At 48.8% G+C, this 288,358-nt stretch overlaps 2 protein-coding genes across 2 annotated transcripts; one reads left to right on the forward strand and one right to left on the reverse strand.

Annotated features, from left to right (window-relative positions):
- Positions 1-6,945: 6,945 nt before the first annotated feature.
- On the forward strand, positions 6,946-169,160 carry NRG2 (neuregulin 2; the record flags this gene model as incomplete). Its single annotated transcript, XM_080353003.1, has 12 exons — positions 6,946-7,375; positions 106,896-107,067; positions 118,789-118,907; positions 122,869-122,934; positions 135,174-135,294; positions 145,171-145,229; positions 156,255-156,278; positions 160,529-160,631; positions 161,574-161,697; positions 163,773-163,900; positions 166,527-166,751; positions 168,002-169,160. 12 exons carry the CDS (start codon positions 6,946-6,948, stop codon positions 168,657-168,659), a joined length of 2,229 nt encoding a protein of 742 aa, XP_080209129.1. The 3' UTR covers positions 168,660-169,160.
- Positions 169,161-175,166: 6,006 nt separating this feature from the next.
- Positions 175,167-216,194, reverse strand: PSD2 (pleckstrin and Sec7 domain containing 2; the record flags this gene model as incomplete). The annotated part of the gene is made up of 14 exons (XM_080353197.1): positions 175,167-175,373; positions 176,935-177,078; positions 178,138-178,282; positions 179,367-179,524; positions 187,735-187,805; positions 188,959-189,149; positions 192,607-192,650; positions 193,799-193,888; positions 200,922-200,980; positions 203,458-203,570; positions 204,131-204,211; positions 208,478-208,672; positions 210,125-210,613; positions 215,677-216,194. The coding sequence occupies 14 exons, from the start codon at positions 216,192-216,194 to the stop codon at positions 175,167-175,169; spliced, it is 2,505 nt and encodes an 834-aa protein (XP_080209323.1).
- Between the last annotated feature and the right edge of the window lie 72,164 nt (positions 216,195-288,358).

The raw sequence follows: 288,358 nt of genomic DNA on the forward strand, positions 1-288,358 counted from the left end.
ACCTCAAGTCCTCCTTCTCCAGGTTTCCTACACATGTAATAAGGTACATGCCCACTCAGCACATTTTTACATCAGGATACACAAAACAAGCAAAAGTGGGAAGGGGAAACATTTTCCTAAGTCTGCAGACAGCCCTCAGCATTCAGTCTGAGCAGCCCAGTTCACCTCAATGACACTTGTATTTGCAATGCAGGAAGCTGTTGTGTTCATGGAAATGCTTTCATTAGCTTTCCGCTGGATGCACATACACCCCCAGTTTCAAACTTGCTGGCATCGCTTCATGGCCATCAGCTTTATTTGTTGTGCCCCTTCGCCAACACTCCAATCTCTGCAGTGTGTCAACCGTACAAAGCTCTGGGATGTACTGAAGCTGGGGGAAGAGGTGCTGAATATGAACATTTATAACATTAAATCTCTGCATTAACTGGATTGACTGCCACCTTGAATTCATTAGGAGCCTCCCTTGTCATGCTTGGCTGATGCTATGGTAGCACAGAGCTTCTGCTCTGTTGTGAGATGCAGTTGCCATTAAGAATTTGGGGTGCCATTATGAGCTTCCGAGTCCCCTGCTGTCACATAGCCCTTCGGGCTGCTTCGTCTGCTTTCACAGCAAAAATTAAAACAAGTGCTCAAAATGCCACCTCCAAAAGCAGGGGCTGAACTGGTTTTGAACCCATAAGAAACTATCTTGCAGCAGATGACCTGGAACCTGCTTACCAGCTAAAGAGCTAAAGCTTAGGACGGACTTTATCTCTGTGATGGCACTCATTGCTCAGTTTTGCATCTGTACCCTCCAGAGATACATTGTTTGCTCTCTAGACAAGCAGCATTGTTAGAGAAGGCAAAATTCTATTGATGTATTTGTGACCAGCACTGTTTTTTACCTTTGCAATGGTATATCACGTCAAGGGTTTGTCTGGCAATAGCTGCCTGCTTCAACTGTTGCATTTTTCACGGTGATTTGGATATGTTGCTCTTCATTTTTCTTCTTCACAATACTCCTTTATACTTCTTTCAAATAGAGGCTCTCTTGGCTCAGGATATGCACGTAGCAACACAGAACTGCTACGGACTTTATTTAAGACAGGAACTTGGAGGTGCATGGACATACCTGATGCACTGTCACAACTGTAATAGTTATTTTATACACAGGGGGGTGTAAGGAGCTCATGCAGAGAGAAGGGAGAGAAAAAAATCAGAATGGCAGGCAGAGAAATCCAGTCCCTGGGGAGAGTGTCTGGGATGACCATCTCTCACTGGTAGCCCGGAGACTACACAGAATAGGGCACACAGATTAGGGGCTGCAGTGCCCGGGAGCCAAAGATACAACCTCGTGAGGGGAGCATTGCCCTGCCAGTGCCATTTTGCACGTGTGTGTCATCTTTCTGGTGACACCTCGCAGTGCCTGGCCAACACCGTCCTCCTGGGGGACAGGGAGTGTTGCCTCATGGATCATCAGTTTCTGCTGGGTCCTCTGGCCCTGGGCAGGGTGAGCAGTGATGACAGAGCAGTTGCTCTTCAGTGACAAGCTCCCGTCTGTCTTGTCCACCCTGAGTGGTGCAAAACCCTCCCAAAGCTGGAGCTACTGATAGATGTATTGGATACAGATACACGTATCTAAGAAACAGAGTGTGTGAGGGGCACAGTGAGCCAAGGCTCTATAGGCATGCCATCAGAATGATGAAGATGCAAATTTGGGTACCAAGGCATGGACTCAAACATCTGATTGAAAGGCTGCGAGGAAAAAAGGAAGGCTGAACTGTTTATATTTTATTTTCATTTATAATTCCTGCTTGTGTGGGTGGACAAGGAGTGAATGAGTTTCTTGGGGAGGCAGCAAGTAAAAGATGCACACATTTCCTTGAAAGATGAGTGGCTAATTTTCTTACTTGCACCTAGGTTAATCTGCCACAAAGGGGCTGGAGGGAACCCTTATCGTTTTTCTTCCATGTGCTCTTCCACTTGACTCTTGATTTTTTCTTCCCTTTGATTGCCATGTGCCAGGAAACAAAAGGTTTTGCAGGATGCGTTTAATTCCTCTAGTAAAGCGGTGGTTTATCTCCCAAAAGCAAATGTGCCCAACTTCTTTCCTCTGGATGGCTGAGCACCCCACAGAAAGACAGTAGGATGATGCTCGTCCCAGTCCTTCCCTACCTGGGAGGATTAACAGACATGGCTTATTTTGACCATGGTCCTGCTTAGTCAGTCTCCAGATTGAAGTCTCAAACTGGGTGCTGGGCTTTGCTTTTTCCATATAATTTCTGAGTTGGTAATTTATCATCTGCCTTTCTCGTTTCAGCCAAGGCTGTGGGAGCATTGTGTTGGTGCCAGGAGTCTGGTGTGTCCTGGTGAAGGGCTGGCTCCTGCCCTGCATGGCAGGTACTGACGCTTTCCATGTGCGATGTATCCCCTTTTGCTGGACAGCCTCAATCCGAACAAGCTGAATCCTTGCAGAGAAGACATTGAAGTGAGGGAAAGAAAATGTCTGCAGTGGATTTGTTGGTGTTCAGGCATGATTCTCTGTAAAACACCTGGCTGTCAGAGGGAATAAATGTCCCACAGGGAAGGCAAACTGTGCTCCCTTGGCTAGGCTATGGGTGAGTATCTCCTGAGTCTGCCATGTGCAGGGGACCAGAACAGAGCTGGCGCTGGGGAGGACTGGGGAGATGGAGCACGCTTGTGATGCACACACGCTTCCGAGGCTCACTGAGGATAACACCAGCCCATCCAGAACACCCTGGGGTGCAAAGGCAGATGCTCTGTACCTCATTATACAAAAACCCCCATTTTTTTGACAGGACTTACCCACATCGGATCTGCAGGAACGTGTCTTCAGTGTGGAGGAGGATGAGGATCTGCAGTCTGTGGAAGATGCTGAAGATGCGCGACCTGCCCGCTTGTGCTGTTGCGGTTCAGTGGCTTTCCTCACAGAACAGCTGCAGGGACGCTGGGGCACTGCCCTTTGTGACATCTGTCACCAGGCAGGGCTCTTTGCACCAGGAGCTCCCTTGGCAGAGGGATGGACCTGAGAAGCGCTTTGTTTTGCAGGAATCCTTGGGAAACTGAAGGAGCAAAATTAAACGAGGTGAATGAAAAAACAGCTCTGAGGGACAAAAACCTCTGACAGTGCTGCCGAGCTCTTGGGGTCCTCCAGGCAGAGTGGAGTCTGGGCTGAGCTCAGATGCTCCATCTCTCTTTCATGGTGGCAAATATGATGGGTTTTGCACTAGGAATAGGAGAGAGATAGGCTTTGGATAAATTAAAGCAGCTGGGGGATGAAACAGTTATTTTCTGAAATAATGGTTCTTCATGAGGCATCTTGGCTTGTGCCTGAGTGCAGAATGAACTGATTTTGATGGTTGAAAAAGGGAAAATATGGAAGATGAAGAAATAAAATCACAGAAAGGAAGGAGTATGGATGGCTCAGAAGCACTAACATTCAGGAGCAGTTGCATTGAGATGGTGCGGTGCAGAAAGTTCTGTCTTCTGGTTGATGACAAACACAAAGACTTCACTGAAAGGTGCAGTGGATTTTACAGGAGAAGAAGCTGGGAAGTAAATTTGCCACAGTTTTGACCATCCTTAAACAGGGTGAAAATTTGAAAATACATGTCAAGCCTCGAGACTAAGCAAGGACTGATATCAGCTAACATCCATGGTGGCAAAGCTGGAGAAAACTCTTTCTTAGACAAAATGCGTAGCAGAAGAGATTCCAAAGATGTGATATTTGGTGATGCAGATCCAGTGAAATGGGGATATGGTCTCTATGCTTAAGAATAGACATGGGAGCTGTAGAAGAGATTTAAATAGTACAGTTTGGCAAACTGGCTTTGGAACCCAGAGGTTTTTATCCATCTCTGAGTGCAGATAAAACCAGTGCAAGTCCCTAACGTACAAGGCACAACCCTTGAGCCCCAGCACACTTGTTCTTCTGAGCTCTTTCTAGAAAGGTTTGAAAAGAGCATTGTGGGCAGGAGGTCGCATGGTGATGCATGATATAACCCAGATGCAAAGAAAGACCCTGTACACATCACCTAAGCCACCAGGCAATGCAAAGCCTGGGGGGAGGTGTTAGAAAAGGATGCTCTTGGTATCACTAGTCCATGGGCACGCTAGAATTAAGCCATCACTTTAACCATGCACTTTCCTATCAGCAAAACCATACCACGTCCTGCCTGGCTTTGCTGCTCTCAGTGGATAGTGGTCACCCTTGCTCCTGTACACTTTGGGCCACCTTCCTGAGCATCCCTGGCATTCCTCTGGGAGAAAAGCCTTCCAGCCCTGCAGGATGAAATAGGACCATCTCCCTGCAGCTGGCCCTTTGGGACCTGTAGTGAACTCAAGTGTGACTCGCAGGTGAGGATCAGCCATCGGGCACCAGCACATTGAAGGAGTCCTTTGGCCCTTTGCTGGTCTTCACTCTAATAAACAGAACCTCTGCTAGAGCCCACAAAGCCCACTGTATGAGCAGGGTGCAGTGGGCAGGCTGGGGGAGGGAGCTCTCCCCTCTGTGTGGCATTTGTAAGTCCCAGCTGGAGGTTGGGACTTTCCAGCACTGGAAAAACATTGGCAGACTGGAGTGAGTGCAGTGGAAATGAGGGGCTGGAGATCAGGAGGCACAAGGAGAGTCTCAGTGAGCCACCTCTTTTCAGTTGGGGAAAGAGGAGATCTCAGAGAGGGAGTAGAGCAGCAAAGCCTCCCAGATGTAGGGGGGGTGAGAGACAACAGGCACAAGCTGGAATGCAGGGAATTTCCATTAGTGATAAGGAAACACTTTTTCCACCATGAAGGTGGTCAAAACTGGAACAGGTTCACTAGGGCGGCTCAAGCCTGAGCTGGCATGACCTGGAGTGACCTATCCCAGCTGGCCCTGCTGTGAGCCGAGGGACCAGAGACCTCCTGAGGCCCCTGCCAGCCTCAGTTACCCTGTTATTCCATGAATGAGTGTCAGGTGTCCTGGACTCCAAAATAACCCAGAGGCAAAGAAAAACCTCCCTTTTCAAACTTGCCCCAGAGGTCTCACAGGTATATTGTGCTGAAGTTCTCCCAGCAGTTGAACCACTGTGGTGCCACTGGGATTTCAACTTGTAAACAGGGAGGAGACAAGGATTAGTTACTCAGATGCCTGGGCATTAAACCACCTTTTCTGGTAAGGTAGAGCAGGAGAGCTTCAGATCAATTTGTGCTATAGGATATCTCCTTCCTTCTCAGAAAGAACCTGTATTTCTGTCTGAGCAAAATGTTAGGGAAAGGGGAATTTCCGCAGAGATTCATGTCAAAAGCAGAGAGAAGTGGCTTCCCTACTCTTTCAAGAAACTTCCTGAATCCAAACACTGTCCTTCCCTCTGCTACGGGAAACATTTCTGGTCCCTTCTGCCTCTGTCTCTGCTCCTTTGCAGTTTTGCACACTTACCGAACAGGGGAAAAGAGAAAGCTTTCAGAAACACCTGAAAACAGAAAGCCACAGAGAATCCCAGTTAGCAAGAGAAAATGCACGCAAGAGATGTTCCCCAAGCCCTGCTGCTAACATGCTGCGCTGCTCCCGATGCATCGCGGTCCTGCAATGGCAGAGCTGCTCAGAGAGCTGTTAGCCTCTCTGGAGTGGGGCAGAGCAGCTGTCCCGGGCTGGCAGCATGGACCCACAGCCGCCCCATGGCTACAGAGCTCTGTCTGTGTCTGCACCATCATGTGCCAGCGGAGGAACCGTGATGGCTCCTGCCCCGGCCAGCAGGGCCAGGGCAACGGGAGGAAAGGCTGCGCTCTGTGCCTGTGTCTGGGAACAGCAGCCCTGCTCCGTTCCCATTTTTCCTGATGATTCTGGCTACACCACACTAGATGGAGAGCAAACCTCAATCCTGCCATCTCTGCTCCTCTCACTGATGTGCTCAAAGACCTGGCTTTTGTCATCTTTTGGGTTGTGCTGAGGGATTCCCTTGAGGTTGTAGAGCCACTGGGGTGGGGGCCGTGTCTCCATTTCAGTGCAGGCAGGTCTGTGCATCCCTATGTCCTGACGCTGTGCCTCAGACAAGGCCGAGCCCAGCCCTCCTGCCTCCAGGTCACCTCCATCATGATGGGACCATGGCTGCTCCCCTCCAATGCAGAATTTAGTGCAACAACAAATATGAAATCCTCCACTGCTAATTTAGTATCTCAGATCCCTTCCACACTGTAACATCTGGGCAGTGAGGTTTTGGGAGTGCAGATGCTTCAGGATCAGCTTTGAAAATAAATCCAAATAAGCCACTTTTTGGAGATTAAACTGACTCCTCCTGGAAACCACTGCAGGGAAAGAGGGGAAGAGCACTTGTTTATTAAAAAGAGACAGCAGGGACAAGGACATGAAAGGAGGCTTTGTCTCCTCAGCTATTACCTTACTCCATTTGTCGCTATGTTAATGCCTTGTCTTCAGATGTGCAGGGGAATCTCAGGCACAAATCTCCGAGCTCCATAAAAAAATCGGGCAAAGAGGAACCCCCTGCTCCTGGGCCCTGCATGTCATGGAAGCCCCGTGCCACCTGCAGCTGCCCCCAAATGACTGGTGTCATGTTGGGGGGGGCGGGTGTGCATCTGTGAACGCTTGGGGGTTTGGCGAGGGGCTGGCTGCATGGCAGACATGGAGGTAACATGATCTGGCTTCATCCCCGGGGACCCCCCAGGCCCTGCAGGAGCTGGAAAGGCGGGCGCAGGGATCCCCTCTGCTGCAGCGGGCATCCCCGGGGGGGAGTCCCCAGGCAGGGAATCACCTTTTCTGGAGGGAAGCGGGGGGGCGTGGGGGTCAGCATCCCACTTCCCTCGCTCGGAGGAGGATCCGCTCGGAGGAGGATCCGCGCGGCTCCGCGCCACGCCGCGCCGCGCCGCTCCGCTCCGCCCCGCCGCGCCCGCCGCGCCGCAGCCCCGCAGCCCGGCCGCCGCAGGGCCGGCGGGGAGCGAGCGGCAGCCGGCGGCATGAGGCGCGACCCGGCGCCCGGCTTCTCCATGCTGCTCTTCGGCGTTTCCCTCGCCTGCTACTCGCCCAGCCTTAAGTCGGTGCAGGACCAGGCGTACACGGCGGCGGTGGTGCTGGAGGGCAAGGTGCAGTCCGTGGGCCCCCCCGCCGGCGGCGGCAATGACAGCCGAGGAGCCGCCGGTCCCGCCGGGGGGGTCTTGGTCAAGGTGCTCGACCTGTGGCCCCTCAACAGCGGCGGTTTGCAGCGGGAGCAGCTCATCAGCGTGGGCTCCAAGGCGCCCTGCTTTAAAGTGAAGCGCAACCACCGCTACATCTTCTTTCTGGAGCCCACCGAGGAGCCGCTCGTCTTCCGCACCGCCTTCGCCCCGCTCGATACCAGCGGCAAGAACCTCAAGCGGGACGTGGCGCGGATCCTTTGCGCCGATTGCGGTATGGGCCGCGTCGCGGAGGCGGGGGGCGGCGGTCGGGGGGGCGCCGGCACCTGCGGCGGGGGGCGATGATGGAGCGGCGGCGGGGAGCGCTAGCGGGGACGAGAGGCCCATTTCCCCGGGGTGCCCCGCGATCGCCCCTCAAATCGCTGGCCCACCGGCGCCGGGAGCCGCTCCTGGCAGCGGGGGCGATGCGCTCCGCTGGGCTCGGCCGCAGCAGCCGCGCTCCCGGCCCCGGGGTCCGCGTTCGCCCGGCTCAAGGTCCCGGCCTGCCCGGCTCCCCGGCGCCGTGCCAGCAGCCCAGCCCCGAGTCCCGCTGCGGGCCGGGCGGGGAAGGGCCCGCAGCCTGGCTGCCGCTGCACCCGAGACTGGCGACTTCCCGGCGGCAGCGCGTCGGTCTCGGCGCTTGCCGGTGCCCCCCGCCCGGGTCCCGCTTCCCTCGGTCCGCCTCGGTGATGGCAAGCAGCCCCCGGCCGGGAGAGCCGCCACCGGCATGCGGTGGTGGCCCCGTTAACTCTGTGCACACTGGTGCTGCCTGATGCGTGTTTCTCCCCGGGCATGTTTACCGATGCGGAGAGAGGCTCTTCCTGGGGGGCTGCGGGGCCTGGGGCAGATGCTGGCTCTCCAGGTGTGCCCTTACTGCCAGCAAGTTTTGCCTCCTTCAAAATAACGGCCTCATCGTGTGAAGTTGGTTTTCTTTTGTTCATTGAGTGCATTGAGATGTCTCCTGTCAATGCACTCACGCTGTTCTCTGTGCGTACTGTGTGCTGATCCACATTTGTAAACGCGGTTATGAAATGACTTCAACAGGGAAGCGCCTGCCGGAGCGTTACCCCTTTTGATTTTGCTTGCCGTCCTCCGGCAGGGTAAATACCTGTGATGGGCTGGGCGGTGGGAGACCAGACAAAGACAATGACTGCATTTTCCCAGGGTTAGGATCTGAGCCTACAAAAATGCAAGGCTGGCCCTTTGTCCAGCTTGAAGGCTCAGATACTGTGTCACAAAATCCGGAGGAGGCCGGTGGTAACCTGGAGAGCTCCGAGCGTCGCAACATGCCATCAGAAATGGATTTGTGTTCGGTCGGTTACGAGGATATACAGGCCATATCTCCAGGGAATCCAGGCTCCCCACTCAATGACAGCATGCTGTACTTGCTCATCACGTTAATTGGCCTTTCGCCTCATTAAAGGCAAGGTGCCTCGTCAGTTATACTTAGCTCTGTAATGAACATATGTGTGCTTTGTTGTTGTTGCTGTGTTGCTAACTAGGTGTTTCTGAGGGAAATACTTTGCCATTTGGGACTGCTGACCCCAGATTTTGAAAGCCACAACTGTTTCCTTTTTTAGTTAACCACAAGATAAATTTAGAAGATTGCATCTCCTGGCAGAAAGGTAGAACCCTGCATATCATAATATGTTGTTGAGGAAAATAGGCTAGGACTGCGTATGAGAAAACTAATCTGGGAGACACTAATTTCATGTGCATCTGTCATGCATGTGGGCTGTCATGGACATAGAGGATTTTGTGAAATAGCTGTCGTGGAGTAAAAGGAAGGTAAATGGGGGGATTTCTCAGGACTGTGGTCTCACCATTGGGTCAAAGCACTGCAAAAGGTATGTGGCTTTTATATATGTCTTTGTTTAAAGAAAGAAGCCCAAACTTGAGCATCTTTGAGCAGCAGGGTATGACTTTAAGAGGAAAGGAGGCTGCTCCATTGCTTCCTGGATCAGACCCAAAGGGCTAACATGTAGGCTGATGTAAAAACAAGTTAAGGGATGTCATTCTGCCTGTGACACCTTCTTGGAGCTGATGCTTTTGTTTCTGTGTTTTTGATGGTCTGAATAGGCTCCCTGGCTCAGGGACTCTGCAGGTTGCCAGGAGCATTGTCTCAGCAGAGCTCTACAGCGGACTGCAAAATCAAAATAAAAGCTGGTGGTTGTGAACTGTCATAACTGTGGTTTGGTTCGGTGATGAAGATTAAACGGGAGCCTCTGCTTGCTGAACTTGTGGTTCCCCAAGCACTTCATGCTCTCGATTTGGCTAGGAGGTTACTTCTGAAGGTGACATTCCTGGCAGGATCTTCTGATTTGTAGCACCCAAGCTGCTGGAAAGGTGCATGGACTGGGAAACCAGGCCGTCATCTGCCTTCTTGCTCCTTGGTTTCTGCTGGGAGAGAAGATCAGGAGGGGTGCGGGGCTATTTCCCGTGCTTGTTGCAGATGGGGGTTGTGGACAACTCCAGAGCTGGCATGGGGTGAAGTGTCCAGGGACAATGTGTGGTCTGAGGGACAGTCTGGTACAGGACATGCAGAGCTGGGGGACAGATGCTGGGGCCACTTCTGAGTGGGTGGGGTGGGATTTCATGGCTCTGACTAGTCCAATCCCCAAACTCCCGAAGATGGAGACCTCACAAGACCAGTTTCTCCCTGCTCTGGCTCCATGCCTGGGTATGTTTTCTAGTGATCCATCCCCTTCTCACAGCCTGAGATGCTGTGTGTTCTCTTTGCTGCTTGCTGAGGTCCAGGATGCATTGCAGGATTAGGCCTGTGGCTGGAGCATCTCTCTCTCTCCGAGGAGCAGTCTCTGCTGTCTGCACAGCTTGCTCGGAGGAGAGAAAGTGTGTGGCGAGGCTGTGCATGGGACCCAGACCCTTGCTGGGCAGAGCCGGGGGGGCTGAAGGAAAAGGAAGGGTGACATGGGATGCAGGAGGCAGAATGGGAAAACTGCTTTGTGCCTCTGGCATGTGCGGGGTCTTGGCTGGACTGTTTTATGCCTCCCCTCCTGCCGTGCTGAGATTTTAGGGGGCTTCTCACTTTGGCCATCCCACTGCTGTGCAGGGTCTGGAGGCTGAAGCTTCCCTCTCTGCAAACCCCAGAGGTTTGTAGCCTCTGCATCTCTGTCCAGCTGGTTTACACCCCTGTGGCACAACGGGAGCAGCTGGTCCCTGGGCCCAGGATCCTCTGGGTCTCGCCACGCGCTTGCCTATCTTTAAACCTCTCTGCACTGGCAGTAGTATTGTTTTTTTCATACTGTTATATAATGATTCTTGTTATTGCTTCTCCTCCTGTCTCTTTTCTTTACATCTTTCAGCTACTTAATTCTGGATGGTCTCTTATCTCCTTTGTGCCTACATGCACAGATGAAGGAGGAAGAAACAGGTGCAAGACACGGTGCTGGCTCTCATTAGTGGGATGGCTGTGTGGTGTGCTGGCCCTGCTGGCACCACTCCCGAGCTGAATCCAGGACAGGGTTGTGGTCCTGACCCTCCTCATCCTCAAGGGTCTGCTTTCCACTTTATATGAGCCCATGCTTCCTGTGTGAAAGATATATTTGCAGGTATTTTGTACCCAGAAGGGGCTTTTGCTGGTAGGGATTTAACCTGTCTGAGCTCTGATTTCTGCTTTCACAGAGGAACAAATGTCTTCCTGCCTCCATATGCGGGAAGTTGCAAAGTAGCTTTAATTAGAGCCTGTGCATCTCCTGGAGCAACTCACCGAAAATGCAGCAGAGTTCCAGGATGAAGTACACGACTTGCCTGTAGGATTAACTAGCTTAGTCTGAGTGAGTAATCTGGTGGTGGCAGATCCCTGGGAGGATTTGCAGGCAGAGGACCTGTTGTTGCAGCAGGTACTTCTTGTGAGACGAGGTCTTTTTTTTTTCCAGTCGGAAGGTGCCTTATTCTCAGTGGGAATCAGGAACATGTTGGGGCTGTGGCGTTGGACTCGGTGGCCACACAAGGCTGCGAGCTGTTTATCTGTTGATTCGGAGAGCCAGGTTGGTTACAGCTGGCCTGCGAGGAGAGAAGGGAAGCCTGATTTTGAAGTGCCTGCTGGAAAATACAGCCCCCTGGATTACAGTGTAGGTGTTGCTGCCTGAAATAGCGCTGGCAACTTTGGACCAGCAGCTCATGCAAAAATATCCATCTCCGCTACCCTGCAAATCACTGGGCTTGCTCCAAGCCAGGCAAGCATAGGGGAAAGTGCAGGTGGGCTCCAGGCACCGATGCTGGTGCTCCCCTTTATCCCAGGACAGCTGTGGAGCAGGCAGCAGCAAAGCTGGATTTTCTCATGCGCCACTCTGCTAATTAGAGCTGTCTGAACTATTTCTCACCACCTCCAGAAAATCACACTTCCTTAGGTTTGGAAAAGAGTGAAAACTTGCTTCGTTCTTGCCTAGAGTTTCTGCAGATGGGGAGCGGTCACTTTGCTGCAGAGAGCTTTTACTCCTTGCAAGAATGACAGGTTTCTGGGTGCTTTCTGCTCCTGGCACACAGATTTGGCCTGGGAGTGGACCCGGGGTCCCTGGTCCCTATGGCCAGTTCAGCCCCTCATCTCCCAGCTGTGACGGGGAGCTGGCAACTGAAACTTTGCTCAGCCACTGCTGTAGGTCCAAGTGACTTCAGCTATACCCAAAACAACAGAGCTTGTCCACTTCCAGGCATGATGTGCCCTGTGTGGAGCAAAGCCTGGCTAATTACTCAGTTCTCCTTTCAGGAAATAAAGCATCTCCTCAAGGATATCTTTGGGTAACAGGAGACTAAAAAGGCTCCTGCATGATTCCAGCAGTGCTGGTTTCTATATCTAGAGGCTCTCCATGCACAGCCCCTGGACACCAGCTGCTTCTCAGTGGCTGTCTTTGTGTTCTGATAGCTAATAACCCTTAGATATGGGCCCTGAAGCGTAACGCCCTTACTAAATCACGGCCAACACCTTGACTTGGGTTTGGATCTGGATAAGAAACTGGTGCATGCTTGGGAGCACAGGGACAATAAACTCCATCATCAGGCAAAAAGGGAGCCATGTTCTGCCATAGCTGAGCTCCCCACTTGATTTGTGCTGTGTAAAGCAAAATGCGACATGGTCACCAGGGCCTTGGGCCTTTAAGAATTTGGCACACCCCAAAATCTACTGTAAAGTCCCGCAAGGGATCAGTTTTGGTACTGTACTGCTGAGGTGAGGGTGCTTCTCCCAGCAGGATTGGATGGAGTTGCTGTTCCCATGAGCAGTGTGACATGGCTCCTATAAGGAACAGCTGCTGCTTTGCTAGGTTTGGGGCGTTGGATGCTGGTGCTGAAGTGCACCTTATCTCCATTTCCCCTCCTGAGTCATTGCATGACACCACTGAGTGCAGAGCAGAGCTGTGCTGCCCTGGAACAGAGCGTGGGCTTCCCCCAGAGACATGTGCCGGCCTTTGGAAGGCAGGGTGAGTGGTGTGCCCGGCCAGGAGGAGCTGCAGGACATTGATCCTTGGTGGGCAGCAGGTTTGCGTGGCTCCGAGCCCGTGGGTGATGCTGGTCATTGGAGAAATTCTCGCTGCAGAGGAGCCTGAGCGGTACGGTGCTGGGAAGTGATAAAGTGGCTCCGCTGAGCCAGGAGGTGCTGGGACTGTCTGGCAGCTTCTGTCAGTCCTCCTGTGCCCACTTAATGCTGGGGGTGGCAGCACAGTCAGCGCTGGTCCCACTGGTGGGAGCTGGGCTGGGAGTAGCAAAGATGTCAGTGAATCCTGCCTCTCTCTCTGCTCTCCCTGCTGATCAGAGGGGGCTGCCAGGATGCCAACACGCACCCTCCCAAACTTCTGGACCAGACTTTCATCTCCAAATGGTGCTGTGTGAATGAGAAGGCTCTGCCCCGCTCCCCGGGGACGTGTTCTTTGCGCTGTGCCGTGCTCTGTCCGGTGCAGATGGCAGAGGGTGCCTGTCCTCCAGCGGGAGCTCGGGTGGAGGTGTGTGCTGAGGGGAGGCTCTGGAGGAAGCTCATCTCCCTGGCAACTTTGGCAGCCAGGCATCTGCTTGCCTACCGAATCGGGTGTGCAGCGCTCGAATCCCTACAGAGTGCCAGCACCTCTCAGCTCCTGCCTCCTCAGATTTGGGGGCAGGTGGAAAGGTCTGTCAACTGCCAGAAATTTTGGGGACAGAGTATGGAGTCTGCAAGGGTAGGCTAAAAGATCAAAAGGAAGATGAATCACTGTGCTGCTCTTTCACTGCCGAATGACTGTGTTCCCAGCGTTGGCTGCTGCAGCTTGATGCTGGGCTGTGTGCTGCAAAGCTTGGCCAGAAGGGTCAGTGAAAACTGCTCTCATTTAATCCCCAAAGTCCAGCTCTGTCCTGGATAAGAGGGTGGCCAGTCTGGAGGAGGAAAATATGAGGTTCCCCAGAACACAGGGTACCAGAGGGGAGCAGATGATTTGCAGCTTGAATGAAAATAATGTCTGACTCCAGGCCTGGGAATGTGGGATGTGGTCAGGTAGGGGAGGATCACCTTTGTGCTTAGAGGATTTAGAGAAGTTTGGTGTGACAGACACAGGAGACAGCACTAAAGCTGTTCAGGGGAGGAAGAGTGTTTATATTAGGAAAGAAAAAGGAAATGAGAAAACAAGAGGTTCAGTGGGTCAGAGGGGGAGAGGAGATGCTGCCTTGGAGACCCAGGGCACTGGTGTTCAACTGAGCAGAGATTTCTTGACTCTTTGCAGATAGGATCAGCCAGCTCTTACTGAGTTGTAGCCATGTCTTGGCCCTGCTAGCTGGGTCAGGGAATCCTCTCTGCTTTCCTTGTCTTTCCTGTCTCCCTTAAGGTATCCCTGCAGTCCAAACCCTGACCAAAGGGTGACCTCCTGGAAGTGCCCCCCAGGTTGAATCAAAGGCTGGAACTGGGCTGAGGTTCACGGTGGTGGCATGGGCTGAGCATGGCCCCAGCTGCTATGGCACCTTGAGGATGGAGCTGGGTGGGCTGGTGAGAAGAGGTTGTGTGCAGAAAAAGGCCAGAAGATGCCAACAGTCCTGATAAGGCTGTGGGAACTACAAACCAGAGGTATCTGCTCCTCTGCAAAGAGTTATCCCCTTGTGAATGGTAGCCTGGTCTGGAGCTGGGTGAAAGCTATCAGCAGGGTGCTTTGACAGCAGGTTGGGCGGACAACTATCAGGAATGACCCTGGTATGTGTGACCTTCTTGTAGGCAGGCAAGGTAGCCTGTTGGGGGGATCTGAGACTAGGGACTAGAGAGGTGCTCAGTTCTGTTCCCACTCTGCTGTCTGGTGTTGTAACCCAGGGACAAGGTGCTTCTGCTCACAGCATCTCTTACTGGCCAGGGGAATCCTTTAAGGTCTCTTGGCTGGGGTTCGTGGCTGCAGTGGTTCTCACTGGTGCCCCCGCCTGCCCCATGCCCTGTTGTCTGCAGCAGAACAGAACCAGCTTTTCCTGTATTACCATTGCTTGTTCTTCGCAGGCCCGTGGAGGGCAGCTGAGTTCACCCTAGCAGGCTGGGTTGCATGTCCTGGTTTTGCTGGAATGCCTTGTAGTTGGTGGCTGCTGTTGCTTCTGGGCACAGCAGCTCTCTCTTCAAGGTGGGCCAAGCCAAGGTGAGGCCAGGATCAGGCATGGCCTCTACTGTCGCCCTCTACCAATGTAATGTGGCCTTTTCCAAGCATGCGGGGGGTGTCTGGAGTAGGACAATTAGCAGCATGTTCATTAGCGTTGTGTGTATGACAGGGAGAATCAGTGGGCTGTCAGGATACCTTGCTTGGGGGTTGGATCTTCCCCATGGGTCTCTGGGGCAGTAGTAATAGCAGTGATGGGGACAGGTGCCTCTGGCCTCGTCTGGACTGTTCCACCCTTTGAGATAACATCTGGAATATTGCGTCCAGTTGTGGCCCCTCAGTTCCAGGAGGACAGAGAACTGCTGGAGAGAGTCCAGCGCAGCCACTAAGATGCTGAAGGGAGTGGAGCATCTCCCATGTGAGGAAAGGCTGAGGGAGCTGGGGCTCTGGAGCTGGACAAGAGGACACTGAGGGGTGACTCATTCATGGGGATCAATATGGAAAGGGTGAGTGTCAGGAGGATGGAGCCAGGCTCTGCTGGTGACAACCAGTGACAGGACAAGGCGCAATGGGTGCAAACTGGAACACAAGAGGTTCCACTGAAAGATGAGAAGAAACTTCTTCTCAGTGAGGGTGTCAGAGCCTGGCCCAGGCTGCCCAGGGGGGTTGTGGAGTCTCATTCTGTGCAGACATTCCAACCCGCCTGGACACCTTCCTGTGTAACCTCATCTGGGTGTTCCTGCTCCATGGGGGGATTGCACTGGATGAGCTTTCCAGGTCCCTTCCAACCCCTAACAGTCTGTGACTCTGTGATTGATTCCTGCCTCCTCCACTCAGGTTGTCCTTGGCTGCCTTTCTGCATGGCTTGGTGTGGAGAGGCAGAGCGGGGACTTGAGTCTCTCCTGGGCTGCTTTCAGCCTTGGGGCAGGCTGGCAGTTGCTGCTGGGAGTCCAGCTGAAGTCATCAGCATCCCTGGGACGATCCCCTGTCGTGTGGGGTCTCAGCTCCCACGTCCCTGCAGGGAGAAGGAGCTGTCTTCCCATCCCAGCTGCCAGGTTGTCTCTTGTGCTCTGTGGGGAACTGCCTGGTGAGGCTGGTGTTACCTAGTCAGGTCTTCTTGTGGGGCCCTGGGACACTCTCTGCCTGCCCGGGCAGCTGCACAGTTATGTCCTGTGCTGGAATTAAGTGGAGATTCCTGTCCTGGGGGGACCTGACATAGCAGGGTGCTACTGGCTGGCTTTGAGAAAACCTGGAGACCCTTTCTTATAGCACTGGAGAGCCTGAGTCACACAGACATGTCCCTAAGAAAGACGCCTTGATGTCAGGAAATGGAGATGCAGCTGGGGTAAAGGTCTGTGGTACAGAGGGATTGCTTTTGTTTGGCACACTTTCTTCATACGGCGGTGTTTTAAGCTGGTCTTCCTGGCAGGGGGGACACAAGAGGCTGGGTCTGTGGGATGGCTGTTGTTGTTTCTTAGGTGTTTAGGCACAACAGCAACTGCAGGACATGGCAAATGCTGCAGGAGCTCCAGACCTGACCATGCCCTAGAACCCAAATGGGCTCACAGGCAAGGAGGGGAAAATATAGAGGGAGCAAGGTGTTCTGGTGAGTCTGGGAGGATCAGATGCAAGTTAGATGCTGGGAAGGGCCCTGTGGGTTTTTTGGGCTTTGGGTAGGACATTGGGTAGGTACAGCATGGTTGGGGTGCAGCTGCTGCTTCTGCATTTCCCCAAATTCATTATTGCCAGAAGGGTTGGGCTACAGTGGGGCGCCATAAGGGGCCGATACATGATTGTAGCCCCAGAAGGGGTGTGCTCTGCAGGAAGGTAGTAATATGTTTCTGCAGGTCGTGTTCAGTAGTGCCTCTGTGGAGCCTGATCTCCACTGCCTGGACCAGAGAAGGACCTTTGTGGAGTATCTAGCCCATTTCTAGCATATGGACACTCTTTGTGGGGTGTGCAGCACAGAAAACCAGGTGCCGTCGTACCAGTTGGTCTCAGCCGTGTGTCTGTGAAGCTGTGCTGGGTACACGCACTGCAGAGAGGTGCGTTTGTGTGGCTTTGTGCTCTAGAGGGAACTGATGCAGGCAAGGGGGCTGTGCTTGGAGATTTGGTTCAGTTCCCATCTGTGCCACTGATCGCAGGGAAATCTGCTTAACATCCCCACACTGTGATTCCCGGCCTGGCAAGCAGGGAGGATGCTTCTTTGCATGCTCTGCTAGGGACTAGGCAGAAACTGGTAGCGTGTTGGGTTCATATGAGCATTTCTGTGCGGGTAATCAGCAGAACTGGTAATGAAACTCTTCCCTCTTTCCCTGGTGGACCTCAGAGCAGTCTGTGGTCCATCGCCCTGGGTGCAGGGCTGTCTGTGCTGCCAAATGGTCCTCCCTGGAGGTGGCAGACCCTGCAGAAAAGGAGGCAGACCCTGCAGTGGTGCCCATTGCAACTGGGAGGGTCTGAGTGGGTGTTTGGAGGTGGAGGAGCCCTGGCTTATTCCTGGAACAGCTCTGTGAGAGACCTGCCTGATACTGGTCAAAACAGCATGTTGACTCTCCTTGGGCGGCCATCTAGCCCCAAACATTTCCCAGGCAAGCTCAGCTCACAGCAAAGCTGTCAGATCCACAAAGACAGAAACTTGCCATCCCCAAACCTGCCTCTGATCTGCAGCAGCACACTCCATCTGTGTGGGGGAGCTGTGACGTCTGAAGAGATGATTTCTGTCAGTCCATCGTGTGGTGAGATGCAGGCTTCTGGCATCCAGGCTGTTTTTCTGACGCTCAGAACTAGCTGGGAGTGCTGGCAGCGAGCATGGATCCCCGAGGGCACTTGATGTTGCATGATGGTGTGGAGAGAGGATTTTCCAAGCTGTTAGAGGGCTGAGCAGCTTTGTGGTGCATGCTGTGATGGAAGGATGCTTGAGTGAGGCGGGCTGAGTGGCTGCTCTGCTGATGCTTGCAAACTTCTGCAAATCTGTAGCTGCTGCATGGTGCTGAGAGATTAGGGCTGTGTTTTGTGGCTTGAACTGACCCTGAGAATTGCCATCAGGGCCCATTCCCCAGCCCTCTGGGGTGCTGTGTGTCAGTGAATGTTACTTGGGACATGATCCAAACCCGGACAGGGAGGGTTTTGTGAGCATGTTTACTTCTGTGGGCTCTTCCCAGTGAGAGGAGAGACAACCGCACTCTCCACCTGTGCTAATACAGCTAATCCGGGAGCCCTCCTGCCTCGGGTCACAGACGGCTTCAGGCCTCTCCTTCCCTCCCAAAGCGCTGTGAGCTGAATCGCCTTCTGCTCCGTGTCATCAGAGGAAAAGCACGGAGACCAGAGCTGTCACAGCAGGAAATCCCGCCCGTGGTGTTGATATACCTATGGAACAGCAGCTGAATTTGCCAAGAAAGCACCTGCCATCACTGTAGGCAGACTGGTAACTGTGAATAAAACTATGGCCATTGCAGGAAGGAGGCTCTGGGTAGTTCTTTGAGCAAGGAGAGAAAAATACCTTTCTGTGGTGAACTTTGAAACTGGCTGATGAGACCAGCAAACCTCATGTTTGGATGTTAAAGTATCCAGGAGAGGAGTTGTTAACTCCCGAATCATAAATACATGAAGTGTGTTCTGGCTTCAAAAGGGCAGATAGGCACATTGGAAGGTGCCATTAGGAAATGGTGACCTTTCAAAACCTTCCTGCTGGGTGAGTGGCTGTGGTTTTCCTGCAGCAGCTGCTGCCAAGGCAGCCCTGGGCTCCTCAAGTCACGGTGCTGGGCAGCTCTGCAGCTGGAGAGAGAGGTCTCATTCTGTCCTTTACTCCTGGTGCATGGGGATACATGTGGGTGTGCGTGCTGTGGTGCGGGTCAGGTTCTGGGAGAGGTCACTTAGTCCCTGTCCATGCACAGATCCCTGCAGCGCTCATATCTGGGATGAGGGATGCTGAGGGTTTGTGGGCAGGGCTGATCCTCATCTGGGATGTTTGCTTGTGTTGCACAAGATTTACTGAAAGCCTCTTGTGAACCTGCTGCAAGGGACTGGCACAGAATTTCCTTTCCAATCATCTCTTTCGTAATTGACTGCCCTTTCCCACCTTTCTGCCTTCAGGGAATTTCCCACCCCTTGTACTTGCCTGGTGTTCAGGCTGTGTCCCAGAGCCAGGAGAGCAGCACCAGCCCTTTTAAAGTCCTTGGTGCTTCATCCCCTGGGCCTGTGGGGTGCCGAATTAAATGTGACCTTAAGCACAGCACAGATGAGCTCTGCCAAACCTCTGATTCTGGCCCAAAAAGGCTGCAGAGTCCAAGTTGTCTCACTTGGGTATTTATTAAGCAAGCTGGTCTTGAGGTCTTTCCAGAGATCCCAGCAGTGCAGTAGCGGAGCTGCTGTCTCTGTCTCCTCTGGGAGGAGCAGGTCGGTGATGCCACATCAGGTGGCATCTCTTGGCAGCTCTGCTGTTTGCTGTGACAGGGGCAAAACTTCATGCACAGGTTCCGATTCCACACACCAAAAGCCAGATTTGAGGGGGAAAGAGCGGTCATGGCGATGGGCAGTGCCTGCATGGGAGGACCATGCAGTGGGCTTCTCTTATTAAAAACTAAGGTCAGCAACTATCCATGCAAATGGTGTTCCCAGGAGAGTTATCAGATCGGTGGGAAGGGAGTGAGCATGAAGCCTGTGGAAAACACATCCATGCCCCTGGGGCAGAAACCTGCCCAGCAGAGGGGCTTGGAGGTTTGGGGATCTTTGCTGTAACAGACACACACCTTCCAGCAAGTGAAGCTGATAACAGGATTTTATATGGAGCAGTTTTATGCTGGGCTATACTCATCTTTTGTTGAATGATGAGGGAATGGCATACATGGGGCTAATCTGGTGGCTGCAGCATCTGAGGGAAACCCTACTCCTTGAAGTCTTACTATCGTGGCTGATGTTCTTCAAAATAATGGTTTTTTCTCCTTCTCTGTGTAAGGGATGACATGGGAAACCCTTCTGCAAGGAAATGAATTCTGCCTGTAACAGTGCCTTTGACTTGGCAGTGTTCAATTTCCTTCCATGCTGCTGTTGTCTTCCTCTCCTCTCCTCTCCTCTCCTCTCCTCTCCTCTCCTCTCCTCTCCTCTCCTCTCCTCTCCTCTCCTCTCCTCTCCTCTCCTCTCCTCTCCTCTCCTCTCCTCTCCTCTCCTCTCCTCTCCTCTCCTCTCCTCTCCTCTCCTCTCCTCTCCTCTCCTCTCCTCTCCTCTCCTCTCCTCTCCTCTCCTCCCCCACACACTGTATTGTACATCCTCAGCTTTCAGACTGATAATTGCAGTTGAGCTAAGAAAACCCTAACATGTTTTTAATGATGGCTTTAGTTCCTTTTTCTGCAGTGTTCTCTGGGGCTGCACTCTCTTTGAAAACTTGAAGGTGTTTTACTGAACTTTTTTTGCATTTAGACCTATTTTTGGAGGAAATTTCCTGGAAAATAAGTATTTGGATGAGAAGTGGGAATATGAATTTCTCTGGTGCCACTAAAGATGCAGGACATGCAGGTTGGACCTGCCTGCTGGAAAAGACTCTCAGCATCCCTTCTGGGTGTCCCTCTTGCAGGAGTTTGCTGGTGAGACGCAGGCATTTTGTAGGAATTTGGTGTTTTTTTAGGTGAAAAGTCACAAAAGTCTGAGACTGCCTACAGGAAGACTATTGTGTCCAATCTTGTCACCTTCAATGCAATGACTTTGTAGATGAGGGGAGAACAGTGGACATTGGCTACCTAGGCTTCAGTTTGACATGGTATCTCACAAGATACTCATATACAAGCTGTTGATATATGGGCTGGATGAGCAGATAGGGTAGTGGATTGAAAACTGGCTGAATGGCTGGGTCCAGAGGGTGAAGAACAGTAGCACACCATCTAGTTGGAGGGCAGTAACTAGCGGTGTATCCCCGGGGTCAGTACTGGGTCCGGTCCCATTTAACATCTTCATTAATGATTTGGATGATGGAGCAGTGTACTCTCAGAGAATTTGCAGCGGGTAGTAAACTGGGAGGAGTGTCTGATATGCCAGGGGGTCATGTTGCCATCCAGAGAGACCATCTGAGGCTGAAGAAATGAGCCAACAGGAACCTCCTGAAGTTCAACATCAGTCCAAAGTCCTCCAGCTGGGAAGGAACAACCCCAGACACCAGTGTATGCTGGGACCACCCAGCTCAAAGTGGTTTGGCGGAAAAGGCACTGGGGGTCCTCATGGACACGAAGTTTACCATGAGCCAGCAATGTGCCCCTGGGGCAGAGAAGGCTGACGGTGTCCTGGTCTGCATTAGATAAAGTGTTGCCAGCAGGTCAACAAATATGATCCTAACCATCTGCTCAACACTGGTGAGGCCACATCTGGAGGACTGTGTCCAGTGCTGGACTTCCCAGTACAAGAGACATGGACATACTGGAGAGAGTCCAACAAAGGGCCACCAAGATGAAGGGACTAGAGCATCTCTCGTGAGGACAGGCTGACAGAGCTGGGACCATTCAGCCTGGACAAAAGAAGGCTCAAGGGGACCTTATAAATGTATTTAAATACCTGAAGGGAGAGGGCAGAGATGACAGAGCCAGGCTCTTTTCAGTGGTGCTCAGTGACAGGACCAGAGGCCATGGGCACGAAAGAAAACACAGGCTGGATCGTATCACACAAACTTTGCAAATCGAGGCCTGGTGCTGGTCTTGTTTGCAGACCTGCCCGTTCCCTGCTTCTCAGATGCCATTGTCTGCTCTTTCTCTGACTTCCTTTGCAGATTGGTGACGCAGAAATGACAGGACTAAGGCAGCATAGAATGGCTGTGGGGAAGGCTTCTGGGTGGACTTTTTGGCTTTCTGCCTTACAGCTTGGGGAGCAAGCATCCTATTTGTGGTGGGACTGTGAGCACCGTGATGCTTCTGCCAGCATAACACATCTTGGGGCAAACGGGCGAGTGGGGTCCAGCAGCCTGCCTGCGGCTTCTGGTCCAGCTGATGGCCTGAAGCTGCCATTCACACCTCTGCAAGCAGCTGTTGGACCAGAGAGGTTTGTGTAGATCAGTTGTGCACGGCCCTGCTGACCTCTGCTGCAAGCCTGTAACCTGTGTTCCTAGATGCTCCTTTGGCCCGCACCATGGGCCATGGGTTCTCTGTGTGCTGCCCCACTCTGTGTCGTGGCCAAAGCAGCCCCTTTCTAGCCCTGCATACTGGGTGTGCTGCAGAGAGCTACCAGACCAGCAAACCCACACTGCCCGCTCGGCAGCTGAGTCTGGCTTTGCAAAGGGTGCAAGATGCCTGGTTTGGAGGGAAGTAGGACAGGGAGCAGTGGAAGAGAAGAGGCCATGCCAAACAGGTATCTGCAGTACATGAGGGTTGCCCTCCACCTGCTATTGACCCTTCTGTGCCTCGACTTGTGCAGCACGGGATCCCTGGGGCTGCTGGCAGCAGCAGCGCTGCAGCTCCGGCCGTGGCTTCACATCCCTCACAGTGGAGACTGGTCAGAGTCCTTGGAGAAGCCTTCACAGTCACATCAGTGGCACTCTCCCGGTAGCTGAGACAGCTTGGTATGGGGGAGTGGATGTACTCAGAGGAATAATACCCTGGCGACAACCTGGGAAACAGAGGAGTCACCATCAGCTAGAGCTGTGCAATGCTGAGTGACCTTTTTCCTCTCTGCAGCAGTGTTGCTCAGAGGGAAGCGGAGGACCCTTGGTGTTGAGATACTGCACTAAGACACTCAGCAGCATGCGTGCTGTGTGTCAGAAGCTGCATGCTGCATGTGTGGATGTTTACGGCGGGGAAATGAGGCAGCTCTGCCACTACCTGTTCCTAAACCAGTTCCAGTTCCACATGGCTGCTTACCCAGTCAGCAAAGAGAAGAGAACTGTGCCTTCCTGCCCATAGATGCAGGGATATTTCCCTCCTCCCCCTGCAATCAGATGCTTGCAGAGCAAGGCTTGCGGCAAGCCAAGCATCACTTGCACTCCATCAGACGTGGGTGTCTATAAAAAGCCTCCCTGGGGTTGCGATTGGGTGGGCTGGCTGTGCCACGTGGTCTCTCGTAAGGCTTGTGTTGCTGAGCAAGTGGCATTCCACTTATTTTTGGCACTAATAGTCTTTAGTTAATACATAAATTCAGCTTAAATTCTGGATGGAAAATAAATCCCAAGTGGAGGCTCTGCTAATAAGACGACAGACACTTCGGGGAGCCTGGGACGTTAGTGGAGCAGTTGTGGCTGCTGAGATCTGAGATCAGCCACATGCACGGGCACAAGGTCCTTAAAAGTTACCACGAGTTTTTGGACTAAATTACAAAAGCATTACACAGATGGCCGAGGTGAGCTCTAACTTTAACTGCTGGAGCTGAACTCATTACAGCAAATGTCCCAGTGAGATCCCCATTCCCATTGTGCCACGGTGAGAAAAGAAGGGAGTCGAAGCATCAGTTTAGATCTGACCACTGCAGAACAGCCAGCTCTCTGACCGTCTTCTGAAAGGCAGGGCTGGTTCAAGGTCCTCTGTTCTGCTTCTTTCTTGCTGACCCACTGCCAGTCGCCCCATGATGTTTCCCCAGATCCTGGTTCATCCCAGGGAACCTTCATCCCCAATTTGTGTGTGTAGAGAACTGCATCCAAGTAGCTATGTCCTTCCAGCGGCATATGTACCTGTGAGAGCTTGGCTGGGGCAATTCAGCCATGGTGGCCAAACCATGGAGAGTGTGAGACGCTGGAGCTCTGACCTTAGGCTTTTCTTCACGGGTTGGTGCTGTCACCTGAAGGAGGGTCAGGCTGGGAGAGCAGATCCCAGCAGCCCATCGGAGGGTGTTGTGGCAGCGTGCTCCCCAGTGCTGTGCTCTGGGGCTCTGTGAGTTTAGCAGGATGGAAGGTCTCTAAGCCTGCGTTCACCATGCATGCAGTGGTTTTGAGGGTCGAGGCTGAAGCTGACTCATTTCCATGCCCCCATGCCCCATCACACGGGCTGCTCAGCAGCAGCGCTGTTACCTGGTGTCTCGCTCACTCTAGTGCTTTGCAGTGATGCCCAACACACGTGCACAGGGGTTTGCCTATGGCTGTGGCTCTGGAGCTCAGCAGTGGGACAAACCCCAACCCATGTCCTTTGCTTGACCATGCTGGAGCCCCTTTATGCTTATGTGCCAGACTGAAGGGCCAAGAAGGATGTACTTACTCCCATGTCCAACTGCTTTCTGAGCTCCTCTCCGCTTTTATCCGGCTGCTGTGAGACTAAATCCAAAATACATTTGATGCTTTTTGAGAAATGCCCTGTACTTGTGAAGAAGCAGCTTTCTAGGGCCTTTTTCAGGGGGACACTGCACTGATGATGAAAGCCACTGGTAGTCTGCCAGCATGTCCCAGCCCTGCCCTTCCACGTCCCTTCCCTCAGAGCTCGGGGTGCAGGGTGCATGCCACCAAAAAGGGAAGGTGTCCTGGTGACTGGGCTACAAACCCCATGGCTAAGGGACAGATCAGGCCCTGCTTGCCATCTCCTGACAGTGTCCTCATTGGGTTTTCATGAATTTGAGCTCTTTGCAGAGTTGAAAATGGATTGGAGATTATCTATCTGGGTTTAGAAAAACACCAGTTTGTCTGTGCCTCTCCTGCTGGCCTGTGCACAAGGTCAGCCCCTGTGCTCTGAATATATTTACCCTGTGTCAGGTAGCAGGCAGAATTTTGAAGTTATTTAGGCCTCAGATCAGTGTCTGTGGGGAGGTTCAGGTCTCCCAGTCACAGCCAGGACCAGTACAGCACTAGCCTCAGGAGGTGGGGAGAGTCTGAGGTCATTTCTTCCTTGCTGTGGATTTCCACCAGACCCTGCTGCTTTGCTCTGGAGTTTCCACCTGGCAGAGTGACAGGGAAGGCCTAGTTGTGTTGGTTTTGCAGGCAACTGTTTGCGATCACATTGTATTCCCATATTCTTGGTTTGGGGGAGGGGGGCTCATTCTGGAGCTCATTGGGACTATATTTGTTGCAGCAGGGAAAGCCCTGGATAGTGTTATCAGTGAGTATCTCTGATTCATGGTGTGAGGTGGTTAACTTCCAGCGACAGTCTATGTTCAAGATGTAACAACCTTGGGGTTAGTGGGGGAGCTGTAGGTGGATGCAGCTGTTCCTCTGCTTCCTGATCCCCCCATCTGTGTTCTCAGCTGGGACCTGCCTTGGGGACATATCACACTGCAGGGGAAGCTGCAGTGTAAGATGATGCAGTGGCAGCCCTGGGAGGTTTCTCTTGGAGCCTTGGAGAAGTAAGTGTGTGTCTGTCCATGTGTTTGTGCCAGAATGTTCCTTTGGAGACAGAAATGATCAGTGCTGGAGACTGAGGGGAAGAAAGAAATCCCAGCATCTTCCTACCCAGTAGCCAGCAAATAACCTCTTGGGATTGGTTGTTGCTAAGCACAGGGCTGGCCAATGAGCAAAGAGTGGTCCAGGCATGGGCCAGGACATCCTGGCTGGGACTGGCGGTGAGGTTTGTGCCTGTGTCCGAAGTGGACACACTGTGGCAAGGGAGAGCAATACACAGCAATGAGCATTTTGCATGCAGTGGTGAGTCCCATCTTGAGGCAGAGCTGCATAGATTTGGCTCAGCCCTGCCAGGGGCTGAATCCTTTAGCTTCTTGTTCCCCCAGCCACTCATTTCTCTGCACCTTTGTACTTCAAGTGCCTCCAGCCACTAGCCCCATGTACCTTGAGCCCTTGTTTTGCATGCTGCCTGTGCTCACCAGGGAAGCTGTGTGTCCTCCCTATCTCTTTGTTCTGCACTGGTTGAGGGTGAGGTGAGATCATGTTAGTCCTCAATGAGAAAAGCCCAACAACAATTGTCTCAGTACAATAGTTTTAATCATACAGAATAAGGAATGTATATAGTGAGTAAATCTAATGTCCCTTCAAATGCTGGGCATCTCGTGTTTGTACGGAAAACCCTGGATAGATTTCTCCTATGGTGCAGAGCAGAACCCGTCCATGCAGAAAAGCTCTTTCTTTTGATCCTTTGAGCCATTATCTAATTTTCTTACAAGAAAACAACTTTATTCCTAAGCGTTGTTCACATGAGAACTCATTGCTGTACTGCCAGATAAAGTCAAGGCCATGCAGGTGGTGTAATCATAGCACGGAGTGGGAGCTGCCCGTGTTCTCCTGTTACCACGAGCTGGCTGAGCGTGTCCTGCAGCCACAGAATTTGTGCAGCACAGCCCAGCCTGAAGGCCACACTGGCTTGGTGTAGCCAGATCTGAGGCACCCGTGTAGCTCGGGCTCATCCTGGCATCAGACCTCAGCCGCTGAGGTCCCAAATCTTCCTGCACTAGTGAGTGAGAAAGGGAGCTAGTCTGGCATCTTATTTATTTTCATCAAACTGATTGTGCTGTCACTAAAATTTGGGCTGCGTATGTGAATCTCTAACAAGGGATGACTGCACATACCACCATGCATTTAAGGCTATTCTTTGGTGCTGGTCACCTGTCAGTGGAGAGGTGTGCTCCCATGGTCCTGCCAGAGATAGTGATGGGGGGCCTACAGCAGCCGTCTGGAGGAGGGAGCCATTTGGAGATGGATGAAAGGTTTGGGTTTTATTGTGTAAGGAAATTTTTACTTCTGAATGGTCAGAGCATAGGGGGCTGGAGCCATCTCTTATTGGCTCCCATATAAACAATATCAGGTCTCCTTGGTGGAGCAGCCTCTCCTGCTGCTTGCTCCTTTCTCCCGGTGGAAGGGATGAGCCCCCACATCTGTGTGCAGATGCTGCATTGCAGGCTGGAACCAGCATGTGAAACCCCAAGACTGCTGGGTTGCTTTCAGCCTCTTGGGTGAGATGCAGCAGCGGACTGGGAGTAGCCGAGTGCTGGTGTGTGGGTCTGGCAGATGTCAAGAGAAGTAATTTTGGCTCCCAAACCAGGGGAACATGATGGCTGGGATGCGGCGGGAGATGAGCAAGGGCGACTGGAAAAGAGCTGATATGATTGGGAGAGAGCAGAGGAGGCTGATACCATTGCAGCCTCCTCGATGGCCTCACTCCCAGCTTGTGACAAGTTCAGATTAGCCATGAAATCAGATCAGGGGTGCAGGGATGCAGGGAGATGCCTGTCCACAGACAGGGCCAGACCTGCTCTGCCTTCGCTCTGCCTGTGGTCCCTGCTCCGTGAGGCTGCACTAATCCCTGCTGGGCAAAGCATGGAGAGAGCTGAGCTTTGATGGAGACAAGGAATGGTTTAGAGGGAATTAGAAGGGATTTATGATGGTGGAGGAAATCACAGAGAGCGTGGCTAGCCTGGCCTGGGTCAGGGGCACCGGGCTATGCAGAGGGGCTCACACCCAGGCAGGCACCTGAGGAGTTGCTACGCTGGTGATGGGGCTGCTCACAAGGGTTTCTTTTAAAGCCCCAGTTCCCGGAGCTGTGGGACTGCACGCGAATCTTCATTTCCTTGTAGAAGTTCTACGGTGTCTGAGACAAGCCTGAGAATATGAACGAGCAAAGCTCACCCCACCAGGAGGTGAGTGAAAATGTCCTAGCATTTATTTAGTATCTTTCCTGTGTGCTAGAAATCCACTCCTAGCTCTCAGTTCTGCACTATTTTGGGTTAGCAACAAGGAGAACGCCCAAAATTTCCCTGTTTTCAGGTCTCACCCAAGGTTTCTCCCAGTTATACCTTGCTTCAAGTTGTTAGGCTGTGGTATGGCTGCTTTGGGTACCAGCATCCACCATTGGTAGCTGAGAGTCTGTTGTCCCAAGGCTTCATTGTGCAGCATCACCCCTCCTGGCTGGCTCCTCAGCGCTGGCTGAGTGTGATGAGGCAGCACGCAAGGTGGATGGGCTGCAATCCACCACGCTGGGAATGTCTAGGGTCTCACAGACATCATCTGTTCCTCCTGACTTGCCTGGAGGCAGAGATTGGTGGACAGAGATGGTCCTGATCCTGACCGCTCTGGTTGCTAATGGTGATGGAAAACATCCCACTGGCCTGGGCAGGTCCTTGGCTGTCATCACAAGCCGTGTCCCTGCACCAGCAGCTGGGGCGGGTTGTTGGAGCAGTTTTACTTCGCAGCTCTGAGGATGCCAGGACGCGGCAGTGTCTGGCAAAACACCGGCAGGCTTCACCGGAGGAGCAAAGGACCTGGCGGGTGGGCGGGAGGCTGACAGCTTCTCCAGCTGCCCTCAGCCTGTTGCAAAGAGGCCGCTTTCACCTTCCAGGGTAACGAACTCCCAGCCTGTCAGTGAGATGTTTCTGAGCTCTCTGTGCTGTCTGGCAGGACTCGCCCACTCAGAAATCACAGGGCTTGTTGGTCTTGACAGGCAAGGATTACAGCTGGGCTGTGCCACGTGGCTTGCACCCCAGTTGTGTAATGCAGGGGCAGAAGCCATGGGGTGGGTGTCCCATGTCCCATGTCCCATATCCCAGCTGCTGGGACATGCACAATTCCCTCATGCACAATAAGGGATAGAGTGGGGAAGGCTGGAAACTTGCTGCCAGGTGGAAGACCTCTCACCGCTGCTGTCCGCAGGGGGGTCTGCAGTGAAAGCTCTGGTAAGGTGCTGGCCAGAGCTCTACCCAGAGATGGTCCTGTGCTCTGCTCTTAGTGATGGGAATGCCTCTGCTCCCTGCTGCTTTTCAGACAGCATCTTTGGGAGGAGATCACAAGACAGGAGGGATGAGGAGAGGGGTATGTGAGGAAGCAGCAGGGAGAGGGGTGTAGGAGAGCTGGCAGAGATGTGGTGGGGGAAAGACATGTGAACCCTCTGATTATGTAATTTCTGATGATGATTTTCCCTGATTCCACAGCAGGGTCAGCCAGGCAGTCTGAGTCTTGGAGTGGCTCACCCCAAGGTCATGAAACAGAGGCTCCCGTGAAGGAAGGGCTGAAACCAGTGCAGTCCTAATGTACTTCTGGGAACGTTTGACCAAGCCCAGCGCAAAGGAGCCTTTGCTTCCCCAGGCAGACTCCACTGAGGGCTTGTGTCCAGCACAGATAGCCTCTGACACAGCTCCAAGGTGACAGAGCAATTTGTCAGTGGCCTTGTCAGCTGCTGAGGCTTCATTCCACTGAGTAAGGATTTTAGGCTGCGACGTGCATTAAGATACCCATTTAACTGCCAGCTCCAGCTGGCTGCTGTTTTCCTGCTGTTGGAGGATAGGGTGAGGGATGGACTGACCTGCATTTTATTGGACCTACTTAATTTTTTAATGCTTTATTTGCTAGAGACAAAACAAACTGAGGCAGGAATTGGTCCGCTCACATAGGCAGTTCTTGATTCTCTTGCACACTGTTATGTGTCTGTAGCACATGTGGTTCACAGTACTGCAGGATGATGGGGAAAACTTGGCTCTCCTGTCCCACCAGGTTCTAGACAACTCTTGCCATGGCTCATCTCGAAATCCCTTGGCTGCATTGCTGTGAGCTTGTCCTCTGGCACAGATACTGACATGCAGCCTGTGTCCATGCTGTTGCACACAACCACTGAAGAAGGGTTTACCTATAGAGAAGGGTTCTTAGCCATGCCAGCTCTTGAACTGTGACCAGCAGTTGTTTCGTCCCAGGCAAAACAGTTGTTGAGGAATCTGCAACAGCATGAGAGTGCAGATGCTCCCCTTATCATCACACAGTTTACTAAACTGGTATTGCTATACCTTAGTGTCTGATTTTCAAGAGATCACAGCTGATAGCAACAGCAAGACTCATGCGATGCTCAGAGCCTTAGGACATGGATGAACATTTCTTCAGTAGTCACCCTTTGCTGTCCTGTGGTGCTTATAACCCAGAAAAAACCCTAAACCCCAAAGGTCTTGTTTTGGGAAGGCAAAGGCAGCCAATAGTGGGATGGTTGTTTCAGAAGGACTGTTTATCAAACTGTACCCTTCTAATTCCATCATAGGAGATGATGGGTGCTGGGAGGGAGAAACAGCCCCTCTCAGCACAAGCCTCCTTGGCTTCCTGGGAGAGGTGTGGGAAGGCTGTGGAAGCCTCAGACTAGTTCTGCTCTGCAGGAGGTCAGGAAGCTGGTCAAGGTATGTGGAAGGGTTTGCAGGAGGTGGCTTCTCCATGGTGAGGGCCCTCAGAGTCCTTCCCTTACGGAGAGTCTGGAGGAGGGGCAGCATCCCTGGAAGGCACTAAACTCTGATTTGCTGTGGCCAAGACAGAGCAGGGGTCTAAAGTTGACTTTGGTGGTGCGACGAACTGCCCTCAGGCAGGAGCTGGCTCTTCATTGCATTCAACGTGCTCTTTGGAGCTCACAACTGGAACATGCTGTCCTAGAAAACTGCATGTGTTAGTCCCAGAGTCTCCAGGGCCCTTGCTTCCGTGTAGCGATATCCAGTTGCAGGAAAGTGGGACAGAAGAGACCTGGTGGCAGCTCTGATGTGGTGCCAGCTCAGCTGGGGAGGAAATGACGAGGCCTGCCAACTCCCGTACAGTTGCTGTTCTGAGCCTGGTATGGCTTTTCCCCATGGGCTTGGAAATACGTGGAGAGTAAACCAAGAATGAAGGCTGGTATCTCAAGCTGGGCCAAATGGCTGTTTTTTCTATGCTTAAAGATCTTAATTAAGGACCGATTAAGTGTTTAGCATCACCTGTGTCTTAATTAAGGTTAATAGGCAGCACCTGTTACTGATAATGAGGCATGGTGGTCTTCCGAAATGGTCCATATCAGCTCTAGCCTGTGTTGTGGAGAATTCTGCCCGAGATATTCAGCTACAACATGACTACCACTTTGTGTTGAAAGAGGCTCTATGATTAAAATCATACCTGGAAACAATAGTGTGTTCCCTTGCATCTGTTTCTAATAGCACAGCTCATGAGTTGAAGTCAGGGGATATTTAGAAATCAAGTGCACTTGTCCTTGTTTTTATTACTCCATCTCCCCAGTTCGGGGGAGGTGAGAGCAGCTGTTAGTTCTGGTGTTGCCCTGTTGGTTTCCTGCTGGATCCCGGCTCCTGTGTAGCCAGCTCTCCCAATCGGAGCCGTCTTTCTTCTGCAGAGCCTGGCTGGGGATGCTGATGTGGGATCTCCTGAGGCCCCAGCTTCATCTAGAAATGTGGTCTGGGATGCAGGAGCAACCTGGGAATGAGTCTGGGGTCTCCTACTTGTCCTGTTCTTATTCAGCAAGCTGAAACAACCAGGATACATTTCAGTTCTGCCTTGTGGTCATGCCCATGTAGACACTCATGTGCAGACGCCATAAATACATATATGCTAATAATCATAAACATTGTCTTCGGAGAAAGCTGATGATACTTTCCCTTCTAAAACTATGTTTTCTGGTCCTTCCATGGTTTCAAAGAATTTTCCATGGGATTGTTTTCCAGAAGCAGGGAAGCCAAAGACAGCCAGCCATCACTGTGCAGTGTTGTCAAGAGCTTGGTGCGAGTTCCAGTCAATTTTTTGTGCACCTGCCATGTGAACTGGTCTTGATCTCCAGGCTGCAGAGATATCCTGTGCAGGGATGCTAACGAGTGGCTGCATAAAAGACGGGACTTGAGCAAGTTGTAACAGCAGTGGGTCAGTACGCAGGCCTGGAGGCTTCTAAAGGCTCTACAATAGAAAAAGCACTTTCCATTTCGCAGACCAGTTCTGTAGCCGTCCTGATCCCCACTTTCACACAGATGCATGGAGGCTCCTTATGCTTTAAGCTGCTACAAGACAAGGAAACTTGTTAAAAGCTATCTGTATCCTCTTACATGAACACCAATGCTGGGAATTTCATGAGATCATGGAGGATTCAGAATGACCAGCCGAGAGGAGTGATGAGCTGTGCCCTCGGAGGGGGACATGCAGGGTGAAAGGGCTGGGTGTCCTGAAAAAGTAGCACATCTTACAAGGGACTTCTCCATACCTCCCTGGAAGCACGGAGAAGCAAGGAGATGTTGGATGGCATTCAAGATCTCCCCACGAGTGAGATATTGCTCCCTAAACTTATGTTCAGGTGGTGAATAATCTGCAAGATAAGTGTGGAAGGGGATCTGGAAGGCTCCAGTTCAACTTCCCACTCATAGTTACCTGGCACAAGGTGCAGTATCAGATGTAACTCAGGACATGCTGGAGCAGATCCTGGGCTGGGGAGGTCAATGAGGACATTCACACTGGTAGCTGTAGTTGTAGTGTTTGTGCAAAGTCCTTTGTACAACCTGAGCGTGTGGTCTATTAAATTAGGGGAGACTTTGGGCATGGAGTAATTGGTGAGTTCTGTTCTGGTCAAAGCATTTCCCAGACACAAGGGTAGCCTTTGGCAGAGGAATCCAAAGGCAGAAGATGCCAGGTCTGGAAGTGTCTTGAGGTGTGGGGTGGTGACAGTGCTAATGAAGCTCTTGCCTGGGACATCCTATCTCACCCTCTGGGACGGAAGAGGGTTCGGAGATACAAGTGTCTGGGGGTCCTGTGTGCGGAATTTCTGCATCTCAACAGCAGCTTTAACACCTAAGCTGGAATAAGGCTGCTGAACTGCTAGATCCACATCAGAAGACATACTGCCTAGTTTTAGCAGACTTGCACATCTGGGAGGCACAAGCCCTCACCGGTGCCTCTTGTATGGCGTCTGCTGGATCTTTCACAAAGGCCTTGCAGGAGTGGGTTTGAAAGGTCTAATCTACCTGGAACTGTTTGGTCTGATCCTGGTGCCCCGTTCCAGACCCATCCCAGGGAATGGGCTCCATACTCATTTTCCCATCATGCTGGGAGTCACTCTCAGCCTGAGCTCCCCTGCTCTGGGTGCTCAGCACGGTCGGGAATTGCCGGGGTGGCAGGCGGCTGGGCATGGCAGCCTTCCCTGCCCTTCGCCTGCCTGGAGCTGCCAGACACTGAGCAGATGGTTTCATCTGCGCCCAGACAAGGCTCTGTCTACGGGGCTGACATGGGAGCAGAGAACAGCTACGCATTCCCTCTGTCATTGCCTGCTTTCCCACTGCTATGCTGCGGCCAGTTAAGACTTGTGAGGAGTAAAGAGAGGGGTCAACATGTAGGATGACTAAGTACATGGAGCCCCTTGGCTTAGTCCACGTCTGTGGAGGCCAAGCGCCAGCAGAGGAAGAAGAGGATTCAACTGCTGTGTATAATGGGGACTCTTTTTGCAGGGTTTGCCAGTTACACACTGACCGTGGTGTTCACCGGCTCCCGAGGGAGGAAGCAATCTGTGTCATCTCACAGCGGGCTTCCTTAAATCTTGGCCTGATTAAGTGGAGGCAATATGGGCTGCCCGATATGAAAGAGCCTTCCCCGAAAAGGGACAGTTGTCAGTGCAGAAATAGCCTGTTTAATTGTTTGCATTGCCCCGCAGTCAGAGGCCGGTAGCACGCAAAATCACTGACTCCAGTTGAGTAGGAACCTGGAAATGAATAGTGTCCATCAGCTACCGGCACTGATGTAGGTACAGACTGAATCTGTTGGTCATACACCTGGGAAAGCTGCATTTGAATGCTTTGTGGTTGGTTTTGTTTGGTTGGGTTTTGTTTTTTGTTTTTCTTTCCCCCAGCCTCAAGATACCTGAGGAGTTTTGGGAATATCCACTCGGCTTTTACTCTCTTGTCTGTCCTTGAAAAAACAACATTTTTGCTTTCCATGTTGAGGTGATGGGCTACAATACCCATGGAGTGCACAGAGAGATGCTGAGGCTTGCAAGCTGGCATTGCTATAGAAAGAGGAGATGGTGTGGTACATCCTAGGAGCAGTTTCTCCTGCATTTATGTGCTAGGCTTTAGACATATTTGTGAATGTGGCCACTGATATTTCATCAGCACTTTTGCCGAGAGCTGTATCAGAGTAGGTCTAGAAAGGGAGTTTGATGCTCAGACATTTGATGAAGAATTGCTGTATGTAGTTACGTCAGAGTTGTTTATTCATTGCATAGAGATAAAAGCTTTTTTGATAGAGTGCAGTCATCTTAGCTTTTGGCTGTTGTTTTTCCTAGTTTCTTGTGTATTTTCGGGATCTAATTAATTATAGGGAGTGATTGACACTCAGAAAAAATACAGTTCAAGCTGTGCGACAGTTTTCTTCATGTTTATTCGCCGTCATACCCAGAAAGCAGTGAGCTGGGGCCTACTCTGGTGGCAGGTCCTCAGTGTTCTGTAGGCAAGAATGAAATATTGTCAACTGCAGGTTGTCAGAGGTAGCGTGTTTGTGCAAATGTTGGTGCTTCTCCGCTTTGTGCAGCAGAGGTAAAGGTCAGCTTTTATCCTTTTTGGCTGGTGGTCCCGATGCAGAAGATATACATTAAGAGTTGTCTACTGAGATGTCTACTGAATTTGTGACAGGTTTGCAGCATGTTGGCTTGGAGGCCATCAGCCTCAGGTTTTCCTGTCACACTGCTTGTTTCAGCGTGCCTGTTAGAAGTAATGTTAAACTTGGGGCTATTTACATGTAACTTCTCTTCGAAAAGCTTTCAAGAAGGCCTTGCCATCCTCTACAGATGAGATATGTAGGGATTGCCCATTCACTGCTGAAAGGCAGGAGTCAGAATGTGTGGCGGCCTCTTGAGCAGTGGTGTTAGACATCGCAGGGCAACAATGATCTTCAGCTCGAGAGGTGGGCTGAGGAGCAGTTTGCACTGTCAGGGTTGCGATCGCTCTGTTCTCACCTTGTTTCATGTGGCCTTTACCAGGTTTCCTGCCACTGCTGGAGAAGAGCACTGGTCTTGGCAGACTGTTGCTCTGACCCAGTACAACTTGAACCGTGGGCCAAGAACAGATGCCTGAGCTTCCTCCAGTGGTGTGATCAGAGCTTCAGCGTCTACCACCAATGGAGTTTGTTCTGTGAGCAGTCCCTGACTCACATGCCACATGATGAAGAGTGTCTTAAGTCCATAGTGCTTGGGGGTGACCACTTCCACACTGTATAATCTTTGGCCCAGATCTCTTCTGGGCTCCTTGTACTATTCACAGGCTCTGAGAAACCATTAGTAATTGCTGGGGTTTCAGCGGTCCCAGGTTCCTGTGATCTCAAAGAGGTATGGAAGCCCAAGCATGATCCATCATGTGCAGTGGTCCATCACCTAGGAGAGGCCGAACTGATCTCCTCCAAACTAGAGCCCATGTGCAAAAAGCTGTTCCTGCAGTGTGGGTCTAGGACCTAGAGCCACTGTCTGGCAGGAGGGAAGCTCCTTCTCCTCTGGAGTCATGTTGTGGTTACCTATTTCATTCCCCAAGACCCTTAAAACCTCTCTAGAACCAGATGCCAGATGTTAATACCTTTCTTAGGTATTAACACATTGAGGATGTGTCATGCTGAGGGATGCGGAGAGAAACATAGTGACAGAAGATGAGGGGAAGGCTGAAATAGTAAATGCCTTCTTTGACTCAGTCTTTAATAGTCGGAACAGTTGTGCTCCAGGTTCCCAGCCCCCTGAGCCAGAAGACAGGGATGGGGAGCAGAATGAAGCCCCAATAATGCAAGGGAAAATGGTTAGTGACCCATCTTGGACACAGGCTGCCCAGGGAAGTGGTGGAGTCACCTTCCCTGGAGGTGTTTAAAAGGCATTTAGACGAGGTTCTTAGGGACATGGTTTAGTGCTAGAGTTAGGTTATCATTGCATTTGATGATTCTGAGGGTCTATTCCAACCAAAATGATTCTATGATTCTATGCTGAGGGACCCTTTCCAATGCAGATGTCAGCTGTCACATTCAAGTGTGGTGGGGCCAGTCCTCAGTTTTTTGCTCAGGGAAGCAGGACTTGCCTGAGTGTGCAGCACCAAAGGCCAGCTGGTCTACCTGGCCTGCAGGTAGAGTAAAGCCACTGGCTTCATGTATTTCACATCGTTCTCTCTGCCTTGGGGACACGCTATGTACCAGAAGGGGCTTGACTGCTGTGAACATCTGGGCTGTTCAGAATCTGATGGGTCTGGCTATCCCTGGGGTTTTCTAGGATCTGTTAATCCCACACCCCAATTCCACCTTTCTCCAGTCTTCTCCCCTCTCCTAGCAGCAGTGATAGCCCTGCTGTGTTCATATACCCTCCTCCTTCATTGCCCATAACATACTGACCACCGTCACCTGCACCAAGCCCAGCTCCCCTCACTGCCTGCCCAAATCTCTCTGCAGCTCGTCACCAGCAGTGTGTCCTGACAGGCTGGCAAAATTTGCAAAATCAAAATGCCTTCTACCACATTTTTCAGTTTTGCCTCCAAAATTTGACAGAGCTAAGAGCCCGAAGCTGCTTCTGCTGCCCTGCATGTACTCGGTAACATGGAGAGCCTAGCCAAGTCTCTACCCACCAGTTCCCAAGCTATTCTTTCTCTCATGTAAGTGCTCTGGTCTGATCCTAAACAGCTGGAGAACTTAAGCTTTCAGATTGATGTTTTACCCCCATCTTTTTCCTTTCTTTCAGACTGTGCTGCTCTGGGAGGCAAGGGCAGCTCTTGGAGGACAGTAGTTTTGATTCGTATTGGACCACCACAGCTCACTTGACTACTCTGATCCCAAGTTGTGCAGTTTTTAAAACAGGCAGAAGGCTGGGACCTGGGATGTGTTAGAGCAGAGGTGGTGAGATCATGGGAAGAGGACAGCCTTCAGTTTAGGTGCTTGGGGTCCAGCCTGTGTTTCATTGGGATCCTGCAGGGCTGGTGCTGTAGGTGAGAAGGGAATAGGGGCTCAGGAGTGTGGGACCCTACGGGGATGTCATTTACCTTTCTGGACATACCTGAGCTGCTCATCTGGTGTCTTGACTTTGTACTGGGTTCATGTTTTTAGAGATGTGCCCAACACATTAGTTTTCCTAGGTCCTCGATTATACTGATAGTCTTCTTAATTACAGGACTTTTTGTTAGCTCCTTGCCTCCTGTGCATAGAACTCTGGCTACCTCTTTTCAAAACTATTACCTCTCTCGTCATTTTTATTCTTGTCTTATATATTACTGCAGGTCTGTTTGGGATCTAGCTGAGATTGTCACCATGACGGGCCTGATTTTCTAGCCTCAGCCGTTGCCTTGATCTCAGGGTGGATCATGAGGATAACAGAGCATCTTGCAGCTGATTTAATTTTTGCAGGGATTTGAGTTCCCTGGAAAAACTCCCTGAAGAGATGCTCAGCTTAATCATGATTAAGGCCAAAAAAAATCTGGTAGCTGATCCTCTGAACAAAGGAGGACTGTGTTTGATCAGTAGGTGAACCTGGGGCATCTACTGGGAACTTCTAGTTTTTCAGTCCTGTTTTCACTGCCTGGGCTGTACTACCCTGGGCAGACCTACTGGGTGACACACCAGTATTCATGAGGGTGTCTTTATCTGGAGAAGGATCCATCTGTTCCACAAGGTGTCATGGTTTTCTCTTTAATATCCTAGGGATTGTTTTCAGGCTGAGGACATGTGAGGAAGGAAGAGACTGAGGATGCAGATGGAATGAAAAAATATGCCAAGTGATTAAGCGGCTGTAGATGAGTGGAGATACAGCTTAAGAGATTGTCAGTCGCCTGCTGGGTGGAGAGATGGAAGGAAAGATTGCATTCACGTGCAGCAGGATTGCAAATCCACCATCCCCACTTCTCACGTTAAATTGCATTTGTTACTCGGTTTTTAGCCTTCCCGTGTGTAAACTTTCATACAGCTCTGTACTACGCCTTTATGGCCCCATCTGCTGTTTCCATCTCCCAGAACCTCTAGTCTGTTTTTGAGGGAGAAAGCCTATAAAATAAAACTTATGCAGTCACACAAGCTGTTTGCAGTGCCAGTATTTTCTTTGGCTGATGTGCCTGCAGTGCATTCTTGTATATGTGTGACTGTGTGTGTCAGAGTTAATGCACACAGATGGAGGATAATTCACAGGTAGCTTTGCAGATAACAAATACAATGAGCACCAGTGTGTGCCTCAGAACATGTGTGGGCCTTTTTGGGAGGTTTTCTTGAAATGTCCTCTTATGAGAGTGGCTCTAATTCTTTCAGGACACTGCAGCTCATATGCAGCTGTGGATCTCTGAGGAGGTTTCTACCTGTGGCATGGAAACCCAGTAATCTGACAGGACTGTGCTTGATGTGATTAACAAGCTGCACCTGGAGTAAATTGGTCTGTGCCTCCTTGGCGGTGCCTTATACAATCTGCAGGGCCCGGTGTGTGTGAGCATAGGGAAGAGAGCTGGCCAGGTGCCTGGCCTGTGGCGTGTGTGACTGGGGTGGCTGCTGGAGGCAGGTAGGACTGGTGGGGCTGGGGAATGTCTGCTGCGCCTCCCAGCACCCAGGGATGGGTGGCCCTGGAGCCGTTCCTTTCTCCCGCTAGGTGGCACTGGGAGCCCTGCTATGTCCTCCCTGTCCCTCCAGACACACAGCGTGGCACCCCCCTCTGTCAAGACAGGACCTACAGCTCTCCTGGACATGGAACAGGGCACACAGGGGCCTGTGCATTGCACATCAGCCCGTTTCTACTGTGAGCTGGTGTGTTGCTTGGGAACTAGCATCTCATATGCAGCACCTGTTGTGCTCGGAACTGGTGCTTTATGTGTATGCTATGTGGGAGCCTGTGCCTCGTGCTGACCTGCCGTACTAGAAGTCATTGCATTGCATGTGTCTCACTGGGAACTGGTGTGCTGTGAGTGTCCTGGTGGGAGTCAGTGCATCGTGTGCTTGCTCTTGTGTCCTGCTGAGAGTCAGCGCGGTGCACATCTCACTGGGAGCTGCTCCATCCTGTGTGCCACGCTGGGAGTCACTGCACCGCACCTCTCCTGCTGAGAGACGGTGCATCAGAAGTGTCCTGCTGGGAGACGGTGCGTTACGTGTGTTCTGATGCAAGTCAGCACAGCACCCACGCTCTGGTGAGACTCCATGTCTCACATTTTTCTCTGCCTTTATGGGATTTACTGTGTTTTGCACATGTTCTGCTGGTGGCTGATACCTTGCACACTGGCTCTGCCCTACTAGGAGTTGTTGTGTTGCTTGTGTTCTGCTGGGAGTTGGTGCATCAGATGTGTCCCACGGAGAGTTTTGGCACTGCACATATCCTGCTGGGAATCGGTCAGTCCCTTGTGTCCAAATGGGAGCTGGAACATCTTATGGGGCTCATCCCCACTGTCAGCCAGTGCATCACAAGTGTCCCGCTGGGGGTCAGCTGGCTACAGGCATCCTGCTGGCAGTCAGGGCATCAGCTGGGAGCTGCTGCATCGCACCTTAGCCCTGGCTGGCTGGGAGTCAGCGTGTCGTGTGTGTCCTGCTGGGAGCTAATGGGTCACATATGTCCCTCTAGAAGTGTGTGCATTGCCCTCTAGACCTGCCCTGCTCAAAGCCAGTGCAGTATATGCTGACTGTTCCTCATGAAAAGTTGGTGAGTCTCACGTGTCCTTCTGTGAGCTGGTGTATCGCAGGTGTGCTAGGACTCTGTTTCTTGCTCTCCTGCTCTACCCTGATAGGAGTGAGCATGTCACATGCTGGCCCTGTCACTATAGCAGCCAGCACGTTGCGCACAGTGTCCCCTGCTCTCCGTGCCAGTCTGTTGCGCAGCACACAGCAGCCCAGTCGCCCAGGTTGGTCTCCTCTGACCCAGTGCAGCAGACGTGATCTCCTGCTCCAATGACAAGGATCAGAGACACCTGACCATAGCTTGCTCTGCTGAACACTTGCTGTCTGCAGTGGACACAGGGATGCCATGGTACTGTGGTTATCCGTCAGTTCAGCGGCAGCGTGCACAGTGGAGCAGGGTCAGGCCCTTGCATGTGGCTGATCATGGGCTGGCATTACTGACATCCTGCCTGTGTCTTGCCTTGCCAGCAAGTTGCTGCATGACCATCATCCCAGTGCCTGTGTGTTCCTCTCGATGCTGGCTTAGGCTCTGGTGTGAGTGGGAGTGAAGGGCAAGTATGTTATTGTTTTCTGTGCAGGGAAAAGTCAGTCGCGTGCTTTGGGTTGGTGTTTGCAAGGACTAGAGATGGTGAAAGAGACTGGCAAGATGTGCAGGCAATTGGGTACAGACTTTGCTTCTCCACACATGGCCGTGTGCCCGGGTGGGAGCAGTTCGGTACCTCGGCAGGTTATTTACTTGTAATGGGGGAGACAGGTAAACCAGGTAACTGGGTGTTGTGGTTTCACCCTGGTAGGCAGCTCAGCACCACCAGCTGTTTGATCACTCGCCCACAGTGGTATGGGATAGAAAAGAGCAATAACTCATGTGCTGAGATAAGGGCAGTGTAATAACTGAGGAACTGGGCAATCACTAACTTTATGAAGTTTCACAAGGGCAAGTGCTGGATTTTGCACCTGGGAGATGGCCACCCTGGCTGTACAGACAGACTGGGGGATGAGATGCTGGAAAGCAGCTCCGTGGAGAGGGATCTGGGGGTTCTGGTCAATGGCAAGTTGGACATGAGCCAAGAGGGACCCATGTGCATCCAGCACAGCATGGCCAGCTGAGCAGGGAGGGCATTGTCCTGCTCTGCGCTGGGGCGGCCTCACCTGAAGCATTCACTGTGTGCAGGGCTGAGGACATGGGAGAAAAGGAGATAAAGCTATTGGAGAGTGTCCAGAAGAGGACTATGAGGTTGGTGAAGGTTTGGAGGGGAAGCCGTATGAGGAGCGGCTGAAGTCCCTGGGTTTGTTCAGCTGGAGCAGAGCAGACTGAGGGCAGAGCTCATGGGCTGCAGGTTCCTCAGCAGGAGGGGCAGGGTGAGCTCTGCTCTGTGACAGTGACAGAGCCCAGGGAACGGCAGAAGATGTGCCAGGGGAGGGTCAGTTGGACATGAGGAAAAGGTTCTTCCCCCAGAGGTGCTGGACACTGAACAGGCTCCCCAGGGAGGTGTCACGGCCCCAACCTGACAGTGTTCAAGAAGAGACTGGACAACGTCCTCATGGTGTGACCTGAGGGGTGTCCTGTGCAGGGACAGGAGTTGTACTCTGTGATCCTTGTGGGTCCCTTCCAGCTCAGGACATTCTGTGATTCCATGATAGGTTAAGCAAAAACTGCACATGCAAGCCAAGCAAAGTAAGGTGTTTGTTTACTCCTTCCCATCAGCAGGCAGGTGTTTAGCCACTGCTAGGAGAGCAGGGCTCCATTCGTGCATAATGGTGACTTGGGAAAACAAACACCATAGCTGCCAACATCACCCCTTCCTCCTTTTTCCCCTGTTCTTTTTATTGTTGATCGTGATGTTATATGGCGTGGAATATCCCTGTGGTCATTTGGGGTCAGCTCTGTCCCCTCACAACTCCTTGTGCACCCCCAGCCTTCTCGCTGGTGGGTGAGAAACAGAAAAGCCCTTGACGCTGTGTGAATACTCTTCAGCAATGACTAAAACATCCCTGTGTTATCAATGCTGTTTTCATCTCAGATCCAAAACATAGCACTGTACAAGCTACTGTGAAGAAAACTAACTCTGTCCCAGACAAAACCAGTATACTGGGGAATTTTAAGAAATAAATGACCCCCCTTCTCTTCAGCTATCTGTATATGAGGGACTTGTGCAGAGCTGTTATGCTGCCAGCATCAGGACATGCTGAAGTGAGATGTTCACAGAGTTTCTCTGTGTACATGCTACTTCTGTCCAGCTGGAGCCCTGCATCTTCATTAGTGCTAGCTGGTGGTCCAGAATTAGTAGAAAGGCAATCGTTATGTTAACTTCATCCTCCCTTCATTTATTTTCTTTGCCCAATGCAGTTTGCTTTTATCCATGAAGCTGCAATGTCCATTTTTACTTCTAGCTTAGAGTGACTAGACCTGGGTTTAACAACTTTCTGCTGTCCCTGGAATGAATGCAGAAGCTGGAACGCCTGTTTGGACTATGGCTGATCTTTGGTGCACTGCTGCTTTTAATTCCTGAGCTGGCTTTTATTCGATCGATGAGTGCCATTTGCAGAGTGCACACATGATGACCCTGCTCGGGTGACTGTGGCTGCCCAGTGCATTTACCTCGAGGTCACTCTCAGATCCAACTAGATTTTAACTGAGGACTGGTGAAGCTCTGCAGATCCTGGTGGCAGCCTCTTGAGCCTAGTGAGACCTGTGCTTGCAGAGCAGCAGTCTCAGCGCAACTAAGGTAGGTCTGGATACGCCAAAGGTGTGAAAGAGACTTTTGATGCCAGAGAGTGGGTCTCTGTGAAAATGTTGCCTGTTATGCCTAAAAACTATCGCAGGGGTGCTGAGTCAGGGCCAGACTGCTTAAATGTGCTCAGGTTGTCACTAGAGGGAGCAGCATGTGGTTTTTCCTTAAACTTGAAAAAATGACATGATGTAGAGATCCAGCTGGTGGAGTGGTTTGGCAGGGGAGATGTAGGAGAGATGCTGCTGTCTCTTTGGTTTCATAAACACAGGTGTTTCTCTAGCTGCAAGGGAATCTCTTGTCCCACTCAGCCAGCAAGATCAGAGGGAGAGGGAGCAGCTAAGCACATTAAAAAGGTCAGTTTGTTAAGTGGGAATCACTTTCTTGATTCTCCTTTTGGCTCTTGGAAGTGCAAAGTTTTGAAGCCAGCCAGGGCCCTGCCACATGTAGGCACTGTGTGCTCTGCAGGGCTGGAATGGGAGGGATGTTGGATTTACATGGCTATACTGCTACTGTGAAGAAACTGGGCTTGCTCTGTCTGTAAGGGGCCTGGTTTGACAAAGGCAGCTGCTGGAGATCTGCTTCAAGAGCTCTCTGTTATCCGGATTCTGGTACCATTGCTGCTTGCCTTGCTGTACTGAGTAGTGCTAAGTTGCGTCTCTGTGCCATGCTGCGCTGCAGTGGACACATTCAGAGGTACCCCTCCAGGCCTAGAATCTAAATACAAGATGATGAGCAAGGGAATAGAGACAATGCAAGGAAACAAAGAGACCATAATGGTATCCTGCCTTGCCTTGAATTGGATAATTCCCCTATGACTAGTTGGTGGGCAGTGGATTACTCAGTAGGAGGAAAGGGGTCTGGAGTCAGCCCTGTGAACTTGGTTCCCTCGTTTGTAAAATGATGTTGTGAACATCTGGCTCACACATGGAGCATGACACTTGGCTCACAGAGGCATATAAATGTTTTCAGATCCTTGAATGGCTGTTGCTGAAATGTGAAGGATCATCAGTAATGAAGTCTGCAATAACACTGACAGAGCATTTGTGTTTGCTGCAATTTGTAACTATGTTCTAACACTTGTTAACGAATGCTATTGTGGGTTGCAATGCAACCAAGGAACACTTGAGGATAAACATGACCAAGTGGTTGTTCCTGGTTTGTGCTACTATTTATCACTGCAGGTGTTGAAACATATCTTGTCGTGCAGCAAGACTTTAAATGGGTGAATAGTGTAAGAGGGAAGACTCAGCTACCGCTGCTTCCTTTGTGGTTTTTCCATCTGCTCCACCAACAGAGCAAACACAGGCAAATGCCACAATTGGATTGTATAAGAAGACCTGTTGTGATGAGGAGCTGAATATCCATATGGCATTAGAAAAATCTAGCTGGTGGGCTGGAGGTTGGTTTTAGACAACATAGCTTGGAATAATGAAGCTATTCCCCATGAAGAGACCTAGGCAAGGACCTGAAGAAGCAGCAAATGTTTGTAACATAAGCCAAAATTGAAGGGATAGAACTGAGATCAATCCAGCAAAGGCCTTTGTGGGTGAGCAATGAGCTTATAACTGAACTCAGACATATAAGGGAGGCGTACAAGAGGTGGAAGCAGGGGTGGGTGACCTAGGAGGAGTGTAGAGTTGCTGTCTGATCCTTCAGGGATAGGGTGACCTGGAGTTGAATCTAGTAAGGAGTGTGAAGGATGATAAGAAATTATTCTGCAAGTATGTAAAGAGCAAAAGAAAGACTGAGGGAAAATGTGGACCTGCTGCTGACAGGTGCTGGGGATCTGGTAACAAAAGAAATGGAAAAGGCTGAAGTACTCAATGCCTTCTTTGCTTTAGTCTTTACCGGTAAGACCAGCTGTCAGCAATCCCAAACGCGTGAGACCAGTGTGGAGCAAGGAAGACCTACCTAAAGTTAAGCACTTAAGCAAACCGGACCCACGAGTGCTTAAGAGACTGGAGCATCTCTTGTATGAGGAGAGGCTGAGAAGCTGGGACTGCTCAGCCTCAAGAAGAGAAGGCTCAAGGGGATCGTATCCATGTATATAAATACCTAATGGGATGGAAAGAAGAAGAGGGAGCTGGATTCTTCTCAGTAGTGTCCACTCACAGGGCCACAGGCGATGGGCACACAGAAGTTTACATCTGAAAAAAACCCTGCTTTTCTACTTGTGAGAGTGATCAAATAGTGGCACAGGTTGCCCAGAGAGGAAGTGGAATCTCCATATGTGAAGTTATTAAAAACCCATGGGACTCACGCCCTGTCCTCCCCATGCGCATCAGTGGACATAGACTCATGTGCAGGCTGTGACCCACAATACCTTCTAGATCCTTCTCTGCCCCTTCTGTGCATGTGGGGCTGTCTGCCCTGCTGAGGTCTGGCATGGTGTATTCACACTGACTCAGTTGTTATTTCTTTTCTGGCTGCATCTCCCAAGTTCTTGAGATTGGTTTGGATCCAAAGCCTGTCCTGTGATATACTGGCAGCCTCTTCTGTGCTGGCATCATCTGCATCATGAGTAAACTTGCTTCCTTTTCTGTTATCTGTCTGTAAGCTGAAAGGCTAATTAGGATTGACCCAAACCCCTCCTCTGTGAATCTTCACTTGATGCAACTTCCATCAGACAATGAGCTATTTATGACTACTCTTTGGATATTTTTTCTAGATGTTTTCCCATCATATTACCATTTGAATCTCCCTTAATTTGCTTAGGAGACTCTCACCAAACAAATATCAAAAGGCTTTATAACATCAAGAAGTGATAACTTGTTTTTCCTCATCTACAAAATTCTTTTGCCTGGCTGTCCAGGGAAGCTGGGTTGGTCTGAAGAGGTTGTGTTAGTTCCTATACCCTTCCTTGCTTTTCTCTAATGCTTGTGGTAATGAAAACCGAGCTAGCGGGTCTGTAATTGCCCAGATTTTCATTTTGTAAAGTTCCACTTGGTTTACCCTCTCTGTGGCCTCCTAAGGCTACTTAGTTGCTTCTGGAGCCCAAAACCCAGCAACTTGCATTAGTACATTGAGATAAGGCGTATCAGGCGCATCTCATTGGAAACCCTTCACATAGAAAAGTACTCCTTACTCTCCTCTTGCCTTATCTGAGGGTTGAATCTTGTCCTCTTGTAGCTGACAATAGCTGTGCTGCATCAGCTGCTGCTTTTTTCTCACACTGGTCTTTGTGACCTTCAACATGTATCCAAGACAGCTGATAGCTTTCCAGCTCTGAGCAGTGGACATTCCATGTCTGCCTCTCATGACCGATGGGTTTAGAACAGCTTCTTGCCTCCACTGTTCCTCCAAAGCTAAAAGTGTCTTGGTTTTTCAGCTTTGTCCTTTTGTACTGGTGAGATTGCTTTTAACTCTTGCCTGTTATAATCTATCCTGGTGCCAGTCCTTCCTGGTTCACAAGGATTCCTTTTTTTCCTGCTTCTTCCCTAGCAGTGAGAGTGCTTGCTCAAGGCTTGCTCCTTCAACAACTAGCAGATCTGTCACTACTTCTATTTCTGTGGCTCAGCCTTCCAAGATATTCACGCAAAAGCTCAGAGCTTCTGGTGGTTTGCTTTTCTGAAATCAACATTTCAACTTTCCTGCTATCTCCTTCCTCAGGAGGGTCCACAGCCCCTTTGGGTCACAGAATCACAGGATGTCAGGGATTGGAAGGGCCCTCAAAGCTCATCCAGTGCAATCCCCCCATGGAGCAGGAACACCCAGATGAGGTTACACAGGAAGGTGTCCAGGCGGGTTGGAATGTCTGCACAGAAGGAGACTCCACAACCCCCCTGGGCAGCCTGGGCCAGGCTCTGACACCCTCACCCCAACAAGTTGCTTCTCCTCTTTCAGTGGAACCTCCTGTGTTCCAGTTTGCACCCATTGCCCCTTGTCCTGTCCCTGGTTGTCACCAGAAGAGCCTGGCTCCATCCTCCTGACACTCCCCCTTTCCATATTGATCCCCATGAATGAGTCCCCCCTCAGTGTCCTCTTGTCCAGCTCCAGAGCCCCAGCTCCCTCAGCCTTTCCTCACACGGGAGATGCTCCACTCCCTTCAGCATCTTGGTGGCTGCGCTGGACTCTCTGCAGCAGTTCCCTGTCCTGCTGGAACTGAGGGGCCACAACTGGACACAAGATTCCAGGTGTGGTCTCCCCAGGGCAGAGCAGAGGGGCAGGAGAACCTCTCTGACCTACTGACCACCCCCTTCTAACCCACCCCAGGTACCATTGGCGTTCCTGGCCACAAGGGCCCAGTGCTGGCTCATGGTCACCCTGCTGTCTCCAGGACCCCCAGGTCCCTTTCTCCTACACTGCTCTCTAATGGGTCATTCCACAAGTTATACTGGAAGGGGAATCACCATCAACCACGTTGTTTTCCATGTTTGTGTTCTCCTCGGCCCTCCACACTGAGTCCCTCCTGGCAGTATGCCGTTCAGTCACTTGCACTGTTCCTATCCCAGCAAATTGTCCTCAGTGTGTTCCAGTTTGCGCTTGTGTCCCAATGTTACATCTCTGCTTGCTGGGACTTTCTGTAGGTCTGAGTCTTCCGTTATCCCTGGATCCTGCAGCTAATGCCTATGCCCTTGAACCACACAAATAGTGTCACTTACCCTTCTAGAAGAGGGTGATAAATTTCTAGGTTCAATTTGAGTTTTCCCTGACTGGCGGCTGCACCTAGTGTAACAAATCATAATTCTGGTTAGTTATAAAACCTTCCTGTTTATTTTAAGTTAGCATCTCCAGGGCATTTGGCAAACTGGTGCCATGTTCCTTGTGCTCTTCCTATGACAACTATGACTCCTCTGTTAGCCTCTTCCTGCATATCGTTGTCCGGACCGGTTGTGCTTCTGCTATAGCCACCCTTGCAAAGTTACCAGGCTGTTTTTTAGAAAGAAGGGTTTTCAGCTGGTTTTTTTGTCTCTTATTATAACTTGAATGTAGAATGCATGAAAGTTTTCTCCTTCCTGGTTCACCCTGTGGTATGTAGCAGCTAGCTATATAGTTGACACACATCACAAAGCAAAGATGACCTTGCAAGTGTTCATTATTGTAGTGTTGTTACATCTTCTAGAAACATGGTCAAACTCAAACGAACTGTGGTCCTTCCACTGTATTGACCAGGTGACTTGCAGGGTATTTGGGCTCTTTGTATATATCTTCTCATTGCCCCAAACGATGTTGATGCTTGTGGCAATGAAGACTTCTCAGGTTCCCTCTAACCAAGCTAAGGGATTGTAGGACACTTGACATGGAGATGTCTAGATCGTGTAGCACAAATAACTATTACTTCTGGGTGGCATGGGAGGGCTGTGCAGAAAGCTCTGTAGGATTAGCAAAGACACTGTCTACTCTGCTGGTGTTAGTGGATCAGAACGGCTGCTTTATGGTAGAGGTAAACTTCTATTGAAAGGTTGGACAAAATAATTACTGTTTTTCCTGTCTGGGTAGCTTTCTTTGAAAGCCTGTTGATGCTCAGCTGGGCCAGGCGAGGATACACTGAGAGTGTCCTAGACACAGTAGTGATTATAGGGCATCTAGTAATTTGCATCTTGGAGACTGAAACAGTGGGGGAGACCCTACCAGGATGCTGCTCTGTGCAGTTCTTGCATACCAGCAACTTGTTTTGGAAGTCAAGTCTCCATTACCGTAGCAAAAGAAACACAGGAGTGGGAGATGACTGTTCCAAGGATGTCCATCTTCCTGCTACTGCCTTCCCCTTGCCAGAAAGCTTTCATTCCCTTGAAGTTCTTCTGCAGACCTTGTCTGCTTGCTATGAGTTTCATCTTATTTCACGATCACTCAACAACATTTTCCTTTCTAGTACACCAAGAGAATTTTAAAGTATGCCCATTTTACTTGCTAAGATGACTCAATCCAATAGATTTTTCTCTTATCCCATGAGAGCATTTTCCCCTTGGCCCTTTCCCTTTTCCATCTGACCTCTTCTTGTAGTTTTCAGTCCTTCACTTGTTTTATCTCTGTGTGGCATCTGTTCTCTGTGAAGGTGCTAAGTGCTAGGAAATGCAGTCCTCCAGATCCATAGAGCACGGGCTGGTGAATCTGACCTTGATCTAACTCTAGCATAAAGAGAATTTCTGCCATTTTATTACTTGCTTTTCCTCTAAGGCAGGGGTGTTGAACTCATTTTCACCAGGGGCCACACCAACCTCGTGATTGCTTTCAAAGGGCCAAATGTAATTTTAGGACTGTATAAATGTAACTACTCCTACATTTATACATTCGGCCCTTTCAAAGCAACCACGAGGCTGATGTGGCCCCTGGTGAAAATGAATTCAACACCCCTGCTCTTAAGGGATCCAGTTACTTTCAGTGCCACTTCGCATATAGTCACTAAGTTCCTGGGTATGAGATAATTTGATGGCAATGAACATGTAAAACAGGGCTAGTATTTCAGTGCTGGTGTAAGCAATGAACATTTATTTGGTTCTTAAGAGTGTTAGGTAGGAGATGTAAAGCGCTGTTCTATCACAAGCCATAGAAGACAGGAGGATGTAGTTACAGAGGAGGTTGTATCTGATGAAAAGAGACCTGTAACGCCCGGGCTGGGATAGCAGTAGAGCAGGCACTTCCCAGTGCATCCACAGCCTCCTTGCTGTGCATGTCAGGGCAGATGGTCTTTGCAGTGTGTCTTGAGCTAGAGGGGTTAATATGGTAATGTGAGCTACCCTAAAGCAGTATGCATGGTAATACAGTTAGCTCTCCTCCTGACATATATAATCATAGACCTGAGATCAGGGCACCTTTCCTTCAGCCAGACATAGCGATTGCTGGTACCAGTCACAGGTTATAAACTAATTTTGGCAGTTGGCCATAAAACCGCTCCTTTCAGTGAGACACAGAGGCGTCTGGTGTCAGCCTGACACAAACCATTTGACCAGGGAAAGGCCTCTCTCCTGGTGTGATTGCAGAAGGGCTGATGCTGTTAGTGAAGGCAGCGGTATAGAGAGAGAGGCTTGGGGCTCATAACCCTGCACTAATAAATATTAAATGCCTGTTATCAGGCCTGGCATTTGCTTTGCGTTCCCAGGTTTTTAGCTGGCTTTGGTGATTATCCACTGAAGGCAACAGGTTTATCGGCAAGTTCAAGCATGTTTGGACTCTAAGGTCTCTCCTGGTGTCTGGCACGTGAAATTATCCTAATCTGCCTTTAATATCCCGCTCTGTACTCTAGGTGCCGTGACATGCAATCTCTGCCCTGCACCTCTGGTTTGGGTTACTAGCTGCTCAAAAATGGCTTTAATCCCCTCTCCATCACTATAAACACTACAGTGTACTTATTTTTCCCCCATCATTGCAAATGTCTGGCAGGGTGCTGGAGCCTGTGGACTGACATAGCAGAAAACACAGCAGCTGCTTTTCTGGGGAGCAGCGTGGGCTGTGCTTGTATGGTGAGCAGCAGTCCAGAAATGAGCATGGTGGATTTTTGTCCAGACTGCTGTGTCCTTTTAGCCTGAAGGCTCCATGTGCCTTTGGCTCCTTCCTTAGGAGAGTGGTGCAGCCTATGGATGGGTCACCATGAATGCTGGGCATCTCCATCACTGGAAATTCCTGGGTAATGGGTGCTGGAGGAATCTGAAATTAAATGAGCAGTTGTGGTAACAAGCTTCTCTGAAATGGACTCTCTTGGTCCCTGAATCACCATGTGTGTGTTGGTAATGACAGCAGTTTGCCAGGACAGAAGAGATCTCTTGGCTTTCAAAAGATAGTGTGCACTCAGCTCCGATTGTTCACTTACCTGTGTGCTCCCAGGGAGCTGTTTCACTTTCTGTGTCCAAACCAGGAATTAAGAACAGGATGATAATTGCTGTTGGTCCACCTCATTTCAGCAGCTTTAAAAAAGGAAAGCAAGGGAAAAAAGTATTTTGGTGTTGGGTTTTGTTTTTTCTCTGACTTAGTGGCACAGGAAGCCAAAACAAGCCAGTCTAGAAAAGAGGCAATGTGTCTTATGAAAACAAACCAAACCAACCAACCAACCAAAAACAAACCCAAAAGAAATCACAGAACCCCACCAAAGCTAACAGGTTGCTCATGAAGCTTCCTATCTGAATGCTCTTGTGCTTGTCTGTAGTAAGGCACCTGGAAAGTGTTTTAGTTGTTTTCCCTTCTTCCCTGTGTCAGGGAAGATGGTATTTTTGTTTCCATCTCAGAGTGTGAAGCTCTAGGAATGCTTGGGAGAGCTCTCCCTCTGCTGCTAATGCAATAGTGGTTGTTTCCATTTCAGCCCAGAGCCACTGGGCTTGTCCTGTTGAGAAGATCACTGGCTCCTAGGACAATTCACCAGGAGAAGATGCTTCCGGATAGGGTCAGGAGCCCACTGCGGAAAGACTGAGAGCTAGATAAGAAATGATGCTGTGCTCTGCCAGAAGAGTTCAGTTTGGATTATTACAGCAGTCCATTAGAGGACAATAGGAGTGGAAAGTACAGATTAAGCCACTTCTGTTTCTACTGTATATACGTTAAGCAAGGAAGGAATATAACAGTGTCATAGGGACTCGGGCAGAAAAGACATTTCAGACTGGCTGTGGGCAGCAGAAAATTTGGACAGAACTGCTCAGAGATTCAGACTATTCTGAACCAACAAAGGGTTATTTCAGAGCTGGTGCAGTGGGTAGGGACTTCTTTCTTTTCTCACAAGACTGATAAACTTTGCTGCTTATTCCAGGAGGCAAACTTGAGTTGTATGAAGCATTGCTGATATTATTTCTTGGTTGTTTAGTCAGACATTCCCAGTCTGGTAGATCAGTGTGAGGTGTCTGCAAGCTGGTTGTCACTGTGCTCTGAGTGTTTGGTTTGGTCCCCTCCTGTGAGCTTCTCCACCACAACATATTGTGGGATCTTCACTGTGTGTGTGAGGATGTGAGGAGGGGCTTTGCGTCCTGTGACTGTCTCTGGGAAAGAACCTTAACTGTGTGGACTAAAGAAGGATGTGGTTGTCTTGAATGGAAAATGGCAGGAACAACACTTGTGTTTTGTTTCTGGCTTCTGTGTGGATCCAGTAACTTGGAGGAGAACACATCTATTTGCCTGGTCTGCTGTCTCCAGGAGAGCTTGGGTTCCTGCCTACTTGCTAGGCCTTCTGCTTACAATGTGGACATGCCCCGTCATCACAGAATCCCAGAATGTCAGGGATTGGAAGGGACCTCAAAGCTCATCCAGTGCAATCCCCCCATGGAGCAGGAACACCCAGATGAGGTTACACAGGAAGGTGTCCAGGCGGGTTGGAATGTCTGCACAGAAGGAGACTCCACAACCCCCCTGGGCAGCCTGGGCCAGGCTCTGACACCCTCACCGGGAACAAGTTTCTTCTCATCTTTCAGTGGAACCTCCTGTGTTCCAGTTTGAACCCATTGCCCCTTGTCCTGTCACTGGTTGTCACCAGAAGAGCCTGGCTCCATCCCCCTGACACTGCCCCTTTCCATATTGATCCCCATGAATGAGTCCCCCCTCAGTGTCCTCTTGTCCAGCTCCAGAGCCCCAGCTCCCTCAGCCTTTCCTCACACGGGAGATGCTCCACTCCCTTCAGCATCTTGGTGGCTGCGCTGGACTCTCTGCAGCAGTTCCCTGTCCTGCTGGAACTGAGGGGCCACAACTGGACACAAGATTCCAGGTGTGGTCTCCCCAGGGCAGAGTAGAGGGGCAGGAGAACCTCTCCCAACCTCAAAATTATCTTCTACTGCCTGTTTAGCCTTGTTTGCTCTCTGGGACTTTCTGAGCTTGTGGTGGCATCTCCCATGGCCAGTGCTGGCAGACCATGGTGTTCAAGTTGCCTCATTTAATCAGACTTTCCAGGCAGTCTGCAGGAGATCTGTGCCGAGAATGTCTTGGTGCATTGGCAGAGATGTAGATAGAAAGAAAACCATGTGCTTGTTCTGCTGAGCTGGGAGATGTCTCAGGGAGTCTGTCTGTCTCAGACACTGCTGCTCAGTGGGACTTGTCACCTGTCAAGTAGCACATGAGTACACAGTTTGAAGGCGGACAGTGATAAGCAATAGTGCAGGTTTTCCCCCTTCAGGCCAGCCCAAAGGGCAGAATTAGTTCCAGAAACTCCCAAGGCATTACAGTAAGGGGAATCTGTACTCCCAAGAGACGGATAAATTATTTCTACAATGCATTATCTCACTTTGGTAGTCTTTTGCTCAGACCAGAAGAAGGTATGGCTTCCTATACAAAGACCTTGGTCAGTCTCTTACTCCAAGGCAAGTTGTGGGTCAGCTATGAAGAGGAAATGTCTGTTGATTTGGAGTTTGATACAGCAGGATGAACTGAGACTCAATTTGCCAGGAAGCACAGGGAAAAGCAGCACTAGCTTTCTAGGGCCAAATTCAATGCCAGTCAGAGTGTGACAGGAGAAAGGACACAGACTCACTGCTGTTGACTCCTTGGTCCATTTGGTCCTGAGATTTTTAAATACCTTCCATTGGCCTATGGGCACAAAAATGATATCATGGTAAAGGAATTGCTAAGCCAGAAATGCCAGCTCATGTGAAGTTATTTAAGCCTATCTCATGATATATTTTTATGTGTCGGTAATTATCATCCATACCCAGATTGCCCTACTTATGCTTTCCTCTTGTGTCATTACTTGTTCATGCAGGAGCGTTTTCCCCAGGGGGTGTCATGAAATACATTATAAAAGTAGAAGACACTAAAGTGTGTCATATATGACCTTTTGCATTTTTTTATAACTGGCTCATATGCAATTAGAGTAAAATACTTTAGCATCAGAAGTTTCCTAGCAGAAGAGATCAAGTGGATTTGAACAAGCTCTAAGTCCTGCTGTCCCAGGTAGAAATTTCACCAGGGGAGTGAAATGCACACCAGCAAGACTAGAAGAAACTGTGGGCTGGCTGGGGCCAGGCTGTACCTGCTGAGAGGAACCTGGCTTGGGTGGAATTTGGAGGTGTTGTGTTATCTTCAAAGGGGCAGGCGATCCTGGTGGAAGGCCCTGAGGACACGTACATGTACGTGTGTGTATGTAGGGAATCTTGGCCCTTTGGATTTCTCCAGTGGAATGGGACATCTTGCCTTGTGAGTTCTGCAGATGAGGGATCATGTCTATAGATACTTCTGCAGTAGCAGTTTGGATGCAGGGTGCTGGCTGACTTTGGGGTCAGGAACCTAGAGATGGGAATGGAGGTAGGCGCATCATCCCCAGGGGAAGCTCATAAATAACAGCAGACCATACTGGTTTGGTGTGGAATATCTTACAGACAGTCATCTTGAGTTATTAGAACAACCTTGACCAAAATAGAATGAGAAACCAGGAGGTTTTTGTGCAAGAAAAGATATTTACGATGTGTTAGCCAAACTGCCAGAGTGCTTGCAAGATTAAGTAAACCAATAGCAAGATAACTTTAAGCGTGTGAACAGCCAGCATAACCCAATTAAAACAGAAAGTTAAACACATGTACAACAGCTACTAACTATAAATGTAAGTACCTTGCGGAAATAAAGGGTCTCTTGGTTCACTTGCACTAAGAGTTCGTGCCGTTAATCCCTCAGTTTGGCACAACGCGGTCTTTGCCTTCAGACCATCCAATAAATACCATGTCCTTGTATGTTTTGGAAAACCTTTCTGATTTTTTTTCTTTCTTAGTCCCCTTAAGGTATGATCTAACATAATGAGTCTATGCAAAGTCTATAAATGGGAAGAATATGTCCACCGCTGGCTCTGCTGTGATGGCTTCCTACTCACAAAGGGCATCTGATGCACTTTAGGAGTCCTCACCTGTAGGAGGTACAGAGAAAAGAAAATGCCACTCCTTGGCTTCCTGCACTAGCTTAGAAGGTAAAGATAGCAGGAAGGCTTTTGCCCAAGTTGCTGACTGTCTCCCAAAAGGTGAGCCTGTGGACCCCCCTTGGCTTTCTGGGATGAGGTGTCCTGAGGGTCCAGGTGGAACCACTTAAGTGGGCCTAGCCCAGGTGGGCTAGCGATGCTCTGGCTCACCTGCCAAGTTCATTCTTCACCTCACAGCACATGTGGAGAATATGTGGAAGAGCTGCAGTGGATGGTGGGACCACACGGTGATCTCTGAATTTGTCTGGTGGAACTTCTTGTTAGACACCACTGTGAGTGCCCTCTGAGGGCCCTTAGGAGAGGAAGGCATGAGTGGAAAAAGGTACAGGAGATGCCAGAAGAGATTCTGAAGTGAACTGGCCTGCAGGGAAAAAGGAGACCTGAACTAGACGGTGGGAATCTCATGCTGTGTAGAAAGTGATGTGACTGCACTGTTCTGTGGTTTCTGCACAGTAAATGGAGTGAACTGAAGGGGGCAAGCTTAGAGCTTGACTGCACAGCATGAAGAGAAAGCAAAGTCCTGAGTGAAGGGGCTCAGGGTAGAGCCTTTTAGGAGGAGGGGAAAAAACTTGCCCATCTTTGCGTATCCAGGTCTTGGATGATCCCTTTCCTTAGTTTTGGCAAGCACCTATGCCCATGCTGCTTTAATCAAATCTTCCTTTTATACCATCATAATGAAACTTTGCTTCCCAAATCTTTTCCTGGAGATTCCCAATAGAGTCTAGAACAACTTCACGCTCTGTTCCTAGTGACCTGAAGTCTGACCTGGGTGCTGCATGGAATACCTCTGGTCATACCTGAAGAATGCTAGTGCCTCTCTGATAAGACCAATTTGGATTTTACTGCCAGGTCTAATAATTTCAGTGGTAATCATCAATTGAACATTTCCCTTCAGGAGCAGGATCTTGTCAGTTCGGCTGTTGACCTGAAGGGAAATATTTTGCTGGTACCTCTATCTGCCCTCGGTTAGAACTGACAAAGCTTTTCAAGGTACCTGTTAAAGAGGGTCTCTGACTCCTTAGGAATTAATTTTGTTCATAATCCTCTCCCCCAAAAAAGTCCATTTTAAAAAAGGAAAAGCTCCATATAAGTAATTAGTGCTGATGAGAAGAGTCATAAAAAAGGCCAGGTCTAAGCTAAAGAGTGTGTTCTCCTCTTGATATAGCAGAATTTTGTGTCATCCAACTCTAAAAGGCTAGTACAAGATTCCCAAACCTCTGCAAGAATGACTTATAGATAAGTAAAGCTGCTCATCCTCTGCACACAAATGCGTATATCTCAAGTGAGCAAGAGGCTGTATTTTTATTGGGTGATTGGGAAAATCCAGTCCTAAGCTCTTTGAGGGCTAGGAAGTGATCTTGTTTCAGAACCCTGTATGCAAGTAGCTGGGGTAGAAGTATCAGAACAAAATCCAGAGGGACCCTGGCAAAAGAGGGATCTCAACATGTGAACAACCAATGCATCACAGTGATAAGGATGAGTGTTTGTGGATAGCGCCTGTGCACACACCTGGTTCATGTTCAGCAACATACTTTAAGAGCAGTAAATGTGTCTTGGCAACTTGCTTTATTTAGTTGCAGCATGTAAACATGGGGCTGCTTCTGCCTTTCACTCCTCATATGTCAGTGTGACTTTGAAGTGACAGATTTCACCAAGATATGAAAGCATCATCATGCCATGAGCAACAGCCTGGAGCTCAGATGAAGCTGGAGGTGGTGATATTTCCCTGCATGTATTTATCTGACTGCAGAGAAGGATATTTTTACCTTGTTCAATACATGCTTTGGAAACAGAGGCTCTGGGAAATCCCCTGCTCAGACAGACCTCTCCTATGCAGGTAACCATCTCTGCTGCTTTATTTTTTAAATCTCCTCTGCCAAAGGTTTTTTTTCCTGTCTTCAGTGTCTCCTAACAGTGCTGCTTGCGTTTATAAGCCCTAAGCTTTGCTATGACAAGGTTACAAATTCTATGACTGGTGTCCTGATGAATGGAGACAAAGAGCCTTGTTGCGTTGGCTGGAGCGAGGGAAAGAGCCAGACCTCCCCCAGGTTTAGACTTTAGGTGGCTTCACTCCCCAGGATGGGGGCTGCAGCTCACCCAGCAGCATGGACTCTGCTTGTGTTGCCAAGCTGGAATATATGGGCAGCAACGAGGCACACGCGCCCCACCACGTTAACAAGGCAGGCTGGATGGGACATGCGCTTCAAGGCACAAGCTTCTGCTTGCTTCGAGGCACACGGGAATTTTTCTCTGTGTGGAAACGGCCCTTCTTTGATTTCCCAGCCCTCCCCTGCCGCCTGTCACGATGACTGCCAGCTCCTCCCATCTCTGATGCTCCAAGGAGCGCGCTGGAGGAGACAGCCTGGGTATCTTGGCACCAAGGCAGTGGGGCTAACAGTCCTCTTGCCAAGTGCTTTGCTTTTGTCTCCATGGCTTGGGGAGGTAGGGTGATTTGTGCTCTCGGTCACTGACAGGTCTCAGCTGACAGCTCCTTCCTTCTTTTGTAAAAATTACTTGCAGAGCAGCTAGTTGAGACATGACAAAGTTTTGAAAGAGGGAATTTTGTTTCCCATATGGTTTCATGAGAAAGGTCACTGTTCCACCCCCAGTGCCACTGTGGGTAAACATGCACAGCTGCGCTCGCTGCGCAGGGCGAGACAGCCTGACGCAGGGAAAGGTCCGGCTGGCAGCGGGGGCTGCTGCTTTACAGGGTGGGCTTTGCATGGCAGGACTGCGGCAGCACATCAGCTCTGCATGGCGTTGTGCACCTCTGGGAAGTCTCTGAGCTGCAGACTAAATTGCACTAGATCCGTGTGGTGCCCTGGCTGTGCGCAGTCAGTACTTCACATGTGCAATATCTGAGTATCAGCAAACAAAGAGCCCTGATGCTTCTCTCACCTGGCTGAACTGGCATCAGCATCACCCCTTGATTTCCATGGAGACATATCCGTTTTGAATGGTTGTAACAAAAGAGGAGAAATGGGCTGTAATGGTGTGTGGCCCCTATACCTGGCTAATTAATTCTTTACTTCGGCAGATATCTGTCACTGTAAATCAAAAAGTGCCTTCAGCATACGCTTGTAAACAGTTCCACTTGTGGGGCTACTTGTAGGTCAGCTGGTACTTCTCTGCCCCACTGTGACTCACAGTAAGCAGATCCTTGCCTTGTGCATAGCTGAACTGGCTCCCAGCGATCGATTCGACACCAGTAGTTGTTTCTCAGAATGACTCAGTCTGGCGTGAAGCGAGTGATGGCTGCAGTACTGGGCTCAGCAGCCATATGGGAGGATTTCCATTTCCTGGCAGAAGTGGTTCCAGCAGCATGTATGTGTGACGTCTCCCTGGGTGCAGCAAGGGCACCTATCCAGGGCAGCGGAGAAAATTTGAGTCGAGGTGCTCTCTGGCCAGGAGGCCGTTGCTACAGAGACCTCAGGGTTATGGCAGTGAAGTGTGACAGTGTTGGGTCTGGGAAAGGTTTGTGTCCTTTGCATCCCTGCTTGGGGGAGGTGGGCATTTTTGTAGCAAGCTGCTACCTCCATTGCAAACCTCCAATGGATACAGTGCTTTGAGCTAGCTCATGCATGCTGCTTTTTCTGGTAGTGGCACCAAGAACAACCACATCAGCTCCAAAATAACTGCAATGTGCCTGCCTGCCAATCCCCATCCTCTAACATTTTGCTACAAGCCTATGGTCTCTGTGATGGTGTATTGGGCCCATCGTGTTTTTGCATTCATTGTACTCAGAAACATTTAGATTCTGTTTGGCTGGAACATGGGGAATAACATCCTATTATCTGCTTGCGAATTTTGTTAAAATGGTGATTTTCAGATTCTTGTCTGCTCACTGCTGCTGAATTCCTCTTGCATCCAGTTGCTTAGTTGCCTGAAAAGGCAGCAGAACATTCTCAGCCCTTCCCCAATGGTACATTTTCCATCGAAGTCATGCCCAGAGGGCTGTTAACTTACTGTGAATGGAAGCGAAGGGACCTGCTCCAGTAGGAAGCAGATGTTCTCTGGAAATTCCCATGGATTCAAGAGAGGCTGATCTGAGAACCAGTCACTGTGTGTGCATGTCTGCACTGTCTGCACTGTGTGTGCATGTCTGCACTGTGTTCAGTCCATTGGTGAGGAGCAGGAGCTGAGATGAGCATCAAGGCTTTGACACTTTGAGCATCATTCATGTTCCACAGCTGGAGACTTAGGTGCTGTCCTGAGAAATCTGTTTGTCTTGTCTGCTCTGATGATCCGTGGTCATTTGAATGCAGCTGTGTCATGGCGGCTGATCCCAACCCAGGTTACCCAAGGTGGTTTCTGCCTGCTCATGTACGCAGCAGCTCAGCATCCCTTCCGGGGAAATTCTTGTAAGGAGAGGAAGGAGGAGGTGAAATGTGAACAAAGTGTATCTTGGCTCCTTTAATAAGGCTGGAGCTAAGGAATCGCAGTGCTCGGAGCTTTGACTGCGAAGAGGATGTGTGTTAATCAGAGAGCTCTGCCCAGGATGTCAGGATTAGAAGCAATTTTTATGCAAAGAAGATGACTCAGGTATATTTGATCAGTTATGAGTGATCAGTTAAAAACTGTTTTTTCTTCCTTTTTGAGTACTGATGCTAAAATGTAGAAGAACTTTAATGTTGTCACCCATTTGCGAGCTCTACAAGCATGCACTCATGCTGTATTTTTGTCCTTCTCACTAGAAAAGTCTCTCTGTACATGTTCTTAGGACCCAAGGATTGTTAGTACTCGAATGCAAGCTCTGAGACTGATGTTGTCCTCCTCCAGGAAGAAAAGGCTTTGTTAGAACTTCTGAGCCGGAGTGTCAGGACCGTTGTGTCCCTGGGTTGGAGAGGCAGACATCTCCCAGCACACAGAGGCTGCTGAGCTGCTCTGCAAGCAATGCTGGGTGTCTGTACTTGTACTTGAAGCTTCTGTAGCTGTTAGGCCTGGACAAATGAGGCTAAACCTGGGTATATGATTCTACATGTCCTTTTTTCTCACTGAACTTAGCTCTGTTGAATAAAGCCCTAGGAGGGGTGTCCGCTTTGGGTGGTAGAGCTCTCCTTGTTCAGCAGCTATGCAGATGGTACCAGTTGAGCTCTGCAGCGTGGGGCTGTGCTGAGGGAGCTGGAGGAGCGATGCCCGCTGGAAGGGAGAAGGGCTGGGCGCCGAGAGCTGCCTGTCCTCGTCAAACATGGGAAGTGGGCACACATGCCCACACAAACCTGGGTGCAGAGGCCTATCGACTGCTGCCAGCCAAGCGGAAGCAGGATGGGAGGTGGCTGGGCAGAGCTGTGGGTATTGTCACCCAGGTGTAACGTTACAAGAATTGTGTGCGCATCATCAGCTCTGCTGGGCACGTTTAGGCAGATGGAAACTTCAACCAGAGACAAATAAAATTCCGCAAGAGTGTATATATCGCAGAACAATCCTCATAAAATGAGCTTAGCAGCACTTGGCAGAAATGCCCCCAAACCCTGCTGTTGTATGGCTGGTTATGTTAAGGCTTTGTATTGGAAGCCTTGTGGAAGACATTGTCTTGGAGGAGTCAGTGACGTGGAATGTGCCATGTATGCTCTATTGCGCCTCAGACTTAGGCCTTGGGAAGCCTGTATGTTATTAACATGATCTGTAATTTATCATTCCTTTTGAAAGTAAAACTCCACAGGATCAAGGGGTGAATGCAGTGGTCCTGATTGGGAGCCACTGTGCATGGAGAAGTCAGTGATCCCCATCACAGTGACCCTGTGTATGCCCAGGTTGGTGCTGTGCTGGGCTGTGCTGGATGTCCAGTGTGGCCTTCAGGCTGGGCTGTGCTGCACAAATTCTGTGGCTGCAGGACAGGCTCAGCCAGCTCATGGTAACAGAGGAGAACACGGGCAGCTCCCACTCCGTGCTATGATTACACCACCTGCATGGCCTCGACTTTATCTGTCAGTGCAGCCACAAGTTCCCACGTGAACATCCTTTCTGTTTGACAGTATCCATGGTGAACGGAATTGTTTGCTTGTAAGAAAATAATAGCTTAAGGGACCAAAAAGGAGATTTTCTCCAGGGAGTGGATCGGTGCAGCATTGTAGGGAAATTCATCTGGGGTCTGTCCAGTGCAGCACTACTGCAGGGCTCCCAGCGTCTGAAGGCACATAAGATTTACTCGGTCAATATTTCTCTGTAATTCTATCTTATTACAGTAGCTGTTTAATTAAGGGATTTGGTCTTGGGCTTTTCTTATTGATACCAAGAAAGAGCCCTGCACCTCTCTCACATCACCTGGTGCAGAACAAGTTTTGTAGAAATCCAAACAAGAACACTATGTATTTTCCAATGTGATCTGAAATCTGTTTGCTAACAAGCCTGGAGGGTTAGGATGCACAAAGGGGTTGTGGATGGCTCAGCTTTGACTCTGGGAAGTACGAGTTGAGAGTCCTAGCTTTTCAGAGGACTTGGCCGTGCAAATGGTGAAAAGGGAAACTAGGTGAATTTGGGCCTGTCATTGCCCTTTGCATAGGGTGAATCTCATGTAGCTGGAGGAGATATCAGGATGACCGGGAGTGTTGAGCAGCCCAGGCCTAAGCTCAAAGCAGTACCCAGATGAGGAGAGGAGAGCCAAGTTGTAATCCCCTGCCGATGGGAGAGGGGGTGCTCTCCTGGTTGTTTGCTAAACGACTCAGAGCTTCAAAACCTGATGGGAGGGCAGGACTTTACTAGCTCCAAGAAGTTCCCATTGGAACAAGGAAGTTCCTCATGTTTTTATTTAGTGAAAGGGTATGGCCTCGGAGTCTGTTCACATGGATCTCCCTGGGCCACCCAGCCAGCCCACCCTGCTGTTCATACAGGGTTCATAGGGCCTCTTGCTGTGGTATCCAGTAATTCCAGTGCCACTTGTGCAGAAAAGCTGTGGCCTGCTTTGGCTGGCCAGACCGGGGTTTTACTTGCAGTCATTTGAACAGCAGAGAGGTCAGAACCTGCAGAGAGTTGAGGTGAGGATTCTGGGGGAGGTCTGATGACCCAAAAGTCTCCAGCCACTCCTTGCTCTGTGTGCCTGGGGAATTAAGGCCACAACACAGGTCCAGAGAAGCACCCAAATGTACATGACAGCCATACCATCAATTCACTACATGAATAAGTGTCTCAAACAGGCACCCAAGTCTTTTCAGGCTCTAGAGAAATCAGCCTGCAAGACCGCTGGAGTCAGCTCCATACTTAGCCCTGACAATTCATTTAGCCATTGTCCTAACACAGAGTTTGATGAAGGGGAGCTTTGCAATGGCTTATTGCATCTGAAATTCATAGGAAAATCACATCTTTTTGGATAATGAAATTACCTTGGTAGCAACGTGCTTCAGAAGAGACAAAATCCTTAGGACTTCTGAGGCATAATAGGGTCCTTGAGTCCCAGTGCTTTCAGAGACCTGGAAGACTGAGGAAGAGCCTTAGGAAGCACGGCAGATTCCCAGCGCCAGTCAAAAATCACTCATTCAAACATTCCTTCTGCCCTTTGTCTGCCAGAGCTGAAAGTTCCATGTGCTCTGCATCCCTTGGTTTCATGCAGCGTGGTGAGAAGGTGGCAGAAACACCTTCCATTTTTATTAGGGACTTATTAATATATTCAAGTTATTCTCATGGATCCCAGCCTTTGCCCAACTAACTTCATGCTCAGAGAACAAGTGCACAATATCTAGACTGCGGTTTGGAAGAGATCACTGTCTTAAGATTGGTCTGCACTGGGGAGCAATTAGATGTGTGCTTTATTGGTCTTTATTTCATAATGTTCCCTGGATTATGGTTCATCAGCCTTGTTCTTTTTTCATCCTGCAACTGGTGTTGCAGAATTGTGGTGTCACTTGCAAGCATTGCTTTTTCTCTTATTTGTTTGTTTGTTTTCTGCTTTTTAAGTTGATGAGTTTGTGCAAATACGGATCGTAGATTCGCATCCCCAGTGAATCTTGGCAATTCCCAAAGTGCTGGCTGAAAGGTGAAGCCAAGCTGCATTAAATTTCCTGGCAGAAACATAGATAGGGCTTTTTCTTAACCTTAGACAGAGCTGCTCTTTGGCTTTGTAGGCTTGGAGCAGGAGCTCAGCTTTCCAAAAGTGTTTATGAAATACTAAATGAGCCCCACTGTGGTTTGCCGTGCACTAGCCTTGCAGAACTACCCATGCCTCCTCATGGGAATTAATGGAGATGATTCAATGATGCTGTCAATAACTGTTCCAACAGGACAATCTGGCTTAGCACCATCTGTGAAGAGATGAATATGTAAGTTTCTGAATGCTTTTGCTAAAAGAGAAATAAATCAGCCTCTTGAATCCAGCATATGCACTTGCTGCTCTTCATTTTGTAATGCTCTGTGCTTCTTTCTGTCCTCTGCTTTCTGTCACCAAGCCTTTCAGTGAGGAAAACCATCTTGTTCTCATTCTAGGTGACTAAACACAATATTGTTGTCAATATTTTAAAATATTTCACAACATAAGTTGAAGTGGCCTGGCTGTCAAATGCTGAAAATGCTGGTTACAGCTACTGCAGTTCGACACCTCTGAAAACTAGGTTGTGTTGATATATGTTAAAATGAAATTGGCTTCCAGTGCTTGGTGTGATGAAGACCAAACCCCAAGACACTTGATTGCTGCAAGGTTGTTTGGGAAGGTTTGGCAGAACTGAGGTGGATGCAGGCACCGCGGTCCTCTTGTCCCTGTGATACCGCTGTGTGTTACAGCATTGGGAAAGGAGGTAATGTTTACTTGTATCTGCAGAACTTGTACAATTTTACGTAAGAATAAAATAAATATTGTTTGTTTGAACAACGCAGAATGTCAGTTATTCCGGGAATTTAACGGGGGGGAAATGAAAAGTGCTGTGGACAGTTTAAGAGGCTGGAGCTGTGTCTGGTGTATTTGTCATTGGACTGAATCACCCTGCACATATCTGGACATGTTTTAGGATTGTTTGTTTACCTTAGTGAATTCCTGTAATTTGATTGTACTTTCTGATAGGGGCAGATTTATAGATCTTCATCCTATCGAATCCCTTTAGGTACTTTGGTGCTGGACTGCTCATCTTAGTATTATCTCAGACCCTGCCCGGATGAGACCCTTGAGAAAGCGGCTGATCAGGAAATCCTTTGATATCCGTTTGTCATTGCTTCACTTTGTGCAGGAGTTTGCTGTGAGGGCGAGTTTTCAATACATTTTCCCCATAAAAGCAGATGAGGGAGATATTAAGCTGAAATAATCAAAACCTTCCCCATAAAGCAAAGCAACAAGGAAAGCCAGTTTGGCTGGGAGAGAACATGAAGTGGCTGGACTGTGCAAGAGTCAAGTGACAATGAGCAATTTTAACCATATGTCATTTTCTCTAGTCTAGATTTTCTGTCTAGGACTCTGTGGAGATCCATGCAGTTAATTGGGAGCTGATCTGGATTTGTTTGCAGTACTTATTTTTTGAAAAGGTTACTAAGGTAATACACGAAACAAAGGAACTGAAAAATAACTGGTGATTTTTGGGTTGTCTTTCCACAGCTTCAAGGGAAATCTGATTTACATAAGCTGGTGGGGCTGGTGCAGATCTCCTTCCAAAGCAGAGTCATAGAACGGTGCATCTCTTTGGAAACCCCAGCTCTAACACGTAATGCAACCAAGGATGTAATTTGGATGAACACCTCTGCTTCTTTACCTGGAACTGGCAGAAGTGCTTGGGATGATGATAAAACATCCCTCACTCATCTGGCAAATGGTCTCTGCCAACGAATCATCTGCAATTGATCTCGGCCCATGAAAAGAACAGCTACTTAGCAAGGTGTTGAAGGATGAACTGGTGCTGGAAAAGACAGATGAGATGACACCTTCTTACACTCAGTGCAGTGGCACTTTGGGCATGTTTGCAGAGACAGAGAACTGTGATTGTTCCAGTCTTGTTTTGAGTTCCCTGCAGGGGAGTTAAACCAACAGTGCTTTGATAGGCAGGTGTGCCTGTTCTCATTGGAAGAACCTGGGGAGAACAACAGTGCTGGAAGGCCAGAACCAAGTGGTTGACATAGCACGTAGAACTGTTGAGAGTCTGTTTTGTGGGTAGCTCTGAGGAGCAATGACAAGACAGTATTCTGTCACCAACACTGCTGTTGAGTCTCTGGGGATTCCTCCTTTGCTGATCATAGTTTAGTGCCCCATGGGACAGATGTGACATCTCTGGGCAAGTGCATAATTTCATGCTGCTAAAAGTATCTGCAGCTCCAAATGGCTCCCCATCCCAAACTCTTCTCCTTGCTGCAGCTCCATGGAAATGATAGCTGTTTTCAGGCTTACAGAGGTGAAGCCACGGCTGTGTATAGAGTACCTGAGCATCCTAGCATTCCTTGCCTCTCAAGGCAGTGCTGTCAAGAACTCATTCCATGTCACAGCTGCAAATGAGGGCAGAGAAGGACCAGCTGCATCCTTGGGGAACTGAAGCAAGAATTAGGACTACATCAGCAGAGAGGCCAGGAGGAGGAACCTTTATCGGCAGCCCAACCAAAAAGAGATGTGGGCCTGGGCTTTCAAGTTAGGCATGACTGAATTGGGAATTCTGTTACATGTAACAGCAATAAACCCAAGAGATTAGAGACATTGCAAAGCTGCCAACAAAGATCCAGGCCTTGTCTTGGTGTAAACTTGAGTGAATGCTAATTGGGTTAGGGAGTAAAGTTGATTTAGAGGATGGGGAAGTGGGATGGAAAGGAGCCCACTTGTCTCAGGAAAGACAGTTTTTATGAAGACAGCAGCGGGGTGGGAGGGTGCTGGTTAGGAGGGCACTTGGACATAGGAAATGCCCATATTGCCTTGGGGACAGAGCTGTTTACAAGCTGCCGGTGTTGGTGGATTGTTTCTTTAGGTCGCAGCGTGCCAAGTATTGTTTAGTTTAATAGGCCTGTTAATAGGATTATATTTGCCTGGACTATTACGTGAAGGAAAATGATTCCTACTTTGAAGGGAAAAGACACTTCAGTAGCGATGTTGCAAGACACACATCTGTCGTCAAATGCTGCTACTAAGCTCAGATGTCTCTGGGCCAGTGCCAAGGTTTCTTCTCATGCTTTACCACTTGGGCCAGGGAGGAACACACACGCACACAGACATGCCTAGGGAGCCTGCTGGTAGCTTTGCATGCAGAGCCAGTGCTAGGAGTGTCAAGGGTCTGTGCTTTCCATGGACACATCCTTGAGCAGAGGATATCCAACTGGCATAACAAGGCTACAATCAGCAGATACCACAGCTGGGGTCCATCCTGATGGCACTGGTTGCCTGGATAAAGCTGAGTAACCTCATACCGGTGAGCTTTGTGGAGCTAGAGCATGATCTCTGTCAGAGTTCCTCCAGGGTGTGAATATTCTAGTCCTTCTGGGAAGATCCAAGGAGCAACACCTGGGACCTTGGTGTAGTGCACAGCTCTCTAGCTTGAAGGCTACCAGTCTTGCATTCTTTCCCCATCTCTACCAAGAACCTCTCTGTTCCTTTAAACACTTGGCTCCGTATTTCTTCTGCCACCACCCTGATAGGGGTCAGGCAGCTGCTGGTAAGTGTGAATGGTGACAACTTCGCATATGGTGCAGAAAGTGCTCTTAGTAGGGGTGGGTCCATCTGGCTTGATCCCTCTACCTTGATTCATGTGACTGAAAGCCAAGAGGGACAGAGACTGGACTGTCCCCTGCCACCCCATGCCTCTGAACTGTGGGAATCTTGCTCATGGTTTGGGAACACATACGACTGCTTTCTGTGTGTGATGTCTCAGAGCAGGATGGGGCCTTGGGTTATTTATGGGCATTACTAACTTAGTTATCTGCACTGATTTGCCTTTAAAATGATCAGTTTACCTTTGGTGAACCCAAACAACAGGTCTGAGTGGTGGGGTCACTCTAAGTTTTATGCCTGAGCTGAGAAAAGCAGCAGAATATCTTGGCCATGCTCTAAACAGAGGCAGATGCGACAAGCATTTCCATTGCTTATGGATCAAATTATTCAGGGTCGAATGATTGCCAGAGAAGGTCATTATCGTTTCATTATGGCACAGAAGACAGAAAAAACACTTCATTATGTTAGACCAAGGAACTGCAGAGTCCTAAAGCAAAGACTGTGATTGGGAATGGTGGAAAGGGAGAGAATTTTCTTCCCACAGGTGGGTGGAATATGGGATCAAAACCTGCTATTTAGACAGAAATTCTGCCGTGTCTTTGCTTGTGTTCTTTGTAGAGGAAATACTGATTTCTGTGTACACTTACCTGATTTAACAGAAGTCTCTGAGACAGAGTAAAGGCTCTTTCATCAGGATAGGGGTCATTTAACACCATAGAAAGGAACTGTGCAAACACTGCCCTGTACCCTTTTAATCTCTACTGTGCTAGTCTAAGGTCCTCACTAGTCCTTCTGCAGCACTTCTCCACTGCTTGAGTACTTGAATCATGCCTGTGGTGCATTGTAGGCTTTCAGCTGAGACTCTAGCCCTCTCCCTAAGGTTCCCTCTTGCTTGATTCAACTTCAGCCATGCTCAAGGGTGTATATTGCAAAGGGCCTTTGTCATTAAACTTCCCTTAGGGCTGATTGAAGCCAATGGAGATCAGGCAGATTTGTCAACCAGGTTGTTTTTCTGCAGTGCTACTAGATCAGAGGCTTGGTCTGAGCATCTCGTTGGTAAAGGCCGGGCTCTTGGGTGCCTCCTCCAATTTCTTGAGTGTTGCATTTGTCAGGGTTGTAGGCAGTCATTAATGGCACTTCGCTTGGTGGTTAGAGGAGCTGCTGGGACTTGTGACCTTGCTTTGCCTTGCACACGGGCATGCTGAGCAGGACAGATGCCAAAGCGCTATGTTATATAATGCAAGTTTATAAATATAAAAATGATAGCTGCAGGGGAGTCCATGTGCGTTCAGAGAGCAAAACCAAATAAATGTGGTGTGTTTGGGCTTCTGGCTCACCCTGAGCTCTCTCTTCACTGATGCACTTACCTGTGCTAGGCAGATAAAAGCCCACAGGGTTATGTGCGTGATTGTAACAACTGTATCTTTGATTGCCATGTGGATATAATGCAGATCATAACACATGACCTGCGTCAGAGCCTGACATTTCTTCCTGTAAACTATTCAGCAGATGTTTATAAATGTATTTGTCATCTTCAGTTGGTAAGATCAGCTAAGAAACATTTTACAAACAGGAAGGAATATCTAGTTCTTCAGTGAATTTATTTGCAATGTATAATTAATCCAGGTGTATCTGTGAATGGTCTGCTAGACTGAGAAGCCTAAGATAGATCAGCCTTCAGATTAGTTCTAAGAAGTTCATCTTGTTAATTGACAGAGCATTCCAGAAAAAAAGCCAACCAAACTCTTTTTGTGGTTTGCTGTGAGAAGGATTTTTCTCAGCTTTAATATCTGCAGGGGGTGGTTACAAAAACAGTTGGTCTGTCATTAAAGGAGGATGGAGAAGTCCTGTCTGACTGAGCAGCATGTTCATTCTGCTCCATTAACTCTCTGCTGAGATCTACAACTGAGCTGACCAAATGGTGTCAAATTGGGTTTTTTTGGTGTATTCTCCTCATCTCCTTTTGTGAAGTCTTATCAACTCTTGGCTTACAATGAGGAAGCTAGAACTGTAAATGGAGAGACTGCTTTATGCAGTGTCCAGACTTAATGAAAGCAGAGAGCACCAGGCCTCTCATGGGAGACCCCCTTTTGGAAATATCTAGGAGAAAGATGGTTAGAATTTATAGGGACATATAGATTCTCTTGTGGAATTCTATGCCAGACAGAACCCTGTGTGAGGCTTAGTAACACACTTGGTCTATTATCATGATCAACAGTTGTACCAGTTCTTTTCTTATTGCACTGTGGCTATGGCACAAGTCAAATAAGCAAAAAGCTGCACTAAAAGTTCAGAATGTATATTAAGCTTGACATAAGTTTCTTCTGAATATCACTGTAGCCAGACAACTGTGCGGTAAACTCCGATTTATTCTTGTAGAAAGGTCCCTTGGGTCTCTTCTGAGTCCCTTCCCTGTGTTGTTGCTGATAAGGGCAGATGATCAACTTGGGACTGTTGCCCTGAGCTCTTGCCTGCATGGTCTTCCGCATAGCTCTGGGGTGAATGAGAAGTCTGGGTTACATAGGAACTGTGGCTGATGGAGAGAAGGCATCAAAGCTGACCACCTAGAGCCTGTTTGTTGCGTGACCGTTCCTGTTTTGCTGTGTTCTGCTAACCTGTTTGTGAGATGTGATGCACAAGGTACAACAATTCTGCCTGTAGGGCTGATCTCAGGGTCCTCCAAGGAAGAGAGGTTATGTGTGGTGCAGAAGGCAGAGAGGCAGCTGGGGGGTGATGGGTGTGGGCCATGAAATGAGGGAGCAGAGCGGCTGCAGGGCTGATGCTGCAGGTTCACACATTGTATGTAAGCCAGATTTCATCCATTAGTCTGGATGCCATTGGGCCGCTTCTGGATGCGGCTTGCCAAGGAACCATTGTGGGACCTCAGGTGCCTGAAGATAACTTAGGCATTGCTGAAGCAACTTCTGCATCATGAGTCCTGGGAGACAAGGTATACAGTGTGATGGTGCTCCTGGCAGGCGTGTGTTGGCCCTCCTTTGCCCAGCTCTTCCAAAAGGGTGCATCAGTTCCCAACTGCATGGACGAGTCAGCTGTGTGAGCTGTTCTGTGCCTTCAGCCTTGGGGCATACTCAGGACACGGCTGCCACAGGATCAAGCAGGCTGCTCAGAGCTGGGAAGGAAAACACGAGGGAGAAGCAGAAGCGAGTTGAATAGAAATGGAGAATCTGATGCTGGGAAAGGGCAGAGAGCATAACTAGGGGCAGGAGTAGGTCAGGAAGGGAAGCTGAACAAATGGACCAAAACTAAAGACCAGCTCAACCAACTATTACCTCCGACCCTAAGCATCCCCTTGGCCATCTTAAATATTCCCTCAACTCCCATTTGACCCTGAGGATTTGCAGGTAGGTCCTGCTGGCAACATTCATAGTTGGGAAGGTACTTCTGTTGGTGTACCTGCCCAGGTGGATGCCAAGTGCTGCTATGTTAGTATAGTCTCCCACTGTCCATCACTCCAGGGCTTCTGGTGATCTCGCATGACCTCACTTGAGGTTTCATTCGAGGGATAAGGGATGTGAGGGATATGCTGACACACAGTACCTCTGCTCAACAGTACTGTGTCCAGTTCTCTTCCAGAAAATAGCTGCTGTGTTTGGGGTTCCCACCCCGACTCCTGCCTGCCATTGTCCTGACACATAAGGCCCTTAATTTTTAAGAAGTCACCTGGTGGCTGCCATGGTGTCCTTCTGTTTCTTCTTGTCTGCAAGGAGGGAAATTCCCTGAAATACTGTCTCCTGATATGTTGAGTCTTGGGCAATAGACCAGTCTTTGTGGCACAGCTTCTTCCAGCCCCATTGCTGACCTACACCAGCCCATTCTGGCCTCCTATAGCCACTCCCTGTCTCCAGCATAACCCTAGAGGAGTCACAGGGAACCTGGCGTTTGGTCCAGAGCTTCACTCAGCCTGCCTCCAATGCCCTGTCCCCTAAAAGCAGTGGCTCGCATCTGCTGCTTGCCCTTGCTGTGCCATCTTGAAGCGTATCAGGACCTCCAGCTGGGTTTCTGGCCATTATCCTTCCTCTGGCTCAGAAGGTCCATTGCTGACCTTGTCCGGGCATACTGCTAGCCACCTTGGGTGAGATGAAAGCAGGGGGCAGTGGTTGCATCCTAATGTGTGTAGGGTCATCTCTGGAGAGGGAGTGCTCCAAGCTCTTGTGGCAAGAAGGGGAGTCTGAAGAACAAGCCCTAGTTGGTGTTTAATTGCACAGACAGATGAATCTGGCACCAGGCAGAAGTCCTGCATCAAGCAAAGAGCCTGCCTGTCTCCTCCTTGTGGGATGGATGGATGGACGGATGGATGGACGGACGGATGGAGTGGCTGAGAGCCAGCAGTGTGCACCCGTAGAGGAGGGTGAGAGGGTGAGGTGTATGGGCCCTGCAGGCAGTCAGTGTGGGACAAAACACCTCCCGTTGCTCCGTGCGCTGCGGTTCTGCACAGCCTGGCCTCTTGGGTCGGGCAGATGAACAAGGTGCACGGGGGAGACTCCAGAGCAAAGGCACCTTTGCTGAACCAAGGCAGCAGGAGAGTCTGAGCCAGCCTGGAGACAGCGCTCAATCTGCTCCTGACCAGAAAGGAGGGAGCAGTTGAGAAAATGAATACAATGTTTGCAAGGACTTCAGGAATTGTTCCCTTGTTAATAGAACTGCAATTTGTGGAAATATGATGGAGGGTGAAGGTCTGCAAATACTTAGAGAAATAATGAGCATTGTAAGCAACAAGCACCACAGGGGAGTATGAGAAATAGATTGTACCAGACAGGCCATTTCTGCATAATTACACAATTAGTGGACTGAGGAAGGCAGCGGATAACCCTTCACAGTGTGCTGTGGTGCGACGTAGACCTTGTTGGAGACTGGAGCGCCAATTAGCTGGAATAGCTTGCAATATGTGGAAAGGATTGATGGAGGGAGGAGCGGTCTCGCCGAGCACTCATCTGGCAAGGGCGAAAGGGGAGATGCTGCCCAGGCAAATAGTCACTTCCCTCACTACAAAACATGCTGGTGGTAAGATGGGGGAACAGTGTGGAAAAGCCCCACACTGGGTTCTCAAGAGGCGTAATGCAGATGAGAGCAGAGAGCAGAGAACAAAAGGCGAGATGTAGGGTTCTGACAGCGAGCAGGAAAGGATAATCTTGGTTATAATCTGCGAGAAACACAGCTATTACCTTTGGGCAAGAACAATTATAGGCAGAATTATGTAATGAGAAGGAGCTGTTTGGAAGGCAGTAATTCTGAGAGAGCTCTGGCTGTGTGAGCGGATAACAAGCTCAACACCAGGCTGTAATACAAGGGGTGCTGTGCGCTCTGCTTGCAGGCATCTGCAGGGAGAGGCAGCAGTGGTTGGTATCTCCTTGGGCTGGCTGTGGCCTGGGCTGTGCATTTGTGAACAAGGCAGAGGAGAATTGACGGTGACCCAGAAATAGCGTGGGCTGGCTGGTGAGGGGCAGGAGGCCTTCCTCTGGTCTGGAGGAGCCAAATGTATGGAGTGCCTGTGAGAAGAGGCATTGAATCAAAGTCTGGAGACAGCTCCTCTAGTTCTTTGTGCCCCCACACCTGCACAAGAGGCAGCCTGCCGAGGAGCACAAAAACAATAAAGTGGAATTGCTCCTGCTTCTGCCCTGCTGTGAAGTCACAAGTCATTCCCTCAGGCTCTTCTGTCTCTGGATTAGAGAAGTTATGCAAAGAAAATGCTCTCTGCATAGCCCTAACCCTAGAGCAAGGCTCAGATTAGCACCCCCATGTCCCTGTGGGACAGAGGGCTACCCAAAGACCATGCAGGCTGATCTTAACTGGCTGAGTAGCCAGTGCTGTCAAGTCCAGCCTTTTAATGCTGAGTTATTTCTGGAAATCACCATGGTCCCCCCTGCCTGCTGCTTCTCCACATATCCTGGAGGAATCCCCTCTGCAGCCTGCTTTCCTTGCTGAGCATCACCTGTCTTCTCTGATTCCTGTCCAGGGAGAGTACGTAACTATTCTTGTGGCTGCCTGAGCTCCTCCTCTCTTTTCTCCCATGGGCAGAGACAATCACAGATGCTTCAACCGCCCATCTCTGTCCCTGGAGCAGGAGCAGCAGAGCTGGCAGCTGTGACCCTGCTGTCCCCGGGCCACCCAAGCACAGAAGAGCACAGATGGCTGAGGTGTCAGTGCCAGCAGCCCCTGCCCAGGGGGAATGCATTCCCTAGCATAGCACAGGCATGGGGAGATGACATGGACCTCAGCATCCTCCCTCAGTGGACTCTTGATGCTCTCCTGTCCTGATCCTGCCCAGGACAGAGTTAATTTTCTTCATAGCAGCTCTTGTGGTGCTGTGTGTTAGATTTTGTGATCAAAATGATACTGGTAACACACTAATGTTCTAACTTTTGCTAAACATGGTCTGCACAACGTCAATGCCACCTGTTTCTCACTCCGCCTTTCCACTGAATAGATTGGGGGTGTGCAGTAGCTTGTGAGGAGACAAAACTGGACAGATGACCTGAACAAAGAGGTAATCCATACAATATAATGTCATGCTCAGCAATAAAGGGGTTAGCCATCTTTTGCTTGGGAACTGACTGGGCATTGGTCTACCCATGGAAGGTGGTGAGTGATTGCCTTTTCATCACTTTTTCCTTTTGCTTTCTTCTATTTATCCTTCCCTGATGAAACACTTCTTTAAAAATTCTTATCTTGTCCTCCAAGATTTCTTGCTTTTATTCTTCCTTTCCTCTTCCCTGTCCCACTGGGAGTGGGAGGGAGTGGCTTTGTAGTGCTTAGCTGCCCACCAGAGTTAACCCACAGCATCGCCTCCATTGAATAAAATGGAGCATATCCAATTATTCTGTTGCTCCAGGCACATCTTAACCAGGCAAATACAACACAGAACAGCACCCGCACTGCTTAATGTACTTGTCCATCTGATCGTGCTCTCCACCTACAGCATTGCGGTCAGAGATGCTGTGTTGGCTTTTTAAGGTTCCAGCAGAGGTTTCTGGGGAAGAATCCTTTCATTTAGGTAGAGATGTAATCTATAATTGCTTTTTTAAACAGTTCTGTAAAGCAAAGCTCAGGTGTTTCAGTCAATGTCCTTGCAGAGCTGTTCCCAGTGGTGAGATCTGATGGGTATGTCACTGGTGGGACCTTGCACCTGTACTCTGGTGCTCACACAGAACTAGAGGTAAGCTGGACCCATGGTCTAATGAGCCTAGGAATCGTCTTGCTTCATGGAGCCTTGTGAGCTCTAACATATCTGAGGGGTCCTACCTGCAGCCTCTTGCCCAAGGTCAGGTCTCTAGAAACTACAAGAGCAGCTTCTGATTATTATTTCTTCAGGCCTGTCCAACCGTTTTTCTGTCCAAGTTCTCTTTTGAATGGGTGAACTAACACATCAAACGTGCCTTTTCTATCCTTGGCCCTGTGACTGGCTTTGGATGCATTGGGCAGCAGCCTTTAGGCTGTAGATCTGATGAACTGATGGATATATGGGTTTGTGACAAGGAGGGGTAATGATGGATCAGGGCATGCACAAGTTAGAATGATCGCATGTAAACCATACCTCCTGTAGACTTCTCTATGTCGTGCATGGGGCTGGCACAGTGCTTAGATCCACTTAGATAAGCAGCTGAGGTGTTAGAATGCCTCTCATTGCAGGGTCTACACATACACAGGGCTCTGCCTCTGTTTCCACTCCTCCAGCACAAGACTAACCCTGCGAGTAGGCGATGGGCTGAGGGGGAGAGACTTCATGCTATCAATTCAATATAAACACTCCTAAAACCAGCTTTCTGATTTCTTTGTAGGAGGCTATAACCTTCTGGGGCCTTCAGCACTTCAGCAGAGTTGCATCTAGAGAAAAACAGACCATAAGAATTCATGGAATTTTCCACAAAACTTCCTGGCTTTTTCTGGTCAGATGTAGTTGAAAGGCTTAGGATTGAAGTGTGAATGAAGGATGCTCTGTTCATTGGTTTCCAGTGAAAATTGCTGTTGGTGGCGGGGCCAGGAGGAGGAAATGGAAATAAAGAGGAAGCTTTGAAGGAAATGGCAGATGGGATGAAAAGTGTTCAGGAGGATTTCGGGGACTCTGAGGGCTGGGGTGGCTGGCTCAGCAAGGAGCTGACTCCTGCTTTTGGGGTGTCAGGGCTGGCTCGTGGGCACAGATGCAATAACTTAATTGGAGCTGTCCCAGACCCGTTAGGGATTTTGTGCCAGTTCACAGCAGGCTTGTTCTGAGTAGCCTTGAAGCCTCAATTTGCATGAGGGAAAGGGTAAGTCTGTGACTTAAAACCCATCATTTAAACCCATCAGCTGAGGCCTTGTCACACACAAGCCCTTGGTGCTGCCACTTCCAAATCAGGGATGAAGCCTCTGTCCAAGCTCAGCACTAATTGTTGTGGTGGGCCAGGCATACCCATGGCCACGAGCACACACAGTAAAGCACCGTGACTGACCGCCTGCTGCTGGGTGAGGACAAGCAAGCATCAAAGGGCACCTGTGCGAGGCACCCCACAGAGACACCCCATAGCATCCATCTTCTCCAACACTGGAGCATTGTCTAGCCCTGCTTCAGAATCGCATGGAGCAGTTGCAAACAAGGGCTGGGATTTGTCTAAGCTGGCAGTGACTCTCCTGTCATCAGCATCCAAGAGAAGGGCTTGCTGAATGTCTCAGCCGTGGGGGAAGGCTGGCTTCCCTGTCTTCTGCCTGCTTTCAGAAGCAAATTCAGCTGGCTTGCACAAAGAGTTGATAACATAAGCTCACTTCTGTGAGCAAAAATGTGTGTGGTTATAAGACATAACCGCTACATGATAAATCATGTCAAGATGAGGATTTCATTCCTTAAGGATGAAAAGGAAAAGAAGATGCGATGTGAACTATCCCGCTCAGGCTGGCGGGGTCAGGTCTCTATCAATCATTCACAAGACCTGTGCTGTTTTGGAGCTGCGTTTGAAAGTGCAGTGGAGGGTTAGGCTGGACTTGGGAGCGTGCAGATGTAAAACATGACCATGGAAAAATGCCGTTTGTGGAACAGAGGGACATCAGGTGACCGTCAGATGGAACTTACCTGGGCCCTTATTAGACAAGTAAATAGCTGTACTTGTTGCATGGTTTTTATTTTTTTTCCTGTGTGGCCACAAAAAATGTAGCACCAAGAAGTACAAAAAGGACGGTATTTTCAGTTTAAAAATACCTTTTCCAGTTGTTGGTTCCAGCAGACAAACCTATAGCGTAGCGTTTGTTGAGTTGATGATCCAGCGAATGCCAACATCTTTTCCATCTGGCACAAGATGCTTGTCATGAGGCAATAATCCTCAGGTTGTGATTTTTACCCTGGTTCTGGAGGTGCTGTCTGAACAGCAATGACAGGAAGGCTGTGCTGCTTTTCAATAGTTTTGCTTCAGAGAACCTGCTGGTAGGATTCTGCCAATCTCCAGCTCAAAGTGACCAGGAGCCTGAGCTTTGCTGGGTTCACAGTGCCGTAGTCTTTTTGTCAAGCCCGCGGTGTTTTGTAGGAACAGGGACATGGAGACGTGGTGTCCAGTTGATTGCCTTGATAAGCCAAAGGGATGCTGATAGGTACAGTCCTACTGTGTCTTCTTTCATTCTGCTTCTCTAGAAATGATATTTAAGTAATTCTGGCTGCTACCAATTTGGGGTCAACCGCACTGTTGAACAGGAGCTGGTAGTTCTAGGACAGACCGTGTAATGTGGCAGAGGTTCTCCAGAAGCTGATGGCTACCTCCTGGTGATGCCAGTGAGAGCAGAGTTAAGCCAATACCAAGAGCTTTTGAAACCACCACGATTTAAAATGGGTCATTGTGCTCCCAAGATTGCTGCCATAAATACAGTCTCAGAAGTCTGTGGAATACACGCGCCTGCCTTTGCTTCTGAAATTTAGAGACTGGAGGAGCCAGAGTGGGTTTGCCGTCTGGGTTTCAGCAAATATCAAGTAGCACTGATGGGTCAGCGCTTTTTTTTTATCTCCATCAGGCCGGGGGTGTTGTATTAATCATTTTTTTCCAGATGCAGACCTTGCTGTTGCAAGCCTTGCTGTTTTCCCCCGGAGAGCACGCTGCTGTTCTGCATGGGAGTGGTGCCTTATATCCTCCCAGCAAAGAAGCCAGAATGCAATGCAGCAGCGTGACTCTTAGCTGCGAACTCCATCCTCCGCTGAGCCGATCTGGGATTTTTGTTTAAAGAAGTAATTTTACAGCTGCTGCCTGCAATGGATACTGGTTGTGGGAAAAGGTAGGGAGGTTCTCTTTCACCCCATCTCGCTTCTAACCTCCTGCGGATTATTAAGGAGCCCGTCTTGTTGGGTTGGCATACAGGCAAATTCTAGCGAGGGTAAGGATGCTCTGCCTGATAAACTCACCCTGCTGCTCACAGTGTGTTGTAAAACCACTATGCTGGATTCCCTGCGAGAATTAGCTGCGCTTAAGGTATGGCTCAGTCTTTTATATAATTACATGCCACCTGTTTGTTAAGCTTAAACCTGTACAGGAATTGTAAAGACTACAAAAAACACAGGTTGGCAGCGGTTTAGGTTATAACTCTCCGTGACATTGTTTACAGCAATAAGCGTTAAATTATATTTTACAATGAAGTGTTAAGTGACTTGTGAGAGCACGGCAATTAAAATACATGCCCACTGCCAGACTAGGCAGCTGAGAGACCCAACTGGAATACCCTTCAATTGGTGGGTTTTATTATGTCAGCGTAGCCACATGAGGACCTATGTCACTTGCTGGATTTAGCTCCGGTGTTTGCGCATTGGGATTGTTCAGGAGACAGCGTATTCCATACATCTGTGATCCTAAAGCTGGATCTAAAGGGGCAGATCCCTGCCCTGGGACAGGGGCCAGCCAGTTGGGTAAGATAACAAGATGTATACCTGGCAAGGCAAAAATTAATCTGCGTATAATATTCCTTGCCTGTCACAGGTGAGACTGTGGTTGCTGCCAAGATACAAAAATACCCATATCGGGTGCTGTGGGTGCTATTTCTTCCCATTGCATGCTGTTTAGGACAGTGGGGCCAAGCTAGACACTGCCACTTTTGCTTCTTAGACTTTAGTAATTTCCATTTTCTGATGCTGAAGCTGAGCAGTGTGGTGTTGTGCACAGCTTCACCCTCTGAGCTGTTCAACAGTAGGGAATCTTTGATTATTCATTAATTTGAAGAAAGGAAAAACGGTAGGGCATCATCATAGCTGCACTTATTAACTTTAACAAACCTCTACTAGACACAAGCGCTTTGGAGAGACGATCCCAAGAAAACACAGACTTGGTGTCTTTAACAGGAATGAAAATACTGATTTGCTCAAGTGAAGAAAGAGTTATAGTTTATCTTCAGAAATGACAGTGGGGAGCAAATAAATGCAGCCTTCATGTGAAGGAACCTGTGGTAAGAGATATTTCAAGATGAAAATAAATTTGCAGAAGAAAGGAGGCAGGGAAATGTGGTTTTTATGAGAAACATCCATTTGGGAGACACGTGCTGCCAAGGGAGGGGAACTATTGCTATCAGTAAAACATCAAAGTCTCTCAAAACTCAGTAGATCTAACACTAAGTTATCACACTAAAGCAAAGGAACTCTGTTTGGGCCTCATTATGCCTGGTGAGTGCTGTACTATCGATTTTGATGACTGAATTAATCACTGGTGGTTGACATGGGGCCAGAGACCATGGTGGGTTTTCATTCCTATAGGTTTGCAGATGAGAGTCCTAATAATAAATATATCTAAGACACTCCTGAGAATTCAAAAGAACAGATTTCCCAAGGCTGGGGAAAACTGAGTGAAGTTGATTGGGTGTTAAAACATTTACAGGAAAACGTGAGTGAGAACTGGGAGCCCTTATGAGCAGAGGCCAAGAAAGTCAAGATTTCACAGTCATGAAAGAGGAGAAGGCTTAGCTAAAAGCCACCCTCACCTCGGTAGCAATGAAATCAACAACCAGAAGCAATAATAAGATTAACAGATTTAGAAAGGAGAAAAATAGGTAGCTGTCCATGTCCATCTGGAGCTGTGGTGTGTAGACAACAAGAAAAAGACATCTGGAGGCAAATTGCCTATGAGTATAGCTACAGAATTAAGGGACTCTAGAAACATATTAGCAAAGAGGAACATTGTTATGAGCCACACAGTGAAATAACCAAATGGAAATGGTCATCTGTAACGACTTAGAAGACACTAAGTGGTCAGTAACCACTACTACCCTGCATTTGGAAAAGAAACAATATGATGGGCTACTACTGTCCTGTGACCAAGAAACCACAGATTATGTTAAAACAATGTATATTAGGCTTGTAGTCCAAATCAGACTTGATGGCTTTTTCTAACAGTTCAAAACAAGTTTGCTTAGGTGCTCTCTGGCTTATACCTCTCAGCTGTTCACAGCGTGGTCAGTGTGGTGGTGTCCTCTGCTCAGACTGGAAAATGTGTTTGAAGTTCTCTAGTGTACCTTGTGTACAGGTGAAGAAGTGATTAAGTGATCCATACCAAAATGTCATTGAGACCTCATCTGGAATCTTGTGTCCAGCTGTGGCCCCTCAGTTCCAGCAGGACAGGGAACTGCTGGAGAGAGTCCAGCGCAGCCACCAAGATGCTGAAGGGAGTGGAGCATCTCCCGTGTGAGGAAAGGCTGAGGGAGCTGGGGCTCTGGAGCTGGACAAGAGGACACTGAGGGGGGACTCATTAATGTTTACAGATACGTAAAGGGTGAGTGTCAGGAGGATGGAGCCAGGCTCTTCTCGGTGACAACCAGTGATAGGACAAGGGGCAATGGGTGCAAACTGGAACACAGGAGGTTCCACTTAAATCTGAGAAGAAACTTGTTCCCGGTGAGGGTGTCAGAGCCTGGCCCAGGCTGCCCAGGGGGTTGTGGAGTCTCCTTCTGTGCAGACATTCCAACCCGCCTGGACACCTTCCTGTGTAACCTCATCTGGGTGTTCCTGCTCCATGGGGGGATTGCACTGGATGAGCTTTGAGGTCCCTTCCAACCCCTGACATTCTGTGATTCTGTGCTGGCAGGCAGTCACTGCTCCGTGAAGCGTTGCCCATGGGATTGTTGTCACCTGCAACCTGGAGGCAAACATACTCATAAACTTAGCAAGGTGACCCATACACTGATGAAGTTTCAAGCATCAGAGGGAAGAAAGAAGCTAGAGAGGGTAATCTGTGTGGCTTGGCACACTGGCTCTTTTAACACAAAATGAAGCTTCACCACAGAGAGTGGTGCTGTGGAGGAGCAAGAAATTCCGCTTAGAGAGCAGGGGAGTGTGTCTGGCAGAGCAGGGACTTGGTAGGAGCTGCAGCAGAAACACAACAGAACAGATTTTCCTTGTGAAGCCCAGTGCCCAGATGTGACTCTTGGGGGTTAAAGTGGCTGGGAGGGGATGACAGTAGGGATTTTGCTTCTGTGCTTGCCTCTGTACACAACAGACAATGGAATAGTGCCTGGTTTTTGTGCTCTTAGCTTAAGTAGGATGTTGCAAAATGGGGTAGCCTCAGATTTGATCCCTGAGCTGGAGAAAATGCCATACAACAAGCAACGCAAAAAAACCTCATCTGTTAGCTTATCAAAAAGAAGATTGAGGGCTAACTTGATTACAGTGTGTTAAGCACTTCCATGGGAGAAAATACAAGTTCCTGAAGGGCTTTTTAATTGAGAGGAGAAAACAAGAGTACGAAACAATGGCTGGACAGTGAAGCCAGATATTCCACTTTAGAGCAGGCAGATATTTTTAACAATGAGGGCGATTAACCATGGGGAGAAGACCCCAAGGGGGCTGATAGCTCGTTCATTTCTTGATGTCCATGCACCAGGCAGGAGTGCTTCTCTGGAGGACACGCTTCACTCCCAGCTGTGAAATTGGATTTGGTTCATGGATAACTGAATCGAATGTGCTACCCGGTGCCTTAAGGCTTATGGCCCCTTTGGGCTTTCGAAGCCCTGAGCTGCATCTGGGAATGATTTGGCAGTACCCTGGAGCTTTCCAGCTGTGGATCGTGATGGACTTTTGAGGCGATGTCAACATGGCAAGCCCTACAGAAGGGGATTGGGCTGAGTCACCCATCACATGTTGGACCTGTTAACTCCTAAGTAGATGAGAAATGGGCTTAATCACCTAGAGCTCCCAGTGGTGGAGGACAGATACGAGAAGTGCAGGTAAGGGCTATCCAGCTGTTCCAAGCTCTTGGAAAGACCTTCTGGGAAAGCAAAGAGCTGGGTTAAAGGTCAGGTGAAGTCACTCTGATTTATGGTGGGAACAACAATAGGAAGAGAAAGGCCAACTTAATCCCTCTGCAGGGTTGAGGCAGAAAAGGAATGGGTCGTGAACCTCTACCCATTTCTTTAGACACCACTGCCTCTAACATATCACTGAACCTCAGCAGTTCCCCAAAACACTTTTTTTCTGTGATGCTCCAGAGGCTCTTCAGAACTTATTTGCAGCCATAGACAGAAGCAGCAAGCGGAAAACCACCTCTAGGCTTCCTATGTCCAAGACACTCTCATGAGAGCTGCTCCCGTCCCATAGCACTGCTCCCCTAGCCCTCCCACTGTAACCCAGTGCATCTTTTCAGACAACTGGGAGCAGTGAGCAAACAGTTAAAGTTTTGCTTCTCCACCCAGTGGTGGGTGTTGTCTGTGTCAGAAACAATATAAGAACAGTCGGAAGTTGCAGCTGGCAAGTAACATTTGGAGTAGCAGTCGTGGGGCATATAGATCTGGTGTGGACTGTCTTTTCCTGAGACTGTAAACACTTGTGCAGAATGTCTGAGAACAAGAAAAAAGGGAAAGGAAAGAGCAAAAAGAACAAAGAAGGGAAAAAAGGGGAAAGAGAACCTGACCCAGGAAAAGGTACTTCCCATTTTTAACGAATTTTACTTATAGGAAGAAGAGAGAAGCCAGAAAGCCAGCAGGAAAGCACTTGTGGGTTGCATGAAGGTGCAAATGATAGGGACCATTTGCCAGGCAAGTGTGCAAATCTCTGCGTCGCATTTATATTCCATGCCGTTATAGGTTTGCTTGCTTCTTGATCTTTTTTTTCCTTTTTTTGTTTTGGTACCCAAGGACCCAAGAATTTAGGGCAACGTACTCTTTCAACAAACAGCAGCACTCGGTTCCTGTCACGGTGATATGGTAATTGTGCTAATTCTCTGGGGTTTCTGGTGTGTTGAGTTTTGCTGTTTGGTTCGTTGTTTTATTGCTTCTTCCCGAGGTAAATATTGAAAATGTTGAAAGCCACTCTTTTGGAAGATCACAGAGATTGTTCTTTGGGACAGACCAACTCTCAGAGATCAGATTTAAGTTATAGCCTCGCTTTTTGAGGCAACTGTGTTGAGTTGTAGTTAAAGACACATGGACTGTAAACCTTCGCTCTTTGCTGATATGCTTATTAACAAGATCGGGCTGTTACTGAAGAGATATGACAGTTCCTTGCTGAATGAGCAAGGCAATGCTTAAGCTGTTGGCAGGATAAAATGTTTAGTTTGCCTTTAATTGATAAAGTTTGATTCCCAAGTAAATGGGGAGTACGAACCAGTGCAATGCGAGAACTGTCTTGGAGAGGTACAGAAGGTTTGGTGGTAATGTAGCACAGTGGTATTTATTTCTCTGTCATGATATCAGGGAGGGATTATCCCTGGCTGTTCCTTATCTGTGGTTTATCTGGCAATGTATTTGGACAGAGCTGCAACTCTGTCAGACTTTGTGTTTAATCAGTGTTAAGGGAGGCTACGAGCTGGACCGGGTCCTGGAGGAGTGTGTTAGTTTAGGTCTTCGCTTGCCTGGATGCAATGCTGCTCTTGGTCCTGCTGCCGTGATGCTAGTGAGTGTGATTGACCTGAACAGATTTGTTTTGGCTTTCTGCTAGCACCACTGGTGGCAGGATTTGCCCCCACCCTTTTTCATCCCTTATTGTGAGCACAGAGACCCAGCTCAGTCACCACCCCGCTGTGCCCAGGGCACGGACTCCTCCGCTGGCTCTGCCCCAGACCGGCTGAGGTGGCAGCGGGTGCTGATGCTGTGGCAGGCTGACCTCACACGTGGTCTCCTGCTTGTGACAGCAAAACTCAGCTGTTGCTGTGGGGTCTGGGAGGAGACTATTGGGATCGCTTCAGAACAGGGAGCTTGAAAGGACCAAGCAGAGGCAGCAGCTGTTTGTGGATGATCAGATGTGCCCAAGGGACCCTGGAGTGTGCAGGCACTGAGGACTGTCTTACAGCCATCGGGTGACCCTGATGCCTCAGTGCACAGCCAGTATAGAGCAGTGCCTACATCGTGGGTACCTTCTCTACTGGGAGCGGGATGGAGGGGTCGATGCAGCTGAGAGGCATTGTCTTGGGCACAGCGGGGGAATGGAGGATGCTGGGGCTGCCCAAGTTGCTCAGCCACCTGCTTTGAGCCACATGGGCCATGACGGGGCCGTGGGGCTGTGTGTGGAGGAAAGGACAGCGCGTGAGCTGAGGGTCAGACCACACTGTTTTCTAGTGCTGCATCAATGCCCTGCAGTAGCTCGCTGCTCTGTTGGGAGCACGTGAAAACCCTTTACTTGTACTTACTCATGTTGACAAACTAGTCCTCTGCTGAGACACACTGTGGGGGTGTTTTAGCTCATATGCATCCTACAACTGGACACTTTGGCCAGAGTGCAGAACCCCTTTCTCTCTACTACTGGATGCAGAGCAGAATTGAGGATGATTGCATTGATCCTGTCTGTACTTCAACGAAAGAAAAGAAAGATTCTGGGTTTGAATTGTGCAGAATGGGCACAATCCTTTTATTACATTAATTACTAACTTGATTACTTAGGTCTATGTCACTCCTTTACCTTGTATTGCTGCAGAGGTTTCCCATTATTTGCTCCATGGATCCATCAGAGGAAGACACCTGGTCGTCTGTGGTGTTTCTGAACCAAATCCCACACTGGGTTGGTTTGGGTCGGTGGAACCTGTGAACACCTCTTCCCACCGTGGGTCACCTTTACCACAGCAATGCTTCCCCAAAAGGACTTTTAGAAGATATGAGTTTCTCCCTCAGTCACTTCTGAGCAGATGTCCCAGTCCTGGTACACAGACCCTCACTCCAGGCAGCTGAGCATCCTGTGCACTCGATTTCTTCAGCTCGTGGCTGGACCCCAGGCTGCTTCTCCAGCGTGCTCGAGCTGTTGCAAAAACCCAGCCCCGGCACAAATCAGGCAACTGGCATTGCCCTGCAAGGGCAATCTGTGTTCTCTGCTTTTCCACATGCTGTAGTATTTCCATGCAAATGGGGTGTGCTGACCCCTCTGAAACCAGGATGCAGAAGAGGACCCTAAAAAATAATCTTAAACACTCTCAGGAGATCCAGACAGGGACTTCTGTTTTAGATGGCCAGAGAAGGGGAGACTCAGGGGATGATAACATGGTGGTAAACCTTCCTTCTTCACACTGGCAAGTCTCTGCCTGCCGAGGGCCCAACTTTGTTACCTGTGGCACTCTGAAAGTCTTGACCTACACTCGTGCTCGTAGGTGTCTGCATCAGAAGTTGCCTGTAGACACCCCTTCATGGTGTGCTCTGCAGAGAGCCCTCAGACTTCTCTGGTGTGGAGAAGTTCTCTCCAGCCCTGCCAGCTGGTTTGGGGGAATTGCCCCATGTAGTAGAGCTGTTCACTGCCAGTGAACCACAGCAGCAGAGAAACCTCTTAGAGAAAGAGAGAGCTGAAACAGTAGCTTCGGGGAAGAGCATCAGTGTGCCATGGGGGATGCTGAATTTCATCTGAGGTCTCTCAGACTCAGGGGAGGAGAGGATTCTTCCACTGCAGCTTTTAACACAATTTTTGTGGCTTCTGTGAATGTGTAAAAGAGGATTGCTGATCTCATGCGAAGTCATAGCTTTGTTCTGAGAACAAGGGCTGTCTTTAACCTAAACTGACATTTTTATGCCTCTAGTGATGTCCTAAAGCAAATGCCTCAGCTACAGATCTAGCCAGTGGAACAGCCTGTGAAGGCCTCCAGAGGGAGATGGTGTCCACCTATGACGAAGCACCATCAGGATCCCTCTTTAGATGGTTGTAATGTGCACTGAAAGATAGACAGACTGTGTTTCACCCAACACACGTGGAAGGCACACCCAGAAGGGACTACGTGAGCTGAAAAATGTAGCAACAGACCCACAGTGCTGGAAAAAAACTCACTGAAAGAGAAGATGGTACTTAATCAGAGACTGGATGGCTTGGGGCAATCAAAGACTTGACACTGAGGCAAGGCTGTGGGTGTTGTAAAGAAACTACCCTCTCACGCTCGGAAAGACAAACTGACTGGTGCCGATGTAAAAGTTCAGAGCAGCACAGGGGGAGCGAACAGCAGATCCGTGGCAATGGATTAGGAGACCAGTACACCAGCCTCATGGGAAGACAGGCAGGAGGAGAAGCAAAAGGGCTGGAGGAAGCCCTGACAGGGGCACAGGCAAGGAGCAAAGTGGAAAGGAAAGGGCTACGAGCCTGGAAACAGTCTGTGTTTCATCTGTACTTTCGTGAGGTTGCTTGGGGAGAAAAGGCCAGAGAAATGTAAAGCATTTCATAGTTAAATTCTCCCACAATTCCAGTCATTCTCTCTTGTTTTTACTTGGCTCTGAGGAAAACATTGCACATGCTCACAGTTTTTGTTGTTTGTCAGTGCTAATAAAGCAAGCAACACAGGAGTTGTGCCTCTCTCTTGAACTGTCCATGGCAAATGGTAATGCTGGAAAGCTACTCGAAGCGCAGGTGAGGAATCTCTGCAGAGAGTGTCTTGCATTTCAGTAGAACCAGCTTGATCTTGGTTCCCAAATGAGTCAGGGTTTGGTAGAAATGTCATACGGAAGGGTATTGCAATTTTAGCTCCATAAGCCTTAAGGAGGTAGAGTGCCTCTGGCAGAAGCCAGGGGTGGGATCGCAGTAGAAGCAGGTGTAGGTTAGCCAGGGGCCTTTAGAGTTCTGCCACATTAACGGAGTTTGGTGAGGGATGCAAATGTCCCTTGCAGGTCCTACATGCAGGCTTTGTGGAGGAAGCTCATGCTATGAGAGATACGCGACAGTGGTACAACCGAAACAACTACTTCACTGCGGGTGAAGATACTTCTGTGTGAGCTCTGTCCACACTGCAGGGTGAACATGCTCTTGATTTGTGCTTGATTTGTTCTTAGTCATCTGTTTGTAGGAAAGACTTCAGTTCTAAGGAGCTTGTAGAAACATTAGCCAAAAGGTTTGTTTACAAGAAGGATAACCCACAGCGGATATCCTACAGTAGCAGTTTTGTTTTCTATAAACACCCAGACACACAAGGTACCAGCTGTCAGCTGTGCTCCGAGATCTGTCCACATGCATGTTTTCACTAGAGGATTTCCACCGGCTGACCTAATGGACTGCTGTTGCCATTGCCGTGTGGCTGAGTGTGCATGCGGCCAGTTACCACGCATCAGCCAACGTGCAGTAACTTGCTCAGCTTTGGGAACGGAGGGGGTCTGACTCACAAACTCCAGTGATTCACTCTGGGGTAAACGAAGAGGTTATATGTCCCAGCTGCTTTCTGGTCTTTTTGGTGGAGCTCACTAGCTCTGCAGAAGAAGGGACTGATAAATGAGCATGTGGCTCCGTTCCCGAGCTGCCCCTGCCTCATAGTCTCAGGTGTTAATACAAACAGAAGGGTTGACGAATCTCTCCATTTAGGCAGACTAGGGGGCTAGGAACCCTTGGCAGAGGGTCAGGCTGGAGCAGAATGGTACTTAAGTAAGTAATCCCACTGTGGATCCAAAAGCAGGTGAGTCAGAGCCCTGGGCATCCCATTTTCAATCCCTTTTTGGAGGTGGATTTAAGTAACCTGGGAGAGACAGTCTCTGGTGAGAGAAGGAACATCTGGAGAGGGGCTGAGCGCAGCCTGGCTGCCGACCTTTGAGGTCAAGCCCTTGGCTCATTCTCCTGCCTTTGTTAATGTGACAGGCTCCAGCTGCAGAGCGGCTAGAGGAAAGCTGTGTTGCCATGAGCAGCGTGGCTCTGTCATTCTTCTTCCTGCATCTGGACCCCCAGTCTCCTGCTCTGAGTGCTACCCTGATCTCCTGTCTTGCCTCAGCACTGAGCTCTAATGGGACTGCAACATGTGTTTGAACTCAAAACTGACTGGAGAAGGTGGGATGGGAGTAGGGCAGGGTGAGCGTGTGGACACACATCCCACTTCTCTTGCATAACTCCAGAGGCAGTGAGAGGAGGGGAAATGAGCCTTTTGTTCCTCTGACCCCTCCTCATTTTCCCTTGGACTCTAAGGAACACTTTCAGGTGCACAAGGGGATTTCAGCATGGGGATGGCGTGGCCCTGTGCCTTTTGAAGTGGCTGGGAGCTTTGTTTTAGTGCTGTGTTCTTGCAGTAAGCAATGAGCAGAGCTGTGGGTCACACGTGGCTCCTGCCTGGATTTGCTTGTGTTCTTCTGGGAGCAAAGCTCCATAAAAAATGAAGTGTTTTTTGAAGAGAGCATGAAGAACCTAAGTCCAAGAGCAGCTGAGCTTGCAGCTCATGACTAGGACTGTAAATCTGAGCCATTTACTTTGGCTGAGTGGCTCAGAAGCCACAGGACTGCCAAGTCCCAGCAAAGGCTGCCCCGTGTTCAGGGCAGTGAGGTAACGTGGAGCTTTCCTTTGGGAAAGCTGCATCTTGTGTCACTGAGGATGAGGATGGAGGGCAGTGGAAAGCTGGGTAGGAGCTGCACACCACTCCTGGTCCACCCAAAAGTTTGCCTGGTGCTGTGTGAAGCTACTTGCCTTGGTTTCTGTCAGCACATGCTGTCCTGGGCGCTGGTCAACCTCCACTGACCTGCCAGCAGCAGTAGGGTGGAGGGATGTGCTGGCAGCAAAGGTGGTTTGGGAAGGTGAAAGCCTCTCCACCTGGGTGGAGCTTGGACACGCATCCCCCCTTGTACGGACCTGCTGTCCAGGCAGGAAAATGAAGCTCTCACTGGGCTTGCAAGGGCCTGATCGGAGCAAAACCGCAGGTTCCCTCAGCATCCCATGAGAGTATCCAGAGCAGTCCAGGACGTGTGGCCTTCTGGCCAGAACACGGTCCTGGCTCCTGTCTGTCCTCCAGACAGAAAGCTGAGGTTTGAACTGATGTGACCTGGGATTGTCTCTTCTCCAACAAGGGCAGCTTTACGTTGCTGCATTCTTGAGATGTTCCAAATTTTAACAACAAGTAATAATACTAAAATTTAAACATTTAGGTAATAACTCTGGTAATAAGACTTGGCAGACTCAGTCATCGGGCCTTATAAAGGATTTTAGTTCAGGCATGTCTGGAAGGTAAGAGCTCCTCAATATGAGGGAGAGCTTCTTTGTGGAGAAGAGCGACAAGTGATAAGCCATATCCATGCAGCGATGGTGACAGCAACACTTCTGAGGAGTCTGATGGTCCTGGAGCTCTTCTACAGCTTGTCTTATCCTTACTATCCACTTAAATTTGTGACTATACTCGGAAGTCAGTGCCCAGTTTTCCTTGTTGAATTTTCATGCATGGTGAGAATGGGGAGGGAACTGCATTTGCTCTCCAAGTCTGAGACTTGGTAGCTGGCAGCTCTGAAACACAGCTACAAATGTGTGAGGTGGACAGAAATAGTGTTCTTTAAGGAAGTAGCAAAACTTTAATTTACCTTAAAACTACACTGAAGTCAGGTGCTTTAGTGTTTTGCTTAAAAAACAAACAAATTTGAAGCAGATTTCCAATATCATTGACTGATGTTTGGAAGCCTGTCAGAGAAACCTCTTTTTGGTGTAAGAATTTCCAGATTTGCTTAATTTGAGGGTAAAATCAGGTTAAAATCCATCAGCCAAGTTTTCAGCAGATGGTTCTCTGACCTATCTCCTCTGGCTTTGTTGGTGTGTGTGATATGTACCAGCTGAGCACCTGACCCTCTTGCTTTCAACAGGTTTTTGATTTGAAGGCTGGGACTTTGTTTGAACTCTCAAGCTGGGTATGTGTGCATGTGTACATATGTTTGTGCTCGTATGAATTTCTTTATTGCACCTCGAAGCCCATGGAGCTTTGTGAGAGTCCCCAGGTTCCTGATGCACTCCAGCCCTCTAGGGTGTGGGTGTGCAATTTTGGCCAACACAGTACTCTGACAAACCCTGTACCGATCCTCTTGCTCCTTGTATGCCTCTTGTACATTTCTTCCCCCAGTCAATCCATTGACAAAACTCCCATGCTCAGCAGCTCTGACTCTGGATCGAAGCCCAACCAAAAGAGCTCTTTTTGTTCAAGCTGTTTCCCACCTCTCAGCTTGACCTGAGTGCTCCTGGAGAGAAGCCTCTTTGCTCTGGGGGCAAAAGGGTCTTTCTTACTCCAGGAGTTGTGTGTGCGCTGGTGTGGATTTGTGGACTCTACTAGGAGCACCTGGTATTGGCCAGATTATTCACAGCGCTCTCAAATTTGTGATGTGAGAAGTCAAATCAGCAAACGAGCTCAGGTCCCAACAGGGAACTAACTAGCTATTGATGCTTTTGGGAGAAAACTGGCCAGGGAGCTGAGGCAAAGGTGCTTCCAGCTCCCTTGAACTTGGCCATGTCCCCCTTGCCTGCACCGCGTGGGTGTTCCGGTGCACGTCTCCTGCACCCAAGCTCCGGTGAGTGGTGCAAGGTGTGGAATGCTGAGCTTGAGGCAGGTAGAGGGAGGGAGGATCTTCCAGCTGCCAGCACCGTTGTTCTGTATGGCAAGGTCACCAGCTTCAGCTGTGCCCAAGCTAACTCGCTGCTCTCTGCAGGAGAGAAGCCTCAGCTGCACGACAGAGGAAAGAAAGATCACCTGCCTGCCTTCCATTGCAAACAAGAGGAATACTGATGGGGGAAGAGGAGACACTCCAGTGGCTACTGGTGCTGGTGTATTGCTCCCTTTTGGGTAGACAGCTGGCAGTGCAGGGCAGGGCTTTCTCAGCCAGCCTGTGCTGCTGCTGTGCGGCTCCGTGATGCAATCGCTGATGGACGCAGCAGCGTGTGCGTCAGTGTTGGTTCTGCATCCCACGATACCCCACTGCTGGGCTGTGTGGCTTCTGCCACGAGTAGAGCAAATTGCAAATCTTGCGCTGTGAATATTGGTTGTCTGAAAATGACTGAGGTGTTAAAGTGATCCGGAGTGTGTTGCTAACAGGTCCTGAAGGTGCTGGAGCTGGGCTCACTGCCTTTCAAAGGCCAGGAGTCTGCCTGATTGCTGCTGCCCAAGCAGCAGTTTGTTTTCCTTCCAGAGTTCCTGTGTGTTTCATCTGCTCATTCAGGCTTTTGCCTGAAGGGCAAGGACAAGGAATGTGATGAACTTCTCTTTGGCATGGAAGTGTATTTTGCTTCACATTTGTCAATAAATGAGATTAGGTTTCTGTATTTGTCCTGAGAGTCTGCGTGAGAGGCACGATTAATGAATGCTAAAATAAACTCTCCGGCTGGCTGTTGGGTAACAAACACAGCTAAAACTTGCATTGTGGAAGAGGTCCTAACGTTGCAGAGATGACATTTATATGATCCAGAAAAAGAGATTCAACCCAAACCAGAAATTATCCTGGGTCTTACATGAAATGATGACTCAGTACCAAAAGCACTGTGTGTATAATAATGTCCATGCTTCTTCTCTAATAGAAAGAACATTTCCCATTCAGTCCTGAGTTATCTCTCTCAATCCTTCCAGGTATGAATAGTCTTTGTCCAGAATCAGAACCTTTTCCCCTAAAAATGTCATCTCAGGAAGATGGGAGGCAGCATAAATTACCTATTTCTATGTGTCCTTCCCACTGCCCACCCTGATCAGCCCTGGGCACACTTTCCATGCAGCAGGGCTACTGAGACCACTTAGGAATAAAGAAACCTTTCTGCCACCTGAAGTAGACACATTTAGATCAAGGGGGAGACCTGGTGAACTCCTGGGTATCTTGTTTTGGGGGGTTTGTCTGAAAAAGTGTCAGTAGGTAGATTTAAGGGGGAACATCTTGGCAAATAATGCTGGTAGCTGGAGGGGGGGAAATAGAAGAAATCTGGAAGATTGATTGTGGATGGTGGTTGAATGAACACTTGGGTTTCCTGCAGGAGGCAGGTGGTGGAGGATGGTGCCCATCCCTGCTGCTGCAGTAGCTTTAGGCACCCATGCAGCACCCCATTCCTTAATGACAGGGCTGAGGATCTGAATCAGCTTTCGTGATTCACAAGTGTGCACTTTCAGGCACGAGGATGAAGATATTGATAACCAAAGATGTCAAGAGTAGAGGTTTGCCGTGGGCAAACAGTTCTTGCCCAGCCGGTGTCGTGTCTGCGCTGCAGTCAGGAAAGAACGTCGCTGCATGAAGATGTTCTGAGCAAGCTTTTCTGTCACTTGCTTGGACACCAGTATGGGTAAAGACATCAGTAAAGACACGGCACAATTTTGGGTTCTGTAGCCCTAGTACCTAGCCCTTACTTATTAGTTACAGCGCACACTTATGCCTCTTCAGTGCTTATCTCTATCAGCTAATTTGTCAAGGCAGGCTCATGGATGCTGATCTGTCCTGCTGATGATGGTGTAGGTCCTACAGACCCTTCCCAGGGCAAATGACCTGGTCTTCCACAGGCCTCCCAAGCTTTAATATATTTAATACTTGTGGCTCTTCTACTGGCCAACTTCCAGGTGTAAGACTGCCCTCCCGAATCTGCAGATAAGCAGCTGCAATGCTGCTGTTGTTGCTTAGGACTTTCCTAAGCTGCATTTCAGGGAATTGCTCCCTTCCGTGATTGAGCTTCTCCGTTCTACCTGCTGCTGAAGCAGGAGTGGCAAAGAAATGTTGTAGGTTGGAAATATGTTGATAGCAGCTTTCAAAACCACCTCTGTCCACATAGCATGTATTTGGTTGATTGTTTGAATTATTACTGCTTCTGGAGAGGTTGCCTTGTCTGTCCTATATTTAGAAAATGTGGGCAGGCCATGCAATTTTAAGAACAAGCCTCATGTTAGCAGGGCCATTGCTCATTTCATGTGTTGTAACATTTTGTGTTGGTAATGCTTTGAGTCAGTGTTTGAGAGATGGCATGAGTCACAGCTCTGGTTTTCTTACGGGGTTAGGTAGGTGTCTTGTTCATTTTGGGGGGCCAGAAAGGAAAAAAAGAAGCAGTAGTAATCTGAAACACTGCCAACAGTTTCGGTTTTATTGCCAGAACCGTGATAATCTGGTATTTCCCGTAAAGCCGCAGGTGTTGTACTTTCTTTATTTTCTGACAATCTCCAATTTCTCTTATCCTTTGCAATCGCAGGGCAAAGCCAGACAGCGTGTCCTTTCTGGGGCCTAAACATTCACAATATCAAAGATAAGAACAGCCTCAAACACATCTCTAATTGGATAGCTCATTATATTTAATCCAATATCACCATTTTTAAGAAGGAGAAGAAGCCAAATTTGTGATTCCTGAGCTGAGTTGAGCGTGTGGCATCTGCCTGTCCTCTCTTCCTTCCCCCTTCTTCTCTTTGTGGTCCTTTTTGCAGGTCAGAAGACACACCGAGTGTCTCTTGTACAGATTTTCTGTCTTCTCACCCTGATGGAGAATGACAAGTTCCTGAGCCTGCCCCATCTCTTCTGCCACGTCCACCTCACTGTATGTAATACTGGGTGCCCTAGCCTCAAAATGTCTTGGGTGCTTCCCCAGCAGGAGCATTGCTATTTTTTTTCATTCAAGCCTCAGGGCTTGTCTGCACAGGGAGGCTCTTGCAAAACATGCTTGGCCTAGGGTGTGAATTTAAAGGGAAAGAACTATTCTGCACCAGATTTCTGCCTTAAGCCCTCATCCTGCAGAAAAAGGGCTGGTGTTTTTACCATGCTGCTGGATGGAGTTGGTTGAAGAACTGCACTTGACCTGAGCAGCCTAAGGCTCCTGTGGCAGCTCTTTTCTGAGCTGGCCTTGGGTTCTTCAGTTAGCGCCATGGAGGAGGTGAGGGGGTGGCAGGGAGGAGGCTGGTGCCGCCAGGCTCCCTCTGCACCCAGAAAAGGGGGACCACTTCAGAGCAGAGCCCGTCTTCGGGGTTCTTGGTAACCTCTGCAAAAGCCACCCTGGATAGAGAGGCTGCGCATACCAACCTGAGTTGACAGTCCCCCTTCCTCAGGTTTGGGCTTGGATTAGCTACTCGAGTCCCAACCTGTCAGAGCAACCTGGGACTCAACTTGATGAATTAGCCTGAGTCAGCAGCCCTTCCACGCTGTGCTTGCGGCCCACGTGAGCTGGCTGGGTTTCTGGGGCGGTGTGCTACGGGAGTTGCCTGTAGGTATGGCATTTTGGTTTGTAGTCGGCAAATATGGTCCTTGCTAAGAGCTACGGGACTGGCCACTCTAGCTGCCATCTGCAGCCCTCCTGTGCCTGAGCATGAAGCTTCCTGAAGCCTCCTCCTCAAATTCACCTCTCCAGCAGTGTCTCGGTCTCACCACACCAGATCTGAGATGCTGGGGAAATGGTCTTATGGGGAGCTGACTGCGGTCCATGGGTGGCCTGTGTCTGCTCAGTTGGGGTGGGAGGTGTGGTGGTGGTCCCCAGCCTGGTTCCTGGTGGTGGATGGAGGTCCCATGCCTCTAGTAACACTGGTGCAAGGCTGCTGGTGCTTTCCATGTGAACCATTGCTGTGGCTCTTGCAAGGATGGTGTGTGAGTAGGGAAGGATCTTTGCATTTGGAAGTGGGGGAAGTGGCCTTGGAAACTTCTTGCACCCCACAGCATTGAAACCTGAGGTCTCCGAAAGGAGAAGGGGCACTGTGACAGTACAGAAAGTCCCATAAAGGAAGCACTATTTTTTAATGTTGGTTTTGAGACCAAACATGGAAGCCCAGACATCCCTAACTCCTCCTGGTCAGTTTGCACTTAGGACATCAGTATCCCCTGGAAGCTGTTGTCTCTGCAGTGACTGAGGGCAAGAGCATAGCAGGACTGGCAAAAAGCGAGAGACATTTATATGAAGCGCAGATACGCTGCCAGCTGGATTAACTAGGGTAAAAATGCATGTGGGGGTTATAAGCCTCTGGGCATCCGGGCAGAAAAACAGCTCTGTCCTTGAAAGAATGCAGAAGGCTTCCCTACCAGGAAGTTATTCAAAAGGAGTAAGTGATACTCGCTGCCATGAAGTGGAGGTCCCTGTCTAGCAAGGAGCGTGGGCTAACCCAACATGGCAGCCTCTGCAGCTTGGTGGTCTCTTCTGGTAGCTTTCGGTGCCTGTCATGACTCTCCAAAGCCTTCCCCTGTTCTTCACTGCTGGAGTTGCCCCGTTAACAGAGTTGGCTGCTTGAGGACTCATCAGGGCTGAGATGATTTATTCCTCAGCCATTTATTGCAAATGAACCACTGAAGTCTCTCAAAAGCTATCTTCTCTTGACCTGAGTTCAGCTAAATGTTTTAGCAGCATCAACTTTACGTAACAAGTTAGAGGTAGAGGGAAATTCTGGAACAGTGAGGTTTAGGTTGTTGAAGAGTCCTCGCTGACCAGGATCTCTTGAAGTTACTTGGTTATTCAAAGGATCACTGTCACTGAGGGAGCCAGGAATTACAAGCCAACTGCCCCCCCAAAATGTGATGGCTTGCTTATTTACTCTGGGTATCTGATAAAAGCCCAAAATATCTGTATGGAAGCCGGTAATACTCTGCCAGCATTTACACAGTATTAAAATCTCTTGATAGAGCCCTAGCACCCCAAATTAGTTCCAGTTGGTAGGGACAGGAGTGTGTCACATGGGCTGAGAGCTTGGGTGGGGAGGACCATGAACAATGGATTAGAATAAACAGCAGTGTACCAAATTGTCAGGGGAGTGAAGGAGAGTGCAGTGTTGGGAGCTCAAGTCTTGCCAATTGCTGCCCTTCATGGCGAGCCACACACAGTTAACCTCCGTGAGGCTCCTACAGCAATGAAGGGGAGTCTGTGGAGCACCTGGGAAGATAGATCTGTTCATCTTCAGTTACCTGGGAAGGCTTTTCAGAATATCCTTCATATGGCAGGGCTGATGCGTGATCCCGTCTGAGGTGTCCCTTTAACTTTTGTTCACAAAGACACTCCCAGTTAATTATCTGATATTTTGACCAGACATTTATTTATCACCAAATTACAAAGGGAGGGGTGCAAGTTGAAAAATGGGATGAAAAGCTTAATAGAGTAGGCTGTGCTTGACTGTGACGCTTGGTCTTAATGATCCCCTGGCCTTGGGTGACACCCAGGTAACTGTTAGCCTGAGTCCTTGCTCAGAAACACCATTAAAACACCATAAAAGTGGATCTGGGGTGGATCCATCCTCTGTACGTATATGGGGGTCCTGTAACTACAAACAGCAGCATCTGGGTGAGCAGGAAGGCTTTCTTCTCTTGGTATTTCAGGCTTGACCATTCCATAGAGGAGCTGCCACTGCAGGGACGGGTAGGGCATAAGAAGAAGAGCTGTCACCTCTCATGGAGTGTGTGTCCACGTGGAAGCTCAGCTTCTCCACTCTGAAACCAGTGTGAACAGAGTGTGGCACAGCCTCAAAGCAGCATTGAAGTGTTTCTGAGCTGTGTGTGGAGCCCCTGATGCCTCATCCCAAACTGACAGAAAACCGGCACCAATATTCAGGTACCTGTCCAACAGGATGATTCAGACCCTCTTGATTTCCTGAGGACAGAGCTGCCTGGAGCTCTTCAGTGAGATGTTGGAGGTAGTCAGCATCTCCAGAAATGAAAGGAGGATGAGGGTGGCGCTTAAGAGTGATGTTCAAGGTTTTCAAGATAATTGATTTTGCAAAGGAAAGTTTTAAAAAAAAAAAAAAAAAGGCATCTCGCAGCCAAGGTGAATTGAGACAGGAAGGACAAAGATGTGTGATTTTTGGTTACTTGTGTTTGGAGGCAACTGGCATGGGCAAGGAGAACAAAACAGAAAGGAGGGGCAGTGTAAAGGTCTGGAAGACAAAGGGAGAGACAGGCTGTCTCTTATGGGAATAGATGGAATATCTCTTTTGTACCTGGGGACCGAAAGTGCTTCACAGGTCTCAATAGTTGATAAGGTGGCTGGGTTCCCCATCAACTGGTGACAAGGGTGCTCTTGTACTGACAGACTTTCTTGCAGGGACCCTGGGCCTTTTCCCAGATAGGATCTCATGTTGCCTGTTGGAGAAGTTGTAAGGTTGGGAGCAGGTATATCCTTAAAGTCAGTGAGGTCCTGGGGCACTCTGTGGGTTGCAGAGTAGATGTGTAGTACTAGGCCTTTTGTGTGCTTGGGTCCTAGTGAGTTGGATGGATGTTGCGAGTCTGATACAACCTCAGGGCAGATATGTGATCTGCTCAACTTCTGAAGGGTTCTTCCAAGCTTATTCTTGTAATCCTGTGATTTGTTTTCCCCCTGAACCCTGTCTTTGGACATTTCCAGGTCGGTTCTGTAGATGCTGAAGATGGTAAAGGTCTATTCAAGCCTTTCCAGGGCAGCTTCTCAGCACCTTATAGATGTTTATCAGAAAGTCACATGCACAGACTGTTTCCTACAGAAAATGTTTCCCAGCAGCGACCCCACTCTTTCCATCAGGTGTTTCATACTGTGTCTCAGACCCCTGAACATCCCTTTGTTCGGTTTCTAGCTCTGCATGGAGCTATTCAAGGATGGCTTGGGGAGATGCTGAAGGGGAGGAGCAGTGAGAGTGCAGAGGTGAGGGAGCAACTCTGGAGGAATTTTGCTTAAGCTGGAGTGTCTGGGCAAAGAGCAGCCTTCTTTCTTGTCTAGCTCAGCTGCTTCCTTGCTTTCCCTTGTCACTCTTGTATGGAGATGAGAACGGTCCATGCTTACAATACAAGATGAATCCCACATTGTGCCTTGTCTTTTTCAGGTCTTCCTTGGATCTCAAACTCCTTCCGCTTGTTGTCACTGCTGCTTAAAATTGGCGTTTGTGGTGGCATCCAGAGGTCCCAACTGCAGCATTGTTCCCCTTGTGCTATTCACAGCACAGAGTCATAACAAGAGACAGTCCCTGCCCCAAATATATTAAGTGGGATCTTTGAGAGGAAATGGAAGCACAGAGAAGGGATGTGAATTGTCCCACTTTACGCAACATTTCTGGGATAAAACCCAGCACTATTAATAGCCTTTTGCTCAACAACCATCTTTTGTTCAGAACTCTGGTTTTCACCTTCAGTTGTTTGCGTTGCGCAGGATCTGTTGGCAAGTCGTGATCCGCAGCTAAATGTAAAGCAGGTCCAATAAACCCCTGTCCATTTTGAACTCAAAATAGTCTTTCTGCTTGGGCCACCAATATGTTGCCCATTGTCTTTTGGTCACCCACATTTTGGTGCTGCATCGTTGGTCATTTTTTTGGTCGCTTACGTTCTGCTTTGTCTCCTAGAGAATGACTCATGTCACACCTTCCTTTGCTGCTCTTCCCTAAATCATTTGGACAACCAGCAACGGTTTGCTCACATCACAACCTCGAATTTGCTTTACATTCCTCCTTACTTGTTGGCCATGAATAATCTATAAATCGAACTTTCTGCCGGAAATGTTTGTGGAAGCAGAAACTGTTGATTAAATTTTAACAAAGAGTCACAGGAAGCAAATTTTAAAATTGCAGCTGTATGTTTGTGATAATAAGAGCTCTGTCACTGCTGTCAGGGACTAGAATTGATGGATGCCACAAAATCTCTTTATCCAACCAAAATGAGGCAGAGTTGCTTGATTTTTTTAAATATTTTTTAAGCACAAGCCAAAAACTGCTCAAGAGCAATTTACAAGCCAAAAATGAGCCGGTATGGCTTTCCAGAGAATAGTTCTGAAGAATATCGCAATGAGCAATATTCAAATATAAAAACGAGGGAAAATAAGGATAAAAAAATTAATCAGGAAGAGCTGACATCCTTGAGACTCCTGGCAGCCGTAAATCAGCCTGGTTGGGGGACATTTCAGTGTCAGCCACCCATCGCTGTGCTTCGGTGGGGGTCCAGAGCTATTCAGAACAATGCTGGGAAGCCGCACTCTGGACAAGGCAGGAGACACGCTGTGTTAGTGTCTCCACTGGGCAGTGCCCAGAGTCCCAAATGGAATTTACAGCTTCCCTGCAGCCCACGGAGGAGGAGGAGGAAGAGGAGGGTGGCCCCTTCTCCACAGGCTCAGACACTCCCTCGGCTTGGCCGGCACAAAACACACCCGCCCCTCTTCACCGGCCACATTCTCTTGTGCGGAGGGTCCCTCGGATTTGGGGTCAGTGCTTGGGAAGAGCGGAACTTGTCTCAACACCGGCTGTCGCTCCAGGGTGTCCTGGGTCTTGGGAGAATACGATAATATAGGGTGGTAATTCTGTCCACACTTGGGGTTTGGGCATGTCTATCTGGCCGCTTTGAAAAAGCTGTCTCAGGGATGATCTTTATTTTCTTTCCTTTTCCTGTGTTTGGATGAAAAACAGACCTGCGGTCACTGTCTGAGGTTCTTTTGGTGCAAGTGCTTTAAAGTGTTTCTTGAACTAACAGCAAAAAAACTTTTAATCTTTCTAATATAGCATTACAGAGAACAAACAAGTCTTTAATGCAAGCCCCAGGGTCTCTTGTGGGGAGATCCCGATAAAAACACAGCTTTCTGTTTTGGAAATACCCTCTGGTGGATTTGTCTAAACCCTACCAGAGACAATGGTGAACTTTCAAAGTAAGCGGAGACATGGAAAAAAATATTGTAATTAAGACTGCAAGTGGTTGTTTTTTGTCATGGAATGCTAGTGAATATGATTTTATAGGTTAAAAGTTGAAAATCCCCCACCTCAGTGTTAGAGACTGCTAATTGAATTTGTTTCTCCAGACATTAAGGCTTTGTTTTTTGAATGCTTGCCTCATTCAGTGTTTCCACCTGGTCCTGTGTGAAACACTGGAGCGTCCTCTGGCCGAGGGCTTCCGGGAGGTCCAAATAGCCAACAAAACCTTGCAAGCTTGACTGCTGCATCTGACCTTCACTTGACCTCCGCCTGACCTGAATTAACATCTTTGCAACTCTTCCCGAGTTTTCCTGATTTTCCCCTACTTGTTAAACATTGTTTAGAAACACCTGTTAAAAGTGGCTCTCACCTGTAGGTCTGCTGGGACAGGGATTCTGTGCTGGGATTTTGCTGGTGTGGGCTGGGTTTGAAGGGAGATGCTGCAGACGGTGCTGCGTGTTTATGGTCTTCCTGACATCAGACCGCACAGCTCAGTCATTTAACACCCTCATTCTATTTAAAGACAACATATTAAGAGATATTTTCATATTATGAAAGAGATGTCCGGAAGTGCTGTGCTCTCTAAAGCTAAGACTGCATCCCTGGTCCTTCAGTTTTACACCAAACTTTGATGGTCGTGACACGGGGCTGGCAGAGAGAGAAAGGTTTACTTGATAAACCCTGCACCTCTCTCAGAGGATCGGTCGCATTTATCTGTTTGTAGCGGCTGGTTTATCTGCAGGACTTGGTGGCTGGTGGTTGGGGTTGTTCTGTACCCATGGCATTGCAGCAGCTCTTGTTTTTGCAAGTTTACCTGCAATGCTCCCACCAGTTCATGACGGTGTGTCCTCTGTCCTTGTGTCATTGCAGAGCCCAGGCAGTGCAGGCAGTCTCTGTTAAAAGAATTTCAGGTCACTTTTAACTGAGCCTTTTTTTCCCCATGTTTTAATGAAACACTCCCGTGGTCCATAGAGCTGTAAAACAACAAATAGTTGGTTTTTTTTCATGCCTTTTTAGAACCGATGATATTCCACAAATGGCCATTTTACATCAAAAACTCCTTCCCTGTAACCTGAAGCATAGTCTGGAGATTTACCATGACCATTAGGGGTCTGTAGATGGTTTAATGTACAGACTTAATAATAGACATGTAATGAAACAAGTTTTTTTGCTGCCATAGATTGTTTTGTCTCCTGGGGTGAGGGTTACACTTTCCTTTGGTGACTGAAAGATGATGGATGCTCCCCCACGTCTTCACCAGGGTACTAGGGCAAGAAATCTGTTTGTTGGTTGGGTCCTGACTGGCACTCCACAGAATACGGGTGGGCCATTTGTGTAGCTGATTGTGAAGATCAAGATAAAGCTATATTTTATGAATTACTGTTTCCAAGGTCATCTGAAATGGAGCAGTTCATAAAATATATCTTTGTTCAAAGATATATTTGATTATATAAAATATGATCCCCGAATCAATTTGGTACAAACAAGATGTTGCCTTTAGGGTTGAAAACACATTGTTAGAGGCATGAAGAGCAGAAATTGTCACTGCTGTCTTTGTGTGGCTATTGTTTTTGGTTTTAATAGGAACAGAATGAATGACATTTTTCCACCAGACCACTTATGCTCAACTATACCTCCAGGACAACTTCCTGGCCAAAAATATTCAAAACAAACAAACACAATAGCAATTCTACTCCAATTACATTGTTTGCAAACCAGCTAGTGTTCATAGAGTACTAGGTTTGGCAAATCCAAGCACTTCAGCCCTGGATTTTAATATTGGATAATTTTATGTGAATTACTTGTAGCTGTTGTGCTATTCAGATAAGCATTTCAGTGGCCAGGTGCATGGGCACCTCCAGCATTTCTACCCAATCTGTGATAAAATTATACTGTAGCTGTCCTAACAATTTGGGTGGAAAGGCTGGGTATTGGGAAGACACCCTTGCCCAGTGGCCAAATGCTCATTGATTTCAATGGAGCTGAGATTTCAGCCGAGGGCTCTGGACCAAACCATACACCAATTTCAAAACTTTCACTTGAAAGAACAACTAAATATTGAGTGTGGGGAAGAGAAAAGAGAAGGAGACGAATTTATCAGTTACTCTTTTATAAGAGTGAACCCAGTATTTGTAAGAGTGAACTTGATGGCTTTGTGGCACCTTTTGCTGTAGTTTGAGCTGCCAGAGGGTTACTATAGAGAGCAAACCTAAATCAGCAAACCTGCCTGCGGCTGTCCAGTCAATTTTCTTTGGCCTATGGGAATGGTCATGGGAATACTGATTGTTGTAACTCACAGTTTTAAATATATATAGTGCTGTAGTAATGTAGTGCACTGTAGTAATTTCTCTTCCCTGAGATAGAGGTCCACAGGGACCTGGTTAGGGGAAAAGAACTTGTGTGGTGGGAGTGCTATGGGACACATAGTGAGGAGTAATGCAGTCGCTCTGGCTCCAGCAAGGTTTACAAGCTTGATTCCAACCTCAGGTCTACTGAGCTCAGGCTTTCCAGCGTCTTCAAGCTTCTAGTCATTTGTGTCCTCCCTACATCACAGTTTGTGAGTCAGGGGGGTGGATGTTCTCAGCAGAACTTCTAGGACCTGAGGGAATGTCTCCTGCGTTGTCATACCTGGTGTCTCCAGCTGTCAAAGTGGGAATTCATCCCAGGAACAGAAGGAGGTGCCACAGACTCCTGCTGCCATACCATAACACATAGTACATGCCAGGCACAGAGTACATCTCCTCTGTCCTTGGAGAGCTTTGGGTTACTAACCCTTGCTGAAGCCTATATCTTTGCATTTACTGCACGGATAGACCCACAGATACTGGAGGTGAGGTGTAAACACCCAAAGGGAGCCACATTGTCTAGTGCTGTCTCCCACAATGAAGTCCCCACCATCACAGATGTAGTAACAGAAATGTGGTTAGGTGTTAATTAAAAGGCCCAATAGTGCCTACAGCAGAATACTGTCCCTTGGAAATTCAAATTTGACGTTGTAGTTCACCTGCCATATACCTCTGTGCAGGATGCAGAGATCCGAGGGACTGCTGCAGTGTACAAAGAGTCACATTAACAGCTATGAGAAAGTCTGATCATCCTTTTTTGCATAAACTGGAAATGTAAGTTGCCTAAAGCATAAAGCATGTTGCAGATACTGTATTTTACAGGTGCTACATTATATTTTATATTCTCAATTTGAAGCCCGTAGTTACCCACTGGTGGGTTGTGGTAGAGGTTGGAACAGGATGATATGTCCGTTTGACATCGAGGTTCTCTCCTACATGCTCTGGACTGTTTGTGGACATTGTGTCCATCCACTGAATAAAGGCAGGATCTTTTGCACACTCCCTTGTTGCAGATACAGCTTTATGTAAATACAGCCCTCTTACCTTCAGTGGCATTGGAGGGTCACAGGCCCACAGAAGTTCTTGCAACCCTGCTACCAAAGAGCTGAACTCCATTTAGAGTCCCAGCTGCAGATGCCACAGACTGCCTAGATACACAACAGTGACTGCGTTTTCACCCTCTCTATAAAAAACCCAGAAAAAAGGAGGGCAAACAGAGTACGTTAAGTGTTGAACAAGACGTTTTATCCAAGTGGGCCCCACGCTTCCATTCCTCCTGGGTGGACGGAGCTTTCTTCAGAGCAGGTCCCTCTTTGACAAGTTGGCATTTGCAGCCAGTATTGAAATGGCCAAAGAGTCAAAGTGGGCAGGAGCTACTGCTGAGATTCAGTTTTGTCTCCTTGTCAAATAAAGGTCAAAGCAAACAGAGACCAAAGGAGCATCATCTCTGATAAAAACAGTAGAGGCAGCAAGCATGCTGGAAGCAGCAGGGCTGCATTAGCTGAGAATTAAGATGTATTAGCCCAGTGCATAACACGCTGACCCACCAAAGACACGTCTGGTCTCCGGACCCGCATGGTGATGCCCTGTGCCAGGAACATCTGTCCTCACCTTGTAGTAGAGATGACAGAAATGGGAAAAATTCTGTTTGGTAAGGAGTCACCATCTTTGCCGAAGTTTATGTTTGAATATGGAGCAAGTCAAGGCTGCAAAGCATTTTCCACAGAAAGATGAATTCTGGGATTTTCTGTCTTGGAGAACAGTGAAACTTTCACATCTGTGGTTCCCTACATTAAAGGGAAGGTCTGTACTCCCGCGGGTGCGACTTTGAACAGCAAAGTGGTGAGTGGCTCCAGAGGAGCTTAGGGCATGGCAAGCTTTGAGATGTGGCTTAGGTGGGTGTCATGGCTTCAGATCTTGTACATCAATGGCAAGGAACCTGGAAGCATCAAGGACTGTGCTTGTAGCATCCTTTGGGTGTTCAGGTTTCCCTGAGGTTGCAGACCCTTATAGACACTGCCAGACCTGCAGCTTCCCCATCCCAGCACAGTAGCCCAGAGGCTGGAAGCCCTGGCCCACGTGTGGAAGGGCTGTCCTGGGGCCAATGGCTTGGATGGTCTGAGAAACATGGCCCATTGCCGACAGATCACCTGTGCAGCTTCCCTCAGAGTGGAAGAGGAAGAGAGGAAGAGTGTCCTGGACCTGATTACAGTCGGGTGGGAGGAGTGTGCTGAAAGCCATTGCTCTGATGTAGGCATGTCAAGGCATCACCTGTGAGTCTGGAGGTCATAACTCCCCTTGCATAACCCCCCATTCCTGTGGGAAAGCATCTTTTAGCTTCCCTTTTCCATAGCCTTGGGAATTAGAGCTAAGTTGCCTTCCTCCTCAGCATCTCAGAGAGACACAGAAGGATCCTGTCCTCCCGGTTCTCCAGATCCACCTACCGAAACACTTTGCCACCTGTCATGTGCCAGGCGGTGTGGGGACTGTCCAGTGGTTGGCACTGCATCTGCTGAAGGAGACCAGGAGCACAGGTCATGTCTTCTCACGATGTCCATTTCCAGGGGATCACAGATGTGTCTGTAGATTGTCCGCTCTACAGGATCTCCCCCAGCGAGCAAGATACAGCTCTTGAAATAGTGGTTGTGGCTGGTGTTAAAGAGTTTACTGAGCACCTTTCCAAGGATGACTTGCTCTGCTGTGTGCTGCCAAGGTGCTGTTTATGTATGATGCTTTGTGGGTGGGATGTGGTTTTGTTACTGCTCCATTGTTGGACTCTGTTTGGGCACTCTGCCCATTTATGATTAATGATGTTTTGAGTTGAGGCTCTGAGATGTTTTCAGGCATACTCCAGGTACCAGAAGTAAAAGAGGTGTTGTTATCATCTAGGTAGTTCAATGTAATATCAAATGTAATCAGAAGTGAATTAATTAAAGCAGTGTAAGTCCTTTTAGGGTGGATGTTCAAGCAACTCATGGCATAATTTAGAGCTCAATTTTTTAGACTTTTGTAACCCTCTCCTTGCCAAGAGAAGGTGGTAACTTGGCAGTAGACTCCAAGAATGCTAACAGAGGGCAGACCTCTCCTTCAAAAGCCTCTTAGTAGAAACATGACTCTTAAAACACATTAGGGAATTGCATGCATGTGTTGATCCAGACCCTGACACTTTTTAGGCTTAATTCTTATGGCCTACACAGCTAGTGTAGGCTGGGATCTAATGGTTGCTTGGGTTTCATCTGATTTGGAGTGAGCAAAAACCAGTAGAAAATCTGTATTTATTGTTGGTCTCAGCTCTACCAGGATTAAACCTTACTTTCTGCAGCAAGCCATACCCTTGATGTGGTTGTCAGTTAGAAAAATTGCCTGGGGCGGAGCTTGTGTCCAACTCAGGCTTTGTGAGACTGGTGAGTTTTCACCCCCACAGAGACGAGACTCAAATTCGGATGGAAGAGGGATTGACAGGATTGCAAGGTGACCAGAGATATGGATCCTAAATGGTTGCACAAGCACAGCCAAAACCTCCTCCCTGTTCTCCTGAACCCAGTGTCAGGGGTGGCCGAGTGGTGTGTGTTGCTGAACCAGCTGATGGGGAGACCACAAGCTGGCAGACTGGAGCGGTGAGATTCAGATAATGAGGAGCTCCAACAGCAGCTTTGGCTTGGATGGGGGGATTTGGGTGGCCCCGGTTTGGTGTTTTGGCTCTGACAAAAGCCATGCTGGCCACATCTGAGCAGCAGTAACCCATGCAGAGGAGACTGGGAAACTCGGGGCTGGTGGAAATGTGGGGAAATTGGACCTGAACCCCTCTTGGTATGTGTCTGAGGCTGTTTGCAAGGGATAGTATGTTATCTTTATGTGCATGAAGCTAGTGACTTGATTTTTCCAATGCGTTTAGAGTACCAAACACGGAGGAGACCAAAATGACCCAAAACATTCAGAACACTAAAAAAAGGAGGCGTTTTAAAAATCTTCACCTCTGTTTGAACCATGCTTGTGACTTTCTGAGCTGCTGTGATTTGAACAGGGCAGAGATAGGAAATGGGTAGATGTTAAAGCTGAAAATGAACGAAAATGTAAAACATTGTCTTTGACATATTCCAGTATTAGCACTCTGTCTGCTGCTTTAGTCTCTCAAGCTACTTTAGTTTACTGCTGGAGAAGGTTGAAAGGTGATTCATTCATAGTTTACAAGTACCTAAAAAGGAAAGAGGTTTCTGGTTGCTAGATGGGATTCAAATTTACCAGAGGAAAGCAGAGATCTGTTGGCTGGAAGCCAAAGGCAGAGAAATTCAGGCTAGGAATAAGGGCTGCAGTTTAAACAACACAAATAAAAACCAGTGGAAGGTCTTTGGCTGGCATTAAGCAGGCTCATCAGCAGTTAATGGCTCTAAGTGAGGGTTTTTCTAGAAGGTGCGGGAATTATAAAGAGAGCCTTTCCAGCCCAGAGCAAGGCTGTGCATCCCCGGTGAGTGGAGCAGCCTGTGCATGGCCCTGGATGCTGCGTGCCCAGGCTCTGCCAGCTCTTCCTGTGCTGCTGTCCGAGCACAAGCCACATCTGCAGTGCAGCAGCGAGGCGCACAGATGTGCGGGACGCCGGGGAGCACAGCTCTGTTTCTTTGCGCTCAGCGCTTTTCCCAGACACAGTCCAAAATGTTTCTGGATTAGGTTCCCCTTTCACTGGCCTGGCTGCTTCAATCAGGGAATTACAGCCCATGAAGTGTGGCCTGTGAGCTGAATGCACAGTCCCTTTACCCCCCTGCAGTGAGACAGCTGAAGACCTGCAATGTGGGCAGGAAACATGTTCTTCTCACCTATTTCTGTGCAGGACTCTGCTGGGGGGGTGTGATGCAGGCAAAGCCCCTGCCCTGTGTGTCAGCTCCATCTCTGCCGTGCTTGGCAGATGTCTCTACGGACTTGTCATGTAGTTTATCACTGGTGGCCAGGAGCACAAGGTGCAAGAGGTGCGTAAGTCTGGGTGAGATTTGGTTCATGTCAGTGGAGAGGAACTGGGGGATAAAGATCTTGGAAGCTTCCTTCCTTGTCCTTGGCCCTCTCCTTCAGCAATCTCCAGGTTTCTGGGCTTGCTGTGCTCTTGCCAGCATTTTCTGGGGAGGGGGGCAGGCTTGACACATCTTTCTCTGAGGACATGCTGCCTGCTTCATAATTCTGTAGACCACAAGCCTGGAAATAATATGCAGCAAATGCACTAATGCCAAGGTCAGGACCTTCCCAGTATTTAAGGCATATATATATATATACTGTTGGCATGGCACAGGGTGACCTCAGTGTACAATAGAAGCCAACTGACACACACATTCAGACAGAATAAATATTTGTCAGAGTCTATTTCTCTATTCCCCAAAATGACCCCTATAAAAGCAAGGTCCTGTTTACCTTCCTGGCTCTCTGTGCACAGGGTTCTGGGAAGAGACAAGCTCTCTTCTCCATTCATTGCCTTCCTGCTCTTCTGAGTGACCCATTTCTAAGCAAGGATCAGGGCTATTGGCTTCACAAAACCAAGGACACCTTGAATTTTCACGGAACTCCTGAAATTTGGGGAAAATTGAGATTATTCTTTTTCAGAAGTCTGTCTGTGCCGAAGCATGGTGACCTGGGGAAGCAATGCAAGATGCCTGTGTGCAGCCTGAAGCGATTGCCTGCAGCTGTCCTGTCCCATTAGCACACGTGCAGACCCCTCCATCCCGTTGCCTGTGGCACAGGTTTCTAGGGAGCCTGCAGCAGGCTTGGATGTGCAGAAATTATGTTTAGGAAGAATATTCTGTGGAGTTTATTATTTTCCTCTCCTTGGTGTGCTAAACATGCTTCTTTTGCACTCCTGGATATAGTTTGCTTCTGTGCCTTGGCTCTGGTGTAGCTGTGCAGCTGTAGTGTGTTTGGGGCAGAGCTGCTTTGTTACCCCCCCATGCACTGCCAGGCACTGCTCCTCTCACCATCACAGACATCGCTGGGTTTGCCTCTCAGTCCATTCGTGTTACCCTGAGCTTTTCCATCTCTGTCCATTTTTGTATCTTGTAGATTAGGGGCAGTCTAGCTTCTGATGCCGTCGCAGATAGAACAAAGGAATATGAGAATCCTCAGAGCTTCCTACCATGGGACCGTAGGTCGGACGATTGCTGTGCTTTTTATTTTGTATAAGATCACTTCCAGCAAAAACAGTCTTTAAATAAAACCAACCTACAGAAGCTTAGCTTGGCATGAAGAGTGAAGAATGAGAGGAGATATACAAATAAAATAATGATTACTCTAATGAAACCCATCCTGTTCACAGAATCCCAGAATGTCAGGGGTTGGAAGGGCCCTGGAAAGCTCATCCAGTGCAATCCCCCCATGGAGCAGGAACACCCAGATGAGGTTACACAGGAAGGTGTCCAGGCAGGTTGGAATGTCTGCAGAGAAGGAGACTCCACAACCCCCCTGGGCAGCCTGGGCCAGGCTCTGCCACCCTCACTGGGAACAAGTTTCTTCTCCTATTTAAGTGGAACCTCCTGTGTTCCAGTTTGCACCCATTGCCCCTTGTCCTATCACTGGTTGTCACCAAGAAGAGCCTGGCTCCATCCTCCTGACACTCACCCTTTATATATCTGTAAACATTAATGAGTCCCCCCTCAGTGTCCTCTTGTCCAGCTCCAGAGCCCCAGCTACCTCAGCCTTTCCTCACACGGGAGATGCTCCACTCCCTTCAGCATCTTGGTGGCTCCTGTTCCTCGTTCTTTGATTACTTTTCCATATCACAAGATCAGAATGCGCTAGGCAATTAAAACATGGCTTGTGCTTGAAAACCTGTAACACGTCTTAGACAACTGGAAACCATTGTTACCAATATTCTTAAGGCAAAACCAGCAACTGGTTATTTTCTTTTTTAAGTTTAATGCTGGAATGAAAAAGAGAGCTGGAAGAGTGCAGAGCTGTCAGTTGAAAGAAAAATTACAAGCCCACTAATCCTTTCTTGTCAGGTATCATACAAAGCATGGCAGAGATTGATAAGAAGTGTCTCTCTCTCTGGCTGGTGTTCCAGGTGCATGGTAAAATCATGTTTCTCCAACACCCAGGAAAGCTCACATGCAGAGCCAGGCTTCCAACTGGAAAGGCTGCTGGCCAACCTGACATCGCAGGTCCTAAGGCCATTTTAAATAGCTTTATTGTTTCACTTTTCCAACAGCAACCTGAGGCACAGCTGTCTCTCCCATTCTCATCCTTTTTTGAGCGGGTTTTCATTGCAGCCCCTTGCAGGAGCTATTGCTCTCCTGCTGACACTGTCACACCAAATGACTGTCCATCTTAACAGCATCCATGGCACATGCTGCTGAGGGACGCGGGACCTCTCCTCTCACCTGCCCCTGCTCCTTCTGCAGTGAAATGCTCCAGCTGTGGTTGGAGGGGCTGTGGGATTGGTGGCACGGCCGTCAGCAGTGGCAGAGGTCGTGGAGCTGTTGATAATCATCATCAGAAATGGAAGGATGCAGAGAAAAATAGTCTCCAAAGAAGCTGAGCTCCTGCATCCCTGACTCTGTCCTGGTGGGATGCCTGGGGAGCAGAGCAAAGCCCACCCTGGCAGGAGACACGTGGGTCCTGCCTGCATGAGTAAGGGCAGCCATGGAGCAGTTGGGTTTGGCCACATGGAGCAGAGAAAAGAGCGAGTCAGGCCCAGGGGCTCCCTCTGATCCCCATGGGGATGTTTCTGACTCCGTACTCCTTCCCTGCCTTTGTGCTGGTAAAACGGGAGTCACCACGCTGGGCTGCAGCTGTCACACAGGGGCAGCAAGCGCTTTTCTCAGGGGAGGGGGCTCGGTGGGCTCACATCGTCGGTGCGCAGTCTCTGAAACAGACAGGTTTCACATTGTCTGGTTTCTCTTTTTGTAGCTGTCCCTCCCAAACTGAAGAAACTGAAAAGCCCAAACGTTCACGTTGGTGAAAAGATCTCACTGAAATGTGAAGCGACTGCTGGCAACCCTCAGCCATCCTACAAATGGTTTAAAGACGGCAAAGAGCTGAAGAAGAGCAAAGACATCCGGATCAAGTATGGGAATGGGAAGTAAGTATGCTACGGGACTGCTCTGCCTCTGCTCAGTGATGCTGTGTCTGGGTCCAGGGGACTGGCTAGAAGTGGTGCTGTGCTCTCTGAGTCACTGCTGAGCAACACTGAGATGCTTCCTAGGAGTCACAGGACCCCGCACAGCCCATTTACCATGCTGGGGAGAGTTGAGCAAGATTCCCAGTTTCCTCCAGAGTAGCAGAGAGGAGCATGGCATGCACAGAATAGCTGCTAGGTTTGTAGACAGGGTTGTCCTTGGGTAGCTCTGCCACTGGGTATCTGAGACAGGCGTCCAGTGACCTAGGGAGGTGACACTTTCCCTTCTCGCTGTAGGTTGGTTGTAGGCAGCTCAGGTTACCTGGGGTGGATCCTGCTTTGTGATTAGGGGTTTGAATGCAGAAGCTATTAAAACTCAGTGTTCACCCCACTAGCCATCAGGGAACCTGCATAACTGTGGGAGGAATCGCTCTGTTCTCCCCTGAGTTTAGATGAGCTTGAAAGCACCTAAGGCAATTGCAAGGATGCAAGTGCACACCATGATGCTGTGATTAGGACCCATAGTCACCCTGCAAGCTGTTGTCTCACACAAGACCCTGTGTCGCTGCACCCAGGGCAAGCGCCATCGTGGCTCCCCACTCCCCCCACCCTGCAGAGTTCTCGGACAGCTGCTCCCAATGTCATCCCAGGGACCGCCTCATTCAGGCAGTGCAAAAACACCAGCACAAACAGGCCCCAGTGACTAAACTAAGGGGATCTCACTGGAAATCGATTCAAGTGCATTCATGTTGATATTTTTCAAAGCCAAATATTTACATACGATGTATCTTAAAATTATTCCATAATTGTGACTATGCTTATATTCATATAACCTGACCTAGCCAAATAAAAAGTCAGCTCACAACTGCCTAACCCCTTGGAAAACTTGAAACTAATTCTTTGCTAACACATGTTATGTCTGAGTGTGTGAAAGATAGCTCACTTCTTATCATTATGGGCTTGATAGAGTATTATTTTTCAAAATCAGAAGCCACTAAAAAAATCAGTTATAAAATCAGTTAGTGCTCGAATGGGTTATTGTTAATTGCTCTAATTTAATTTCAGTCCTGTTGCTTTTGATTTCAAAGTCACACCCAAAATGCTTGGCCTCCTTCATAATAACTGTGGGATTCGTGGCTGTTTTGAGATGAGGCGGAGAGGGGTCAGTGGAAGTCTTAGGATGGGAACACCAGCGGATCCAGGGGAACTGGATGTATCTAGTGGATGTGGACTGCTGAGGAGGGGCTGTCTGGGCTTGCAGGCAGCAGGGGCAGGGCAGAACTGTGCCTGCCTCTTTGCTCTGTCACCCCCAGTATTTGTGTGGCCCTTGTCAGCCTCATGGCCTCAGTTGTTTGCCAGTGGGTACTGGAGCTGGGATGTCCTGAAGGAAGGTCTCCACTGCAGTCAGGGTGGGAGCCTGCGGCTCCAGCCCATGTGGACTCTGCATCCCTATGGGCAGGCAGCTTGTGGGACCCTGAGCTCGCTGGCACCAGAGTCTCACAGGGTGAGAGCAATCGGCCTCAGACGAAACACCCAGCAAAAGGGATCCTGACGATGGTGAGAAGTGCCTCTTGCAGCATTTCCCTGCTGTGGTCCCAGAGACCATAGTGCCTCCTGGCACCCTGTGTCCAGCACAAAGCTGTGACAGGACGGCATCCCACCCACAGTGATGCAGGGCAGGCACGCACCCCCTGGCTCAAGAACGGAAACATATGGAAGAAGGTTGATCCCCTTTCCTCAAGACACTGCTGTCAAGTCATCATTTTGCATTTACCAGTTTCCATGGCAACGCGCTGTCTCACGGCCTGCCAGTGACAGGCTGAGGACGTGTGCGTGCTAGAAGTGCTTCCTGCTGGCAAAATAAGTCCAAGAATAAACAGTTTAAAGAAAGCTGGGCACCTGCCTCCTCCAGTGTCTGAGGCTCCCTCAGCAGCAAAGGTGTGAGCCCCAAGCATCCCCCACTGCTCTGCCCCCAGAATCGCTTCCCACCCCTGCTTCTGCTCCCTGCTGCCATTAAAACATGCCATTAAGTGGAGAGCTTGTCTGTTTGGGGCTATGGAGACTAGACTCAAGCAGATGTCAAGTTGGGACAGCTCTGAGAAGACAAGCTTTTGTTGACCGTTTGCCCCTTGTTGAGCAGTCAGGAACACTCGAGTGCAGGAACACTTCTCCAGGCAGATCTGGATACATCTGTGCACACCTGGTCTGGCATCCTCAGCTTTCAGGCTCTCCTCTCCACTGGGTTTGCTAGGTCTCAGTGCTTGAGAACACCGTGAGGACACAGTGCTCAGAGCGTTGGACCTGCCTCCTTCTGGTCTTGGTTGCATGCAATAAATGTTAAAAATGTCTCTGTGCCTGCAGGCTGAGGATCAAGGGAGCCCTCATGACTTTGTATATCTCCGTTAAGTAGCTAGTGGGGCTGATTTTAGTAGAGGGACCCAAAACTGGACAGAGGATATGATTGTACATCATTACTTCCAGCATGCTAGGAGGGGACTTCAGGAAAGAATTAAGCATCCTATACTGTAAAGCTCAGAAAGGAAGTCTCACCCTGTGATGATTAATTCAAGAATAATGGGGTTTCCAGAGGGCTAGAATTAGAGCACTGGGGAGGGACTTTCATAGAGAAGGTAAAAATTATCATGGACTATGCAGCAACTGGCCACATGCATAGGACCATTTCTTTAAAAGTTTGATCCAAAGACCTGATAGACCTGTTGGAGCCAGGCAAAAGGAGCCCTGCCAGGATGTGGAGGTGTTGTCCATAGTGTTTCCCTTGGCCCTGTGAGTCCCGAGCAGAGCTGGGCTCAGCTCTGCATTGGACTCTGCAGCTCTGTGGTCCTTAGCATGCAAAGGATTAGGATGAGAGACAAGAAGAACATGGTTGCCCTCTGTGACTCATTCCTCTACTGATCTGTGCCTGACTTTCCCCCCTGTATGTTTAAAAGACCTTGAGATCTCTAGCTAGATAGTGTGACCAAAGTCCTTTTTTTTTGTGATCAAGTTTTCATCTGGTCCCACTGGCCTTCCTAGAGTTAGGAATCTCCTTGAAAATAAGGCAAGTATATGTTGTAAGGAGTTGAGGAGCAGTTAACTGCATGTCAGCAATTCAGCCTTTCCATCAATCATCTTCCCTCTTGTTTTTTAAACTTACCGGCAAAACTTCTGGTGCCATCAGGCAAAGAAGTCGTGTTTTCTTCAATGGGTATTTGCTGGAGGGAGGGGAACTATTCTGATTCCTCCTTTCTGAACTGCATGTTCCGTCTGTAATTAGTAACAGGCTGGGGCAAGCCTGGCTTGCACGAAGAGGAAACTTCTCTTTAAGGTGGAAGAAATTATTGGCTGGAATTTCATCTCCTGCTCAATTTAAATAAAGCACAGTTGATGGTGAACCTAGAGAAATTATCCAGCAAGAATTACATGCAGTAGTGGTAGAATAGCATAGTGAGCAGCTCTGCGCCTGATCTGCCAAAGCAATAGCATATCCTGCTAAGTGCACCTGAGATCTGGTTGAGTCCACTGGCTACCAAGAAGTTGAGTTTTGATTCTCTGTCCTGGCAAATGGTCAGATGCCAGTTGTGGAGACAGTCAAGGGAGTTTCTGTTTGTGGAGGTGCAGAGAACCTACCCAGCTCCAGGCTCTGCTCAGGGCTCAGCTTTGGGACACGTAGGTCTTCAGCTGGAGTCAGAGCGGGTCCAGGAGCCTGGCAGTCTCCTAGCTGTGGCTGTCCTTACAGCCTCTTCTCTTTGTGTGCTCTTTTACCAAGGAAGATTGCTGGGGTGATGAAGTAGGCATATCATTAGATTAGAGAGGGTTGGCAGTTCAGTTTGGGACAGGCTAACCATATGACATCTCTTGGGAGTAGTGTCCTACTTTCAGTATCACCAGGAATCCCTATTGTTAGCCTGTAAGTGGAGCCAAGGGATACCCTCCTCTCCTGTTTCTGTACAGTAGTCCCCCAGGCGATGCTGGTTGGGGCAGATTCATTGCTGGGGTCTTCCTTGTAGAGCTCCCTGCTGTAGATTATTCCCCACCCACAATGAATGGGGCTGTGGTCTTCCCTGTACAGCTCACTGCCCTGGAATGAAGGCAAAAAAATAATAATAATGCCAAAGCAGCAGGGGAAAGAGAGTGCCAATAAAGATAAATGATTTCCTAATTAAGCCTGGAGACAAGGAGGGGCAAAGAGAACTGTTGAAGCCTTGTGGGAGCCAGAGTGAACCCAAGCAGGCTATACCACCACTCTGGCAGGGGTCTTCAGGCTGACATTTTTAAACAAAGGAAAAGGCTCATTTGACAATGGATCTTGCAAGAGCAATTCCAGATGCCTTGAAGCTAAGGCTCTTCTCAAGCACCGGTGGTGTTATAATCACCAGGGGAGCTTCTGACTTGCTAACTCTCACGATGTTATTATAAGTCTCTGATATTTGGGATTTGGTTTTAGCTGCTGAAGGCACTTTATTGGAGGGGGGTGTGAAGGAGAGCATCTCCTTTGTTTGTCTGCTTGTTGTTTTAAAGGAGATGATGGACATCATCTTGGCCAATGCACCTGGGACTGAACCAGGGAATTTGAGAACTGAAAGAAGAAGCAGTTGGGTCTTGAGCTAGAACAATCCAAAAACTTTACAAGTTTGGGCTCCTAAGAGATTCAGGGAATGGGCATTTAATCAAACTTGACTGAGTTATAGTGGCTAACAAGTTACAGCCAGATGCCGGGCTGCTTCAACTGATGATGTGTACAAACTTAGAGGTGGAAGGAGCTTTACGTGCCTCAAGTTTAGTTGTTTTTTGTTTTTTGGTTTTTTTTTTTCCCGATGATGGTGGCTGCTTAAACAAACAAACAAACAAACAACCCCCAAAAACCAAACAAACAAGAAAACCCAGCACCAAACAACACCACCACAACACACAAGCAACATCTCTCCCTACAGACTTTAGCCCACTACAGTTGCAAAATGTTAGAGATTCAGTTGAAGCACTCATTGAGACATGAGCTGAAATTTCATTCATCCAGTTGTTAAAGTGCTCAGCCTTGAGCAAGGAGAGCCAGGGTGAGGGCTGTTCATCTGGGACAGCACATTATATACCTACAGGCATGAATTTGCCAGGTCCCCCTTATACTTCACAGGCACTGAGGATCTGTGACACATACTAGTTGCAGAAAAATGACTTGGGAAGGAAAGAATGACATGCATCCCAAAGGCTCCAAACTCAGAAAGGAGCCCCCAAACAGTAACCATGGTGATACATTTCGCAGAGGTTTTTCAGGGGTAGTTCTCTGTCAATCTGAAGGTGCCATCCCTTTCCCACCATCTCTGTTCCCACAAATACCTTTTCCTGATCTGAGTGTTTGCAGCATGGCTCTGCTGCTTTCCATTCCTGTGCTCTGCACAGGGTTTCCTCCCAGCCAGCTGCTTTTAGTATGGCACCTCCTCCCCTGATTTTTAAAATTAATTGGCTTTCCTTCAAACACCCTCTAAAGCCTTCTGGCAATCCATGAAGTTTTGGTTCTGCTTGTGATTTGCCCAGCATATCAGCCTACACTTCCAAACCAGGACCTCTGTGCCTTCTCCTCAGCAGCACTGACCCTCTTTTCCCCTTCTCTCAACAGGACGAGCTTGTAGTTTGGTTGCTGAAATAGTGAGACCTCTGCACACTGTCCTGGCTGCACAACTACCAGGGGTGTCTCATCTCTGTATTGAGGTCATACGCTCTTTGGGACATTTGGTGCTGGGAGGTTCCTGGCTCTTAGCAGGCTGCTAGAGTTCTCCTGTGAGATATCACAGTAATGAGGGAAAGAACCTGCTCTGAGCAAGCCTCAGAGTACTGCTCCAGTATCTGCATTTTCTCAAAGAAATTAAAATCCAGGCATTGGAGTTGGAAGAAACATTTGTGGGATGGACCAGTTGCCTTGAATTCCAGGACAAGTAATACAAGGGACCCTGTACTGGCAATGAGCCTGTGCAACAGCTTTAACCCAAACCTCAGCTTTTACGTATTCATTGATTTCACGCCCTGGCAGCTGCCGCAGACTTCCCTGACACAAAGAGCAGCAGCACACGGGGAGTTGCCTCTCAACAGAGTGGCCACAAAGTCCACTCTGGGGACTGGTGTGTGGTTGCATCACGCTGCCTCTGTTGCACTACACCTCTTCCCATTGCAGGGACATCTGTGGCAATTCAGCGATGCAGCCCCAGGCTGAATTTGAGGATGGAGGGGGGGTTGCACAAGTGACCCTGCTCTTTGAAGCGTACTTATCGATCTTTTCCCCTTCTGTTGACACTGCGTGACCCAGAAGGCACTCCAGCTCTCACTCTCATACCAGTGTCCATGTCAGCTCTGCCGACTGAGGACTGGTCGAGTCTTCTTTTTAAAATCAGCCTGTCCCAAGAGAGACAACAGCACTGCTGAGCAGAGAAGGGGCAAATCTGCTTTTCAGGTTAGAACAGCACTTTAATGTTGGGGACAGGGGTAGGAGAAACAGCCAGAGGGAGTCAGGGGATGGTCGCTCCTGTCCTGAGCACCCTCAAGGACATTAGCTATCTCCCACACCTGCTTTTCCCACAGCCCCAGCAGGTCGAACACTGCATGGGGAGATGATGGTGTGAGGGGAGAAGGAAGGAGAACTTCATCACTGCAGGAGGGATGATGGCCGAGCTGAAAAGTCTGAACTTGCCTGTCCTTGCTCCTCTTATCTGATTGCTTTGCTTGAGGGTATTTTTCCCCTTTCCCATTTGCTGTTTCTATAGCTAATCCTGAGCTATCAAGCTCATGCCCTAGAGTACATAGCAGGCAGCACAGGGCCACTTGTGTTTTTCAAGCGCTGCAGGGCACCGTGGCTTTCCCAGCTCTGTTGTGCTGCTCTGTAACTGAAGGGCAGGGAAGAGATCCGGGTGGTTTCCATCTGGCTGTGCAGGGGAGAGGATGCTCCTGTTTGGGTTTCACAGTATAAAAAGAATGTAAAGCTACTGGAGAGTGTCCAGAAGAGGCCATGAGGTTGATGAAGGTTTGGAGTGAAGCTGTATGAGTAGCGGCTGAAGTCCCTGGGTTTGTTCAGCCTGGAGCAGACTGAGCGCAGAGCTCATGGGCTGCAGGTTCCTCAGCAGGAGCAGGAGGGGCAGGGTGAGCTCTGCTCTGTGACAGTGACAGAACCCGGGGAACGGCAGAAGATGTGCCAGGGAGGGTCAGTGGGACATGAGGAAAAGGTTCTTCACCCAGAGGTGCTGGACACTGAACAGGCTCCCCAGGGAGGTGTCACGGCCCCAACCTGACAGTGTTCAAGAAGAGACTGGACAATGTCCTCAGACACACGGGGTGACCTGTGGGATGTCCTGGGACAGGAGCTGGACTCGAGGATCCTTGTGTGTCTCTTGCAGCTCAGGACATTCTATGATTCTATGGCTGCCACCTTCTGCCTTGCTAGAGAGAGGGCTTCACCATGGCCATCCCCACTCTGCTTTGCATTGCAGTGATCTCTTCTACCTGCCTATATCCCACTGTATGCTGGGGAAAATGAATGTGTTCCCCAAGGCCAGGGCACTGAGACCCACTGCTCCAGCCAGTGGGGCTGCCCGATGTTTGATGGCTGCTGGACAACCTTCTTGACTGTAAACTGAACAACTGGATGCCCTGAATCTCCTTGACAGTCATTAGCTGCTCTCTTAGGGCAAATGCATCGCTGTGCAGCAATTGCTGGCCTTTCTGCTCTCTACAATATTGGTAATGTTCCCGCCACCGTCTCCCTGTGCAAACAGAGAGGAATGGAGTTAATACGTAACCACAGCAGTGTATTCAGTGTGTCCTTTGCAAGGGACACGTTTGGGAATTTCCTTTTCCTAGGGTGTCAGGTGTGTTTACTATGTGCAGTGTTCTTCATTGACAATTTGGGAGCCGCATATGTTGTAGTCTTCAAGTTCTCTTGATCAGCTAATTCCTTGACTTCTTTATTACTGATCTGTTAGCTACCCTATTTTTAGAAGACTAATAAAACGCCACAACTGTAGTAATCCTAGAGCTATTTTTGTCCTGAACGACGCAGAAGTGGCTGAACTCTCACAGGGAAGGCTAAGTCCTCAATGAAACTCAGGTGTCTTGGAGGCAGCTCATGGCCGCTGCTCTCCTGCACACACGCTCTGAGGTGAATGGCTTTGTGAGGAGATGACCCGGGAAGACAGTCCTATTTCCACTTGGCAGTAGGGAAGAGGAGAAAAATGATTCAAGCTTGACCGAAGTGCTGATGGGAACATGACTCCTGTCATGGAAAGTTCCTCCTTGGCTGAGATGAAGTGCCTGTTTCTTTTCCTCTGACTACGCTGGAGGCCTCAGGGCCTAAGCTCACATTTAGATGAGATGTCTAAATTAGAGCAGATGAGGTCACCCTTCCAGGCCAGAATTTGCTAGGATCTTTGTGTAGGTCCTGGCCAAGGGCTGATCTCCCCGTTTCCCATTGTAGTCTGGAGATTGGCACCGCAGAGGGTGATTTACTCATCACTCCAAACTGCCCTCTGGGGGACTCTTTTCTCTTAGCCAGAAAGGTATTTTGGGGGATGATCTTCTGGCCAGGCTGAAGGTCTCCTTGTGTATCCTATCCCCCAGAGCTTGCAGACAACATATTCCCCATGGCTTCTTCCTCCACTGGCACCACAGGAGATAATTAGTGCGTGGTTAAGTCATATGTGCTGAGGGTCAGAAAAGACAATGTGGCGGATTTTCCCCTGAAGTAAAGAAATATCAACAGAGTTGCACTGCAGTGAAATGATGGGATCTGTCAGTGACCCTGGCCCTTTCACTGAACAAACAGCCCCGGGGCAGTGCCTTCCTCCAGAAGAATGGCATGGTCTGGCAGCCAGGCACCCTTGTGAATGCACATGGCTGGGCTTTCCCAGGGCTGCTGTCCCCAAGAATCGCTCCCCAGCAGGGCAGCAGGGGACTGGGTGCACAACTCCCGTGCACAACTTCGTTCCTCGTTTGCTACTACTTGGTGTATTTGTAAAAACGTGCTTCTGCCCTCAAGTGAACAAAGTCCCTGCCCTCCGGGGCAGCAGGAGGAAGAATACAAACTTGAAAAAGCAATTTCCTAGGCAGTTTTGGCATATTTCAGTAGCATTTAAAGATGGTAAACTGGAACAGAGACTGATCATCTTTGTCTTTGCCACACAGAGACCAAGCAAGGTCTAGTCTTTTTACATCCTTCAAGTTCAGTTCTTCTAATGCACAGGCATTTCTCCCAACTTAAAAGGCATATAACTAACGGTATCTCTCCCTAAGGTATCTCTCTGTTTCCTTCAGTGTTTCCTGGAATAGGGAAATGCTTTTTACTGACTTACGTTCCACCTAAAAACTGATCCTTGTCTGTCCCCTTTGTCCCTCTCCCCCAGATCTGTTATCTGAATATACAGCACAGTGTGGAGACCAAGAGTAGCTACACCATTGTTGTGGGGTATGACAAGCAAGAAAAAGCTCTGGATTTTTCAGTGGGATCTTGCAATCCAGGAGAATTTCAACAAACAGTGATGGAAAATAAAAATAAGTTACTTTGACAGTACAACAGTCTTGTGCATTGAAACAAAACAATCCTCTTTGGTTTCTCCTCGATGCTGATATGCTATAAATGACAACATTGCTTTTTATTCTGCTCACATTCCTCTCCAGTTCCAGGTAAAAGACCAAATGCCTCTCAACCTGTTCTTGGAGATGAGTCTGTCAGGTGTGCCCCCTTTCATTAGCCTTCTGTGTCACTAATAACTTACTAATTTGTATCTTTTGGACTTAAAACCCTTTATCAGTAAAAGATCACGTACACAGGTGGTATTCTAATGCTGTAGTGGATTTTTCCGGTTACAACACACAGTGAAGCATGCTGTGTGTACGAGATTGCAATACAGCCAATTATCATTAGAATGTCTGTCCTCCAGCAGCTGAAGGCAAGGCGTTTGTTGATGCTTCCAGCTCTGCATGCGGACAGCCACAGCATGCTGCTGTGCAAGGGTCGTGTTTCCTACAGGACTTTGACTCAGAGCCTCGCTCTTACAAGCTGCTTTCAACACACGCCGCCTGCCTTTTTGCTCTGCAGCAAGAGCTACAAGCCAGGCATAGGGCTGGTTTATAAAACAAACGGTGCATTCTGTCTATGGGGGTTGAGAGAGCTAAAGAATGTAAGATGTAAGAACATGTTGGCCCAAATAACTGGCTTTGCACAGTGGATTAGGGGACACCTAAGATTAGAGGCATTCAAAAGATCTTTGCGTACTGTCAACATTCATTTCAAAATTGCTCCACATGGGGCCTAAACTCATGCAATTGAACACTTGACCGCATCCTGTAAAACAGGGCAGCGCCTGTATCGTGGGAGCTCTACCAAGTTGTCTCCAAGTGCTTTTAATTTACGAATATAACTAGTGAGATGTTCACACTGTGTCCTTGCACCGTGGCTCCCAGTGAAACAACACGTCAGTGTGTTAAAAATATGCCAGTGTGCTTCTGTGGACTTCCTATGGATGTTGATTTGCACAGCCCAAAGAAAAGTCCTTCTCAGATGACTCATGTAACATTGCAAATATGTCCAAAGCTAATGATTATTTTCCACTTTAAAGGAATTTTAATTGTCTTCAGTGACATAGGCCACTGGGACCTCTTTCTAAAGCTGGCAGTGTTTCCAGGTGTCTAAATAAAGAGACTGTATAACACAGGCCTGAGATAAAAGTTTGAGGTAGAAGGCAGAGAGGTATTGTCATGAGAAGAGTACACAGGGTGTTTTTTGATAAGACGACTAAAACAGAGGGAAATGTAGGAAAACAGAGGGCCTAACGTGGGAGTCCCACTGTGGTCTCATGGGTGGTATTCAGTGCATTGAGGGCTCCTGTAGACCTCTGTTAAACTGGGCAACAAGAGGTTTTGCCTGTTTTTCAGAGACATCCCAGAGAATGAGTCGTTAGTCACCCCCAGTGAGAAAGGCGATGCTCGTCTTCCTTGTGGCACCACAGAGCTCTGCCCCAGAGCTGCTCCCTTTCCCATGGAACAGGCAACACAGGTTGTTAGGTGACACGGGCAATCATCAGTGTATATGGGAGTGTGTGTACCTGAGGGAGACAAAGTGCTTGCCCTATTTGTTGGCCCAGATAAAAGCACAAGCTAGCTGTCAAGGTCAAACCACAGGGTTTGCGGGCTGGAAAGGGAGGAAGGGATGAATCCCCCCTGGCCCCGTGGGTGTTTGCATTTGAGCGTGTGGCACTGCTGAATGCAGCTGGTAAAGCCCTGGACTGCTCGGCCTCCTTGCTGAGGAAGGTGCAGAACGCGCGTCTTGTCTCCACAGCAGGCAGATCCCGCTGTCCATCAGTAACGTGACTTTTCTCCAGTACAGAAGGTCTTCGTGCTGGGATGCTCAACCCCTCACAAGACTTTCTGTGTGAATGAGAGCAGGCGTCACACCAAACCATGGTGACACACTAAGAGCAGCGGGTTTAGAGAGAGATGTTAATTTAGAAAATCATGGTGGTTGTGATTCCTGGGAACGGTCTCACCCGAATCCTGACCAGGCTTGAGTGCCTCTTCAGCTTGTGAGATCAGGCAGCCCATCTTCTCAAGAAGGGGTGACATACTGGGCAGCATACTAGGGCCAGGACTGGTTATCAATTCCTGAGGATGGTTAGCAATCAAATAAGAAATGTCTGCTGTACTTTTCAACAGAAAGATTTCCAGACTGCAGTTCAACAAGGTGAAGCTGGAAGATGCTGGGGAGTACAGCTGTGAAGCGGAGAACGTTTTAGGGAAAGACACCGCAAAAGGCAGCCTGAATGTGAAAAGTGGTAAGTGAAGAAGCCAGCAAATGTCTTGAGCTGTCTGCCATTCAAAGCAGAAAGCGGGAGGTTCTGCACATGATCTGTCTTGTATTTTGTTTCATGCTTTCAGGATACAGAGTAAAACAATCCTGGGAGATAAGAAAAATGCAGCTTAGCATAAATGTTTATCTTTGTTATCTGTCATTGGCAATGTGGTTAATTTACATTTTAAATAAACTTAACAGTCTATGTATTTTTTTAAAAGAAGCAAGGAGGAAAGAAAGCAACTGGTGGGTTTGATGTTTTATTTTTTTAAAGAATTTCTGAGAAGCAAAACTCACCAGAAGACAAGTAATTAAACCATAGCTTTGCGATGAGTGAAGTTGGTTCTGGTTTTCATCCTAGAACGTGTGCTCCATCTCTTAGAGCTCAGCAGATGGAGTCTGAGGTTAGACGGTTTTATTATTATCTTGGTCATAATAATTATGTTGCTTAACATGATGGTTTGGATGCACCCTCCAGCTCAGAAAGTCCCTACAGTGGTTGCCAGAAGCCGAGAGGGTGCAATTAGGGGAGGGATGACTGTTTCCTAAGCTCTTCCTCCTGCCATTCACAACGGGCCACTGTGGGAGCTCTGTGCTCTGCCACCCTTTGGTGTGATCTAGTTTCTCTGTTGTTGTGCTCTTATTAGTATTACTCAAATATGAAGGAAGGTAGCTTTCTCCTGCTGCTTTCTGGCATTATTTTCTCTATTAACCTCTGCAACAGTGTTTGCAGTCCTGAATCTTTTATTCTATGAAGCTGCAATATCACATAGCGCACCGACCCCCCGTCCTGTTACTCTGCCTGTAAAAACCCTGTGCTTGCAAAGTCTGGAGAAAGGCCACCCATGCTCAGCCCTCCATGCCTTCATGCTTCACGTCTATGGAGTTAGCCCTACTGCTCTACCCTATTGATTTCTGACCATGATAGGAAAGGTGTCCACAGTAAGCTAACCGAGGCAGTGCTGCTCCCTTTTTTTCTGACTCGTGCTATGGTTGTCCCATCACAATTGAAATTGTTCCTGCCTGTTTTGGCCGGGAGCTGCATGTGCAACCCCCCTGCCCTTGTGCAACATGCATGGGCAGCATTTACCTGCCCTGTCTGCCTCTTCCGCTTGCCCTTCCCAGTCACTAGCAATCCGCTTTCACAAGAGGAAGGGTGTGATTGAACAGTGCCCGCTGTAAGGCTCTGATCCTGGACACTTACGGCACCAGGAAAGTGCATTACAACTTCCAACTGCCTCTTCCTGCATGCACAGGTAATGGCAGCGTTTGTCAGGCTTTAACTCTTCCTCTGCAGGAAAGCATGCTGTGCGGCAAGCACAGGGGATTGCTCTCAGGTCACAGGGAGTATGAGGACACACCTGAGTTGTCCCAGTTGTTCCAGTTGTCCCAGGAATGTGTTGAGACCTGAAAAGCAATCAAAGAAACCCAAAGATCTGGCCTGTACCTTTTGCTAGTGGGAGCTGCAGGCTGCAATGTGCTGCAGATCCATTCGATTGCCTGCTCTGCCCTGCTGTGGCAGTGCCTTGATTAATCCATTTTCTAAGTTGCCTTGCAAATCTGCCTTTGGCTTGCCACTCTCAGCTGCATGCACATCTTGCTGCTGCTATTTGCAGGTCACCTGGCAGGACAGCAGTCGAATGCTAATTGTAGACCCTTGCAAAGGTAAACAAGATGATGTAGGCATTTGCAGCTCTGTCACCCCTTTGCAATCTTTTTCCACTTCCCCCTGGACCTACCCAGAGCTGAACAACCTTCTTCTGTGCCCAAGCACTTGCTGTCCTGGAGTCTCCTTGTCCTTACTGCTGGGCCTTCTTGTGATCTTCACAGCTTTCCTCACTTCTGCAAGCTCCCTTCCTCTGGGATATCTTTTAGCAGAATACTCCTCAATGCATCTGCTTGTCTCTGAATCCACATGTGTGCTTTCTTTTGTCCCTGCTTGTGTTCTTCTCCGGGTTCCTTAGTATTAATCTTGTTGTGGCTAAGTCTCAACACAGTGCTAAGTGAAGTTTAGCAGTCTGTAACCATCAGAGTAGACATGTGAGCTGGCCTCCCCTTGGAGCCTTCCCCCTCTTTCCCAGAAGCTCACTCCAGCTATTGCTATGTTCTGCTGCTTTATATTCTATGTCTTTACTGCTGCCCTGTCCCTGGGCACCTGGTGCATCCGCCTGTCCTGGGCAGGCTGGCGGGGACCAATGCTCCGGGACCATCTGCTGGAAGCACACTTTCTGACCTGACACTTCAGCAATATTGTTGATGGTCCTGTAGTTTTGCTGTGATACAGACGGGCGAATCCAGGACTGGGAAAAGGTCATGAGCTAACATTACCTCTTGAGACACAGAGACGCGAGGTTTGGGGACATCTCTGGGTGCCCCTGTAAAGAGATGGCACTGCAAGAGGTGGCCTGGGCTGTTGTGGCTTGAGATGAGTATTGTGGAGGAGCAAGATGTCCTCAGCCCAACAAGCCATTCCCAGCTAGGCGTGCAGAGGCCAGAGACAGAGGCTTCTGATCCTACTTGAGTCCTGGCTTGGCAGGGAAGAAGCTCACGCATGGCACCATCATGGATGTGAAGGTCTGAGATTGTGTCTCTGCTGGTAAAAAATTCTCAGCCTGATGAGGCAGTGTTGCCATTGCAATGTACTTTTTGCTCTATTCCACTACTACTTTTCAGTTTAGACCAGTTTCAAAAGAGCACCTTTTCAACCATGCGGATGTGCTGCAAGTCACCGAAAACACCGCATTGAGGAGATATTTTCTTTAGAAAGACAGTGGCTGCAGTGCGGCGACCCCATATCACTTTGAAAATGCCCATCAGCCAAACCCATCACCTCATCTCTCCTCTGCAATTCTGGAGTTTCCACAAAATACGCAGCTCAGAAATAAATGCTTTCGCTTGAAAAGTTGTGGGAGGCTGTAAATTTCTGAGGAAATGCTTCTGGGTTTAACCAAAACATATTGTGCTTTGGTGCTATTTGCAGATTTTTATTATTTTGAAGTAAATTAGATGCTTTCTTAGAAAAATACCGCATTTCCCAGTTCTCTTTGTTGAGTAGTCTAATACTGATATTACATGGGCATGAGGGCACAGCTGAGATGTGATTGTTTCAGGCTCTTTTTTTCCTCAGAAAGTTTCTAAATGCCTCATTGACTGATCACCCTCCCCCATCTTTGCTGAACACTGCAGAAAAGACCCCAAATCTTACAAAAACTCCTTTCTGCTTTTACGTTTCCACGGTGTTCCCACTTCACGCAGAGTGGAGGCTCCTGTGCTTTCTCCTTTGTGCATCTGGAGGGTGGTGAGGGGCTTTGATCCAGAAAGAGCTGTTGCTCCCAGTGGGCTCGAACAGAGCTGGTGACTGTGGACATTGGACTTTCCCAGTATCCTGGTTTATGAGGAGGAAATCGCTACATGTGCTCAGCCCCCATGTTGCCCTGGGCCATGGCCTTTATCTGTTTCCCGTTCCTCCATCTCTTGTACGAGCATTACTTTGCGCTGCAGAGCTGCACATACTTGTGGGATGGAGACTTTTCAGAGGATCTCACCTTTTCTTAAGCTCCACATTTTTCTACACTGGTCTATGATCCCGTCTTTGCCCTCTCGTGGCCATCAGGGCTAAGCAAACCTCCCACAGTTTCGCTCATCACCTGCGGCTGAATCCTGAGCCGTTTCTGCCTTTTTGCCACGACCGAGATCCTAACGCCACGATGCCCTTTCCAGCGAGGGGACCAGCGTGCCGTCCCCTGCAGAGGCACTGGTTTGCCTGCCTCTGTTACCCAGTTACCCATCCCAGCGTACTCTAACCAGTACTAACGCATCGATAGCCACGCCAGCCTGCGCCACCCAGCAGCACCTGCTCCTGTTCTCCCTGCAGTCGCTAAGCCCATTCTTCTCTGCTCAGAATAGATATTGTGTTCACTACTTTCTTACCTTAATTTCCCCAGGAACAACGAAAGCACCACAAGTCTTACCAGCCTCAGAAACTAAAATAGTTGTTATGGAAGAACAGTGTAAGTACCTCTCCCCCTGCTCCCCCCATATAGCTTCTTTCCCTTTATTTGTTTTGTTTTTATGAGACATTTTGCATAAAAAGCTTTATTGCCTCCTGGAATCTTCTTTAATTGCAACTTCTCTTTGATTTCTCCCAAAGCCACTGATCTTTCCCTAGATACTTCAAAAAATATGACTCATATTGCTGGTGTCTATCTTAGAGAGGGAGAGGTTGATACTATTGTAATGGTAACTTGAAGAACATGTTACTTACAATTGCAGCTGGATTTCAAGCATTCCCAGCTCTTCCAATACATGGTTTTATTGATAGGTGTAAAATATGCTTGTAATGACCTTTGATTTAGTTGTGGTGGTGGTTTGGCTTTGGTTGTGGTTGGTTGGTTGGCTTGTTTGTTTTTGCTTTGGTTTTGAGGATGAGTGAGAAAACCAAAAGAGGCTATAGGAAACACAAGAAAAAATACATGCATAAGTCGTAAGAAAATCGCAGAAAATACATCTGTGCCCTGCTATCTCATTTTCCCTTGAGTCTCCAAAAAGCAAGAAGAGATTTCCCAAACTATTTAATGTGATTTAATTTGGTGGAAGTGCTTTTTAGCACTCCTTCCTATTCAGTTGGCACAAAGGCAGTAGAAAATGGGAACGCAAAGATAAAAACCTAAGCATGTGTACGCGTGCAGGTGTGGAAGCCAGGTGCCCCACCGCTGATTCAAGTCTTTCTGGTGAGGGGCATTACTTCTGTGTCGGGGAGCCCCTCTCCCCGGGGGACACTGCCACCGCACATCGTTCAAATGAGCAGGCGCCTGGAAAGCCAAGGACCAGGTGGCTATTTTGAGATCTACGCTATATTTCCATTCCAGCTGTTTATGCCCAGAATTGACAGCACAGCTGTCTGCGCGCCTCCGTTAGCGATTCCACTTTGCAGATTTTATGGGGATCTTTCCTCCTTTTTCTGGTGATTTTAAATGGAATTTGACTGCAGCCACAGCAGGGACTCACCACATATCCTTTAAAAGCTTTTCTGATTAGAAAACTGCACTTAAAACTTGCTCTTGTGTTGTGCTTAGCCTTCCACTGCACTGGGGACATCATGCTGAGATGGAGCAGCATTAATACAATGACCATATCATTCTTCCCCAGGATCTTTCCTTTGTGTTCACCAGCATAGATCCATGCTGCATATTTGCATTGCATTAGATGTGTGCTATTTTCACTAAAAGCCAAATTTCAACAATAGGAAGGAGATTGGCAAATTGCCATGTGGCTTGCACAGAAGTTTCTCCTTTTGAAAAACGTCTTCTGTGGGAACATGATCCCCGACTGCCTGGGTTTTTTTTAATGATGTGAAGAGATGGTAAAACCTCCAGAGTTAAAGTTGTCATTGACCTTTTCCTTTACATTCCTTTTTAATGAACTCTCTTAATTGCTATCTAAATAACAGATAGTACCCCTGATTTTTCTGGTTACTGATGATCTATTATAGAATTGCACATGTGGATAACTTATGGGGAGGTCATGGAGATGATGTGAGGTGTGTTAATCTGGAAAGCTGACATGTATCTCATGCTTGTAAAATTTTTGCATATCTTTCAAATATCTGTATTCAAGAGCTTGTCTGGCACATGTAGCTTGTCCCAGCTCTCATTGTTTCACTGAAAGGTTGTAAATGATTCACTGGATTTTAAACATCGTGTTGAGAATGTACCATGCAAACTTGGTGGTACCTGAACTTCCCTGGGAAAGGAGAGACTGCTTCACACAGCTTGGTCACGGTGCTTGGTCACCTCTGTTTGGCCCGTGGTGCAAGGTGCACATCTTAACAGGCAGGCTGGACAATGGTGTTGGACCTTACACCTCAAGGAATCCACTGTGTTCTCCCCATGGCCCAGACAGTTCCTATGGGCAAGGGGATAAACCCCCATCACTCCATGCAGCCCCATGAGTTCCAGCACCTCTGACCTTGTTGCTCCTGGTCTAGACATTTTTAACTAGTGTTTTTTCCCGAAGGTTCTCATTCCTCCCTGGATGGTGGGGTCTATCCCTGCCTTGGGAAAATAAGTGGAATATCACATATTTCCCCCCTGGAGCACTGTTTAAGTCTTTCTTACCACCTCTGAGTGTAGCTACTGGCAAATTCTGCCACATCCCGAGTCACTTCTGACTTCTTTCTCCTCTTCTCCAGTGGCCACAGACCTCTGGGCGCTGCTGCATCCTTGACACAGGGCAGGTTTATACACCGTTCAACACTCAGAATGCAGCCCAGGTCTCCAAGGTGTTCTGGCTCTGTTCTTGGGTAACTTTTTTCTCTAGAAGCATATTTTTTTGTCCCACTGCTTTCCATGTCAGCACCTTTCCATGCCTAGCTGGCACCTGACACAAAGCTGCAGAGTGCAAGGAGGCAGCTTGCTACCATAGGCTCTTGTAAACACCTGCATTGTTATAATTATGTGCATGGGATCTCTTGCCCAGCTATTGTGCCCTTTGCCTACATGCTGGCTGGAGCAGGTCCTCTGGTTCCCTTTGACAGGGGCACTGTTTGGTATGGGCCTCACAGATCTCATGATAGTATGGAGAAACCCATGTTTCTGGTGTAGAGACAATCCTGATACCAGTCGGATCTGAGACCAAAGACAGCACACTCAGGAGACCTGGGATCTGATGGTGCTGCATTTTGAGAGCTGTCTGGATTGAAATCTGCCTTTTCATCCTTGTCCAGCCCATGTGGATGCAACCCTATATTTGGTGTGAGTACTGGGATCTGGGAGACAGAGAGCTGGGGTTCCTGATGCCCCCACTGCTTGGTATGTGCATGGCGTGGGGTACCACTCAGCCTCATTCAGTTATGTGGACACCTTCACATGAGCTAGAGCCATTTAGCAGATGTAACAAGCTGGACTATGGAGTGTGATGAGTGCTAGCCTGGTCATAGGGACGTAGGGTCAATCTTAACACCAGTTTTGGTCCACATGGTCAAGCTAGACTCCACGGACCAGATTCAGTAAGGAAATCTGGTGTCTGGGAAAGTCTTTCCATGATGCTGCGTATTTTGATATGGTACCACAGTCTTACACTTTTGAGTATATGTTTTTGTTCGAGCATTGTCAGACTAGAGCAGCCCTAGAGATGCTTTCTTCAGAAAGCACTGGGGCTCTGATGAGAAGACATGCCTACTACTCATTTCAAGGAATCTTCCTCCTTAACCCAGTAAGCATGAAATAGTTGCAGTATCCTCATCCATAGTGAAAAAGTGCTAAATAAGACATGCTATCTTCTGTTTGTCACAGGCAGTTGAGTGGTCACAGTGGCTCAGCTCACAGGCAGGAACGTGCAGGGATGGGTAACTTGATCATGTGCCCTGATGCAGAGAAAAAGGTCCTTTATGCTCATTACAACATTCAGAGTACTCAAAATGGTAATGTGATCCTGTGCAGCTCAAACCAGCTGAACAAGCTTTGGGATTCTGTGGCTAGAGAACTGGTTGATGAACAGAATAGGAATCAGTCTCAAAGTTCAGGAAAGTTTCAGTGGAGGCAAAAATGGAAGAAGGTTCAGTGCAATCTGTAGGGCATCCTGAGGTAGGAAGGTTTATGCAGGACAAAGATATTACGATTTTCAAAAGGTAAGAGAATGTTTGAAATCCTTGAAAAGGTTAGGTAATCCCATTTGCTTGTTTTCTGCTGTTGAGTTCTCCTCTAGTTCATTTCCTTGGCTTCAACAGACAGGTGAAGTCTTGAGGGTAAAAAAAGAATAGAGGCTAGGCAGATGAAGCATGGTTTGGATACCATCAGGTCATGAGAGGATCTGCCAGCAGGATGCTCCCCAAAACAGTATGTGGATCATTGCAGCTGCTCGCCTGGACTCTGGTCATATCCTCAGTCTGGCTGGGCTGTCCAACCTCACCCTATAGGTGCTATGCAGCAGATCGAGGTTTGGGATCAAGTAAGAAGAAAGAAGAGGGAGAAAGAGCAGAAGAGGTCGAGCTGAGTTGTGCTTGGAATGTGACGACTCGGGGATAATGTGAGGCATCTGAATGAAAGCTGGGCTCCCTGGACTGAATTTTGGGGCTTTCAGCTGCTGGAGATCACCAGCCATTCTTGAAGTCTCTTTAGAGGTCCCTGTGGGAGGGCAGGGTGGAACAGCTCTTCTTTCTTCAATTAACTCCTCACACACCAGTCTGGGTTCACAGATTTCATAGCTGTCTTCTTGGTGACATCGCTGAACTGTTTGTAGACTCATTGATTTAGACTCATTCAGGCTCTCCCTCTCCCATTTAATACCTTCCCCAATGATTAACATGGATGGGTGATGGAAATACTTTCTCTCTCCCAGGTGAGATAGGCCTGGTGGGCTGCCATAATTACAATGGCTCAGTGATGTCTGATCTGTTGTGGTTTGTAAGTCACATCTGGTCACATCTAGTTGAATCAAAGCTTCAGCATATATATACCACAGTAATACGTGCCATATAGTTAACGTTCAGCCAGTGACCCCAAACCTTGTCTCAAGTCACAGTATCACAGTATGTTTGGGATTGGAAGGGACCTCAAAAGATCATCTAGTCCAATCCCCCTGCTGGAGCAGGAGCGCCTAGGTGAGGTCGCACAGGAACATGTCCAGGTGGGTCTTGAATGTCTCCAGAGAAGGAGACTCCACAGCCCGCCTGGGCAGCCTGTTCCAGTGTCTGTCACCCTTACTGAGAAGAAGTTTTTTCTCAAATTTAAGTGGAAATTTAAATTTAAGTCCAGCCTGGCATGGCCTTTACTGCATGACTGTGGCAGACCTGCACGTTTATTGGCTGGTCAATCTCTGGTCACTCCAGTCTGAAGGCACTGGGCTCTCCTGGAGGCAGCGAACATGAGTGTGGTGCTGTTGGTTTGGAGCTGAAGTTGTCCAGCCAGCCCAGAGCACAGGTAGAACAGAGAAGTCAGTCAGCCATGGGCCATGCAGACAGACCAGTTTTCAATATTAGACTAAAAGTAAGTCCTCACGTGATAATTTAAAACCCACAGCTGGAGGTGTGGTTGATAATTGAGAGGAGCCGGCACGCATGCAGGCACGGTACCTTGAGGTGTACGTGTTGGCAATCTCGCCAACAGTCTGCAGAGAGAGCTGAGGTCCTGGCTGGTGCTTATTTTACACACTGTGTATTTTTTAAGTAGCCATCACATTTGAAGCTCTAGATGCACGGTAAAGACAGGCCATTGTGACTCCAAAGGCAAAGATCGGCAGTATGGAATAAAGCGTAGGATGGAAGCTGATGTCCCCTGGAAGAACTGAGGTCGTAAGCACAGAGAGATCTGCTCTGTCTGACTCGTCATGTTACCCTGGCATGTTTCTTTGCTTCTTGGGCTTCAACTGTCCCTCCTGCAAAGCATTCATGCTGGCACTGGCCCTGCAAAAGGCTTTTTAGGTTGTTGAACAAATCCCCTCATTGAAGTATCATGTTGCTGCTATTACAATTGATGGGAACTTGGGAAAATATTAATAAAATGCTGCAGGGCTATCATGGGCACTCTGGGACCCTTGTGGTAGAGAAAACATAGGAAGGGTTCCTTCATAAAGCTGGAGAGATCAGGCTGGAGGAGCAACCAGCAGCTCTATAATAGCACAGGACTTTGCCCCTGCAATAGCTGCCTGTCCTGTGGGAAAAGGCAGCCCCTTGGCGCTCAGAGACCTTTAGACTTGCTCCTCAGTGAAACACTTGAACAGAGCAGGTAGGAGATGTGGAGAGTGCTGCCCGTGTTGTTCTGATCAGCAATATCTGCTGCTCTGAGGTGAGTGTCCTGCAGTCTGGCATTTGCATTTTGGGATGAACTTATAGTCTGCAGCTATTGATCCTTATGATCCCCTCAGGAGCTAGGAACAGCAAGATCTATTTCAGTGAAATGCAGAGGTAAATATTGGTTCGCTTCCAAATGAATAAACACACAGGAGCAGAATTTTTATGAGCTCCAGAGGCCCCAGTTTGTTGCCAGGAGAGCCCCAGTCCGCACAGGCCCTTCTGATTTTATGTGCAGATAGAGGCATGAGCATCCAGCCGCCAGGTTTATTAAGAGATGAGAGTGTCGTTCCAGATGTACAGAAATCTGCCACAGAGAGAATGGTTAGGATCAACAGCCCCTCAGTGTATTAATCAGTGTAAATCACAAATTTAGTGTGGCTCATGCCAGGATTACGATGCTACATCTAAGGAATAACTTGGCCAGACACCTTCTCATTCATGTTCTTCTGACAAACAGTTGGATTAAGTCGATTGAGAGGAACCTCAGCAATTCTGTGTTTTATCAGTAAGTACACGAGGCATATACAGAGCAGGCAATTTGTATACACTCTCCAACCAACTGAGTTCATCTGTCTAACTGAATGTCTAAATATTGAGAGAGTAAAGTGTCTGTACTCTATGAACACACCAGGCAACATTATTTATATTACAAAATAAAGGCAGCAAAACTATCGCTGTCTCCCTGCTCTCCTCGACAGTAGCTGTAGTTTGTGAAAAATTAACTATAATTTATAGTCCAAGCTGCATTAATTAACTCTTTGCAGGGGGAGCATTTTACCAGATTGCTGAGAACAAGCTGGTGAGCTGTCTGCAAATGTTAAATCATGTGCATGTGTAAGAAAACTTGCGTAATCATTGACGGCCTTTCTACATAGATGGATTATGTGAAAGTCCATATGGCAGTGCCAGTGCCTGTGCCTCTCCTCTCTGTTGCCCTGACGTTGTTTGTCCCGAATAACCTAGGTGTGTGGTGGAAAATACACACTCGGAATGACTACAGTGCTCTGAATCTCTCATGTGTTTGTGCTGCGCTGTCCTCACTGACTGGGACAGCAATAATAAAACGTGGCTTCAGATCATCTGCAATCACATCTGTTTTCCCTGTCCTTACCTCTCTATTCCCTTCTGCTTTATTCTCTGCCCAGGGACTGAGACCAGCTGGAGATCTTGCTGCTCCAGGCCTCCTTGCAGGAGTTTTGTGACTTGCTTGCCTCTGTGTTTGCAGAGGCTTCTGTCTTAGGGGCTTATTCCCACTGGTCTTATTTCACCATTGCTTTTCTGTAGCTTGCCCCATGCATGCTCCCTCTTTCTTGCTCTTAATTCGTTGAAGTACTTGGGGAGGCAGTTGGTACATGACTGATGTTGCTGCACAAACCCCCTCATCAACTCCCACTGGCTTCACACAAGTCCCTTTCCACCCAGGTTGCAGCTCGCTCTCAACACTGCTACCTCACTTATTCAGATATCTATTTATCTCAGTAATTTTACGACTTTCCAAGCCATTTGGAATAGATAGAGTTGTGTTGGAAGCTGAATGAAGGACTTATGCTACCACAGCAGCCAATAGGGAGCAAAATCTGCCTGGTACCATGCAGCAGTTAGCGCAATCTAGCTGTGGGAAATCATTTCTGGATTACCACGCACACCTGAGTGTCATTTGGAGCAGAGGTGAATGAGCGTGCATGACTGCAAATAAACTGTACATGAGGCTCACTTACCAACACCTGTCATCAAACTGCAGATGACCCAGGACCAGGTAGATATTTGTAATGGTGTTTCCAGTGGCCCAGGCCGGTGGGAGAATACAGCTATATATGAAGTAACTGAGTGGAAGGGTGTCACATTTCAACATAGGCGCAAGTAACATTTTCTAAGTGAGACGTTTCACTTCCGTCTGTCTGAATTGGCAGAATTGGTCTGAATTGGTCTCTCTATCCTTGCTCCCAAACTAGTTGCAGCTACTGCCCATGTGAACACAAATTCCCAGCTGCAGCAGCATCTCAGAGCAAGCAGGCACCTTGGGAGGCTCCGGACGCAGTGTTACCATTCAGGAGTGAGATTTCAGGGCTGTAATACATAAGTGTCAGCATTCAGTACATCAAAAATCAAAATGAACATCGGGAATTACTATGAATGGAATAGAGAACAAACCAGGGTGACATAAATAATGTGTACAGGATGGTCTCCAAAGGCAAAAACAGAAACAGAGATGGCACAAAGAACTGCAGCCAGGTCAACTTCTGTGTAAGAAGCTACAAAGGAGATCATTGCTTTCCAACTAGGGAAGGAGATAGTGACTGTGCCTGTAAAGCTATGGGTGGCACAGAGGAAATGAGTGGGATGATCACTGTTTTTCCTAATACAAGAGTTAGGAAGGGTCAGGCTTAAAGGAAGTAAATGGAGATGTGTCTTTGCTCACTGTGTACATAACACTAGAGCTCTTGTCACAAATATTGTGGATGCTACAAGATTAGATTTGTTCGAAGAGCAACTAGACACATTTGTGGAAGAGAAATCCACTAAAACCTATTAAATGTAAAGACGCTGTAGTTTTACAGAATCACAGAATGGTTGGGTTTGGAAGAGACCTCTGGAGATCATCTAGTCCAACTCACCTGCTAAAGCAATCTAGATTGCACAGGAATGTGTCCAGGTGGGTCTTGAATATCTCCAGAGAAGGAGACTCCACACCCGCTCTGGGCAGCCTGGGCCAGGCTCTGCCATCTCAAAATAAAGAAGTTTCTCCTCATATTCAGATGGAACCTCCTGTGTTTGCGTCTGTGCCCGTTGCCCCTCACCCTGGTGTTGGGCACCACTGAACAGTCTGGTCCATCCTCTGACACCCACCCTGGAGATATTTATAAGCACTGATCAGATTCCTCTCAGCTTCTCTTCTGCTGAACAGCCGCAGCTCTCCCAGTCTCTCCTCATAAGAAAGGTGCTCTAGGTTTGTACTCTGAGCTGCTCATCCTAGGCAGCCAGAAGAAGATTATAATTGCATGTTCATACTGATCTTCTTCGTTAAGCACTGCCTGTTTCCCACTGTCAGAGACAAGATATTGCTTTGGTTTGACCAGTCCTGCTCAGCTTTTACTCTTATAATGGCCTGTATTTCATGACACTCCCTTCTCATCAGGGAACTGGGCTGTCTGCCTCTTTTTGTAGCATTTTGTACATCTCTGCTGCTAACAAACGGACCATAGGGATATGATTCTGTGATTCGGTTTTAAAACAGTTTGTGCTTCTTTGGGAGAAAAGGCGCGATACTTTCAGAAAACAAGATTAAAAGATAATGACATTAATAAGATGCTTCTAGGAGAATTGGTCAACCACATATTTTTCTGATAGGCACAGCTCTGTTAACAGCTCTCTTTCTAGAAGGGCAGGACATGTGTGTCCCAAGACTCATTCATGTCAGTCTCTTTTTCATTTGTTTAAAAGGAACGGAATTGTTTATATGAGATCACAACCCCATGCAATCTCTCGCTGGTCAGCACTGTGATTTGCTCTGGTATCACAACGTCACACAGCACTGCATCTTCCCATCCACCTTTTCTGGTGGAAAGGGTGCTTTTTTCATCTGAGGTGTTGGCTGTGAGCTGTTTTCATTTGTCCCTCTCTGTTCCTCTCTGCTCCTCTCCTACTGAGGGAAGGCTCCCTCCAGAATCCTTTCCTGTAGGATTTATGATGTGAGACTTTGCCAGATGGATTGTTTTGCTTGCCAGCAACTGGTATATTTGATGGTTGCAGGGGTGACAGACTCCTGCAGGCTGTACTTGTTCTTCATCCACATGCCTTTGAATTTGCACCAGTGCTTTGGTTCATCAAATTCCAGTGCTCCCTGCTCCCTGCATGCCCCAGGAGGGCTATGGAGCAAAGCAGGCGGCTCCTACCAGCACAACCTGCAGCCTCTCATGGAATGCGCAGCACAGCCCCTGCACAGCTTGGCTCTGACTGTGTTTTGGGACACAGCCACATTCTGCCAGTCTAGGCTTTATGTTCGTGCTCATTTTTAAAATGGCATTTGGTGTTAAGGCTTGATTTAGGTGACTGGATCAAGCAATAGCTAAAGGAGAGGCCTTGCAAAGACAGGCCAGGTGCTATGACACATCTTTTGAGCTCCCCTGTCTTGAACCTGCAGCTCTCTGCTGACCTTAGAAGAAACATGCTACTTTCTCACAAAGGTATAAATTATACAGACTTGTTACAAAGGCATTGCGATGGCTTTGGCTTCTAGTTCCCATTAATCTTAACTGGAACGGAGCACTGAATTTCCCTACAGAAGTTTGGGAGTTTTCATATTTGAGGACTTTTTGCAAAGACTTCTTTGATGGCTCGGTCAAGTCATCATTTGCTTTTAAACCCAGCACATACTCCAGTATGTGTACACCGCTCTGCACATTTGGCTCCCAGCTGACTGGCGTTACATGCCCTAGGAGGGGAGCAGATATTTGCTGTCCCAGGACCATGTGCATTTTCAGTCTTTGTTGAAGTATTTGCCATATCTGTTTTGCAGAGCACTTCGGGACAAGTTGCTCTGCCATGGATATCTGTGAAAAGACAACCTAGAGGCAATGGTTAATCAAGGCAAAGTATAGAAATAGCTCTGCTTGGTGCACAACCCCAGCTCTGTCAGACAGTGGAAGGTGCTGACTTCCCTATGGGAACAGGAGACAATGGGGTTGGACAATGCATTGGTTCAAGCAAAATTAGCAGTAATCTTGGCTCTGCCTTGAGCTGCGTGCAGGTAATAGGGTGGGATACTCCTCCTGTGCTCAGCCTGATGAGCAAACTCCTCATCCAGGGAGGTATGGACCCCATGCAGTTAGAGGTAGTCCTAAACACAAGAGATCCAGAACAAACTTGCTCATGTGCCAAGGATCACCCAAATGTGAGAGGCTTCACAGAACACCGGGAGCCCTCCTTTACCTGTGACAGCCTGGACGTGTCCTGCGGGTGCTGGACCAGAGCTGGAGCTTGAGAACGGGGCCCGATCTCTGGCAGCTGGAGGCAGCAGGACAGGCACCCACAGCAGCCTCCGAGCCTGCTGTGGAGCTGGGACGGGCACGGGGGCTGCCCGAGGTGTGGGGAGCAGCCCCGGCTCCCTCCAGGGCAGGCTCTGGCTTGTCTCGCTGCCTCTCCCGTGGCTCTGACGAGCTCCTGCCTCGGGCTTTGGCTCCAGCCTTCTTGCTTGACTCCTGTGGCAACGAGGTGCTCAGTCTTCAACAGCTGGTCTGAGATCATTAGCCTCTCCGGGAGGTTTGTTCATGCTTTGGAAAACAGAATGGATGAGGGTATCTCCTCAGAAACATGGACTACAACATAAAAAGCACTGGAAAATAGGTAGCAGCCACACTGCTGGAGATGCAACCATGTTAGAGTTTAAGCAAAGTGGGCAGTCCAGGAAGGGGGACTATCTTTAAGGAGATTAAGTATTCAGTTGGAAAAAGCAGATGCTTTTGAGTGCCCAGCTCTTCTGTTGGCTATGTAAAGATCAATCTGCAATCCCAAAAGCTGGTCTGCTTTTGTAACCTGTATCAGTTGCTCTAACGAAAGGTTTTCCCTTCCTAGAAGCCTTTGTTTTGCCTATGGAGACTCTCTGTTTTGGGCTGTAAGTTTGTCTCTGAGTCATTCAGAGACAGGAATTGCACTGGAATTCTACAGAATACTGTCAGTTTTGTTTGCACCTTGCATGGCAGGAAAGCTTTTCTCCAGAAAGACTTTGGAAAAGCATCGGTATCCCAGGGAACTTGAGTCATGCTGGCTGCCTCTCTCTTAGCACAGACCTGGGCTGTCTGACTTCTACTGCTGAACTTCTGCTTGGTCTCTTGAGGCAGCCCCAATGGGGCACGACAGAGAAATGCTCAGCAGTAGTGGGGGGAGAGGTGGAGCTGTTCTTGCTTGCGCTGGACCTGTTCCGGGGGCAATGGGGGCACTTGCTTCTGCCTCCGAAAACTCATTTACTCCCAGGATGTGAAGCAAAGAAATGTCCCCTGCAGTATCTCTGGATCTTGGTCCAGTATCACGGTGTGAGTCAGGCCTCAGCAGTGTGCCACCGTGACTCTGAGCCTCGCAGCACATGTTCTTCTGACCCTCCCGCCTGCCCGCTGCTGCAGGGTTGCATGCTTGTGTAACGGGATGGCAAGGAGAGGTAAGAAAGGGGCACTTTTCCCTACAGCTTGCCAAAAAGATTATCTTGTCCTGACACGCTGCCTGCTTAGAGGAAGGTGTGTCCTCAACTCCTCACTCATCTGGCCACTTTTCCTGGGAAAGGAAAGGTCAAGTCACAGCCCCAGGACCTGGAGAGGTGAAGGTCTGTCTAAAGGCTGAGGTTTGTAGTGCTGGGGCTTTTACTTTGGCAAACAGACTAGTTGAAAAATATCTAAGAAAAGAGAATTCCCCAACAAAGGATATAACAATATATATGTTTTGTTTTGTTTTGTTTTGTTTTCCCTGCAGTAACCACAACTCTCTCCTCCTGGTCCGGGCATGCAAGAAAATGCAATGAAACAGCCAAGTCCTATTGCGTCAATGGTGGGGTATGCTACTACATCGAGGGGATTAATCAGCTGTCTTGCAAGTAAGTGAGTGTAGTTCTTGTGTCATTATGGAAATTACTTGGCTGGGGAAGAGAAGACCTCTGTGCAACTGTAGGAGGAGGGGTAGCTCTCACATTCTCCTGATGATTGCAGTTTGAGCTGTGCAGGTTCAGAAAGGGAGACTAGAGAGGAAGGGGTGGGGGAGGAGGGTTCATATTTTCCTTTTTGTGTGAGTGCTACTGTCACTTTTCCTCTTCCTCTAAGAATATGTTTGTCCTGGCTGTTTCTTTCCCTTTCCTCCCTTTCTCCTCTGCAGCTTCAGGGAAGGCTGGCTCCCTTTTCCTCTCCCTGAGCTCGGTCAAAGCTCCACATCCCCCATTGACACATCTTGCTCTCTGAGCAGGGGGGTTTCCCCAGTGCACAGCCACCTCCTTGCTCCATGACAGGAGAGGGTTCCCTGCCTCTTACCTCTCTTGTCTGCACCTCATGAGCCCAGGAGTGAGTTTAGTACACCGCTGTTCACCACTCTGTGCCACTTTGTGGCAGTCTGCGGGTTGTTTATTGCTCCCCTTCAAATATTAAAACCTGCAAAAAAAAACCTCAGGGAGATATATTAAGTTATCTTTAAAAGGAAATTTCTTGGAGAGGTTAAAGTTGAGCTGCATAGTGTAAAGGATGTGGAATGGGATGTGAGACCTTTTCACCTCTGGTTCAAATCTATCCCAGCTAATAAGCCTGATAGCATCTCACAGCTCACCCTCCAAGCCTAATGGGGACTGTGAGTAACAAGTGCGGTCTGATTGCTGGTGGTGGAGATGTAGGTACTCAAAGCACACCTGTACCTGCCCCGGGGCTCCATGGAGTCAGCATGAGGTGCTACCCTGAGTGTGCATTCACTGAGCAGGTGCCGTCAACTTCAGAGCTCACCTGGGGATCCAAGCATCCCTGTGCCTAGCTTGGAGAAGCCCAGAGCTGACTGTTTGCTCACTGCGTGGCCCAGAGACATCCATGGAGACACACAGCCAAAGATGTTTACAACTGTGGATCTCAGCCTCGTCCCATTGCCACTGTGTGGTGGTACACTCACTGGATACCTCAGCTCCTCAGACCTTGGAGGATGCATCTGGACAGAACCATCACTCTTCCCGGAAGGGCTGTGAGCTGGATTATGCATAGCACAACTCCTATCTTCCCTCAGTACTTTTTTGATGAGTCCCAAGATACCAATTGCTAAACCCAGATGGGAACTGAACGGATGTGTGTGGAAGAGCAGTAAAGTGTTAACCAAAAGGAGGTGCTTTGAAGGTCTGAACTGTCACTGTTCATGTGTCAGAAAAGACAGTTCTGCACTAACAGGAACTCAGGGGACCCTAATGCCTTCCAAACAGTATAGTCATTTCTGATCTTACTGCTTTAGGAGCTGTCTGGATGTTCATTCTCCTTGGATGTTTTTATCATTAAGTCATAGACTGAAGATTAGAAGTCCTGGCTTTTCAAGTGGTGTAATTTTAGAGTTTCTGAACTCCAGAAGACGTTAGTTAGTTATTTGGGGATGCAGAAGCATTTGAACTGAGCATATGAACATGTTCTTTCCCATAAAATGGCTTTCCAATAACATGGATGATTCCTGAGGAAGGCTTATGTTGGATAAATGGACTTCACATTTGCTTGACTACAAACTAGCAAAATACTGAAATATTTCACAGGTCCCTTGTTGCGCCAAGATAGGAGATCTGATGCTGTGTTCTGTGTAAGACACAGCGATACAGATTTGGAGGAGAAACTAGAGGATGCAAAGGTGCAGGCTTTGACCTGTGTTTCTGAACTCTAGCATGGGAGCCAATCACACCATCCCTCTGAGACATGAACATGGAGGAGATCAGTAGGTCCTTCTACGCACAAATGCCTTGGAGCCAGAGGTCAAACAAAAGCTGCGTGAGCATCTTGAGCCAGGAGCAACACATGTGTCCATGTGCTCTTCCCACTTTGCTGTTCTGATGGGAGTCATCAGGGCCTTGGAGATCTTCTGGCACCCATGTGATGTTACCAGCCTTACCAATACCGGATATCAGAAACCAGAATTTTAGGGTGCTCCTGTTCACTACCTGCCACCATCCTCTAATTAGATTCCTGGAGCGGATTTCGTTCTTCAGCTATCCACAAGCACAGGAGATCCTTCCTTCCTTCCTGTAGATGTTACCTCGCACATTCCAGAGCAAAAAGAACAGCTGAGTTCTCAAATGATTTATTCTTCTGAAGTGGCTCATGCTTGATTTGTTAAAGATATCACTTAAATTGGCAGCTGGCCTTTTAGTATTATTTCTTAATGGGCTTCCCTGAAATGTGTTCCTCCTGGTCTTTTGAGTTCTGGGGAACAAACTGTTTGCCTGTATACCCACCTCCTCCATCTCTTTTTCAATACACTTCAGCCAGACCTTAGACAATGCGTTTTCTTCACTGGAGAAGATCCCAGAATGGACTTGGAGCGGTTCCAGAACTCGTGTCTTTTTTTGGATTGTGTGCTTGTATAATTTTTTTCTTAGTTTGAAGTAAGTTCTACACATGCCAGTGTCAAAGGAAACCTGGACATGATACAATCTGTGCTGTTATCCTTACACTGCAAACAGATCACCTGGAGTTTAGATGGGAGAAATGTGATCTGCATCAGATATTCTGCAAATTTTCAGCATAAATCCAGGAAATGACTGAGCCGCACACATGCAGGATTGACTCAACAGCCCTAGTAAGCTGAAAAGCCCCAGGGTCTTGTTGACAGGAACAGTTTCTTGATCCTTCTTCAGACTGTTTTGCTTAGAGAGGCCTTACGAGTGGGACTGGTTTCTCACCATAACAGTAGGGAAGCGGTGAGTTTAAGTAGAGGAAATTCCAGTACCTGCAGAAGGGATGCACACGGGAAAGTCGCAAGGTCTTGAGCTGGACAGGGACACAGAAGAGCGGTGACTGGCTTGTTGTGTCCAGATAATTGTAGCACTTGGGATGCACAGCGGCCTCTGATCTTGCATCTGCCTTGGTCCTGGGGCCCATTGGTTTCTTGGCACAACTTAGAGCAGTTTGAGGCTGCTCTAATCTTTTGTTGCCGTGTGCCATGCCCCACGAGGTTGTGTTAATGTGTGTGTCACAGCAAGACTGCTCTTCTTCCCAGGTAGTTCTTGACGCATGTTATCTACAGGTGGGGTCTTCCCAGCCAAACAAAGGAAGAAAGCCAAGTCTCATCACAGCACAGTTCTTCTCTGCCCACTTAAAGGTGCTTCGTGACTTTTTTGTGGATGATGTAATCGAAGTTGCTGATAGCCTGGGCCAGGATCTTCCTAAACTGCATGGGATCGGAAGACTTAAAGTGCTTTACAGAGCAACAACCCCAATCGTGTTGGACCGCTTGTACTTGCAAGAGTCAGGCTGAAGGATTTACAGAAGCTGACAGATAGACAGACTGTCTGGGTTTGGGCTGACAGCATTGCACTGCGTGAGTGAGTGAGTGAGGTCAGAAGCCTGGAGGACCTCAGACAAAAAGTGGAAGTCAAGGAGAGTTTAAAAAAGAGCAAACAAGAAAAAATCAATTCATTTTTAAACTAGTCGATGCATGAAAATCACTGATTTACAAAATTATGTATTCACTTCCTAGAAACTCATTTGCTTACCTCCTCCATGTGTATTGTTTCCTGCAGATTTCCCCAAGGAAAGGGAAAGATCATTCTGAAGGGTTAGCCATGTTATCAGCTCCTCTGCGCTTTTCCAGAGCACCATTCAAAGGGATGAACATCAATCTGGTCTCGTACGGCATTGATCCTGCTGGCAGCACAGGTTCCTCAGCTCGCCTGTGGTGTCAGGAGCTGTGCCATCCCCCTCAAGTGAAACTACTGATCTGTTCAGCACAAAGTGCACATTGCACAACCACGAGTGTGCCGCTTTTCCATGGATATATGAGCAGTTCTGTGAGGAGATGTTGAAATGTCCCTGGAGATGAAGGCTGCACAGTGTTGAGCTAGGGGTGAAAATTCCCACATCCTGTTCCAAATCTCCTGAACCAGCCAGGACTCATTCATCGGGGTTTGCATGCTGCTCGAGTGATGAGATTAGGTGCCTTTTTAGGTTGAAGTGGCCCCGTGCAATGCTTCCTTTTTAATGCATGTATAACTATAGCAGACCCTTGAGAAGCATCAGAGTGTGGAAGCTGATCCTGCAACAGTGGGGCTTGGAGAAGACAACAGGGCACAACAGCTCAGCTCCTGCTGAGCATCCACAGCTCAATCGGGGCTGTGCTGTTGTCTTCACTGAGCCTAGAAGTGGGTGTCCTTGTGGTTTGGACTCTACAGCAAACATGCCTTGATTAGCTGCTCTGGATAAGGCCTCTGCATTTATTCTGGTTGCTTTTGTTTCTTCCCATCAGTGGTTTTGTGGAGTCCATCCTATTGCAGTTCTCCAAGAGCCTGATCATCTGGGACTGGTCAGGGGACAATGACAGAACTGTCTTCTTTTTCAGGCCTTTGCATAAATAAGCAACATGCTTGAAACATTTCTCCATTTGCTTTTATCAGTGCATTGTGTCCTCCTGCTACAGCTTCTTCTTATCCCATTATTTTGAAGTACCTGCTCATTCACATTCCTTTATAACATGGATGAGAGCTACCAAATCTTTAATGAAGATCTGGGGGAGAAAAGGAAGTGTGCCAACCCTTGCGAGATTTAGATCAACCGGGCAGAAAAAGTTGTGCTTCCAGCAGGAACATTATGATAATGATGCTACTAATTAATAGTAGCAAATATTAATTAACTATAATTATTGCTTGGCCCTGGATCAGGGCAAAATGTCAAAGATTCTCAATTTTCCTAAAAAGTGCTCTGCAAACAACATAGAAATAGTGAATGAAAACTTTTTGAGATGCTTTCTTTGGCTGATCATCTTACTTATTTATTTCTTTTTTTTTCACCATGTAAATATTTGGCTGCAATTCATCCTGAACCCAAAAGCAAAACTTTGTGGGTGTTTTTGAAATGGGCTAAAAAACAGTCTCAAGGAATTGGTCAAAACTGAATTAACTGAACATTTTCCAGCAACAACTGGATCTGTATAGAAAATTCCCTGGCCAGCTTTATCGAAGGCAGGTACAAGTAGCAACATTTTAGATGTGGCAAGTGGATTCTTTTTGTCTTTAATTTTCATGCACCTGGTTAGGCACAAAGGGATGGAGTTAAACAAGTGCAGTCTTGAGGGTTCTCCACACAGGCCAGAGAGGGGACAAGGTGCTGCCTGCAAAAGGTTGGTGTAGCCTTGTGCTTCCCCAAGACCATTCCTGTGTATACAGCCTTGTCTGCTTCCCTTGGCCTCTGAGGAGAGATGCTGGGCCTCCATGATGCCAGTAAGTGGATGAGCAAGTCTAAAGATATTTGCCACAATAGTTCATCTTCTCTATTGTCCCTGCAAGAGCTTTCAAAAGGCAGAGGGACTTCATATTGCCGGGATAGGTAGCCAAAACCCTTTGACTAGGGTCTAATGTGCAAGAAAAAAAGGATGCCACAATCAAAGATCATTTCATGGCTCTAGAGCAGTAGGAGGAGGAGGAGCAGTTGCATTTATACAGTCCTAAAATCACATCCAGCCACAAGGCTGATGTGAACCCCAGTGAAAATGGGTTTGACACCCCTGCTCTAGATCTTAGTGAGCCTTAACTCTCAGGTATGTCCCTCAGACCGTGTGCTTGGCCACTGAAGAGGACCTGCCCACAAACCCTTACCAGGGGCAGCAGACTCTGCATACAGAAGGGTCTGGACTGGGAGACCCATGTGCCATGCATGCTCGAAATTTCTTTCCTAGAAGTCACACCTGGAGCTGTAGTAATAAATATCAAATCATCTTCACCAGCCTAGAGGTATGAGATGGTTAAAAAAAGGAACCATAAGCATTGCATTCTTTAAAGGTCTCCTAGTCACTGTTGCTGCCAGCAGCCTTGCTTCTGAGAAATCAGGACCCAGGGATGCCAGAGTGGCACATGTGTCTTGGCAGCTTCTATGCTAGCTTGGGAGGCGACAGAAGGTGCTCATGTTCATGAGGGCTTCTTTTCTGTCACTTTACCGAGTGCTGATTCACTCGTAACTAAAGATGAAAAGCCCGAGCTGTCCTAGACACACAGAAGACCAGTTATCTACTGCCTTCTGTCTAGAAAACTCTTCTCCCCACCCACGCTAGGCTGACTGCAGGGATCTCAAGATGGGCTATATGGTAGCTGTCATGGCATCAAAGCTTCTTCGACACTTTTCTGTTTTGCTTTTTCACTTCTTTCCAGCTTCTTTGTCTGAGTTTTTATTTCCTTCCACCAATTTTCACATGATTTTCAGTCCTTCCTTAAGAGCACGCAGCTTCCGTCACACTTCAGTTCCAGCCTTGACTGACCTCTCGCGGATGTGCACCTGAGACAGTTTTAGCTCATTTCAGACAAAGTGCCCCTTTTTGAGGTGGGTAGGACACTCGCTTTGTTCAGCAGCACCCCTGAGGCCCTTCAGTGTGTTTACAACACACAGGAAATTTCAGATCCCAGGCAAATAGGCAGCATGTTGCAACATAAACTCGATACTCTTGAAGATTCTGTGAATCCTGACTCTATCAGTGGTGATGAATAAACTTCAGAAATGATTGGGAAGACACCTTCTATTTGGATGCTTTGCTCAAACCCCAGTGCAATCTCTTAAAGGTTCCTCCAAAGTCACGCTTGCCCAGGGCTGTGAGTCTGCCTCACCCAGCTGCCCCAGGCTGGTGGTCTTTAATTGCCAACGGAGCGTCTTCTCCACTTTTTAGCACCATCTCCTTCTACTTCATCACAAGGAAATTCAATAGGCCTCATGTGTGGTGGTGACCCCTTGGGCTGGGCTTTTATTGGGAGCTGTCTGGGCTCCCTTCTATTGAAACGACATTACTGGTATGTCTCTCTTTCCTGTGCTTCAAGATGAACAACCATGAATGAGAACAGACGGTGAATTTTTCAAAGATATTTGCCCGACCAGGGAGACAGTTTTCCAGTTTCAAAAGTGACTTGGACACTGAGAAAACTAAGTGTATGACTAGGTTGTTCAGTGCAGCCTCATGCAAAGCCATGCCCTTAAGTTATCCCTGAGCAGTTTGTGGGGCACAAATAACCCAGCGCGCTCACACATGGAGGTGTTAGCACAGGTCCTGAAAATCAAGTGCTATATAGCACAGAAAACGGGTTTGGTCATGGGCAGTGAGAGTGCACCAGCTTGTTTGCTCACTGCAGACCTACCAAACTGCAGTGAACGCCGCCAAGAAATCAAGTGCCAAAGCCACATCAGCCATGTAGGGCCTTCTGAACCTTTCTTCTGTGAGAGGAACAGCAGGTGAAATGTCCCCTGGACACAGGGTACTCTGCCTTGGAGAACTGGGAACTTAATTCTTTAGGGGAAGATGGACAGATTTGGAGCTGTGGAGGTGTTGAGGTGGAGAGGGACAGTAGATGGGATGGAGAGATCACGCAGCCTTTTATTGGCTATATCTTCTCCTTGGACCGTGCTGGATTCAGAGGTGTATCTGCAGGTCCCCTCTAGGCATCTAGCATTGAGGCTCAGGCTACCTCTGGTGTACCAGCAGGTTGTCTCACAGAAGGATGGCCTGGTGACTCCTCAAGTCCTTCCCCACATCTCTTCTTAATCCCACCTCTCCTGTTTGGAGAGGAGCCATCCAGTTCGAAAAATCTGTATCCTTGCAGGCCTGACAGATAGGCTGGTGTACCCTTGTTCCATACAGCTGCTGCAGCTGCTGAGAGCCCCTAGCACCCCCTCACATGTCATGATGCTCACCTGCTGGCCGAGACTAGTCTGTGATCAGGAAGAACTATTAAAAATCAAGGTTTTCTGGTCATAATGAATAGGGAAGACTTCTCTAGATTCTACTTCTTCTCCCCAAGGGAACTAAATATTTGGTGAAAAAACCCTGTCTTCCCTTAAGCAAGTAGACAGAAGCAGGTATTAATTTCTCTTGTTGACTTTTTTTATTGCCCCTGGAGTTGCATATCTGTAACGTGCCACCTAAATGTAAATCTATCAATAACAACAAATGTTGCCATAGCCCTTGAGCAAAAGTACAGACATAGTCTGCCAACAAGCTTTGGAGCTACAAAGCTTTGGTCATATTAGACATCAAAGCCACACCTTCCTCATCCCCTTCAGTGTGTCTGCAGACTGGGAGCAGGTGTTAATGTACCTAATGCACTGCCCATGTGGGGCCAACAGTGACCTGGATGAGGACCTGACCCACCCCACCATGTGTGCAGGTTGAGACCAGTCATCTGACACTGTCCCAAGGCTGCTCCGGTTGTTTGCTGTCCTGTGCAGTGGACTAAGCCATTGACCTCAGGCTCAGGCCTCTGGTCCACGTCCTTTTGGCTGGGGCGTCTTTCAGTCTCTTCCTTGTTGACCAGCTGGGACCTGCTGAACACTGAGGATCAGTGCGGTCTTGTGCAAGGTGTAGAGCCTGCAGCCCTCCTTACCCCAGGAAGATGCAAAACAGCTGTTAGGATGCTAGCTATAATGATAAAAACCCCTTAAGCTCAGAGGCAGGGGAGGTTGATTGAGGGGTAGGGAGGGCGTTTTAGGACAGACGGAGCTGGGACTTCAAGAAATCTAGGGATAACTTTGAGGGACTATCCAAGAAGGTCAGAAGAAAAGATGTGAAGTGAAGGAGAGAAATAAGTGCTTGGGGGAAAAGTGTTTGCCCCCCCACAGCTGAGCTCCCATCGCTTCCCAGGTTCACCCGCAGCTGTTCACAACACGGAGTGTGCGGCTCCTGCTGCACCCGTGTGCGGTTCAGCAGCTCCTGCTGCACCCCTGCCCACGTCCCCCCACTCTCCAAGCCTGGATCAGACTGAGAGCTGCTCTGGGGAGCTTTCGAGCCTTCATCCCCAGGGCACCATCCTTGCCACTGCAGCATCACGCTGATGTATAACTGGTGTGCCATGAGCTGGCATATCCCAGCCTGTCACATAATGTTGGTCACGATAGCCTGAGAGAGCCTCACAGTTGGGCAGCAGGACCTGTTTGGTTCAGCTTTCTTCTCTGTCCCTTTCTCTCTGTTCACACAGAGACTCTGCGCATGCTTTCTCTCTAAATGCAATGTAACCCTTTTCCCTGGAACATCCTGGGAGTATTTCCGGGGTGGAAAAATGGGAAAGCTCTTGCCGTACACAACATACACTGTCGCCTGAGCCGCTGCTCGTCACTCTCTGGTGCCTTCTGCCAGTCTTGTCTAGATAGCAGCTCCAAGAAGAGTCTCTGGAAGTAGCAGCCAGCCCATGTCGATTTTCCTGCCAGCTGGTGCTTCTAGCAGGTGAGAAGGAAGGAGGCAGGCAGAGGAGGAAAGGAGGGGTTTGGCTGGCTGCTTGAAGATCCAGGCCAAAAGTAGAGCTGGAATGCTGCAGGTGCCTGGTTAAAGCAAAGTGGAGAGTTAATACACGTGTAAAGCCTTTATTTTTTCCATTCATCACAATGCACTTTTTATTTCTGACCTTAGCCTCAAGAATGGTGCCAGACATGTTCTGTGATTTCTCCCCTTTTCCCCTCCAGATGTCCAAACGGATTCTTCGGACAGAGATGTTTGGAGAAACTGCCTTTGCGATTGTACATGCCAGATCCTAAGCAAAGTATGTTTGAAGACAAAAAATGCACCACACTACTTAAAACCTCACGGGCACAGCGGTGGATGTAGAGTGGTCTAGTCAGGAATGGCTTTTGGTGTCAGCTTTGGGCTAGGGCTTAGGGACGCAGGTAAGGGTGCAGGCTGAAAGCAGAGGCATAGAAGCCAGGGAAGGGATCAGAAGGGGCCTCAATTCAGTCTGTTTGGGTGCCATTTTGCTATCTTGTTTCTCTCCTTCTGGTTTTCTTTCTTCCGGTAGGTGTCCGATCGAATTCACAGGAGACCGGTGTCAGCATTTCGCAATGGTCAGCTTCTCCAGTATGTCTCTTTCTACTTCTCTCTCTCCCTGGTTATTGTAGCTCTGTGTCATGTCCTTAAAGCAGGTTCTTCTGTTCTACAAGAGCCCTCTTCTGTCTTGTGCGCTCCCAGCTCTCCTTGGCCATAAGAAGAGCTGTGACCGTGTCCAAGAGGAGAGTTGCAGCTCTTGTTATCTCCCCATTTGTTAGAATGGGTTCTGCTTTCATTTCTGATTGAACTTAATGTTGCTTGCTCTTCTCATACAAAATGCAAATAAGGCACAAGGTTATGTGGTGTGCTGTGTGAGAACAGTTTGTGTGATGAACTCTATCTGCTAGCATTGCTGTCTCGGGATGGACTATTGTGAGAGGGTGTGTGAATCTCTCTGTACCAACTGAGGAAATCACAGCGAGGGCTGTAATGGAATTTCCCCTGAGGTGAGGTGGTGTTTCTGTTTCCAGAAGCTAAACCAAGCATCAGTTCTGTTCAGGTGAGATGGTTGGAGGCTGGCTCGGAGTCACATCCTGGAGCATGAGCAGAGGGTGGGACAGGGCACATGTGCATACCTGGAGGCCTAGAGGTCACGCTGGTGGCTGTCACTGTCCCAGGGCTTCCCAGCCCTCACTGCCATGCAGGATATGGGCTAAATCAGGCTATATCCCTCCTGGCCACAGAGATGTTGCTGTCTCTCCTAGGGGGTCAGACAGCTTTGCATGAGAGATTGTATCTAACTGTAGTGACCAATCCTTTAACCTCGTATTCATTGGATGTAAATACCCCAGAGCCCCTCCACTTAGTACCTGCCACTTTCTACTTCCCAGTTCCTATGGGGTCTAGGTCTGCAGCGATGCCTTACTTACAAACATCATTAGCCCGTTTTGTTCAAGGCGGATAATTTTTCCAGGTCCATATTCAACCTGTGTCCCAGCATCAGTGGGATCCTGGGCTGGGTAAGGACTGACTTGAAAGGAGGCACAGTTACGGTGCAGGTCGTCAGCCACGGTGACGCTTGTGTGATCTGACCCGGCTCCATGCTGGACGGTCGGACGCCACAAATGATGGTTTTAAAAAGAGCCACAAAAGAGGCTTCGATAGTGAGAACTAAAGGAGAAATGCCTCTCAGTGATGCTTCATTGATTGCTAGTGCCCCATCTCCCACCGCTCCGTAAGAAATCCTGCAGTCCTCATCCCGAACTGGCAGTAGCAGGAGTCTCATTAGCTCATGCTAATAGCTGGCAGTGCTTGCATTAGACTCCCTTCTACAGAGTATACAGACAAGATGCAAATGGGCTTTGTGAGGCCCTTGGGACAGCTTGATGTTTTTACATTGCCTTTTGTTCCAAATTGGCTTCCAAATTTGAAACCTCAATTGATTTATTCTTACAGACTGAAACATCCAAGTAAGCTCTTTTTTAAATGACAAAAGAAAATGTTCTGTTTAGATCTTTAACCTGATGCAGAAAGCTTTACTTTCTGCTTTGAAGCCCGTGATGTGAGGGACCCCTGCTGCAGACGGCAGTGGGATGCTCATCCAACGAAGCCAATTCATAGCATGTTTCATAAGGAGGTGTCCAACAGGCTTGAACGTTATTGCTACTGTGCTGCAAAACCAAAGCAAGGGTGAAAATGAGTTTTATGTCAGGAAAATGCCTTTTCGGAACATTAATGGCAAGAGTAAACAGCGTGTGGGTTGGTTGTTTTATTTTTCCCTAGCCTGCAGAATCCAGCTTTTTATGGGAATGAGATTTGTTTCAGTTTTATTTGTGTGTTAGAGGAACGATGCCAACTTTCAAACCAACCTATGTACATTTCCTTACCTCAGTTCTGCTTCGACCACAGGATAGTAAAGTAAAAACAGCTCAACAATCCAGGTTACCTGTCTGTACTTGGATAAAAAACATCTAAGAAGATGATTCATGTGTGTTTATAGCTGTTTTCACTTTCAGGTCACAGCTGGGTAATACATGTAGCAGCAACACTGCAGAGGGGTATGCACTGAGCTTGCTCTTCTTCTGAATAGGAAAAGCATTTCACTTGAGTCTGGACTGCTTACTCTCTGCTTTAATCAACAATTAGGGCACAGTAGAAGTTGCTGTTGCTCTATAATTCACATAGTGATTCATCCCATATGGGTTCTGACAGGTCAAAAGCTGAAACAGATTAAATGAGATTATGGCATTTCCACTGGAAATAAAATAGCTCTGTCCTGATTCATGTTTGGAGAACATTGCTAGCACTTGACAGCTACTTAAATAGTAAATAATGACACCTATACTGGTGTTGGTTTAAATGCATTTGAAGTATTTTAGGTTTTCGGGCCTAGATATAACATAAATATTACAATATGACTGTTAGTAGGTATATCCCAGGGTTGATTTCTCTCTTGCTAAATTTAAGATGCTGTTCTGAAACGATGTGGCAGATACTTCATCGAATTTGGGCCAGAGATGGTGCAGCACCCGAGCGTCACGCCAGATGCTGCCCATCTTCCTTCTGGGAGCAGCTTCCCGTCTCACTGGTGTAAACCCTTAGTCAGGTTTCTCTCAGGTAAAACTCATCTTCTCTAGGAGTTCAGGCTCTCTTTGTCTGCTTGGCAGGTAGCCGAAGATGTATTTAGGCAGGTTTTTCTCGCATGTGATGTTTCTTCATGTTGCTGTTACAACCATATGACCAAGTGCCTACTGTCAGACTTATGCCCTACTGCTGGAAAACAAAGAGGGAATGTTAAAAATGAAGGGTTTTTTCTGTGTCATGCTCACACTGTTGCTATTTCCTAACAGAGGAACTCACTAGGAATTGTATTATTGGGCGAGCTTGGAGACCTCCTGCTCTGTCCCGGCTCAGCCCTTATTTGGATGAATAGCATTTGCTTTTGCTAGGAATTTGCAGCAATGGAAGTCAAGCAAGTATCTCAGTGGTTGATTCCCATCTGCTTACAAGAAGTTTACATTTTGTTTTGCTTGCATTGAACACAAATGGAATGGGAAATGTATCGAGATACTGGAGAAAAAAAGCAAAGCATTCCAAAAAAGCTACTTATCTGAGAAAATGGATGCACCGTGCAGACTAGCCTGGAAAGCTAGACCTGTGAGCTGTGGTACCTGTGTCAGCTCTAAGCCAGCTTTATGCTAAGCCTGCCTTAGTCTAAGCCACCCTGATGGTCTGTTTCCTAGCAAGACTCATGCTGTAAGGAGATCTAAGGCGGCGTGTTTATTTTGCGCAGCAGTGGTGAGGTGTGTGCAGACACTGTGCTCCCAGCAGTCAGCAGATGGACATATCTGAGAAGAAAAAGGTGACCTGATGCTGACTGAAGCCTGATTAGATCCGATATGAAGTTCACTGATCTCAGCTGGTCTCTGTGCATGCTCTTCTACCCACGCATAAGGAACTGGCTGATGGATCAAGGTTAGAAGATCATGTTGTCTAGGCTTTATGTAACTTTTAAGAGGAAGGTCTTATAAAGGCTGTACAATATAACCGAGGGACGTTAAAGAAACATTTAAAACAGCTTTAATTTATACTGAATGAGAATTAATGGTAGTGAACAGAAAGGACAGTGATTGTTTGCAATTACTGTAAAAAACAGAGGAAAGGCCTGGTAGATGAGAATACAGATAATGTTTTCCATGAGTGATGAGTCATTAAATCATCTTACTAAAATGTTTTTCACATCAAGAACTCCATACAATTATATTTGCAGATATAATTAATATATGTACTGCATTGTATATATGCTGGTAAAGTCATATCATCTGCTAGTTTGGGCAGTTAGATCTTGCAGTTTTGATGTAAATCCAATGAAAGAAGAGGGCTGGGAGATCCTAATTCCAACAGTGACCTGAAGCAGGAATCCTCCGTGGACCTGTCCGCTGGGAATGCCATGTGCAGGCAAGGACCAACCAGCTGTACTGGCAACTTGAGTCCACATCATGAACTCATCTTCTGACCCCTGTTCTCTCTGCCCCTCTCTTTGCAGAGACAGTGGAGCCAGATCGTCATTCTTTTTCTAGTGAGCTTTGAGACATCTGTGTTAGATGTTTGAGTCCAAATTCACACCCCAGACTGCAGAGGGTTTGGCACCCAAGCCTGAGCGTTTGGCTCATCCAACTCCAGTACTGCCATCGGGACGAGACGTGTCACCCTCCAGAGGTGCCAAGGGTGATGAGGGTCACAGGACTAGCTGTCAGACGCCTCCCAGAGCCCTGGTACAGGTACCTGCAGAGCCACACATGACAGGTGTCTCTGGCTGTCCACGCACTAGTGAGAACAGAAGCTTAACACAAACAAACATCACAGCCTGAATGAGTCCATAGCATTAGTACCCAGGGACCGATTTGCCTCTGCAGACAGATCTTCATCTCTGCTTACCCATGTGGGTTAAAAGTTCAGCAATATCCCAAAAGAGGGAGTCTTTCTAATATGAGAGCTTCTAGTAGGTACTGGAGACTTACCCAATTGACAGCTGTCTCCTGGGTCCAGTTTCATAAGTACAACTATGTCCTGCAGCTCTTTCTAGAAGACAAAAGCATCTCCAAAATCATCCTTCCTTTTTAAAAACTGGTTTTTTTAATTATTATTTTTTAAACTGTGCTGTCACGTGAATCTTACAGCTGCCTCTACTACATCAGATCAACACCCAACTCTATCTTCTCTCTTCCAGAAGAAACTTTTCAGGTCCTTGTAAAAGCCTGCTGGAATTTTACTAATAAGTTGCCAGTTTTTGGACTGGATGGTTGTAAAGATTTTGTAAAGCATGTTGGCAGCTGTTTCACTCCTGATGGGGCCGAGATACTGAAACTGAAACATCATAAGCAGGAACATTTATACCTTCCCTAAGTCTGTGCAGTTGGATTCTTTCCACAATTTAGAAATTTGGGATGAAGTTTTATGTTTGTACTTGTGTCTTGTATGTGGAATCTGAAATTGCATCTTAACTTCAATATTTATTCATCTCTCAAAATACTTGTCGCTGATCTGGAGGACAGCTGTCATACCATTCATCACCCTGGTCAGTGAAACGTTTTCATTTTCTGCTTGGTGACCTAATTAAAGTTGGATTCTGTTCCCTGCCTGTAAATGTACTAGAACAGAGCTGACATTCATATATAATGTAATCTAGCACATTCTCCATTTTTACCCCATATCTCATTCTTGGTTTCTTTACAAAGCTCATATTAATTCATAGTTGGAGTCTTCCTACTGATCTGCTTCGGAAGCACAGAGCAACATTTTCTGCTGTCCACTGGGAGAGCAGGCTTTCTCTTCAACTTTGGGCTCCCCTAGGAGGCATCAAATCCCTTTTGAAAGGGAAGAAAGACAGCTACTCTTGGTGCATGGTACTCAGTGTAGCCATCTGGAAACCTGGGAGAGAAGAGCTTGTACATGGAAACCAGAGCTTTGCAGATGACAATTCTGCTGTCAGCGAGTGCTGATACGAAAACATATCCTTGTTGTATCTCCCAGGGCTCTTTAACTGTAGCCATCAAAAGCTTACTGTGACGGGTCTACCTCTTGACTGATTCACTGCATGGCAGGACATTTCTCTTATGTAGGCATTATAGATTCCTTCCAACAACAGATAACAAGAACGGGTACTTCTGAGATGAGACCCATCATCTGTTCCTGAGCATCTGTCGCACCGTCACTGGGTATGATCTGTGTAGTGATCTCAGCAGAGATTCCTGCCCTATCATCCTTTTCTGTAGATCAGATCACATTTTCTGTAGATCAGATGTCCGGGTCTTCCCATTAGCCATTCTTTCCAAGGAAGTTGCTTTCATAGGGCCCTTCCAGCCAGAAAAGCAGAAACTGATTCTACCTGCAGTGCCTGTATCAGGCTGTCTGAGCTGGAAATAGTATCATATGTTCCCCCAGCGGCACACAAACTGGCTCCAGCACTGACCTTGTGTGGAAGCAGAGCAGCGCAGGTTTATCAAGCCAGAGGCTTCTTGTTTTCCTGAGGGATGATCCCATTTGCTCTGTAGTCACCAGGCTGCAGCTGGAGGACTGTTGGTCCTCACCCTGACATGTAAAAGTGACCCTTCTGGCAGGTGGAGTTTGGATGCTTGCTCCGCACACTGAAGTGAAGTGTCCCTATGAGCAGATGGACAAATCTATCACTTCAAGCACTACTGGAAAGGTCCAAATCTTAATTTCAGCTTCTCTGTTCACTTCATTTTGTCTATTCAGTAGTTTTCTACCTCTTGATTCCAAAATGAAAACGATAATTAGAAGAATGCTCCTTTTTTTTTCCTATCTGTTTCATCCTCCACCTCTTCACTCATCTGAATCCTAAAGCAATATTTAGCAGCATTTTAAATTCCACAAGCATTCTGCAGCTGCCTTCCAATAACATGATAACTGCTGGCCACTTAATTACAGGGTGATGACTGCACTGTGTTGTGGCTGGGTAATTACAGTGCCTTTGTGGTTTATCATAACAGGGCTATTCCTCTCCCCTTCACTGCAGTACAGGTTACCCTTTGGAATCTCCTGAAGTTAATTGCACGCTAATCCGCAGTAGCTTGCTAATACTCTGTTGTTACATATCTGGACCCTTTAGGCCCATCAGTTTTTTTGTATTGATACAGTACTGGACAAGCTCAATGGCTGTGCAGTTTATGGAAAGTTTAGAGAATTTCTGTGCTTGGAGATCCCATGTGTTGCCCAGCCCTCAACACAACCGGTGTCCTTTGTACCCAGCATCATGGGACTGTCTTGCATTGCTCCTTGTAACCCTGGGGGAAGCCTGGACCAGGGTGCTGCAAGTATCACTCTTGTTAGTACAGTTTATTATCAATAGACTGTCTTGATGGTCCTCATGTGTCCACTTTGTTTCATGCCTTGGAGCTTGCTCTGTGATTCAGCCTCTGGGAGACCATGCGGTAACTAAACATCTTAATGAGGTTCTTAGGCAACCTGAAATCCACATGAGCAGAGGCCCAGTTTTCACAGCTGTTTGCTACTGCTTTTATCCTTCTCAATCATCCTATAAATCTACAATTCAGTGTGAGCCATCTTGTCTTAAGGTGTTACTCCTATAAGGATAGTTTAGATTAAATGCTTTTGTATGTTCATCTTTTAAAGCAGGCAAAATACATTATAAAGAAAAACATAGTCACAGACTCACTGCGGACCAAGTAAGCATAGGAGTTTGTCTTCTGTGTGATGATGAGAAAAGAATCCACCACAAAATTTGTGACAGTGGGTCCACAGAATACCCGCTCTACTGGTAGCACCCAAATCAAACTGAATTTTTTCTTTCAGTCCACTTCAGATGAACGTCAGCCTTTGGAGGACTTGAGTGTGAGATCTGTGCATCTCTTAACTCCTCAGCACAGCTTTGAACAGTTGAGTGGTACCAATCTGCACAATGGGATCCAACCTGAGTCACATGCAGCTGGGATGAGGAGTGTGGAAATGAGACATTTTTGTCATCTCTTTCATTTTTTTTCCCTTTTTCCCTTCCTCAGTTCTCCCATTCTTGCTGCCTTTCTCTGTTGGACAGCCTTCTGTCATACATACTGTAGTTAGGTACTTGAATATTTCCAAACTACTGGTCCAGTCTCCTTTGGGATCGACACAGAAGAGCCTAGCTTAGCTTTTAGGTATAGGAAATAACATAAATACTACATTCAAGAGACCAGTAGATACTGTTTCCTTAACACTGATGGCTGCATTAGGAAGAATGCGTTCTATTTTTAAGTCCAACATTTTCAGAAAGGTTCTGCAGGCACATTTGGAATGAGATTTTTTCCAAAAAACATGTCCCCTCTTCAGATGGTCTGTGGAGTCTCACAGCAGTTTGGGGTGCTCAGTGCCATGACCAGAGAGCGTGTGTGGAGTTCAGACAGAAGGCTGATGATGTAAGAAAAATAACAGGCCCATTTCCTCAGCCTAGAGCTGCCCACTCAGTGCTGTCTCACTGCGGTTTATTTGCCTGGTATCCTCTGGATGTATTGCTTCCAATAGAGTTTGTCCCGTGGGAGTTGGAGAGAACTGCTGCACTCTGTCAGCACTCCTGGAGTGTATCAGTTTGTCTCTACAGAGGGGATTCATCCGTTTAATTTTAACTATCCCAAAGGCTCCCCCGCCACAAGCCTGAGACGCAATGCACCATTGCAGCCACCTCTGTCAGTGTGGAGCGAATCACCATCTGAAGGAGCTGGAGAACTTACCTGGACCTCATGCTTCCCTCTATATGGTTCATGGCCGTAGAGGGGACTGTTGCCAAAAGGTTTCCAGGCATCCCCAATCTAACTGGGAAGGTGAGTAAAATGCAGGTTGACTGAACGGTTGTAGGACACAGTGTGGGTGCGACACATCATGCTGAGCATCTTCTCCTCCCGAAGCTTTCAAAGATGTATTACTCTTCCTGATCAACCTCTTAAAAAAAGCAAAGGAGACTTCTTTTGAGCATGGTATGCAGAGATGTCTTTTGTTCCAGACTAAAACAGATTGCTGTCTCTAGGAAAAATTTTGTTTCTCAAACATGTTTGTTACCAAGCGGTATATTGTTGATATAAAATAGGTAGGCACTGTGTGGTAAGCCATGTTTGTGAGGATGATGCCCTTCTGCTGAATGCAGAATGATTACATTTTGAAGCAATGTTTTTCCCAGAGCTGGGGTCATCTCATTAGCCTCTGGTTTGTGATGTGTTTTGCAATTTTGAGCAGTCTCTTCTTTAGAGAAGATGTGAACCCTCCAAATCCTTGCCTGCTCCTGAAGTGTCTCCTCTCCCACTGTCCCAGCACAGAGGGCAATACCTGCCAGGATGGGAGGATCTCCTGAGCAGGGGAAGGGGAGAATGGCTCCATATTCGATGTGTTTGGTTATGGGAGACAGCAATGCCTGTAGATACAACTGGCTGACACTTCTCGCCTTGCTTTCAATGGCTTGGTGTGCTACGAGTGCTTCTCTGCATACCATCAAACAGGTGGTTTGCTATTATCATCAGTGGAGATAACAGAGAAGCAAAAAATGGCATGATGTAAATTTCAGTAGCTCCCAGTATGGGTCCAATAATTCCTTTGCTTTTTCAAGGAAATTGACGTGTCATCTGGGGGAGTTTTCCACTGGAAATATTAGAGAACAGCCTTGCAAATCCCACTAAGTGCCTCAAACGTGGTTTCTCTCCTGTTCATAGAACCTGTAGCTAAGATTCAGTGAGCCAGCATGGGATGGGGCACAAAAGAAACAGCAGTTCTGGTGTGAGGGGGACAGTGGGAAGGCTGAAGCTCCTCAGGTCTTGCCCACCATGTCCGTTTGCACAGGCATTTCTGAATTTACAGAAACACGTTCTAAATTGCATCCATTTGCAGCTGTAGGTGTTACAGCAAACCCTAGAAACGGGAGGAAATGTGGCGGTACAGACAGCATGCGGCTGTCAGATGGATCAATAGCGTAGACACAGGTGAAATTTAATGTATCTCTGCAGACATTTGTCACAGTGTCAGGTGAAGCAGCATGTGTAATGAGAGCATGTGTTAGGAAAAGGTCAAGTTTAGGATGAATGTATTCTGTCCAGTTCTCTGCTGCCCACCACATTGTGTCCCTGTCACTGTAACTTGTACAAAATGACTGTGAAATGCATGGTAGAGTTTGCCATTCCTTTCGCACAAATGTGAGATGTGAAGCAGAGAGCAGCCAGTTTTCCTGGCCTTTAAGTTATACAAAATTAACAAAAAAATCCGCCCCAACACAACTATTCCTGCCCCCCAAATAAAATAAACCACAAAAAAACCCCCCCAAACCACAAACATCAGCATTGTTTTGAAGAGAAGAACCTGCTTTAGTTGAAACGTGTTTACATGTTCCATATAATGCTTAGTGCTAATTTCCCTCTGTCCAAATTTTTAGCAGTGTTGCAATATTTCTGTACAGCAAGATGCAGTTCCTGTTGAAAACAGAGCAAATAGATCTCTAAGCTGCAAATAAACTTGTGTGTATGGTGACTGGGAACAGTAGAGCTCACTTTTGTGTACAGTGATAAGTTTGGAGAACGTTAATGTTTATGCAAGAAAAATTGTCTCTAAGTGAGGACTGTACCAGGAAAATTACTAAAATTAATGATGCCTGTATTGGATAACCGTGTTGCTGATTCATTAGGTAAACTCTACTTAGCGCTATCTCTGCAAGATGAACTGCAATCCAGCTTGGTAATGAATACGAATCTGAAAGCAGATGCTCCAGTTCAGCACGCTTGCTGTTTTTAAAAGCAATGCAGAACCACAGCAGAAGTGAAATCCGGAAGATTAGAAACTTGAGGGAAACTTTCGGTGCGATTTGCGCATTTAGCTCTGCGAAGGCTTCATTGCCTTGCCCAGGCAAGTCATCCCTGGCAGCACCGCCAGCCCAGCTGCAGATCCGCACCACAAGGGCAGCGCTCGCACGGCTGACGCCCGTCGGGTGACTTACGGGCGATGCTGCTGCAGGACGTTTTGCAGCCGGGACCAGACGTGAGGTTGCGGGCAGCAGAATGGTGCTGGCGGCCCCAGGGCCCGCGCATGTGTCCGCAGGTCTGTCCGCATGTCTGTCCGCACGTCTGTCCGCCCAGCGCTCGGCCGCAGGCAGAGGTGTGTGCGAACCAGGCAGGGCACATTTTGCCTGTAGAAAGCGACTGAAGGGTTTTATCCAGTTCACATAGTCACTATGTGTTTTGACCTGTCAGGAGTTGTTTCAGAACAGTGCCTTTTAATTTTTATTTTTTATTTTCTTCTTTTTTTTTTTTTTTAAATTTTAACTGCCTAAACTGTGAATTCCATATCAGGTACTAACAAACATGGCTCATCTCAAAAGAATTCATAATTAACTAAAAGAATTCATAATTAACTCCCACTGCAATTTGTTTGGGTCTTTCTTTACGTAAGGTAAAACCTCTGTTGGGAATTTGAATGCTCTGGAGCATACACTGTGTTCTGTGTAACTGCTGAGCCTACAGAAAAGCTGACCTGCTGTAATGCACAGTGTGTGTGTTTGTGTATTAGAGATCTCTGACAGACCTGTTTTTCTTTTTCTCTTTCTCTTCCTTCTTTCTGCATTGGCAGAGCATCTTGGATTTGAATTAAAGGGTATGGAACAACCATTCATTTATTAATCAGAAGCCATTAAGAACTGCCCACATTATATTTATGGCTTTAATGGGATGATTAAAAAATCAGCTGTTCTGTTCTCTTCGCTGGCACCAAGATAGATGTTTGGATTAAAAACAAAACCAAACCAAAACAACCAAACAAAAACCCTAAAAAAAACCAAACCAACCAACAAAAAATGCTGAATCTAAATGTTAACCTATAATGTGTATTTTTAGCAGCACTTTTTTCTTTGTTCCAAGCAGCAGCCTGGTGTGTGTGGCGTGACTGGGATGTTACAATTGCCGTGTCTCCTCATTCAACATGCTTTTGTGTATTTAACTGGAAAGCTGGAGTTTGTGTCCATCCAAAAGGTTGGGAATGGGCAGGCATTCCAGGAGTGGGAAGGCAAGTTTCAGGAAGATTGGGACTTTTGTAGAAATCCCATCATAGACCCACTAACCCCCACCGGATCCTATGAAGGGTCAGGACGAGCTTTGCTGTCCTCCCAAAGGTTAACTGCGTATTTCTGTTCTTGACCGGGAGGAAATTGTTCTAGAGTTAGTCTAGAAAGAAGTGAGCCCAGGGAAGTCAGTTGTCTCCCGTGAGAGTGGAGGGGGCAAAGCTGAGCATCACAGTGGCAAGTTGGAGTTTGGAAAAACACTGCGGAGTCTTAAATGCTCTAAAAACAGCCACTTTGGGCAATTTTCTGTTCTGGCCCTATTGCTCATAGTCATATTATTTTTCTTCTCAGTCTGTTTTTAGAAATGTATCAAGTATCTCTTGAGGAAGCACCTGGGAAAGTAAACCCTTGATGCTAGATTTCCCTTGAGTGTCCAGGCCAAGCACAGGGAGGACTTGGCCAGATGAGAGCAGAGAAATTTATCTTTAACACTTAAAAAAACTGACCCGGCAGTGTCAGCCAGAGCAGCTCTTCACATGAAGGTATTTCAGTTTCGTTTGCTAGAGGTATGGGGACACCAGACTTTCACTTCTGGATCCCACATTGTCTTCTCGGCTGCCTATGGTGGAGGGACATGCACTAGATGAAGCTGGAAAAACTTGTCTCCTCCGGTTTTTGCATGCTGACCCACTGGGATTGGTGTGCAACCCCCAGAGATTCTTCCCTGCTGCAGAAAACGCATGAGTTTTGTGGTCAGGTGTTTCAGAGAAAGTGGTGCTGCTAATACTAATACACTCAAATAAACCTGAAAATTGAGGATTTTTGACATCCCTTTTTTGTTGACCTTTTGTCGTTTTCCTCGTCCATTGTCAATGTCATCACAGAACCGCACACATCCCATTCCCGGTCTGCAGTCGTCTCTTCTCTGTCATTTCACACGTTGCTGTGACACCCATGGCTGGACTGTGATTCTGTCGGCATTATGTGGCACCGCACGGTTTGTTCGTAGTGTTTGCTGCTGTAGAGTGACAGTGCTGCTGATGAAGACGTGGTGTTTGTAGGGCACACAGGCACAGATGGACAAGTCTTGCTCCAGGATCTTACCTTCTCACATCCAGAATTATAGTGTGCATTCTCCTATTTTCCTTCTGTCACTGTTGAGGTGGTTTTGTGCAACATGAAGACACTGTGTTATTGGGCATCGACTTTAATGAGATGTTAGGAGCCAGGCTTCATGACTGTCAGCAGGTCATTTAATGTTGAGTTCAGCAGCACGGACACACAGACTCACACTTCACGTAGCAGAGCTGTCAGCTCAGGGCAGCGAGGATACATCTGCATTCCTCTTGAACTCAAACATTCCCCATGCAATTTGGGTGAAAGCTCAGGAGTCAGATGTGCCAGAGTTGTGGTCCCACACTGACACAATCACCAGAACAGAGGCTGTGGTGTGAGCCTGGGTTGAAAAATTTCATCATGTAGGTGACAGGAAAAAAAAGCCATAGTTTGCTATTTCTCCTCCTCCATGATTCAAAGGGAATGATTTATGCTTGCAAAAAAAGTGTCTTTGTAGCAAAAAACATAGTTGGTGAAGAATCTTGGAAAAAATTGGCTTGATGGAGGATGGGTCCATGGTGAAAACTGACTTCCTACCCAGCTTTTTAAAGTTTTTTTGTAATATAAAAGTAGTTTTTGCTGGGTAGTAGCAAAATTCTCGCCTGATGCCATCTGTAATCAGGACATGATCCTAGCTGGGTCTCCTGGTTCTGATAAAATCTCTGAAAGTCCTGTCTGAAAGAAAGACCTGTACAGCTGGAATCCAGGTCCCAAAGGTGTGCAAAAGCACGAAAAGCAAGAAAGCTTGTCTGCCATGGTTGCTGATGCCTGGAATAGGGCATCTGTGCAAGGAAAACGCATTGTTGAAGGAGGTATTTCACCCCAGAGTGAGTTCTTGCCCCATACCAGCTCCACATGGTTCCTTGTAGTAAAACACAAGGAGTTTGAGGTCAGCCAGTGCCCAAACCCCACTGTGTGAGTAGGTCCCAGGACATTATGACTCTGAGCAGGTGCTGCAGTAATGTTCAGCCCAAGGAGACCCGTGACGTGCATCTCCTGGCCCACAGCACTGTGGAGCTGGAGTCTCGGGAGCCGGAGCTGCCGCCTCTCTGGGGAGCGGTGGGACATTGCACCCCGAGTGCCTTGTCCAGCCAAAGGCCAGTGCACAAACAAAACAGATGGAAATGTAGTTCTTTAAAGAGTACCTTTGCAGCATGGGCGTGAAGCAAGCCCTGCAGATCATCTTTTGCATCTTCATGTCTGGGCTGTCATTCTCAGCCCCTGCTTTAGTAAATCTTTCTTTGTTCCCATTTTAAGAGTTAGCAAGAGATAAACATTTTTCCTAGCACTTTTTTTCCTTCCTAAAGTGGCAAACTGGAATCAGTCTAAATATTGAATGTTTAAATGCTTCCACCTTGGGTTTTGTTGGTTTTTTTTTGCTAAATTTTCTGGGACCAGAGGTTTTTGGGACCAGATCTGTTTCCTTTCTGGTTTTGTATTTCACTTTTTTGGTAGCACGTGGAGTATCATATAGCCAGTCCAAGGTGTTTAGTGTGGCATGGTGGTCCATGCTGAGCACAGCAACCATGGCATGGGTTTTATTGGCTAATATGTATGAAAAAAATAAGTCAATGAATATTGAAGGTGGCACAAACCCCAGTGACTTTAACGTTAACACATAGTGTGAGGGCACAAGGACATCATTCGTAGATGCCAAACTAAAATGCTAATGGCAGCTGCGCACTGAATCCTCCTCTCAGTCATTCAGCTGGAGAAGCAAATCATCTCTGCTGCTCTGAGATTGCTGGATATCACCAAGAAGAGCATCTGCTCTGGTGTAGCCACAGAGGAAGAGGTGTCCTTGCTGTGCGGTTGCTGCCTACACATAGTTCAGTTACACTGCAGGTGGCATCCTAGCGTTTCCTTGGAGCTTTGATTCATTTGGATGAATTACCTCATTGCCAGCATGGTCTGGGTTTTGATGCAAGTCACTGACTTTTCTGGTTTGAAAGGTGGGCTGTGACAAATGGTGATATTTGAGAGAAGCAGCAGTATGCTGCTTGAATTTGTTGTGTGCTTCTGAGTTACCTGGTGCAATTGAATTAATTGCTTCCTAGGGCTTCATTAAAAATCCATACCTATAATTGGTTACTATATTTTAATTACTCTGCTCCCTTCTCTTTGTCTTACACACTATCACTTTTCCATCCTCATTCTGCTTTTTGACTGTTTTAGGATATCCCTTTCAGCACCTACATGCCTTGGGGCCTGTTGCTCAGTGGTTTCTAGCGCTGCGCTGAGCTCCAGGGCATGCAGCCGCTGCAAGGAAAGGCATTCTGAGTCCATCAGAGCAGAGAGCCTGTGATGAGAGCATCACAGGGCATGCGTGTACGTGGTGAGTGGGGGATGCTTGGGGGCTTCTTTGGTAAGCTACTAAGTTACTGAGAAGTGGGGAGAGGAGAGTAGTGGGGATTTTTTGAGCTTAGTCACCAAGTTCCGCTGCAGAGAAAGAGAAAGGAAGAAGCATGTTTGAGTGCAGAAGGGGTGAGCTGCTGAGGGAGAGAGGGCGAAGGAGCAGAGGGACAGAAGGAGTGAAGGTCTCTTGAGTGGTAAGGTTGGCCAGCTGGTCTGAGGTTCGGGGCAGCTAGCAGAGGCGGGCAGTGGGTTGGTAGGAGGTCTGACTGAGCCCTGTTGTCCATCTTACCCTCATGTAGTGCTGGTTCCTCTGCAGCCAGACACAGCCCTGGTGCTGGACCCCGTTTGTAACTGGTTTCTTTCTCTCCATTTGCAGAAGCAGAGGAGCTCTACCAGAAGAGAGTTTTAACCATCACGGGAATCTGCGTTGCCTTGCTTGTGGTGGGCATCGTCTGTGTGGTAGCTTACTGTAAAACCAAGTGAGTATGGGTGGCTAACAGACAATAACTGGCCAGAGGTTACTGAGTGGCAGCATTCATGCTTAACTCTTTAATGCGCTTCACCCAAATGCTATTTTAAGGACATGCTGTGATACGATATTCCCAGGAAGGTCTCATAAGGAGGCCAGTGGAGGCATCTACTAGGCTGTGCCTGAGCAGGATGTTTTCCTGGGGCTGTTTGCTTATCACCCGAATCAGCATAATTTTGCCCAGCCAGGTGTTGCTGTGTGACCAGGAAGAGCTGACCCCCAAGCCAGTAGCTCATCTTCTGGCAGCAGAAGCACACTGGGCTGTTGTGTAGGAGCTGTGGTCTCAGCTGTTTACATTTCAGGGATTTCCAAAGCAGTGTTCATGGAATGAGAGGCTTGGGGACCTCTTTTATGACCATCCTTCCCTGCCTGGACAGCACCTTTTTCCCTAGTTAGCCTGCACCTTGCCTGAGGTCAGGCTGCCCCTGGGACAAGAGGGGTCTTGTGGAGGAGATGCCCTGCCAGGGGCACAGGTAGGCTTAGCTGCTTTGTGCTCGATGCAGGATAGGTCAAGTCTCTTGCCACCAAAGCCAAGCCAGGACCTGCTTTCCCTTTCTGTTCTCCCTGCTTTTCTCCTCTGCTCTCAGCCCCGTGGTGCCCCTTGCTCCACTGCATTGTGCTGGGCCTTGTCTTGCAAAAGGGGACCCTGGACCCAGCTTTCCAAATTTCCCATAATGAGAAATATTCTCCTTTTTTTCAAAAAGCAGCAGAAGGTCACAAATGTAGAATGTCTTGTTTCTTACTCTTTGCAGCTTTCCGCAAACACCATTGAAACACCAAGTGTGTCCAAGACTTGCCTTCTCCTTCATCTGCTTCCCCTAAGTGTCTCTGAGGACAGAAAGCACCATGAGATAAGTCTTCCTAATATTTTTTTTTCCTTTCTTTTTTAAAGGAAACAGAGAAAACAAATGCATAATCATCTACGGCAGAACATGTGCCCTGCCCATCAGAACAGGAGCCTTGCAAATGGGCCAAGCCATCCGCGTTTGGATCCTGAGGAAATTCAAATGGCTGATGTAAGAACTTTTGTCTCCATCTCCCTGCACGTTACTGAGTGCCTGTTTTCCGCCAGGGGTTTGACATGGATGCGTGTGCATACATACCTGTGTGCATGTTGAGAGAAGCAAAACACTAACAAACTCGAGTAGAGTATGCGTAGAAACCTTTCCAAAACAGACATCTGAAGGGAAACGTGATTTTACTTGGAAGCACAGGATGAGATTAGGGCACTTGAGACAGACTTGTTTTGATGAATCAAGTGTGATCCTGTTTTCCTCTAAGGGAGATGTTCCCGGTGTTTCCTGTTTATTAATCTAATCCGTCAATCCCCACTTTGCAGCACGACAAATGCAATCAGTGTGGCAGGGGCTAGTCTGCCACGGTGACCATGTCATGCTAAAGCATGTCATGGTGATCTGGTCAGCCCTGGGTTAGCACACATGACTGTACCAAGAGTTGCATCCTGGGCAAGGTGAGATGTCCTGGTGGGATGTTGCTGTCACATAAGTGAGAACCATCTAAGAATGTAGGACCAGATCCAGAAGGGTGGATCTGTGACTTCAGTCACATGAGGTTCCCATCAAACTCCGTGAACTTGGTAGGACCATCAATGTGCTTAAGTGCCTTGCTGGACTGAGGCATTGAAAGGGATGAGAGGCTTGAGAAGTGGGCCCATGTGAGCCTCATGAAGTTCAACAAGGCCAAGTGCAAGGCCCTGCACATGGGTCAGGGCAATCCCAAGCACATATGCAGGCTGGCGAATGAAGGGATTGAGATCAGTCCTTAGGAGGAGAGTTTGGAAGTGTTGGTTGATGAGAAGCTCAACATGACCCAGCAATGTGTACTTGCAGCCCAGAAAGCCAACTGTATCCTGGGCTGCGTCAAATGAAGTGTGACCAGCAGGTCGAAGAAGGGGATTCTCCTCCTGTGCTTTGTTCTCATGAGACCCCAACTGGAGTACTGCATCCAGCTCTGGGGCCTCTAACATAAGAAGGACATGAACCCGTTGGAATGAGTCACAAGGAGGGCCACGAAAACAATCAGAGGACTGGAGCACCTCTTCTGTGAGGAGAGCCTGAGAGAGCTGGGGTTCAGCCTGGAGAAGGGTCTGGGGGTAACTTATTGCAGCTTTCCAGTACCCAAAAGAGGCCTACAAGAAAGCTAGAGAGAGACCTTTTAGCAATGCCTGTTGTGATAGGACAAGGGTTAATGGCTTTAAACTGAAAGAGGGTAGATTTAGATAAGATATAAAGCAGAAATTCTTCCCGGTGAGGCACTGGCACAGGCTGCCCAGAGAAGCTGTGGATGCCCCATCCCTGGAGGTGTTCAAGGCCAGGCTGGATGGGGCTTTGAGTAGCATGGTCTAGTGGAAGGTGTCCCTGCCCATGGCACGAGGGCTGGAACTAGATGGTCTTTAAGGTCCCTTCCAACCCAAACCATTCTGTGATTCTAAGAAGGGTGGGGGGAGACAGACTCAAACAAGAAGTAGTACTGATGGAAGTGAGTACAATGAATCAGTTACAACCTCTGCTGGGTCACCCTTTGGATGTTAAAATTTAGCTAGGTTGAAACGCAGCCACAAAGGAAGAGGGAAAGTGAATTGTTGAGAACCGCAGCCCTCTGGCCCCAAAGTCCTGACTCTCCCAGAGAGCTTAGTGTCCCTGTGAAAAGCAGGGTTTCTCGCTAGATGGCATAAGTATTTGGATTACACCTGGTGTTTCCATAGGGCCTGTGTCTCTAGCAGATCTCATGTGGTTTTGTCTTTTTGCTGGCACTCTGCTGGGTGTATAAACCCCTGTGAGTAGAGATGTTTTTCTAGTCAGCAGCTACACGTGGTACCACTGTCCTCTGGGGAACCCCTTGGCTCTTCACAACCCTTCTACAGTCTCCATGCCATAGCCCTTTTCCAGTGTTCCAAGTGCAGAGGCTGAGAAGAGCCTCCAGCCTCCTTGTCTCCTTCCATGGGCCGTCGAGCTGCCTGGTACACTCAGTCCTTACGTGATTTCACCAGAAGTAACCAAGCCAGCTGAATTTGGCTGCGGCAGTGTTGGCAAGCTGGTGGCTGACCTGCGTGACTCTTTGTGTTTTACAGTATATTTCTAAGAATGTTTCTGCCACTGAACATGTGATCCGAAGGGAAACAGAGACAACCTTTTCGGGAAGTCACTCCTGCTCCCCATCTCATCACTGCTCCACAGCCACTCCAACGTCCAGCCAGAGGTGATGTATCCCGTCTTCCCCAAACTTTCTCCCGCTGTTTGCCTTAGGATGCTGAGAGATTCAAAGCCAGTAAAAGGTTTTCCTTTCACCTCTTTCTGTTGTCACTTGATGTTTGGCACTACACTGGCATCCAGGCCATGTGGACACTGTGGGTCACAGGTGGTTAGGGAGAGGTGTGGGAATGTCTTGACTTGCAGTGAGGTGCCAGCAGGAACGTGCAGCACTAACATAGCTGTAAACTCAGATGAAATTAAGTTGTGGTTTCAAGCTTTGCACAGACACAAACAAGAGGATTCGTCTAGGAAAGGTTTTTGCAAGTTGTGTTTGCAAGCACACTGGGCAACTGCAACAACTCATTAAGCGCACATGGGTTACCTGTTTTATGCTTGATATGTTTAGAATGTATTTGCCTTGGGGACGGCAAAGTACACAAAATATCACAAATAGCTTTGGCCGGTTTCTCAGAGTCAGGGTCTGACTTGAGACTCAAGTCACAGTTTTTCATGAGAAAACAAAACTGCGATTTATCACAGTACAGAAAGTTGCTTTGGAATATCAGCCTCCGGGGCGGTGGCACCGCTTTCACTGGAAGTCTTTCTGAAGCTCTCAGGAAAATTGGCACTATCCACAAAGTACCAATAATTCTTGATACCCAGCTTGAGGCATGATTTTTTTTACATTTCAAAATAACCATCAAGGTGGGAAGAGCAGCATGACTCAGAACCTGAAGTTCCCAGCATTTTTGAGAGCATCTTAGTTGCAGATGGAGTTTCCCTAATTTTATGATGGCCAGAGAAGTCCTTCAAATGCTCTAGACAAAGTCCTGTGCTGTTTTCAGTCTGGATGTTCAGGTCCTTCCTCTTACATAGCTTCCATGTTTCTTTCGGTAAGTGACCGTGTTTCCCTAGGCAAGCACTTGCCTTTGAAAACTGACTGTGAGGTGTACGGGGGGCTGTATCTGCAGCCTGTCAATGATGTATAGATCACATTGCATGGATGTTATAAAGCGAAAGATGTCCTGGCTTATTTACTTAATTAGCCCAATGTCTGTGTCTCCATTTGTTCAGGAAGCAATGAATCCTTTCAGCTAAAGCTTAAAGATGGCTCTTTAAGGTTTCTTCAGGGGTCAGACATTCATCAGGGATGAGCCTGTACTCTCAGTGTACAATGCATCAGCTCAACTTCAGATATTGAATGTAGGTTTTCAAGCGGACTCCTCTGTCTAGACCTTCAACAAGTAGAGAAGGAGCCAAGAATGACTTGCTGGGCTGGAAATGACTGCCTTTGTCCAGGGAAATCCTGCCCCTGGTGAGCTAGACAGTGTGTTCTCCAGGTCTTTTTGAACTTGAACGCTTGCAGCCCAACCCTGGCTAAATGTGTGCAAGCTTGAACCAGGCACGCAGAGGCTCCTGTGCCTGCAGAGGTGCACCTTGCTGGCCTTCCATGCTCACTTCAAAGTCCTGGGACTCCAGGGCCACCTCTGGGCACCTCCTAAAGTTGCAAAAGTGTGTCTGGAGGGCAGCATTAGCACATGACAGCTGTGGGGAGGAACCTGCCTTGCATAGCCTCTGGTCCTGGCTACCTGCCACCTAATCTTCCCTAGTCAAGTGCAGCAAGCAGGTGTTTCTTGACGTCATGCCAGAGGCAAACTACTGGCATAATCAGGCTCCATTTTACTTGATCGGTGCCTCTAATGAGGACACCGTTTGAAGTTATAAATGAGTGTGGTGGTTGCAGCCGAGCATGTGCCTGGAGCCATCAATAATTAACAAGTTCTTGCGAAGTCTTAATGAGGCCTGCTCTCTTCTGCAAACACCCACCCAAAATCCTCGGCCTGCACAGCCCTGTCTGGCACAGTTCAGTTTGGGGCTGTTGCTCTAATGTGTCACGTATCTCTGCTATGGAGAGGGGTCAGCCCAGTGGCCAGGGCACGGGTGGGCCACCAGTGTGTGTCCAGCCCCGTGCATCCACGGAGAGTCCTTGCGGGATGTCTTCTTCACACCAGACCTTGGGCAGGGGGAGCTCCAAGTGCTGAGCAAGGTCCAGCTGACATATCATAGCTCCTTTAACACATTTTGCTGCCAAAAATATTTTGTAAACCAGTGGAAACTGGACGTCTAGATCTACCTTTGGCATGCTTTTCTCTGTTGATCACAAAGTGATTTTGAGTGTTTTTTTCCGTCTCCTCTCTGGTAGCATCTCTGAAGGGGCTGTCGCTTAGCAATGCAGATGGCCCATTTGAAGATCCTTTGTGGTCTTGTCTTGGCATGGCCAGTGTGTTGCTCCACACCCAAAATGCTTCACAAGAACAAAGTAGAATTGCCCTGGCCTCCCTCCAGAAGCTGTCCCATCCTATCCCCGGCCATCAGGAGCTGGTGTGTTAAATACCTGGTGTGCACTGGTTTGCTTTTCTTTACCCTCTAATCATACCTCCAAGAAGAAGCAAAGAAAGGCAAATCAAAGGCAAATGGGAAGCTGGACATCCCTGCCCAGATGCATCCTAGTGAGAGGGAGAAAGGGGACACCAGTGCAAAGCCACGTGTGAGCTGCGCCTGCATGCGGCTTTTTGGAGAGGACCTTGGTGGGGTTTCTTTGCTCACTGTCCATGTGGGGTTTTGGTCCACAGACATGAAAGCCACACCTGGAGCTTGGAGCGGACGGAAAGCCTGACTTCGGATTCCCAGTCTGGGATAATGCTGTCCTCAGTGGGAACCAGTAAATGCAACAGCCCGGCGTGCATGGAGGCGCGGGCTCGCCGCGGGGCCGCCTTCTGCATCGAGGACTCGCGGAGGCACATGACGCAGTATCGTGACTCGGTGGATTCTCTGCGGGACTCACCACATAGCGAGAGGTCAGACCCCACTCCTTGGTGCTTCCCAGGCACAGCAAAGGCAAGCTGTGCCCTCTGTGCTGGAGACAAAAATGTCTGTGTATTCCTGTAGTGAGACTGGAGAGACTTCAGCTCTGGTCCTGCCAGAGGAGGCCACTGCCCCAGGAGGCCACGCTGTAGGGGTAGCAGCAAGCACTGCACTCTGCTCACCTGCTGGCAATGAGGTTTAGGAGCACAGGGATGAGAAGAGCAGAAAAATACTTGGCTGAAAAAAAAAAAGGCTGAGATAGTGGATGGGGTGTATACCCTGGTGGGGTGGCAACTCAAGCATCACCATCAGGTGGCAAGAAGCAGCAACTGTCATCCTCTTCCCGGGTCTGGTTCCTCATGGTGCAGCAGTGTATCTTCACCCTTGCTCCACTCTCTGTGGGTGGCCATGGGCAACCCTAGTTAGCCACTTTGTGGCAGTTACCCTTCAAGGCATTAGGACTTGGGGCAGAGGAGGAAGGCAGCATCTCCTCTCTCATTCCTGTCCCCACTCTGTTCAGGCAGGCTGACCCTGCTCATACAGGTGTCTCACACTTCATAAGACACATGGGTAAAAAGGCACCCGAGAAACTAGGGAGCTTGGGCAGCCTGAAATGAGCCGAGATACCAATTGGCACTATCGAGTGGAAATAAAATTTGCTGCTTAGAAAGAGGTGATGCTGAAGGAGGGGCTGTTTGGAAAGGGACTAGACCAGACCTGGGCTGCCACACTGATGTTGTCGCTAGAGTAGATGGAAGCAGGTAGATGCCTTTCTGAATCGAGGCTTTTGCAGAGTCGGAGGAAGCAATGCCCAGGTTTTTCCCGTCTGTGGCCAGAGCAGGGGAGGGCATTTTGGGCACCTTCCTCAGAGACAAGCCTGGCAGCTCCAGAGGGAACAGAAAGCAGCTGACAGGCAGGTGAGAGGCGGGGAAGTCCTGACGCAGCCTGTGGGAGAAGCTGCAAGGTTTGCAAGGGTGCAGGGTGGGACCTGCACACCAAGTCTCTCAGGAGTGCCAGTCCTGGGGTACATGGTGCCCAAGTGTCCGCTGAAGCCAGCAGCTCATCCTGCCTCAGCAGCGTGGTGCAAGGTCAATCCGCCTGGTTCCCCAGGAGGTGCTGAGCCCCAGGACCAGGCGCATTGGAGGCCTCATGGGTCCCTGCGCCAGGTGTTGGGCGGAACACGGGGGCATCTGGAGGTTTTGGGAGTTGTTCAGTGTCCAAATGGTGGTGTTGCTTCTTTCAGGTACGTGTCAGCCCTGACCACACCAGCACGCCTGTCGCCTGTCGACTTCCACTACTCGATGGCTGCACAGGTGCCCACCTTCGAGATCACATCCCCCAACTCGGCGCACGCCGTGTCCCTGCCGCCCGCAGCCCCCATCAGCTTCCGCGTGGAGGAGCAGCAGCCGCTCCTGCGGCGGTACCAGCTCCCCTTCCAGGACACACAGAGGTACGACAGCTACTACCAAAGGAAGACCTACCTGAACGACAGCATGGGGAGCCTGCCCTCCAGCCCCTTCCGCATCACGGAGGATGACGAGTACGAGACGACGCAGGAATACGTCACAGCGCTAGAGCAGCCAAAGAAAACATCCAGCAGCAACAGGCGGTGGAAAAAATCCAAACTGAATGGGCACGTCCCTCACAGAGCCAGAGCCGTCCGGGACTCCTTCTCCTTGAGCAGCGCCTCTTACAGCGAGTCTGACGAGGAGCTGGTGGCTGAGAGCACCCCCTTCCTAAGCACTCAGAACAATGAGGCGGCGCACACAGAGTCGCCCGTGCTGCACCGGCCGGGCGACAGCCGGACTCACCATTCCTGCAGCAGACACAGCGCCCACGGGGAGAGCGGGCGCAGCAGCCTAGCGCACACGACGCCCAAACCAGACCCGGATCCTCTCTAGGTGCCTCCCGGCCTCGCAGACGGAACCCACGTGGAGGCGGCGGAAAAAGGGAGACAAAAAACCCCAAAATAAATATTTTTATTTTATATAAAAGAGGGAAAAAAAAATATAACAAATAAAATGGTTTATTTTCATTTTAGCGAAGTTGTCTTATAATAGCTAACGGCAATGACTTTTTTATAGGGAATCTCTATTTATATGTAATGTCTTGATTTACAGCTTCCAAGAAAATAAAAAAGTAAAAAAAAAAAAAAAAAGAAAAAAAAAGAGAACAAACAATAAAGTTTAAAAAAAAGTGGGCCAATTTTTGACTACTTAAAAATAGAAAAAAAAAACCTATCGTGGTGCCTTTTGCTGTATGCTAGTGCTGGGATTCATGCTGAGGATTCTTCTTTCAGTAGCATTTTTAAGATCATAGATTTTTGTTTAGGCGACAACCCGTCACAAGGGCGCTCTTCCGTCGGAAGAAAACAGCCTCGCCACTCTGCCCCGTACCCTGCTATTACTGATCTTATTCTTTAAGGTATCGTTTATACACACATCAAGGACATGAGTGGGAGCATTTCCATTATCATGTCTAATAGGGATCTGTCTTGCCCTGTAAAATACTTGTATTTTCGCTTATAATCAGGAGAAGAAGAAACGCAACAGCACTGTACTGAAATGCAGAAATAACGTTTCTTTTGACACACAGGTAGGAAGAGAAAATGAAACCACGCAGCAGCAGCAGCCCTTACAATATAGCTGTCAACCTTTGGCCATTTCACCTGTGGGTGTGAAGTTGGGTCGGCACGGTTCGCGGTCAGACACGGCTTGAATGCAGTGACACCATGTCAGGTACTGTTGGGTCCGGTTCACTGAACCAGCTCCGGCAGGCAGGCGGCACTGTGTGGTGGTCCCAGCAGGGCGGCCCCATCCGGCTGCGGTGCCCCGTGGCTGCACCGTCACAGCGGCGCCGCGCTGGCCGTGCCGTCCCCTGGACTGCACGGTGTGGCCGTGGCATGGCGTGGCCGTGGTGCCGCAGGGCTGCGGGTGGTGCCGTCCTGCCCGCCGTGCTTGGCTGCACCGTGCAGCCCTGCGGCACCACGGCCACGGCAATGCCACTTGTGCCAGCCCAGGGTTTGGCACTTTTGGGCTTGTCGCCCCTGCGCTGGCTGGGAGGGGCCTTGCGTGGGGCAGCCCAGCAAGTGGATCCCTCTGCGTCGCCACGTGTACTGTAAAGACAGTTGTTACCGTCGCATCGTGCCGTCGGTGGCGGATGTCGCGTGTCCGAACTTGGAGCAGCTCTCGTCATCAGCTCTGTGGCTCAAAGAGACAGTCCTGCGTGTGCAGACGGCAGAGCATCCCCCGTGGAAGTGCCCCCCTCTCCTCAGTTTGCTGCAGCAAACCTGTTTACATTGTAGCCTGACTTTTTTCTTTTTATATTTTTACTTCTGCATGTCCTTTGCATTTCAGATACTGTAGATTGGATGCATGGTGAAGCTGTGACTGAGAAGATAATACAACAATTGACAGTGTATTTCATTTAACTTTTAGCAATAAAGTAATAAAACCCTCTATTCCTCACCTGTGATGGGGTCAGATAGAAAACTCTGCTAATTTGTCATAAGATGACTGTGAAAGTTTGCTCTGGATTGTCTGAATGTCAGAACTCTCGACTGTTTAACACTTGAACATTTTTTATATTATAAATAAAATAAGAAATAACAATATGTGGGCTGCATTAATCTCAGGCAGTTTGGAGGGCAAGGGGGAGCTGTGACAGCTGCCATACACGGAATCACAGACTGGTTGAGGTTGGAAGAGACTTCTGGAGGTCATCTGGTCCAACCCACCTGCTCAGTGAGCCCACCCAGAGCCAGTTGCCCAGGACTGTGAGTAGTCAGGGTTTAAATGTATCCAGGGATGATAACGCCACAACCACTTTGGGCAAATTCTTCCAGTGCTTGGTCACTTTCACAGCAAAAATGTGTCTTCTTGTGTTCAGACTGAATTTCCTGTTTTTTAATTTGTGCCCATTGCCTCTTCTCCTGTCACTGGACACTACTGAGAAGAGTGTGGTTCCATTCATTTCCTCCCTTCAAGTATTTATATACATGGATAAAGTCCACCTGAGCCTTCTCTTCTCCAGGCAGTCCCAGCTCTCTCAGCCTCTCTTCATACGAACAGTGCTCTGGTCCCTTAAAGATCTTTATGTCCGCAGAGACCCAGAGGTGGGTAGTTTTCTACCTGGCGTGGACATTTGGCCTTCACTGCAGGGCTCAGGAGGGGGTGCTACCCGTGTCTCCTGGGGGAATGCCATTCCTTCTCCACCTGCACTCTAGAACACCCGTGGAAGCTTTCTGTTGTGCCAAGAAAGGCCAAGCTGCATGGCACATGCTGGTACTTCAGTGACTTTCGCAGTAGACTGGAGATGTGTTGGGTCCAAATCTGTAAGTGCTGTGCCTTCATGCAACATCTGCCCACCCACAAAGCAGGTCCCTACTTCAGCTCGTCCATGGCAACCTCTGTGTTTCTGGCTAGTCCCCATGTAGGAGAATCACTGAGAATATGGTGTATTCACAGGAAGCACAGTTCCTGAGGTTGCACTCATGGTTCAGTCCGGCTCAGAGCCTTGTTCCTGCTCAGTGAGATGATGAACACGTGCCAACCCAGCTAAACTCAGCAGGAGAGGGATCTCCTACAAACTCATCCCTGCAGGTGAAGACTTGTGTGAGTCAACCCTGTAGAAATGCACAGAGCTATGAGAGAATTCCCGGGTCCCCACAGTGATGCCCATGCTGAAAGACAGGCTGAACTGCTGCATACCCACAGCCGGGGCTGCTTCTGCTCCAACACCCCCAGGATGCCCATTGCCTTGGAGCTGACCTGTCTGGTTCACAGGCCACCCCTGACATCAGGGCTCAGCGCTTCACCCTGAATAAAGGCGCCTCAACACTGATTTCCCAAAAAGTTAAAGGCTGAAGGTTCTTGCCCTTCTGCCATGAGGCCCATGTGAGTCAACAGCAATATGCAAAGGAGGTCTTAGATGTCTAGGACGGGGGATAAAGGCCAAGTCCTGATTTGCATGACACTTGCCATGTAACCTTTGGGCACATCATGTCCCACTTCTGCGCAGCCCCACGTCTTGCTGCATGAAAGCAGCAGTACCATGTAAGTCTCCACTCTCCTGTTTGCTCTTGGGACAGGTTGTGACTCCTCATTGCCTTTGGTCCCCCAACTTAACTCCTGCAGCAGGTTATAGAGTGTGGTGAGATGGACAGGAATGAACAGAGAGCATCTTGTCCCCTGCATGGGGCACGTGTGGGAGTTCACCCAGGGTTTGGGTGACTTTGGGTTCCCAATACACCTCCATCTCCCTGCCCAGCTCTCCTCAGTGTCTGTGAGCTGGTGAGCTCTGTTTATGGAGTAGTCCACCAGGGACTGACACAGCAGCATCTGCATTACAAGAGGGCTGCAGTTCCTGGGTCTCCTGCAGAGCTGAAGAGCTACAGTGTGGCCGAACCTCACTGTGGCTGATCCACACCAGCATCGCCATCGTGGTCTGCTCTCAGGTCCCTTGGAAAGGCCGTGCGGGTTTGCCCATCGCTGGCCTGCACAGGAGAATGTCTTTCTGCTCCACGGTTTGCAGGGTCCGTGAGCCACTGCCAGCTCTGAGCCGTGGCACCTCACGCTTGCTTGTGATGATTTCTTGTTCACCATGCCCCTTGATTTGCATAATTGCGTTCTATATTTGGAGGCAGTTACGCTACTTCAATTTTCTCTCCAGTTGCCTCTGAAGGAAACCTGTATCTGTCTCCTTTTTCCCTGGCTGGTTTATTTTTAGACCCTTCATTTGCAGCCATGTGTATTCCTACGGTTTGGCTGTAAATATTTTACAGCAGCTTTCACTGGTGGGGGAGCCACGGCAGCCTTCTGCCAGGTCTGTTCTGGATGTACAATGCCTTTGGCGCCCTTCCCAGAAGGGAGTGAACTGCTTGGCTGACACAGATGGGTGATGCAAGCAGGAGAGGAGCACTGGATCCTGGCTTTGGGATTGCAAAGCTTCCCCCCCAAAAAAGTCCCTCTAAAATGATTTTGGTGTCAGGCTGCATGCAGGAGAAGGGGCCTGACGGGAAGGTCAGGCTGAGCCAGCACCGTCAGGAGGTGCTGTCTGAGACCCAGAGCAGTCGTGCTGCACTTTGCTGCTGCCCAGAGGAGACTTTGTGAGATCTTATTTTTCACCACAACTTACTCCCAACAGAAGATGGCAGACTGGCACCTTCAGCAGGGGGGCCTGAGCTGCTCTTGGTGGCTTCCTCAAACACACTGCAGATGTCACTGCCCTCTGGAAGGGATGGTCAGAAAGGACAGGCTGAGGTACCAGATATTACCTGGGATTCTGGAGAGCAAGAGTCAGGCCTGGCTTTCCTCCAGACTCGCACTGTGTGAGTCTGGGCACCAGACTCTTCATGGCAGTAGTAGCATCTTGGAGGTCATCAGTGCAAGGGATATCTGTACAGTTGCTGACACAGCAAAGCACATGTTGCCTTGGAGAAATAGCCATGACACTCAGTGTAGCCAAGGGCTCCTCTGTGAACAGTTCCCAGAACATCTCCAACCACCAATGCATATGTTGGATTGTTCTCCTTCCATAAACCTCTAGGCTGCAAGTGGACAGACAGACCTGGGGTGCACCATGTGAAGGGAAGAGTTACCTGAATGTGTTCTCCATGAGCAGGCCATCCATCCAGAGCTTGGGCAGGCCAGTGCTTTCCGCACCTAGGAGGATGAGTGGGCTGTTACCCCACTGGTGGAAAGGCACTGCGATTTTCTGGGGCTGTCTGTCCATAAGAACCTGGTTTTCACGCGGCAGGAGCTGCTGGAGATCTGTGTCGGCCTGGCCATCTAGTGCTGTGAAGCCTGGGACCAATCCAGCACACAGTGGAACTGTATTTCAGACCAATTCTCTTTACCAACAGATTCAGCTTTATTGTTATTCTTTTCTACATGAGTCTTAGTGCATCATTTCAAATAAACTATCAAACTGTACAAAGAAACAGAGATAAAAGAAGAGGTGACAAAGTTGGACAGAGGTTTTCAGTATCATGAACCATCATGGAAAACAGTAGTCCATAAGCTCTCAAACTTTGAAGGTCCCAATAAATCTTATTTTGTTTGTTTAAAAAAATGCTGCAAAATATAAACCACAAATGACTGTAATTAGCAGCTACAAGATCCTTCAAAACTGGAACTTGATTACTGTGAATGCACCTGGGGGAAAGAAAAACAATCTGAGATAAAGAACCAAACCAAACAGTGAGATAAATAAATAAAGAGTGGGAGGACAGTTGTGGCGTTGAAATGTAGAGGAATCACTTCTAGCACAACAGTAAATCATTGGACCACAGACAGCAGAAAGGAACAGAAACACAATTCCCCGCTTAAAAGCATATGCGTCGCAAAATGAAGTATAACATTGATGGGCAGGGAGAATCACTCCTGCACACAAAGGTTCAGCCGGATCTGAAGCACAGCTCCAATTGTGCCTTGAACCCAGGGTGGCGGATGCCAGGGATGCTAAACACGCAGCCACTTGGCCAGTTTGTCTGAACAAGCAGGAACAGGAGGGAGATGTTGCACAGCAAAGCCTGGTGGGATTTCCATTGGAGTAAAAAAATATGAGAGAGAGAGAAAAAACCAAAGCAAAACAAAACAAAAAAATGAAACGTAGGCTACTGCGTTTTATAAATCATCCTGACGTGCTGGTCAGACCCTCCACAGTCCCTAGTGCCTTCCCCAGACAGCTTGCCTTCACTTGCGCACTGAGGTTAAAAACACACGTTTAAGTTTCCTTATATATATATATATTTATTTATATATATTCATATGTATATATATATATATATATATATAAAAAGGATAAGGTGACAGAGGGCACTTCAAGCCTTTTCTGCCATGGGCAGATGATGTTCCCACATGCTGCGCTGAAGACAGCTCTCATTTCCTCGGTGACTACCTCATGACACCCATCCTATCTCGACGTGCTGACCGGTGCTCCTCTCGGGGGACGGACGTGCTCCCTGCAGCTCCGTGTCCTTCTCTGGGAGTGCTGGTGCTGCCGCAGACTGCTGCCTCAGCTGAGCTTCCTGCACTTCTGGGAACTGTGGACGTGAGCTGGTGGGGACTCCAGGGAGAGAAGAAGAAGGAGACAAAGGGCTGGTGGAGAAAAGAGCAACCTGGAGAACCAGCACATTCCCTTATTTTGCAGGCTGCGGTAGGAGGGAAAGAAAAGCCACTGGTGTTGTTGGGAATGAAGAAGAAATGGCGTGTCTATGATGCTGAAATGCCAGGGCATTTCCAGAGAGTGTCAACTAAAGCTTCTTTGATTTCTTTCACTAGAGCAGTCACCGTGTCATACACATCTACGGTTTTGTTCATGTAATTTCCTAGGTAAAATTGTGCTCATTGATCTAGTCCAGGAGCGCAAAACATCAACAGTTCATCCCCTTATGCGCATATTCCTTGTTAAGTGTTCTGCTCTAAAATGTCCTTTTCCGTCTTACAGCTGATAGACATGTGCCCTTGGCTCAAGGAAGGGCTCGAATGTGTCTTCCGCAAAGTAATGTCATCCGCTTCCACCTTGAAGAAACTGGTTTCAATTCTCTCCAGGTCATCTGTCCCAACTTTTATCTTCATGCACAGCAGGTTGATGTATGTCTCGTAGCGGCTTTTCTGCAGGGAAAGAGGGAACAGAGCAGAGAGCCTTGGAACGGGGACAGGCCATGGCATGCATGGAAAGCAGAGGCAATGTCATCTGCTACTGCAGGAAAACCCATCCTGTATCATCAGGATCTCATTAATCACACCCAACAAGTGCTGTTTAACCACAGCACAATGCCCGGTCTGCACAAAGCCTGCAAAGACTGATCAACCCATTGTTGGAAGGCTTGACAAGAAGGGCAAGGGTTGTGCAAGATGCTCCCGTTACTTTTACTGGTCTTGACTGCCACTCTGATTGTATAAGGTGGATATTGGAGACAAAACCAGACTGACTGATCTGCTCCTTACTGATTTAGGAGTTCCCCTTGATTGATTCAAATGATTCTGCTTGCCCTTGTTTCCATCCAGTGATTCAATTGTTACTGCTAAGTTATGACCCCACTACGTCTCCTTTCTGCCTGGCACCTTTATTCCAAAGCTGCATGGAACCTCTTTTTACAGGCTTGTGTAATATCCTAGTCCTTTCCCCTAACATCTCAAAGGCAGCCTATATTCACTTCTCTGTCAGCACAGAGAAACAAGCATTTCTAGAGCACATCTCATAAGAGAGATGAGATGAATTATGCTCTGAAAGTGCCAACATCTCTTTGCAGACTGAAAAGGCAGCCTAGAGAAAAATGCTCAGATGGAGACATCTCTGCAGGCACCAAAAGAAGCTGTCTGGAAAACATGAGGCAGCAGCAAGCAACTATTTCAGCTACAAAAACAGGGAACTAGCAGCCAGAAAATGGCTTGGAGAATCAGGCTGGGTGTTACACAAAAGGGTCCTGCAGCCCTGGTATGCAGGAGGTGGGACATTTCCATCCTCGGGAATTTCTGAGACTCGGCCACAAAGTGACACATTCAGCCTGGGCTAATACTGGTAATAATGCAAGTGCCTGGAAGGAGGACCAGCGGCCTCCAGCAGTCCCTTCCCACTGACACCTCTGTGGCAGAAATCACGCTTTCTGCCCAGCTCTCGGTGGAACAAAATACCCCAATTCTGTCACAATTAAATGCTTCTTAGATTTTGCAGAGAATTTAAACTTATCTACATGCATCTTCAAAAAGTCTCTAATCAGCCGTAATGCTGTTTTGGGCTTTATTTACAGAAATGGTTGCAGCAAAACAATATTAATTCTCCCAGCGATTCCCTTAGTTTTTTATTAATGTTGCTGAAAAAGACTGATGAGCATTGAGAATGGAACCACTGTCTTACTTGGGACATGAGGAAATGTTCAGTTTTGGCACAGTGAAGGAGGATTTTATGTCTCTCATCAGTTTTCCCCTTCTCTGGATAGAAATCACAGAGCAGAGGAAATATCTGAAGGAAATACCTGATTTCTCTTTTTTTAGCTTCAGTGCAAACCAGTGAGGTTTGCTGCTGCCCCAAGACACTCATTCAGCTTGTGAACCCCCATCCTCCTCCCTCCTTTCACGCTCTCCCAGGCTCACAGCATCCACTCCAGAGTTCTTAGCTCTCTTCAATCAGCCAAAGTATCATTTATCACAGAAAATATGAAAGTTCCTTTACCTCAAATATTAGGTAATGTTCTTTAAGTCTGTATTCCTCAGCCTCTTTTGACTTGAGGCTCTTCTCTACAGGATGTAATTTATGCTCTGCTAATTCATCTGCAATCTGCTTCATTTTATTTTCATGAGACCTCAGCTGTTCCTCCTGCCGAGAGAAACATGTCAGGTATTAACATGTAGGAGCACAACACCCAAGTGCACTGCCTTCCTGCTGATGTGGGATCTGCCTCTGCAAGGACATAAGCTTAGCTACTGTGCTGGACTCAAAGGTGTGCACTGTATTCACAGATTCATCTGATAAGGAGCATCTGAAACACAGGTATTTGAGTAAGATCAGTAACAGATATATCACAAGTGCCAGGAGTGGATTTCTCTGCCACCTGGGCATCTTCAGCATCAGAAACACAAAAAGCTCTGCATCCTTTAACAGCCAGGCAGAACCAGCAACATTCCAAGAGCTGCTCATCCTGCTCTTTTTTGAGATAAAAGTACTGGGCTCTGAGAAAGGCCACATCTGGCTACATCTGGTTCAGCACATAGGTTTCAGCACATAGGGTTCAGCACTGACATTCTCGGCTGTTGACACCTTTGCTGAGGGTCAGTGGCAGCGTGTCCCTACTTGTTGTAGGTGCTAAGGCATGTTGGGCTTTCCCTGGACAGTGCAAACAAAAGCTGCTGTTTGGATGGCAGCTGCGGGTTGTTCTTGGTTAGAAAGCCATGGACTGGTGCACCATGCCCCCTCACTTCCAGAAAGCCTTTCACACCGAGTGGGACTCAGACTCCCCCTTTGTCTGTGGCATTTTGGCCTGAGAAACAACAAAGTGCCACCTCTGGGTGCCATGCTGTAAAATAAACCAGGGCTGTTGCCAGCTGTTGGGCTCAGTAGTGCCAGCTGCTTCAACCCCAGCAACAGAAAGGTGGTGGGATGTGATGGGCAAGGAATAAAAAACAAGCCAGAATCAACAGGCATACAGGCAGGTGTGTGAGCATAGGGCTGCTTTACAGCCATTGCAAAGGAAGCATTGGCCAGACACCAGGATTTGCCATGGTCTGTCCAAGTTGCCCACTTCACTCCCCTGTTCCTGCCCTGAGCACCCGAATGTGTCTGTCAGGCAGGAGGTGGGGGAGATACAGATGGGCTCAGCCTGCTGAGGGGCTGGCTGAGTGCTGGGCACTCCTCATTGCTCCTTCTTTCACACGTTACCTGGCACAGCTTGGTCATGGATGAAGGCAGGAGCGGGCGGCAGAACTTCTTCATGGAGCAGATTGCAGCTGGGAAGGCTGGGGCAGAGAAAATGGCAGCAACAAGGTTGATTCTCAGGATCCAGGAGAGCATTTCTTCCTTACTTCTGTTATGGAGAAGGGGAAAAGAGAGAGGACGTCTGTAAATGCTCCTGACCCAGGACCAGCCAACTAAGAACAGCCCCAGAGCCACCTGCTCTCAGGAGGGACACCAGTGGCCTTGCTTTGAAGCCATTTCTGTGCCACCCTGGGTTGTGAACAGAGGAAAACGCTGGTTAATTGGCTCCTCTACAGTGCCCTAATGATTTATCTTTTCTTTAGCTTCAGTGCCCTAATGATTTCAGGGATGTTGTCTGCCTCTTGAAGCCCTGGCAGTCCTGCCTTCCTCGTCAACTCTGCATTCCTTGGAGCTGGGGAGATGTAGCACTGTGGGAAGGCCCAAGGATGTCCTCCTCTTTGGAGAGTCAGAGGCACACAACAGAGGTCCCATGGAGCCGGGTGGATCCCTCATTCGTGCCATTCATGGGACGCTGTCCCGATCAGATCTGTTCAGGCACTGTTCTCCCCTAGCCTTCAAGTGGGTGTTCACCGAACAAATTCAGAGTTCAGGCTTTAGCTTGACATTAGTACCCCAGCCCAGCTTACAGACAATGCCACCTATCTGAGCAGGAGGCAAGAAAAACACCAGACTGAAGATGACTCAATCACACTTGACACTTTTTAGCACAGCAGCTTTCCTCTGCAACCGGCTAAGGAAGAAAGAACATTTGTCCTAGCTGGGGAGACTTCTTTAATGAGCTTTAGACAGTTTCCCCATAAAAAGCTGATGATGGAACCATCACCTCACCACATAGACGTTCTCCCTTCCACAGACTGACAACAAAATATAAGGAGAGGCCTTTACTCAGCCCTTTACATCCCAGCCCATCCTGCTCAGCCCATCTTGGTGACAGATGAGAAAGGATCTCCAGGACCGATACACAGCTACAAAGGGTGACAAGTATTATGGAAACTGTGACCAAGTCCTTCGCACAGCCCTACAGACCTCAGCCTGAGCCCTCCCGCTGAGCACCTTCATCCCCCCGGGTTTGTCTCCCAATGTGTGTGTTGGTCTGGCCAGGCCAGAGGAGTCCGGTGGTGGCTGGAGGTCAGGCTGCCTGTCCGGGCTCTGCGGGACCAGCTGCTACTTACGGGGCCTGGAAGAGGAAGACTCTCCAGTCAGCTGTCTTCAGCTTGAGCACGTTGGACTTCTTACTGTAGTCAGAGGCTTTTGTGGCTAAGGCGTGGTGTACACGGATGGCATTTTTCAGATCCACTTCAGAGAGGTCTTTGTCAGGTTTATATTCATCCTGTGAAGAGGAATGTTAATTGGATAATGACAACACTAACATTTGCGGGCTACTTTAATGAACCTGCCTTTCTCTCTATGCTATAATAGCAGAGTGCTGAGACGAGGAAAAGCACCGGTTTGTACAGTAAATGCTAGGAGCTGATAATGACAATAATTAACATCTGGCAACTTCTTCCATCATTAAATTCACTGGGAAGATGTGAAGAAGGAGATGAAAGTTTTAAACATAATTATCAATAGTTAACTATGACACAGCACACGCCTGAGGCTCTGGGGGAAGGCACGAAACAGGGTCAGGTTTCTACAGAGCTTCACCCACATTGCGAAGCTCAAGCCTGGATGCAATTCCTGGTGGTCGACAAGTATCCATGAGCGTCTGCCCTGGCATTGGAGCTCTGAGCGTTGGAGGATCTGGGCTCAGCTTTTGCACCATCTTGGGCAGCCCTGGGACAGCAGCATTCCTGCAGCCAGTGCAGCTCTGGGCAGTGTTTTCAGACGGAGCATGGCCCACCTGAACCATGCTCGGTCTCTCTTTAATTCGTGTGCCCCTTTGGCATGGTCTGTCATGTAATTCATTACACTGGCACTTGCAAATCGCAGGAGCATTCCATGTATTCCTGTCTTACTTTCTCCACTGAAGGACAATCTCACGTAAGTAGGGAATGTAGAGAAGCTATATATGTATGTTTTATGAACAGATAGAAAATACTGAACATGGGATTCCAAAAGGATGATCTGGCACAGCACGTTTTAGGATAAAAAGGACTTCAATCAACCCTGTGTTTACTCTTTATTTTCCCAGTGACTGAGCTCCCAGCCACTTAAAAGTTATGCCCTCCCTCCCACTCTGCACCCTTGCCAACTCAGCAGCTGGTCCAGCCGGCTGATGCAATGGAAGAACAGACAAATGGATGGATGGATGCATGCATGGATAGGTGGATGTAAGAAAACCTGGCCCTGGCTAGAACAAACAACCACCCTACCACTGCTGAACGTGTTAGAGACCATGTTAGGACAGGGGGTCCCTGGAAGGGCCTGGCTTGCCCCGTGGATTACAGTGCAAACCTACAGGTCTAATTTGCTCTTATGTTTTGGCTTTCCTTGACTGTCCTTGGCTATCAGCACACAGGGGCAGCCCTCTCTGATGGTGGTGGTCTATGTGTCCCAGACCTTTCTCAGGTTTCAAGTTAGAGCTTGGTCTGTTCTGCAGATTTGCAAAAAGATGTGTTTTTTCCTGTGTCCTGGTTGTACAAATGCAGCCATTCAGGGAAAAGCCATGCTACAGTCTCCTGGTTGCTAACCCTGCTCAGTAAGGCTGGTGTAGGGTCAGAAAGGTCTCCCTCCTGTTGCTCTTTAGAGCATCAGGGACCAGCACTTCGCAGACCATGGATGTGGATCACCCAGAAACCCCCATGCTGATGAGAAATAAGCTTCTGAGGCCTTTCCTTCCCTCCTTTTTTGGAGCAATCATCCTATCTGGGAGCATGGTTGCAATACTGTGTTCACCACTTATGTGATACTTGGCCTTGTGCAAAGAAATACCATGGGGTCAACAGTCCAGAAATGTCTGGCATGGGGTCCTGGCTCATGTAACTGCCTTCTTAAGGGTGAACCCCCAAGAAAAGCCCTGGCTTTCCATCAGAGGAAGGGGTGGATGCTGCAGGCACCCTGCCTTCATGGTGACATTCAGATGTGCTGCACTGTGCAGCAGTATAGATGACCTTTCCAGTGGTGATTTCAGCTGCCAGTGGAATGGATTATTAGTCTTTTAACAAAGAAAAAACAATACTTTGCCTGATGAGGACCTAATATGTTATCCCGCTTGGAGAGTAATAGTTGTTTGAAGAAGACATTGCTGCTCAGGCCTCATTTGTTGTAGAGAGACTTTCAGTTCTGGATATTTTTCCAAGGCTGATGCTCTTTGGGTTTGAATAAATCTCACTGTGATGTCAGGCTCACAGACATCAGTGTACATGTAAGAAAAAGCTAAATCTTCTGTTTCTAACAGTGGACCCAGTAAATCAATGTAAGGTTGCATCAAGCAGGTTCTCTCTACCTTCTGCCTCCTGGCTGGTGCAAACATGCTGTGTTTGCAGGAGTGCAGGTGCTGGAGGCTCAATTCTGCACGGACCAGCTTTGCCAGGAAGCTTATCTTAATGCTTGTGTTGTGATAGTCACAATGAAATGTACGGCTGCTGATGCTGGGAGATCTCTGGGAGGTCTCTTCAAACAGCTCCAAGGCTGTATGATGCCTTGCACACAGAGCTGGGGCCATCACGGTGCTTACACGGTAGTGTAGGCTACACTGCGTAGCATAATCTCATTGCCTTTCAGCAAACCATGTCAGTTCTGCTCCAAAGCCTCCAGCATCTTCTCTACATTTTACCTGAATCCCTTTCTGAGCTTTGATATATTTTTAAGTGTTTGCCTGAAATGTTGCTGAGGAAGAATCATAGAATCACAGAATTGTTTTGGTTGGAAGAGACCCTTAAGTCCAACCATAACCTAAATCTAGCATTAAATCGTGTCCCTAAGAAACTCATCTATAAACTCCTCCAGGGATGGTGACTCCATCACTGCCCTGGGCAGCCTGTTCCAGTGCCTGACAATCCTTTCTGGGAAGAAATATTTCCTAATACCCAATCTGAACCTTCTCCGGCACAACTTGAGGCCATTTCCTCTCATCCTATCACTTGCTACTTGAGAGAAGAGACCAACCCGCTCCATGCTCCAAGCTCCTTTCAGGCAGTTCAGAGATCAGAAGGTCTCCCCTCAGCTCCTGTTCTCCAGCTGAACTCCCCAGGTCCCTCAGCTGCTCCCATCACATTTATGCTCCAGCCCCTCACCAGCCTTGTCACCTTCCTCTGAACTCTCTCCAGCACCTCAAGGGCTTTCCTGTGGCGGGGGCCACAGAACTGAACACAATATTCAAGGTGGGGCCTCACCAGTGTCAAGTACAGTGGAATGATCACTTCTCTAGTCCTGCTGGCCACACTATTCTTGATGCACGTCAGGATGCTGTTGGCCTTTTTGGCCACTTGAGCACACACTGGCTCATGTTCACCTACTGTTGATCAACACTCTCAGGTCCTTTTCCAGCCTCTCTTCCTTGATCCTGCGGTGTTCATGGGGTTGTTGTGACCCAAGTGTAGAACCTGCTGCTTGGCCTTGTTGAACCTCAGACAATTGGCCTCAGCCCACTGATCAAGCGGGTTCAGATCCCTCTGTAGCACCTTGCCACCCTCCAGCAGATCAGCACTCCCACCTAACTTATGTCATCTGCAAACTCACTGAAGGTGCATTCAATCCCCTTGTCCAGATCATCAATAAAGACATTAAACAGAACTGGCCCCAGTACTGAGCCCTGGGGACCACCACTCATGACTGGCCACCAACTGGATTTGGCTCCATTCACCACAACTCTCTGGTTCTGGCCTTCCAGCCAGTTCATTACCCAGTGAAGAGTATGGCCATCCAGGCCATGAGCTGCAGCTTCTCCAGGAGATGCTGTGGGATACGGTGTCAAAGGCGTTACTGAAGTCTAAGAACACAACATCCACAGCCTTTCCCTCATCCACTAATCAGGTTACCTTGTCATAGAAGGAGATCAGGTTGGTGAAGCAGGACCTGCCTTTCATAAATCCATGTTGCCTGATCACTTGTTTGTCTTGCACATGCCACGTGATGGCACTCATGATGATCTGTTCCATGACCTTCCCTGGCACGGAGGTCAAACTGACAGGCCTGGAATTCCCTGGATCCTCCTTCTGGCCCTTGTAGATGGGCGTCATATTCACCAACTTCCAGTCAACTGGGACATCCCTGGTGAGCCAGGATTGCTGCTAAATAATTGAAAGTGGCTTTGTGATCACCTCTGCCAGCTCCCTCAGCACCCTTGGGTGGATCTCATCTGACCCCATAGACCTCTGTGTGTTTAAGTGATGTAGCAGGTTGCCAACCATTTCCCCTTGGATTACTGGCGCTTCATTCTGCTCCCTGTACCCGTCTTCCAGCTCAGAGGGGTGTGTACCTGAAGCACAACTGGTCTTACTATTAAAGACTGAGGTGAAGAAGGTATTTAACACCTCAGCCTTTCCCTCATCCCCTGTCACTGTTTCATATTTTGAGGAACTCTGGGTAAAGTTTTCTCCACGCTACAGTACTGCTAACCTTACTCTCACCCTTTCCATGGTGTTATCTCGCTACACATTTCCTGGCAGAAGGGTTAATTTGGTGTCATAGAGCTGTTGAATTTTCATCTTATGTGTACTGCACCGTTCACACAGGTACTTCTCACTGGGAAATGGGCAAAGTGTGCTGTGCCACACTATTTCAGTTAACCTTAGACCCCAGCCCTTGAATGGTGATATGTTTATTATTCTCTTGTTTCTCTGGGACGTTGGACTCACAATTTTCAGGGTCTGCTTTGATGACGTTTTCTGCAGGAATTGAGCCCAGGTGTGGATGCTTTGTTTCAGAATCCCTCTAAATTAATTTCATTTGCTTTCAGCTTTTAATGCTAATGGTGTAGACAGATTCTCTGTTCATGTGCCCCTCTGGTCTGCACAAAGGCTCTGCTTAAACATACATAACCGGCCCCTTGCTTGGGCTTAGCATCTGCCATGGCAGTGCTCCATGGTGTCTTTGTTCACTCTTCTGAGCCCCAGCTCCCCTACTTCCCACCCCTGCAAGCATGCTGGGAGATCCACAATTAATATGAACTTGTTTTGTCAAGAAAAGGCATCCATCTCTTATGCCTGCCTTTGTAGGGCACCTTAATGGCGTGGGAGAGCCCAGCGTATTGGTCCTGCCGCCCTCCTTCCTCAGCACCAGCCTTGAACAGTGATGTAAATATGGACATGGAGCTACAGAGATTCCTAATTCTCCAACTTGTGAGTGGGTTTTCCTCTTTTTCCTTTTCTTCAGCTCACAACCACTAGCCTAAATAAACCATTTAATGAGGAAAACTAACCACTGCCCCCTTTTCAGTGTGGTCATTAACTCGGCCCTTCAAGCAAGGGCCAGCCTGCATAGGACAGCATCCATGGCCTGGAAACTACTTCATGGTTGGGGACTGCGAGGGCAGACACTGCGGGAGGACCTGCACCCTTTCCAGTACTTCCATGTAAAAGCACTTCATGGTTTATAGCTCTCCATCGTTCCTCTCAACACCCCTCTATGTGTGGTGATTAAAGGTTATTATCACCATTTCACAGAGGTGAAGTAAGTTGTCAAAGGTCATAGAGTGAGTCAGTGCCCAGTCCGGATTAGAGTGCAGGAGAGCTGTGCCCTGCTCCCAAGCCTGCATTTCTTCCTCAAGACTGTGCTGCATCCCTTTAGGGGATCAAGCAAATGCTTCAGCAGACTAAGCTAGAACACACTAATCCAGCCATTAACAGTGGCACCTCAGTGACATGTGACATCTCTACATCAGAAGGTTTATGGCTGCTGCCTGAATTGTGTCTAACTGACTGACTTCCATCTGTTCACCTACCCACCCACTCCGCTGCTTATCTCATGTCCATCTCTCTCTGTATCTGGCCATTCCTCCTTTCTTTACATCTGTTCCCCCAGGCCCTCCTTCCCTGTCTCCTTCCCTCTCTCTCTCACTCCTATTTTTACTCAGCTTGCTCCACAAAACCAAATTGAGCAGAGTTTCCTATTAAACTTATGGAAATTTCCTATTAAAGCCTAGATCCTTTGGTCTACGAAAAAAACCAGAACAGGCTGAACCTGTGCTCCATGGTGTCAGGTGGGTCTGGAAGCAGGTACTTTATCCTCTATCTTCACATCAGAAAATCTTCTCCCAGGGATTTGTACTCAAGCCAGGTTCTACCTTATGTTTATCTGCAGGCATCTTCTGCTGAGAGCTTGGGAGGCTGGCACGCCATTTCCTTCCTGTATTGTACAATTCTCTTGTTCTGTAAGCCACCCCATAGGCAATAAATTGCACTAAAAATCAACAGGACAGGTTTATCCACACTGTTGCAGCACTGGGAAAGTTCAGAAGTGGTAGGGCAAGGACTTTGTGGTCTCGTCCTCCTGTGCTGTCTCTGGCAAGCCTGACAGACACTGTCTACAGCCAATCCCAGCCCAAGGGATCCTCTGAAGAGGACCTTATACAGTCTGGCAGCAGCTCATGACTAAGAAACTCCTCTTCGCTCAAATTCTTTGCCCAAATGTTTCCTCAGGTTCATTTTGTTGTTGTTCCAAGTGTTGCTTCTTTGGGGCACCCTTGACAGTTCCGGTCCCCCCTGCTAATTACACATCAGTCATAGCTGTTGTTTATCAGACACTTTCATAAGCTACCCGAAACTTAGGCGTTTTTATTCTTCAGTCTCTGTCTATAAAGAATGCCCTCAGTCTCTTAACCATGTGCTTCTGAAAGTCATCTAGATAAGAACATTGTTCTTCTAACTGCCATGTCAATCACATCCTCACTGTCTTTATAATCACCTAGTACTAACATAATGAAGTATTTTAACACAACAGCCTGGATGTTACTGCTGCCAGCCCTTGTACAACAAAGAAAACCCAGCCTCTCTGTCCCATCAGCAACAGTGTCGCTCAGTGTCAGCTTTATGACTCCTCCCAGTGCTGCCCAGGCAGCCAAGAAAATCTTCAGCAAACTGGATTTTAGTCCAGCATGGAAAGAAAATTCTGTTATGAAAGTGTATTTCGTTCCAAATACATACCCCCTCATCAGACTCATGCCAAGGGACATACTCTAGAAGTCCTAGGTGAAAAATTCATTTAGATCCAAATGGTGCCTGTGTTTTTGATGAAAATGCCTTTTTTTTTTTTTTCCATAGAAAAACTATCATAAAATTAAATGCCCATGGCAGCTCTGTACACATTAAATCCTCATGCGTCACTCATGGTCAACCTGAGGACCTCTTCAGTGGACTCCATGTGGAGACTTGTAACGAGACAAGAGACTGAGATGTAAGTCAAGTGCCACTGACTTGAAGAACAGCACACCTAGAGGGCTGGAGATGATCTGGGCTCTCCTGTGTGCTGCAGCTTCCTTCAGCCGCAAGACATAGCGGCAAGGCTGTAAAAATACCACTTGGCCAAGGGCAATCCATTCTGTAAATTACCATTGGCTGCTGCCAGATTTCTATTGGCTTTGAGACATGTGCCATAGGATCTGGCAAAATATGAGAATCATTGGGGTGTGCTACAAGCTCTGAGTCATAATTCCGTGCTGCCCTGAGGATCTTTCCGCCTTTCTTATATAATCCAATGTTTGTTTACTCTCATTGCTTTGGAGATAATGCTGCAATACACAGGAACATCTACCCACAGGGAGAGCTGTTCCAGCAAGGTGAGTTCAATGGGTTACTGCAGGCATCTGCTACTAAGGTGGTTCAGACCTAGTTCAGTGGGTTATGCTGCTGCATCGATGAACATCTGGCACCCCTGGCTGGCTCATACTGACATCCAAGCGAGGCCCTATCCAAGCTTCTTGGATTTTCCCACAGAAAAGACTATCCATGAAAATCCTCCCAGCATACAAGTGTCTCGAAAGGCCGAGAGCTGAATGCTACAGCATGCAGGGAAGCTCTTCTATGGTGACTTTCCCTCTCATGGGGACTTGTGATTTATACTTGTGCTGACTAGAGACTGACAGAACTGGGGAGCTGGAGAAAACTCTACAGAACACAGATTAAGGGAGGCAGAAAATGTTGCTTTGCAACCCATGGAAGGACCCAGCTCAGCAAGGTCCTAAAGAAGATGAAATGCTTTAAGCATGGTCCACACAGACTCAGTGAAGTTGCTGCTCATAATCAGATCTATGCCAGCACATAAAACAATAAACAGGGTAAGACTTGTCTGATGCTCTGCACCTTCAACTTTCTATTGCATTTTTCACTAACATCCTATTTCACCTATTCATTACCATCTGTTCATTCATCCTCCCCAATAGCTCCTACTTGCTGGGACACTTCTACAGAAATCTTGCTTCAGTGTTCCCTCTTTCATGTTTCTTCCTGTATGACCCTTCTTTGAGGCTGTGAATAGTGCCCTTAACACCGAAGACGAGGGCATACTCCAGTTCTGTATACTGGTCTCTGGAGGAGCTCTGGAGATGGCCATACATGCATTAGAACATGGATTCATCTCTACTTGCATCTATGGGTCTCCTGCTTAGGACAGCACAACTGCTTTGGAGACAGTATGAAAGGGATAGTCCATCATGGTTACCTTTTGTAAATAAAGGACGGTCCCTTTAAGCACAGCATAAAATTTCTTCCAACCTCTTCTTCCTCTGGGAGCTAAAAAAAGGAAGAACATTCAATTATACATGTCTGCTTCTGCCAGAGCTGCTTGACTTTCACATTTCTTGCAAGACCAACCCTTGCCCTGACCCATCACAGGCATGCACTGATGCCCACACCTCATACTGCTTATCAGTAGCTTGTCTGCAGGGACATTCATTTGAGAGACATGGGCTGGGGGATGCAGCCTCCCAGCATGGACACAAGCAGGTCAAAACCAGAGAGGAGCTGGTGTAGGAGAACCAATGGACATGTGCAGGAAGTCTCTGCTCTTCCAAACCCAGGTTCGTGTTCTTTGGACTAAATACTTGAGGAGCAGAGACATTGCCTGAGTTCCTCTGCTTCAGATGAGTTAGGCAGACATACAGTGGATAAGGCAGCTTCTGTTCCAGTGAATAAGGAGCATTACCACCAGCTGTCTTGATAGACCTGGGGACAGAGAGCTTGCTGGAAGCTGGAGGTGAGGGGAGCCATCTACTGCACCACAAGACAGCTGATCCTCCAGGTATGGGCTATTAAGAAAATGCTGGAAGGCCTTTGATGGTAATTTCTATGCAAGACTTTTAATCAGCTGCAGTGACTGGGCCAATCATATCCACTAGCAAAATGGGGTTATTCAAGATTACATTAATCTCTGTTTATGAACAGTTCCTACATATATTTTCCTTTATCTTTCTTGTAGTCCCAAATGCTGACAGCAGAGCTATAAGGCATCCTGTTGCCCAGGCAGGACACGGCGGCTGTTTTCAGCACATGGCAGAATATGGACAGGAACAAAGCTTTGAAGACCAGACTGTCCCCAAGGTCAGGGCTGGGGTGGACAGCTGCTGTAGAACCAACCTCACATCATTGCTCAGAGTGTGGTTATGGTCATGAACAGCATGGAAGGCCAGGTCTGTTTGTGTGGGACATGCACTGTTAGGTTCCTTAGCAGTGAGAATGGAAGACTGAGGCCTCCTGAAAACACTCATGTCTACAAATGCCTCAAAAAACCCTCCTTTCCCTCTGCCCTGGCACTTATGGATCTGGGGCTCTTTCTTGTGTTCCCTGGGATGTGGTGAGGAAATGCCTTCAGCAGAAGAACCAGAAGGGTAGGGTAAGGCTCTGGTACTCCCTGGGGCACATCTCCTCCTGTCCCATTGACACGTACTTCTCTTCCCATCCATGTCTGCATGGGTTTTGCGCGTGAGGACACCGTGCTTGTAGGTGACCGCGTTCAGTGCTTGGGGGATGTCCAAGAAGGGGTTGCTGCTGTCAACAATCCTTGTCACTTTCTTCGCACTGGCTCCGAATTTGTCATCTACCAGCTCCGAGAGGGATTTCCTCAACTCGTCCTCATCACTTGGAAACAAAGTCAGAGAAGAGATTGAGTGGAGGACATGTGGGTTGGGTTACAGTGTGCTCTATCTGCTTTGGTTTTAAAGGGAGTTATTTATTACAAGACTAGCCATAGAAAGAAAAGTTAGGCTGATACTGGGACTATATACTCAGAGTATGCCAATGGTGGTGATCTGGACATAGCTGGGACGAGGGTGGGTGGCAGGTAACTGTCCCAGTGGTCCCACTGTGAGCTTACTCAAGAAGGTAAGAGAATGGGTGCCTGTCTGAACCCCAGGAATCTGCAGACACACCGTTGCTGAGGACTACGAGCATTTCATGGGAACAGTCTCCAATTCTGTGCTCTAAAATCAGACCTTAAGGAAGACTTTGCCGGGTATTACCAGAGTTTCTCAACCTCTGAGAGGCCCTGGGGCCTCCTAGATACTGAAGGAATGTCCTCTGCATCACAGAGGAACAAAAGCTCTACAGACATTAGGGAAATCAGCCACTTGATCAAAAAAACACAAATAGTGGAATAGGTTATATGTTAACTCCCCATTTGTGTCCTCAGGGTGGGCCAGCAGAGGGCAAGAAATGTTTGTCATTTCCTTAAAAAATTGCCTCTCCTCACAGATCTCCTGGTCCTGGACTCTGGAAAGCAAGGGCTGAGCAGCTTAGGGAAATGTCCACCAACTTCACCAAGCCTGCCTCTTTCTGTTTGGAGTAAAACCTACTCTGGTCCATAGAAACTAGAACTAGTATTGGAACCGATGTTTCCCCAATGTTCCTGGGACAATAGGAGGGAGAGCAAACAGGGAATTTCTGCCCTGTATGATACATGCCAATGTCTAAATGGTATGAGTGGTCACCTTAGGTTGCAGATTAGATTGGGACCAAACCTCAGCTGAGAAGGGACCCAAGGACGAATCCACTAGCTGGATGCAGGCAGTAAAACACCACAGTTCCCCACCTGCAGGCAGTAGCTGACCAAAGCATCAGACACCTCTTGGAACAGAAGGATGATTGCTCAGCTCTCAGCAGCCACAGGAGTCCTGGGGCCCAGGCACCGCGCCTGGGTGGGGAGTCTGTGGGGCTCACTTCTCCGAGCTGCACCAGAGGGACCCCCCTGAGGTCCTGCTTGCTGCTGGGGTGCTGGCCATGTACCTGTCTGGCCTACCGGGCTTTGTGAGCAACGGCATTTCGCTCCTTGGGATGGACAAGGACGGGAGGCAGAAGTGAGCAGGGAGAAGAGAGCGTTGCCTGTGCAAGCTTACAACTCAGTGCCACGTGCCTGAAAGAAAACCAGGTGCCCCTTGTCAGGGAGCATCTGTCCCATGGCAGAGGCGCTGAGAGGTCTCTGGTGTTGTAGCTGGGCCATCTGCAACCAAACAGGACGTCCTGCAGCAAGGCAGGTCCTGGGCCAGCATGGGGTGAATGAGGGGTTGCGAGAAGACAAGCAGGGTGGGTGGAGGAGGGCAGGAGGGGGGCTGGATGCTGCTGACTGGGACTGCACCGCTGCAGCGGGACCCCGGGGCCAACACTCCTCAGATGTGTCCGAGCTGGAGAGCGGGTGCCGGCAGCGTTGTGTAACCAGTGCCCGCAGCCAGCAGCAGATGCGCTTCTGCTGAACTCCTCTTACATAAACTACAGAGCTCCCTCTTGTGACTACGTCCACTAGGTCTCCGCTGCAGAGCTGGTATTGCGGGTTTCCTCTCACACAGATGCCACACAAGATTATTTTAAAAGTGAAATCTATGCTACGTGCCTTACGAAGAAACCACTGCCCTTCCAGGGTCACTGGCTGGCTGTGTCCCTTCCGAAGGAGACACTGGCCCACAGCAAACACTGCTGCTCTCAAGGCACCGCTGGCACTGGGGAGGGAGGACTGAACCATCTCCAGATACTTTTCTATCCAGGACAATATGAGGAGAACAGCAGGTGATGGAGCTAATGGCCCAGAAGGTCCTGATAAGTCCCACGATCCTCTGGAGAAAGGGAAAGGGAAGGGGAAGGGGAAGGGGAAGGGGAAGGGAAGAGAAAGGGAAGAGAAAGGGAAGGGAAAGGGAAGGGAAAGGGAAGGGAAGGAAATATCCACTGTGAGCAGGGGGGAGATATTGGGGCTGGGGAGCACAGTGCACCCCTCAATGACAGCCCTGGCCTGTACTGTGGGCAGGGGGTGGGTAGCAGAGCAGGGGAAGAAGGCTGAGGAAGGTATTGAATGAACCTGTCATGGAGGCCTGTTCTTCCCAGCTTGTTTCAAGATAAAAAATAATGACCTGGAGGAGGAGATGGAGTACATCTCATGGAGTTTGTGGATGACATAAAAAATAAGAGGTACCGAGCCACCACTCAGAGGGACCGGAGCCTCACTAAATGCAGCATCCCAGTACTGCAGTGGTGTGCAGTGGGCCTGCAGAAGGGTTGGCTGGGGCTGACTGATTGGGGAGCAGCTCTACAGCAAAGGCCATGGGGCTCCTGGTGAACAGTAGGTTGAACAGGAGCCAGCCAGTGTGTCCTGGCAGAAACAGAGGCCAAAACTGTTCTGGGCTGTGTAACAGTGGCACAGTGAGGAGGCCAAGAGAAGTCACCATCCTCCTCTACTGTGCATATCATATCTAAATAGAGGAAACAGTATTGGGCCCCAATACAGGAAAGGGCATCAACAAGGTGGAGAGAGTTCCCACCAAGATGCCTGGGGGCTGGAGCACTTGCAATATAAGAAATGACTAAGGGAACTGGACTTGTCCAACCTAGAGAAGAGATGGCTTTTGGGGACCTCATGGCAGCCTTCCAACATGTGTGAGGAGGTTATCGAGAAGACAAAGCCAGAGTCTTCACTACAGTGCACAGCAAGAGGACAAGAGGCAGTGGGTGTAAGTCAGACCAACAGAGCATAAGAAAAAAATGTCACTCTCAGAATAATTAAGCATTGGTTCATGGATCCAGAAAGGCTGTGGGTTTTCTATCCTTGAAGGTTTTCAAGATCAAACTGAACAAAGCCCTGAGCATCCTGGTCTGAATTCAATGTTGGCCATACTTTGAGGAGGAAGCTGGAGCGGAGATCTCACAAGATCTGTTCCAGCTTGAGCAATTCTCTGATACTTTTTCCAGGAGGAACTATGTTGAAGAGATGGAAAGTCTCAGTGACTAAGAAAACCCCAGATCTTGAGCTCCTTCTGCAAAGACCTCTGAAGCACCTGAAGAGGGACCAGTATTTTATAGGTGTAGTAGCAAAAAAAGAGGGCACTCCCATTAGAATATGCTTGTGGAGCCTGTGTCCACAGACTGCCACCAACCTCCCTGTGTGCTTTTGTGTCTAAGCCATAAATAAACCCACCTTGCCTACAGGAGGGACTTCAGTGCTTGAGAGCCTGGCAGGAAATGTTCTGGGAGCTTCTAGGGGACTAAAAACATGACTCGGGACCTGTCAGCTATTTTCAAAGACACACTATCTCTCAAATGCTTAACATATACTTACATGGCCCATTCCAGCTTCTCATTCTTGATGGAGTTATATAGTGTCTGAAACAAGAACACGGTATTAGATGTATTTCTTGTGGAAGACATGTCTGGGTTGTGGAGATAATCTCCTCCACACCCTTCCTGTGTTCTTGAAGAGATACCTTCCCTGCTGAACTCTCCTGGAGGAGTATTCACCAGTGAGCAGGACAACTGCTGTCCTGATAGACCCTTTTCTGTCTATGTGCCATACCAGGTATTGGACTGGACACGTCAGCAGTAGACGGGTCTGGCAGCCAGCCTTGCTTGGCAACCTGCACAGGAAACTTTTAACTAATCCTGGGTGCTGCATCTAGTCCTGGGTCATCCTGGCCTACACAAAGATGATAAAGGACTCTGGGGTATGCCAAGGCACCTCCAATGTCTCAACTAGGGGAAAGGGACAGTGGAGACTTGAGTGTTGCCCTGATAAGCAGAGGAGGGATGAATGACCTTGGGGATCAGCCTTTCCAGATCCTCCTGTGCAAAATTCCAGTGGCCTCCCTGGGGGGCTGGGAAAGAAGCAGGGATGGGCTAGGAAAGCAGAATGTGGAGGTGGCCCTGAATGTACAGAGTAGAAGGGTAGAGTGAGGTCTGCTGGGAGGCAGGGGGGGTGTTGTCTAAAGCTCAGTGTGATGCCCCTGATGTGGTGCTGACACTCCTTCCACACAGCAAAACTCAGATCAGGTTGCTGGACCTGCAGCAGGTGCAGACAGTGGTGATGGTGTTAAGCCGCATGGAAAGAGAAAATACCCTCTTTGGGGTGTTTAACCAATCTCCCATGGTAATGAACTAGCTGTATTGGAGCATTACGTCTAGCTACATGGAAGCGAAGGCAGAAAACAGTATCAGTGCCAGGTGGTCATGTTGGGGGGGAATACCTTGCTTTGTGCATTGTCTGATGTATCACAGAGCTACCTGAGGGAAAGGGAGCCCTGGTGCGCTCTGAGTGCAGATACAACACAAATCTGGTTAAAACACCAACAGAGAACAGAGCCACTGCTGGTGGCTCCCTGCAAGTTAGTAGAAGCAATTCGTGTGGGTTACAATTCTCCTATTGAAACAACTGTGCACTGGAAAATGCTGATTCAAGGGCTCGGGGTGTCCCAGCAGGACTAGGTGGCACTATAATAATGATGATGGCATCCCACTGTCTATTTATATCACATTACCTTCAGCAAATCCTTTGCAAAGTCCTTCCCATCGTTCAGGCCATCCAGGTTTGCTATGAACTGTTGACACGACATCTTTTTGCCAATATTCTGTAAGGAAAAGAAGCAGCTCATTACATTTGTGGAGAGTATTGACTTGAATCAGAGTGTCTTTTAAAGAACAATTTTATATGTAGTGGTGAACCCTGGGTTTGCCCCAAGAGCTCAAAGCTGGAAGGAGGTCTTGTGCTCTGATTTTGTACTATGCTTTTTCCTTTATTCGCTCATGCCAGTATCCAAACATTTCAAACGACCTCTTTTTTAACGGTGGAGATAAACCACCTGAAAATAACCTCTCCAGCCCTTGCTCCAAACTTTCCTCTGGTCTCGAGGTTTGTCTTGGTACAGGGTCTGTGCTTCAAAAGTCAAGAAAAGCGCAAAAAAATGGATGGACCTCCAAGCTTGTTCCATGTAAAATTGTATGAGCGTGATATGTCAGCACCTGAACACAGCCAGCATTGAGCAATGACTTGTCCTTCATGGAAACCAATATTTTTAGTTGCCATTACGAAGAGAGATGATCTGGCTACTGGTACTGCGTGAACTTGAATGCTGTGGCCTGTGAAGGCAATACACGTACACTGAGAGAACTTCACCAAGTCATCACCAACTAATGCCATCTGGCATCCTTGATATCAATCTCTGGCATCTGTCTTCCCAAAATCTTTCCCTCTCAACCACAACCAGGTGAGTCACTTTCTCAGCCTGCGAGAGTCAAGGGGCTGGAGGCAGGCAGCTTTTCTCCAAGCCTCGCCCTGCAATTCTACCTCTCCAAAGGACGGGAGCAGAGGTGGGGAGGAGTCAGTAGGAAATGTAGCGTTCAGAAAAAGGAGTCTGATATCACGAAGCAAAGATAGGCATATCTAGCGCCATGTCATATTGCAGCCTTCAGACCATGGAGTGAAGCCCCAAAGCACAGAGCCCACGGTGATATCACATGGAGTGGACAATGGAATTAGTGAGAAGAAAGCAGGGGTCCTAAGGATCCCAATGGCATTCTGACACTGGATGGGCTTTGCACCAGTGTACTGACAGGGTGGCCATCCAGGAGGACCTGGGAAGATGGCCAAGAGCAGCAGAGCCAGGACCCTGCGTAGAGACTCATTGAGGAAGAAGAAGGGCCTCACTGAGTCAGTGGGAGGGGATGAAGCTGCTAGAGGTGAGGTAGGAGGTGCAGGGCGAGATGCATCCTCCATGCAAGAAAATAACCTCTTGAAAGACGCGGACACCAGAAACCTCTGCCCATAAACATGCACAACAGATGACCTAGCATCTTCTCAAGTGAAAGCATGAGAAAAGAGTGAGGCCCTGGGATTAGCCCACCATGGCCCACCCCACAGATGCCATCTGTGTGTGCAGACTACACAAGGAGCCGGCGCTGCCTTTGAGCTGCTTTGTCTGATGCTCTTAATTATGCCTCCTGTTGGTGCCAGCTCCAGATGAGCTGGCACTGTTGTGAGATCAGGGGAAAGAGGAATAAAGCACTGTTACAAATGTGCGGTGTCCGGGGACACAACACAAGACTCAGCCATCTTTGCTTTCCTGCAGGGCAGCCCCACGGCTGATGCCCACGACTGGACCCCATAGCTGGAGGCTCTGCCAGCTAGAGCTCAGTGGGTGAGGAGCTGCAGCAGAGCCATGGGGAAACCTGCAGACATGCCAGCTTTTTCAGCAAAGGGAGATTTGTGTACTTGCTGGCCCACGAATTACAGCAAAAAATAAAAATCCAGCAGCACAATGGTGTGTGGATGGAAAACGGGAGGAGCGTGAGAGAGCACATAGAAAATACAGTGATGAGCCTCTATGAGGGAGGGAGTTTGGAGGCGAGGGAGGCACATTGCCTGAGACCCTGAGGCACCAAAGGTGACCACTTCTACCCCTGCAGGAAAACAGAGTGCACAGCACAGGCCTCTCTGCCTGCAGAGATCTTGTTGCTGTGATCCAGCAACGAATGCAGAGACCAATACATTTTAGGAAGTGGGTGGATACAGTGAGATAAGTGGCACATGTTACTGGCCTCACAGGTGCTGCTTTGGATTTCTTGCATATTGTGTCCAGGGCATACTTTAATCGCAGGGGATGGCTTCTTTTTATTCTGTGACCTGTCTCTTTCTCTTGAGCCCAAACTGAGCCAGCAGCCACACTGTGGAAAACAGCTAATTGCTGAGGAATTGAGAAGGATGGAAACATACCCTGACAACCAGAAGAGGTGATGAGAAAGCTCCAGCAAGAATGCTAATACTGTGAATCAGCTTGTTGGACATGTTGCCAAAGCTGTAGAGTCAGGGGCAGGATTCAGGCTGGCTGTCAGCAGGACTGAGCACAGGATGCTGGGGTGGCTCAGATGCAATACATCCTCAAGTCAACAATATCTTAACACTTCAGCTTCCTGCTTTGAGACATGGGCTGGAGCCAGCCACTCAACTCCAAAGCACTGCAACTGCCTCCGAATTGACACCCGCTGAATAGAGAAAGCAAAAAGCAGAAACTCCAAAACATGGAATTCAGCTTCACTACATCAACACTTGCAAGGAAACAGTTCTGTGATCACAAGTGCCTCATTATCAGTCATCAGCACCACAGACTACCTGAGCTTTTCCACACTGGAACAGTATTCAGCAAGTACGGGGAATCCCAGGACCAACTCTTGAAAGCACAACTACAAGGGCTCAGCGGGTGCCGCTTTATGCAGTGGGCCTTCTTGCTGACTCAGCAAGATCATCACATGTGGACATAATATTCAGGAGAATGTATCTGCACACTGCAAAGCTCAGTGTTCAGATGTTCCACAGCCCCTGCTGAACTGGGACCTCTGGGTAGGGAGATGCAGCTTCTTTTCTGGCCATTCTGCTTTTTTGTGGTGCATCAGTCACTTACCAGCAACAGAACAAGCCAGCAAGGCTGCTTCACAGCCACATGTAGCTACTAGTCCTGATATGTCCCTGTGGCAGACAAGAACTTCATTCCATCTTTGCTTGCTGCAAGCCATGCAGCAAAGCATTAGAAATCACTGTGAGACAATCAACCAGCACCATGGTGTGCTAGGATGGAGAACCAGTGAGTGAACAGTGGATTAAATAGATGAGAAGGGATGGATAGTTAGATGGATAGTAGAGGCTGCATGGAAATGGGTGGATGGAAGTGTATGGGTGCAGGTAGTACAAGAAAATTAAGAGACGCAGAGACAAGGTGCACAGCGGTGGTTAGAGTGCATAAGAATAAATTAGGAATGATGAGACTGATCTGATGGTGGGTAGACAGGGCTGATCTTGTCATCCCATTGATTCAGCCCAGAGTAACTCCCCTGTTTACAGTTGGGTTCTTGCCTCCTCCGGGTCCCAGCCATCTGCTGCTGAGCTGACTCACTCAAGATGATGGCAGATCATGTCCTGAAGTGTCCTGGGTGGCCCTACCCAGCTCCAGAAAACTCCAGGCTGTAGCCTAGAGTCACTCTGCAGGTGCCGCCAGTGACTGCTTCAGCTCTCCAAGTGCAGCTAACACTGCAGCACTGCTAGCACCAAACCATGAGCTTGGCTTAGAGTTTCATCACAGAGTTTGTAAGATTAACAGTGATGGACAGTGGAGTCAGGAGCTTCCAGGGATCCTGTTTTCAGGCTTGGTTTAGTGGCCATGAAAGCTGCTGGTCTGCTTTTTGAAGAAAAGCTAAAGCTTGTCACATTACAATGTGACTCCAGAAGTGGGGCTTTGCTCAAGTACCAAAATGCAAACATGAGAACTGGTAGTAGAGAGATGCTGATCTGTTACCGTCCTTCCAGGGCCAGCAGTTCTGAACCAGGAGGGATAACACTGACCACTGAAAAGGAGACATCCCAAAGCTTTGTCTCCAAAGGACAGAGGCGGAACAGAGGAGTATTTACTTTGCCATAAGATCTCTTGAAGGTCAAACAGCACCAGCAGACCATGGTAGAGAGTTGCCACAACCTGGACGGTATTAAAAGGCTCATATTGTTTGTTGGTGACTGCTGACTTTCAAACATCAGCTCCCTGTGATTCTATGAAAATATAGTGTCTCATTTTGAAGACATTAAGTTTTCTGGAAGCAGGGTCTGAGTACACTTGTGGTAGGAAATCAACAGTACTAAGGCAGAAAGCCAGTGTGGCCAGGTGCAAATCTCCTATTTTAAAGCCAGGCTCTTTACTTTCAACCCTGAACTCAGCATATGTAAGTGTCGCTGCTGGAATGGTGAACTGGCTCATTATGGAGACACTGCTGTAGGGAACTGCCCCTTTACACAGACACCTCAAACATCCTCTCCTAACCAAAGGAATTTCCTACTCCATGGCAACGCACAGTAAAACACTGAAACACACACATGATATTTAAAAAGGCAGTAAAATAAAAAGGGATATGCAATACCATGACAGCATTTTAACAAAAAAGGGGTGAGTGATCAAGGCACACAATCCCAGGTACACTGCAGTTATGGAGGTTTCTTTACACAAGGAGAATTTCATGTGACGCATATCAGCTGTGAATAGGTTGCTAAGTAGTGAAGGACACTGCACAACCACTTAGGAATTCAGACAAACAAACATCCTTTTCTTTACACAGAAAAAACAAGCTAAATGCCAGTGCTTGAAAGCAAAACACTAGAATGACTGCACTTACCACCTGATAAAGGGTTAAAGAGCAGAAAGAGAGGTTCCAGGAGCAGAAGGAAGAAAACAAAAGGAGGAGAAGAAGAAGAAATTAATGTTATACATGCGGAAAAATAAAGTGAAGATTTTTCAAAGAAAAGATCAGGCATTTCTATACCTGGTCAAAAGAAAGCGACTTTTTCTTTGTCTAGATAGCATGAGATAATTTCTTTTTACCAGGCCTCTTAGCCAGCTTGTCAATGAAAAATAAAAATGGTGAGGTTCAGGGTTTTTTTTTCCTTTTCAATAAGTTTTATCTTCCCAGAGACATATTTTGTTTGTTTGCAATTTAAAAAACTAGACAAAATAAGATTATTTCAGAGCGAAGCTGCATTTTTTTGCCTTCTGCCACAATGTTGCTTTTGTTGTTGCAGGAAATGCTTTGACGAAAGTGTTGTCTTGGCTCCAATCATTTCGGCTGAAGGATGAATCTGGGTGAGACCAGCTTGATGCAGCTGCAGAGCACATCTGGAAAGGATGCTCCTGCAGAGACCAGCTCCCTTCACTGACCAGTGTGTTCAAACCTTGCCACTGTCATAAAGGCAGCGTCTGTGCTGTGAGGATGGGGAAGGTCACCAAATCCCAGAATGTCAGGGGCTGGAAGGGCCCTGGAAAGCTCATCCAGTGCAATCCCCCCATGGAGCAGGAACACCCAGATGAGGTTACACAGGAAGGTGTCCAGGCGGGTTGGAATGTCTGCACAGAAGGAGACTCCACAACCCCCTGGGCAGCCTGGGCCAGGCTCTGACACCCTCACCAGGAAGAAGTTTCTTCTCAAATTTAAGTAGAACCTCCTGTGTTCCAGTTTGCACCCATTGCCCCTTGTCCTATCACTGGTTGTCACCAGAAGAGCCTGGCTCCATCCTCCTGACACTCCCCCTTTATATATCTGTAAACATTAATGAAGTCCCCCCTCAGTGTCCTCTTGTCCAGCTCCAGAGCCCCAGCTCCCTCAGCGTTTCCTCACATGGGAGATGCTCCACTCCCACGTGGACTGTCAGGATGGCACCAGTGAAGCTGGTGGCCTTTGCATCTCTACCATTATAGATGAAGAGCACTCATGTAGCGTCCTCTTCCCATCCTCACAGAGAAAGACTCCTTGCAAAGGTGATTATAAACCAGTATGCAAAAGAAAAAAAAAAAAAAGAGCTAGAATATGGCCTACTGTTCCCTCATTAACAGGCTAACGAAGAGAAAACCAAGGCAAGTCTCCGCAGATGTGCAACAAATTGCTACCAGTTGGAGGCAGAAGAGGACTCTGTTAATACAGCTTAAAAATAATGAGATTGTGGGGCAGAAAAAGAGGCTAAAACTGGTGTAGGTTTTACATGCACAGGCTGTTATAACAAGCTCTCTCCCCACCATGTTCCCTTTATCTTCACACAAGCTCTGAGGAGGTTGTGGCTCCAGGTCTGAGCTCTCAGAGGGGCCATGAAAGAAAGTACTTCAGTGACCTGAGACTTGAGGAGCTTCTCTAGCCCTGGTAAGCTGGCACAGCCCCATGAAGCTCACAGCCATGCTCTGTGACTGCACCACAAGGCTGGAGAGCAGGAAGGGGATCTGGGGCAGCAGTGACTACAGTCTTTCCCAGCACTAAGAAGGGCACAGAGCCCACATGTGCTCCCATTTGTATGTTGTGGCAGGGATCTCCAGGGCACACAAAGTCATAGTGCTGTCCCTATGTCTGGTCCCATCTCCCCTCTGCAGTTATCTTTCCTCCCACTCTGTTCTCCTCTCTATGCACTGGGAACACTATGGTTGACCTTTCAGGAATAAATCCAACCTGTGCCACCTGAAAGAGCCTCTAAAAGGTGGTGAGAGAGGTTTTTACAGCCTCTGCTGTTTTCAACCACATCTTTGGGCATTGAGCTCTACTCACCCTTTGTCCAGAGATCTCTCTGATATGAAACTCTCCAGTGGCTGTCTGTTATGTCTTGGGGAAAAGAAACAGCAGGGACCTACTTCCTTCATGTTTTGGGAAGCAAAGATAAAATCTACACCTGTATGAAACCACTGACTCCCTTGCAGCAGTTTCTGGGATGAGAGAAGCCTCAGGTGTCTGCATTGCAAGGAACAGCAGCACAACTGGTGCTGCTCTTTGCCAGCCTCACAGAGACTGGTGGTGAAGACGTACCCATGAGAGCTCCTGGGACAGAACTGACACATGCAACAGGTCCTGGGAAGGAAGCTGCATTGCCTGTGCCTGTATAAGATAACTGATGTCAGCCTTTGGCTGGAGTGTGGAGTGACACTAAGAGGACTGTCCCCAGGCCTGGGCCTGGCACCCATAATTCCCCTTGGAGCTGGTCAGAGTATTTTTCTGCCAACCTGTCTCAATTTTTCAGCAACATATCCTGTATAAGGATGTGTTCCCCTCTATATTGGGAAGGAGAAAAGAAAGGATGCATTTCCAAGCACTACTTACATGGCCATGAAGGTCTGTGTTTAGCAGCATCAGGGCACAGGTGAGCGTATGAATCCCATCTGAAACACACAACAGATGGCCATGATTACTCCTCTTCCCATGCAGTTTCTGTGTTTGCTGTCTTGGCAGCCTATCCATTGCAAAACCAAGGCTAGTTGCTATGTCTGGGGACTTATTTCCTACAACTGTATAAGACAGTTTAGAAAAAAGAGATACCCGCTTTTCCCTCAAGCTTTACCTGTTCTTGAAACAATCGCCAGGGAACAGGCTTTAAAGCAGTTTTGTAAATGCCTTTCTAAAGACCAGACTTTCCACTGAGTCTTCCTTCATATTCATTTTGTGCTAATGCCAAAGCCATTGTAGAATGGGCCAGATACCCTGACAAACAGAGCTAGTTTCCCCCAAGTTGACCATAGTCACCTGAGGCATTTGTCCTGAGGTCTTTAGCCATCACTCCTGGGCAGCCTATAAGCTTTTGAGTTGTTCAACAAACATTATTACCATAAATGAGTGCAGCATTTTTCGCTCTCTGACTCACATGAAGTTTTCCTTCCATTTGAGAGAGTCCAGCACTCCTCTTCTGTACCAGGTAGCCTGTTCAAGGTCAAGAGACCATTCTCCACCTACCACCTCACAACAGGGAGCTGCAAATGCATTCTGACACATGAACTGGTCCTTGCAAGGACCTCACACAGGTGGGCTGCTCCACAGACTAAGCCAGACGCAACTTGATGTTCCTGGCTTATCTCCCTCGTGCATGCTGCTCTGTGAATTGGTTCCACAGGGTCGGGCTGTGACTGACCGCAGGCCTGGCTGGGGAAGTGGCACTGGTCTCTTCTGTGGAGGTAGACGGGCAGCCATGGAGAGCCAGCTGTGACCTGTCCCAGTCAGCCACCAAACAAAGGCATCATTTGCTAAAGGTAACCAAACACACAATGTGATGGACATCTCCCTTCAAGAGAGAATCGCTTGCTAAGAAAGATGTTTAACTTCATTTTCATGAGAAGCAGCTCTGGGCTTAGAACAACCTCGCTCCCCAGTGTGCATTTTGGACTCTCTGTGAGAGGTTCTGGGCTGACATCTTCACTTGGCTTTACTGAATCACTTTTGTCAGGTAAATCATGTCCCACATGGCCCCAAGGTGGAGCCGGTGTCCCAAAACCTTGCCGTTTCTTGGCTCAGTTATAAAGTTATAATATGTTTTTTTTCTCAGCTCACATGGTGTTACAATACAACCATTTAGTTCTTCCATGCCTGGGTTTCATCAGTGCAGGAAAGCACTTATAATGTGCCCAAAACTACTCTTGGGGAGAAAGACCAGCCACATCGCTCCGTGGGCAGCAAGTCAGATCTGCCACTCTCTTTTGCAGTATCTCATCACACAGGCTGAATGAGGCAACTCTCAGTGTTGCAACAGCCATACCTCCATCAGTGAAGGAGTTATTGAATCAGCATGCAGCAATACCCTGAAATGTCTTAGAGGGCTGTATAAGCTTTTCAGCTGTTGGATCATCTCCAGACAAAACTGCCTTGACTCTGTCATGCCCCTGTCCCCTCAGTCTCCTCCAGGCTGAACAAACAAAGTGACTTGAGCCGCTCCTCATATGGCTTCCCCTTCAAACCCTTCACCAACTTTGCAGTCCTCTTCTGGACACTCTCCAGTAGCTCTATCTCCTTGTTATCCTGTGTCCCCAGCCCTGCACACAGTGAATGCTCCAGGTGAGGCCGCCCCAGCACAGAGCAGAGCGGGACAGTCCCCTCCCTGCCCACCTGGCAATGCCGAGCTTGTAAGTGAGAACATGGACATGCTCATGTCTGGACGTGTGAGTATGCACAAGTGTACCAGGAATGACCTTTCCCATTTAAAAAAGGCAGGAGAAACTATATCTGCTTAAAAAAAAAAGTAATGAGGAGGGACTAAAAGTAGCTAACAAAATCTGCAACTCCAGCGAGCCCAGAATTTTACCCAGCAGTGCTTTTCCCTGCCACAGTTGTCAATGTAAGGAACAAAACTCCTGTGCATGGCAAGCCAACAGCATTCCTCAATCTGCATGTAAATGTCTTCGTCCACTGAATGGACAAGGTCTTGGGCTGAGCTAGCACCAGCCACTCTTGCCCACTGCCCACTTTGCAAGCCATGACTGTGGTAATTTGCAGCCCCTGAGAATCACTCACCAGCTCCCTGGTGCTCGGTGCAGCATGGCCGCTGACCCAGGCTGTGGCTGAGGAACTTGTCTCCAGCACCACTCATATGCACTTAGGAGGACAAGGCTCCCTGGGAGCCCAACTCAGACCCTCAGATCTCAACCTGGCTCTCTTGGGTGAGACTTTACAGCACGTTGTGTCCCCAGTCCCTCCTCAGGCAGGGATAATCTGCAGGGCAGGACCCCAGAGAAAAGGAGAAGCTGCAGCCTTGCCTGCTCAGTGGGTGCTATTCAGGCCCAGCTGTGGATGGCTGGTTTCACACTCAGCCTCTGCAACACGCATGCACTGTGAGTGTGCGACAGACACTACAGCCAGGGATAGAAAGCAATACCTTCGGATGTGCTCTCTTCTGGGTTGCACTGGCAGTACCGCCGAGAGAAATGGATCAGCACCCGCTCCCGCTCCTGCGTCTCTCCCATCAGTGGAAATGCTTTCAAGAACGTCCTGCAAAGAAAAAGCGATACTTAAAGATGTCACAGGTCAATCTGGTGGGCAGCATCCATGCTCAGGAGGGAGATGGAAAGGGGGTCCTCAGAGCAGCTAGGAAGGCCTTTGTCCCCCCAGCCTGCGCACCCCTGGGTCCCTGCATGTGCAATGCAAAGGGTGTCTATGGAGCCAGCTCTGAGCTGTGTAGGGAAACATGCTGTCAGCTGAGATCTGACCCACCTCTGGCTTGATGGCACCAGGATGGGTTGTCCGTCCCAAGGGAAGAAGTTGCTCCTACTTGCTCTGATTTTGTACAGGATGGGATTCCTGGGAAAGCTGCTCTCCACCATGGGGAAGCAGGTTGTGGGCCCTCCTGTCGAAGCCCACTTTTGGTGGCAGTACCTTGTGCCAAACGTGACACCAAAGCAAAGATTAAATGACAACCTGGAGCTCCCCCCAGTCCCTGCTCCTATCACATGGACAGCCTCCGTGGCGCCGGGAAGCCCGGAGGAGAAACCCACCGCGCTGCTCCGCTCTGTCCAGCCCAGGCCGTACGCGAGTGCCGGAGACCAGCTCACCTGAGTGCTTTGTCAAGAGTCAGGCCAGTGAAGTCAAAGAAGCTGAGATACTCCTCTGCTACCAACTTGCTAAATTCGTTACTGTAATTAAAGAGGGAGTAGTCAGCCCTTTCATCAGGCAAGAAGACACTGTCTACAAGAGCAACAGCAGACTGCTGCCTCCTGGCCAGCCCAAACTCCCAGCAAGACACTGCAGACACCATCCCAGACCCAGGGGGACTTTCTCCTAGCTTGAAATGCTGTTGGAAGGACTGCAAAGGTCCCTAACATGCCCACAGCCTAGCACTGCAGCTGCCAGCCCTAGACACCTGAGGATGAGATGTGGGCCTGCAGTGCACCCCTCTGCGGTGCTGCTGGCCAGGCAGAGCCTCCTCCTCCCAAACCAGCCAGGAGGAGGAGGCCAAAAGGATGTCCTATGCTCATCAGGCACCTTCTCTCTTACCTAGTCCTCTCCCATTGCTGGCCAGGTCCCCTCCTCCTACTGCAATATTGCTGCTCTCCACTCCATGTGGGCTCCCATCCCACCCTCTCACCACTTGCTCGCATGTCAGGTGGATGACTCTGGGAACTGGATTTGGAGAGCTCAGCCAAGCTTCCGTTCCTCCTCACCCCAAATGCTTCTCCAGAAACCATTCACCTGCCATGTTTTTGAAGGATGCTTGCAGATGTGTTGCCTTTAGAGCCAGAATGGGTGCTGTTAAGTTCCTCTGTCTGCACAACTCAGGTAGCAGAAGTGCGAGAGTAATCAATGAACGCTGGCAAGCAGTGGGAGATGATGTCAATATGCTCAGCCTTTGCCATATACAATTCCTTTTCCCCCTCCCCACAAAACGCAAAGCATATTGCTGAGCATTGCACATCCAGTTTCACCCCAGGACATCACAGGCAGAACTCATTGCTTTTCCTACAGCATCGTTTCATCTTCTGCTGTGAGGTGGATGCTGTGAAGCCTTTGGCGTGGATGCTGTTTGGAAGCATGACACAGAATGAGATCAGGCGGAGCAGCATGACAGCACCAAGGGAAGATATTCAGGCTGAGTTTTGAGAGGCAGGACTCAAGTATTGGTGCTGGAGTTTGCACAGGAGGCTGTTTCAAAGATGTGTGAAGCCACAAGGCCTCACTTTCATAAAGCAATCTCATCACTTGGGATTGTTATCTCTGGGAAAGAACACGTCCTCATGGGCCCATGACTCCCTGTGTTAGTCTGCCTGAAGCAGTGCAGCAACGATTGGTGTGCAGGTTCCTGCCAGCTTCCCAGGGAGACTTCTTGCTTATCCTGGAGCTTCATGACAAGATCATATGAGATGCAGAAGGTGAGCACATGTTTGTGAAAGATGTCACTACATCTTCATCTCTGTGCCAAAGAACAAGCAGAACCAAGAAGTCCCAGGCCTCCCTTGGGATCCTCTTGGCTCCATGTCTGCAGAAGACCTCATGCACTGACTGTGCCAGCGCTGGGAACTAGTCAGGATTCTCTGTTCCACAGGTCAGGTCTCACCTCACACACGCAGTTGTAGTGTCTCAGAAGAAAAGGTCTGATTCTTGCTGTTTGAGCACCTATTTACCAGGTCTCCTGGGCGTGCTGGGCACTGGGCACACAGCAACGAATGTCACGTACCGCAGTACAGCAGCAGTCAGGAAACAGGGGAGAACGGTGTTTGACTCCCACTTAACCTCAAGCTGGGCTTCAAGGATCGGCCTTGCCCAAGGTTCCCTAAAGCCAAACGACTTGGCATGTCTATAGCCCAGCACAGAGTTGAGTGAGCTAAATTGCTCTTGAGATGTCTCCATGGACTACAGTGGGAGCTACACCCTAATTTACATTCCTAACTAGATCTATAGTCAGGCAGGATGAAGGTGGGTGGGAGCTCCCCTTCAGTCTCCTGTCAGGGCCGCCAGGCAGGCCTTTCTGCCTGTCCTCGAGCTCACGGGGTCTTGCTGAAGGCCAGGAGTCCATAAGGGATTTGTGACCCCTAGGACAAGTGGTCTGTGCTAACAGTCCCCAGCCTGGGGGCCCATCACACCTGCCCATGTGCCTCACCTGGACCCTCTTTGATGGGAGAGCTCCGGGCAGGGACTGCCGGCTGTGCCGAGGGAACTGGTGGTGCCACAGGACACCTCAAGGCAGCCAACCTCCAAGAAGCAACAAACTCCTATGTCTAGCCAGGGGCTCCATGACATTGATTACATTCTTTCTTCCTGAGCTCCAGAGCCAGTGAACATGCTCTGGGTATGCCTGGGACACAGAGCTCCAACACTGGCCAGGTCAAACCATAGCCTACACTGAGGAGGGTTTAAGTGCTTGTTCTGGTTTCATTGGCTTTCTCTCTATATATTTTCCAGTCCCTCCTTCAGGAATGGGTGACACTTCCACCATGCAGTTCAGACATGACAGAGACATGCCCACAAGAACAGTGAGGTGCTTCCCATGGGGACATGTCCAGCAAGCCACCCCAGGGGTAACACTGAGATGCTGAAACTTTGCTCTGTTGCTGCCTGTGGAGTTTTGTGAGCACGGTGTTCTCTTGGGAAACCCTGTGAGGGAGCTCCTGGCACTAACTTCTTCACGGTGTGAGAGCCGAGACAGTTCAGTCTCCGTCCAGCAAGAGATGGGTGACTGTGGGTAGTGACGGAGCTGAGACAATGCCACAGACAAATCCAGGAACAAGAAGCTTCCATGGAGAGTTCAGTTGCCAAAACACATGCTCTTCAGAGAGAAGGTAATTTCTGGATTTGAGGTTAACTTCATAGCATTGTGTCAGCTGGAAATAAACTATTTGGATAGAGCCAATCTCCATTTCCTTGCTCAAGAAGCCTTTTCTACTTGTTTGACAGAGGTGAATTGTTTTTGGTTTTGGCTTTTTTCTTAATATTTTTTTAAAAAATGCTAATGTGCACAAAGGAAAAAAAAAAGGTTAAAATGAGCTAAAAATCTTTTAAATGAGATTTCACTTTTTTGAACAACCCTCTAGCCAACCCACCTTAAACTTACCCTGCTCTCACCACTGTAGGCTGGTCTTACATTGTCTTAAGTGAGCAAGACCAACTTAAAACACACCCATCCTCATCCTTCTTCCTGTCCTGCTCTGCAAATCCACCCGCTTGGTCCAAGAGCCCGCAGCTCTATCCAGGTCTTGTGCTGGGAAATGATTCAGACATCAAAAACCAGCTGGATCAAAACAAAAGTTTTCTTTCAAAGGCTGTGTGTCAATTCCCAAACAGCTTCCCGAGGCATGAGGATTGCAGGAACTAGCAAAGGGACACACTCAGATGCACCCCCAGAGACCCACTGCTTGAAACGTAACCCCCCTCGGTGAACTGGTGCGGCAAATTTGCAAGAAAGGAGAAGGAAGTTAGATCTGAGGCAGCAGCAACCAACAATGCACCTGCTACAAGAACCACATTGAAAGAGAAGAACAGGGGTGCTGCCAGGTGATACAAAGAGCCTCTCTAGAAGATCATTCATGGGCTTCTATCCCAGGACTAAACTGGGAGTCACAGATGATCCTTGGTACTGAAAGCTTTGTATTACTGAGGCACTGGTTTATCCCACTGATGCGGACAGGAGAGAGATGTTTCAAGGACACACACACAAAATTCCCAGCAACGTAGGTTATATCTAATCCAGGAGGATGATGGGGATTGGTGTCCTCACACCCACTGGCATCCTAAAATAATCTGTTTCTGCTACACTCGTTACTGTTGTTCTCTCTCTTAGAAATCTCTGTAACTCTCCCACTTTTGAATAAATATTTATTTCCCTTCTGTCTTAGGAAAATCTGCCAACTGAGGTGCTTAGACCTCTGGTGTGTATTACTCGGCTCTCCACCAAACCCTTCATGCCGCCTGTACCTACTGGGTCAGGAGGATGGCGCAGGCACTGCAGCGAGAAGATTATGGGGTGCAAACATGAAAAACCTGGGGAGTGGCAGGGAGCCCAGTGCAGATACAGGTTGGGACACCAAACTCTTTGGCCTGTGGAGTGCTTTTTTGAGGGGGTGGTTTTGCTGGGCCCTTACCAAACACAGGAAGCCCTTGGTTCTGGCAGGCAGCAGCTTATGGAAGTTAATGCCCAATACATGCAAGCAACTTGTAGGATTCAGATGGCAAGGGCATCAGACTTGGACGAGTTTCAACTGGATGGATGTCAAGCAGTCCTGAATCCATTCAGTAAGCCCTTGTAACAGCAGGTTTGTCCCTTCCTGCCTTTGTCCTGTCGTCCCAGCACCACCAACAGTGCTCCCGCAGACTCTCCCCACCACAGCTGTGCTTCTGCTGGCCACGAGTACCACTGCCATCTCAGTCAGCCCCGTGCAGGGCTGGCTGCAACCCAAAGCCCTACTTACTTCTTCCCGAGCTGGCGTGCCACATCACAGCGCTTGAACCCTTCCAGGTTGTAGAGGCGCTTGGCCAGTCTCTTGGCGGCCTCGCTATCCGCCCTGCAGCCGTTGGCCAAGGTGTCTGTACTGCCCTGGTCGAGCTGCTCCATGCTGCCCATGTCAGAGTCGGAGTCTGACAGTGCGTCTTTCAAGCTGGCATCGCTACACAGAAACAAGAAACAATTCAAGGAGCAGCAATGTGACCTGATGAAACCCACAAAAAAATACCACATTTTGATTTCTTCTTGTCCTAACCAAAAAAATATGAAAAAACAACAAGACAGTTGTGAACTGGACATGGGAGAAATCCTCTTTCATTTTAGGTAAAATGAAATAGTACAGTTTAATTTCAAATTTGTAGAAAAATATTGAAGAGAAGGTGACTTTTCCCCGAGAAATTAGGACATATCCTTTCTAAGCAAGCAGCTCCAACCCCTTTTTAAGCTTCCTCTCTCTCCACTGGTATGGAAAGAGTTACTAAGATTTTTCAGAACAGTGGACATTCAGTAAATTTTGGGGATAGAGGGTATGCTTTTCAGTGCAGATTATTTGCCAAGGATGAGAAACCGAATTTGCACAAATTGCGCAGAGGGGACTGGCACCAGACCTGCTGTCACTGGTGGGCTGCTCCTCTCCCAGCTGTGGACTGGTGTCACAGCCAGCTGTTCCTGCAGAAAACACACTGATAAGCCCCACTGGCACCATGTAGGTGAGCCTGTGTCCCTTTATTTTCCTGCCCAAGGCCAGTTATGGCATCATGGTGCCTATTCACACATTTTTGGGCAGTGTGACTCATTGAAGGCCAGATAGCTACCTGGACAACTGCCTCACTCCAGCTCTCTTGTGACCTGGCTGCTCGTCACCTGGCTTCCTCATTCAAGGAAGTGCCATGCAGATGAGCTGCTGCCTCCAAGGGATGATGATTTGGATCCAAGTTGCTCTAGAGGATGAAGTTCTGCTGACCTCCTTACTGCCTGCAGAAGAACCTTTAGGGGAGACTCTACAGGTGTTTCCATTCCTAAGCAAAACCTTGAGGTTTCCCTGCACTTCAGAGCACTTTTGGGAGTGTGCCTGACAGTCTCTAACCTGCCAAGGGATTTTGCAGATGTCAGGCAGACAAGGTGATGGTCTGCCCAGAGGAGACCCAGCTTTGCCTGCTATAAGAATGAACAGGATTTGTGAGCAGCCAGAGGAATGGCGGTGCCCTCCAAAGCAAACATGAACACAAAGTGCTGAGCCTGGGGTTCTCTTGGGTTCACAGGGCTCCTATAGGAGCTCATCTGCAATTTCACAGAATTTACACTTGATCTTAGCCAAAAGGCTGAGAAATGATTTGTGGTCCTGGGTTTGAGAACAGGGAGAGCTCAGCCACAGGCCTACAGGGACTGTATGGTTTAATGCCATGAGACCTTGGTCCCCAACTGCATTCCTAACCTATGCATAGGAATGATATTCCTGCTGGTGTTTGGCCTCTCTGCCATGACAGCACATGAGAGGAAGCACCAGGGGAAAAAATAGCAGCTTCATCTCTGTCATGTCCTCTGAGCCTTGCCCCTGGACTGGGACCCCATAAGAGAAGGAGCCCTTGCCCGGTGAATTCCCAGCCTGCCTTACCTGATGGAGTTGATGATCTTGGTTGTATCTTCCTCTGATCCTTCCACGTGGAACCCATTTGGGATACTCTTCAAGGACAACCGACTCAGCACATTCTCCGACCTGCTGCTGGTAATTGAGTGTCTGAGAGGGCTCCCAAAATCCCCCTCTGCTGGCTTTGCTGCTGCCTGCTCTTGCTTGTCAGCAGCCATGTGGTGAAGGGCTTCTCTCTGCTGGGCTACCAGTTTTTGCTCCAAGAGTTCTGAGCTTTCCTTGACCCTTTGCTGGATCAATGGGGTGAGTGGCGCCTCAAAACTGACGCAGCTGTCTGTCTCGTCTGTGAGAGAGAGGACGTCCAAAGAGTCCAAGCTGCTGTAGTATGTACCTTTCATAAGGTCAGACTCAACAATCTTCTCAAAGGTTGAGCTGAACCCATCCCTGATGTCTTTGAATTGAAAATGTTCCTTGTCATCCTCACTGGAGCTCAGCTTGACATCTCCAGAAGCAAACCTGGACCAAAACGGGAAATGTAGAAAGTGTTGTCAAGGTAATTGCTTGCAGTGTTCCACTTGGAACTAGGAGAAATGGATGCTGCCAACAGTGATCTCCTCACCCCATGAATCCACAACAACCAAAGATAGTCATAGCGTGAGAGGTGATAAAGTGGACAACTAACAGAAAGGGAAGGATGCAATGACAGAGGTGCCCATAGCCCCATTGTGTCAGTGAGGAGCGGGCACAAGTCAGCTACCAGTCCCTCATTTCTGCAAGAAAAGTGCATTTGGGGGAGGATTTGAACAAACGTAGATTTTTCTGCTTCTAACGTGCCAGGGTGAAAGCCCTTGAAGAAGAGAAGACAAATCAGTACTCTCAGGTTTCTTATTTCTATATGTCCCAAGAGTCTGAGGAACCCAAGCAGGTCAGGGTCCCATGATGCGGCTATGCCTCACTGTCTTCCCTTCTTCATGATGCTGGATGCCAGGCCAGTGGGCTGGTGAGCTGTGGCAGGAGCAGAGGATACCAGCACAGCAGAAAGCAGGACAAACCCACCTGAAGGGCTGTGCGAGGAGGGAGACACCACGCGTGGCTTATGCTACATTCAAGAGACCTGACAGACCCTGACAACAAGTTTTTGCACCCTTTAAAGGTCTCCTCTGATGTCTGAGCCATTGGAGATGTTTTCAAACCTAGATCTGCAGCTACATAAATCTGTAGACCCACATAATCCCTTGACTCCAGAAGGTCAGGGCTTAAGAAAACTCTCACCCAGTTCATCAGAGCTGGCCATGCAGCAGACCAGACATAAGCAGAAATGAGAGAGACAGAAGCAGCTCCTCAGACTATCTGCTGCAGCCCAAAGGACCCCATCCTCAGGAATGCTTGTCTTTGTAAATCCATCCATTCCTACAGTGTGAACTGCAGTGCCTGGCCATTACTTCGTGTACAGAAAACACTCCCTTCTTCCACAATGCAGGAAGAATTTGAAAAACTTCATCCACTTGTGACAGGAAGGGCTTTACAGCCTCAATTGCACCCAGCAATGGGAGTTAGAGACCTGTCTTGGCAGCTTGTTCCATTGTCAAACTTCTTGCAACAGCTCCTACCCCCAGTAAACTTCCACGTCCCCTTCCCTACAGATGGTCTGTGTCCTCCTCAGACCAAGAAAAAACCCAGGGCCTTTGTGGTTTCCCCAGGTTCTCCAAGAGAGCCGTCAGACTGCATCACTTCACTCCCATCACCACCGTGTCTTTGTGCAGGAGCATCCATGCAGGAGGGCATGCCCTGGCCCATCACCATGAGGTTTGGTGCACAGCATGTGTTTCCAGGGCTGTTGTGCACTGCAGCTGAGCCTGTAGGTATTCTCCTGGCTGCTTTTGGGTATCAAGACCATCAAGAGCCATCAAACCCTGTACCTCCTAGATATTACTTAGCAGATCTCACACTGCTCCAAGCCAGATAGGTCCCCCACTTTCACCACACCAAACAGAGTCATTTCCATTAACTGCTCACACCACAGAGCTTGTATTTTCCAGCCCTTTATTTATCACTTGAGCCCAGCCTCGTACAGCAGGCAGTGAAGAAAGGCTGTGTCCCTACAAATGCTTCAGCAAAGGCTGTGTGGGACAGACCTCAGAGACCAGGGCAGGAGCCATGGTCCTGGATGGGTCAGTGGCCATCGACAAGTCAGGCACATCACATTTCTCCTCGTGTGGCCCCAGAAAAGATGGAGGACAAAGAGACTTTCTACAGCTTACACCAGCCCAGAAGCACCACCCGCATTTAATTCAAGCAAAGCCAGGCTAAGGTGGGAGATAGTGAAAGATCTCGCTCACGCGAATGAACCTGACGCAGCCTTTCCAAAGAGAAGTGCTGCGTACTTATTACACAGCAGGGAAGGTAATTGCTTTACTTAAATAAGGAGCCGTATATTTATTTGCATTGTAATCACAAGGTTTTGTAAGTCCATTGAAGCAACACTGCATCTAATTGCCTGTGCTGCTTTCCCCAGTCATCTCTGAAATGCTGTTTTATTGCTTACGGCAAGGCATGCGGAGCAATGCACTTGGTTATTATTGCAGCTGAACCGTACTGGATTTTTATGCACTGAGTTGTTTACATTTCACTTCTCACTGGTTAATTAGTTGTAATAAAATAAAACCTAGTTTGTTGTGTTGGTGGAATGGGGAGGCCTGTCAGAGAAGGGCATGATGGACATTGAGACTTTCTTGCCTGCGCACTGTAGGCTTTCTTCAAAGGTTTTCTGGAACTTCATTTCGTTGAATTGCTCAACAGCTGTATGTTGCCATAGGAGGAAAGGTGTGGGCAAAGGCAGCTGTTCCAAACCTAGAGATACTAAGTACATCTACAAGTGAAAGGTGGGGATTCCTCTGTTAACAAGTTTGACCTTTTTGCATGATTTCACAGGGCTGGAAACAGAGAAAATCATTCAGTGGTGAAGCTCTCAGTTTGACTGCAGAGCTGCAAACTTCCTGAGATCAGCAGGGCCAATGTGGAGGACTTCTGGGAAAGAAAGACCTCCAGGCAACACAGCCATGACAGGAAAATGGGGCTTGGACAAATGGTACATTGGAATGCCAATGGATGCCATGGGATAAACCAGAAAGCGGGTAAAAGGGATTCAGTTAATGCAAGCTGCAGCACAAGCACTAAAGTTCTGGCTCTATTTCCTCGACTTATTTTAACAACCACTTCCTGCATAGGTGCACTAATCTCCCATCAGCAGGGCACTCATGGTTTCCTTCTCCAGATCCACAAAGGAACCTATGACCTTGGATGACTTTTCCTCCTTTAATTCTCCATTGGTTCAGTGGGAAGAGCAATACTCAACCCCATCTTGTAAAATACTTCAAGATCCAAGGACAAAATGCATCATACGAGCACCAACATGTGGATGATGACAAGCAGATGATGATGAGTGATTTATTCCCCAGGAATTAATAGTTGACTGCTTATCAGTAAAACATTAGGCTGGAGACAGAGAAACTCCACGGTCATAACAGAAACAGCGACACACTGAAGGAGAGTAAAAAAAGACCTGGGGAAACCCAGAGACAATGCAGGATGGCAGTGACTTTCCAGTGCCTTACTCCATCTGTCAGCTTTGTTACTCCTGACCCACATTGATCTAGGACAGCCAGACAGTCATCTGTGGCCAAGAAAGCCCAGCTCCATGCTGTATTTGGCCCAGCCACATTTAATCTAAATACAGGTGGTCAAAGTACTAAGGAGGTCAAACACAGTGAGCTAACCTGATCCCCAGGTAAAAACTGTTTCCCATCTTTCAGCTGTGTGCCTGAAGTTTTCCAGCTGCCCTCCTGCCTTTTAATATAGTGTGTGACTTGTCCCTGGTGCATTCAGCTTCTCGAAAGACTTATTTGCTATCCAAGTGAATATGTTTCTATTGTAAGATCATGGGCTGTGCATGCAGAGCCCAGTCAAGTTGCATCATTGCCAAATCCTCACCCTGCCGCTTCTCCCAGTTCATGCGCTAGTATCTTAAAATAACTGCACTTCCAGTGATTGTAGCAGCATTCACTGACCACCCTTAGCTTCATCTTGAACTCAGTCTCTGCCACATACCCACCAAATACAATTCTGTTGCAACCTGAGAGACTTTCAGACATCCAAGACCTGACTGTTAGAGGGCCTGCAGGACCTGCCTGGGGTGGACTCCTCTAGCTGTCTGGACAGCAGACATCAGCAGCCTGCACTGGACGGTCTTTAACACCTTCAATTGTTCTTGGTGAAACAGTGATTCTCCTTCTTGCTGGGGGCCTTGGGCACGTCAAACCACCAGCTTTTTAAAGGAAAGCATGTTCAACACTAGAGACACAAAGAATTCGGGTTGCCTGTTGTGAGCCCACACACTGTGTGGCTTCCCAGATCTGCTGACACCCCTGCCTGTGCTCCAGACAGCGCTCCAAACAAATGGCTCAGCCTGAAGCCTGCACTAGACTCGGAGGTGATTCACAGGCCCCTCTTGGCCACTCCATCCCTTTCACACCTTCTCTTAAGAAGGCCATAGTTCTCTGCATCAACTCCTGCTGCTCATCTCCAGCCTCCTCCTGCTTTCAGCATCTCTCCCGTGCCAGGCTAGGTATGTAGGCAGGGCCATAAGATTGACAGCAGCCATAAACCCCAGCTGGCTACAATACAGACTCCTAGATGACTTCTGGTGGCCAAGTGAAGCATCTGTACTCCTCCCATAGGAATGGCACAGGAAGCACCTCACTTCATGCCAGTGACCAGTCATTTCCCTTCAGCCCCCAACCTGCACAGCCCCAGGGAGTCCAGGCATCTACAGAGGCATAAAATCAGCTGTGGACACTGCACTGGTGTCAGCATCCTGCACCTGGAGAGTTCTCCCATGGAAACAGGCTGTCAGTACCGAGAAGGCATTGCACACGTGCTGGTTTGTCTCAGGCACTTGAAAACAGGATGACACTCATGTCTCTTGTTTCTCGCTGTGCCACCCAGGCGCTGGTAACACCTGCCACAGGTGCAGCAGGGGGCAAAGCTCTGTGCCTTGCCTTCCCTTACTAATGGAGCGGTCCTTTGGATGCAAAGCTGCAACCCACTAGCCCAAGGACTGCCAGAGCAAGCCACGCGGCCAGGGACTTCCACAGCACACCAGGCTACTGGACAAACCCCGCTCCTCATCATCCCCTGGCTTTCGTGCTTGTCCTAAGTTATCTCAGGTAACTCTGCTGAAAGTGCTGCAGCTGAATCTCCAAATTACAAGTGGGACATGCCCAAAGTGACCACAACCACTGCACAGCACTCTTGAGAGCCCTAAAGCTTTTCCTTCGCTTTCGTGCCTCTGTGGGCAGGCACTGGCTCTAGTCACAGCTTTTCTTCATTTGTAACACGGAAAATCAGTGTGAGAAGCCCAGAGAGAAAAAGCGCGAAAAGCCACAGTCAGCCATGAGGGCAGCTGCAGCTTTTTAAACTGATGAGTTACACACAGAGCAGAGTAACTTCAACCAAGGAGGCTTGAGGAAAAACACAGGTAAACCAGTACTGAGCCAATGTTATAACGGTTTCATACTCACCCAAGCTGTTCCTCTGGTTCGTCGGCACTTAGAGCTTCTGAGGAGCCCAGGACGCTGTGCCACCGCTCCTTGCTGAGGGCCTCGCTGGGCACCTCCTGCCGTGGGGATCCCCTCTCCCCCGTGTCCACACAGCTTTGGCTGGGCACGTTGCTGTCCCGCTGCTGCGGCGGCGTCTGCTCCTGCCCCGCAGCCAGCTCCGCGTCCGCGCTGCTCGCCAGAGCCGGCCCGTCCTCACCGCCGCTCTCGCTGGCAGCGTCCGTCCCCAGTCCCCGCGCGCCCTGCGCCTCGCCCAGCTCCGCCAACGCTTCCAGATGTTCGTCCCCTTGGCCCCCGCGCTCCCCCTCGGCTCCTCGCGAGGGCTGAGCATCGCCCCAGGGGCTGGCTCTCCCGCTGGCAGGCTGTGGGAGGCTGAGCTGCTCTTCCCCGCCGCCGCAGGCCAGCATGGCCGGCTGCGAGCCCGAGGAATGCAGCTCACAGCAATCTGCAGCAGACCATGGAAAGTGGCTGTTCTCGCTCATATTCTGCTTCTTCTCCCAACGCTTATGGGCTCCCTCAGCTCAGGCTCGGCACTACCTACAACGGAAGAGAAACCACGTCACTAGCACCCGCAAGGGCTGTCATAAAGGCAGGGGCTTGTTGATAGCAGCTCAGAAGGGCGGCAGTTTGAAGCAGAGTACAGGAAAATTTCCCCCACCGCTCTCAACCCCTTAGTGTAAAAGCAAGGAAGGACCATACTGGGGATTGCTCCTTTTGCAAATAGTAGTGCTCCTTACCCAGCACAGTGAGACCCAGAGAGGAAAATGTGCCATTGTGGTACTGAGCAACCCGGACCCTGGGCACCCACCTTCTCCTGTGGCTCCCATAACCCTCAGACAGCCCTGCACCGGCTGTTGGTGTCCTAGCTGTGCCAGACAGCTGCCCAGGCCTGGGCACAGGAACACGGCATGGCTGCTTGTCCCAGGCTGGCTACTGGGGTGCTTTTCCCAAATATTCCCTGCATGCTAGAAATATGAGAAATAGGAGACAGGTGTGTTTTTTTGTTCTTTGTTTTAACACTTCTGAGTAGCTGTGATGCTCCAACCTGTGTGATTCTCCCTGCTGACTCTGGATTTCTGCAGAGCTTCTTGCCTGCCAGGGTAACACTTTTCCTGACACACAGGTACTGCTGAAGGGTGTCATAAGTTGCCAGCCAGGACTCTGGCAAAAGCATCCTTATTGAATATATCCTGTGATGCTCTCTCTGTAGCAAGGGAAGGACACTATATTGCACCAAATATGAAGCAGTTTTTAGATAGAAAGGCAGCTTACTGATGAACACGCCCATTGATGCAAAGTTTGCAGGTCTTACAAGCACCATCCTTAGTCATGGGCTGTAGCCCCACAGTACCATGTAAGCTTTTCTCCATTGTAATCCCTGCAGCTGCAATCAAGTCCCACCAGAAATTATGTCTTCTGGAAGCAGGAGTTTCTGTATGGTGCTCAGGCTGAGCCATGATAACAGCTGGTTTTGTTTTAAAACAACATCTATATTCACCTGTACAGCAAGCATGGTTAATCATTCTAGCAGGCAGATGCATTCTCCCCCTAATTCTGTTCCTAACTCACATACCAAGCTGATTGTTTAAACTCCCTGTCTCAGCTTCCCTCTCTGTAATCCAGGGATTATACATCACCTCTGAGAAGCCATGAGTGTCAGCAATGGGCTCTGGGGGCTCTGAGTTGCTGAACTGCAGCTCTCATTAGTAGTAAAATCACTAATTGCTTGGTCAGTGCAGGGCTCTACTGGTTCTTGGTAACAAGAGGTGTTGGGTTGCAGCTGGCTCTGCTCTTACAACACCTTGCCCTGTGGAGATGTTGGCGGCCTCTTCCCTGCTGCTGATCCCTCTGCATTTGGGCAAGGAGCAAGAGAGAGCTGGAATTCAACACCAAACACCTGGCTATGGCCTGGGTCTGGGCAGACCTACACAGGGACAAGCTGAGGAGCTGGCTGAGTAGGACAGTTCTCAAGGAAAACCCAAATCCATGTCTGACTTTGCTCCAGTCCCACATCCCAGACAATCCTGGACCCAGGATCTGGCCCACTCTTTGTGTCCAGCTTCCCACAGCTGGGACATGTAGTGGGCTGGGGAGTTCCCAGCCCCACACAGGATAGGTCTGGGGAGAAGTGCTCCTCAAAGGCTGCACATGCCACAGTTGTGAGATCAGGCAGGTCCGTCCTCAAGGCAACACTGATAGTTTTACCTTTTTCCATGTGCAGTGTGCATCCCCTGCTGTCACGGAGCGAGCAGCATCCCCACACCTATTGCACTAGGCGCAGTCAGGCACTTCCCACACGTGCACGATCCCTGCCTGTAACAAGGGACCAGACAACATGAGACCCAGGCTGCAGAGGAGAAGCTCACTGATCTCCTGCCACCCTGCTGCTGCTTCATATCAGGTTGTTTCCCAAACCCACCCCATGGCCTGTTCTTTGCAGAGCACTGCAAGGGGTATCTCCTCTGCAGACTATGGTCTTCCCTGGTTTTGAGCCATGGCAGTGCAACAGCCGAGTGCAGGAGTAATCCTTAGAAAGGCCTTCTGAATTTTGTCTTTATGAAATGCCCCCTGACCAACTAAAGCAGAGTGAAGGGTCTCTGTGGTTGCAGGATTCAGGAGAAACTTGAAAATAAGCTCACTGAATGTCAAATTTTGTCTGCCAGATCCACAGAGGAAGACATCTGTGTTACTGATGGATCCTCCCCAGTTCCATCAACAAATCAAGAGCCAGGTTAGAAGTCTTTGAGCTAACTGCAAGCAAATCTGAACTATCAAAATCATTGATGTAGTGATAATTCCTTTGCAGGGCATATTGTACAATGCAGAATGGCAAGGGGATATATATGCCTCTTCATGAGGTGACCCCAGGCTGGAGAAGTATGTCTGGTCATCACAGATGGTGTGTCATCTACAGACAACTGCCTGAGCTAGGAGGCCAGGCTTGCTATAGAGTTGATGGAGACAGGCAGACAAGGCAGAATCACCTGTGCACCGTTAGAAGTCTACCTCAGGCAGGATGGATCAGGCTCTAGATGTGCCACCTGCTCTCCAATGCTAGAAAGAGCCCATGGAGGAGCTTGGCAGCAGACATCTGTGTCAAGTCCCTCTAGAGGGATCTGCTTACAACTTCTCTTGGATTTAGGCTTGAGGGCCTTCGTCCTTCTTCCTGACAAGAGAAAGGCCAGGCCAGAACTCCTGGGACATCAGCACATCAGTATCCCACCCACAGGACCTAATCCCTCTCAGGGAAGGTCAAAACAAGCCCCAGGGACAGTCCTCAGGTTCACACATGTGGCCCAAGTCTCCTCTTGCCTGTTCTTCTCCCATCCCAAATGAAGAGGAAAGACCTGTAAATCTCTGTCCTATCAAATCCAGGACAGAAAATCAGTCCCAGGCACTTGGTCTTCCCATGCACTGGCAGCAGCACCAAGCCAGTGCAGCATCTCCAAGGAATTTACCTGCTGAACTACCAAGATTCTTCTGGGCATGACCATACTGTAATCTTGAGTAATGCTGAAATCCTAACATGGGTGAAATTTTGACTTTCCCATAGTCAAGGCATAATACAGATATGCAACACAGAGGCAATACTCAACTCTTTGGAGGAACCTTTCCAGCACAGCTTTGCTGGCCTTTTTCTTAACATAAGATGAATAATGTGGCTTTTTTGAGTTCACATTTTTTAAAACCAGCCAAAGGATTTGGGCTGAAATTCCCCATCTCCCTGTCATTCATACAAAAACTCAAGTAGGAACCAGACATGACCCAAGCCAAATTCCAGTCCAATAGCTACAGCTTGACACAGCTACATGCAATCAGAAAACAGGAAGCTAAATGCAGTTAGGAAACAGGCCTACGTAAGAAATGTTGGCAAACCTTAGAAAGTGTGATGTTCCATCCATCTCTCCTAACTTTAACCAACTTACATTATTAATATAAAAAAAATATTAACATTTGCTTCGTATAAACTACTGCATTATGCCTACTCTGTTTTACCCTCTGTGAAGTCTAACTGGGACATTCATGGTCTGGAAGAAGGGTTGAGAAGTCAACAGTTAAATCTTTAGGCATGCTGTTCCTTGGCCTGGGTTCTCGATGGAGAAGAGGTGCTGGGAGCTGGACACCCTGGGAGTATGAATCACTGAGCCAGTGAGACCATTAGCTTCCAGCTTCCAGTGTAGCGCTGTGAGCAGAGCTAGGAGGAGAGATCCAGGCCTCCTACAGCCTCTTAACCCCTCTGAGATTTGTATGTCTTCTGGGTGGATCTATCATCCATTGGACACACATGTATAGAGGCTGTCATGTGCATCCAAAGTCTGCAGGCAAGCTGATTGCCCATGATAAATTATCCAACAAGTCACCGGTTCACGCTTGTGGTGGCCGTCACTTGAAGCACACCCAGGTTATGGGTGGCTGAAGCTTCCCAGAAGCTCCAGAGGAACAGGCAGGTTGGGTTGTAATGAGCCATGGCTCTGTTCTCAACTGCCCATGATGATGCCTTGGACTGAAGTTGTGCAGCTGACTCCTCCCACACTCAACCATGCAGCCTGGGCAGTGTGTCCCACATTAGCTGCAGAGGGTGTCTCACACTCTACAACCCCATGAGACATCTGTATGTGGTACGGCTCATGTGTGAGCTCCTACCTTCCCCAGCTGTGTGGGCTCGGTACATGGGCAAAGGAAAGAGGACACAGGTTGTGATGCCACAACTTGGACTCAAAGGAAGACAACTGAGGGTGGAGCAGCTGGTTGCAACTGCCACATCTGTCTCCAGCAAATACCTGGAAGGTTGCCAATGCTGGACTGAGTCCACTGATGGATTTTTAATGCCCTTCTGTTAGCTCTGAGAAAGCACCAAAGTCCAGCTCAGCATCTGGCCAAAAGCAGCCACAGCTTCAACCAGGCCATTGGGACAGAACACATTGCAGCACTAGGAGGAGGGGTGTGGGGGGGGAATAGTATTCAGAGGTCCCCCTCTGGGACTCCTTTCTGTTTCCCCAAAGCAGTACAGCCTGGCAGACAGGAGGCTGAGTTGGACCGCAGGCTAATATTCCCCATGTCCCTGCTTGTTTATTTTCCCTTCTGCTTTGCAAAGCACTCTCCAGCACAGGTAGAGTGCTGGAAGGTGATATCTGGGTTCTCAGCAGTGGATTTTCACATGGCCATAAGTCCTGTCCTTTCTGCAGGCTCAGGCATCCTCTCAAGTGACTGCTGCTTCCCCAGGTCCTGTGGGTAGGGTAGGGTAGGGTAGGGTAGGGTAGGGTAGGGACCCATCCACATGCACTGCTCCTAGCCTCCAGCAAATGTAACGTGGGTTAGTAGACAGGAAAAAAAATAAAAAGGGTCTGGCAAGAAAAGGGAATAACCTGGCATATGTCCCGGACAGGACTGTTCACACTGATGGCTACTGTGGCCCTGCTAAGATGTAGACAGTTGTTAAGTTGCAGTTCCATGATTTGGACCAGCTGTGTAATTTCCACATAGGCAGAAGGACATGGATTCACTCTGGAAGGAGGATATTACTGCTGTAGGAAAGGCTAAGGGAAGCAAAGGCATCCCTGATCCAGTGCTACCCATAGCCTTTCTACCTCCTCCCCAGTTCTGCTGCTTGCTGCTTCCACCATAAGATGGGAGAGAGGGAGAAGTGACTGAGGGTCCCATCCCCTGTGGCCCTCTGATGCTGCCCTTTCCTGTACACCGGACTAAAGCGAGCCAACTGCCGTTGGCTTCATTTATCAGAATCCTGACAACACCAGCTGACCACTGTGCCCAGTGCCACAGGACAGCAATGCAGGACAGCCGCCAGTTCCCTGCTCCAGCCCCACTCTGCCCCTACACAGCCCACGGACCACAAAAAGATGGGTCAGGGCTGGTTAGGGGGGGAAGGAGAGCAGAAATGCCCTGTCATTTACTTTGGCATGATGGCTGGTTTTGCAGTGGGGCCAGTGAAGCCCAGCTGGCATCCCCTGCAGGAAAGCGCCCGTCCCAAGGAGGCTGGGCAGAGATGCAGCAAAGTTTGCCCTGATTGTGCGCGGGGTTGGAAACCACACAGCAGCTCTTTCAGGGACTGGCTCTGGAAGTCTCCCAGCTTTTGTTGAAGCTGAATGGCTGGTGGGAAATTATTTATTTTTAATTTTCTTCCCTGAGTTAGGAACTGGAAAGGCTCCCACTTCTGTTTTGTGTAACCACTTGGCTGCTGTGACACAGGAAGGCTTGCAGAAGAATCCTGCTGCTTCGTCAAGCATGAGCTTTTCCTCAAGCTCACGCCAAGCTGGGCTGCTTTGTGCCGCAGTCCTGCTTTGCCCCACTGCTCTGCATCCCAGCCCCTTGGGTTTGACGGAGATGGGGCAGCAGCTCCTTCATGAGAGCCCTGTCTGGGGCACTGCAAGGATGTTCAGGGGTGAGCAGGAGGCACAGGGATGACATGGAGGAGAAGGACACACTCTGATGTGGCTCCTGCGGTGCTGGAGGTGAAGGAGAAAGTGAGCAGATCCTGCACTCATCTGACAACCTCAGTCAAGATTAGAAAGAGAGGGAGGGACATAATGAAGGGAAGAGTTGCAAGGCAGGCTGCCCTGCGCTGGGATATGATGGGGTGCAGACCCCAGGAGAATGAGGGTGCTGGGGCCTCACACCCACTTGTGTGCAGCCTGTAAGTTTGCAAAATGCAGGGCAGAGCAGATTTGATCCTTCTGGGTCTTTCAGTGAAATTACAGAAGGTGACCTTGCCCAGAACATCACTGTGCTCTGACACTGTGGTGGCAGAGCCAAGAAGGGTTGTTGTAGCCCTTGCCTAGGTCCTGGTGGTAACACGGAGGAGCCAGTATTTGCGACTGTGCTTAAAGCAGGTGCAGAGGGCACAGCAGCAGCTTAGTCCACATTTTCTCCTGGTGCATAGAGGAGGCAGCTGTCATGAAGGGAAAGACAGAAGTTGTCCATGTTGGCACTCAAGTGCCACCAGCCCCTTGGCCTTGTGAAGCCACCCTGACACCTGGAAGCACATGTTTGCCCATGAACAGCTTCAGTTCATGTATTTCTTTCTGGTACTTGGAGGTCCAACATCAGACATGGTGTCCAGCTGTTGTCTCGCAAGCCCTGGACAGAGGGGAAGACTTCCTTGCCGCAAGCTGCTGACTGTACCCTTGCTAACACAGCCCCGTATCACAGAATCACAGAAACACAGAACAGTTGGGCTTGGCAGGGACCTCTGGAGATCATGCAGTCCAACCCACCTGCTAAAGCAGGGTCACCAGAGCAGATCACACGGGGTCACATCCAGGGGGTTTGAATGTCTCAGAGAAGGAGACTCCACACCCGCTCTGGGCAGCCTGGGCCAGGCTCTGGCATCTCCCAGCAAAGAAGTTTCTCCTCATCTTCAGATGGAACCTCCTGTGTTTCCGCCTGTGCCCGTTGCCCCTCACCCTGTCATTGGGCACCACTAACAGAGTCTGGTCCATCCTCTGACACCCACCCTGGAGATATTTATCAGCATTGATAAGATCCCTCTCAGCTTCTCTTCTCCAGCTGAACAGCCCCAGCTCTCCCAATCTCACCACGTAAGAAAGATGCTCCAGATCCCTCAGCATTTTCATAGCCTGCCGCTGGACTCCATCTAGCAATTCCTTGTCCTTAAACCGGCAGCCCAGAACTGGACCCAGAACTGCAGATGTGGCCTCCCCAGGGCAGAGGGGGAGGAACAACCTCCCTCGACCTGCTGGTCACACTCTTCCTCAGGCACCCCAGGTGCCATTGGCCTTCTTGGCCACAAGGGCACATTGCTGACCCATATGCACTTGACCTTCATCGCATACCACAGTCAGCCCTCGGCCCATACCACTGCCTGGGGTTATTCCAGCCCAGACCCAGCTCTGCCTCATGGTGCTGCAGGCAGAGGCTGTGGGACAGCTTCTCCAGCCTGAGAAAACCCCACAGGATGGGATTCACTCAGGACAATGTGAATACAGCCTAAGAGATACCCAACCAGGAGCATCTCAGGATCTCCATCCTCTTAGCAATCCCTAGTCCCACACACTCAGACAACTAGGTCAGGAACCCTTAATCCTGCTCTTTCTAAGTTATTTTCATCCTTGGGGCAGGAGACACCCCTCTCACAGCTTGTTTGCTGACCATGGCAAAGTGCAGACCTCTGCAGCACCCTCTGTGCCCCAGGACCCCATTCCAGGTGACTGCAAAGTGGCCACAACTTTCTCAAGATGTTGGTTTTTGAAAAACATCTTCCATCCTCTTTTTGTGAGAGTGAAAAGCAGTTTTAGGCAGCAGCCTTTGTGGTGGGAAGAATTCAGAGAGATGTGACAGGCAGATGTTTCCCGCTTGGCCCTCTTCCTTGTTGCAAACTGTGCCATCACCAACATACGCAGCTACAGCTGGATCTCGTCCTCATCCTCCTCACAGCCAGCCTGCTACAATTGCCTTCTGCTGTTCTTAGAGAGGAAAACACTAATAAGCCAACCTGTTTTCTGGGCATTTGGCTTGGGTTTTATAAGAGCTCAAAAATTCCCTTGGTCAGTCTTGCTGGAGAGGGCCCTTGGGATCCTTGGGCTAAAGCACCTACAGTAACATCCTCTGCTGTGACAGACCATGTGCTCCGAGTTCTCATCCCCATTGAGCAGCAGTGAAATGCATCGCATGTTGATTTGATTTATATTTGTTGATCCCATCCATAATGTGGCTGGTGAAAAGGAACAGATGAGCTTTCATGATCCAATTCACCTATGAATTTACAAAATGCAAGTGCAACACATTACCCTGGGCAGAGAGTGCGTGCATGGGCACAGCAAGGTTTCTTTGAGGAGGCAAACCCTTGGAGACAAGGAGAGATCATAGCCATGGCTCTTCATTTGAAGCATTTCTCCTCCCTCTTATGTCTCTGCTGTGACCTCTGCCCTTTCAACACCACTGAAAATAAAGACCTTTTATCATTCTCATTGTGAAAACCCTCATTTATTTCTCCTATGGGCTGGAGGCTTGTTTTTATGTGAGTTTGAATCATAGAGCCTCTCCTCTCCATATTGTAGTTCCTGCCTTCTTAGCCTGTTCTTGTAAGACAGCTTCTCCAGTCCCTTGAATATTTTGACTACCTTTCTCTGGATTTTTCTCTATTACTTCTATTAGTCTGTCACTGCCTGGAGATGGGGACATTGCTCATGGGCAATATACTGTCCTAGTGGTTTCTGTCCATCACTGACAGTTAAAACTGCAGGTCCTATATCCTTCACTTGTAGAAAAGAGGCCATGGATAAAATACATCCCACAGACTAAAATAAACCAGCTACATGCTAAAAAAAGAGCCTTTGGGTAATCAGAAGTCACTGTGCATGTAATATACTTTTTCCTAAAGCCAAATTGTACAGCTTCTTATTTTGAATTTTTATTAGAGTCCCCAGAGCAATTAGTACACATTCAGAACCAAATGACTCTTGCAAAACTTCATCTTGGGGAATCAATGGCAGTTTTTCACTTATAGAAAACAATAAAGCTCAGTTTTAAAATCCTTAACAGCTTTCTTTGCACTCTTTTGCAGTTACTCAAAGGGGGAAAATAAAACAATATACTTGGTATTTTTCATTTATTCCTTTCCTTGTACTGACAACTTGCAAACCTGGCTCTTCTTTTCACAGGGGAGAGTCAGTCTCAGGCTTGCAGGGGTGAAAGCCTGGACTGCACCGTCACCACCTGGTGAGGTGGGAGGAGTTGCTTAAACTTCCACAAAAAATTAGGCCAAAGCATAGAGACAGTGAGCTTATGCGTTCCCCAGGAACACATGGTTTGGACGATCCGGTAGTGAGGTAGACTGTGAACTCTCTGAAGGAAAGAAGCCAGAGGGTTGTGGTCAATGGGGCACAGTCCAGTTGAGGCCTGTATCCAGTGCAGTGCCTCAGGGGTCAGTATTGGGGCCTGTATTATTCAATATATTCATCAATTATTTGGACGAGGGAATAGAGTGACTGTCAGCAAGTTTGGTGATGACACCAAGCTGGGAGGAGTGGCTGACACACCAGAGGCTGTGCTGCCATCAGAGACCTGGACAGGCTGGAGAGTTGGGCAGGGAAAAATGTAATGAAATAGAACAAGGGCAAGTGTAGAGTCTTGAATCTGGGCAGGAACAACCCCAGGTTCCAGTGTAAGTTGGGGAATGACCTATTAGAGAGCAGTGTAGGGGAAAGGGACCTGGGGGTCCCGGGGACAGCAGGGTGACCATGAGCCAGCACTGGGCCCTTGTGGCCAGGAAGCCAATGGTACCTGGGGTGGGTTAGAAGGGGGTGGTCAGTAGGTCAGAGAGGTTCTCCTGCCCCTCTGCTCTGCCCTGGGGAGACCACACCTGGAATCTTGTGTCCAGCTGTGGCCCCTCAGTTCCAGCAGGACAGGGAACTGCTGCAGAGAGTCCAGCGCAGCCACCAAGATGCTGAAGGGAGTGGAGCATCTCCCGTGTGAGGAAAGGCTGAGGGAGCTGGGGCTCTGGAGCTGGACAAGAGGACACTGAGGGGGGACTCATTCATGGGGATCAGTATGGAAAGGGTGAGTGTCAGGAGGATGGAGCCAGGCTCTGCTGGTGACAACCAGTGACAGGACAAGGGGCAATGGGTGCAAACTGGAACACAGGAGGTTCCACTTAAACATGAGACGAAACTTCTTCATGGTGAGGGTGGCAGAGCCTGGCCCAGGCTGCCCAGGGGGTTGTGGAGTCTCGTTCTCTGCAGACATTCCAACCCGCCTGGACACCTTCTATAGGCTATAGGAAAATCATTTCATCTCAGACCGGGAGTGAACACCAGCCTTTTTCCTAGTGAATACTCTACAGATACGCTCACTAGTTACGCAGCCCGCTGTTTTCAGTTCAGACCAAAAATTCCCTTTCAAAACTGCAGGAAACATTCTTACAAAGGCAGTGTGGTTTAAGTAAATACTCCTTTTGCAAAGTAAAACAGATGATCACTGAACTTCTTAAAACTGTCCATTGGTTGTAGAGCACCAAGGAGGTGTGATGCACTGACACATCATTCTTCCATGTTGCAGCCATGCTCATTCTGTCGGCTGGCAAAGGTGTATGTTCTGCAAGTGGAATGAACACCCTCCCTCCTTTCTCCCAGGATCCTTCACTCTAGAAAGATCTGGGGCCCACCTACATTTTGGGTTGGTCCATCACACACACAAAAAACCCAACGAACCAAACCAAACCAACAAAACCACAACAACTAACCAAATCAAACAAAAATCCTCAAAGAAACAAACAAAAAATCCCCACAAAAACAAAACAACAAAGAAAACCCAAACCAACCAAACAAACAAAACAACCCCAAAAAACAACCAACCAACAAAATACTTGCAGGATTTCATTATTCTGTTAGGATGTGCTGTTATTATCTTTAATATGGCAAGAGGAGATGCAAATCAGAACTTGACTGTACCAGAACTTGCTTGGACACATGGTAAAGCACTTTGAGTGGGATTCATTCCACTTGAACGCAGACATCTCCAGCTGAGCTCAGCCCCCAGGCCTCTCCAGAGCCAGCACAAAGGCGGCATCTGAGCTGTATTAAAGTCTGTGTTTCAACGAGAAAACTGCACTCTGGTGTTGGCTGGCCAGCCCTCCACAGCCTGGGACAGCAATTCCAGCTGTGGATGTTTGTATTGCAGACACCTGCCTTTAGAAAGCAAGCCTGCTGCCCAGCACCACTGACCACACTTAGGCTGCCAAACCCTCCTTTCCTCCAGACGTCTCTCTGCAGACATGATTCTGCTCTTGCAGCACAGATAATGAGTCCGGAACAAACTTTCCTGTAACCTGCAAGCCTTCTTTTTCCTTCCCATAGCCAGTTCAAAGCAGATCCAGTTTGCATTGCTGTGCTTTCATTTAAAGAGAACAGGTGCTTCAGAAAGAATTGGTCAGATTTTCTGAGTGAGTCTCTCCATTTTGGAAAGGCTGCTGACATGAGCGACAGCCCCCAGGAACATCACTGCCCAATATGCCTGAAACAGTCGGACTTCATGATCTTAAAAGTCTTTTCCAACCTAAAGGATTCTAAAATTCTAAAACTGGCTTCCCAAAGTATGGACGCCTTGAGCAGCATGAAGTGTTGAAGCTGAGTTGCTTTGAAAAATGAGCGTGTTTCCCAGAAAATAACTCCTGTGCAGAGGTTTGATCTGCCCCTAATGGATGTGCTGGATAGCCATGCCAACAGGAATGTGATTTTCCTGATGGACTATAGCACTAACAGGCATGCTCCGACATTAATGTAAAGGTGCTCTATAGAGACAAGGTCATTTCTTCTCCACAAGGGAATTATAAGAGCAAAAAGCACCATTAGGTTGACATAATTGTGTCAGGGCAGTGCACTGCTTTAACAACCCCAGCTCTTGGATCCAGAGGCTCCCCTCATCTCCCAATGTGAAAGACATCCTGTGCTAAAACTCGTGACAAGGCTACAGGAGAGTTTCTATACCAGACTGCAGTAAGTCATTTTGCCTCTTAGAGGGCTTTTTTTAAAGCACAGAGTTCTCAGGGTTTTTTTCCTGCTCCTTAGGCCTCATTACATTCAGGCATCAGACAATGATTTGAGGAACTGATGAATTACACCCGGGACTGAGCCTTCACTGATGCACAGAGAGACCTGCCAGAAATAAGTGTGTTGTAAACATGAAAGAAAAGTTCAGGCAATGAATGCCATTCAGCTCGATCCATCAGATGACCCCATGGCACGGTGGCACGAGCAAAGTGGCACTTAGGCTTGCAATGGGAGCATGCAGCCTGAGACAACTGTGCAAGCTGCACGCTGTATGTCTGAGTCAGGCAATGTCTGATTTTTATAGCGTGTAAAACTAAATGGACAGTGTCACCAAGGTACACTCCTCACAGTTTGCTGTCATCTGGAGACCAGTGGATTCCCTACCATTCTGCTTGTGCTTACAAGAAACATCTAGGTCATTAAAGCACAGATTTCTGCTACAGGATCATTCCCTGCATCTACCAGGAGCTGCTATAATTTTGTGTCCACTTTCCTTCTCTCTTGGACTGATGGCAGTAATAGTAACTCATCTGCACTTTAGGTGTTGCTATTGTGCTGTGGTTTTGCTGTGATGCTGCACATCCAAGTCTCCTGCACTTCATCTGGGTCCCCAGCGAGCTGTGGTCCAACATCCCCACCAGGCAATGCGGAGTCGCCTTCTCTTGAAATTATCAGTTCTCATATCAGGCACAAATGGGAAATCTGAACACCCAATTCTCCCTCTTTTTGCATGCAAATGTGAAAAACCTGCAGAGGAAGGTTGGAGAATACCAGAGCTCGAAGTGGTGAAAGGCACCAGCCCAACGAGGAGCAGCCAAAAGCAAGGGCCACGCCAAGGAAGAGGAGGAGAGGTGCCAATGAAAAGGTCATGCTTTATTATAAACCACATTTGTAAATAGTTTATAAAGGGTTAATAAATGATTAGCAGAGTCTTTCAGCACCTTGCAGACAAGGGCTTCTGAACACATCAGAGATACTGCCTGTAACATGGGATGAGCTGTGTGTTAAAACCACTTATTACCTGTATTAATCCTTTCCAAAACATTTCATTTCTAATTAGATAGAGGCTAAAACTCAGGCCTGGACTGACAGGCAGGCAGGATGTTTGTTTGTTTTGAAAGACATCTGTGAGCTCTCCTCTCCTCCACTGCTGGGGTCGAGATGCCCCAGATGAGAGTGGCCATGTGCCCCAGCTTGTGCTGGGCTCCTCAGCTGTGGGGCACTGGGAGGTGACAAGCCTGCAGGTTTAATGAGATGATCAGAGGCAGCAGTTCTGGGAGAGAGAAGGCTTCATTTCTCAGGTGGGAAGGAGCAGAGTGACAGGTCACCGTGACACAGCAGGCTGAGGAAAGAGTCTCTCAATAGGAACACTTCTGCAAGTGACATGAGCCCCACTGTCCCCCGCTCCACCAGCACACACCTCAGCCCGGGCTCAGGGCTGCACTGAGCAGGTGGGGCTGGAGGGCAAAGGACATCGCAGACCAGCGGGGTCCAGCCTTCAGGCTTGGAACCCTAAACCCACCCCACCTCAGCCTAGCTCCTCTCAGCTCAGCTTAGTGCAGCCCAGTCCAGTCCAGTCCAGCTCAGCTCAGCCCACTCCAGCCCAGCCCAGTCCAGCTCAGCTCAGCTCAGCTCAGCACAGCCCAGCCCAGCGCAGCTCAGTGCAGCCTAGCCCAGCGCAGCTCAGTGCAGCCCAGCCCAGCTTAGTATACCCCAGCCCAGCTCAGGATCCCAGTAGACCTCACGCCCCAGTCCAACTCAGGGCATCAGGCCAGATGTGGGCCAGGGACACCCTGTTTCTACTGCCATGTCTGTGACCAGTTTGCTGCCTGGTGGTGGCTGCCCAGGGTGAAGACAGCCAGCAGAGCTGGGCCAGGCTCAGGGCACACAGAGCCAGCCCAGGCTGTCCCTCCATGTGTCTGGCCACCAAAGGCCACAGCCAGGCCAACAACAAGGCCATGGACCAGCAGTGCCACACACACTTATTCCATCGGCTCCTCTAAGAAGTACCCATCGAAATATTCACAGAATCCCAGAATGTGAGGGGTTGGAAGGGCCCTGGAAAGCTCATCCAGTGCAATCCCCCCATGGAGCAGGAACACCCAGATGAGGTTACACAGGAAGGTGTCCAGGCGGGTTGGAATGTCTGCAGAGAAGGAGACTCCACAACCCCCTGGGCAGCCTGGGCCAGGCTCTGCCACCCTCATTGGGAACAAGTTTCTTCTCATCTGTAAGTAGAACTTTCTGTGTTCCAGTTTGAACCCATTGCTCCTTGTCCTGTCATTGGTTGTCATTCCCCAGCTTCTACTCCCTGCTCTACTTCTGGGAGGAAAAACAACCCTATGGTTATCTGCTGCCTCAGTTTCCCCACCTATGCATGGGAGAAAGCTGCCTCTTGGGATCTAGAGAAGAAAGAGAGAGAGCTTTAACAGTGAGAGAAGACCAAGAGACCTGGATCAAAAGGTTTGAAAGGACAAAGGATGCCTTTTCTTCGAAAGGCAGGTTAACACTCCCAGCTGCAGGCAACAGCTCCTGTTTCAGCAAGATCAGGACTCTGGCAAAGGGTGACGTGAATAGCTGCCCTTGCCTGGCATCTTATATGAGATAAAACCTAAATACCCACCAAAGCAGCACTTGGCAGAAACCCCACCCCCAATTACAAAAATAATTTTTTTTTATGAGTCTGAAGCCTTTGGGGCCTCATAATCTAATTAAATAAAGCTTTCTCACTTTCCTCTTGCCTCGCTTCTGTTGTACCAGCAAAGACAAATATATATTTTTAATTTAGCACAATCCCCCTGCGTTGTGTATTCCCTTCTCAGCAGAGACCACCTCTGTCCCCTGTATGCCTGTCCTGCGTGGGCAGGCTGCATCTGTAGCCTGGTTGCTTTTGTTCCTAGGAAGTGGCCAAACTCTCTGCACCTGCGTGATGTTCTTTCCCAGAACCATGCGAAATTTTTTGGAAATATTGTTCATTGTCCAAAAATTGCAATGATATGTCAGCTCTGTGTTACCTAGATTTGCGATGCATTTGTGCTGAAACCACTGAAGAGCTGGATTTAAACAAAAATCCCTAAAGTGTAAAAAAAAAGTTGCAAGAACTGAGCTTCATGCTTTGACTTTGGAGTATGTAAGTAAATACAGAAAACAAAAATTGAAACCCTTCGATTTAGTTTGGTATAACAGTATTTCTCTACAAACTTACAATTTTTTAAGGATTTTAAAGAAAAAAAAAAAGATTTGGGTCAAATTTGTTTATTTTCATATCAAGACAATACTAGAGAGGTAACTGTCACACAGGGGAGGAGGAGCTAGAGAGGTGGCTGAGCTTGCATCATTCCCTCCAGGATTTTCAGTACAGTTGGTGAACCATAAGTGTATCCGTCACCTGTGTCTATGATGTTAAGTTTTCCTGCTCGGCGCCGATGAGGAAAGCTCAGAGGCACATGCTCCAGCCCCCAAAAGGTCCCCTAATGCAGACCTGCAGGATTTGTCCTTTGAGGGAGATGTTTGGTTCTCCACCACAGAATCACAGAAAGGCCACAGAGGTATGAGGATCTTGGTTGCATCGTGTGGGAGACACAGGATGGGAAGTGACTGCAAAAGCCACCAAACCCAGCTGTGAACCCCTCAGTTCAGAAAACAATGCAGAAGATCACAGGGTGGTCCAGTCCCCAGCGTGCTCCCTGCCATACTCAGGATGCTTAAAGCTCCAGGAGACACTGGGAGCCTCACAACGCTAAGGTGTCTCAGAGCAGGAGTCACAAAACCAGTGGACTAGGGCTTTGCCATAGCGGGGACCCTGGGATATGATCCTAGGAACCAAGCCATGCCATATGCTGTAGAGGAAGGCAGAAAATGTTGGGATGAATCCCATACCCATCCTGCTAGAAAGGAAACCTTGCCCCTTCCCTGAGCCCTGTAGAGGTGTCTGTCCCACAGCAGCTGGCAGTGACGGGGCATCCCACCACTACCGTTATTGGGAGCCATTCAGGATGCTACAGAGAAGACAAGGACATAGGAGGAGAGGATGTAAGGCTTTCCTGAGCTCGTGGTACCACAAAGGTGTCACCCTTACCAGTTTGCATGGGACCCCTCAGAGTGGCACTGGGAGGAAGCCTTCAGGTGTGGTCTCCTTTTCCAGGTCCCAGTGTGAACCCAACTCCTGCCCAGGATGTGGGGGTCAGCTGTTCTTCCAAACAACCCTATAGCAGATAGCCTGAGCCACCTGCCAGTCCTGCCATCTCCACAGCCATCAGCCAGACCCCAAGACTGGCTCACGTACCACAGAGCTGAAAAACCGTGAAGGAAGAATGTGGTGCAATGAGAAGGAGGAAGATGTAGGAGTGGAGGACACACAAGAAGTGGTAGTGAAGAGGCAGGTGACAAACTGTGCATCCAGTACCAGGCTGAAGTCCAAAGCCCAGAAAAAGCATGGGGAGAACAAGGACAGGCTCAGCTGCACTGTCTCTGCTCAGGCTGCCTTATGATCTGTTGCCCTGCCTGGTGCAAGTGAGGCAGCACCGGGGCTGCTTCAGTGACAGGAGCAGTGTTTGCTCCAAAGAAGGAATCAGTGTCACTACTTGGGACTTGCGCAGAACTAGGTGTTGCCCAGGGTCAAGACAGCCAGATTACGAACTGCAGGGAAGGACCTCCCTGATCATCTCAGCTGCTTATCTCCTGGATCTCCTGCAGGAAGACGAAGGGACAGCAGTGAGGATGAAGGGTGAGGTGGTTACTGTCCAGGCTGCACAAGTGCCTCTCCACTGGTGAACCCAGCCTGCCAAGCCACCTCCCCAGGAAATGAGGGAGCCAGAACCAGTCCCATCTCTCACATGTATAATTCCCGCACCATAACCACCACGGAAAAGCACCGTGAGGCTCATATGTGGAAGGTACTACCCCTTTGGACCCATCTAACCATTGAGAGCCTGGGTGAACTGAGCCTCACATGGACCCAGTCCCAGCACATCCTTAGGAAAGGCATTTCCCTGCTGAAACAGCGAGGAGGATGTTTTCACCCTCAGCAGCTCTGGCAAGGAGATGCTTCCACAGCAGAGACACTGTCGACCAGCAGAGCAGCCAGGAACCTCAAGTGATGTGGCCATTACAGAAGTGGATCACCCACTCCAGTGACTGCAGGCATGCAGCCTCCAAGCAGGCTTTTCCCTCAGCCGGAATCACTCTGTCCACAGCCAGGACTTTGGTGCAACAGCTCCCACCCAGCCCAGAGAGCAAGAGCATCCTTCTGGCAAGGCCATCGCCCTGTGCCAGTCAGCAGGGCCGCACGCAGACGTCTGAGCTGCGCAGGCCTTTCCCTTTCCTTCTGGCAATAAGCACCAGCACCAGCTTCAGGTAGAACCACTGACACCACATGGGGCAACTCCACACATGGAGAGGGCACTCCAGACTTCAAAAAAGACGTCTCACTTCAGTCCCTTTAACATGGTAGATTGATATACCCAATGCTCTGTGCCTTGTGACAAGCAGAGCACATGCAAATCCTGGCATTTGCTGAAGCTTGTGCAACACTGCATGGGAGGACCTTCATCAGTGGGAAAACACATAGAAGGGGGCAAAAAGGTTTTGGCTGATGGGATGGAGGGAAGAGAAGGAATGGAGACATAGGTTGGAGTCAAGAAGAGAAATACAGGGTATTACACCATGGGAGATGAGCTGTGAGCAGCACCAGGCGGAGACTGGAAAGCCAAAACACCTGTAAAGGCTTCACACTCAGAGCTGTATGCAATCATAAAGAGAAATAAGGCTGATACCTCCTGCCAAGTGCTAAGCATTCAACTTCATGTGAAGAGCCAGGTGATGGGTCACAGGAGGACACCAGAGGGGGCGTTACCCTCATTTCAGCTACCCTCTTGGTGGGGTCAGAAAAGCGTCTCCTCATCTTGGGCACCACAGAAGCTGTTGTAAAACTTCTCGACTCCCTCCAATGAGTGGCCTCAGCAAAGAGCAGCCTTACTCCGTCCACCCAGTATCCATGAACCTGCACTGCTCCTGATCACCACCACCTTCCCACTGTACCTACGAATGGGATTGCACTATCTGGATGTGGAACTGGCCTGGTGGTCAGAGAGAGAGGTTTGCTGGAAGAGCTACTGTGTCCCCTGCCCAGCGCTGCTGCTGTCACCTTGGCAAACTCACTTGACCATGTGAAGCCTCAGTTTCCCCAGAGAATAATACAGCATGTCCCAGGGTGGACTGAAGAGCAATAATGTGCTGAGACAGGAGGAAACACAGTGTTGATTCAGAGCATAATACTTGACTTCCAGCCTCACGGATCCGAGGGGATCTCCAGGGAAAACCACCCAATTTAACACCACTTGTATCTAACTTTTAGGGGGAAAGAAGAGACAAAATGAGGACCATCCATTTTGTGAAACAGCCACCTCTCCGACTTCCCCTCTGGGCTCAGCCGCCCACTTTCAGACTTTATGCATTGTTTGCTTGGACTTGTACAGGAGAAATCATGTTAAGGAAAATCCTAGCTGAATCACACACTTTGGAGTGGTTGCAATGGACAATTTGACAAGGACATGGGGATTTGGTATATTTTTAATACAAAAATAATGATAATATGCTACAGTCCTGGCTAAAAACATAATCTACTGGCATGGGGGGAATTTAAGCTGTAATACTAGCTACTGTAATGCAGGCCTGGAACTCCATGCAAATATTACCCTGATCCAACAGCTACAAAGCTCTGTTTATCCTAGTAATTAATTCTCTCTTATGTTTAATGATACAATTAGAGAAACACTGCCATTCTGGTGGGCTTGCTTCCACCAGTGCCTTTTACTATATTTACATCCCCACAATAGGCTTGGTCTTACAGAAAAGGGTGAAATTGCATTTATGGAGACAATGCCACATGCATTCCCAAAGCGTTTTATAGATGTAAAGTTAGGCTCCAAATTGCACATTTATTGTGTGAGCACACAATGAGCTCAGATTAAATATTGACTAAAGCCAGCCTAACACCCAAAATAATGAAGATGAGCACAATAGTGTGATTTACTCCCAGCCACTAGAGAAATACACATCTGTAACATATAACATGCCCTTCCCACAGATACACTCTTTGTATTCTAGCTAGCCTTAGGCAGGAAAATTTCATTCTCATAAATTATGGATTTTCTTTCCCAACTGCCAACACATTCACATTACCAGTTGCAAAGGAAACAAACATAAAAACAACAACAACAAAAGCCATTCCCCTGATACAGTGATGAGCAGGTGACTGGCTCCTTGTATATTCAAAGTTGAGGCAGGAAAATGGAAGATAAACACGGCTAAAATCAGCCAATCCTTTCCCTTTTGTCCCCTGAAATATGGGAGGCAGCAGGGAGGTGTGGGCATGGCAGGTATGTTTTTGGAAAGTACTCCCAGCCCCAGCTGTGCTCTGAAAACTATCTGTCCTTCTCACGCCTTCCTCCTCCCCAGACTTGTAGAAGAAATTCAGGGAGATATAGATGCTAATATAATAATTATAATAATAGCACAGCGCTGAACGGGGGCAACGCACACTCTTCACAGCAGCTGGACCTCTAAATCCTCTAATAAGGTACTACTTCGTCCAAGATTAAAAGAAATTGTAACCTAGAGCAGACAAAAAGACACAGGAGGCAAGGCAGGATCTCGCTCGGCAGTGAAGCCCCACTCTAGTCCAGATGCAGTCATATCACTTCAGCTTCTCTGTACCATCTCCATGACAACCATGTAATTTGGATGCAATAACCACTGCCGAATTGATCTTTAAATGTAGCTTTGTTATGAAACATAATACTGAACATACCAGGCTCAGGGTAAAGAAAAGTAGCCTCCTACCAATGAGGACTGTGATTTAAGAGCCCCCCTTTAATTTTCAGCTGCCAAACAGTCTTGTATTTCAATAATTGCATGGATGAGCGGATTTTAAAATCGGTAACAGCAAACACCATTTGCGTGTCTGTGTGAGTACAGCATGCTGTACTATAACATCTCAAACGAGACACCACACTGAGAGCTGTAAAAATGTGTCAATGTGTATTCAGAGAATGGGCATCATTCCACATGCACGCGCATGCACACACACACACACACACACACACACACCTACCGGAGAGATCTAATCTCTAGCAACTGAAGCATACAGCTGATACATCAAATAATCCTAATAAAAATCAAACCCGATATAACTAAGCAAAATAGGATGGGGGGTCAATGTACCGCGTGTCAGACGATGAGAGCAGGGGAGCTCACATTTGCACTTACCCATGCAACGAGCTGTTTATTTTTTGGTCCTTTCACAAATGCAGCTCCCTTTTCTCTTCAACAATCCATGCAAAATAATCTGCAGTCCCACCGTTGGAGGAGTGGCCCCGTCCCTCCCCCTCCACCACCTTCCGAGGTCTCCCTGTTATTGGCTTCCTTCTCCCTTCCCTCCTGCTCTCCCTCTCTTGCTGGCGATGGTTACACCTCCCAGCCTTCCCCCAAGGTGTCAAGAGACTGCTGGGGATCCAGCAGCCAGGGTGGGAGGGGATGGGGAGAGGGGAGGAGGCAGGGAGTGATGCTGAATGGACCCGGAGAAAGGGTGGAAGAAAAGCCCTGGCTGCAAAGCCCCTGCGAGCGGACCTAACGCTTGGCTGGGAGGCTCCGCTCGCTGCTCGGGCTGCACAGGACCTGCCAACAGTATCCCCAGGGGTGTTGGGGCTCGTCCCCTCACATACACCTGCAAAATGCTGGGGGCAGGTCTGCTTCCTGGCAGCAAATTGCTGCCCTTCAAGCTGAGACTGGCTTGAAGTTTTGGGTTGAAATTCTGCTGAATACACTGTCTGTGACAACTGATGCACTTCCATAAACAGCATTGGAAATGCCTGAACGATCCACCCCAATGCAGACCCCAGCACTGCAGATTGGCTTTCTCTGTGCTTCTGGGTACTCCCACCTGCCATAGCCCCACTCCACCCCATCCAATCCCATCCCATGGAATCCTGTCACATCCCATCCCATCCCATTGCATGCCATGACATCCCATCCCATCCCACTCCATCCCATCCAATCCCATCCAATGACATCCTGTCACATCCCATCCCATTCCATTGCATGCCATGACATCCCATCCCACCCCATGACATCCCATTCTATCCCATCCCATGACATCCCATCACATCTCATCCCATCCTATTGAATGCCATGACATCCCATCCAATCCCATCCCATGACATCCTGTCACATTCCATCCCATTGCATGCCATGACATCCCATCCCATCCCACCCCACTCCATCCCATCCCATGGAATCCTGTCACATCCCATCACATTGCATGCCATGCCATCCCATCCCATCCCACCCCACTCCATCCCATCCAAGCCCATCACATGACATTCCGTCACATCCCATCCCATCCCATCCCATGCCATGCCATCCCACCCCATGGTCGAAGAGCCCTGCTGGCCTTCAGTAGCAATGACAAGTTTGCTCCAAAGCCACCCCCAGCATGGCAGGCCAGACCATGCACCCACTCACCATCACATCGCTTCTTTGGCAAGACTCATGCCTCTCCCTCCTGACAGCCCTTGCATGTGAAGGCAATGGTTTTGTCTACAAGCTAACACAGGCATCTGGCTCACCAAGATGGCTGAGGATGCAGTATAGAGTGGAGAGGCATGTTGGGTCCCACACTTCTCCTGCTTTAGGGGCTCCTGAATTTACTTGCAGACCCAGTGCTGCAGGGAAAACTCTGCCTCTTGGACATTTGGTGGCTGTAATGCAGCAGGGGTTTCCACGGGTGTGCAGGTGACGGGTGGTGAGTGCTCTCTGGTTCAAGTTGCCCAGCTGGAACACAAGTGTTTTGTCCCTCAGCCTAATTCAGCTGGAGCAGTGGCCAGTGACTGGGATCCTTCACTTGGCACACAGGTTTGCAGTGGGATTGCTCACATCTTGGTGACCCATGGGACCCAGGATGCTCACCCATCTCTCTCAGCACTGTGCTCACGGTGTCCACAGCACCATGTGTGTGCACTGTCCTCCCTTCTAACAGCTGGCAGGGGACCGAGGGCTCCCACATCTGCATGCAGAAAGCAGCCCTGGACTGGACCTTTTGGCCAGGGAGGAAGGGTTTGGTGTGTGCCCCAGAGGCTTGTTCCAAGACAGTCAATGGCTTCCTAATTCTTTGAAGAAAACTTCTCCCTAGACCTCTGTGCCTGTTGGAAAGCTTGTTCCAGACCATGCACGCTGCTGAATGAGTGGACAAATCCTCAGCACCCTGAATTAGAAATCTCATTACAATGTATAGCGATACATCCAAACACCGAAGCACAGCCATTAGATGAAATAATGTCCTGGAGCAGCTCAGCAGAACACAGCTGTATATTCTTCCAGAAGGGATATCCCACAGCACAGCACACGGGGTTATTTGCCAGGGATAGTATTGGTAATGAACCATGTAATGAGCCACCCTGCAGCTATACTCAGGAGTTATCCAACAAATCCAAGTGTGAATGAAGGTTACTGTGTTGGAGAGACATAAAGAAATGATCTTGTGGCCACAGACAAGGGCAGTGAGCAGCCGGACAAACCCAGATGTAGGACTGCTAACCCCCCTTCATCCAAGAGACACGATTCACCTTAAGCCATCACAAAAGTCTGTCTTGCTCCTCTCCCTGATAATATATTTATAATCAACCAATTATCAGGTTAGGGTACTTTAACAAAAAAAAAAAAAAAAAAGGCACACAATCAATATTCATCATTCTATTGTACTGTTCAGGTCTCAAGGCAAGTAATAAAATCCAATTTCTGCGTAGCCAGTCCTAGGAAGTAACATTTTGCAGCATGAGAAAATGAGGTTCTAGTTTCTAAGAATACATCCACTAGCAGAGCTCCAAATAACTGGGTTATCAATCATTCTGCTTCTGGGAAAGAGTACATCAACAGCTGGCTTCAGGGAGAAACCTCCTCTCATCCCTTGAGCAGGGTGGTTGCTTGTCCTTATCACTTATGAGACACTCCTAACAGCAACAGAGTACTAATATTTTTCTTGGATTGCCTGCAGATCTGTGTTGGATGCCTTACGTATGTCATAACGTTTTTTGGGAATTAAGAAAACTCCTACACTATATCACTTTTGGACATGCTGTTTAACTGCCTGGATGCACATGAACATGCAGATGCCATTTGCCACCTGTGATATGAGTTCCCTGGGGAAGAGGGAGCAACCTAGGGAGAGGCCACCTTCTTTCCACGCCAATACCAACCCCTCAAACCCCAAACAAATGAAAGCACGTCTCTAGGAACCTTCCAGGCAGCAGGGAACTGCAGGCAGCAGAACTAAACACTGCGGACCACACCACAGGCACAGAAGTTAACCATCTACGCTCCTCAGACCATGGAAACACTCCAGCTAGGCCAGTGGGATGGGCAGACATCTGGAAAAAGATGGAAGCTTGTGGTCACAGAATCCCAGATGTCAGGAGTTGGAAGGGCCCTGGAAAGCTCATCCAGTGCAACCCCCCCATGGAGCAGGAACACCCAGATGAGGTTACACAGGAAGGTGTCCAGGTGGGTTGGAATGTCTGCAGAGAAGGAGACTCCACAACCCCCTGGGCAGCCTGGGCCAGGCTCTGACACCCTCACCCCCAACAAGTTTTTCTCAAATTTAAGTGGAACCTCCTGTGTTCCAGTTTGTACCCATTGCCCGTTGTCCTATTATTGGTTGTCACCGAGAAGAGCCTGGCTCCATCCTCCTGACACTCACCCTTTGTATATTTGTAAACATTAATAAGGTCACCCCTCAGTCTCCTCCAAGCTAAAGAGCCCCAGCTCCCTCAGCCTTTCCTCACACGGGAGATGCTCCACTCCCTCCTTAGATTGTTCATGGTCATGTACGCCCAGAGAATCCACTGATAAACCCGAGGCTGCTCCAAGGCTGGCTCCCTTCTCTCTGAGTGGAGAAGCCAGGACCACTTACCTAACAACCCCACAGGGCCTATTGACTTCACCTGGACATTGAAAAAGCATCTTAGTTGCAACATAATGCCAAAGTTTGAAATGCTGCATCCTTCTTACAAGTAGTTTTCCAAACATGAGCTGCTCATGGTACTTAGTGTGGCACACAAGGACACTCTGAGTGCTTCTCAGCCTTTTCCTTATTTTTTCCTATGAAAACATTGCAAGTGTTCGCATGTGCCCAGGAACGCTTTTTCTCCCATGTCCTCCCACAATTTTTTTTTCCAGGAAATTAATTGGATTTCCCAGCTGGAACTCACTAAATTTCAATAGAACTCACTTTGATGGAAGCCAGAACTCAGAGAAAGCTCTACAAGCACCTTGCTGCATGCTCTTTGGAGGCATTGTGGGTAGGAGCTTATGGAGGGGAATAACAGTGCTCTGAAGAAGAAGAAGGATCAATCTTTGGGCATCGTTGTCTGCATTTCTCTTGACACTTAAAATCAGCTCTTTGCTGTGGATAATGACTGTCCTGAAAAGTCTACCCTGGAGCTGTTTGAGGCGATTGCTGAGATGTGGAAATGGTGCTTCACGTCAGGGGCAGCAGAGCTGGTGGGGAGGCAGCTCCTCATGGCTATTCCGGGGACTGGGAGAGCTGAGAATTTTTAGTCTCACCCTGGGTGGATGGATGACAGACAGAAATGACGCTTTAAAAAGAATAATGAGAAATAGGCTTCATGCAAAGAGCTCCTTTAGAGCTCCGAGGCAGAATGGCTGCTAAACGGGTTTGTAAGTCTGGGAAAACTGAAAGGGAAGAGGAGACAGGAGGGGCTCTCAGAAGAGAGTCCAAAGAAAGTGCACACCTTTGCATGGGTGTGTGTGCACACACATCAGTGCATGTGGGTCCACACACCTGCAGAGACCCCAGAGAGCACAATGCTTTGCTGGACTAAGGCTGAAGCCTTGGAGACTGAACATGAGACCCACAGCTGGCTCTTCTTCTCTGGTTACATTGGTTCCTACTCCACCGTGGCTTGGTCCAGGGTGGCTCACGCTTGGTGGGGGGTCGAGCCCATCACGGTGCTGTGATGTGTCAGGAGAAGGTGGGAGGGAGATGTTATGAAAGGGGAATGGCCAAAAGCCCCTGTTTTAACAGCCAGCTGAAAACTCTTTGGCCTGAGAGATTTGGAAAACCCCAAAGAAATGTCTTGAAATAAACCAGCTGCTACTTATGTGCAGGAAAAAGCACCTTCACCCCAGCAGAAGGCTTCACAGCCTATAGGTGATACTGTTTACATCAGGTACTGGCTCAAACTTGCAGCCGTTTCTGCAAGAGGATGAGGAGGGGAACAAAGTGTCCTTGAAGATGAGATGTGATGTGATCAGAAAGTCCTCACCCAGCATTTCTGCATCAAAGTGGGCTGTTGTCTGAGTTACAGGCATACAGGGGAACATCGCCAAGCACTGAACTACATCAAGCACTTCACCCTGAGACAAACTGTCCAGCGGTTAATTACCTCATGGGGGAAATTACTCCAATACCAAGACTTGCATCTAAACACCACGTCTGGTGTCACCCTGCAACCCTTGGTTTTTTTTAGATGACAAAGCCCGGCTACTGCAAGCACTGCAGTGACCAATTCCCCTTATAACCTCCTGGATCTACATCCAAGTGAAGTCCTCTGGAAGGCCCAGGCTGACACTGTGTATGACTCTCCCATGTGAGGGTTTGTCACCTCTCTCACATATGCGAAAGAAATCTGGATGTGCTCTGGAGTTTTTTGATACCCTGCCTGGGAAATCCCAGCCTGGAATATGGCAGACATAGTTCCTGGAATTCCAAATTTTGGCAGAAGGAAAGATTTATGCCGCTGGCTGATCACTCGGTTTGTGGTCTATCTTCCTGCTTGTCAACTTCCAGAGGAGTCACTGTCCTCCAAAACACCATTGTCCCTCTGCCTGTGGGAGTTCCTGGGTGTATGAATTTGCATTTTTCTTCCTGAAAGCCCATCATTGACATAAAATCAGCTCCCCGAGCAGACCCAATCATCCTCAGCATCTGACCTGTCCTAATCTCACTAACATCTAGAGTATGAAAACTGTATCCTGAGCAAACTCTGGGAGGTCCAGCAGGGGCTCTGCTGTTCTTCTGGCTACAAGGGGTCCACTTCTCCTCCATGTTTTATTATATTCCAGTGCAATGAGTCTTCCCCTCTCTGCCATTCATCATCTCACCTAAACAAACATCATTCTATTTTGCCTGACTAACTTGAGGTGCAAATACACCCCAGTACCCCAGGTACTAATATATATGAAGTATTAAAAACCTAAATGGATTTCTCAGCCATGTTTTATGAAACTATTCAGTGTAGTTGTTCTAGTCCTAGATATGTACAAAAATGTCAGTTAACCAGTTGACATAGCATATGCTGCCTGTTTACTACTGGAGCAAGAAGTTTCCCGTCACCTGTGTAAGAGATGAACCCATCAGACTGCTTTTCTTCAGAGCTATGAATCTTCATGGCTAGACACTGCTTTTGTATGCAGCATCAGAGAAGGCTCTTTTGTCACCTTCAGCTAAAAACAACACGCAGCATTTCTTCTCTTCCTGACATACAGGCATATAAATACACGTCCATGCACACTCTTTTATAGTCCGTAATGCTAGTAAACATAATTTCCATTGACTGCTCTTTCAAATTAGCCTTCTGGGTCTCTGCATTACATAACCGTTAATTCATAGCTTTTGTTACTGAATCCCTTCTTTTTCTATTTGAGTTTTTTATTACCATTATTATTTCTGCCTTTCTCTCCCTTAACAATGACAGATTCTTAGCTAAGAATATCTTTGATGACTCCAAATTGTGTGCGTGCTGTGAAGACAGCATCTATCAAAGTTTTCTTAAACAACCCTCATTTATTACATACATTATTTTTTGTCTCAGGTTTTCCTCCAATAATTTCTTGCTTGCAATTGTTCTCAACTTAGGAAAATCGACAACTTTAAAGCAACTTGCACATGTATTACCAGTTTAGGATTACATTCTGCTCATAACAAATGCAATTGGGTCATTTAAGCAACTATTAATTCTGAGCTCAGTAATCAATTTTATCTGTTGGACGGAGGTCTGATACAGAATGACACCAAATTCTTCGCAATACTTTCGGTAACAGAAAATTACCATCCGTCATTTTTGGAAACTCTGGGTCTGTGTTATTGGAAGCAGCACGAGTCCTCCAGCATCTATCCCTGAGGCTGGAAAGCTGTTCTGTGAACATGGATTTCCTTTCACTTTGTTATGAAGCTGTTCAGGGAAGCTATTTGTCCAGCCCCCAGTTCGATCTGGGACACATCTGTGCTGGGGCAGATCAACCTGAACCTCTCTGGCCACAGATGTTGGCCCAGTCATCCACCCTCACCTTCGAGGCTCATCAGGATTGTCAGTCTGGATCCAACCTAAGGGCCACAGTAGGTTCTCTGATTCTCAGAGGCTTGGGGTAGGGGAAGGGGGATTAAAAAAATAATTTTGCAATGATAAACCTGACTTGCATTATATTGTCTATAAATAGAAAATTGTGGGTGGTAGAAAGCGACCTTTAAATGATCTAAGATTTCTTTTAAGCTCCAGAATTAGGGTCTGTCTGGGACACATGGGGAACAGAAGCCCAGAGGACACGGGGCTCCCACATCTGGGAAGGTGTTGGGTTGCAGTGGGACAATAAGCAAGGACAAGGCTCACAGGTACACGAACCCCTGCAGAGCGGATCCCAGCATCATCTCCGCTCTGAATGTTCTTGAATTGCTCATGTGGATTCAATAAGAGGGACACTTCGGGATGCCAGTGGGGAGATGATATAGATGCCAATGAATTAACATTAACTATGTGGCCAAAGAAGAAATTGTTCAGTGGCTGAACTGAGAGACTAAACCAAAAGTGTTTCTGGTAAAGCAATTAGTTATACCCCAATGTTTTATCTCTTTTGAGCAAGGAATCAGCGGAAGATAATGATCTTCTGCAAGTAGGGAGATGAAGAAGAGCTAAACAATTTAGGAAAACATCCATTTCAGTAAACTATCAGAACTAGACCATTCAAAATGAAAAACTACAACTGTAACCTTTATGACTTGGTTTTTTCCCTGTGTGAAACTCCCACTGCAAGCTCTGAACCAGTTAAGGTGACACAGTGTATTTCATTTGCAAAGAAGCACTTATTCAGTTTTATTTTTAAAATTCATTTCACTTCTAGATATTTCATTTAGGTTCTAGCAGAGCTGAATTTCTGTGAGGCATCGGGAAGGGACAATTCACTATATGGGATTGGGAAGGAAGCTGAGATAGGTCTGGAAAGTCAGTTACTGTCCCTCAGGCCTTAATGCATCTGCTGTTGCCATCACTGACAGCACCAAGGGCACGGCCATAATCAAAGTACTTGGCTCCATCCTTCCAACCATTTATAGATAATCTCACCAGGGCTCAGGTTTTTCAAAAATCTCAATCACAGGGCACGTTCCCATGAACGCGGCATCCCTGGGGCACCCCACACCACGAACATGTGTCTGTAATACAGATGGGAACTGTGTTTTCAATGGTAGAGCTTATCGCTCCTCAGCCACAGGTCAGTATGGGACTGAGACACAGTTAAGTAGTTCCCCAGCCCACACTACCTCGTAAATTAATTTCCATTTCCTAACCCACTGCTGACGTCTGTCTAAATAATCATTACCTCCACAGCCGTGCTGAGTGTTAGCTTTTGCTGAGTATCATGCAGAAGATTTGAAGGTTTGAAAGGATGCTGAGCTTAAGAAGCTGCCGCTCCAAGCAGCTCTGGGTGTTTGTCACATTTTACCGGCTGTTTTTTTTTCAGCACACACACAAACACACACCCTACACACTCTCTTTCTTGTCTGTCGCCTAAGTGAATACTTGACATCAGATCTTCCAAGCCACAGCACATTTTTAATCAGTCAGATAATTCAATCATTCATTGCAGACCTGCTCGGTGCAGCTGTCATTTTCGAGCATCAAAGCTGCTCTGTCAAAAACCGCGCAGGATGGGGGTTCGTTCAGGCATCGATCGCTGCTTCAGTGTCCTGGTGGGAGGAGTGGAGGGGGTGCAGGGAGAAAGAACAGGATGGATTAAACGAACTTATTATAAATACTTCTGAAGCTACCAGCTACCATCCTCGGCAGAGAATGACGGCATGGCACAAGGGCGACTCGGGAATCTGCAGGATTTGTAAGGTATTTGCAAATCTCACTCTTAAATGGCAGAGTGGGGAGCAGGGGGGGTGTGTCAGATGAAGCTTCCTGCCTGAGATGCTCAAAGACACCAAATGGGATTTAAATGTCTGGTTCTCATTAAAATTAATGGAAATTGGGTGCCCAGACCTACAGGCAGCTTTCAAAAGCTTCGTCTCCATTTATAATAAATGTTCCCAACAGGGTGACTAAATATTTATACAATAGGTCATGTTATATGCAAAATGGAAGATGTGCCTATTGGTAGATGAGGGACCAAGAGAAGGAGAATCTGATGGGATGTCAGGTTCAATCCTCACTGTCTGTTTAAAGCTCTTCTGCTTGCAAATCTCCAGCAGCTCCCACCAGATGAGTAGCTGGGGTGGCAGCTCCAGCAATGGTGATGTTCTCAGGGTACAATACAGCAAATTAAAATGGCAGCTTCCCAGCTTTCCTGGGTGCTTCCACTCTCCCTCCCCACAGCTCTGACTTCTTTCACTAACTCCCTTCACCTCTGCAAATCTCAGTTTCCAGTATGAAAAACACACAGTATCAATGAGTTTACGCAGTGCAGAAAGAGTGCAGTGGAGCTTTATCAATGAACACTCCTCTGCCTTCATCAAAGATGCTATAGATTGCAGATGCTCAGTAAAAGACTGAGGCTAATCTGCCTCCAGGCACTAGCAAAGCCCTGGCTGGATCTGTACCACCGCTCTTGCTCCACAGCGATGGAGTAATTCAGTGTGCAAAGCTGGTGGGTTGAACCCAGGGAGCCTCTGAGGGCTCTGTGGTCTGGGGCTGAGAGCTCCGCACTCCTGTGGAGGAAATACAAAGCAACCAAATACTGCCCTGGTTTGTCTGTTCCCCAAGGGAAACTCTTGCTCAGCTAGGCCACACCTTAAACCCTGCCCCAGCTGATCCACCCAGAGGGTGCCCATGGAAGCCGGGGCCTTGTGTATCAGGTAGCCTTGGATCCCTACCCAGAAGAGCTCCCAAGCTTTGCTTAAGATAGCCACTTGGGGTGGGCTTGATGACTGAGGTGTTTATAATCCTTTAATGGTGGAGATTCAACTCCCCCAACCTTTGAAATTTTGCCTTTTAATTTTTTTCTTCCATGCCTCATCCAAAGCCACCGGGTGGACAACCTCTGCTGGCTCAGGGAACATGGACATCCCTGTAGACTCCTATGCTTTGGCATCTCAAGGTTTGTTGAGCCCAAATGGACACTCTCAGTAGCACCTCAGAGCTCATCTGGGATTCCTCTGTAGGTCCCCAGCTTCTAGGACACAAGTTGTAGCTCCAGCTTCACTGAAAGGGCACAAAGCTCAGCTGAGAGACGAGTAGTCTCGTCTTATGTCTGTGGTCAAATACTCTCTGTTACAAAGGCAGGCCTTATACTCCTAGCCTCCAGCTTCTAGTTGGCTTGCTTTTTTCTCTACTTACACTAGAAATCCTCAGTAGCTAATGTTGCCTTTCCATGTGACCTTGGATGCATTACACAGATTTTTCTTTGGTTCTTCTGATTATCCAGACCATATTTCGCAGCACAACACGGGCTATGGTTAGTGTCAAGGCTGGTTTAGCCCGGATACTCAAAACCATATGAAGTCACTCAAAACTATATGAAGTCACTCAAAAGACAAAACTGAACATGAACTACTGCCACATCACCTGAACCTCACAGGCCATCTGGCAGTGCAGAAGGGAAAGAAGGCATCATTCCTCTCTAACACCTTGTCCAGTCTACTTGGCATAGGACATTAGCCATTCCATGGGTTTGTTCCCAATTAAGATGACTGGCTTTGCAAGACAAAAATTCAAATGTAGAGTTAGAGTTATTGTCCCCAAAGAAGATGTCAGGAGGGCATCAAGGACACAGAAAAAATAAATCAGCTTCATTTTCCTTGTGAATTGCTATCTGCTTATTTTTTAATTAAACAACAGCGGGTGTAGACTTGTGAAACAGCAGAAGGATCCCAAGGCAGGGGAGATTAGGCTATCTGTGTAATGCAGGGATGTAAGCCCTTCACACCTCTGCCGATGTGGCAGCTGATGCTGGCAGAATCCACTCCGTCAGTGAAGTCACCACTACAACAAGCTTCTGCAAAGGACCTCTTAGATTTTGAGCATTTAATCTGGGAAGCAATTATGTACCCCAAATCACAGTCAACTCCTCATCTTGTAAAAGAGATGGAGGTCATGGGCAGGGATTTTAGGAGCAGATGGGAGAAGCCTCTGTCAGCAATGACCTACGTAAGAACTTGTCCAATCGTTAGGCACGAGCATTGACACCTCTCAAAGCTCCTTCCAGCCCCATTGATCTACCATTTGTTGATATTCATGTAGGTGAAAGTCTGAATATCTGTATTTTCTTATCACAGAGACCCAGAAATAAGGTAAGCTTCCCCATCTGGGGATCCCTCAGGGCCTGGCCATGGAGGAAGGGCTATGAACTCTGGCAGAACATAGCCTGGGGATCACTCATGTCTTGGCTTCACTGCCAAGGAGCCAAGCCTGTGCCTCTCTGACATGTATGTGGGTGCGAAGAAGAGACAGAGACCAAGGACTTGCACTGCTCAGCCCTAGTGACGCTGTTTCTCAGACCCTGAGCTACTGACTCAGCCATCATCCTAAGCCACCAATGTGAGCCCCCTTGCTGCTGAGCACAGCCGTGCTGGGCACCCATATAGGGAACACAACCGTGCTCCCAAAGAGAGCTGCGCAGGCTGCTGCACTGTCAAACTGCCCTAGATTGGAGCGAATAAGCTCTTTTCTGAAGGAAGATAATTGCGCTATTTTAAAACTAAGTGGTTCAAGGAGAAAAACACAGGCAAGAGTGTCCGATGCTCTGAGCTTGGGGTGGGAAACAAGAGGTGAGCAGAGCAACTGCATGGCTGCTTTGTTGGATGGTCAAAGTACTGGATGAAAAACACGGGTCAGGCTGCTACTGTGTCCCCAGCACAGCCAAACTGGTGCTGCTGGAGAGACCAGAGGCCCTGGTGGGAGAAATGGGAGCCCCTCTGCAGGGGTATCAAGCAGCAAGGCTGTGCACCCTGAAAAGCCAGAGGGGAAAATCTCCTGGTCTCCTCTTGCCTGTGCCTGCAAGTCCAGGCTTTTGTGGCCATAAAGGAGGTCCTCAGAGCTCTGCAGGTCAGCCTGTTAGGCCAGCACCACTCCACAGGCTGGTGCAAGAGCTGGCGTCGTAAAGCCCAGCCACGCAGAGGAACAGCCCCCACCACGGGGACAGCTCACAAGGAGGCTTCTCTGGGGAAAATAGTTGCTGCTTTGGCAAACCGTCTCCCAGAGCAAAGACCAGCAAACTAGAGCAGACAACAACAGAGTCATTAATAAGGCCAAGCCTGGCATCTTCCTGGACCCCCCAACCACTGTGATCAGTGATTTCACCAAGCAAGCACAGAAGACGTCTCTTCAACAGAGTTTTGTCTTTGCTGCTTAAAATTCAATAGCTCCACTTTCCAAGTGGACAGGAAAGAAACAGTTTTTGTACGTTAACAACCCAGCCCTACCCCCATCCTCATTTGTATGGAGGAAGCTCTCTGGTTTGAACTTCTCAGATGTGCCTCTGGCCTGCAGGGGAAGGACACCAAGAGGCTTGAAGGATGTGTCAGCTGCTTCCTAGACTTGCACTGGCCTTGGCAGACGGGCCCTGTTTGAATGAAGGTCAGGGAGATGCACTCAGTTCTCCAGCAACCTGTGTCCCACCAGGGATGCCAGCGAATGGCTCACAGCTTCCCCCAAGGTCCTTCCCATTCTCCCCGTGTCCCTTCCTCTTGGGCTCAGGGGCAGGGCTGTGTCACCAGCAGGGTCTGCTGCAGGGCTGGGCTTGTACACACACACAAAGAGAAAACCTGGCTTGCTTTTGGGCAGCATCTCAAAACAATGATGCAAATTCCATTTTGGGGGGACTTTGTGACCTGGAAGCAACAGTGGAAGCACTCAGCTGGCCTCTAATACAGGAGCTGAATAATACTTGTGTAAAATTTTGCCTTAAAACAAGGCTGCATGGCCTGTCTCATCCGAGAACTTATCTGCTATCATTTTAGGTCGGAGTTAAGGTTACTAAGAACATAAATGACACATTTTCTATCACAGAGAGCTGAGACTCCTTTTATGTACAAAGAGCACCCAGATTGAGCTGGAGGATGCGATAAGTGCCCTGCAAAGCTTTTTTCACCTTAAAATAGTTTTGTGGTTGTGAATCTACAGCTATAACTTAGCATGCATGCCTGGAAAAAAGGAAGTCCTCAGGCTTTGCGTGTGTAATGCCACCTCGTGTCCGTGACTTCCCTCTCAGCTGCCAGCTTGCAACAGTTCTGTTGGGTTGGCCAAGCTGTAGAGATCCAGATTCTCTCCCAGAGAGTCAGAGCCATTTCCCTGGGATGGTCACTTCCATTGGTTTCATACATTGCAGTATGCCAGATGCAAAGCCAACCGGTCCCTCTGCACTGGACCATCAATAAAACAGCCAAAGACAAGCAGTAAGAAGGGTTGGATGCTGAAGCACTGGGGCCAGAGGAGAACCCACCATTGACAAAGACGAGGTGTCCTTCTGGAGAGGTGGCAGCAGCACGGATGGCAAAGAACAGGCAGAGCGACTGAAGTGTTTGCTGTCTCTGCCTCCTGAGGACCCTCAGATACAGCTTCAAAAGGAGGACTGAAACACAAGAATGAGCAACTTGGTCTGGGCATAGACATTGCACTCAGCAAGCGATGTGCCTGCCTTGCACAGATACGAGGGACCTTCTGCTTTCACATCCTTTCTGACAACCACCCCCCCATACCCGTGGTCTGCAGCCCCTCCATCCAACTCTCCCACTGCAGTAATTCATCACGTGAGCCTTATCTTAGCCACGAGTAATCTCAGTCCTTTGTCTCTCAGGATGGGGCTTAGAGAACTCCCCAAAGTTAACGAAGCGGGTCCATCCCCTCATTAACTCATAGGGCTGTCTCTTTTGATTAGGTTGTGCCGCCTCTGCTCACACATCACACTTGCTGCTCTAGTTGCAGGGACACTGGGGCATTTCCAGCTGGGACGCACACAAAAGGAGGAGATAGCAGAGCCTTGGTTACCACCAGAGCAATTTGGGACAAATAATTAGAGGCTTTCATGGCTAATCGGATCTGTACTGTCAATCCAGGACAGGAGACGCCTTAACCTACGCTGCCTGCCTGAGATTGCTAAGCAGGCCATAAATAAACTGCAGCAGTGGTCCAAAGCTCATCGGCCTTCAGCTTCCAGCCTGTGTGCTGCCCCCCAGCCCTGCAATGCTCCAGCCCGCCTGGCTGGAGAGTCCAGCTCCCTTGCCTTTTCCATGGCCGTAGCCTTGCAGCCACGCCAGGACACTTGGAGTCCACCTCAGAGGTGCACCTTTCAGGCATGCAGACCTCAGTGTGTCACAGCTAGCTTGGACAAGAGGCTATTGTTTTCAAATTCAAGTCACAAGGTGAATGAACCAGTGGTTAGGAAGAGCCAGACAGTGTCAGAGAGATCAGTGTTAGCAGGGCGGGCAAGAAAAAGACATGGTATTTTCAGAGGAAGGCTTAAGAGTTGAAAGCTGGCTCCCTGCAGTACCTAGGCTTCAACCTCCAATTTGTTTTCAGCTACAGGACAAGGCTCCAGTCCTGTCCCCAGCTCATTCATGGCCCTAAAAGTCCTTTCCTTCCCTGCTCAGAGATCTCTTCCAGACCCTGGGAGCGCTGGTGCTTGAAGACACACAAACAAGAACAATGACATCTGCACGACCGCCAGCCAGCACAAGGACATCCAGACCCTTAAACCAAGTTGGAAGCCTGGCCCTTCCCTCCTTTGGCATCTAATCACCTTTAAGGAGGCAGATTCCAAACCCCGCACCTGGCCCCTGAGCACACACCTCATCTGCAGGGCTGATTGCTATGTGAGGTCTCAAGTGCTTCTCCCAGGAAACAGAGCAAAGGAAAACCGCTTGTATTGCGGAGCTTCACCACCTCCAGATCTTCTGCCTCTTCCATGGGAAAGCCAGGCATAGGACACACAGAAAGGCAAAGTCACAACAAAGGACAGCCCAATACTCTGGGCCAGGCAAAAATAGATTAACCTACTTGAAAGTAGGACAATACTACTAAAGAGTAGGACATCTGGTCACCACAGCAGGAGGAGCAAATACAGGGGAGGTAGCTTGTCCATGCACATGTCTAACCTGACAGGAGACAGCTGAAGAGCAGACATGTAGTACGTTCAGGGAAGCGGCTGGGATGAGCAGTCCCCAGTCGAAGCAGAGCAGCTCTCCATCTCTCTGAAATGACTGCTAGACTTGTTGCTGCCTACAAGAAGTAACATCCTGCCCCCAGGAACCTGTGGGATATGCATGCCTGAAAACCTAACTGCTGATCCCTTCTGCCTGATCAGCCAAACGCAGGGTTTTGCATGAAAACAATCGCCAAGAGAGAAAACATCAGTAGATTCCCAATGTCTCTGACTGCTGAAGTGCGAGAACAAGTTTAATGCTTGTAAACAACTCTGAGGCTGCGGAGACCATCACCTCAGCTGGCTCAGGTCCACCTACCTGACTTGACTCCCTGTGCCCCAGTGCATTTCCCCCAGCCAGGTTTTCAGCCCACTAGAAGAGCACTGTTCAGAAACAACATGATAAAGTGATTAAGGGTCATTAACGAGCTTGTATTAGTATTTTCAGAAGATCTGCAGCCAGCCAGCAGGCCACAGCTAACCAGGAATGACGGGTCTTTCAAAACAAAACAAGAATGCAAATGCTGCAGATAACATGCTCATCAAAGGAGTCCCACACTGCTTGCAGAGAGGAGTTAACGCCACGCCGCTGACTGGCTGCTCCATGGCTGTTTCCTACTCGATCTTGGCAGGACAGGAAGTTTTCTTGGCGTAGAACCTTGTGCTGGAACGGAAACCCAGAGCACCAGGTCTCCGGACACCATTCAAAATCCTGTTCCCTGTTGTTGCCACTCTTAAAGGAGGCAACAGGAAACTATCCAGGTCCCAGGTCTCTTTGCAGAAAGCTTTAAACCCCTCCAGAGAAAGGTCTCCCTGCAGAGTGTGGTTTGTTTTCTTAAATGCAGACTTGCAAAAAGCCCTCTGTGGCAGCCATGAACTCAGGTGTGAACCACAGAGGCTCCCTCAGCAGACACTAAACAGAGTGTTTCTGGTCTAACTTGAGAGCTGAGCGCACCCTGAGAAAAGCCATCAAGACCATTTTTCAAGTATCACCACATAAACTTGCTTTTATCCTCAAGACTATCAGTCACAACAGCCTTTTAACTGGCTTGCACTGAATTCAGCTGCTCAATCACGTGCTTTTGGCCCAGGGGAGTTTGCACACCAGTCTAGAACGAAGCCAAGAGGCAGAGAAGGTTTTCACTAGTCTTTTCTAGGGCTACTTGCTACTAACACAGGGGTTACTTGCTAACACTTGTCTTCAAGGGAGGACAAGGCATTGGGGACAGACAAAGTTTTGTTTATTACAGAGCACCTTTCATCCTATGCAAAGGCATTTCTAACTAAAGAATTGTCTGAAGTTCACAAACAAGAACTTAGTTCTGAAAGTGTGAAAAATATTTTCCTTTATTTTATTTTATTTTTTTAAATAGGTATTTCAGAAAAGCAATGTAAATTATCAAATATTCTGGTATTTTGAAACAGCCCACCATCTCCCCCAAAGTATACCAACGAAGAAGTTTAAGCAGATGTATTCAACTCTAATCAACAGTCTCATTTCCTCCTACAAGCACGACCCAGAGGGACTGACAATGAACTTGACATTTAATAACACTAGAAGACTGCTCCTCATTGCAAGCGATTCCCATCCCACAGAGACAGCATCCCATGCCTGCAACTTTGCCAAGAAGTCAGTAGGTTTGCCTACCAAGAAAGGCCTGAACCCTTCACAGCGCATTTTCTGACCATCAGACCGCGGCGACCTGCAAGTGAGTTTCAATGGGGTTGCCCAGGTCACAACTTATTAATTCTTGCTTCTCAGCCTTCTTTCTCTGTTGGGGAATCACAGCAAGCTTGGTACCTTTTGGCCGTGTCCGAGCACAGGAGCACTGCTTAGAGCCCAGCAGGGACGCTGCTTCTCTGGCTCATATCTTAAATATCGCTGGATGGTGGCTGAAAGGGTGTTTCTGCCACCCAGCTGAGCCTGCTCCCTTACACAGGGAGGCACTGGACAAGGGAGCAGCTGGCTAGGAACCTGAGAGCAGAAAAATCCTTGCAGCAAACCCTCTGCTAGGCTTCAAATCCTTTAAAACCTGTACACCAAGTCCTTCCCTGAACAGCCTGAGAAGCATTGCAGCCCTTTGAAATAGCATGACACCACTTGAGCACAAGCTTAATCCCCCAGTACTCGTTCCCAGAGGCTCTCAGGGAAGGACAGCCTCCTTCTAACTCAAGATGTGTTACTTTACACAATATCACTTGTAAGAGGATGGTGTTCTTGCGGGTGGTCGCACCAGCTTGGGGCGCTGCTCGGCTTGCAGAGAGGTGTGCACGCAATGCCCTGAGAAGCCCATCCTGCACCCTACTGCTGATACAGGGGATGGCACAGCCCCGAGGAACATCATCCCTGTGGCACAGCGGACAAGACAGACCTAGGAGCACCCCTTTCTCTCCGGCACGGAGGACACCGCAGTTTCGGGGGCACCCATTCACACACACAGAACATTAGGGATGGGAAGGGACCTCAGAAGATCATCTCCGCCAGAACTGGGGATAACACAGCACGGGGAGCAGCCCCACCCCTCCGCCACGGGCAACAACACAGCCCCCAGGGCACCCAGCCCTCGGTCCGAACCTCCGCTCCGAGCGCCCCGCTCACCCCGAGGGGCCCTGCCCCCTGGCACCCCCAGGGATGCTTCCCCCAGTAAGGGGGTGCGCACACTCACCCTGCACCGCCGCGCCCTGCCAGTCTCCGCTCCTGCGTCCTCGCCGCCCCAGGCTGCGGCCCCCGGGACACGCGCGCGGCCATGGGGCAGCCGCTCGGCTCCGCTCGGCGCATCCCCCGGGAACCCCGGGACCGGAACCGGCCCCGCTCCCGGGAGGAGGGCGAACTGCGGCCGCCAGGGGGCGCCAAAGGCCGCGGAGGCGCCGGTCGGAGCCGCGCTCTCTGCTGCCCCCTGGCGGTAACGGCCCGCGCTGCACACGGCTCTGGCGGGGGGCGTGGGGCAGGAGCACGCGGAGATTTGGCGCGGGGGGGGGGGGGGGCGGCGCAACTCCCCCCCCAACTCACACTGGCAGCACCAGGCCCGCCCCGTCACTGGTCCCACGCTAGGGATGTGCCCAATGGGTCCCGCCTCCACCTCGGGGCACAGCTGCAGCGCTGCTCCCCAGCCTGCCCGAACCCGTGCTCATGCGCACCGCGGTTCTCCTGGGGCGGGGGCGGCCGGAGCACCTTCTCAGGGCCGTGGGAGTGGTGCAGCAGGGGTAGCAGGAAGGACGGTGAGATTTTTCACGTCCCTGGTGCTGCCGGGGCTCCTGAGAGCTCTGCAATCAGCAGGAGCGTGGGGCCGGGGTACCCGACTGTGGTGCCAACCTCCTGTGCCCCTCACCCGCTTTCCAGGGACAGGGGAGGGAGGAGGTGGTTTCTGCAGGGGTTGCAGCCCCGTCCCGTCCAGGCAGCAGCTGCCCTCTGCCCTGTGCACGCAACCCCCTGGACGAATGAACCAGACGTGTGCTCAGCATCTACCTTCTGGGCTGGAGTGTTGCTAAGAGACGGGATCCCCTGGGAGGCTGTGGTGCCAGCCGCCTGAGCCCAGCACATCGGTAGGAGGGGTTGCAGCCGCCGGGGAACCGCTGGATGAGGGAAGGCAGATGGCAGAGATCACACAAAAAGCTGCAGAAAGGCACCCGTGATCATCACCCCCCACACACACCTCACTGGGAAACTTCTGAAGTGGGGAGAAAGGCGTCAAGACCAGGAGGAAAGCTCGTCATCAGCAGGATGAGGTTAATTTGGAGAGAAGTCTCCGGAGGGTTCCAGGTCAGGGAGATCACGTTGAAGCGAGACGTTTCCGCTGGCAGCCCCTTCCCCCTCCCGGGGCCACGTCTGGTCGGGGGCGAGCAGCTGGTGTGTGCAACCCTCAGGGTGAAGGCGGAGTGGGCAACCAGGCAGACAGGAGCACAGGGGGACACTGAGGACAGGATGAGTGCACTGGGAGCTGGGCACTGTGGTGGCCGAGCTGCTGCTTGGGTCACCGCCTGAGGCATTCGTATCACGTTGAGAAGTAGTCACTTGGCTTCTTTCGTCTCTCCCTCCTTTGATGTGGGCAAGAAATTCATGTGGGGTATGAAACCCAGTGCAGGGGACAGCGAGAAAGACAGCCAGAGGTGATGCAGTTAGCTGAACAACTGCCCCAGAGGCTGGACTGGGGAAACAGGGCATCTCTGACACGCTCTGACATCTCACGTGGTGAGTAGCCACCCCTCAGTACCATGATAGTCATCTTTCTACCTATGTCCAAGTCCTTCTCATAATTTCCACAGTAACTCACGCAAGATAAAACCTTCCTTTGCTTTTCTGGTGACCAACATTTCTATCATGTGATTTAAGGTTTTTAAAAGATCATATCTTTTGAAGTTGGAAGCACTAAGGAGTCCCCAGGAGAGAACAGAAAGAAGCACAGAATAGGATAGATGGACAGCCCTACCCTGCATCCTTTGACATCACCTCACTGACCCCACGTGCTGTCGCAGGCACCGATGTTAGAGTCCTGGGCTGCAGTGACAGAGCACTGTAGGGGTTGTTTGCTCCGAGCATGCAGTTATTGGGCTCTCCCAAGCCTTTGCAGCCCCTTTGTATCCTGGGGAGCCCTTGATGTACTGCAGGCTGGGGTGTTTGTGGGTGCCACAGCCTGGCTTGGCTGCTGCTCATGTCACTGTCTGCTGTGGCAGGGAGCGGTGGGAACTCACCGAGCTGAGCCCCGTGCTCTGCAGGGACCCCATCCACTTTGCGGAAGCTTGGTGAAAGGGACATCCCCCGGCACCTTTACTGCCCTCGCTCCAATGCAGGTACATGTCAGTTGATCCTTAAAGCAGAGGATAAAACCACAAGAGTCCTGCCCTAGTTCATTGAACCTTGATCCCAAATATTGGTATTTTTTATATGGTATGTCACACAGGCACCCAAAAATCAATTTAGGCAGGCAATAAGCTCCAAACAGACTTAATTCTAACCAGAACTGTTTAGCAGAAAAAAAACCCTAGAAATTAGGTTTATCCAAAATTATGCAGCACTCCGACAACATTATAAAACACAGATTCACATACTGGTTAGGAGTTCATTTGCTACACAGCCGATTCAAACCCAAGAGATCGGAAAACTCCAGAATGATGGTTCAAAACGTGTGTCTTCCCACACATAATAAGTGAGGACTCTCAAGGGCAGCCAGAAGGTCGTTTGCCAATAAGGCAGGGGGGTGTCTCAATGCTCAGGAAATGTTCCTTAGATGGCCAGTCTAAGGAGAAGAGTCTTCAACTGCAGACCCACTGCTCCAAAGAAACCAACTTAAAATGTGTTCTCCAGTGGCTCTATTTATACCCTAATTGAATCTGAACTGTGGTCATTCATGATAGTGGTCCAGAAACTTCTCTCAACCAAGGTGTTTCATTGGCTAAGGCCCCTGCCTGTCAACCAAGGGGTGTGTGCTTGACCATACTGGTCTATTGGTCTAGAAGTTTTTAGTGCTTTCATGGGGGCTGGAGAGGGAGGACGTGGTCATTAGTGGTAATTTAAAACTATGAACTACCTTAACATCACACTGCCCCACAGTGGTATCCAGTTAAATGAAAGGCCTTACTCTGCTTGTAATTCTTCCCAGGTGATAGCTCCTTCCACTCCTCATTACCCCTCTTCCTCTGTGCCCCCCACCCATATGGGCCATGTTTTCCTTTCTCTGGGTGCCCCCTCACCCACCCTCTTGCCCTGGAAAGTATTCAGCGTTTTGCAGAGCAGATCTCCTGGAACCACAGGACTCCTTTTGTTTGCAGAACCCAATCATCTTGAACTGAGGCCCAGCCAGGTAAACAATTCGGTTCCACAGTTTCTTCCCACTAGGGGGACCTTATGAGAGACAAAAAGCAAAATGAAGGCTGCTAGATGGGCACAGGAGTAGTGCTTGTTTTGCCTAGTTCGGCAGCTCTGTAGCTCAGCGCCTTCAACCTCTTGCCACCTAGATTGCCTGAGAGCCACCTGCTCGGGGCTGAACACTCGGGTGATGTGAACTGGCTTCCCCAGGCTGCAAACCCAGGCATGCCGGGGGATATGCTAGAGGCCAGAAGGTGCCATTTGGAGGCAATTCTTCCCTTCCCAGCACCACTGTAAATTCGTGGCACGAGTGTGGGGAGGTCCCATCCTGACCCTGAGGTGAGCAGACCTGTCCCACGCTGTGCACAAGGCTGGTCCCCTGCTCCCTGCCCTGTGCTGCCCAGCTCTTAGTCGTGCTTTCCATGTCGTGTTCTCCAGAACTCCCATCCCCTCCTTTCTGGTGTGTGGGCCCCAGGCGCTGAGCACAGCCGGCACCACCGCAGCCCGGCATGCTGCACTGCCTGCTCTGGCACATCCAAAATGCTGATGGTCTGGCTTTCTCTGGAGAAGTACCACTAAACATGCCAAGCCTGAGGGACCAAAGAGGTCATGTCCTGTCTGGAAAGGTGGGATGCTCCATCCTCCAAGCCGTGCTGCACGAGGAACTCATACAGCAGTCCGCATCTCTCCCAACCTCATTTTAAAAAGCTGGGCATCCTGGTTCCACCCATTTGTAAAAGGGTGCTTCAAATCTCCCAAGAAAGTGACTTCCCTGTTCCCAGAAACATGCGCTGAACTGCGCTTTGAGGACTCTCAGCTGCTGCCAGAGACAGCCCTGTTCTTGGGTTCCCTCCCTCTCTGCCTTGACTCTAAGTATATGGCAAGCAGGGCCATTTGCCAATGTTTGTGTCTCAACAAACAGTCTGTCAGCATTTTAGTGTATGGCTTCAGCTGGGATCAGCTATGCGTTCTCTCCCCATTAAATGGCAGAGCTGTGTGCAAACACCCTGGCATTGAACCATCTGGGGCACGCTCAGGGCCAACTGCTGATCTCCCAGTAGCATGTGTCAGGCACCCTCTCGCACCAAGGTGAAGGACAACTGTGAGGCTGGCACCCCCCTGCTGCTGCCTGCGTGGGTATCCAACCTCCATCCTGCCCATGGGGGTCTCCTCTGCCACGAGTCACCTCTCCCACTGCCTACCTGCATCCCCTTTGCTCCAGCCTGGCTCACAGAGGACCTGGCACAAGCAAGCTGCAGCAGACAGTGGTCCTGAATAAAACAGGCTATTGAACGGTACCAGAGCCCAGTGGTAACAACTTGTGGTTTGCTGATAACATATGAGCCCCCCACTCCCACTAACATGATAGCAAGGTTTCACGGCCTCCATTCATGGACCAGCTGAGCATTCACCACCCTCCCTGTCTCATTGCGGAACCATGGTCTGGGAGACTGAGAACAGGGCAAACTTCCTCCTAAGACAGTGCTTCCTGACAGGGCACACTCTTGCTTACACACAGGTGCTGTTCGAGCTCAGGGCTAAGACACCTTGGATATACAGGCTAGATTCTGTCCACGCTCAAAGGCTCTGGAAACGGTTTCTGGCCCAGAGAGCTGGGATTTAGGTACCTTTAACTTCAGCTTGACTTCTCGGTAGTCTGCACCAAGAGCAGATTCTAGCTTTTAGTCCAGGGTCACATTCTGCCTTGGTGTAGCTGTTACAGGAGAAAAGCAAACTGGAATAGTGTGGGACGTGATGCATCCCACCGGTCAACCGGTGGAGAAGAAACCAACCCCTTGCAGCAGCCAAGGGTCTTCTGAGTTAGCCCAGTGGAGCCAAAGACAGTGCATCCATTTACACCATATTTGAGTTTATCCCTAATAAGCTGTTAGCATATTCCTCTGCCTTCCCTAGTGCACCAGCTCCTTGGTGCTATCTGTGAAGACTTTAAATGGTACCAAGAGGGTCACCTTTGAGAAAATACCCACATCCCTGTTGGACACTTGGAAGACGTGTGTTCCCCCAGACCCATATCCTTGGTACAGCACCTTGCATAGCAAGGGGCTTGTCCCTGTAACTTAGCGCAAAATAGGGATACTAACTAAGGCAAATAGCGAACCTGGTGATTTATTTTATATCTCCGAACCTCCTCTGGCTTGGAGGAGGCTGACTCTGATTCACCATGGAGTGAAGCAATTCAAAGCTGCAAGGACAGGTAGTATTCAAAATGTCACTGGTGGTACTTAGTGGATAAGTCACGCTTTGTAAGGCAAATCTGAAAGCTTTGTTCTGTTACAGCCTCTCCTGTCCTGGAGTTCAGGGAAGTCAGTGATCAGCTCCAGGCACTGATCCCTCGGTGGCCACAGAAGGTAGCACTTCCAGCAGACCAGTCCCACCTCATCTGGGCTGAGAAGTCTTCTGAGGTGTTCAGCAGGGCTCAGACAAGTTGATTGCTCCACATGAAGCTGGAGATAGAGCGAGTGACCTTCAGAGGTACTTCTGCTTGAAAGCTGGTTTAACCAAGACCAGCTCTGCACTGGGTCACGGTGGCTGGGCTGAGCTGCGTATGCACTGGTCACGCAGGCACCACTGAAAGCAAAGTCACCCACCTCCTTGCTGATCAGACACCAGAATCATGGTTGGTACTGTGGGGCACAATCTCAGTCTAGAGGTGGGCCTGGGTCTCATTCTGATGGTATTGCTGGTAATGTGTTCACACACAAGCTCTGTTTCTTTCCAAAATTACACACTAATGTTTCCTGAGGATACAAGGACAGAGGCAATAAGAGTAAAAACCGAGTCATGGCAAACACAGAACAATCATGGCTAGCACCCCATCACAAAAGCCTGATCAACTTGAAATACCTACCCCAGCCCCAGGCAAAGTGCTTAACTGGGAAGTCAATGCACTATTGCACAAGGTAGTTTGTGCCAAAACAGGAGTCACTGCTTGCCTCTCTATCTGCTGCTCATCAAAGGGCCAGGAGAATCCCTAAAAATCCAGTTTCTGGGGCTTGCCAGGAGCAGCAGCTCAGCAAGTGGCTCATGCCCAGCCCATGCTGAGTCCCAGCTGGAAGGGCAGTGTCACAAGGATGCATGGAGGTCAGTTCTGGTATTGGGATGCGCAGGGCAAGTGCTGCCTGTCTGCCTGTCCCTCAACGCGGGTTGGCTGGGAAACACCACAGGTGACACCCAGACGTCCCCTCTTTGTTGTGTTCTGCTGGTTGTGCTGGGACTGGGCTGTGCTGGGTCTCAGCAGGGGGCTGCATGTTCATGCTTGGGCATTCATCTACACGACAGTTTGATCACAGCTGTGCTCCGGGGACAGATGAGCACAAGGTGTGATGTGTTCACGGGGCTGTGCAGGCAGCCAGGACATTTTCTATCCCCGGCACAGGGAGGGAGGGGTAGGAATAGGGATGGTGATGCTGAGGTCAGGGGGAGAGAGGAGCTGCATGAGGATAAATCAGTTTGGGATTAGAAGGTGGCACTGGCAGCCCGCCATGTGACAGCCAGGCTTGCACAACCAGAACCCCAGCTGTCAGCCTGGTGGCAGCAATTAAATGAGGTATCGATTGAGGAATTGTTGTCTGCAGGGTTTAAAGATAAGATCGATGTAGACCAAAAGGTTTAGGCTCCGTTTACTAATTAGTCAAGCACGCTTGGGAGGGAAATCTTTGGAGGCATGGAGAGCTGGGCTGTGTACGGGCAGTATTGCCACGGTGCTGGGGTGACCCCCCTGTCGGCATTCAGCCATCACCCCTCGTGAATCTCTGGTGCCAAGGGGTGCACAGGCACCCGGGTACCGTGTGAGGGATTTAATTCCGTGAGGAGATGATCAGCTGCGAGGAGCAGGTGGGGGCAGCAGCGTGGAGCATTCTACCTGCACTGGGGCCAGGGGCGGTTGCTTTTTTCCCAAGGCAGGGATGTGGGAAAGAGGGACTGTGTGTGTCTGTGCGTGGGGAGGAGTAAACCAGGAGGAGAGCTTCTCCTTTTGCATTGCAAATTGTTTGGGGGTGAATTGATCCATTTCTTAGGCTCTGGCATTAGTTACAGCCTGAACACATTTCTCTTTTCTCTGATCCTTGTGCAGCAAGACCAGAGACACAAAAGAGACAAATGTGGCGCAGACTTTTTGTGGCTTACGTGCTTATTCTGCCTGCCCTGCATGGAGCAGAATCAGGGGAGAGCAAGGCGATGGCTTTTTGCCCTCTCTGCTTTGTTCCTTCTCTTCCAGACAATGTCCAGGACATGGTCAAACGGGGACAAGCAGGCAATGGTTTGCCTGGATGTGGTTTGGGTGGCCTTTGAGACTGTCTCCTTGCTTGCTGTTGTGGGAGGGGAGGCAGACTGTGGGTTCAAAACAGAATCACTTTTAAACCAGCTGGGGAGCTGGACTAAGTCGTGTCTCCCTGGGGATGTCTCAGTGTCAGCCCTGTGTTAGGAAGAGGCGTCGACGTGGCTCCCCCTTCCCAGGGCGGCTGGAGAATTCCTCTTCTCAGCTTACCAGGAAAATTCAAGCCCAGCAAGTATTGAAGGGTCAGGAGCTGTTGTGATGGATCCTGTGACCCACAGCCAGCCTGGGGGCAGTGCTTCATGGCCACTGCATCCGTGGGTCACACGTGGCCTCAGACCCACTCCCCACCATGTGAGGGGATGTGCCAGAGCGCTGTCAGCCGCATGACCAAACATGAGTCCCGGGGTAAAACACTCGCCAGTCTGCATTCCCTGCACAGGTCAGTCCTCCCGGTGCCTCCCAAAACAGCACAGGCGAGAGCAGGGGCTGGACGCCAACACCACCAAAAGAGGTGCAGCATGTCCTGCTGGAAAAATTGTCCTTCAGCTGAGACTGCCCTCCCTGCGCTCAGAGCTTTGCTACTGCTATTAGCAACTGCAACATGACCCAGCCTGCTATAAAACACAGCAGGATGGAGAGAGCAGCCTTTGAGCTGGCTGAGAAGCCGTAGTCACTAGGAGACTGAACGTGCCTCCGGGGGTGGCGGGGATGAAAGGAAGGGATGGAAGAGAAAACAGAGATCAAGGACACTGTGACGCCGTGTGGCTGTCCCAGGGTGTCTCATGCTTTCACAGCAGGGCTAGGCAGATTTATAGCTTTGTCTTGAGAATCTGGAGCCAGACTCCAGTTAATTCACATTTAGGAGTCAGTTTGCTTTGCCTTTCCTCTTACTCTGGCTTGTAAAGCTGCGTTCCCCGTGCTGGACCAGACCCATGTCCTTGTTCTCTGTGTACAGCATCAGTGCCTGGGACAGATACTGCATCTCTGCCATTGCAGGACAGAACCAAGCAGGGTCTAAGGGATCATTGTTTTCCTGCTGTTGTTGTTCAGCTCTGTGACACTGCAGTGTCCAGAAACTGAATTTAACAATCCTTCTCTGTGGGAGACATGGACCGGGCAGCTGGATCTGGGCAGCCCAAGTTGTAATGCTTTTCCCATGAGGATTTAACTTTCCTTATTCTCCCCCAACAGTCAGGCTGACCACCCTGCCCATGGCCACCTGTCCATGCAAAGAGGGAACAGAAGACCCTGTTGCTTCTGGGGGTTGCTTTGCCAGTAAGCTTCCTCTAGACTCTCAGCTCCAAAAGCCATTCCAGCCCATGCCACCACCCTCCTATTGTGGGGTTATAATTGTCCAAGGTTTTTTTTGCTGAAGGTCTCTCTTCAGGAGGTACCAGCTCGAGCTGTGCTATCCTGTACCCAGTGAGTAAATTATTTATTTAAGAAGAATTTCTGGAATCCGTGCCGGAGTCTCAGCTATAGGAAACCTAGGAAAAAGAACCATCCCTAACATAACCTGACCCCATACGCAGTTCTTGGACACCCCTAGCTATCTTCTGGGCATACTGGCCGTGATAAGACACTTGGACAGTCTCCACAAGGGAGTTACAGATAATGACATACACATACACAGAGAGATAGAAAAGGCTCCAAAGATCAAAGTGGATGTCCTAGCAAATGCAATGGGTCCCCTCCATACCTGACCACCCCAACTGGCCTGTTCGATCAGAGGTGCCTGCTATAACATTTTGCTTTCCACTTGGCATCAGGTCAATGTCTTCTCTAATCAGGGGCATACTGTAGTTTAATGTCCAGCCAGGAAGAGAAGTCTGAGCTCCCCACATGTTCCTAGGGGTTGGATGCTGCTCACAGACAGGAAAGCTTGATCTAGAGAGATTTCCAGAAGCCACTGGGGCATTTATTTCCTTTTTGTCTGCCCTGGCTGAATAAATTCAGTCTGTGCAAGCCAGGGTGTAAGTGTTTGCCTGCGCACAGGAAGGCTTGACCCTTGCAAGGCGAGGAGAATCAGAAGGTTGAGTCTGTGTGGGGCGGGCAGTGTTTCTCTGCCGCCTGTCTCTCCTGGCAGCCGTGGATGAGGCGCAGGACGGTGCAGGGGCAGCCAGGCTTTCAGGCTGTGAGGAGGCACCCCTGCCTCCACGGGTCACCATGAAAAAGGGAACAGCAGAACTATTCCCACTTCACCTCCATTTTCCTTGTGGCGTGGGGCCGTGATCCAATAGCAAAGAGAAGAAAAGAGCAGGCATTGGGAAATCTGCTCACAGCTCCCCACTGTGATTGCTGGGAGGCAGCAGGGAGCAGGAGGAGGACTGAACTCCAGCATGGGCCAAGAGCACCAGCAGAGGAATAATTTCAATGTGGTCATTACTCTAGCAAAAACATGCATGTCTACGGACAGATAAATAACCCCAGCAGCATGCAGGCATTTTCTTGTTTGTCCATAGGAAACCTCATTCTTTTAGGTTCAAGGAGGATCTTATAAATGTATTTAAATACCTGAAGGGAGGGGGCAGAGGTGACAAAGCCAGGCTCTTTTCAGTGGTGCCCAGTGACAGGACCAGTGGCCATGGGCACAAACTGAACCACAGGAGGTTCCATCTGAACATCAGGAAACACTTTGTCACTATGCGGGTGACTGAGCACTGGCACAGGTTACCCAGGGAAGCTGTGGAGTCACCATACTTGGAGATATTCAAAAGCCATCTGGATGCGGACCTGAGCAACTGGGTCTAGATGTCTCTGAATGAGCAGGAGGGCTGGACCAGAGGAGCTGCAGAGGTCTCTGCCAGCCTCAACCAGTCTGTGATGCTGTGATCTTGATGGAGGCTGCATTTCCAACCCCTGGTTCTTTTTTCCAAGTCAAAGCCATAGCTTCTTCCAACCCCGTCCTGCTGACTTGCCCAGCTTGGTGGCTGTCACAAATGCCAAACTGGTCTCCATCCATTCCCACGCTGAGTGGGGCCAGGCAGCCATGGTTTGCTCTTGCAGGCAGCAGAGTTGTTTGCCTGCTCAGCCGCAGCCCTGGGAGAACAACAGGCATCACATGCAGGAAACTTCACGCACTCTCTCCATGTCAGGAGGGACCTGGACTGGGAGCTCCCACACAGGCCACAAGCTGGACTCACCACGGGTAGTGACGGGGGCCCGGCCAAGGGTGCATTACAGACAGACTGCGCAGAAAGCAGGGCTGCCCCAGGGAAAGCATCCCACGCCAGGCTGTTCTGCCACCCGGGCTTCCTCCCACCCAGCCTTCCCTTCCTCAGATCCAGGTCACTGCCTCCTGCCCTCCCATCATCAGAGACGGTGAATAATTTACTCCCTTCATTTATGTCATTACCTTGAAGGTATTTATAGTGCGTGATCAGTGCCGCTAGAGAATTCCCTCTCCTGAACTCCATAAATTGCATTGTCTCGGTCTCTCCTCCCCACCCGCCTGCACTAATTGCTGCATTGCGTTTGCTGACCTCTTGCACTTTGTTTGGTTTCTTCCATCCTTAGACTTTGGGGGCAAATGGTCTCTCCATTTCTCCCCAGGCACTCCACTGGTGCCCCACATCTTTGTGGGCAGCTGTATCTAAAGGTACAGGAGCAGAGCAGGATTGTGAGACTGCAAGGTCATTTCTCTGCTTGCTGGGCATTAAAGATGTTCTCGCTCATGAGCACATCCCACACAGAGGAGAGGCTCATCCAGAACAGGAGGATATGCTTCTTCGCAAAGCAAGGGCAGTTAGAGCATGTGGTGAACTGATGATACACATGCAAAGTCTGGATGGGTCATTGCTACCTCCAGCTCTGCCCCTACAGGTTTTGGGGACACGATGGACCTAAGCTGATGTCTGGCTTAGCACAAAGACAGATTTCTCTCAGCAGTTTCTTGTTTGGGCCATGCTGCTGTACAGGGGCATGCACCCTAGAGATGCCTGACCTTATAGTAAAAACCATCTGTCCCTTGTGCCCATTGCAGAACTCACTCATGAACAGGCCAAGAGTAACACATAGCATCTCAAACACTTGGGGTCTGCTACCAGAGTTGTTCCAGAGGAACACGTAGCTTTGAGCTGTCCCCTATGGCTCAGGAAAGACCATGGCAGTGCAAAGCACCTCTTACAAGAAGCCCGTGTTCAGTGACGCCTCACTTCCCTGGAGATAAGCACTGCAATCGAGCTTGCGGTATTTCCCTGGTCAATGCTAGACAATGATGAGAAACAGGAGACAAAGGTACCAAGCACACAGTAGCATTATGCCTGTTTTTCTCGGCGATGCAGTTAGTTCTCGTCAGTTGTATTAAGTCCTCTTTTCTGTAACCTTGGCTCTCAGCACTACTAGTCTCTCATGGCAGGGAGTCCATGGATTAGACTTTCAGGAAACAGCCTGCTCCTCCCCGGCTCGATGTTAATGTGGTTACTTTCAGAGCTGCTCAGGGTCACTTCGTCCCTCCCATCTGTGGGAGGATCACGAGCTGAGCTGCGTGGAGTCTGGCAGGGCTGAGCACTGCGGGTGGGCAGGGTCCAAAGCTGGCCTCACCTGGACTCCCAGCGGGGCAAACGCTGGTTGCAGGGTCCCAAGGAAGGGCTCCACTGCCCCCAGGGACACCGAAACTGGAGAGGAGCTTTCCCACAGGCTGGGTTTTGGTGCAGCACAAAGCACAGGTTGGGGAGGAGGGGGCAGGAGCAGGTCAGGGAGGACAGGACTGCCCCGATCCTCAGCGCAGGCTGAGCTCCAGCCTCCTTCTGCGCAGACGGACACCTCGCTCGCACCGTCTGGACGGGCATCCCAGGGAGCTGCTCTCTTGGGGACAGCTCACATGAGTGATGCTGGTCCAGTGCTGCCATGCTCCCTTCTCGGAGGTGGCCCCACGAGGCACCAACTGTCCCACTACAGGGAGTGGGGAGCATCACCAACTGTTGGAGCTTCCCCAGGCCCAGACCAGACAGCCAGCTCTGCTCTGCACGGCTCTGTAGGGACCAGGGACATAGAGAGGCAAGCTATGTTGCTGTGTAGATACTAAACTAGGCCAGCATATGGTGCTGTAGGTCCATGGTATATCTTGCAAGCATCATACTGACCTGGGCTATGGGAAGGACTAGAAGTCATCCCAGTAGCACTGGAGAAGCCTGTGGGGGCTGTCTCCAAATTTGCTTGGTTTCTGGGAGGACAGATGTTTGAATTTTAAGAAGTCCTGCACACAAGCCCTATTAAGCAGGGGATGAAATGTGGCTGGTGTGTCTCTGCAGTAATGCTGCTGTGCTTGTGAGCCCGTCCTGGCTGCCCACACTGGGATGTGCATCTCCAGGCTGCACCTCCCATGGGGGACTGGTGGTGAGGGGCTGGTGCACCCAGCCTGTGCCTGGCCGCCCAAACTGCAGGAAGTGCTGTGGGCGCAACCAGTGGGAGAGGAGACGGGTGCAGTGAGAAATCTCACTTCCCATGAGGTGCTGCGAAGCATTTCCTGGCTGTTTCCAGTTTTAGAGGATTTCTTCCCAGGGAGAGAAAGGAGGAGTCCCATGTTCCCAGGGACTGCATGCATGTTTACCTCATCCCACGAACCTACTGAAAAAGAGTTTTGCTGAGCAGCTTTCAGCTTCCTCCCACCCAGAGGACCGTTGTACCCTTGCTGTCATGGGGAAAGCCAGCTACCTGCCCTCACTTTGGCCACAGTGATGGGCAAATTCTCACACTACTGCCATTTATACTCTTACCTCTCTGATGCAGATTTTGGCAAAAAGCTCATCTGACCCCTGTCAAAAACCTCTCAGGTTTTATGAGTGCCCAATGGCACAGCATCATTGCCTCTGGAGCATCAGAGAAGCCTACATGCCTTGGGGACCACTATGGCTCCAAGGTGGCTGAGCAAAGGGACCAGCTGCTGGAGGCAGTAATAGGGCCCAACTCCACACCCCCACAGCTTGATGGCCAAGCATGAAAGGAGAAGCCCTTGCCCATGCTGGGTCCTTGGGGTGCGGCCAGCCATCCTCCTCTCTCCAGCACCAACCAAGAGCTTCCCAGGGCAGGGGCTGCTGGTGCCTGCCCAACCCACCCCTCACAGCGCAGTCACACTGAGTGAGGGGTCTTACCACAGGCAGGGATCCTTACCAGCCCCAGACCAATGCAATGCGTCAATACAGCGCATGGCCACCCAAACCACCCCTCCCTCCCTTTCTTCCTCCCTCTTTCCTCCCTCCCACGGTCTGCTGGCTTCCCACTCGCAGCCCTTCCTCCCAGTGTCCAAGGGGCACTGATGTGAGATTAACCCTGTGCTCTCTGCAGTCTCGCTGTTATTACAGCCCTCCAAGCGGGAAGAATTCAGGGGATGGGTGTTGTGTGGGGGTCAGGCTCTTCCAGTGGGTAGAGCTGTGGGCAGCATTGGGGTGACACTGCGGGCTGCTGGAGCAGCTTCGGAGCCCTTTCACTCTCTGCTGTGTCCTCTCCCATGTCCATCTCCTTGATGCTCTGGTCCCAGGACTGCTCCTTGGGCTCAGGTACCACTGTGCCCCCATGGCTGGCAGCGGTGGCTCCTCTCCAGGAAGGGCTGGTCCCTGCACCCTGGGCGGAGGGTCCTGGCAGCTCTGGTCCCTCGGGTGCTCTGCTCTGCATGGGGTGATTTAAGACTGTGGCTGGAGCCTCCAGCATTTCCCCGAAGACAGTGCAAACACCACGTTTAATGTTGTCCTTTGTTTTTTCTTGGGAAGGAAGAGCTCTGTGTACAAATAATTAAAGGGAAGAATTGGAGTGATTAGGGCAGATGATTATTGTCAAATTATGATTTATCTCAGAGGGAAATTAGTAACCCCCTCCCCCAAAGGGCTCAGCCTAGCACAGTGAATGGGCACTGTTTTTTTGATTAATAGATGCCTTTAGAAGGTCACCTACATCCATTGCAGATTAACTCAGTGGGAAAAGTTCTTTCAGTAATTCAAGCTGTTGTCTCACAAGCTGTCAGCTAGCTGCGAATTGGGAAGGTCCATCCGTTACAGGGCTGCTGGGTTGGAGGGGATCTTTCTTTCCTCTGGACACATGGGCGTGATATATGATGCACAGAGACATGGATGACCGAGAAAATGAGCTGCGGAAAGAAAACAAAAACAGCGGTAGAGGGAAGCGAGGAAGCTGAGCAGGTAGAGAGCTGCCCAGGCAACGTGGGGCCTGGGACTGGAGGGGCAGAGCTCGGCTTGAGGTTGATGCTGGACCAGTGGTCCTAGAGTTGGTCTGCTCAGTGTGGTGTAGGCAGGGCTTAGTTGCCCTCCTTTTGCAACTGTCAGGAGCTCCTCATGCTCTGGAGACAGCTTCTCATCTTGGGTTTTCTTCATCCATGCCTGTGTTTAGAAATGTCCATGGAGGTGCTGGGCAGTGTCCCAGGGGATCTGACAGTCTCCTGTGCATTTCTGGCAAAGATCCCTCAGCCTCAAGGCCTGAGTCTTCCACATTGTGGACAACTCACAGTTGACTGCTGAGGACCAACCACACCAAGGTCTAACTGCCACTCAGGCATCTTCTTGGGCAAGGGGACAGCTGGTGGTGGCAAAGAGGAAATGGGAGGAGCAGGGCTGGGATGAGAAGAGGATGGGATGTGCACCACTGTGGAGAGCACAGTATAAGAGCATCAGTCTACAAACCTATGAGCAACGCCAGAAATGCTCATGCGGGTACAAGCTGCTCTTCATATTGACCTCCTGTCGTTGCTCCATTATATTTATTTTGAGCTCCATAACTACTGTGCCTAAAAGAGGCTACAGAATGAGACTCTTCCTCTTCTCTTCTCACGTGTCCATCCCTGCATGGGGACATGCAGATGATCTCACTGAAGTGATGATGGTGACTTTGTGCCAATAGATTCTGAACACAGACCAAGGCCCAGCGTCTCTGAGTTGGGAATGACATGCCACAATGCTGGGTATACTGCTACCCATTTTTACCCTGCATAGAGGAGAATTCAGGTGTTCTGCATGTTATGGTGGACAACAAAGAGATTAAGAAGACTTTTCCCTAATAAATAACCATGATGACTATATCTAGCTTTCTTTTCAAAAATGAATGGTATTTCAGCACAGTTATCAAAAATTCCCACTAACAAACGTGTCTTTTGCATCCATCTAGCCTTCATCATGAATCTATGCGCCAGGCATTAATAATATTTTCAGCAACAGATTGATTGACTAGAACATAGCTTAGTTGTCTCTAAACACTAAGGGGTTCTCAACTGATTTATCACTTACTGAAGTCTGCACATATTTATATATGTACCATATTCCTTGTTATATAGGTACCCATCCTTACACAGGCTTTCTCCAGCAGATCCATCACAGTGGTGTCAATGGTTACTGTAGATTTGGACATCTTGTTGCCACAACTATAATAGAGGCTTTGCTGGCAGAGTCCAGAGTTGGCATATTTTTGATAAATTATTTTTAAGGTGAGAAGAAGCAGTTAGATAATTTAGAGTGACAGAGTTCAGAGGCTTTTATCCAGTCGCCCCTGCACAATGTCCAGTAACATGAAAAGGCCCAAGGTTTCTCTTCCAGAAAAGCCTTCTCTTCAAGAGTTCAAGAGGTTGCTGGTTTGGCTGATTTCAGTGCAAGGCTTTGGACATTTAGGACGCTTGGGGGGATGTGAGAATCTTGCTTTGATATATTTATAATTTCGTTTGAGACTTGATGGGAAGAGCTTAAGCCTGTGGGCAATACCTCTTCAGAGGACTTCAGGATGGAAAAGAAACAAAACCATCTCCTGATGTGGTTTTCTAAAACTGTCTACATCTACATTTTGAGGAATTCGACACACAGTGCATGTTCTCTGGAACCAAGAGGTAACTCTGGAGTTACAGGATACTTCCTGTATCCATCACACTCTAAGGACAGGACACAACAAAATGGAAGGGGAAAGAGAAGCAGGACAGTGCTGTACCAAAGCAAGGGTCCCATACAGCCAGACTCCCTGTGATCTCCACAACAACATTGGTCATCACGAGGCTTAAGAAAGCCCATGGCAGGGACAGGGACAGAGACTCTTGCCGTCATTACACCCTGCAGTATGATTTTGGTGTTGTATGGGAAGGGTACTGGTGAGCTGACAAGAGTTGAGGCTTTAGAGAGTCACTGCCCAGAGAGCTGAGCACCAGCTGGAAAGGATGCTCTCTGCCATGGGCACAGCATGCTCAAGACACTGAGTCTCCACCAGCAGGAAGAAGAGGCAGCTGGAGGAGAGACCAGATTGAGTATTTTATTTTTTCTCCTTTAATATCATTTGATGCCTTGGTAGGTGCTGGGGGGACCTGCTGTTGCACTGCTGTGCCCAGCTCTGGTGTGGAAGCATCCGCCGGTGTATGTACCATTATAGCGATCACTGATGTGATTGACTGGCTGTCTAATGGGTTGTTACAGCACTGCAGAGTCTGTCTTGCTCTACAGGTTAACTGTGAGGAGCTGGGGAGGTGAAGCAACACTCCTCTAAATTGGGCTGTGCATTGGGAGCAGCAAGAAGTATCTCAAGAAACCACCCTACCCTTTGCAAAAATTTCTGTTATGGTCTTTCACAAGGGAGGCCACAAACTAATGAGTGAGATGCCAGGAGTCAAAAGGGACTTTTCAAGTGGTTTCCTTTTTTCTTTCTTTAAATGTCCTGAGATGTTCAAGGCAGGTTTACAGCTCCTGGAGATGGTGTAAGTGCAGATATGCCCAACCTTTGCCTTGCTGCCGTTTACGTGCTGCAAGGAAGCCAATCATCTGAGACCTTTGCACCCCTGCATGTGAAGTTAGGGGCCAGATGCTCTCTTCTGCAGAGCAACACAGTTCTGCAGAAGCCCCATGCTGGTTTACATCCCCTGCAGGTTGACTCCGGCTCTTTAAAACCACAGGCGTTCCTCACTAGATACATACACCTGCTACCCCAGATATTGGATATGGATCACAAATGCTTGCTATCTGTTTCTAATGTGCATGCATGTCCTACACAGATTCATGGATGTCACCAACACAAGAGCTTCATGGCTGAGTGTCTGCATCCTTGGCTACAAAATCAGCTCTTGACTCAACAGATGTGTTCTCACATTGCCCCTGGCTCAAGGCACCAGTTGTTGTGCTAATCCACAGTGTGATGCCCCAACAAATTAAAAGGCAGGAAGCCTCAGCAGTGGGGACCTTCGCTTCCCTGCTTAAGTCTCTTCACATGAGTCCCACCATGCAACAGAGACTCTGGAAACCTCAAGCTGGTGCTTGAGATAGGGCTCTGCATCTGCAGATGACCAGATGACCAAAACCACAACCATACTGGGCAAGGGGTGGATGATCTTCCTGTCTCATGACGGGATAGATGCTGGGGGACCGAGGAGCTTTCACAGCAGGATCCCTTTGCAAGAGCAGCCTCCTGAGCTCCCTGTGGCAGCGTGTGGCTGCGGGCAGCCCTCCCCGGGGGAAGATGGAGCATCCTGCCTGGAAGCGTCCTGCCTCCATGTGGCTCCTGGAGGGACATGGAGGACCACGCAGCTCCTGCTGTCGATGCCATGTGTGGCAGGACCACACTTGCCATTTTTTCTGGCTTTTGAAACAGCAGGCTTTTGATTCCCTTGGTAGTGCTCATCTGCGCTTCTTTCTGGCCTCCTCCTTTCTCTGTGCCAACCACGTGCCCCCCAGCCCACGGGCTCTGCTGTCATTGTTGGCTGCTGGTTCCACTGGCCTCAGTTTATTGCATCTGTTTTGATTTGCTAGGTCTTGCATTCAGCCATCCGTTTAGCTTTTATTGTACGTTTCTAAGCGTCAGCTCCGGGTGGTCATCGTCGGCTCCTTTCACTCAAGCCTGTGCACCAGCTGCATATTAATTGCTCTCCTTTCTCCTCTCACTTGCTCCCTCCCCATCTCGCTGCATGACATTTGCGGTTTGCAAACTTTGTGCGAACACATTGCAAACCAAGCCCAGCCCTTCTCTGGGTGAGAAACTGGGGAGCTGAGGATTGCACCAGAGGCAAATCTGGCCCCTCTCTTGCAAGTCTGCACTGAGAGAGCCTACCTCTATCACTCTGTCCTTCTGCGGGTCGGTGGCGGATTACTCACCATTGTCTACCGGCAGAGGCTTTGTCTGGTCTGACTTCCCTGTCCTCAGCAGCAGGGCTCTGACTCTTTCTCTGGCTGATCGTTTCCATGCCAAGTCAATTCCAGATTCTAGACAGTCTCCCTGAGCCTGAGGTTCCCTTTTAGTGGTGTCCCTGTGGTATTGCCTGGTGCCAAGCAGAATTTCCCTTTTTAATAAGAGTGATTATACTGAGGGGAAAGAAAAAAAAGAAAGAAAGTCCATGTTCACACACATGAATGGGCTCCTTTCCCCTGGCCTTGCGCTGCTCCTCCGGGCTACAGCACTTCGGAGACTGGGCTGTCTTGAATCATGAAGTGCCCTGGCTCTGAAGCGTTGTGTTGTTTAATGACTGATGGTAATGTCTCTGTATGTAGGCTTGTAGCCTGGCTATCCATCTTTAAACTTCAAAATCTTTCCTCCTCAGCCATTACCTCCACCCCCATAATCATTCCTGTTGCTCTTCCCTGAATTCCACCTCATTTGTCCTTGTTTGAGGGCAGAGCACAACGAAACCAGCTGGTATGGGAACCTGGGTAGGGGCTCAGGTCTGAGCAGGGTCCAGATCCACTGCTTGTCCCTGAGATAAAGACGGCTGATCAACCTGGGTGGATCTGGGCTGCTGTCTGACAGCCCATCCAGCTGTGGTAACCTCAGCTGACCTGGGAAGACAGGTATTTCTCTGACGCTTTATGAGGACAGAGGCTGTAGGCTAAGAAACGCTCCCAGTATTTAACCTGTATGTGTTCAACTTCTCCCCAAAAAGCATTGCACACAAACAGCTCAGTGTTTTTCCAAGATCTGCCTGCTCACAGGAACCTTTAGCAGAGGATGCTGCACTTGCACTCAGTGAAACAGATAATGGCACGGTTTGCCAGACTGAGACACAGATAAAACCTGGGAGAGAGCTGGGCTCTTGGGAGGACTCTAGTCCAGCCTTCTGCTTGGAACAGGCCTCTTGTCAGTCAGATGTGGCTTTATTTGGCCAGATCTTGAAAATCCTACATCTCTGTGGTCTGACTCAGGGCTGCACCATCACCCAGGGATGTTTTTCTGATGCCCAAACCTGAAGACTCAACCTGCAGCCCTTGCCTCATGTTATCTTATCTACCACTATTGAGACCTTGTGGCTTAATCACACTGGTCTGTGCTCTAGGGAAATAACTTCCCGTCTTAAGGTGAAACAAACCTGGACTGACTCCCCAACATGTCAAGAAATGCCTGCTTCCACCCGTGTCTAACTCACGGTTATGTATCTGAGCTGGCTGACATCTCATCTTGGGTCAGTCTCTGCTGCTGCAACCATGACTGCTCTAGACCATGGCATTGACCTTGTAGCAAGACAGGGCCTGGCAGCTCCGCTAAGCCCCAGGATTTTCTTTGCCTGGAGTAAGACTGGCACCTTTTCATCATGGCATTAGAACCACGGTATCCAAATTAAGCACGAGCCATAGTGTTTAAAGGCTGAGCAGTTGGCCTTCCACAGCAGTGGGTGGGTTTTTATTATGGGGATAGGGAATTCTTCTTCTGTCCTTGATTTCATTTGCAAGCAGTTTGTTCTGTTTCCTCACCTCTGTTCATTTGATGGACATTAGTGGGATAAGTAGATCACAATCAAAGCCACAGTTAGGGGAGCTAATCAAACTGTTTGATAGGAACTTATTTAAATGGAAAGACTGACACTTTTTAATAAATAATTGGAAGCTGGCATGAATTCAACTTGACATTTGCCACTTTCTGCAGAATTATGGGTATTCACTTTTTTTCAGAACCATGTTTAAACACAATGCTTTTTGGTCAATGACAAATTTTGAACAGTTTTGAAGAGAGTTTCAGTAAAAATAGACAATGTGTTAGCAAATGAAATTCACATCTTTTGCAAACTTTTTTTGAAACTTTAGTATTTTTGTGGGCAACCAGTCAAATATTTTTTCAACTGAGGGAAGTTGATTTGAAGAAGCTGCTGAACTCCTTGTGAGCATCACTGAGAGCCCCCAGTTCAACCCAGCACCTCTGGACAGAGACTATCTGGTGCCCACTAATAGATAAGAAAGCAAGCGCATTTTCTCAGTCTCTCCAGCTCCAGATAATGACCACCAGCACAAAGAAGCTTCTTGCCAGCTTTTGCCATGGGCAAGGAGGCCCAGTGGGAGGGAGAATTCTGATGTGTGATGCTACAAGCAAATGGGACATGTCTGGAGACACTTCTGTCTGTACATGTCTGCCCAGCCCCAGAGAGCAAGTTTCTCTCCTGCACCTCACTCTTCTCTGTGTTCTGAGTGAAGGATTTATTGAAATGTTTGAGGCAGTGCCATTTGCAGAGCCTCCTGTCCTTGGTCCCAGCAGCATCGAAACTCTTCCAGATGCAGGGAACGTGGAGATCTTGCAGCTGCCCTTGGTATTGACATTCTCTTCCCAGGTACAGGCAAACTGGACAGGACTCAAGGGGCCCCGCCATACTGTCAGGTCCTGCCAGCAACAATCTGCTTAACACTGCCTGTTGGATCTTCTCCTGTTCAATGTTTGAGCACATCTTATTTCTACCATCAGGACATGACTCCTGCCTGGATGGTGCGGCTGTCAGTGCAGGTTTTTTCTGATAGCTTCCCAGTGCTCATAGTAAGACCCCACCAACATCTGTGCACACGCTGACCAGAACACATCCAGAGTGACACCTTTGCCAACATCTTCCTTTCCATCCCTGTACAGTATAGTCATGTGGAAATGAGAAGCCAGTCTATCAGTGACAAGTAAAACAAAGGAAAATGGCCACAAGTTGTGCTTGAGAAATTCTGGTTGGAAAATGTCTTCTCCATATGGGTGTTTCTTTCCCAGGACAGGTCACCAGAGAGGCAATGCTTTCAAGAAACAGTTAGAACAAACCACAGCTGACCTAGTGTAGTGTTAGCCATAGCAGATTGGACTAGAAATCTTCTGAGGTCCCTCCCCATCAACATTTATTTATGTCTGTGATGGACATGGATGGAGAAGCCATTGTTTTCCCTTTTCACTAACAAAGCTGGATGCATCCTGTTCCTTTATTGTTTGCTTGCCTTAGTCCACTCTTGGACTTCAGCTCTTGTAGAAGCCTCCTTTGTGAAACACACAAAATGTAGAAATTATATACACAAATCAGAAAACTGTTGATTTACATGATTTGCATGTCCTCAGTCAGCTTGCAAGTGTGTCTCAGCACTGCGCCTAAAAAATTGGCTCACGGCTCACTCAGACCAGGCCTGAACTGGACAAGGCATTGGAGTGTTTCTAATGTCAATGGGAAAAACACTTCAAGAAGCCTTAAGCTACTGGATTTGCTCAACAGATACTTTTTGCCCCTGCTCTCTTGAGTGACGTGTGTCCAACGAGCCAGGTCAGGGACAGGGACAGGCAGCATGGGGCTGCTCAGGGCGGCAAATGGCCAGCAGTCTGTCCCCCAGACCACAAAGCCATGAGATATCCCAGCTAACTTCTCATACCCAATAACTCCTTATCTAAATCACAGCCTGACGTCCAGCTCCCTGTCTCAGCCAGAGAAACAGCTGCTAGTGTTTTCTTCTGGTCTCTGAGGTGAGGCGACTCCATTGTCAAGGAGATCAGATGAGTCCTTAACCAAGAAACTTTTAGGTTTCTAAAGTCAGGGGAGTGATCCACATGCTTAGGGAAGGACAGAAATACTCCCCAGCTGCTGGGAAAGAGCCAGATGTGATCCTTCTTTGACTGCGATGTTGCCTGCTGGAGAATGGGTAGATTTGCATGAGGAGATGGTTGATACTTACTTCTCCCAGCTTCCCCGGGAACTTTGGTTGTGTCTTATCAAAGGCCAGTGGCTGTGCACAGCTTTCCAAATTCACCTTCCATCCAACAGTCCCCTTGTGGTATCCCACCTCCTCTACTGACAGTCTGAGGAATCCTCCTGCACCCTGCTGACTCGTGTGTCTTTCTGGAGCCCTCTGCAGCAAGACATGTCAGTGTTGGGGTCCAGGTTTTCGTAGGGGATAGCAGGAGATGAGATAACACAGCGACTGTTTTATTTCTAGGGAACATCTCCCTCGCTGATACATACCGTGTCCTGACTCTCTGTGCTCAGAGTTTTACTGGTGGAGATGCTGTAAAAAATACTGTAACAAAAGTCCTACCTGGAAAGCAACTGCATAAAAATGGTCCCTTCTTACTTAACCCACTAAATCCCTTGTGCATGAATCTGAACTGATGTGGTAGTGACAGGAATAAAATCTTGCTGCTTTGCTTGATTCACAGCTCTACAGAGCTGGGCTGGCTACAGCAAGGCAGCTAAGAGGATGCATTTTACGGTGAATCATCAAAAAGAGCAATCTGTCCTTAACACACGTGGAGACCCTGGTAAAGGCCATGGAGCAGCCATGCTCTCTTATAAGCACAGAAAAGTGGCCATCACTTTTCCCTTTTACATCCATCCTTTCCCTTTTGCTTTCCCCTGGGTACGACGGAGCACTGGCAGGGTTGGGAAGGGAGGCGGTGAGGATGTGGGCTGGGATGCTCACGGAAGGACTGGCCCTGTCCGGATAACTGGTGGATGTAGGTCATGAAGGCAAGATTTCCTCCACAGCAGGTCCGGCACTGTTGTAGGGGATGAGGAAGGTCTATCTGCCCTGGAACCACACAAAGCCTGGTCCTTCCCTTGTACAGCCGGGCAGTTAGGAAAGACTCTTCACCGTGCTTTACATTTTCTTATATGGCCAGTAAAAGATAATCACCATGGGTTGGTCTCACCACAGCTCCCCTCTGGTAAAATAATGATGGTCCTTTATGAGTGAGACTGTTCTTTCCAGCCATCTAAGCCAAAGTATAAAGAGGAACACCAGCTCTTCAGTAAACTGTGGGAAGCATGCTCAGGTAGCATTCAGTTTCAGTTGGAAATGCCACCAAGAGACCTGGAGAAAGAATGAAGAGTCCCATAATCAGACAAACATGTGATATCTAGGGTTGCTGAGGATACTTATTTTATGTTCTGCATCCTAAGACTGCATCTGCAGGAAAATTGCGTGACTACATGACTACGTGACTGTAGAGCAAAGGGCTGAGCAGGTGTTCAGTGAAGCCGGATTTTATCCCAGAGAACCTCTAGTACTGGTGGTACAAGCAATGGAAAAAAATCTGAATCTCAGTTTCCTACTGAGCTGATGGGCTGGAGAAACATCTGTTAGCTTTAGGCTGCACACACTCGATGTGGGATCCTTGCAAACAGAAAGTGGGAGGCACCTTGGGTGAGAGCAGCTGTGAGAGTTCACAGCTCTGAAGTGGCAGGAGAGTGGCAAGAGAAAGACAATGGGCTTGAGAGACATCTCCTGCAGCCTCGGAGAGCCAGGAGGTGAGCTCCCGGGGGTGAAGGGGAGCAGAGATGAGGGCTGCTGACAGTTCCTTACAGAAGTGATCTTAACAATACAGGTACAAAATAAGGCAAGGAAACAAGGCAAATAACCAAAGCAGCTGAATCCCGAACTCTTCACTGATCTCAAACTCAAGAAGGAAACAAACAAACAAAAAAAGCTGAATAACTACAACTGAGTAAAGGATAAAAGGAAAGCATGGGTCAAACTCAGAAAGGTTGAGGCTCAGAATGAGTTACAGCTAGCCAGAGAGTACAGGACAGCCTGGGCATATGCACGTTACCCACGTTGAGAATCTCTTATGGGTGAGTGCATGATCCAAAGCTGTATTCTAGGCTGCTGGGCAGACACAGGGAGAGGACTTGTTGCCCACCCCTGCTGACACAAGGTCAATAGTGCCGCTGGTTGCTCACTCCATAGCTCTTTCAGAACCCTTAAGCTGGGGTCTCTGCGTAATGCAGACCTGCATGCCAGTGTAATCCAGCTCAGGAGCTGTAGCACAAGACAAGGTCTGCCAAGGGCTGCCCAGCACAGCACCTGGAAGTGGCTCAGTTAAAACCTGACTCAGTCCCCATCTGGATGCTTGGAAATGAATTTTGGTGGGTGAGACTGCTGAATGCTTCTGCAGAGATGTGTGTAAGCCAAGGCCGACCCAGAAAACTGGCAGGAGAGTGGCAGTGATGCTCCCTTCTGGCTCTGCTTGTATCTCTTTCTGTTTAGTTCAGGATTATGGAGATAAGTCCCATTTTGTATGAAATACGGAGATCTGAACCATATGTTGTGCAGGTTCACATCACATCTTGTGGCACAGATCTGCAGGGAAACTTCTGTGAGTCTTAGACCAAATCAGTCCACATCCAGGTGGACACTACATCTTCTGGAAGAGTCAGCTCAAAGATAAGCAAGGGCAGATGAGAGATGACACAGTATCTATGCAACAGAGCCAGGAACAAGTGATTTTTACATAGCCCATGTCACTCCCTGACATCCCTGCATCACCACCAACCCCTGGGACACAAGCACTGCTAGATTCTGCTCTGGGCACTGGGAAAATGAGACACAGGGAAGGTAAATGACTCAACCATTCTTAAGGACACCAAAGTGAAATGGAGGTCTCCTGTTCTCCTAAACTGAAGGACAGCGCACTCTAGCCACTAGCTATTCTGTCCAGCCTGAGGCTGTCTGTCCCTTTGGATCAATAGAAGATTAGCAGCAGAAGGTGGTCTTGATGGACCTATTTCTGTATGTAGCATCTTCAGAGCCCTGCAAAGCTTTTGTCCATGGCAGACAGAAAGTGATGCCCCGGGTACAGTGCTGCTTTGTGAACTGAAGCTCTGTGGGTATACTGGGTCTTGCTGGGAGGCAGTTAATTTTCCTCACAGCAACCCATATTGTTCTGCATTTTGGATTTGTGACTAAACCAGCACTGATAACACACTGGTGTTCTGGCTGTTTCTGAGCAGTGTTTGCATTGTGTTGGGGATTTCTCTGTTTCCCGTTCTGCCCCAGGGACGGGGTGGGAAAGAGGTTGGGAGGCAACAGAACCAGGACAGCTGATCCCAACTGACCAAAGGGATACCCCGTACCATATGATATCAGCAATAAAAGCTCAGGGGAAGCAGGATTAAGCAGGTTGTGGCGTTTGTCTCTCGAAGTAACTGTCACACGTTCCAAGGCCCTGCTCTCCAGGAAACAGCTGGACATCCGCCTGCCAATGGGAAGGAGTGAATCAATTCCTTATTTCCCTTCACTGGTGCACCGTCTTGTTTCGCTTCTTAAACTGCCTTTACCTCGACCCATGAGTTTTCTCACTTTTGCTCTTCCTGTTCTCCCTCCCATCCTGCTGAGGAGTAGGAGCAACTCAGCAGCTTTCTGGGGTGCTTAACTGCTGGCCAGGGTGAACCCACCACAGTGGGCCTTTGGGATGAAAAAGCTTCCTTACATTCTGAGACCACAGTGAGCACTGTCATCCCTCTTCTAGAGATGAGGAGATATGGGGTGATGATTAAAGGCAGAGCAGAGTGAGCTCCTCAAGTCTCTGCTAGACACTTGAACCCCCAAGTACACACTCCGTTCCAGCTTTCCATGAAGGTATCATTGGCATCAACACCATCTGTTCAACTGCTCTCAGTTCCTACAAGCTAAGAGCTATTGAGCTATTGCAGCTCCCGGTAGGATCAGGGACAGGTGACATGTGAGTGGTAAGCATTTCTGCAGAGGGGGCCTGAGAGCTGCTTTGTCATGAAGACACAGATCAGCTCTCTTGTCCCCACTTCAAAAATCATCCTGGGCTTCTTTATCCTCCTCCCCACAGAACAACAATGCTAACAGAAAACAAAAGCAAATGGTGTGTTACCCAAGAACATGACTAGCTTGAAGTCATCGATGCATGGACTTTTGGGTTATAGATTTTCACGCACAAAGTCCCATCGATTCCCTATCAATCAATGGGAAGAAGTCAAGCAAAGAGGAAAAACTCTGGAGATTGATTTATCAGCCTTGTCACTCAAACAATATCTCCCTATATGAACATCTTCTATGTGGAGTTTAGCTTTAATACAGTGACAGTGCCTGTCTGCTTTTATGTGCACCTGGGGAGCGCAGGTCCCTCGCAGGGGACAGGAATCTGAGGTTTCCAAGTACCTGGAGAACTCCTCTGGGAATCAGAAAAGGTTTTGTTTTCCAGTTTTCGTGATGTGTTGCAGCTGCCCACCAACTTTTTTGTTTCCATTCTTGGCATGCAGAAGAATTTCATCACCACACTCTTTATCATGGAAACATGTCATTCAGTGGCATTCGTACATACTGTTCACATCAAATCAGAAGGTTGGCTCGAAACCCCTGCAGGGATGGGACCTTTCCAATTGAACCTGCCTCCATAGGTTTGGTGCCGGGCTGAATGCAAAGCCAGAAGGAGACTGATTTTCTTCAGACAGGTTTTCAGAGATGACAGAAGATGCATGGAAGCTTCCCAAGAACCGCCTACCCCATGAGATGTTCACCATTCAAGATGTTGGCAAACTTGTCAGATCAGAAGGTTTTGCAAGACGCCAGCCGCTCGGGGCCAGAAGTGTTCGTGAAGATTTGGGGACTGTCAGATTTTTGCTGAAGAGCTACCTGAGGCAGCCGTATGGCCGAGCACCCAGCGCTGAATTGAATCTAGGTCTTCCTCAGGATCTGACGCCCGCTGCTCCCTTTCACTGCTTGGGATTTGGAAAGCCAGACCTGGAACAGGATGTGATTTGCTCATGTTGGTCTGCATGATGCCAGCTGAGGCTACTGGCAAATTCTGCTCACTGAAAAATTATCTCATGTAGATGAGGGTCAGATGATTAACTTTGAATCTTGCCACAGCTGAAATTACTGCCAGTGCTAGGTATGAGAAGGAAACATTGGCAGAGCTGTCTCCCTGCCATGGGAAGGATCTCTTTTTCTCCTGGAAGGTAAAACAGGGGTGCTATAGCAGCTTTAGCTGGACTCCTCAGCAGTGATGAGAGAGCGAGGTTTAGCTGCAGTGCTTCTTCTGAAGTACTCATACAAATGAAGTATTCTGCCTGGGGAAACAGTGCCTGGTCAGGAGCCTTTCATCTGGAATCAACAGGACAGCGAATGGCATTTTACAAGTCCACCAGCTGCCATGTATGAGGCGGGAGCAGTGGGGATTGCTGCGTTTAATCATGGTTCTTCTCATCTGGTCTGCCACCCAAAAAGTGCCCTGGTACAGGAACTCCCTCTGGGGCTGATGTAAGCAGTGAGGGACAGATAAAGCTAGGAGATGTGCCTCATCTGCCAGACGCCAAAGCCCACGCCTGTCACCTGTCACCAGCTCTGTGGAGGCATGGGGGGTCCTTCGGGAGACCAGAGCAAGGGTAGATGTGTGTGATTGCTCGGTTAAGGAGGCAACACTATGCAGTCACCCCAGGTGAGGTTTGAGGAGGGTGAAGGAGGCTCCTTGGCTATTACCAAGTTGTGCCTGAAAGGTTTGACTGGTGAAGAAGATGTGCAGGACAACCAGTACACTGCCCAGTACATTGCAGTCACTCCAGTGTTCTCACAAGCCTGTGCAGACCTGTGGATGCCTGCTCTGTTTCCAGGATATTTGAACTGCAGTCAATGGCTGCTGGTTGTCCTGCAGCAGCAAGCGGTGGCTCATGCCTATCAGGAACACTGCCCCAAAGGGGCAACTGGCAATGAGTTTCTGAAGGGCAACCACTTGCAGTGATACCAGCAGAAGGTGCCACAGTGCCCTGTAGGAAATCCGAATGCATTGGATGCTTGAAGAACAGGCACAGATGGGCTGGCCTGCTTGTAGGACACCGAGAAGAGTGGAGCCGCTGGTCTAGAGGAGCACAGAAAGGCAACGTGTACTAACTGCAGCCAAGCACAGCTGGGCTCTCACAGCTTTTTGTTAAACATCAACCATTTTTTATGTGATGACACCAATCAAATTTCCAGACGTTTGTCTCACTAGGGGGACCCAAAGCAAGAGCAGAGAGACAGATGAATCAACTATAGATTTGCTTGCTATAGCATGCCTGTTGCCAGTAGATTTCCATGTTTCCAAGAGCAAGCTAAAAGCTTGGTTTATTTGCTGAATAGAGGGATGCTCTACCAGATTGTCTGTGGTTGGAAATAGACTCATCAAAAACTTCTAGGCTGGGCATCTTTCTAAAAGCCATGCATTATCTCAACTGCAAGTTTACTAAGCATCACTTAAGAAAGTTGGGGTGAGATTTTTTTGCCCTGTTGTGCAAGAAGTCTGATGAGACAAGGACAACAATCTCCCCAGAAGTGTGTATAGCCTCTCTAACAGAAACCATGGCTTTACTATTGCAGAATGAGTGAGGTTTTTATTCAAAGCAAAATGGAAAGATAATCTACTAGTGTACTAATTTCTAATGGATCCATACATTGTGAAAGCAGTATGTCATCTTCAGCCCGTGCTATAGCTATTACAACCAAACTATCTTGATGAGGAAAGAAATTTATGGAGCAGCCACACTTCCTCAAGTTCACGTGCCAGAAACTGACTGATATTGAAAAGGATAGGGACAGCGCTGCAAAATATCCCCACTAGTAACCGATCTGTCAGGGAACAAAGAGCAACCTGCTGAAATCATATCAGAGACAGGCAGAGACAAGGCACTGATGGTGTCACCAGCAGTGATAGGAGTCAGTTGTCCAGAAATAACAGCCCTACTTGTCTTGGGAGAATGGCACACAAAGAACTTGGAGGAACCTGAAGAGCTGAGTAGTCTACAACTTGTAATTCCAGAAATAATATGGAAAGGGAGAGTGAATTAAACAAATAAAAGGGAAGCATAAATACTATCAGGTTCCTGGTGCTGCTTAGTCATTAACTGATAGAGGTTACATCAGCCATGGAGATGTGCCTTGATCCCAAGTGAATGAGATCCCACTGCTACAGTTCTTCTTCCTCTAGCTTTCCTATCTTCACTCATTACAGCGTGGCAACCATAAGAACTACCAGGCCAGGAATTGTTTCTTTCTTTAGTTTTGGGAAGAATCTCTTCTTCTTAAGCATGCACGAAGCAAACAGTAATGCGTGTGATTGCTCTGTCCCAAGCTGTTGTTTGTGCTGTGTCCAGAGCAATGAGGCGGAGGAGCTCAGGCAAAGTGGCAAAGGGCAGACTGTGGAGCAGGGAGGGAGGGAAGAGAGGGAGAAACAGACTGTTGATTTTAGTAAGCTCTAGACTACCCTTGTTTCTGGATGACAACTGGGCTCAGGTTTGGTCTATCTGAATGGGTCCTCTCTGAACATTCAAAGCGGATGACTGAGAAGTCTGATAGGAGGTCAGAGGAGATGTTTCTGATGATGGTTTGAGAAGGAAAAAGACACCAAGCACCAGTGAGCTGTCACTTTCTCAACATCCCCCTCTACTGAGGGGATGAGACAAAAGAACCCTTCAGATACTATCTTACATCATCTGGACACCCACTATGAAGACCACACAACTCATGATCAGGCACATCTTCTTGACTCAGCCATTCATCAGGGTGGAAAACCCGCTAGGTTTCCTTGCCTTCAGTCCCTCTTCCGTTTACAGTGACCATTCCCCAAGGTAAGGGAGCTGAGCCTCTCAGCCCACTCCACCTCCTGTACTGTTGCTGTCAGCACTGAAGTTCCCCTGGGGTTCCCCCTATCATATGTGCCAACTGCACTGGCAACAAGCCTGCTCTCTCATTACGTATGGGTATTGTACTGTCAGAGTGCAGCCTAGATCTCGGCCAAGGCCTTTATGTGATGCTAAAAATAATAATGGAACAAATCTTGGAACAGAAAATAATTCAGAATGTGAGAAAATTCTGTGGAAAGCGAGAGCTGGTGGAAATTATCCTGAAGGAACCTTCTTTAGAAGAAGCTGTGAACCAGTGCCACTGGGGAGGCAGTATCTCTCATAAGCTTTCCAGGGCAGGAGATGCATCTGTCCCAGTCAGCTATTGGCTTTATGGAAATGTACAATCATTAATAACAACCGGTAACGAGGAATCTGGAGAGCCTCCTCCTGCACAGCTGCATCTGCGGCACACACACGTCAGGAGTTGCTGAGACAGGAGAGAAAGCAGCGTTTGACAGATTGGTGAGAGCAAGTCCAGACTGGAGTATCAGCAACTCTTTAATCACTCAGGTGGTAAATGCGAAGCGGATGCTGTGGAGCACACCACAAACACAGACCACCCACTCACCTCTACCTATAATGGTGAAGATGAACCCCTGTCTGGGCAGCAGGTAAGTCCCCATGGAGCTGCAGCAAGATGAGAGGGAAGAACAGTGAGATGCCCATCATTCAGAGCAGCAAAGACAAGAGAGAGGCTGAGGAAGCTACAGCTATGACCACACAAAAGTCTGGCACAAAGTCCCAGGATCTGGGAGGCGAAATCCTTCTGGACCTCGTGCTTGAGCTACCCCATGGCTCTCCCACCAAGGCAGCACCATGGTGAGTAAATGTGGTGGCACCAAATGATGTAGACACACTGAGAAGAGAGGGTGTGGTCCACAAGAAAGGCAAAACCAGTGCCTTTAAGGATCAATTAATACCTTTTCATCACTTTGCCCAGTGGAAGGTGGTCCTGCTGCCATGGCAGGAAGAGAGCAGCAGCCATGTGAATGTGCAGTGCTCTAGTATGGTCCCCATGGGAGCCCAGTGGCCCCTGGCCTGCAGTGGTCCACACTCACCCAACGAGGGTGCCATGCCGTGCAGTGCAGACAGGATCAGGAGCACAGCGCTGTGCTGGCAGGACCACAGGAAAACAAAGCTGCGTGGCCACGCTGGAGAGACCGCCAGACCTTGCCGAGCCTCCCACCCGGGCTGGCCACAACCGCGGCTGCAAGGTCGCCTATAACAGACTGCAACTTTGTCACTCTCCATTATTTAATTGATAATTTATCATGCCATTGCAGACAGAGAAGAGCTCCTGTTCACGCCACTGTTTGTTCCCTGTCACATAGTCAATTCCCCAATCCAATACACCAGTTGTACTCTTATTTTATGAACCATACCTTAGGGCCTAATTAATGCAATTAATCAAACTTTTACTTAGGCAGGCATACCTTCCTTTCTCCGCTGACTGTCTGCTTGGACAGCTGGGCGTATTGTCTGCATAGTATTCATCATCTTAAGCCATTACAATGCTCTGGAGTGCACTGAAGAGTATGGGGAGGGGACTGCTAGTAACTGAGCACTTGTGATCAGGTTTCAAATATAGACACTGAGGGCAGATTCTGCTCCATCTGAAGCCAGTCATCATCAGGAGAAAATCCAGCAACTCAGCATCAGAGAGCTGGGGTAATGGAGAAATTAGCTGGCACAGAATCAAGCCCCCAAAATCAGGTCCCTGCACCACCTGGAATATACCTGCAGTCCCCACAGAACGTGGTCCCAGCACCTCATCCATCAACACAGCCTCCATCTGCCTGGGGGAGCCACTGACCAGCACCGTGTCTGCAGCCAGATTGCATGCAGGGCACGTTGACTGGAGATCCTGCTGGGGCCACGCAAGCTGGGCAGGAAAATGATGTTTTGACCTCTTCTCCTGCTCATGGCTGCTGCTTCGATTCAGGAGATGGGCTTAGGGGCATTGCTTGTCTGTTGGAAGACAAAAAACAAGGGTCTACATATCTGTAGGACATGCCTAAGAGACATTTAGGTGAGGGAGAGCATAATGACTGATTAATAGCTAGGGATGCTTCAAGCCTCCTTACTCCTTCACTTTCAGTTCTCACTACAGGAGACATCTACATCCATTGGCTGTAGAGGGAGGGGAAGGTAATGAGCTCGCAGCAGAGATGGAAACTTGGTCAGATGGCCTCCCATAGGGTCTTTGTACTGACTTTCTGGCTTGTCTTTCTGGAGCATAGGCTCTACTGTTGACCACAGCTTTTAAAATTGTGTTTCAAAGGCATTTTTGACACCTCATTCATAGCAAACTTGAGTAAATTATTGTTTTTCAGGAAAAAACTCCTTGGAAATATTTTTTCATTAATGTTATTGAAGAACACAGAGATCAGTGGATCTGCAGGTCACTTTCCAGAGCAGACAGAAATCTCATGATAATTAGAAGTGTTAGCCAGAAACATAGCCATGATTTTGTGACTAAAAGACCTATGAAATGGAGTAAACTGTCAACTGGGACAATGTTCTAAGAAGTATTTTCATATCTGATATCCCAAAAGATCACTTGCAGAAGACCCAAGTAACCTTTTCTATAAAACCAAATGGCATTATTCTCTTTAATTATCTGTCAGAATCGAGAAAGTTACTTATAAGGGGTCTTTTCCCACCAAAAGTAGTGTTATCCTCCATCTCCTCCTCAAAATAAATAGATGAAGCTGTGAAGATAATCTTTTAAAGTGTCTTGGAAATGAACACGTGGCTTAGTTGTGACTCACTGATACGGTGGACCTTGCTGGAGTCGTGATTATCAATAAACTATGCCTGGCCCTCAACCTGACATTCAAAGATGACCAGAGAATGTTATCTCCCACATCTGTAAACACTTAAGAATGTGTCAGGACTTACTATTGTGTAGAGTGCTTGTCAGTCAGATACTCTTGAAAGCATCACCAAAAATACTAACACCAGGGATCACAGAAAGGACTCAACGATATTTATAGTGTTGCCCCCAAAATGGCATCTACTGTCGAAACGAGTAAAAAGAGCTCTCTCCATATCTGGCAAGTTTTATAAGGGATAATTCTAAAGAGCCAAGCAAAATATAATCATAACTAAAATCAGTCAAAATGCATTGTCGTTACTACTTCACAACACCTCAAAGGTTGTGCCCTGTAAGGTGGCAAACCAGCTGGCAGGACACTTCGGTAGAGAAATGACTACAGGCCCAGGATGTCTACCGGGTTAGTATCCAGACCCAGGCTAGCAGTGTGGTACTTCTTGACACTTCAGCAGTTGCAGACTAGAAAACTTAGGGCCCTATATGGCACTTGGCATGGAAAAGGCCACGCTGATGTTCATTGGTCCTGAAAAAGCCATTGGCCCATGCATGAACTGGTTGTGACATAGTTTTATTCTTTGCAAACCAGAGTAGGCATGCAGAGTGTACTTGACACCATCATGGTTGCCTCAATAAACCTAAGAAGCCATCAATGGAAACCTTTCAAAGACTGAAAATGCACCTCTAGGATTTTTCCTGCAACACGACAGTGGCCACTGTGGTTGAACTAGCTCTGCTGCTTGTGGACAGGAACATTCACCTGCTTGTGCAATACAGTGTATGCTCACCAAGCTGCCCTATCTCTCACCATTTGTTGGCAAACATCTCTGAAATACAAGTGTTACACAACCGAAACTGGGAGGATAAGTAGAGATGGAAGAACTGTGACAGTCTGTGGACTAAGTTCTTGTAACATCACTTATCAGAGCTTTAAGAAGTGTTAAAAGGTAACTTTTCAACTGTTAGTCCATTGTGGCAAAATGTCACTAAACACAACTATACTGTCCAGAATAAGAACCATCTGCAAACTTCCAAAGATATTCTGTGCATGACACCATGAATTTCTGGGACATACTGCAAATATGCAATTAACCTTAAGAGGTGAATGAAGGACCAGCTGCTGTGTGGTTGTGGGTTATAGATTAAAAAGCAGCCTGAGCTGATAGGTGAAGCCACAGAA

Source organism: Nesoenas mayeri (assembly GCF_963082525.1).
Source record: "Nesoenas mayeri genome assembly, chromosome: 14".
Classification (NCBI taxonomy): domain Eukaryota; kingdom Metazoa; phylum Chordata; class Aves; order Columbiformes; family Columbidae; genus Nesoenas; species Nesoenas mayeri.